This window comes from Panthera onca, chromosome A3 (genome assembly GCF_046562875.1).
Source record: "Panthera onca isolate mPanOnc1 chromosome A3, mPanOnc1 haplotype 2, whole genome shotgun sequence".
NCBI lineage: Eukaryota > Metazoa > Chordata > Mammalia > Carnivora > Felidae > Panthera > Panthera onca.
In genome coordinates, this window is record NC_138341.1 from 113,254,017 (window position 1) to 113,536,982 (window position 282,966).

Below are 282,966 nucleotides of genomic sequence, written 5' to 3' on the forward strand. Positions count from 1 at the left end.
CACATCCCAGAACCAGAAAGAGAAGCCTTTCCTCCTGAAACGTCCCCTCCAGCACCCTCTCCTGGCAAAAAGCTTAGCGTCTCACTGTAAAGGAGGAAATGCCGAGTCCAGGTCGTTATGGCAGAGCAGGTACTGGAGGGTGAATTTGGAGCCGAGAAGCGAGAGGTCGATAGCCGCGCAGCATCTTTGTGAAAGTCTCGGCCAGGCCAGTGGGGAGCCCCAGAGCAAAAAATCTCCATTAGGGGAGTCCTGTGTTGGCCGAAAGGGACTCCTCCCTAATAACACCCTTGTGCTCCGTCCTCAGCAGGGAGCAGCCCTGGGGGACAGTAGCCTCAGCGTGCGAGCACTGCAGCACTTCTGAAAGACAGTGGCAGGAAGTGATCATACCACCCACCTTACAGCAGGTTCTCTCAGAGAGAGACCCGAACAGCACATCTCCATGGACACCCTCGATGCCACTGGAGGCATTTAACAGGGCAGTCAGGACAACAATATTTATTCAATCACCAAATGGTTATTTGCATCCACTGTGTACCAGGGGGGTACAGAGCGGATGAGACCTCATTCAAGTGTCAGGAATTCCGGGTCCTTATGAATCTGACATGCTGCAATGGGGAGACAGACATTAGCCAGACGGCCATTTTAATAAGTTACAGTGCAAATGAATGCTAAGAAGAGGCGGTACCTGGTTGAACTGACCAACAGACGGAAACTGCACTCATCTAGAGAAGTCGGAGACGGCTTCCCTGAGGAAGTGTCCTCAGACTTGAGATATGGAAGGTGACTCATAACTAGGTAACAGGGGTGGTAGAACAGCATTCTGGGCAGAGAAAAGCATGTGCAAAGGCCCTGTGGTAGTGAGGACCACGGCATGATAGAGGAAATAAAGGAAGCCCGTTGGGCTATCACACAGAAGAGAAGGAAGATCTGGACTAGGACGGGTGGGGGAGTAGGAGACTCACACAGGGCTTTGTAGGCCCTGCTGCCCCTACCGAAGAGACACATGTGGGGGAAAGCAGGGAAAGATGGAGCTGGGAGAGTGTGTTGGGGCCAGAGTATGGGGAGTCTTGCACATCGATTTGGTTTTTATCTGCAAGGCAACTGCCTGGTCCTGAGCTCTGTGTGGTACGAGACCCATTGTATTAGCCACTGCCTTAGCATGAGAGATGCTAGGGACCCAGAGACGGAGCCGACAGGAGCCCTGCCCTCCAGATCCCCCAGCCAGCTGGGCAGGACTGATATGGACACAGCCAGCTGGAGGCTCCTGGGGTATTAGCTACAGAAATGGTCAGCAGTACGTTTTGACCCCATTGTTCTGACCCAGCCCCTCGGCCAAGGCAAACAAATCAGATGTTAAACTCGTCAGTTTTTTCGCCTGCAGTAATGCTATGTAACAACCCCCAAAACTTGGTGACTCACAACGTTGAGCATTTATTTCTACTTTCATGGGCTTGTGGGTTGGCTGAGGCTCTGCCGGGATCAGCCAGGTTTAGTTCCGGACTGCGGGTTAGTACTTTGGTTTTCTGGGGCGTCTTTTAGGTTCCTGGACCCACTAAACAATTCCCTGGACGCCAGGTGGGCGTATGAAAATTCAACTCAATTCGGACACTGTGTACTTGGAAATAGCGTCAGCTTCCACAGGTTAAGGGTTCGGTCCTGCGAGACTGCCCCGCCCCCTACTTTAAGACCACCCCCCCCCCCCCCCCAAGGCCAAGCCCAGGTTGTTATCTGCACTTTTGACGGACTGGCTATAAGTCAGAGGATCCCACGACCCCCCTCCTTGAGTTTGATTAATTTACCAGCACACCTCACGGAACTCAGGAAACCCATTTACTCACTGGATTACCAGTTTCTTATAAAAGGACATAACTCAGGAAGAGCCAGATGGAAGAGAGCATGGGGAAAGGCATGGAGCTGCCATGTCCTGTCCGGGCATTGCTGTCATCACATCTCCACGTGCTCACCAGCCCAGCAGCTCTCCGAACCCTGTCCTTTTGGGGGTTTATGGAGGCTTCATTACATAGCCATGATCGACGAAATCATTGGCCATTGGGGATCGATTCAACCTCCAGGGGGGCCCCCTCTCCCTCCCCAGGAGTGGGATGGGGTTGGGGGCGGGGTGTGTGGGAACTGAAAGTCCAACCCTCTAATCATGTGGTTTGTTCTCTGGGCAACCCGTCCCAAGATGGGGTCCAAAAAAAAAAAAAAAACCACATCATTGACATAACAAAGAGACACCTTTGTGGCTGTCACCACTTCAGGAAATTCCAAGGGTTTCAGAAGCTCTGTGCCAGGAGCCAAATAGGTAGATTTCTTAGTATAGATCACAGCATCACAGGCTGCCGTGACAAAATACTACAGACTGAGTGGCTTAAACAACAGAAAACTGTATTTTCTCACAGTTCCGGAGGCTCCAAGTCCAAGATGTTGGCAGGATTGGTCTCTCCTGTTGCGTCTCTCTTTGGCTTGCAAAGCCACCTTCCTGCTACGTCCTCACATGTTCTTTCCTTTCTGCATGCACGTCCCTGGTGTCTCTTTGTATGTCCAGATTTCCTCTGCTTACAGACACGCCCGTCAGATTGGGTTAAGGCCTTTCCTAATGACCTCATTTTAACTTCGTTACCTCTTTAAAATTCCTATCTCCAAATATCCTCACATTCTGAAGTTAGGGCTTCAACATAACGAATTCAGAGGAGACGTGACTCAACCCACAAGAGTTGGGTTCAAAGTGATTCCATGTGTCTCCTTGTTCTGGGAGCTGTGGGCACTGAGGGCATTTTTGTCTCTTGGCAGAAGTCAGAGACTGCCGAGGGGGCAGGGGGATGGTTAGGGACACGTGATGCTCTTAAAGCCCGGGCTCCACAGAATCAGCACCACCTTCCACTGGTCCAAGCAAGTCCTCTGGTGTTCCGGTACCGTTGCTACCTTCCAAACCACCCCAAAACGTAGTGGCACAAAGCAGCCATTTTATCCTGCTCGCCAATTCTGTGGGTCAGCAATTCAGGCAGGGCACAGCGGTTACTGTTTGCCTCTGTTCTAGAATGTTTGAGGTCTCGGCTGGGAGCACTCCAGAGGCAGTGGCCAGAATGTTCTGGAGGTGTTTTCACTCTGGTGGTTGACACTGGCTGTCAGCTGGCCCAGCCGGCCTGCTCTGTCAACCGGACATCCTTCTTCTGTGGCATGCCCGGGTGGTCTCTCTGTGTGGGCTAGTTTGGGCTCCCTCAGAGCCTGGTGGGCGGATCCCAAGAGAGCACTCCAAGAGAACAAGAACAAAGGGTATTGCACTCTCGACGATCTAGCCTCGGAAGACACATAGCATCACTTCTGCCGAACCCTGTTGGTCAAGGCACTCACAAAGCTCCACTCGCGTTCAAGAGGGAGCGGACAGGGGCGCCTGGGTGGCTCGGTCGGTTAAGCGTCCGACATCGGCTCAGGTCATGATCTCACGGTCCGTGGGTTCGAGCCCCGAGTCGGGCTCTGTGCTGACAGCTCAGAGCCTGGAGCCTGTTTCAGATTCTGTGTCTCCCTCTCTCTGTGACCCTCCCCCGTTCATGCTCTCTGTCTCAAAAATAAATAAACGTTAAAAAAAAATTAAAAAAAAAAAAAAAAAAAGAGGGAGCGGACATAGACTTCCCTACCCGATGGTCACAGTGTAAGATGTAAGATGCACATGAGATGGGAAATATGGTTGTGGCCACCTTTGGACAATATAGTCTGCCACCCACAGCCAAGCCCAACATCCACGGGCAGAGAAATAGCCTCCGTCGGAGTACACGTGGCGAGCGTGGGGTGGAGGAAAACTGTGAGCAAATACCACCCCCTCTCACAGATGGGGAGAAGTAACCAACACACAGTCATGTTGATAAAAGCTAAAACTGACCCACAGTAACTTGGATGTCGACAAAACTTCAAACGGTAACATTTTGACATTTAGATAGTCAAATTTAGACCTGAGAATTCAGGCGAGGGGCGCCTGGGTGGCTCAGTGGGCTGAGCGTCCAACTTCGGCTCAGGTCATGATCTCATGGTTCGTGGGTTCAAGCCCCACATGGGGCTCTGTGCTGACGGCTCAGAGCCTGGAGCCTGCTTCGGATTCTGTGTCTCCCTCTCTCTCTCTGCCCCTCCCCTGCTCATGCTCTGTCTTTCTCTGTCTCTCAAATAATAAAATAAAACATTAAAAAAAAATTTTTTTTTAAATCGGACCAAATAGAAATAATGGATACTAGCAGACAATGCATAATGGCAGAAAACCCTTGAAATCAGATGTGGATGGGGCGCCTGAGTGGCTCAGTTGGTTAAGCATCCGACTTCAGCTCAGGTCATGATCTCATGATGCATGAGTTCGAGCCCCACATCAGGCTCTGTTCTGACAGCTCAGAGCTTGGAGCCTGCTTTGGATTCTGTGTGTGTCTCTCTCTCTGCCCCAGCCCCACTTGTGCTCTGTCTCTCTTTGTCTCTCAAAAATGAACAAATGTTAAAAAAAATTAAAAAAGAAAAAAAAAGGAATGAAATGTGGGTAAAAATGACTGAGGGGAGAATCACATCTTGTTGGCAGCATTTACTCCACAAGGTCAAGTTGATTGCAATGAAAAAAATAATTTTGTAAAATTAAATTTAAAATGGCAAACATTGGAAAGAATTTGGCTTTGGTCATAAAATAACTGATTGAGGAATAAAATTGACTTCAGGCAGCTTGCTCAAGAAAGCTCTCTGTTAAAAAAAAAAAAAGCCCTTTCTTGATGTATTAGAATTAGTGTAATTCTGATAAAAATATTTGGAGTCAAAACTCATAGTCAAAATAGTCTTGGGATAAACACAACCATGAGGTCAAAATGTCCTGTAATAGTAAAATTATCAGTAAAAACAAAGAAAGAGAGAGAGAGACTGCAAAGACAGATAAGAAACTAACAAGTATTTATCTGTATGAGACACAGAGGGCTGATTTCCTTAATATGTTAAAAAAAAAACACCTGGGGGAGGCCTGGGGGGCTCAGTCAGTTAAATGTCATACTCTTGACTTCGGCTCAGGACATCATCTCACGGTTTGTGAGTTCAAGCCCCGAGTCGGGCTCCACACTGTCAGTGCAGATTCTCTGTCTGTCTCTCTCCAAATAAATAAGTAAATGTAAAAAAAACACAAAAAACAAACCTGGGGTGCTGGGGTGGCTAAGTTGGTTGATCTCAGCTCAGGTCTTGATCTCAGGATTGTGAGTTCAAGACCCATATTGGGTGTGGAGCCTACTTAAAAAAAAAAAAGGCACCTGGATGGCTCAGTCAGTTGAGCATCCGACTCTTGATTTTGGCCCAGGTCAAGATCCCAAGGGCATGGGATTGAGCCCTGCTCTGGGCTTTGCAGTGAGTGTGGATTCTGCTTAAGATTCACTCTCTCTCTCAAATTAAAAAAATATTGGGGCACCTCAGTTGAGCATCCGACTTCAGCTCAGATCATGATCTTGCCATTCCCGAGTTTGGGCCCCACATCAGGCTCTGTGCTGACAGGTCAGAGCCTGGAGCCTGTTTTGGATTCTGTGTCTCCCTCTGTCTCTCTCTCTCTGTCCCTCCCCCGCTCATGCTCTCTCTCTCTCAAAAACAAACATTGGGGCGCCTGGGTGGCTCAGTCGGTGGAGCGTCTGACTTCAGCTCAGGTCATGATCTCACGGTTTGTGAGTTCGAGCCCCGCGTCGGGCTCTGTGCTGACGGCTTGGAGCCTGGAGCCTGCTTCAGATTCTGTGTCTCCCTCTCTTCTGCCCCTCTCCCACTTGCACTCTGTCTCTCTGTCTCAAAAATAAAATAAACATTCAAATAAATAAATAAACATAAAAAAAATAAAGTAAGTTTATTGATACCTGTTTTGTGCTTGAACACACAGCCTACCCTGAAGCACATTTTCATGTGTATGGAAGAATGTGTATTCTGCTGTTGTTGGGTGGGGTGTTCTATAGATGTCTGGTAGGGCTGGTTGGTTTCTAGTGATGCTTACATTGTCGATTTCTTCTCATTTCCTTTTGTGTATATTTTTAAAATATTCTCTTCACCGTCACCATGGGGATTCCAATTAACATAGGAAATTCAGAACAATCTCGCACTGATACCCATTTAATTTGAGTAACATATAAAAACCACTCCATGCTCCCCCTTTCCGTTATTCTAATTATTCTATCATTCTAATATTTTTCTATTATTTTGTCACAAATTGTATCTTTATACATTGTGTGCCCATTAACATAGAGTTCTAAGTTTTTAGGCATTTGTATGTTATTTTTTAAATATTTATTTATTTAAGTAATCTCTATACCCAGCATGGGGTTTGAACTCACAGCCCTGAGATCAAGAGTTATCTGCTCCTCCTACTGAGCCAGCCAGATGCCCCCCCCCTTTTTTTTTTATCCATTTGTGTTTCTTGTTTTTAAAATACACACTTTTTAAAATAATTTTTTAAAAGTTTATTTATTTAGAGAGGGGGGGGAGGGGCAGAGAGAGACAATCCCAAGCAGGCTCCGAACTGCCAGCACAAAGCCTGATGTGGGGTTTGAACTTGCGAACCATGAGATCATGACCTGAGCTGAAATCAAGACTTGGACGCTTACCTGACTGAGGCACCCAGGCACCCCTATCCCTTTGCATTTTAAATCATGTAGGAGACAAAGAAAGTTATAACCGCAAAATATAATAATGCTTCTTTTATATCTATGTAGTTACCTTTATCAGAGTTCTTTATTTCTGTATATGTCTTCAAATTTCACTGATTTGTACTCTTTATCATTTCCTTCCTCCTTCTTGCTTTGAGTTTACTTTGCTCTTTTTCTAGTTTCTTGAGGTGGGAGCTTAGATTGTTGAATGGAGACTTTTTCTCTGTTCTTTAAAAAAAATTTTTTTTAATGTTTATTTATTTTTGACAGAGAGACAGAGCATGAGCGGGCGGGGGCGGGGGGGATTGTGGCACAGAGAGAGAGGGAGACACAGAATGTGAAGCAGGCTCCAGGCTCTGAGCTGTCAGCACAGAGCCTGACGCGGGCCTCGAACTCACGAACCGTGAGATCATGACCCGAGCCGAAGTCGGACGCTCAACCGACTGAGCCACCCAGGCGCCCCGACTTTTTCTCTGTTCTGATGTGTGCATTTCTGGTACACACTTCCCTCTCAGCACTGCCCTTGCCGTGTCCTCCAAGTTTTGACATGTCATGCGCTCATCTCATTCAATTCAATGTATTTTTTAAATTTCCCTAGAGTCTTCTTCTTTGACTCGTGCATGATTTAGAAATGCGTTGTTTAGCTTTCTGAGTGTTTGGAGATTTCGTCTCATCTTCCTGTTGTTAATTTCCAGTTTGAGTCTCCTGAGGTCAGAGAACACATCGTGTGATTCCCATTCTTTCAAATTTGTTGGGGTTTGTTTTTTGTTTTATGTCCAGAATATGGTCTATACTGAGATATATTCAGCGGGCACTTGGAAAGAGTGAATATTCTGCTGTTGAATGTCACGTTCTCTGAATGTCAACTGGATTCCATTGTTGATGGTGCTGTAGAGAGTTCTATATTGTTGGTGATTTTCTGTCTAGTCGTTCTGTCAGTTGTTGAAAGAAGTGTATTGTTAATTGTGGATTTGTCTGTTTCTTTTTTCCATCAGTTTTTGCTGCTTGCGTGATCTTTTTTATCCTTTTTTCCTCCATCTGCCTATACATTTGAAGTGAGGTTTTTTGTTTTGTTTTTGTTTTTAAGTTTATTTACTTACTTTGGAGACAGCGTGAGCAGGGGAAGAGCAGAGAGAGAGAGGGAGAGCGGAGCCTGCCAGACGCAGGGCTCGAACCCACAAACCGTGATGGTGGTTGCCGTAGGTATTACATCACGTGCACAGAACACAGTCTACCGGCGCCGTCATTTTGCAATTTGAGTGAAGTGTAGAAACTTTACCCCTTCACATCCCTTTACCCACTTTCGTTGTTGCCAGGTGGGGGTGGAATCGTGGGCTCCCAGTGTGTCTGCATCGACGTGTGGGAAGGAGGAGGCAGGCGGGGAGGGCTCGTTACTGGCCAGCAGACACGAAAGTCCCGGCTCCCTTGGCCTTACGACATCCCACACTGGTGGGAGTGTCTGGGCACCTTGACTCATGAGGTTGGACGGAGTCACCAGATCCCCACTTGGCCTCCGCTGATGTGGATAAGGCCACTGTTTTTCCCATGGTGTTTGGCTGGAGTGGAGCTCTTACTGTCTAGAAACGTTCTACCCTGCTGGCTTGTTCCTTTCCTAATCCCTTGACTAGACAAAGTAGGCTTTTGTTGGGGCTGTGTTGTCTTTTCTGTGCCCATTGGCTTTTTTTTGGGTAGCCAAAACAGCCAGCTCCAGCTTCTTTGGCTCCAAGTCTGGGATCTCTGAGGCAAAAAGAAAACCCAGAGGACTTGCCGCTGGGCCATTCCCGGGGTCCTGAGGTCCCTGGCCTGTCTGCCTTCTCTTCACTTTTCAGTTTTCTTATGCTTGTTTTATATGCAATGTCCAGGGTTTTTAGCTTCGTTAGGTGAAAAAGGAAAAAGCAGATCTGCTTCATTTTCCTAAAAGTGTGAGTATAGATAGAAGCAGGGTCACTTGTCCGGAGGAGTTTCTGCCAGGCTGCATTTTACCGATTGCGTTCCACGCAGCTTTTCTTGTGCCCCTGTATTTTCCATCCATGGTGGTTACATTTAGAAGCTTTGGTCACACGCAGAGCCGACTTTCGACAAGAACATTTCAGGGGCGTGCTGTGTTCTCTGACCAGGAGGCGCACGATGGCAGCGTCCTTGGGTGCCATTTGCAGCCCCTGCCGGTCATTGTGTGGATTCATTAACTTATCAGGGACACAGATGGCTTTCAAATTATTAAAAGACGCCAACCTCAATTAGAGTTTTGAAAATGAAATTTTAAAGTATAGGGTACTATTTTTTTTTTCCTCAGCCAGATTGACAAAAGATCAAAGAGTGTTCACGCGGATGTTGGCAAGGGTGCAGGGGACACGCAGTTCCACGGGATGACAGCTTTGGCTGTCTCCGTCAAAATAACACATGCATATATCCTTTGGCCCAGTGATTCTACTTCTATGAATATCCCGTGGGTGTACATGTGTATGTGCAAAATGACGGATACACCAGGCTGTTGATTGCAGTACTGTTTGGATTAGCAAGAGTTGAGAACTACCAAATTGTTCCTGCCTCCAGGAGAGTTTCCCAGCTGGTGTGCTACATAGTTTCGTGAGCTGTGGCAGACATGTTTTTGCCCCGGCCATGTGCCCTTAAGCCCGTCCTCAGAAGTCATGTGTAACTTTGGTGGACAGTTCTCATTCAAGGAACGGGCGCCTTGCCTTGTCCTTTTGACCATAGGTTGATGCCGGGCCCAAGCCTGGGGCAGGTGGGAAGTGCCAAATGCTGGGGAGAAATACACAGGAGCAGCCCTCAGCCAATGAGGGATGGGAGTCGTTCAATGAGTACACTGAGGTTCTTGTCCCTAGAGCGTTCTACAAGTTTTTCAAAGGATGCCCTGGAAAAGAGCCCCATTGTCTCAAGTGGCAATTTACGTGCCATTGTACCCTGTGTTGGCCTGCCCTGCCTCGCTGTCCCTGCTGTCCTAGGATCACCACTTAAACTGCTTTTACACCTGAATCCTTACTTTAGACTTCGCGTTTAGTGGATATCCATAAGAAGACACAGAGCTTGGGCAGTTGGAGTCCCAAGACTAGTCCCCTCAGGGGTCCTTAGAGCAGTGGTAGGGGATGATGGAAGGGGGTGGTCTGACAGCTTAGCCTAAAAGCACGTACATTTATGGTGCCAGATGCCATTCTTAAGCACTTCACAAGCATAAAACCTGCACTAAATCTGCATAACCACCCATTATTATCATCTCCATTTTACAGGTGAAGAAACTGAGGCACAGGGAGGTTAAGGGCACCGGGCTATCCTAGGAAGTATGGTTTCAGAGCCCTGCTCCTAACTGCTACACAGCCTGTGTCTCCTCTGGCCCTCACCGCTCCACCAGGATGGGTTGAGCACGGCGAAGGTTGGGCTCTTTCTTCCTGGATGTCTACTGCAGGGATCAGCCACAGGGCACGTGGCCACCCATCCTCCACAAGGACCTTCACACAAAGTCTGTGGAGCCACCGGAGAAATTTGTTTCCAGGTGCCCCAGGAGCTTGGCATGAAGTCCAGGTGAGACTGATGTGTCTAGAAGGGATGGTCAACCAGCTGCAGAGAGATGTCCTGCCACATAAATGGTTTGTAAATAAGGGCTTTATCATTATTTTTATTTATTGCTATTATTTTTACAAGGCAATTAGGACAGCGAACAGGTGTTTTGTTCTGTTTTGCAGGGGGCGGGGTGGGGGGCACTGAACAGTTGTTCTGCTTTTCAGGGGCGGGGTGGGGGGCACTGTTTTGTACATTAGTGCAATTTGAGCCGAGCCTTCCTGACTAGGCACTGGTCATTTCCCCACTTAGCAACAAATTTACAAACTATCTTGTTGGCTAGCCACTGCATTGTTTATATTCCTTTTTTATTTTCAGAACTTTTTCTTTCTTATGCTTATATTCTCGGTACCTCAGTGTTTTGTTTTTTAATATTTTATCTTTAAGTAATTTCTACACCCAATGTGGGGCTTGAACTCACAACCCCGAGATCAAGATCAAGAGCCAGCCAGACACCTTGATACTTTTAAGTATCGATGTTTTAAGAATGACTTCCTCAAATTTTAAGATTGGCAAATATTATCCCTATAAATTTGTCTTATTTGATTTTTTCAAATGTTTATTTTGAGAGACAGAAAGAGCAAGTGGGGGAGGCGCAGAGAAAGGAACAGAGAGAATCCCAAGCAGGCTCTGCACTGTCAACACTGAGCCCAACACAGGGCTCAATCCCACAAACTGGACCGTGAGATCGTGACCTGAGCTAAAATCAAGAGTCAGACGTTTAACCAACTAAGTCACCCAGGTGTCCCTGTCTTATTTGATTTTTAATAAATATCCATGCTCTAATGTTAGAATTCTGGTCATATGAAGTATTAATTCCCTCCTAAATTATTGAAACTGCCCCATTCCTGAGGGCTCATACATGAACACTTAGCTTGAACAATTCCGTGCAAACAGCCCATGAGTTCTTATGAAATTTAAATGGTTTTACCACAAAGTCTGTCCCTGCCTTCTTTCCTTCCTTTCTCCCTCTTTCCCTGCCTCCTTTCCTCTCTTCCTATGTGCTGTGCAGCCTTGCCTAGTGTTAATAAGTCACAATTTTCTCAAAAAAAAAAAAAAAAAAAAAAAAAAGACTGGAAAGCTTTATGTCATTTCCTGTGTTCTGGAACTCATCATTAATTTAAAATACCTGAATGAGGAGCACCTGGGTGGCTCAGTCGGTTAAGCGTCCGACTTCGGCTCAGGTCATGATCTCGCAGTCCGTTGAGTTCGAGCCCCGTGTCGGGCTCTGTGCTGACAGCTCAGAGCCTGGAGCCTGTTTCGGATTCTGTGTCTCCCTCTCTCTCTGACCCTCCCCCGTTCATGCTCTGTCTCTCCCTGTCTCAAAAATAAACAAAACGTTAAAAAAAAATTTTTTTTTAAATATCTGAAATGAAAATGTTCATTTGGATTTGAAATCCACTTGAATATATTATATTTGTCAATTAAATAAAGGGAAGAGCTGTTGGAATGCTTAAATATAATTTCAATTGTAAGCTTTGGGATGGTTAAATTTTTTTCTTTTAGCACCTACTTGCAGCTATGAAGTCTCTTGTTGATGTCAACTACCAAGAATTTTAAGAGATCATCATTAATAAGCCTTGATTGGAATTTGTGTGAACCATTTTGATTATAAAAGCTCATATAAAATATTTGTCTCTTAAGAAATAAATTTTAAAATAGGTATATTGCTGTTTCAAAGTTCATTATGAAATATATTTCATTTTTCTCATTATAAATATAGTATATAGAAATGAATTCCGTCCCCTTCCCCGGACCCACATGGACAGTCTGAAACTCCTTCCAACTTTTCCTCAGTGTGCAATTCCAGTATTTTATGCACATGCCATAGCATGTATAAAGTTGGAAATCACTGAGTTAGAGGTCTGGTTAAAATACTACACAGCTAGAATAAATCATGAAGCTGTCATGAGTATTGATAACTGTTGAACCTGTATGATGAGTACACGGGGATTCCTGTATGAGTATGTAAACGTGTATCAGACATTACTTAGGGAGAAAATGCAAGGCAGTGTAGGTCTGTTACCATTTGTGTAAAAAAAAGGCAGGGAGGATAAAAGTATATTTATATCTATGTATTTGTATGTGAAAAGATGTTTCCAGAAGGATCAAAAATCTGAAGAGGGGCTTGAGTGGCTAAGGTAAAAGAGCAGGGGCAAGGGACACATTGTGGGGATAGGGGTGGGGGAAATGCTGGAGACTTGGGTGTTGAACTAAAGAGAATGATGACCCTGAGCACAGGGACAGCAGTGGCAAGCTCTGAATCTAATACCCAACGATTGGAAGTGTAGAGGTCCTTCTGGTGAGCCGGGCGGAGGACGGAGGACACCGGGGAAAGCTGGCCAGGTGGGAGACAGAGGTCATGGGCGCTACGGAAGGGCAGAGGCAGTGGGCGTGGCTTCAGGTCTCACCAGCCTCGACCACCAGGGGGCAGCCAAGCCTGCTCCTGAAGGCGTGAGGGGCGGAGCGTCCGAGGCAGGTTCCCGCCTCCAGCTCCGTCCCCGGCTGGAGCGCCCGCCCATAGTCCTCGTTTTCCCAGACCCTTTCGGGACCTCGGCTGCTACAGGTGGAACTGTATAGCAAGCCCGCCCGATGGTGGGGTCATCGCTGCCGCACCCTCCCCACTCCCTCAACCAGCCTCCCCCAAGCTCTTTTGGGTTATTTCATTCAATGTGGACCACAGTCGTGTGAGATGGGTACTGCCATCAATCCCATTCATGGAGGTGAATGTTGGGAGCACAGAGAAGGTAGGTAGCTTGCCCAAAGTCACAAGCCCAGGAAGGGTGACCCAGGAAACACACCTGACTTGCCCACCCTGAGAACCAGAACCTTATCAAACCATGGCTCCTTCACTGGTCTCCAGGTTTCTACTCTGCTCCCCTCCAGAACCTTCTCCACACAGCTGCGAGAGGGTGTTTTGGGGCCCTATGGGGGCATATCATTCCCTGACAACTTCCCTCTGGCTCTCACTGCCCTCAGGATCAAGTTCAGCCCCCTCATCCCACCGCTCTGGCATCACCTTGACCCAGGAGGCCTTCTCAACTCGACACACCCATTTTCCTTCAGCCTGAAGAAAACTTATTCACCCTGTGCACTTGCTTCTTCTTCACCAGGACCACTCTTCTTGCTTCCCCCATTCTTTTAGTTAACTCCTACATTCTTCCAGCCCTAGATCTCATTACCACGTCTTCTAGGGAGTCTTCCCTGACTCCTGACTCCCAGACAAGCTCAGGCTCCACATTGAATACTGTTGGGGCACTCACTATGAGCCTCTTAAGTTGCACTGGCCTCAGAAATGTGCTTCACTTTTGTAATTATAATGGTGTCACCATTCCAAAAACTCCCAATCACCCTTGATTCCTCTTTCTTGACCGATTTCTCATCCATCAGTAAATCCTGTGGGATCTACCATTAAAATTTACCTCAAGTCTGACTCCTTCCTACCTCCTTCCCCACTAGGTCCTTCATTAGTCTTGCCATTCTTCCTCATGGTCACCCAGATTCCACCTTTGCCCTCCAGCAGCCAGACCCATCCTTGTATTTGTCTGTTTTCCCAAGAATGGGAGTTCCATAAAGGAAGGGCCTTGTTCACTGCAGAATCCCCAGTGCTCTAGGACTGTGCCTGTGCCAGGCAGGCCTCAGTAAATACTTGCCAAGTGGCTGTTTCTTCCCCTAGAATGTCAGTTCCTGGGGGCAGGGACTGTGTCCATCCTGTTCACACACAGCCCCAGTGGCTCGGCACACAGCAGGCGCTCAATAAAAACCCTATCAATGGCTGGTGGAGAGAATCAGGCCCAGAGGGAGCTCCCCTGCAGCACCCCTGCCCAGCAGCCAGCCGCACAGCCCCTCCTTCCCCAGCCCGGGGCACACAAGAGCCCAGGTCCTTTGCTCACTGAGTCAAACACAGTTTATTACTGAACTGCACTTTCACCTTCACACAGACTATTTCAAAGAGCTGGAACAAGTGTGGGGTGGGGGCTGAGTGGGGGGGGGGGGGGACAGTTGCCCCTAAGGAGCCAGGACCCCCAGCTGGCTTCCCCAGACCAGGGCAGGGGAGGGAGCATCAGGCCGTTCAGTCTCCGGGCACCAGCTCTCCACGTGCACACGCACAGCAAGCCAGCAGCTCCTCACACATAAATACAGACACGCTTAACAAAAATAGTATATCATCTTCACAAGGAATAAAAACTAGTCTCGAATATGTACAGCAGAGAGCCCGGGATGGCTAGGGGTAGGCCGGGACCCCCGGGGATGAGACAGGCCATGGTGGAGTAGAGGGAGGCCTGAAGGACTCCTGGCCAGGCCACTCTGACCTTGGCAGCCTGGTGACCCAGGCTGAATGGGGGTGGGGCACACACCTGTTTGACCAGGTAGGACTGGCCCTTCCAGCCACCCCCACCTACACCTCGTGCATCAGGGTCTCCTTCCTGCCCTTCCTGCCTGAGGTAGGGAAGACTCTAGGGCTCCCACAGCTGCTCCCTGTAGCTCCCCTTCATGTCTGGGCCGAGGCCCCCGAACCCCTGAACTCTGTGGGCAGCAGCCCAAGGCAAAGATGCCACAGGCTGATCTCGCAGGAAGTGAGGCAGCTGAGGCCATAAACAGCTCTGGGGCACCTGCCTCGGGCCCAGTTGGTCCCTTAGTAATGGTCATGGGAGCCAAGGGAAAGGAACTAGGGTGGTGCTAAACTGCAAGGGCCACCCTAGCTTTGGCATGGGGTGCTTCCTGCAGCTACAGCCCCCCACCCTGGGTGGGGCTGGCCTCTAGCCAGAGGCCTCTGGAGGACACTGGGATTGGGGTCAGGGACTTTGGCCAGGCCAGAGGTGGAGAGGGGGTCCTGGTCCTTGTTTCTTTATCCCAAGCAGCTTGAATCCCTAATTAGTCAAAAGTGGCCCCTAAGTGGCTCTTGGGAAGGTGGGGATGATAGGAAGGGGACCTAGATCCTGGAAGGGATAGGGAATGATCAATTCTGAGGCCACAAACATCAAAACGAAGGCAATCTAGTCTCTCCTGGGGAAAAGGGTCAGAAAACTTTCCAGCTCCCTGGCAAGAAAGCATTCTCAGGGAGGCTAAGGGGTTGGGGGGTTCCACCAAACAGGCAGGGCCCTCCAGCCCCCAACCACATACACCCCCACACCTGCCAGCTTCCATGGGGCAGATTTTGGGGAAACTCTGTGGGTTCTGAGGCCAGGAGAACAGAGGTGTGGGGAAGGCGGCTTTCACAGAAGCATGGTAGATTTCTAGAAAACTAATTGCAGGGGACCAGGTCTAGGCCCAACCCTGTGATGGGTAGGTGGCCACAGGCTGCATGTAGTGGTTCTCCTGGTGGCAATGGTTGCTGGATAAAGGGATGTGGTGGGGGCAGGGTAGGGCAGGGAGGGTAAGTGGGTGGTCAGTGTCTGGTCATTTCCGACTGAAGAGTGAGCCCAGCAGAACCACGCCAGCCACAGTCATGCCTGTCAGGAACCAGCGGTTGAAGCGCTCCTGGCCCTTCCGGCTCTCGGCCGCTGCATTGTTCCCGTAGAGTTCCACAAAAGTGTCCTGCAGGGAGAAGAAGAGAAGGTGCTATTTGAGTCCTTTGACAGTAACTTGGGGGGGGGGGGGGTAGGAGAAGGGGGCCATCTGCTGCAATGGTGATTTGAAAAACTATAGCCATCCGCGCCTCCTCTGGGCCAGATACAGGGTTAAAGGCGGCCCTTCTTCCTGATGCCCAGCTGGGGATGACCAACACACATTATTGTTGAGATAACAGGTGCAAAGCTGGGAAGGAGCTTTGTCCAAGGTGAGCTGGCTAAAAAGTGGCACTGGAGAACCTGCGGGAAAGAGATAGGCAGGGGCAGGGAGGTGACAGGAGGCTAGGTGGCTGGAGCAGAGGGCAGGAAATAAGGGGACAGGGGAGAAGAGGGTAAAGTGGTGAGCAAGAGCTGGCTGGCTGTGTGGTCTGGAAGCAGAGGAGGAGCATGGAGTTGAGTCTGTGAGTAGCCTTCCCACTGCTGTGACAGAGGGAGGGGGCAGGGAGGGAGAGGAGATGGGGCTAAATTCCCAGTGATTCAGGGGCAGGTCAAGTCTGGGGATTATGAGCCAAAGGCTCCTTCTCCCTCTGGAGGGAGCCTCTGGCCAGGATGAGTGATGGGTAGACAGAGCAGGGCAGAGTAGAGGGGCAGCAATGATGATGCAGGACTGGGACAGGATCTAGGAGGCCCTGTCCATGTCTTTCGGCCTGCCCCCAGGGGGCGTGACTCTGGGCCCAGGAGGAGGTGAGCAACAGCCTTCAGCCCTGAGGCCAGTCAGGAGGGAAGCACATGATATGGGGAAGGTAGGGCTGTGGGTTAAATTACCCAGCCCAGGGCGGAGCCAGCCTGTGGGGCAGGGAGAGGGGGTTTGCAGTACCCTTTAGTGAGTCAGCTTTGCTCCCTATTTGTCCTCTAATTCTCCCAACAATGCTGCAGTACAGACCCTCTCTTCCCATTTACAGACCAGGAGCCTCTGGGCCTAGGGAGGTGTGTGTCTAGAGTGTGAATGGATCACCTGCTGGTCCCAGGGCCCATGTTCCTCCTCTCCACCAAGAAGGTGGGCCCTCATGTCCACCTGGTCCCAACTGGCCGAGTGGTGGCTGCTCCCTCAGACCAGTTGGTTCCAAGTTCCACCAGGCCAGTTTGCTCACTGTGATGTGTGCCTGGCCTTCCTTCTGGTCTTGACAAGCCCCCTCAGTCCATGCTCCACACAGAGGATTTTTAAAAACATAGATCAGATCACGGCACGCCTGGGTTTAAAGTCCTCCAACAGCTTTCCCTTGCACTTAGAAAGCCAGTGTCATTTTTGCTCACATCCTGGTACCTAGCAGAGCGCCCTGTGCACCAAACTGCCAAGATGACTCAAAGACTCCTGAGTGTTTATTAAGCCATCAGGGAAACAGCAGAGACACCGAAGCTGCAGCCCTTACCAGATAGTTTACGATGTATGGGGGGAAAACCACTAGAAAAAGTCCCTCCATTCAGGCCATGTCACTCCTTCCCATCTCATCCCAAGCTCTCAGCCTTCACAAGGCTTCCTATCACACCTGGAATAAAGCCCTCACTCCTCACCACGGCCAGCGAGGTCTCGCGGAACCTGCTCCTCCCTCCCTGCTGCACACTCGCCACACGGGTCTCCTTGCTTTTCCTCCAACATCTGCTTGGGAGCTTGCTGTTCTCGCTGCCTGGAGCACTTGACCCCAGATCACCACCCACCTCACTCCCTCATTTCACTCCCGACTGCTCAAATGTCATCTCCTCAGAGAGGCCTGCCTTGGCCACCTCGTCTAAAATGGTACCCATCCTCCTCTCTACCTGTCCTCTTACCCTGTTTTATTTTTCTCCCCAGCACTTCTCATAACGGTGCATAATGAACAGATTCAACACTTTGTTTCGTCTCTTGCACTAGGTGTGGCTTGACGAGGGCAGAGCCCCTGTCTTGTCTCTATATACCCAGTGCCTGGAACAGTGTCTGGCACGTGTTGGTGCTCAATAAACACATGAGTAGAATGAAGGTACTACAAGTCTACTAAGTGCCACGTAGTTACCCATTTCACCTTCATCAGCTAGATTTGAGCCCCATTTCACACTGGAGAGGGAAGACCTTGCCTGGGGTCAGCCGGCTAACAGGTGGCAGAGCCAGGATCAGGACGCAGGGACACTCAGCTCCAAAGGAAGCATGGCTATAGCAGGACACTTCCCTATGTGGGGGGCTGGGATGACGTGTCCTGTCAGTAGCGCTAAAATGGGATTCTAGAAAGAGGGGGTTGAGTTGAGGAGGAGCCCTGGGTCTGGAGAGAGAAGGGCAGTGGTGTGGCAGCAGCCAGCCTCCTAATTCTCTGGCCTTGTCGCTGTCCAGGCATCGCCGCGTGGATATGCTTCCGTCTCTCCCCCCTCATCCCGGCTAGCCTCATGGGTGTTGGCGGACAAAGAAATTCTTACAGGAGTTGTAATTTTTCTGGTCCTAAGTGTCCTAAGTGAAGTAGGCCCAAGTGGAGTCACAAAAAAGATGGATCTGTGATGGGGGAAGACTACTGGGCTATCGGGGGCATGGGAGAAGTGAGGCCAAGGCCAGAAGGAACTGGCTCTCCCAAGGGGCCCAATGTCTCTTAAGAAACCAGGGACACTGGGGTTGCAGCCAAAGTGGGAGAGGCCTGGCTCTCTCGATGGGAACTTTCCTAAAGTAGAGGGCTGGCAGCCACGGGAAACTTTCCTCTCTGGGGCTGGGTTGGAGTAAACAGGCCCTGTCCCTGCAAAGGCACAAAGCACTCACTGTCCAGGAACAGTCATTCCAGGGTGGAGGGAACATTCTCGCTTCGGTGCCATAGAGAACAAGACTCTGACCTGCCCAACCCCCCGACTCATGCATTCCTGGCCAGGACAACCTTCATTAGGAGCTCCTTCTCCTGGGGAGGGGGAGTAGGATTTCCAGGGGCCACGGATTCTGGGGACTGCTTTTGCAGACAGAGCATGAGCAAAATGGGGTGTGCCATTGCAGGGCGGGTGCTGGGGAGACAGTGGTGTGGGTATATTTAGCTCAAGGTTCACACGACACACTTGGAAACAAACACAGCCATTTTCTCAGTGGGCGGTTGCCCTGGATAAACAAGCAGCATTGCAGAGCAGCCTGGTTCTGGAAAAGCAGAGATAAGTCCCGGTGCTCCTCAATGGCTCCCACTAGTTTCAGCCAGAGCTGGCATGGTGGGCAGGAGGGTGAGATGCAAGGGTGAGTGGCAGGGAAGTCTCTGATGTCACAGAGGCTTTCAAGAGACCCGGGCATGAGGCTGTCTGCATTCTCAGCTGAGGTGACAGCAACGTGGGGGAAGTTTTCTCTTTGTAGCTGTGACCGCTGCCATGGGATTCATGCAGGAGTTTTCAGGGCCACCGGGGACAGGCAATGGCTAATGACTTCCATGGGAGGATCATGGACTCCCCCGCCAGCCAGATCCCCCACAAGTTAGTAAGACCAATGCACCTGCCCATTCTATAGTTTCACACGGCTAGTTTGTGGTAGAGCCTGGACTAGGAACTGGTGTCTCCCTAATTGGCATCAGGACCCTTTAGAGCAGTGAGCCAAGAACCAGGGTCCCCAGGAGAAGCCAAAGCTGGGACCACTTTCAAGATCCTGCCTCCAACAGTCCTGGCCACATATATGGAAGGGCTCCACCCAACATACTCCAGGGTGCTTTTCACCCGTGTGTCCTCTTAACTGGTCACTCTCCCCGTATCATCTTCCTCAGTTAGCCAACCGCTACTCAGCTTACGAGACTCCATGACAAAGGTCTCCTTTGTGCTTCCAGGGTTTTTGGACTTTCATTTACACCATAAATATGTCTTTAAAAAAAATTTTTTTTTTAACGTTTATTTATTTTTGAGACAGAGAGAGACAGAGCATGAGTGGGGGAGAGTCAGAGAGAGAGGGAGACACAGAATCTGAAACAGGCCCCAGGCTCTGAGCAGTCAGCACAGAGCCCGACGCGGGGCTCGAACTCACGGACCGCGAGATGATGACCTGAGCCGAAGTCGGACGCTTAACCGACTGAGCCACCCAGGCGCCCCTTTCTTTTTTTTTTTTTAAAGTAAGCTCTACACTCAATGTGGGTCTTGAACTCCCGATCCTGAGATCAAGAGTGCATGCTCTCTCTACCCACTGAGCCAGCCAGGCGCCCCACACCGTAACTATTTCTTGTGTGCTAACCATGCTCCAAGCCCAGTACTGGAGACACAGCAGTGAACAAGACAAAGAAGATCTCTGCTTTTATGGAGCTTCTGTTCTAGTCTGTGTGTTCTCAACGGGAGGGCTATCACTCCCAGTGGGGCAAAGCAAAAAATTCTTGGATATTACAGTGGTTTGTGGCTTTCCACGGGGTCACAGCACATAAAGAGATACGGAGTACAGCTGTGGTATTCAAATGTCACGGGAAGGCAACAAGGACAAGAATGTCGAAAAAGATGCCTGAGGCGGATGGCAATAGGAAAAAAGGTTGAGAAACACTGTCCTGGTGGAAAGCAGACAAGGTAAGAAGCAAGACAATTTCAGAGATAATGGGGTTTTGAAGATAGTAAGTCACGGGGTGGTGACAGAGAATAGCTGGGGGACTGATATAGGTGGAGTGGTCAGAGAAGGTCTCCCTGGGGAATTTGAGCTGAGAGCTGAATGGCAAGGTGGAAGTAGCCAAGAGAGGATAGAAAACCTGGGGTAAAAAAAGAGCCTGTTTTGGCAGAAGCAACAAGTGCAAAGGCCCTGAGGCAAGAATGAGAGGCAAGGTGTCCCTAGGCTGAGCCCCATTTGTGTGTCAGTTCCCCCCTCAGTCAGCGGGCTCAAGTCTGACATACGTCTGAAGCCAGGCCCATCCAGACAGGCACAGACGGACTAAAGCTAGATCTCTGCCCAGAGGCCAACTGAACAATGCAGGTTACCCTGCAGCCATCTGCAACCCTGGTGAAGTGAGGAAAAAGGCTGGCACAATGCCCCTCAAGCAGCGGCCCATCCACCCTGCCAGGGGCTGAAGTGCAGCACCCACCTGAGACTGATCAATCCTCTGATGCCCACCCTTCTCTCTCACCTCCCACGTTTCCATCCTTCTTCACAGCGGTGTGACTTTGAGCAGCCCAGTCCTCACTTGTTAAATAACAATAAAATAATAACAACTGCTAATATGGCAGCTGACCTTTATTACACATTTGAATGTTAGCTGTGCCAGGCACTGAGCTAAAGCACTTCACCCAGACTGGGCCATACTCCCTGATTACATGCACAATCACATATAGTTGAGTGACTATGTTTTGTCCTGTCTCCTCCACTAGATTGTGTGTGGTTTTATCCCTTATACCTCTAGAACCTGATGCTGTACCTGGAACACAGCAGGTGCCATTCTAAATGAATCTATTATATATATACACGTAGATTATATATATACACACATATATATACACATGATGTACACATCATTAGATGAACAAATGATTACTTTCGTTTAATCCTCGTACTATTTATCAATAGCCTCATTCTACAGATGTGAAAATGGAGGCTTCAGAGTTCACCTGGGATTTGTCAGAGTTCTGGCCTCTTGCTCATTCTGATATCTGATTCTGCCTTCTTCAGTCCCTGCTGCCCCTGCCCACAGAGAACCTGACCTACACAGTGGCAGTGGTGGGAGATGATTCCTGAGCACTTACCCTGCAAGAAGGCACTCCTCCTGGTCCTTTGTGTGGATCAGTTCACTGAATTGTCCCCACACTGTCAGGCAGTGGGTACTGTTGTTAATTCATCATACAGCTGATGGCCCTGTGGCCCTCAGATGATCTGTGACTTGTCCAAGGTCACACAGCGGCTGGGTTGACTGCACTAGCAGTCTGGCTGCAGTATCTTTGCTCCCAACCTCCATACAGGACTATGCTTACTTTCAAAAGGACAATACTTTTCAAGCCCCATCATGGTCCAGGTGCATGCACTTGTATTACTGAAGGAGGACCTCAATCTACACCCAGGTAAACTGAGGCTCAGAGACACTGAGAGACCTGCCCAAAGTGGGTATGTGGGGAAGTTGGTTGCAAGTTCCAGCATGTGCAGCAGCAACCCCATTTCTGGGCCAGAGTTATAGTCCTGAGTCCCTCTCGGAGGGGGAAGGTTGCCCGAGGCCACCAGCTGAATGAATGAGCTCTGGCCCCCAGCCAGCTGAGGGGAACTGGGTGCCACAGGAAAAGGATGTGACGAAGACCAGGAGGGAAAGTGAAACCCTTCCGTCCTGGCTTCAGTGGGGAACAAGTGCTTGTGCCAGACGGGCCCTTCCTTCCTCTAGGGTGACTCTGGAAGGCCCAGGCCCACCACTTCCTTCCTGCTTGGTTATTTTGGGAAAGAGGTAGGTGGAGAAGAGGAAGGGGCTCCTAGCAGCCCAGAGAAAGTGCCAGAGACATCAGCACTGTACCTTCCCTTGGCCTCATCACGGCCCAGCATGGGCAGGCCAGGGATCCCTTGCAGAGTCACTTTCTGCTGCTAGCCTCAGTTTCCCTGAAGGAGAGGCTGATACATGTCTGCTGAATAGATAAATGAGGCCTTGTTAGGAGATCCCAGGGAGATGGCAGGAAGGGGGGATGGGGCAAAAGGAGAGGCCTTATCACTCTCTTGGCAGGGAGTTGCAGGCGGAGACTCGGAAGAAGTGAGGTTTGTGGTTGGAATCCACTTCCCTTGGCTTTCCCGGGGGAGCCGTTGGGGTCAGCAATGTGAAAGAAACACGGCCTTTCTCCTCTACTGGGAGTGGGCAATTCAGAGAGGCAGCTCAGGGCAGAGGCAGAGACGGGTGACCAGATTATGCTAGGGTGACCCCAGTCTAGCCAGCCCAGTTGTGGGCACCATAGCAAACCTCTGTACTTCAGAGCCTCAGTTTCTCCTGTTTTGACCTCCCAAGACAGTGGTGGTGAGATAAGGGGATGAAAGCACTTAGCACTTACTAAAAAGCAAGGTGACCTCGGTGTTACTGGCACAACAGTGTGTCATGGGGGGGGGGGCGGGGGGGAGAGGAGGCTCAAGCCATCTGGGCTTCAGGGAATATCTGGAGGCATCCTTGCAGCAAACTTCACGTTAATCTTTCTCCAGTTCTGCCCCTGTCAGCTGCCAGCCTCTCCTCCCCCGCCTCCTCCCTCACCATTAGTTCTCAGAAGCTAAGCCTGACAGATGTGCTCATTTCTCAGAAAAGGAAGTGGTTGTGCCGGGAGGAGATAACACCTCCGCTGGGGAATTGAGAAAGCTATCGGGCCTAGCAGTGCAAGCGTGGGCTCTCCACCTCCTCAGCTCAGAACCAGGATGCTAGTCTTAGAGGCAGAGACGTTTACTGGGGGCACAGATGCTCATTTAGAGGCTTACAACCTCCTTCCCTGGGATGACTGATATTTACTGAGAACTTACTGTGTACCAGGCATGGTGCTAAGAGCTTCATCATGTATATGAATTCACTTAATCCTAGCAATAACCCCATGAAGTGCTATTGTTACTTTCCATGTTACAGATGAGGAAATGGGCTCAGAGGTCAAGGGACCCTGCCAAGGACGTACGGCTCATATGGCAGAGTTAGGGCTTGTATGCGGCAGTCTGGCTCTAGAGCCCAAGCACTGAATGGCTCCTGGGAGGCTGCTGCATGTTCATATGCATTCGTTCCCTGGAAATCCAAGACCTCCCTCACTTTGCTGTCTCTCATCCCACCCCTGCTAACCCCCTACTGTCTCATGAGTGGATGGCCATAGCTTTTCATTCTTCTTCCAGTGTCCTGGGAGATAAGGTTCACCCTTGAAAAAGAGTCGGAGACTCAAAAGTGACCTCATAACATACCTACCCAACCTCTCATGTGATGCTGAAGCTCATCCCTAACATCCTGATTTCCCAGACAGGTTCAGAAAGGTGGAACATCAAGGTCATGTGGTAGGTGTGTTTCACTCCCGACGGTCCATCCTCGTGGGAGTTCGCAGTCATCTCTAGGGCATCTCTGCTTATATACTCATGGAGCACTTCACTTTTGGAAAGCTCTCTTTGCCTCTTTTCCTCTATCTCCCCCCACTGGCTGGCATCAGATATGGTCCTCTCTCCTCTAGCTCTGTCCCGAGGGCTGCCCAAGAAATCACCAGGGGCTGGCAGAGGAAGCTTTGCTGGCCTTGCTCTGGGCCCTGGACCAGGTTGTGCTCCTCTCTGAGTAGAATTTCCTCATTGGTAAAGTGGCAGTGCTATCTGGATGAGGCCAAGGCTCTATTTCTATTTCTTCTATTTCTCTACCAAGTTGGGCTGCCAGCACCTTACCCACTAAGTCTTGCCATTAGACTTGAGAGGTGTTAGCTTTGGACATTGTCTATAAAATGGAGATTAAAGATGTGCTTATTTCACAAGAACACTGTGAAGATTTAACAGTAATACACATAGAATTAGAATTCTGCATGGTGCAGAGCAAACTTTGAGTACATGTTGGCTATTACTACTAACAGTAGTACACATACTCTTAGAATTCTGCATGGTGCAGAGCAAACTTTGAGTACATGTTGGCTATTACTACTGGTCTTATTATTAGACCAGGGCTCAGCTTGAGTGTTAGAGCCTTCTCTGTGGTCTGCAAGACCCTGCAGGATTTCCTCAGCTTTGTCCAGGGCTAGGCTGCTTCATTCTTCACATACCATGTTCTCTTCAGCCTCAGGACCTGTGCCTATGCTGGTCTCTCTGCCAAGGTCTCTCCTATCTCTTAAGTCTTCACCTACAGGTTCCTTCTTCAAGGAGGCCTCCTGCTTTCTGACTCTAAGTCTCCTTCAGCTCTCTTACCAATTTGTTGTGCTGTTCATTTTTTAATTTAAATTCCAGTTAGTTTACAGTGCAATATTAGTTTCAGCTATACAATTTAGTGATTCAATGCCTATATACAATACCCAGCGCTCATTACAACAAGTGCACTCCTTAACCCCCATCACCCAGTTCCCCCATCCCCCCCCCCCCAACCATCAGTGTGTTCTCTATAGTTAAGAGTCTGATTCTTGGTTTGCCTCTCTTTTTTTCCCCTCTGATTGTTTGTTTCTTAAATTCCACATATGAGTGAAATCATACGGTATTTGTCTCTCTCTGACTGACTTATTTTGCTTTGAGCTGTTCATTTTTCACCATGAGCTCTTTCAGGCCTAGCCCAGCCTGGTCCCAGAGAAGGTGCTGATGAGTATGGCTGACTGGTGGACAGTGAAGAGGGTAAGGAAGAAAAGGCCAGCTCCCTCTCTTTTTATCCCCATCCTAACTGCCTGGTGAAACTGGAAGGAAGCCCCGAGACACCAGGTGATTGGGCAGGGTGACCAGAACTCCCTAGATAACCAAGTTCTTCCAGGTTCAGGAAGGATGATGAAAGTTTATGGGAAGGTTCTGGAAAAGACATCATCTGAATTGTGTTGAGGCAACAGGCAGGAGGGACCAGGGTTAGCAACCTACAAAGAATAGGGGCTTGGTCTCTGGGGCCAACCCTTTCCCTAAAACTCCTTCTTCTGGGATCTATGCCTCAAAGTACTCCACGGTCCAAAGCAGCCACCCCCCTCTTATTTCCACCCAAAGCTATCCCCACTACCTTGTCTGGTGCTGATCAACGCTGTGTGCTGTGAAGAGACACCAGGCCAAGAGTCAGCAGATGTGGGTTTTGTGTTCCAGCTCTATCAATGGCTCGCTTGGGTTGAGTCTCTTCCCCTGTCTGGGATACTGGGAAAGTCTGGGACTTTCCCCATCTGTAAAATGAAGGGGGGGGGGGGGTCATCCTCAAGGGCTCCTACTGGTGCTACAGCATGAAGAGGATGAAAGTAGCTCACACACGGATGGATTAGTAACTACCTGAGTTCTCTCTGACGGGTATTCAGACGACCCAATAATTAGTGTGGAAGGTGAGAGGCAACATTCTGGAGTAGAAGGACTTGTTGCCATAAAAGAGTCTGATCTTCCTCCACCTCAGAGCCTGCTGAGTCTTGCCCTCTAACCTGTAGGATTCTAGGGGAAAAGGGCAATGGGCACATCTGTGACCCAGGGCAAGCTCCTCAGAGAGGCCAGATCTTGCCGGGCTTTGTCCCTGTGGCCTCAACCTCTTTCTTCACCCTAGCACTACCTCTGACTAGTCCAAACAAGTCAGGGTATTTTCAGCCACCTTTATCTGATCGGAAATGTTTGGAATTCCACAGCAGAAGGCCAACAGCTCCGGAGGATTTGAGGATGGGAGAAATCCCAGCAACACCCTTCCCTCCCCCCTATACATATGAATGCTCACATATACACTGCTTGAAACCAAAAACTCAGAGCTGAAGGCTCCCGCTGAGTTGCATTTCCTACATTCTGGTTCCTTCTGGTCTTCTCCTCAGTTCATTCTCACCCCAGTCCATGGGTTGCCTCAAGGTACAGAATAGCAAGATGCCTGAAATAGTGCCAGGAGAGCCGGACTACTGCCTCTGCAGCGGGGTGACACGGGGTGGGGGCCACCAGGAGGTTTACTGTTCACAGTCAACACCCAGAGCACCCATAAACTGCAGAAGAGCACCACCACCAGGAGGCCCCAAAGCAACTCGCTGTCCCACCTGATGTGACATGTGGATCACTCAAGAATTCATGTGTCATGATCTGTGGCTTACAGAGCTGTATACTTCAACTTCCTCCCTAAACAGATGGAAGACTGAGACCCAGAGGAGGTAAAGGGACTCCCCTGCAAGGCCTCCTGACCCTTGGAGTTGGACAGTGTGGGTTTTGGCTTCAGCTCTATGACTGCCTACTTGCGGGACCTAAGGCAAGACCCATTACCTTCCCAAACCAGGGTTCCTCCCTGAGAGCACTGTACTTAACATCACAGGCTTGGCAGCAAGAAGAAAATGGTCCATAGAACTCAATGAGTTAGCTGTTTCAAAAGAGGGGCCTCATTTGTGTTTCTCATGGTCCATCTCATTATTTACAGCTACAAACAAATACACAAAAACAGCTAATATTTACCGAGTTCCTGCCTGAATTCTCAAAATCTTGCAAAGTAGGTGTTGTCCTTATTTTACTAAGGAAGCAGCTAAGACTCGGAGAGGTGACAAGGCTTTGTCTGAGATCACCAGCTGCTGAACGAGGGGGTCTGACTCCAGGGCATATTAAATTTGCGAGTGCAATGGGGCAGATGCATGGGGATGTTACTAAGCTCTTCTTCCTTCCCCCTTTAACCCACATAGCTGCCTGCTATTTAGTGAAGATCTGCTACTCTTAGGCCATATGAACCAGAAATTATTTTGAGGAGATGGAAGAGAAGTGGCATGCTTCCTGGTGCCTCGTGGATGGGAAAGGGAGAGGTGTGCTGTGGCTGCTTAGAGCCCCCACCCCCCCCAACCATCAACCCATCCCCCGCAAGGCCAGTCCCTCCCTTTATCTGGCCACTATCTTGGAAACAAAAGTGATGCCAAGTAGCTCTGGCAGCACTCTTATATGAGTTTTCTTTTCTTTTTTAACATTTATTTATTTTTTTTGAGAGAAAGACAGAGAGAGAGAGAGGGAGGGAGAGTGCGCGAGCACAACCATGAACAGGGGAGGGGCAGAGAGCAGGAGACAGAGGATCTGAAGCAGACTCCACACTCTGAGTGCAGAGCCCACAGAGCCCGATGCAGGGCTTGAGATCATAACCTGAGTCGAAATCAAGAATCGTTCTCTTAACCAACTAAGCCATCCAGGCGCCCCTTATCTGAGTTTTCTAAGACAGATCATGACCCCTTTGTGGGTTGAGCTGTGAGGTTGCAGGAAGGACCAGACAAGCTGTCCTGCTGGCTCTGGACATTCATTCACTCCATAAATCTTTATTAAGTGCCCACTAAATGCCAGGCACTATGCTAAGTACTGGGGATAAAGCAGTGACTAAATCAGATGAAAATTCCTACCTGCATGAGTTTACAATTTAATGGGAAGAGACAGGCAATAAATAAATGTGTCAGATGGTAGCAAGTGCTAAGAAGAAAAATAAATGAGAAAAAAGGGTTAGACAGAAACGTGGAAGACAGGAGAATTAGAACCCATAGTCAGGGAAAGCTTCTTGAGGAGGTAACAGTTGATCAGAGCCCTGAATGAAGTGAGGGTACAGGCATCACAAGGATGTGAGGAAAGCAATGGGGACAGCAAACGCAAAGGCCCTGAGGCAGGAACATACCTGGGCACTCTTGAAACAGGAGACACCAGTATGGCTAAAGGAAAATGAATGAGGGAGAATGGTAACAATGGTGTCTGGCAGTGGGCAAGGGTCAGACTGTGCAGGGCCTTGAATGCAATTCAAGAACGTGGTCTTGTCCTTTGAGTGACAAGGGAACACTGCAGGGACACAACCTAACTTTGGTTTTAATGGAGTCCCTCTGGCTGCTGGGTAAAGACCTCCAGGGGCAAGGGTGGAAGCAAGAGGTCTGGTGAGAAGGTGATGTAGTCATCCAAGAGAAATATGATAGTGGTTTGGCCAGGATGGTGCCAGGGAAGCCGGTGAGAAGCAGTCAGATTCAGAGTTTATTTTTAAAAGTAGAACTGATGGGCACTTGGCTGGCTTAGTTGGTAGAGCATGCGACTCTTGATCTCAAGGTCATGAGTTCAAGCCCCAACTGGATGTAGAGCTTACTTAAAAAACAACAACAACAAACTAACTAAAAAAACAACAACAACAAAGTAGAGCTGAAAGGATTTGCTGATGGATTTTGTGGGCTAGGGGAGTTGCTAGTCTCTCTGGCCTTGTTTCTCACCTACAACAGGCAGGGAAAGAGGCCTTTGAGGATGTTTTTCCAGTTTGATAACTCTGGGAACCCTACGGGATGAAGAAAGAGACAAAATCATTTCTGCCCTCATGGAGGCAAAGCAGTTTGCTCTCCAGGCCCTGAGGGCTGGATGGCAATGACAGGAGGAAGGCAGGGGCTGGACAGAGACAAAGGAAGGACAGGGTCTGCCTACACTGTGGCCTCCCACTTTCAGCAGACACATCAATCACCCAGCTACTAGGGACCTGCAGGGCCACGGAGTAGCCAGGCCCAGGCTGGGGTGGAGGTAAAGGGAGCTCGCTTTACATTAGGAGAGCAGGGGCAGCAGACCTGTGCTGGGTCCAGGGCGTACTAGACAGAAGGTGCTCAGTAGGTGAGTGAGTGAATGAGCAGTGCCTCGGGCCAGGATGTGTGTGAGAACTTCCCAAGTCGTTCCAAGGGGTGAGCCTGACCCAAGGGATTCATCTCCTGTCATTCCTTCTGCATTGATGACATTCTAGACGGAGTCTCAAGTTCCCATTCTTCATGAATGGCAGACCGTGAGGTCTGAAATCACCAAAGCAGCATTTTAGAGCTGAAAGGGCAGACACATCTGGTCCAGTCTACCCACAATTTCACCATCACTGTTTTGGCCTTCTCCGTGTATCATTGTTATTATTAACATTCCTATCAATTGACTCACTTTTAAAAACTTTAAATAAATGTATTGAAAACTCTCAATCCCTACTCTTCCCCCCAAAAAAGCCGTTCTTTCTGTAATCTTTTCCCTTTTTATTTATTTACTTATTACTTATTTTTTAAAAACATTTTTTTTAAGTCATCTCTACACCTAACATGGGGCCCAAACTCACAGTCCTGAGATCAAGAGCTGCATGTTCCACCGACTGAGCCAGCCAGGCGCCCCTGCAATCTTTCTCCTTTTTAGTAACCTGTAGCTGTTTCACTCTTCCAGGTGCTGAAGCGTGGGACACCTTGGAGTCATTCCTAAATATCCTCCCTAGTACTGATCTGTCAGCAAATTCCTTTGAAACTATATTCAGAATTTATCCAGAATCCTACCACTTCTCATTAACTCCACCACTGTCATTTGGTCCAGACCAACACCATTTTCTGCCTGTACTGTTGTAACAACCTCCTTACTGGTCTCCCAGCTTCTTACCCCCTGGCTATGGTCCTTTACCAGAGCGTCCACAGTCTGTCTGGTCAAAACACTCCACTGCCTTCCCATCTCACCTAGAGGAGGAGCCAGAGTGTCCCCTGGTGGCTCGCACAAACCGTTACCTTCTACCTCTGCTCACTCCGTTCTAGCCACACTTACCTCCTCTGCTCTTCCTCAAACACGCCAAGCACACCCTTCTCAACTTGGGGCGTCTGTACTTGTTCCCTCTGTCTGGAATGTCCTCACCACAGATTGAAAGCAATTCAATGTATCACAGATCGATACATGGTTTATTCCCTCAAATCATGTAGATCTCTGTCCATGTGTCTCCTCCTCAGAAAAGTCCTTCCCAATCGCTCTTTATTTAAAAGAAACAGAAACCAAAAGAAAAAAAAAAAAAACAAACCAAACAACCCCCCAAACCCCAAATGCTGCCTTGCCACTCTCCATTCCCTACCACCACTCTATCTTTTTAGAATATAAACTCCATGAAGGCAGATATTCCCAGTAGCTAGAATGGTGCTTGGCACAGAATAGACACTCAGTAAATATTTGCTAAGTGAATAAACGAAATGAAAAGGCAACTTAAGTTATTGCTACTATAACTCGAACACTAATATCATTTGCCGCACTGGAAATCAACATAAAATAAAAACACTATTAAAAGAATGTCCATTTGCTTATCACCTATAAGTTACCTTGAAGGTCAGTGATACATGTATCTATTGATCTTGGGCTCACACCTTTACAAAAGAGACACAGGAGGTCCAGAGCAGGAGAAAGCTCAGGACAGAAGCAGCCAGCCAGTTGGAGATCAGTCCAGAAGAACCACACAGGTAAACCCCTTAGTGCCTTAAAACCACAGCCCCACCCCCCTAGAATGTACACAAAGCAACTAAGTCTTGGGAAAGGTACAGCTAGGTTGAAGCAACAGAGCCTGTGTGAGGGGCCGGAAAAGTTCTCCTCTGGACCAGGCACAGAACTGGAGGCTCTGCTGGAGAGAACAAAGACCAAAGAGAAGTGTGCCAGGCTACAGCAATCTCATGGGGCTGCACTGTGGGGGACGGGCACGCACAAACCTGTAGGTGAGGTCCATGGAGACCAGACAGCTGAGAGCAAGAAATGAAAACAGGCTGGGTCCCAAAGGGTGGCAGCTTCAATCCTGTAAACACCAGACAGGCGTGGGGGTTCAGGTGCAGGCCTGGGGCCCAGCTGAGCTCAGGGAGTTGGATGGGACCTTCCCAGCCTCCTCTATCCCTGATGATAAGCTGAGTGGAGAAGAGGCACTGCCAATCCTACCACTAGGCACACACAGCAGATGTTCAGGGGGAAAGAGACAGAGAGCTACCCTCCTAGTCCTCACATTCCAGATGGTCTTCTCCAGCACCCTCCTAAGTCCCAGCCGGCTCCACCCACACAGGCCCTTGAGGATTCACTATCTGTGTGGAGGGGAACATCCTTTTCCCATCCTCATGGGGCTTAGCAAACATGGCTGCAGCTGCAGGGAGTAAAGCTAACTGCCAGGCCAGCAATGCTTGACCTACATCTCCATGGTTGGTTGCATGCAAAGAAAAATACCAGGGATTTCCGTTGGTGTTCACCAGATGCAGCTGCCAAGGGAAGGCTGGGCCTTCTGAAGGCCTGTTGTGAGGAGGGCAGGGCAAGTGGTAAGCTGGCTGGGAAAGATGATGGGGCTGGCCTCTAAATTATTTCCTGGCTTTGAGGACCTCCCTAGATTTCGGAGACTCTATCAAATGTTCATCTTTTTTCTACCAAATCTTCCACTGAAGCTTTTTTTCCCTCCTATTCTAGCATATTACCCTAAGAATTGAGAGAAAGAGAGACACAGATAGAGGGAATGAGATTCTATTTGGAAAAGAACTCCCCAAACTAAACAGTTGTTCCAACTGTCAATTATTGGCATTGGAGGGAGGCTTTTCGATCTACACAGAAAAGAAGCAATTTGGAAATTTTGCATGGTAATGTAAAAAGGGCTTGGGACTTTAGAGTCAGGACACATGGGTTTACTCCTGCTCTGCGGTGGTTCCATCTGGCTGCAGACATGTCAACAGAGCATCCTGGGCCTCACTTCTGTCATCTATCAAGTGTAGACAATGGACCAGATGATCTCTCTGGCTCTAGTAGTTTCAAGGCCGTGATTCTATTCCTAGGCCTTCCCCTTGGGCCCCCTCAGAGGTGCAGTGTCGCATAAGGGAAAAGCTCTCTTAGGAGACAAGAGACCTGAGTTCTAATCCCCAGGTTGCCTTTCATTAACTCACCGTGATCTTGGGCAAGTCACTTCACTTTCTTCATATGTAAACCAAATACTTGAAAGTGCACTGAGAAAAAGCACTACAAGAACTTTAGCGTTATTGTGTCTCCCTTGTGTCATTCATCCCTTAGCCATCTGTCTGCCTCCCTGGGGGCTTGTTCTTTACTTGGAATTGCCCCAATTTGCAAACCTTAGGATCCTAGAGACAGAATGGAGGAGGTAGGGATTCAAACCCAGGTGTGTCTGATTGCTGAGGCTAAGTTCTCTGACTATAGAAATGTGGAGGTGGCATGGATGGTGGAAAGGACTTGGGACTTAAAGTCAGAAGACCCCAGTTCTCTCCATGGTAAGACCTTCTCTGCTTCCTAGCATAGTCAGAGAGAGGCTCAATGAGATAATGTATGGACACAAAGAAACACTAGACAAACCTTAGTTAATGATCCTGCGCCGTTACTTTATGACCCAAGCCTGGGTTTCCCCACATTCAAAAGGAGAGCTTAAAGTGCAAGCCATAATATCTTAGGAATATAACAGCCCTATTTCTCGGCCTTTCATCCTCCATCTTGACCTCCCTTCTCATCCATATCAGGCCCATCCTTCCAGACTCCCATTACCTGGCCACCCAGCACAGAGCCCACAATGCCCTCCCCTCAGAGGCCGTGGAGGGTTCAGAGTCCTAGCTCTGACACTTATTTGCTGTGCGACTCTGGGCTTATCACTCAAACTCTGAGTGTTTATAAAATGGGCAGAAGCCCTACCCCCGATAGTCTTCCATGAATGTTTGCTATTAATTATGTTATGCTTCCTCTTTCCTGTGAACCCTTCTGATTCTTTTAGTCTGTTCCATTTACTTTGGTACTTGCAGTCTTATGATTTAAGTTATTGAGAACTAGGCCTGTACTTTATACTTCTCTCCCACTGGAGCAATACATGACAGGTGTTCAAAGAACACCTGCTACACAATTGGTCCTTTCTAAGCCAGTATGGGGGGGGGGGGGGGCATCATCAATCCTCAGGCATCACGTGGCAGCCTGCTCTTTGGCTACCCTATGCTAAGTACCCTATACTGGGGTAGGAGTTGGGTGTGGGGGAGAGGGTGAATGGAAGCTAAAGGGCACTCTTCTCTAAAGCATTCAGTGTGAGCCAGACTCACCCTCCCGAGAGAGCACCAAATGATATGGACAAGTGGAAGAGGAAGAGAGAGCCAAGGGAAGACCATGGACACCAGAATGAGTGATTGTGAGTCTAGCGGATTGGATCTGCATTCTGTTCTTATTAGCATTTGACCTTGGGATTATTACTTAACTTGTCTTATTCTCAGTTTTCCAATTTGGACAATGGGAACAATAATGTTTCCCAAGCAAGATTATTGTGAGAGTTAAAAATACAACACAGGGTACCTTTTATATAGCATATTACACACAATAGGTACTCAATAAACAGCAGCAACTATATTGTCATTAGTATATTAATCATAGATGGGTTTTGTCTATAGGCACCTCTAATGGTCAACACATGCACATAGAGAACCAGTGATTTATGGCTCTCTATAGCAACTGGAGCTCTGGATGGAGAAAGTTCTCTTCATGGAATCCTAATGAGATTGGACATTCTTTCCATGGAAAGAAGGGAGGCAGCTCAGTACAGACAGACCATAGGCCTCAAATGGACATATGGGGGTTCCCCCTTGGGGACTCCATAGTTTCCTGGCTGTGTGTTCTTTGGCCAGTTATTCTCTCTGAGCCCAATTCCTCACCTGTGTTAGACTCTAAGACCGTATGTTATTCCTCCTGAGAGGCAGTCAAGGGTGTTCTTTAAGAGCACAGGTGTTAGAGGATTTAAACCTGGGGTTAAACTCTGCTCTGCTACTTACTAGCTTGGGCCAGTGACTATGGCACGTTATTTAACCTTTCTGAGCTTTATTTAGTTTTCTCATTTAAAAACCTTCCTTGTTGGCTTCCTTGTGGCTGTATTTGCCTGTGCTTGACACATAGTAACCATTTTACTTGATACATGAAAGTGTTATCTTTGTATCCAGGACCCAGCACTGTAAGGCACTCAATAAACCTGCTGAATCAAACCCAGCCTCAGTGGAAGGGGTGCATAGAGAAAAGATGCTCCTATAAACTGGCACCACTGCCATATTCCCACGTTGGCAATATCTATCAAATCATAGGTGCACCTATCCTTTGACCTTGCAATTCCACTTCTTAGGAATTTATCCCCCACAGATAACCCCATATTCATACATGGATGGGCCAAATGACAAATATGACAGGGCTATTCACTGAGTATCACTATTATAACTGCAAGAGACTGCAAAAAAGTGCCCACTAATGGGAACTAGTTAAATAGAGTAGAGGGGCACCTGTGCGGCTCAGTCAGTTGAGCCACTGACTTTGGCTCAGGTCATCATCTCTAAGGTTCGTTGAGTTCGACCCCCTCATTGTGCTTGCTGCTGTCAGTGAGGATCTGCTGCCCACCCCCCTCCGAACCTCCCATGCTCAAGTGCATGGATTTGCTCTCTCAAAAATAAATAAACATTAAATAAATAAAGTCGAAGATAGTACCATGTACAGAATACTATGCAGCTATTAAAAAGAATGAGAAAGCTCTCGATAGACTGATATGGAATGACCTCTGAGACACTGCTAAGTGAGAAATCAAGGTACTGTGTGCATAGCACACGACTATCTGTGTAAAAACTGGGTGAAACATATGGGCATTTGCTTGTGTCTACTGAGTCTATTCTCCTAGCAAGGGAACTGGGCAGCTAAGAGATGGGTGGGAGGGAGGCATTTGTTCCTTTTGAATTTTGAAACACTTGAATATATTACCTATTCCAAGAAAATACATCAAAATTAAAGAGTGGGAGAGAAAAAATTTGATTCTCCCATGATATGCATTTGGGGCTCCCCAGAGACTGACGCTTTGGCCAGTTATTACACTATGAGAAGAAAAATGACAACTCAGGTATTTGCATCCTAGGATGCCAAAACAGCATTGCTACTATGGGATTAACTGCACTAGGGTTGCCACCATCTCTGACCCTTTGTCTCAGGGTCCTGTTAAGATGGGGGAGGACCAGCATCTGTGAGGACGCTCCTTTATCCCCCGGGTTAAGGCTATCCAGGTAGAATAACAGGGAAAGAAGGCTCTGGTTAAAATAAAAATTATCCCTAATAGCTCTGGAAGAAAAAAAGGAAGGGAGGGAAGCTAGTCCTGGAGGGAGTGGGGGTGGTCAGGCTCTTGGTGCATCCCACCTTCATTCCCAGTCCCTCCTGTTTTTCTTAACAACTAATCTCCTGCTTTCCTGCTGAGAACACTACTGGGGACTCCTGGTAGTATATGGGAGACCCAACTGGCTCTGGAAGAAATACAAATGGCTGATAAAGTATAAGAAAAGATGCTTTACTCCATAAGTAACTCTGGAAATAGTCCTTGGATATTTCATTATGAGAATATTTATACACGTACAAAAGTAGACAGAATGATAAAACGAACCACCATGTACCCATCACTCACTCAGCTTCAACAATGATCAACTCAATACCAATGTGATTTCATCTGCTCCCAAACACTCTCTTTCACCCTGGTATTATTTTGTAGCAAAGTCCAGACGTAGGTCAGTATGTATTTCTAAAAAAGAAGGAATATTAAAAAGAAAAAAAAAAAAAAAAAAAAAAACGCAATACCATTATATCTAAGATCTGAAAAATCAAAAAAATCTTGGAAGGGCTTTAAATGTGATCAAAACTCTTTTCCAAAGAGGGCACCTTTGTTCAATATGAAATTTTAATGCAGTGTACATAATAAGCTCCAGGTACAACTCAAGTTATAAATAATTCAGATCTGTAGATGTTTAAAACCCACAGAAATAAAGGTATCCCGCCAGCAAAAACTTTAAGGTGACAAAAGAGTCAATTCTAGATCTATTAAGGACTTAAATGTGAAAAGCAAAACTTTAAAACTTTTGGAAGAAAATATAAGCACATGTCTTTAGGACCACAGGTTAAGGGAAGATTTCTTCAACAAAACATGAAAGTATAAATCACAGAAGAAAAGACTAAGCTGCATTAAATTAAGAAAGTCTAACAATCAAAAGACACATATAGAAAGTGAAAAGACAAACTATAAACTGAGAATCTAGATTTGTAACACATGTAGGCAAAAGATTAGTATTTAGAATATATAGAGAGTTCCTACAAATCCCTAAAAAAGCCAATCAAAAGAAACAGAGCAAAGACTTAAGCAGGTATTATACAAAAAAAGGAAACATGAATGATCAATAGAAGTAAGGAAAGCTTCTCCACCCCACTTGTAATCTGAGAAATGCAAATTAAAACCACAAGATACCATCTCATACCCACCAGGTCTACAAAAATTTTAAAGTCTGACCATATCAAGTATTAACAAAGATGTAAAGCAATGGAAACTCACATGCTGCTGGTGGCAGCGTCAACTCTCACCAACACAGAGCTAGGAAAGCAATCCAGGCATGACCTTCCATCAGGCAATTCCACCGCTGGGTGCATTCCCTACAGCAATGATGCTCAAAGTGTGGTCCAGGATCCCAACCCAGACACACGGAACCAAACACTGTGGGGGGTGGGGCCCAGCAACTTGTGGTTTAACAAGGCCTCCAGGTGATTCTGATGGGCAGTCTAGTCTCCGAACCACTGCACTGGAGAACATGTGCATGTGGAGGAGACATACACAGGGCATTCAAAACCGCATTTGAAATAGCGAAAACAAGGGAACAGCCCAAATAACCACTGCCAGTAGAATGGATACACAGACACATAATCATACAAGGGGATATGAAAGCGAACCAACTACAGATGTACACTTAACACTGATGGATCTCACCACGTTGAATAAAAAAAAGCGAAGTACAGATGAATACACACATAGTATGTTTAAATGAAACTTAATAGCATGCAAAATACTCTCTATATAGTAAAACTGTTTGTTTTTTTTTTTTTTTTAAACGCAAGGGAATGGTAAATACAACTCTCAAGAGAATGGGAGGAGATGGCTGTGACTAGAGACAGCAACACAAGGGAGCTCCAAGGTGTTCATGAATGTTTGAGTTCTTTTTTTCCATTATTTAAAAATATTTAGGGGCACCTGGGTGGCTCAGTCGGTTAAGCGTCCGACTTCGGCTCAGGTCATGATCTCGCGGTCCGTGAGTTCGAACCCCGCGTCGGGCTCTGGGCTGATGGCTCAGAGCCTGGAGCCTGCTTCCGATCCTGTGTCTCCCTCTCTCTCTGGCCCTCCCCCGTTCATGCTCTGTCTCTCTCTGTCTCAAAAATAAATAAAAAACGTCAAAAAAAAATTTTTTTTTTAAATAAAAATATTTAAAAATTTTTTAAGTTTATTTTTTGAGAGAGAGACAGCACGTGCATGTGGGGGGGGAGGGGCAGAGAGAGAGAGAATCCCAAGCAGACTCTGCACTGTGAGTGCAGAGTCCGACACAGGGCTCGAACTCAAGAACCATGACCTGAGCCACAATCAGGAGATTCTTAACCGACAGAGCCACACAGGTGCCCCAATGTTTGAGTTCTCAAACTGGGTGATGAGTTTACAGGTGATCATTTTTCCTATTCTTGAAACCTTATATACACATTACATACACTGTTGTATTTACAATAACTTTCTTAAACAAACAAAAATGGTGTGCTGGAAAATAATGCAATTCTCAGTCAGAACTGCAACCACTAATTCTCACTACATGTGTGGTGTCCAAAGGGTTAAGCCTATTTCTTGGCCTGTGGGTAGGAGGGCAGGCAGCAGCTGGGGCACAATGGGAGTCCCCGGCTCCAGCTGGCTCCAGGCTGAATCCGCCTGGATCAAGCACCACGCCCAGGAACTGGCACCTGGGGAGGGAGGCGGATGGGGCTCTGGACAGGTGGCACCTGAAGCCCTTGGTGACCTGATACATGTCAGGGACTCGGTTCAGTCAGATAGATGGCAGTTTCCTCCTACTGGAGCCTCTCCATCTGGTAAGGAAGTGTGTTGGTGGCAGTTGGGGCTGGTGAGAAGGGGAAGAGGGTCTGGGACTCACGGTGGGGGTGGAAAAGGAACTGGGTGGGCTGGGCTCAGATACCAAGGGAGGCTGCTGGGATTAGCACCTGCTGAGAATGAGATTAAGTTTCTTGGGAAGGGCTCATCTATCTAATGCCCCCTGAAAGCTGTCTCCCTGTGGCTTTTCTCTGCTGGACAGATGGTGTCTGAGCTGCCTCTTGGAGGGTGGGCTCCTTGAGGGGGTGGCGGAGGTGGGGTGGGACCTGCTGCCTGCTCGGTCACGGGATTCCCTGCCCTGCACAATAATAATAATCAGAGCTAAAATCTTACTGAGGACTTAGTGTATGCCAGCACTGTCCTAAACCCTTCAGAAACATGAAGTTTTCGCAGCATCCAACTGCCTAAAGCCGAAACAGGTTTACATTTGAGGAAACTGAGGCTTGGTGAAGTCAAACACTTGCCAAAAGTCAAACAGCAAGCAACCTAGGACTTGAATGCAGGCAGTCTAACTCCACTGGCCATGACATCTTCCCCTTCTCATTAAATGGCAGCAAGCTCCTTCCAGTTGCTCAGGCCAAAAACTTGGGACTCCTCTCTCACACCTCTTATCCAATCATCAACAAACCCAGTTGGCCCGACCTTCAAATTATACTGAAGCTCTGACTTCCCTACTCACTACTTTTGCCACACCTCCATCCTGATACAAACTCCTACTGTCACCCAGCCAGCTTCTTACTGGTCTCTTGCTGCTGTCCATGCTCACCTGCCCAATTTCTGATTAGTCTCTTGCTTCTGCCGTTGCTTGTACAGTGAAAACAGAGGCTTTGGTTTGTTCACTCTGTGTACTGAACCTATAGCTCAGTGCCTAATGCATGGCAGGCATTCAGTAAATACTTGTTAATGAACAAATGAATGAATGACCAACATCTCTCAGGAAATGACTCAGATTCAGAGCGGAGGAGTGCCCTTAGCTTTCCCAGCCCTGATGACCTTCAAGAGCCCCAAGGCAGTGGTCAATGTCCTGCCCTATTATGAAATGTCCTGGGTGCATAGCATCATCACTGTGTCATTCACTTGTGCCTGCACACACGCACACACACAGGGACACAGGAGCAGGGCTGCTTCTGAGAAGGAATAAGCCTAGGCCACTTATTTCTGGGGGACTGTCCTCCATCTGTCCCTGCACTGTATACACTTCAGTTTTTACTCTCACGAATGATGAGTCATTGGAGGGTCTTGAAGTGAAGAACGACAGGACCTGATTTCTATTTTAGAAAGATCACTAGTTGTGGGGAGCCTGGGTGGCTCAGTCGGTTGAGCGTCTGACTTCGGCTCAGGTCATGATCTTATGGTTCGTGAGTTCAAGTCCCACATCTGGCTCTGTGCTGATATCTCAGAGCCTAAATAAAGCTTGCTTTGGATTCTGCGTCTCCCTCTCTCTCTGCCCCTTCCCCACTTGCGTGTGCGCATTCTCTCTCTCTCTGAAATAAACATTAAAAAAAAAAAAAGATCACTGGTTGCTATATAGATATCAGATGGGGGGGGGGGGCGGCAGGCAAGGGCAGAAGCAGAGAGACAGCTGATCCAGTTACCCAGGTGAGAGAGGGAATGAGCAATAGCTGGGCCTTCCCACGTCCCATTTCTAGTCTTTACCCAGGCTAGTTCCCCTGCCAAATTAAGAAACAGCAATAGCACATACTGGAGAGGGACTCTAGTCAGTGGTTTCCACTATTAATTTAGCACTTAAAAAAATTTTTTTTACATTTGTTTATTTATTTTTGAGAGACAGAGCACAAGCGGGGGATGGGCAGAGAGAGAAGGAGACACAGAATCTGAAGCAGGCTCCAGGCTCTGAGCTGTCAGCACAAAGCCTAACGCGGGGATGGAACTCACAAACTGCAAGATCATGATCTGAGCCGAAGTCAGATGCTCAACCGACTGAGCCACCCAGGTGCCCCATTAATATAGCACCTTAATAACCCCTTCAATAGCCCTGTGAAGTGAGTTCTAACAGGACCCATGTTTTACAGAGAAAACAGAGGCTCCGAGAAGTAAAAAGTCAACTGTCAAAGACTACACAGCAGATGATCAGCATCCATCCACAAGTGTATCCAAGCTCCAAAGTCCAGTTCTAAGCCCACCTTTTCCCTGACCTTAACCCAATGGGCTGGCTCTCTTTTGAGAACCTATCTAAAGGGCTACCATTTAATGAATACTCCCTGGGTGCTGGGTGCACTGCTGAATGCTTTCCATGTGTTACGTAATATTCTAATGACCCAAGGAGCCAAAACCCTGGTGAAATCCATTTTACATGTGAAAACAGTAAGGCTGAGAGAGGCAAAGTCACAGCACAAAGAAGCCATCTGTTGTCCTACTTACCTGGCACTGAGCCATCTTTTTATTACTTTCTTTTGATTGTTTTCCTTTCTTAAATGTATTTCACTTATCTTTCTCCTTTATGACCACTGGGTCAAGAGGCGAAGGCAGGTATTTCAACAGATCTTAGTGTGGCGGCTGCTCTGTTCTGAAATCTAAGGTTTTTGTCCCCTTGACCAGACTCTAAATGCCAGAAGGCTGAAGTCCACAAATAACATTTTATTTGCCCATCCTACAGTGCTGGGCCTGGACCTTGGACTTAGGTGAAAGAGATCAGAAGGGTCCGGAGTTCTTGCCGAGGTCACAGGGCTCAGGGAAGGTGGAAGAGGGGCACCTGAGTGGCTCAGTGGTTAAGCATCTTTTTTTTTTTTTTTTCCCAACGTTTATTTATTATTGAGAGACAGACAATGAGCATGGGAGAGGCAGAGAGAGAGGGAGACATAGAATCTGTAGCAGGCTCCAGGCTCTGAGCTGTCAGCCCAGAGCCTGACGCAGGGCTCGAACTCACGAACTGTGAGATCTCATGACCTGTGAGAACTCATGAACTGTGAGATCATGACCTGAGCTGAAGTCAGACGCTTAACCAACTGAGCCACCCAGGCACCCCAGCATCCGACTCTTGATTCTGGCTCAGGTCATGATCTCAGAGCTGCGAGACTGAGCCCTGTTTGGGCTCCACACTGGGTGTGGAGTCTGCTTAAGATTATCTCTCTCTCCCTCTGCCCCTCCCGTTCCCACACATGCTTTCTCTTGCTCTCAAAAAAAAAAAAAAAGAATTAAAATTAGAAAAAAATTCCACACTGACACAGAAATAAATAAATAAATAAATAAATAGATAGATAAATAGATAGATAGATAAATAAATAAATAAATAAATAAATAAATAGAGGTACTACAAACATTCACCCTCCTGTGAATCCTTCTATTCCCCAAGAACACTGATCCTTTAGCTTGGGAAGCTTTGAGGACAGCTTTCTCCAAGAAAATGAACCTTCCAGCTCTCTAAAAGTGGAAGCACTGTTCCACCCAACCCCCTGCAGACAGGTGGAATACCTGTACCCCAGCCTCATTCTGAAGAGACTTGCAGAGCAGAAAGGAAGGAGCAATGACTTTCAGTTCCTGTTAAAGTGTCTAGAAGCAGCAGCTGATTCAGCTAGATGATGTCACCTTCCCAAACCTCCTGACCAGCAGCTGAGATGGTAAAAGCAGGAAACTGGGGGATACTCAGCTGGTTAAGTCCGAACATGCCTCTGGCAAAGGCCAACAGTAACCCCAGGCTCCAAAGGCATCCTCAAGATGAGCAAAAAGAGTCCTCTCAGTTGGCAAGGATAGTAGGTATCATTCAAGACCCTTATCCCAAGCTTCTTCCACTACCCTGTTTTTGCTAAGTGGCTTTCTGCACATCCTGAACTAACAATGCTTCATTCATTCCAAAGGTGGGGCAACGGAAAGAATTCTGGTTTTAGAGCCACACCAATCTGGATCTGAATCCAGGTTCTACTGTGCACAAGCTGCAGGATCCTAGGCGTGGAACGTTACCATTCCAGACCTCAGTCTCCTCACTGGAAGAGAAACTGGGGCCAACAGACCATGTACCACACAGGCTGGGTGGCAGAATTAAATGAGAAAATGCACAGAGTACCTGACACGGCTATCGACAGGTGCTCGATAAATGGCAGTCACCCTTATTCCCCTTGGATGTCTGTGAGGGAGGTGTGAAGAACATCTTCATCTACAACATTTCAAAAGGAAACAAAGGCCCAGACTGGGCACGCCGCTGTCAGAGCTGAGTATCTGCACTGGCCCAAAGCTTGGATGAGCCAAGTGCACCCCTGCCTTGCTTTTCTGTTTGCAAAATCTTTGCTTCAAATCTTCCCAGGCTGCTGGCTCTTTCCCCTTAACCTAGGTTAACTCGGGTCAACTGTCACCTCCTTAAAGAGGCTTTCCTTGATCTCCCTGCATAAAGTTGCTTCCCTAGATACTCCATTACTCAGTTTCATTTTCTTTACATTGTTTAACCTTCTATTTGAAATGATTTTATTTGTTTTACAGGCTAGCTGTCTTCCCCACTAATATAAGAGTTCTGTGACAGCAGCGTCCTTGACTGTCTTGCTCATCACAGCACCCCCAGCACTTAGCACAAAGCCTGGCATGTAAATGGTGCCCAATGAACATTTGCTGAATCACCAAAATGAAGGAACGCACCCAGGATGGTCAGAGTCTCACCTGACAAATGCCCCACACTTACTCTTCTGTTCACTGTCCGTTCAAGGTCCTGGCTCCCATTTCAGATGCTGGCACTGCTACCTGGGAATCAGTGGACCGACAGGCAGCCAGGATGGGCATCTATGCCTGGCAATGACTCATCTATTGGGATACCAGGGCTGCCGAGGAGGGCCTCAGAATCTTTTCTTGGCACTTGAAGCTTCCACAAATTTGGCTCCAACTGACCATTCTGGCTTTATCAACTAGTAAGAGAGGGGCCAGTCCACACATACTTCCAACTGGACTACTGCTGCTCATGGGTCTCTTCTCAAGAGTCCATCCCAGTTGGCACATCTTAGCTCACATGACCCCCTGCTGGGAGCACCAGTTCTTCTCCCTCTCTATGGTAAGCTCCAGCTTTAATGGCCCCTCTGCTGTGATGTGCTTCTTTTACTTGGCATTTAGCATTTACTGGTGGCTTTCACAACATCTCTTTTCATGTGATGTCTTCTCTCTCTAATTTGGTTCAAAGTGTCTTAAGAACTGGGTCTTCAGGGGCGCCTGGGTGGCGCAGTCGGTTAAGCGTCCGACTTCAGCCAGGTCACGATCTCACGGTCCGTGAGTTCGAGCCCCGCGTCAGGCTCTAGGCTGATGGCTCGGAGCCTGGAGCCTGTTTCCGATTCTGTGTCTCCCTCTCTCTCTGCCCCTCCCCCGTTCATGCTCTGTCTCTCTCTGTCCCAAAAATAAATTAAAAAAAAAAAAAAAAAAAAAAAAAAAAAGAACTGGGTCTTCAGTTGGGTGATATCTCAACTAATCTCTTAGGGAAAAGGCTCTCTTTGAGACAAAGTTGGGGTTGAGGCAAGGGCCAGGCTCCTCCCTGCTGGACTGGCTCTTTTGGTAAATGAGAAGGAAGAGATCATGCTGCCTTAGTCCAGGAGTCCAGCTGATGAGGTGGTGAGGAAGCCAACAAATCCTGGACTATTATATGCAGTCGGGACAATCTCAAGGTCAAGTGTGTGAGAGGATTTTATTTTATTTATTTTTAATTTTTTTTTTTTAATGTTTATTTATTTCTGAGACAGATCATGAGTGTGGGAGGGGCAAAGAGACAGGGACACAGAATCTGAAGCAGGCTCCAGGCTCTGAGCTGCCAGCACAGAGCCTGACGTGGGGCTTGAACTCACAGACTGCGAGATCATGACCTCAGCCGAAGCCGGACTCTCAACCGACTGAGCCACCCAGGCGCCCCTGGGATTTTATTTTTAAAGTAGGCTCCATGCCCAATGTGGGGATCAGCCTCGTAACCCCAAGATCAAGAGTTGCATGCTCCACCGACTGAGCCAGCTAAGTGCCTGGTGATTGGATTAAAAAATAAAAAACCATTTTCAAGAATCTGGGCATAATTTAGTAATCAATCATAACAACAGTAGAAAAACTGCTCAGTTCAAAGAGACTCAAGTATCCATTTCTGTGGACCCTATTTTAGTTCTGGCTCTTGTTTTCTTACCCATACTTTTCTTTCACCTGACATCTCTAGCTAAATCCTTCTAGTTACATGAATTTTCCTAAGTTGCATCCAGCTCTTTGTAAAACAGAATGGGGTTCCAATAAAAAAAATAAGAGTCTAGGTTTTTTTTCCCCTTTTTTTTTTGAGAGAGAGAGAGAAAGAAAAAGAGCAGTAGTGGGAGAGAGGGGCAGGAGAGAGAGAGAGAGAGAGAGAGAGAGAGAGAGAATTTTTTTTTTATTAAAAAATTTTTTTTTAATGTTTATTTTTGAAAGAGAGGGAGAGACACAGAGCATTAACAGGGGAAGAGCAGAGAGAGAGAGGGAGACACAGAATCCAAAGCAGACTCCAGGCTCTGAGCTATCAGCACAGAGCTCAACACGGGGCTCAAACTCACAAACTGAGATGATGACCTGAGCCGAAGTTGGACGCTTAACCGACTGAACCACCCAGATGCCCTGAGAGACACTCTTAAGCAGGTTCCACACTCAGTGAGGAGCCCAACATGGAGCTTGATCCCACAACCCTGGGATCATGACCTGAGCTGAAATCAAGAGTCAAATGCTCAATCGACCAAGCCGCTCCTCTAGTTTTCTTGTAAATGCTATAATAGTGTACAAAAAATGATGTTCCAAACAACTCATTATGAGAAGCAACAAAGATAATGCAAGTAAATCACTAAACACAGTGCTTGGCACTTAGCATTCAAAAGATGAGCTGAAACAACACTCTCAATTCTTATTGGCTTCACTTCTCTGGGCCTCAGTTTTCTCATGTGTAAAATGAAAACAACATCTCAAGTTTGTTCATTTGCTCAGTCATTAGTCATTTGTTCCAAAATCATTCACTGAATGTTTACTACCTGCAAGGAACAGTTTTAGAGTTTTAGGAACTACAGATAAAATAATGAACAAACCAAAGTCCTTATAATCATGACACTTGTATTCCAGTGGAAGAAACAAAAACCAAGTAAACACACAAAAGGAAAATGTCAGAGATCAGTGCTATGACAAAAAATACAAGCAGGTGAAAGACTAGATAATGTAGCAGGTAAAAGACTAAACAAAGTAGCTCAGCTACTTTAGACAAAAGGTCAAAGAGAACCTCTTGGAGGAGGTGACCTGGGAGCTGAGTCAATGGAAAGAACCAGCAAGGCACACACCAGGGCAGAGCATTCTAGGTAGCGGAAACAGCAACTACAAAGGCCCGAAGGCAGGGACAAGTGTGACGGGAACAAGGAACAGCAGAAGCCTCTGTGGTCAGGGTACAGAGAGGGAGTGGAGGAATGGATGGAGGATGGGAGAGGCAGCCAGGACCAGATCATGCAAGTCTTAGCAGACTTGGTAAGGACTGTGAGTTTTATTCTAAGTGGGTAGAGGTTGACAAGCAAGAATGTGGTAAGATCTGGACCTGGTTTAAAAAATTTTTTTTTCAGTTTATTTATTTATTTTGAAAGGGAAAGAGTGTGGACACGCGTGTGCACACACACGCACACACACAAACACACACCAGTGGGGGAGGAGCAGAGAAAGAGAGAGAATCCCAAGCAGGCTCCTCGCGGTCAGTGCAGAGGCAGATTCCACTCGAACTCACAAACTGTGAGATCAGACCTGAGCTGAAACCAAGAGTCAGACACTTAATCAACTGAGCCACCCTGCCCCCCTCCCTCCCCACCCCCCCCCCCCAACCTGGTTTGGCAGTAGTGTTTTTTTTAAGGTCCCTTCCCAGCTCCAAACTTCTGATTCTTTCCCTGTCATTCTAGGCTCCCATGAACTAGCTGCATGAGCAAGAAAGATGCACCCTCCTCACTGGAGAGGGCGCAAAGAGAAGGAGTGCAAAGAGAAGGAGAGGTTTCTGCCTAGGGCAGTAGTAGGGAATCTGTGCCACCTTGTTCTGCAGAAGATGGAGGGAGTGGCCCAGTCAGGGAGGGGTGGGAATCCCAGCTTGCAAAACATCCCCAAGCCACCTGTATTGTTTTTGCCTCCTGTGTGGAAGTTTCTGCCAATGACACAGTGCTCTGGAATGCTTCCCCCTCTCCCCCCCAACCATACACACACCCAACCTTCCGTTTACAGAGACACAGTTGTACTTTGCATTCCTCCCAGGATTTAGTTCAAATCTAGCCTACAGGAAATGGTCGATAAAGAGCTACTGATTGATTAATGAAGATGGGGAATATTCTCAGCCATTAAGCACATATTAATGAGTACTATGAGTACTATGTTGGTCTTTGGGGATGGAAGGTGATTACGATGGGTTTCTTGCCTTCACTGAGCTCAGAATTCAGCAGATAGGCCAAAACCACAGACAGCTACAATGAAGGATACAAGAGTAACAGCAGCAACATTTACTGGGCCCTCCTTATCCAGAGGTAGAACACGTGGGCTTTGGAGCCAGCAGGCTTGGGTTCAACTCATGACTTCACCACTTAGTAGCTGTGTCTTTGGGCAAATTCCTTAAACTTCCCTATGCCTCACTTTTCTCCTCTGTAAAATGAGAATAATAAGAGTACCTACCTCAGTGCTACTGTTTTGAGAATTCAGAGAATTAATACATATGAACACTTAAGTGGAACTGCACAAAAAATACTATTGTTAAAATTACTCTAACATCTGTGTTGAGCTTGACATGTATGATCTCATTTCATCCTTATGAAAAACTGAGGCAGGTATTATTATTTCCACTTTTCAGAGGCTCAGAGAAGGGGAGGAATGTGCCCAAGGACAAGCAGCTGGTACGTGATGGAGCCTGGATTCAAATTCAGCTGTGTCTGACTCTATAGCCCAGACTGGGTGCCAACGGCAGGCTTTGCCCTGGAGCTCCATGGGCTTCCCTCACTGAGGTTTGGAGTACTGATTTCGAAAGCCAACTTCCACCACGAACTCAAACCAGAAACTGCCCCCAGGTGCCCACACACCTGCATGGACAGGCAGGCAGTTTCCTCTAGGTTGGCTTCTTGTCTGGCCCTATACATCTCTCAGTTTCGTCACTTAGCCACCAGCCTGGGGCCTCATGCCTGCACCTGCTGCTTGACCCAGTCCCAGGAGACCCTGAACTTAGACTTGGGCTCCCTCACTAGACCCTGCCCCAAAGGGCTGTTTCTGAGGACTCCCTGAAGATTTCCTTGATACGGTAACCCCTAGGGTTTCATATAAATGTGGGTGCTGTGAACAAAGGGAAATTTTTCTGGCTGAGTAGCAGACGGAGAAGTGGGTAGAACGAGGGGTGGATGTTCTTGTTCTGAATCAGAGGTGAGCGTGGGGTGAGGCCCACTGTGCCTCATGGTTTTATGTTTAAGCAGTACTGATCCTGGCTGGGTCAGATCTCCCACTCAGCAGTCCAGCCGAGGCAGGCGAGGACATCCTGGGGTTAGGAGGGAACACTCATTTCTACTTCCCATTTGAGTCACACTCAAGAGTTCTGGCCTTGTCTGGTAATTTGACTACAGAAGGCAGTAATGGCTTAATGTCACTAAACCCTCAGCCACCAAGTGCTAGGCCTCATCATAGTTGATGACAGCGAGAGAGACAGTTTTCAGCCTCGGTAAGTTCAGGGGGCCTTGCTTTCGGCTTCCTCCCAACAATCCTGTGAAAAGAGTATTATTTCCATTTTATGGATGTTCAGACTTAAAGAAGTAAAGTAACTTGTCCAAATTCGTGAAGCCAGATAAGCAAGCCAGCTATTGCTTCCACTCAAAACATGCTTGTTGGCTGAATGAATGAACGAATGAATGAGTGACACAGCTATGGCTGTGACTCGTCAAGGAACAGCAACAAGACCAAATATTTATAGTTCTCAAAGTGCTTTTTCATCTATCGTCTCCCTGGGCCTCACAGCTAGCCCACGAGGGAGGCAAGGCGGGTGTTATCTTTCTGCAACAGATGAGGCAACGGGCAGAGCTTGGGCAAGAGGCTTATGGCCACACAGCAAACAAGGAGTGGAGCCATCCTGGAAAAACTCAGAGGCCTCACAACACTTTGTTTAATCGTTCAAACATGTCACACACCTACTATGCGCTAGGTGTGCTTCTCTGCACTTCTATTTTTATTTTATTTAAAATATTTTATTTTTAAGTACTATCGACACCCAACGTGGGGCTCAAACTTATAACCTCAAGATCAAGAGTCACATGCTCCAGATGGAGCCAGCCAGGCGCCCCAACTTCTATATACTTTAAATATTCAACTCACTAAGCCTTCCACTCAGTCAACAAATAATGATTGAGTGCTTTCTATGTTCCAGGTTCTGTGGCAGGTTCTAGGGACACAGCGGTAAATAAAGCAGAGGAGGAGGGCCCTGCCTTCCTGGAGGTACTCAGCAAAGATCAAATACGCCCTATTGCCAAATGCCAGGTTAGCCACGATTACTGTGAACAGAGCATGACTTGGGGCACTTGTGGAGGAGGTGGAGGACAAGGTTATAGACCACTGTCCTCAGCTTCAGGATCTTAAAATCTCCAAGCTCTTGGTTCAAAGGATATCCACATACTCTCTCAACCTAGAAATTTTCTCTTGGAGAGTAGCGCCAATAGTGACCACAGCAACTTGACCACCTGTGAAGACACTCTGATAATAATAGCAGTAATAGTAGCTGTCATACTTAGTATATTTACTATATGCCAGCCCCCATGCTAAGTGTTCCATGTATCTTACCAGTTATTTTCATGCTCCCAAGAGTCTTTCAAGAAAAGCACTATATATTATTACCTCTTTCTTATAAATGAGGAAACTAAGGCTAGGGGAGATAAGTAATTTGTCCAAGGATAACTATAGGGCAAGTAGGCTCCAGTACTGGTTTGCCAAATTTTGTGCCTCTTAACAGTGATGAAATTTGTCTGAAGGAGGCCATGGAGAGGCAGACACCAGGAACACCAGGAGCAGCTACTGCCTGGCAGGGCTGGAGCCTCCAGAGCCCCCAAAAGATTCTTCTTCACCCCCTTCCATCCAGCCTTAACAACACACAGATGAGAAGGTAAGGAGGAAATGGTTAGGTGTGCTCAAGCTATCTCCAGGGGCATAGGAGTCTCCCTCTCTACAGAACCTCCAGGTAAGAAGTTTGTGACCTTTGTTTGCCACCCATCAACCCCCCAGAGAGAGAAAGAAGTGGGCATGGGTGGGGGCAGGGGAGTCTTTTCTCCCTTGGGTGGGTGGAGGGCACATCAAGGAAGAAGGGAGAAACCTGACTGGTTCCTTCCTTTCTTGGACAAGAAGCCCGTACATGTGATACAGTGCATATCCTTCACATGGAACCCCCTTGGGGGAATGCCAGGGCACCTTTTGGACCTAAGAAGCCTCAGAAAGGAGAGACTGGTACAGCCCTAAATTGCAAGCTAAGCTAACAATTTCTAAGCATTGTAACTAGGTCATCAGGTTCCTAGAGAAGCCAGCTGTGGCTGGGGGATGGGGAGGGCAATTTTGTAGTCTACCAAGATCCCTACTTCCCTTCAGGCCCCGCCCTCCCTGAAATCTGCACCTGCTCCCAAACTGATCCCTTCCCCCAGCTGGGCCCAGCTGTCAACGGCTCCCAAAGCCCTGCCCCTGCCTTCCATGGGCCAGAACCATGGAGGCCTCTTGGGCAGGAGGTATCTTATTGCCACCTGAGCCCTTCAGAAAGGGGGTTGTACGACAGGGAAGAAGTGGCCTGTCATGGTGGGTATTTCTTGCTCCATGAGGGCAGCAAAAAAGTTGGGCCCCTTTGGGCCTTCCTAGGGTACCTTCATGGCATTGTTGCCACAGGTGGCAGGAGACAGGTGATGTTTACCCTACTGACACAAGAGTTGCCAAAAGGCTTCAATCAAGCCTTTGAATCTGCACCTGCCCCAGAGCCCCAAAATAACAACCCGGGCAGCCTACCTGATCCACAGGTCACAGGTGCCTCTGGCTTTTATCTCCCTGCAGTTTTCCCTGCTGTGTCCCAGCTGGCAAGAGATTCTCTTTCCCAGGCGTCACCAGAGACCTGGCTGCATCCCTCTGGTATTGGGCCTCTCCCCACTGGGCCCACCTGTACTGTCAACCATCCCTATCCCTCTGCCCAGAGACTTCTGCCATCAGTCACTGCTCCCTTTTCCCTGACCAGCTTTACTCACAACCCAGACCCTCTTCAGCCAGTCTGCCCTCTCGCTACCTCCCAAACGCATCATACACTTTCTACCCTCCAGATCTGCCCGAGTGGTTCTTATCTACCAAGGCTGCCCTTGCACATTCCTTCCAACTACTGAAAGCCTTCATGGTCCACATCTTCCTAATAGGTAATAATGATGCCTAACATTGACTGAGTATACCGCGTCAGGCACTGTGCTAGGTGGGCTACAGGGTCACTCACTCATTTAACAAATATTTGCTGAGTGTCTCCTACATGCCAAGCACTCTGCTAGACGCTGGGGATGAAGGAAAAAAATGAGACAAAACTCCTACACTCTAGGGGACTTAGATTTTACTGGAGGAGACAGACGGTAAACATGTAAACATGGGTGGCTTCTCCAGAGGTGATAATTTCAGTCGAGACTTAAATGGTAAGATGACAGCCCTGATCAGATCTAGGAGAAGAGTGACCCAGGCTGAAGAAAAAGCAATTCCATGAGAAAGACATTACTACTATTATCTTCATCAAGGGATGACTCTTATCTTCACTTTACAGCTGGGGAAACTGAGGATTCAGTGTGCATTGCATTGCACAAAGCCACACTGCTGAGAAGGCTATTGTTCAAGCCTATGGTGATCTTTCCCCTCCTGACACTTTCCACTATTGGCGCAGGAGAGGGTCTGGGTTGGCAGTGCAGTTGGCAAGGGAGAAGGCGCATATTGATGATGCAGCCTGGGAGTGGAGGCCTCTGGACCGAGTCATCAATTGAATAGCTGATGGTGGAAGTGGCCTGGTTTGGCAGAGTTCCAGGGCATCTGTGGGATGCAGCCAGTGGGTCTGTCCTCTTCTGCTTCTGGAAACGACAGCACAGATTTGGCACAGTTTGCCTGGAGCCATTCACCAAGTGTTTCGGGTCTATTCCTCCTGCTGTAAATGAGTTTGCTTCCTTAGGGACAGAGACATTTTTGTCACCTAACCTGCATCTAATAATAACCTCATGTTCATTGAGCAGATGCTGGCCAAGCCCTTACCCAACCTCAGGCCCTGTGCCAGGAACTCAGGGTAAAATAAGCCAGTCCAGACCTGCAAAGAAGCAATGACGCAGTGGCTTGAGGGTAGGCTTTGGCACCAGATACATCTGAGTGCGAGACCCAGATCTGCCTCCTGTAAGGTATGTTAGTGTGGACATATTATAGAGCCTCTTTTTTTTTTTTAATTATTATTATTTTTCAACATTTTTATTTTCTTTTTTGAGAGACAGAGACAGAGTGCTAGCTGGGGAGGGGCAGAGAGAGGGGGAGACACAGAATCTGAAGCGGGCTCTAGGCTCTGAGCTGTCAGCAGAGCCCGACGCGGGGCTTGAACCCCAGAACTGTGAGATCGTGACCTAAGCTGAAGTCAGACACTTAACTGACTGAGCCACCCAGGCGCCCCTATAGAGCCTCTTGAAGCTCTGGATTCTCTGTCTTGACACAGTTGTGAGGACCAAACAAGATGATTAACGTCAAGGGCATAAATGTAGCACTTGGCACAGAGCAAACACTCAACACACAGTATCTGTTATTATTATTAAAAAGCACTTTTAAATTTCACTTTCTTGCTTAAGCCTCCCTTACTCTGATGAGTTGGTATTACTTCTCTCAGATTTAAGGGTGAGAACTTGAAACTGATATGCCTAGTACTTATGTAGTAGAGCAAGAAATCAAGCTAAGCTTCAAGTCTGAGTCCGGAGTTTTATCTATGGGTGTGTGGAAGGTGATCAGTACACACCAACTATAATGAACCTTGCCTGGTGTGTCTGGCGATAGAGGGGGTAGACGGGTGATACATATAGCCTGACTCAGATGGCAGAAGGATACTAGCAAGGCCCCAGGTGTGGGGCACGGAAACAGACCACTGAGGGATGGGACCCAGGTCTACTCACCCCAGTACCCACAGTATCCCCAGCACTTAGCACATGTAAAGCATTCATCAGTACTTGCTGCTTTAACAAACGAAATCAAACTCTAAGGACAGCTCCAAGCAATGAACAGCCTTAGGGAAGGCAGACATTATATATAACATTCAGGCCTTAAAAGCCAGAAAAAGACTTGTAAGACTGACGCTGCCATTAACTGTGGGACAAGACTCCTGGCCTTAGTTTCCTTCCTGAAATGGGTCTAAACATACCCACCTCACCTACCTCGCTGTGAAATGATGTATACAAAGGAGGCTGGTAAATGACACAGCGTTCACACGCACATAAAAGCTACTATCATCACGCCACAGACTACTAAGGCAGTAAAGTGTTAAAAGTGTCACCTCGAGTTTGAAGCCCACGTCGCCCTGGTATTAGCTTATGAGGCCCAGAGCGTGTCACTTTTCTCCGAGCCTCAGTTTTTCTCAACCATAGAATGAAGATAACCTTGTAGGGCTTTTAAGAAGGGTAGAGAAAAAGAACACAGGGTTTGGAGTAAGATCGTCTTGGTTTCAAATCCTGACTCTGCCTCCTGCTAAGTAAACCCTCCAAATCTCAGTGTCCTATAATGGTAAAGTTGTCAGGACAGTAACAAAGAGATGATGTTGGTAAAAGGCCTGTCACGTAAGTGGCACTGGATAAATACCCACCATCGTCTAAACACTGGTACAATGGGGGGCAGGGGCCGAGTACTTAAAAGTGGGAGCTTGGAAAGTACTCTCCCAGGCTTTGCCACTTACTATCTCTACCTGTGCTACCTTGCGTAAGTTGCTTAACTTCTCTGTACCTCAGTTTCCTCACTTGTAAAATGGGGTTAATAACAGTACCAACTTCAAAGTGCAGCTAGACGAATGGAATAAATAAATACATATAAAGCCCTCTGAACAATGCCTGGCATAGAGTAAGCACTTGATAAATGTTAGGTGCTATTAATAGTAATGTTAACAATAATATTAATCACCAAGTGGAATAAGAGGGAGGGACTGTTTAATCCTGGGATGTGGGCATCCCATGGAATAATTCCAGGGAAGTCCCTGGACAGCTCTGTAGTCAAGTTTTCAGCTGCTGAGAGAAAGACTCTTCCATGGAAAGGACAGGAGGCTGGGGGGCGGAGGGGGGGGGGGGTTCCTGAGCAAAAGTCTCAATCCTGCTGACCAGGAAGCCAGCCTCTGGGGAGACAAGTCAGGCTCCTTGGAAGGGACACTGTGTTCCTGGCTCCGCCTGGCCTGACCGGGGAACAAAGGCACGTGTGTGTGGCCAGGGAGGAGGGAGGGGAATGTTTCCCTTTCAAGAGCGGAACAAAGGATCTGAGGCATAGTTGAGTGCGTTCCAATCCCCTCCCAAGCTAGCTCCCATTCCTCAGATGATTGTCCAACAAGGTTTTCAACCTTCTAGCTTCCTCTTGAAAGGTGAAGGGGGGAGGGGCTGACTCCACTTCACTCCATCCTCTGTCATCAGTCTCCAAGAGGCAGGATTTATATGTGCCAAACCTCTAAGATCTCTCTTAGGAGTCTCCATCCTGTGCAGGGGGGGGGGGGGGGGGGGGGGGTAGGGACCTCAGGGGAAACTCGGGGTTAATGGATGACACAAGGCACTGCAAGTGACAGGCTTAATGTCCCTCTAGGGGGAGTCCCAGACTGAAACTGCTACTGAGTGATGGAGCCTGGGAGAGAGATGGAGTTCTGGCCAGCCCCCAGAACAGAACTGTTCTGACAGAACTAACTGGAAATGCATTTTCAAATCTTAAAGGGTTGACCAAGGGCTGGGGAGAGAAGCTAGGTGAAGGGTGAAGGGGGGGGAGCAAAGAAAGTAACTGACAAGAGGAAAGGGAGGGACACGTCCAAAAAAAGTAGTTTGTGGGGAGGGGGGAGTCTTTAGGGACATTACTTTCCAGTTTCTACACTCTCACCAGCAGGAATCGGCTGCAGGGCTGGGACAGGAAGCAGTCCATGGAAGTCATTGCAATGGCATTTCCTGAAGAGCGAGAGAAAAACCTCTAGTTCCGAGGGGAGCTCTGGAGTCTGCCCAAAAAGCCTTGTAGCTTGGAGCTAGCTGTAAGGCTCCAGCTTGGCCTGAGAGTCTCATCAGGGATGAAACCAAGTACCAGAAGGTCCCAGAGGCAGTTTCTTTCTGCAAAAACACTATTTGCAAAAATCAATATGTAATAAATGGGAAGCCAGAAGGAGCCCTAGGATGTGGCTGCTGTTTGCTGCTGATACTGACAGTCACTACTCTGAGAACATTAAGAAGTGGATTAACTCACTGAGTCTTCAGAACAAGGCACTATTATTGCGGCTATTTACAAGTTAAAAGACTTGTCCACGGTCACACAGCAAGTAAGTGGTCAAGTGATCCACAGATCCAAACCCTGCCTCTTCCTCCCGATGTGTAACCTTGGGCAAGCCATTTCACCTCTCTCAGCCTGATTTCCCTCCGGCTCACCCCACTGCGTGGCTATATGCATCAAAAAGGCAAGGTGGATATGAAAGCGCTTTGGAAGTTGCAAAGTGCTACATAAATGTAGAATATTATTACTGTGGGGTCAGTGAGAAAGTACCCTGTATTGACACTGGAATTACTTAATTTTTATAGCTCAAGTGCTGTAGCTGTTGATAGGAAAGAGCCATCCTCAAATGTAATTAATATGCCTTAATGGTGGAATTGGCCACAAGGCTTAAGGCCAGTGACAACCAGATTCCTACCTAGACTGTCCACTTCAACCCTCTGTCCTACAGATTTGGGGGAAACTGGAGCCTGGGGGTGAAGTGAGTTGGCCAAGGAAAGACAGTGAGTCAGAGCAGAATGACAGAACAAGGATCCTGACTCTATGACCAGTGCTTGTACCACCACAGCACAGAAACACCATGGACTCCTACCATGACAAAAACACTGCTAGGACCCTGCCCTGAGGATGTGCTGGAGGGGCATGGAGCCCAAAAAAGGAGAATGCATGCTGAATGGGTTTCTGACTTGAGTTCTGGGGTAAAAATGATAGGAATTATGCTAACAACATGTACCAGGCTCTACACATCTTGGGCATGCCTCATAAGGTCTTTGTCATGACCTGATGAAGCAGATATCATTTGCCCCAAGGTTCAGAGAATTCAAGAAGCTTGCCCAAGGTCACACAGCTAGATGTGGGTGAGCTACGACCTAGGCTCAGACAACATTTCAAACAGAAATATTGCTAGAATGGAGGAGAACCATTCAGGATACCGCATTTGGACAGAACTATCGCTGAAGAACATCTAGCTTATTTAGCCTTGATTTCATGACCTCCTAGCGGTTAAAAAATGTGGCCTCCATCAACATGCCATGTGCAAGCTTGGCCATTTGCTCTTAGTCCCTTCTTACAATTCCCACTTCCGTCTCCTGATCCAAACCACTATTCTTTCTAACCTGGCAGTTGCACCAACCTCATCACAGGGTTCCTGGCTGCAGCCCTTGCAGAATTCAGATCACTTTACCCGTGCTCCAAACTTTTTTCTGGTCTCTCACTCATTCAACCACAGCCAAGTCCTCATCGTGGCCTGTAATGCCCTGTGCAATCTGGCTTTTGGCCACCTCTCCCCCTTCAATCCCAACCACTCTCCCTCTTGCTAGTTCTTCTCCTGCCACTTTCTTCAGGTTCGGGCTCAAATATTACTTTTTGGTGAGGCCTTCCCTAACCACTCTTAAAACTGCAGCCCCACCTCCCTTGCTAGGCATGCCCTATACTTCAACCTGCTTTATTTTCTTCACAGCGCTTACTCTCACTTGATATGTTATATACGCATAACGACATGTTTGTTGTCCGTCTCTCCCCGCTAGAATGTGAGCATCACAAGGGCAAAACTTCATTTTACTTAAGGCAGTACCCCTAGTACCTAAGACAGCCTGTGCATAGAAGCTCAATAAACACTGTTTGAATCAATGACTGAACCATCAGGTAAAGGAGTTTCCATTACTATTATTCTGGTTTCTGGTTTGATAGCTGTGTTTCTTCAGAAATTTAGTGGGCATCTCTTTCATTAGGTGCCTGCTATGCCCAAGACCTCTGGTCAGTGCTGAGGAAACAAGTATGGGCAAGACGCAGACTTGACCTTCAGGAAAACTCCTAAATCTGGCAGAGATGTGATTGTGTTAGAAATGTCTTCTTTACACTCATTTAACACTACCACTGTTATTTTTCTCTCATTTATTCGAGTTCTGCTGGGTATTTTACCAATAAAAAAAGGCTTGGGCCCTCTTCCCAGATATTTGAAACTGGTGATCATATTCTCCTGAGTCTTCTCTTCCCCAGGCTAAACAAAAAGACCCAGTGGGATTGTCTGACTCAGGTCTGCCAACTGGGAACGGGGAAGACAGACTGTCGGCTATAGGGACAGAAGAGAAGTGGCTCCAGGAGCAGAGTGACTCCTTCAAAGAAAAAAGAGGGAGTCCCGAGGGAGGACTCTGTGGAATTAGGTTGGAGGTTGGGGGTGGGGACAGGGCCCTGCTAATTAAGGTAGTAGGAGATTATGCTTCTGTCGAAGAGCAGCTCACTGGGAATTACCCCTAAATCTATCCAGGCTAAACCCGGACAAGACCATAGTTGCTGAAAGAAAGCCCCATGATGGAAGGCTGTGGCTACTCAAAATTGCTGAAGTCCATCGGACTCAGGACAGATACCTGCTGGGGAAAGGACAGCTGACAACCGCTGCTTCCTGCAGCCCAAACAAATGTGGTGACTGTCCACAAAAAGAAAAGAAAATCTTCTGGGTTCTGTCGAGACCCCCTGAAAAAACACCTGGGTAATTTTCTAGCAGAGGCTGAAGGGCTCCATGGGGCCACTGGGGAAATTAGTCCCAGGAAGTCTGGAAAATTCTGTGATGGTGACAGAATTTTAAAAGCAACGTCAAATGCACATCCAGAAGAACTGGGTGTTTTGAGGTGGAGTCCCTGAGATATTTCTACCTCACTTTGGGACCTGAATGAGATTACTAAAAATTTCCACGTTTGGGGTTTCTAATGGGGTTTCCCCAAGAAAACCGCAGAACTGCCAACAGCTGCTGAGATCTGCAAAGGTCACTGAGGTGCTTCAGCTAATCATATACCCAATGCCAAAGAAGCCAGAATAGGCAAGAAGAAACCTATAGAAACTAGAAGACCACAGAGCCATGCAACCTGGGAAAGGCCAAATTACGCTTCCTCTCCCCACACACTGTTCATTGCTCTCAGCAATGGTATTTCCATCAGGCTTAGGGGTTTCCCAGGCACAGAGATCCCAAAATGGCCTAGTCTACCTGGGTCCTCACCCTAAAGCTGTCCACATTCCCACTGAAAGCCCCAGAAACACTCTGTCCTACAGAGAAGGTCACACACATCATATTCCAATCTAGATGATTATCTCAGGAGCTGGCTTTGTTTCTTGAGAAACTCTGAGGCCAAAGTTCAGTTTTCTGAGGAAGAGAGCCCACTCATTAAAGAGGTGCTTCTTCCATCCTACAATTAAAGGCCAGGAAGGGCTTTTGTTCTAGATCCTTTACTAGAGTCCAGCTATGGCAGGTGGCTATCATTATTCTATTTTACAGGTGAGACAGACGGATGGACAACAGAGACAAACAGGTTCAGCATCTTGCCATGTGACTCCAGTAAGGCCGTGGTGTGGCTATGACTGAAATTCCAGTCCTTGGAACCCACCCACAATTAAGTAGACAGATCTGAAGCAGGCCACCTTCTCCCCACATGCACACGATTCTTATCTAAGCCTGAGAGGGCTTAACAATGAAAAAACTAACAAGAAGGTCACTCTGGCTAGGCAAAACCTTTAATGCCCACTTGAGTTTTACCAGTGCCAGAATCAGACTACCTGGGACCTGCTATGGCCAACAAAGGCACTGTTCTACCTGCACAACGCCAGCATCACAGACCAGAGTGAGTACCTCCACAGGCATGTTTTGTTTGGCCTTACTGCATCTCTGGCTTTCTGTGCCAGCATGTCTGGGTCACTTTATTACTCCCAGGACAACCTGATATGGGATGGAAAAGACTTCAAGCTTTGGAGTCAAGCTGACCTAGGTATAAACCCTCAGTCACTTAACTGGTTGAGGGATACCAGGAGCCAGTCATTTAGCTATCAGGAGTTTCACATGTCAACTGGGAATAAACCCCCCTACCTTGGAAAGTTACTGTGTGGGTTCTATGAAATAGCATGTCATTTCCACGAGGGAAGATACCACGTGCAGCTTATGGCCAGCACAGTGCCTGCCTCATGGTAGATGCTCAATAAATTTTGGTTGCGTAAATAAAAGACCCAACACAATGCCTCATACATAAGATGTACTCCATAAAGGTTCATTTCCTTCCCCTTTCCGGTAGGGATGCTAAATTTAGAGCATACCCCAAGGTGGTAATGGCCCATAAGTCCTACACTCGTGGATCCACCACAGCCTCCAGGAAGGTTTTGAGATGGCACTGCAGCAGCCAGTCTGTGCAGCTCAAACAGGATGGGTGGGTAGCTTCTATCCAAAGGATCCCCAGCCAAATGTTCTTTATGTCCTGGCCTCAGGGAGCATGTGTGCTGAGAAATGGTGCTGACATAACTTGCTCTTCTGCACACAACCCCTCTGTTCACCAAGAGGAAGTAACATACGGTATGTTGTCTAACGGGCTCTGAAAATCCTTGAGCAAAGAGACAGAAGATGGAATTTCAATCCAGGGGCGATCTGATGAACTCACCCTATGCTGCTGTGTCTAAAACCTCTTTCTACGTACAATACCGGGCGACTGGCAATTCTCTGATCCACGTAGCCCTCTGCAGAGGCTGGCCGACGGAACAGGCTCCTCTCCCAGACTGTCTTTTGTTAATAGCTGGCAACAACCCACCTGGTATTAGCACCACTGGCCAAAGACAATAGTTGGGCAAGGTGGGCATAAGGCCCAAGTCTACTAGGAGATGCCTCAGAGGGTGTGTCTAAAGCGCTGGAATCCCATCCCTCCTGGAATCAGCTGAACAAATATTTGCCCCCAAAGAGAATCAAAGCAGGAGGGAACGGCGAGGTCATCACACAAACCAACAGGAACTATTTAATCATTTATCCCCCCAGGGAGTTCATTTACAGAATGGCTTTCAAGTCTGGTCGGCCTTAGCTGGAGAGCTCTCCACCTTTACCTCCCCAACCCCACCCCAGTCATCTGACCTCTACTGACTTGACCCCTTTGTATTTTACAAGAACTAGCAGCAGGAAGAGTTAATGAAGTTGCAAAGAAATGGGAAATAAGACGGGGGAAGGGTTCCAGGGCAAACTAGGAGGTCTCTTGCTCAGAGGTAAACTGAAGTGCCACGCCCTAGGCCCAGCCTATGGATAATTTGCATTCTTGACATTCCAGAGTCCCCGGTGCAAGGCCCCTTCCACCTCAGCTCCTTCAATAGATGACTTATTTCCCAAAGCCTGCTCAATTTTCTGGGTATTCTGAGGGGACCAATACCTCTCATAAGCCCTGCACCTCCCCTACGCAGGGAGAGAAGCAAGGAAATTAGGACCCATCTCACTGTGGAAGAGCAAAAACTGCCTACAATGACCATTGGTAAAGAACCTCTCACCACTGTCTCCTCCTAATTTGGTGATGGGCAAGAGAGTTCTTCCTCCTTAAAGAAAGGAATGAGGCATGACTCCTGGGCCTAGAAAGTGCGTCTGGAACCAGTAACAACTACTACTATGGAAACTTGCTGGTGCCAGTCACTGTGCACATTAGCTCCGAGATTTACAATATCCTACAAGGCAAAGAGGGCTTGCCACGTTTTTTTAGTGGAAGAAACCGAGGCTCAAGGTAAACTGGCCTGTCCAAGGTCACACAGCTGGTTAAGTGACCGGGCTGGCACTCAAGCCTAGGTCAGTCTGTTCCCGAAGCCTGTCACAGAATCTCAATGTCCTGAAGACCGGGTTCTTGCTTTGCCAGCACACAGTGCTCCATGAAGAGGCCCCGGGGCCCTGGCCGGAAAGCAACAGGCAGAACAGCTGGAGCTCCCCAACCGACCCCAGGCAGCGAGGTGCAAAGTCCCCGGGCTTAATGCGTGACACAGCAAGAGCTCGGCAAACAGGCCAGCCATGCAGAAAGTTACACACTTGGGAGCAAAGGAACATAGGGGAGCAGCGCAAACACGGCCAGCCCCCTGGCACAGCTTACATTGCCCTAGAATCTGACCATCCTCAGCCATCCATGCCAGTGGGAACTTCTGCCTGGCCGTGCCCTGTTCTGAGAGGAGAGGAACATGTATGCAAACTCTGAAATAAAGGGGAACTTGAGTTGTGGGAGGGAAGCCCAGGACAGGACTGACATCCCGGGGGGAGTAAGAATGGAGGAGCTCACAGGCGTTACGCTCAGCAGCCCTTTCTGTGGTGAGGGGAGCACTGACTGGACTCACTTCCCACTCGCAAAGATTTGGGGCCAAATAAACACACAGGCTGTTTTCTTCCGCTGGGAAACTGGAACACGAGTATGAAAGAGCGGGGCCGTGAGGGTGACCGGAATGAAAGCTGCCTGGTCCTTCAAGATCTAGGTCATCTGTATTTGAGAACAGCTAACCTCTTGTGGTGCAAGGAGGCCGGTCACATCTCCTTAACAAACAATACCTCCAATAATCACCCGGCACGACAGTATGGAGAAGCAGGGGAGAGGCTGTTAGGGATCTCTCTGACCAGAAGCCAAGAGAAAGGGACACACAAGGGGCGTGGTCCTTACCCAGCCGCCGTTCTCCTGGATCCAAGGCTCTAGGTGGTCGTTCAGGTAAGTGGCCATCCAAGTTGCGATCCGACTCACCAATACCTGCATCTCTTTGTCTACGCTTTCCACGCACAGTGCCCCACCGAAGGAGAAAAAGGCCACAATGCGACCCCAGTTCACCCCATCCCGGAAGAGTTCGTTCACTACCTGCTCAAAGCTCTGATATGCTGTCCCTGGGGTGATGTGAAGCTGGGATGTCAGGTCGCTGAATGCCCGCCGGTACCTCAGTTCAAACTCATCCCCGGCCTCCCTCAGCGCCTGCTTCACCGCTGCCATGGGGATCACCTCCCGGGCATCCAAGCTGCTGCTGTGGCCAGTGGCTCCATTCACCGCAGGGCTGTCCGCCAAGTGCCAGGATGGGTTGCCATTGATGGCACTGGGGGTCTCCATCTCCGATTCAGTCCCTTCTGGGGCCTCAGTTCTGTTCTCTTCCACATCACTAAACTGACTCCAGCTGTATCCTTTCTGGGAAAGCTTGTAGGAGAGAAAGTCAACCACCAGCTCCCGGTTGCTCTGAGACATTTTTATAATAGGGATGGGCTCGACCAGTCCATTGTCCAAAACACCTGCTCACTCACTGAGTCTGTTCTCTGCTTGGTGGTTCTCTTCTGAGATCCAAAGCCAAGATAAGGTTCTGATGGAAGAGAAAGAGCTTCAGGAAAAAAAAAAAATTAATATGCATGCCATTTACCCTACAATATCCCATTCCCCCTGGAGGTACCAGAACTGGTTTCTTTGTGGCTCTTAGGAAGGTCTGGGTCTAGCTTCCAGGAGACTTCAATGAAGTCAAATTGAAAGCACCAGTGGGCTCTTTCTGAATCATCACACAGGCTTTTTTTTTTTTTTTTTTTTTTACTCCAGCCACCCCTTTTTCTCCGAAATGCCTTCCTCAGAAAGTCACCCGCACGGGCAGTCTGCCCCCCATCCCCACCCCCGCACCACCTACATTCAAATCCGTCTCAGGCGACCGCAGGCAGGTGCAACCCCCGGAAGATCTTTTGTAACATAGGTCGGGAGAAGAGGTGGCAGCCGGGATGCCGGCAACTCAGCCGGCCTCACGGCGGCTGGCAAAAAAAGGAGCTCTGGCCGGAGGGATCATGCGACCCGGCAGGCTGGGAGCCCAGAAGGCGATACAGGAATTACGAAGCTCAGGAACCGGCCCCCTCGCTTGCTTCCTCCTCCATCGCCCGGATCGAGGGCGGCCACTCGGCAGCGGCCTCCTGCCACCCGAGAGCCCAGCCCCCTCGCTCTTGCACGCCCCTTGGCTCTCCGCCTACTGGGAGCCAGGAGAACTCTCCCGGAGGTGGCTGGTGTGGGGTTTAGGTTTTTTGTTGTTGTTGTCGTTTCTATTTAAGTACCAGCCCGGGGTAAAGCTTCCGAAACCCTGAAGGTACTTCTCAATGGGGTTCAAGGTTTCGAGAAGGGACAGAAGGAGGGGGAAACTGCCTCGGATCTGCGGTCTGACTTCGGAAAGGCCATCCCCGGGCCTTTCCGGGAGGCTGACGGCCGGGGACCCCCCAGAAACACCGCCGATTTTCTTTGAATTCCCCAAAGGCCCTGGAAGTAGCGGCGGTGGTGGGGGATTGCCGGGTCCTCCATTCCCCGCACGGACACAATGGCCGCCGGCGCCCTGCACAAAGAGGGGGTGAGGGTGAGGCTCCGGGCCTCTCCTCAGGTCAGGGAGAGGGCCTGAGGCCTGCTCGAACGTCTCCCCCCCACCCCCCGCCCAGCTGAGACCACGTTTTCCTGAGGACAGGCCCAAGGTGGCTTCCTGGCGCCCCCGGGAGGCCTTGGGGGCCGGGGGCTGCACCTCTCCGGAGCCCGGGGCGGGTGGGCTGCGGCCTGGTGGCTTCTCCCGCGCGCTAGGCCGGGTACCCGCCGGGCCACCGCCCCGTTGCCAGGCAACCGCTCTCCCTCAGGGGCGCCCCCTAGCCCTTTCAAGAAGGAGGGGTCTCGCCCCCGGCGGTCCGCCCCGGCGTAGCCAATCTGTAAGTCCAGTCGGCACGGAAGCGGGACGGCGAGGGCTCCCATTGGGCGCAGCGCCTGCCACGCACAGGGGAGGCGGTGCTCTCACCTGCGAGCCCCGCGAGCCGTGGGGGGCCACGTCCCCCCTTCATCGGCCAGGTAGTTTCCAGACGCGAGGGCTCTTCGTAGCCAAGTTCCGCGCTGCGGACCCGGGCCGGCCTACCTGGCTGACGGCTCGTGCTGTCTCTTCCGAACGAGCCGGCCTCAGTTTCCCCTGAAGAGACCGGGGGAACTTGCAAGCTCAGTCACTTCCGGTGCCGCGGCAGCGCGCGCGAGCCCGAGACGCAAAGGGAGTGCGCGCCTTGAGGACTGGCGTCAAGACCTGGGAGGGAGCGCCCCCTTGCGGCAGATCTGGGGAATATGGAGACGCAAAAAAAAAAAAAAAAAAACCAAAAAAGTCAACGTTTATATTCACATTTCGGTGCGTTCACTTAGTCAGTGTCCTCTATCTGTGTTTATATATCTAAAAAGCGTCGCGTTATAACTAAGAACGTTGTGTCTGGGATTCCAACTCTGTCAGCTGGGGAAGTTATTGAACTGCTCTGTGCCTCAATTTCCTTAACTGTAAAATAGGTGAAAACACAACCTCCCTCATTGAGTTATTGTGAGGATTGAAAGAGTTGTTGTTTGTAAAATCTGTAGCACAGTGTGTGGTCCATAGTATATGCTGCATAAATGTATTCAACAAATGTTTATTATTTGGGTTGCTGAAGATAGAAACAAGACAAGACATGATCCCTGCTTTCATGAAGACTTAAACCCTTGAGCTGGAGACAGTAAACAACTAAGAAAATACACAAACAAGGAAATTTCAAATAGTGACTAGTGCTATGAAAGAAGTAAATCAGGTTATTGTCATAGAGTGAAGGGAGTGTGCTGCTTTAGACTGGGTACCCAGGGATGTAAACCCTGCCCTGCCAGCCCAGTGAGAGAGGCATTTGTTCCACAATTGCTTATGTGGGATGGCCAGGGGTGGCCTCTTGGAAAAGAGACCTAGAACCCAAGACTTAAAATATAAGAAAATGATGACCCATGGTGAGAAACTAGAGAACAGCAACCTCGGTAGAGGGAACAGCTTAATGCAGAATGTTCTTCAGAACAGGACGATGTTGGCATGTTCCAGAAACTGGAGAAGCAAGTTGAGGGAGGAGAAATGTGGCATGGCAGGAGGTTGGAAAGTTGACCATAGAAGTGAGTTAGACTTGAGTCTAAACATTGAGGGGCTCCTGTGTGGCTCAGTCGGTTGGGCGTCCGACTTCCGCTCAGGTCACGATCTCGCGGTCCGTGAGTTCGAGCCCCGCATCGGGCTCTGAGCTGATAGCTCGGAGCCTAGAGCCTGCTTCTGATTCTGTGTCTCCCTCTCTCTCTGACCCTCCCCCGTTCATGCTGTGTTTCTCTCTGTCTCAAAAATAAATAAACGTTAAAAAAAAAAATTAAACATTGAGAGGTGTTTTGTGTTAAATTAATTAATTAAAAATAGGTATACGGGAACACTGAATATTAGAAATATACAAAGGGCTCCTGGGTGGCTGAGTTGGTTAAGCAACCAACTCTTCATTTCAGCTCAGGTCATGACCTCATGGTTTGTGGGATCAAGCCCCACATCAGGCTCAGCACTGACAGCGCAGAGCCTGCTTGGGATTCTCTCTCTCTCTCCCTCTGTCTCTCTCTCTCTCTCTCACTGCCCCTCCCTCTCTCTCTCTCAAAATAAATAAATAAACTAAAAAAACTACTTTTAAAAAATAAAAATATACAGAGAGCATAGAATGAGAAAAGTAAGTCCTCTTCCCACGTCTGCTTTCCAATCCACAGCTCCCCCCACATCAATCACTTTCTTCTGTAGTCTTTCAGAGATGGTCACTGTATTCAAATGCAAATTATGTGTACAGATTTTTTACACAAATGCTAGCTCGCTATAGACACTTCTACATCTTGCTCTTCTGGCTGAGCTCTACATTTTTGGTCTGCCTCGATTTTTAAAAAAAAAAAATTTTTTTTAACATTTTATTTATTTTTGAGGCAGGGAGAGACAGAGCATGAACAGGGGAGGGTCAGAGAGAGGGAGACACAGAATCTGAAACAGGCTCCAGGCTCTGAGCTGTCAGCACAGAGCCCGACGTGGGGCTCGAACTCACGGACCGCGAGATCATGACATGAGCCGAAGTCAGCCGCTTAACCGACTGAGCCACCCAGGCGCCCCTGCCTCAATTTTTAAAATTAACACACAACTTTATATAAATACCTGCCTTAATTTACTTGCCTAATAGTCTCTTTGGGTACATTTGGGTAGTTTCCATTCCTTTCTTATTACAAACAATACTATAACTCATCCATTCGTTATTTTGCGTACGTGGGAGTTTATGTTAGGTACATTCCTGGAAGTAGAATGCCAGTAAGTGAGTACACGAACTTGTTTTTGTTTTGTTATAATGGATATTGGCGAAGTCCTCTCCCATCGGTTGTACCAGTTTGTCCTCTCCTGTCAGTGAAATATGAGAGTGCCTTGTCCTCACATCCTGAACTGCAGCGTGTTGCCACTGAGATAGATAAAAACGAAGAGGCACTTTTATTTTTCTTTCTTTTTATTTTTTCACCAAGAGTGAAGTCGAGCAATTTTTCGTATTGATGAGTCTTCTTCTGGGGGGAGTTTGTTGTGGTGAATTCTCTATTCATTTCATTTGCCCTTTTTTTCAGTTGGTCTTTCCATTGAGCTTTGTCTCATTGATTTATAGGAATTTTTATCCTTTTTTTCTACATCTAAGCTGTAAATATTTTTCCAGTTTATTTATTACCATGGACAAACTTTTACTTCGTGTGTATTTTTTTTTTAAATTTTTTTTTTTTTCAACGTTTTTTATTTATTTTTGGGACAGAGAGAGACAGAGCATGAACGGGGGAGGGGCAGAGAGAGAGGGAGACACAGAATCTGAAACAGGCTCCAGGCTCCGAGCCATCAGCCCAGAGCCTGACGCGGGGCTCGAACTCACAGACCGCGAGATCGTGACCTGGCTGAAGTCGGACGCTTAACCGACTGCGCCACCCAGGCGCCCCCGTGTGTATTTTAATGTATCAGTCTTTTCCTTTGTGGCTTCCAGGTTCTATGTCATTCTTAGGAAGACTTTCTTCAATTCAATATTAGAAAAAAAATTCTCTGTACTCATCTAGCTTTTACTTGGCTTCATATTTTATATTTCAATCCTGTGCCATCATAAAGTCACTTTGGTATATAGGCTGTGAGGCAGGAATCCACAATTTTTTTTTTCCAAATAATACCCAGTTACCCCATGACTATCATCTTTTCCCAACTCATTTGATATGTCTGTATTATCATAATCTACATTCCCAAGTGTATGGGGCCAATTTCTGAACTTTCTATTGTGTTCATTGGGAGAGTTTTAAACTGGGGCAGGATGTGATCTGCTTTCCTTTTTGAAACCTCCAGTGTCAATATGAAAATTATCATCATGGAAGTCTATGATGTGCTTTGGGGGTCCAGCAGAGGGCAGATCAACCCAGCCCAGAGACATGGGCTTTATTGAACTGGTCCTTAAAAGGAGAATAGGATTTTGCCTGGAATAGAAGGGAGGTAAGGGGCATTTTAGGCAGCAGGCACTGCCTGAGCAAAGGCACAGAGGTCTAACCTGAGAGTCAATGGTGTGTTCTAGAAATAAATTGGGATGGCTGAGAAGGGAGTGGTGGTAGCAGAGACTGAATGTAAATGTGTAAATGCGTGTTCAGGACACTGCATAGACACTGGAGGAGCCAGCCAGGAAAGGACGTGAAGAGATTTATATTTTGGAAAGATGGATAGAGCCTTTTGGGAAGGGAATTTTGCAATATTTACCAAAAGCCTTAAACACCAGTCTGGGAAGATCATTGAGAAATGATCTTTGATTGGAATTGAATTTAAGAAGTGAAATGCATCCAAAGATTTATCCACAGAGATGTTTGTGCAAGGTTATTTATTTATTTATTTATTTTTAAATTTTTTTAAATGTTTATTTATTATTGAGAGAGACAGAGACAGAATGTGAGTGGGTTAGGGGCAGAGAGAGGGGGAGACACAGAAGCAGAAGCAGGCTCCAGGCTCCGAGCGGTCAGCACAGAGCCCGACGCGGGGCTCGAACTCACGAGCTGTGAGATCATGACCTGAGCCGAAGTCAGACGCTCAACCAACTGAGCCACCCAGGCGCCCCTGTGCAAGGTTATTTATAACACCAGAAAGAAACATTAAAACTAAGAAGGGCAATAAATAGGGTGACGGTTTGCATGGGTTAAATTCCACATTAAGATTGTTAACTGAGGTATATTTAATATAGTGGGAAAAGGCTCCAAACATAACACTTAAAAATTACAAAAATTGTGATTTATAAAAATATATATTACATGCAAGATGTAGTAGAAGGAATTATACCAGAGTTCAAAAGGTAGTTATTGTTGAGTAGTCAAATTATGGGTGATTCTCTTTTTTTTTTTAATACTTTTCTGTGTTACCTGACATGACTACATTGTTTTCATTGGAAAACACTGTTTTTTTAATGATTAATTTTTTAATTTTTTTTAATGTTTATTTATTTTTGAGAGAGAGAGAAAAACAGAGTGCGAGCAGGGGAGGGGCAGAGAGAGAGGGAGACACAGAACCCTTAGCAGGCTTCAGGCTCTGAGCTGTCGGCACACAGCTGCACACAGGGCTTGAACCCACAAACTATGAGATCATAACCTGAGCCAAAGTCAGACACTTAAGCCACTAAGCCATCAAGGCTCCCTGGAAAACATGTTTTTAAAAACATGTTTGCTGAGATTTAGATGATGAGGTAATGCTTGCGGTGTAATGTTAAGTGAAAATAAAAGTATACAAAATTAGGGGCCCTTGGATGGCTCAGTCAGTTGAACATCCAACTTCAGCTCAGGTCATGATCTTGCAGTTTGTGAGTTTGAGCCCCGCCTGGGGCTTGCTGCTCTCAGCGCAGAGTCTGCTTCAGATCTTCTGTCCCCTTCTCTCTCTGTCCCTCCCCTGGTTGTGCCCTATCTCAAAAATAAATAAAACATTAAAAAAAATTTTTTTAAAGTACACAAAATTAGATATGTGATACAATCTCATCTCTAAATACCATGCATAGGAGAAAGGCTAGAAAATCAATGTGATAAAGACAAAATCCTTACACAGATGCGAAAGAGAAATGGTACAGAGTGGTCAGTAAATCTGAAAAGATGCTCAACCTCACTAGTTATCAAGGAAAATGAAAACTAAGACCTCAGTGAGATACCATTTCACACCCACCAGACTGGCAAAAAGGAGAAAATCCAATAAAATCAAGTGTGGTTCCAAGAATATGGAACAACTTTGGGGAAAAAAATGGATTACTACCTAGTAGAATTGATGATGCCCAGCAATTCTATTCTTTGATACGTGCTCTAAAATAACCCTTGCACATGTACTGATTCAAGTATAAGAATATTTATAGCATCTGAATGCCTGGCTGGCTCAGTTAGAGGAGCATGTGACTTGATCACAGGGTCGTGAGTTTGAGCCCCACGTTGGGTGTAGAGATAATTTTTAAAAAAAAATTTAAAAGAACATTTATAGCAGTACTACTTATAATGGCAAAAATTTGGAACTACTCAAGTGTCCATTATAGCAAAATGGTTTAACAAATAGTAGTATATTTATACATAGTAATATGATACAATCAGAAAATAAGTGGATTTAGTTACATACAGCATGAAAGAATCTTAGAAACATGTTGTATGAAAAAACTGTAAGAGAATAATGAAGTATGATTCCATTTATACATAGTTTGAAAACAGGAAAAACTAATCTACATACTATGGAGGATTTGTGGTAGCCAGCCTCATCCAAGATGGCCCCCAAAGATCCCTCCCTCCTGGTATTCACGTCCTTGTGTAGTCCCCTCCCACAATATATCAGAGCTGTTCTATGTTACTGATGGCAAATGGCTGAGGTGATGGTATGTCACTTCCCAGACTAGGTTATCTCCTTCTCTCTCTCATCACGCACTCTGGGGGTAACCAGCTGCCATGTTGTGAGCAGCCGTACAGGGAGGCCCATGTGTGGTGAGGAACTGAAACCTTCTGCCAACAGTCATGTGAAACTCCTCCTGCCCCAGCCTCCAGGTGATTATAGCCAACAGCTTGACTACAACCTCATCTGAGACCCTGAGCCAGAACCACTCTGTTAAGCTGAATTTCTGACCCTAAGAAACTCTATAAAGATAGTATTTGTAATTTTAAGCTGCACTGTAGCTATAGATAACTAATACAGGGATATATACCTATGTGGTAAAATTATTAAAAAATGTAAAGGAATAAGAAACACAAAATTCAAGATAGCCATTGCACATTAACAGGGGTGGGCTCAGGATGAACTGGGGAATCAGATACGATTCAAAGTTTGAAAGATAATGGAAATGTTCTTATTCAATTGAATTGTACATATATATTCAGAATTTGTTGCCTCATTTTTTATACATACATATATTTGTATTTGTACCTACTCAATATCTCATACAATCAATTTTAAAAATACTGGAAGGATGGGGCATCTGGGTGGCTCAGTCAGTTAAGTGTTTGACTCTTGATTTCTGCTCAGGTCATGATCTCATGGTTTGTGAGATAGAACCCTGCTTCAAGCTGTGTGCTGGGATTCTCTCTCCCTCTCTCTCTGCCCCTCCCCTGCTTGCATGCTCTGTTTCTCTCTCAGAATAACTAAATTTTTAAACAAAATCTTAAAAAACTAAACTAAAAAAAAGACTGGAAGGAATTACAAGTAAGAAAGCATTAGTTTTAAAATGAGAAATTAAAATAAACATAAAAACATAAAAATACATAAATATGAGCATGTAAGGATATAGATATGAGGATTTGCTATATTTATGAAAAGATCTCTGAAAGATACGTACTCATCTTTTAACACTAATTTTTTAACTGAGGGAGAGGGATTGGTGATGGGGTGTGGTAAGAGGCATAGGGCTTTTTCACTTTTACTTCATGTATGTTTATGAACCCAGATGGATCTCGCTGCAAATCTTAACTCTGGTATGTGGCCTTGGGCCGTTCATGTCACCTCTCTTGAGCCTCCGTTTTTTCCATCTGGAAATTGGATATAATTGCACCTACCTGGCAAGGTTGTTGCAAAGATTAAGTGAAGTCATGGATGTACAGCACCTTATATATACCTTCCACTCTGTCATAAGCATTTTTTCTTTTGTTGTTGTTGTAATTTAAAAACCTATTTAAACAGAAAAGATCTCACATATTGAAGTATCTGGCCTACGGACCAAGCCAGTGGCCACTACAAATGAAGAGGATGGAATTTCAAGGGGTTCTCTCTCTTTCCTCTTCCCAAAAGACAAAGGCCCCACTTGAGCCTGGCTACCACTGATTTTACATGAGCTTATTGAAAAGAAACCCTTGCATCAGCGGTCACTCCCTCCCCCCCACCCTCAGCACTAGCAACCATCAATCTACCTTCTGTCTTTATGGATTTGCTTCTTCAGGAAATTTCTTATAAATGGAGTCATACCAATTTGTCCTTTTGAGTCTGGCTCCTTTTACTTGTATGTTTCAAGTTCATCTGTGTTGTAGTATGTATCAGTACAATTGATTTTGTTAAAAAATACTACTCCTTTGCATGGATTTACCACCCCTTATGGATCCATTCATCAGTTGGTGGACATTTGGGTTGTTTCCTATAGTCTGTTGTTTTTAATCACAGATTCCTAAGATCTCTATAATCCTTCCCCAAGAGGAATTCCACATCAGCCATGAAGAAAAAGACCAGGAAACACCTGTAGAGCTCCCTTTGCTTGGGTGGATGGGAACTATGGAAGACAGAGTGGTGCCCCCTTCTCAGGGATCCTTTGGATGGCTGTCACCAATGGCTCACACTTGCAACTTTCTCCAGGCAAGTGTTCTTGGGTGACTGTAGCCACTCTGCCTGGAGGTATTTGAGAGTTAGTCACCACCCATAGCCAATGACTGGCTGGTGTCTATTCTCCACGAAGTAGGAGGACTCCATCAAGCTGGAAGGCAAGTACAGATTTTTGGTTTGGTGACCACTGGTTAGATGTCGGAGGGACTGACATCTAATGGCACAGAATGAAGGAGCAGATTTGGGGAGGCAAAGGTAGAAGTTGGTTGTTTTCTTCTCACTTTCAAAAAATAAGAGTTTGAAGAGTCTGAGTAACTTTCCACCCCACTGGCTCCTCCTCCTCCTCTCTCCTTCGCATATTTCTCTCCCCTACCATACTTCCATTATAAAAAACAATAAATTCAAATCACACAAATAATACATGGCCACATTCTTTTCTAAAGCAAAGATAAAACCCACATTATCTATCCTTTCTGTCCACAATCCAGTTTAATTCCTTCCCTCTGAAGTTCCCACATTTGTCAGTTTGTTGTGAATTCTTTCATACCTTTCTGTCATATATACATCTGTGTTTAATTTTTTAAATTTTTATTTATTTTTGAGGGGGGGCAAGCAGGGGAGGGGCGGGGGGGGGGACAGAGGACCCGAAGCAGGCTCTGTGCTAACAGCAGAGAGTCCTATGTGGGGCTCAAACTCACAAACTGCAAGATTATGACCTGAGCTATAGTTAGATGCCCAACCAACTGAGCCACCCAGGCGGCCCATACATCTGTGTTTAGAAGAGGCAATGTAGGGCAATGGTTAAGGGTTTGGCCTCTGGAGTTGGACTTCTTGTGTTCAAATTCTGGCCTGTCACATTCAAATCGTGTGACCTTAGGGAAGCTGTCTACCCTCTCTGAGCCTCAATTTCCTCAATCTATAAGGCGAAAATGAGGACATTACCTACCTCATAGAGTTATTATTAGGATGAAATAAGTTAATAAGTATAAAGTACTTCAAACAGTGCCTGGTATATGGTAAGTGCCAGGTAAGTGCTAGATGTCATTATTTATACACACCCACAGAAAAAGTACAGCATTGTTTTGCATATTTTTTTTTAATTCAAATTCAGGTTAGTTAACATACAGTGTAGTATTGGTTTCAGGAGTAAAACCCAGTGATTCATCACTTACATAGAATACCCAGTGCTCCTCCCAACAAGTGCCCTCCTTAGTGCCCATCACCCACTTAGCTCATCCCCCCCCACCTACCTCCCCTCTAACAACCCCTAGTTTGTTCTCTGTATTTGCATATTTTTAAAAAACATAATGGTTTCAGGGGGGCCTGGCCGGCTCAGTCTGTGGAGCATGCGACTCTTGATCTTGGGTAATGAATTGAAGCTCCACGTTGGGGATAGAGTTTACTTAAAAAAATAAATGTAACAAAACCATAATGGCTTCAGAATGAATTCATATCAATCAGCAATTTGTTTTTTAACCAAAAATGTGTCTCAAAAATACTTCCCTGTCAGTCCGGATCAATCGAACTCTTTTTGAACTGATGCTTAGTATCCCATGTTATACCCAGGTCATTAAAATGCCTTCCTACTTACGGACATTTAGGTGGTTTCCAATTTCTCACAACTACAATGCAGTAGCCTACTAATTGATTTCCCTTTTTCCATTCCTGTTCTCCTTCCCTCTGTTTTCAGCACAGTAGCCAAAATTATCCCATTAAAAGCAGAGAACTGACCAATGCTCAAAACCCTCCCAGGCCTCCCACCTCATTCAGAGTAAAGATCAAAGTCTTCACAATAGCCCAGTTGGTCTGCCAGAATATCTCCTGACATTCTCCTCCTTGTCCAGTTGATTCAGCCACCCTGACTTCCTAGGTATTTCTAAAACACGCCTGCTATGCTCTTCCTTCAGCTATCTGGATGGCTCACTCTTCACCTTCTGCAAGTCTTTGTCCAAATGTCCCTGAACTACCCTACTTAAAATTACAACACTCCTTCACATGGAGGCCAAAACAGTGATGGTGAAATTGTGGGTACACTGGACCAGATGTGTCTGCCCTTTCAGCTCTAAAATGCTGCTTTGGTGATTTCAGACCTCACAGTCTGCCATACAGGAAGAATGGGAACTTGAGACTCCGTCTAGAATGTCATCAATGCAGAAGGAATGACAGGAGATGAATCCCTTGGGTCAGGCTCACCCCTTGGAACGACTTGGGAAGTTCTCACACACATCCTGGCCCGAGGCACTGCTCATTCACTCACTCACCTACTGAGCACCTTCTGTCTAGTACGCCCTGGACCCAGCACAGGTCTGCTGCCCCTGCTCTCCTAATGTAAAGCGAGCTCCCTTTACCTCCACCCCAGCCTGGGCCTGGCTACTCCGTGGCCCTGCAGGTCCCTAGTAGCTGGGTGATTGATGTGTCTGCTGAAAGTGGGAGGCCACAGCGTAGGCAGACCCTGTCCTTCCTTTGTCTCTGTCCAGCCCCTGCCTTCCTCCTGTCATTGTTATCTGCCCCTTGGGGCCTGGAGAGCAAATGATTTTGCATTTACCACCTCCTACTATACTACATCATTTATTTACCTTGTTTAGAGTCTATCTTCTCTAGTGGAATGTCAGGTTCCCAAGGACAGAGATTTTGTCTGTCTTTTCACTACTCTATCCTCACATTCAGTACAGTGACTGACACATGGTAGGTGCTCAATTCATGCTGTAGTAACCGTGCCTCTGTACCTCTATGTGAAAGTAGATGAATATCTCTTGGAACTAAACCTAGAAATACAAGTCCTAGGTCACAGGGCATACATGTTTGATATGGGTGAAAAATGGTACCTTCTTGCTTAAATTAAATTTAAATTTATTTTAAATTTCAGTATTACTAGTTGAGGCCAACCACCTTTGCATGTCTTTTCTTTTTTAATTTGAAGGTCCAACTGGCTTTATTTTTAAAAATTTTTTTTTCAATGTTTATTTATTTTTGAGACAGAGAGAGACAGAGCATGAATGGGGGAGGGTCAGAGAGAGGGAGACACAGAATCCGAAACAGGCTCCAGGCTCTGAGCTGTAAGCACAGAGCCCGACGCGGGGCTCGAACTCACGGACCGTGAGATCATGACCTGAGCCGAAGTCGGCCGCTTAACCGACTGAGCCACCCAGGCGCCCCCCAACTGGCTTTATTAAGGGGTTCATGAATCTGGCAGCATCCCATCTACCAAAGAGAGGTAGTGTCCCTTTGCATTATCTTTAATGGCCAATTTTGTTTCTTCTTCTAAGAACTGCCCATCTTCCTCATTTTTTTTTTTTTTTTCCTGTTGAGTTTTGGTCCTTTTCTCACTGATTCATAGGAGATTTTTTTATTTATATATTGGGTTCTAATTCTTTGTACTATGTGTTGGAAATATTTCACTCAGTCTTTCTTGTTTGTTTTCCTTTTGTCAAACAGAATTAAAAAATTTTTTAATGTTTATTTATTATTGAGAGACAGAGGGAGATAAAGCACGAGCAGGGGAGGAACAGAGAGAGAGGGAGACACAGAATCCAAAGCAGGCTCCAGGCTCTGAGCTGTCAGCACAGAGCCAGACGCGGGGCTCAAACTCACAAACTGTGAGATCATGACCTGAGCCGAAGTCAGATGCTTAACCGACTGGGCCACCCTGGTGCCCCTATTCAATATGAGTTTTAGACTCAACTTGGCAAGTTCCATGACAAAACGTTTTATATTGGAAATTTCATCGGAATTGCCTTGAACCCTTCATATGGAAAATTAAAAGCTTCACAATATTGGACCTCCCCACCCACTAACAAAGTATAAAATTTTTTACTTATTTTTATAGTTATTCAACCAAGCTTTACAGGTTTTAATTTTCAGATAAAGGTCTTAGGTATCTTTTCTTAAATGTTGTAGTTTTTATTACAGCGATCTTCCCCCCTTTTCGCTTCTATTATTTTCTAACTGATTATCGATGATCTTTAGGACCAGATGTCCTTAATTCAAATTCCACCTCCTCCATTTATTGATTTTTAGACACATTCACTCAACTTCCCTGAGCCTTTGTTTTCTCTTTTATAATACCAGGATGACAAAGCAAGGGACGTAAATGGAATTAAAAGGGAAGGACCAAGCAATCATAAACGGCGAGTTTAAGCCAGTAACGTCAGGGCCTGGACTTAAGGAAGACTTTGAGAGACTCCTCTCCTTGGCAGAGAAGCTGAGGGCGAGTCTATGTTGTACACAGGGGACTCTATGTTAGAACGAAGAGAATTTCGATGAACATTCAAGGCACCATACACCACTATAGGGAGAATAATAAATATTTTTCTTCGGTTAAAGTTTTGGGGAGGTCCAGGTGCGCGCCGTTCTGTTACCTGAAGCGACTCCTCATCTCCTCAGTTGGTACCACCTCTCCCGAATAATTTGTAGTCGAGCATTCTGGGCTTTGTAGTAATTTCCTTATTAGAGTTGTTCCACGGGGCTCGCGCAGTTGCTTGAGACTACATTTCCCAGGAGGCTCCCGGGCCGGTTGTTTGCTTGTCCCTCAACATGACTTCCGGCGTCCCGGCGCACTGCTGGGCCAATCGGGAGGCTAAGACTGCCCATTCCTGGCCCTCTGATTGGTGCATTCGACCAGAGAGCCTGGGTTCAAATTTTCAACGGTACTGAATGAGGCCCGCGGCGGGTGTTCCGGACGCTCGGTTGTCAGAGCTGAGGTGAGGTGAGCCTTGGGGAGAAACGGGGAGCAGCTGGGGGTGCGGGGCTGCTTTCTCTGCTGCTGTCTGCTGCTCTGCCTGGTTCTCGAACGGCTGGAGGTGGCTCGCCTCTAAGCCCGTAGTGCGGCCCGAGCGTCTTGGCCCGGGCTTCACAGGCGGCGGCGGTGGTGTGTGTGGGCTCCGTCTTGGCCGGGCCGAGAGGGAGCTAGACTTCGGACCACCGATTTCTTGGTGACAGGATTTTCCCGTGAAGTGTGGCCGGACCGAGGCTGGCGGGCTGCGTCTCGAGGTAGAGACGGAGGCCGGCCGTGGGAAATAGGGGGAAGGAAGGTTGGTGGGAGGTTGTAGGCTAATAACGGTAACAACCATTGTTACCACGAAGGGATGAAATAAGCATTCACTGGAGTGAGCACTCTGCGTGCGTTTTCTCGTTCAATTTTCGCACCAAGCCGATGAAGCAGGCGCTGTTCGTAACCCCCACTTTATAGAGGAGGAAACAGGTCCAGATTTCAAGAAATGGGTGCAACAGTAGCCCCGCCCTCAAGGAGTGTGGCTTGGGTGGAGGAAAACTGATGTCGGCACAGGCAACTGCATTCAAAAACTATTGTGTAAGAAAGAAAGGTAATAGATACGGTGTGAGAATTGCGGGACAGGTTAATTGCAATTGGAGTTGTCTTTCTGTTTGGGGTTTAAAATTCATCCTGTTTTATCTGTATCTGCTTAGCCCTCCCCCTTTGTAACGAATAACTAGGTATTCTTTCCTTTCTAATTTTCTATCCTAGAACGTTTATAGGTTGGAGAGGAAAGGAAAAGTGTGAGCCAGACTATAAAAAGCAGCCCCCCCCCTTTTTTTTTTGATGTATGGTTTCTTTGTCTCACATACAGTTTTCTAGTAGTTAAGTACCCAGGACTTTCCCCAATCAGTCTTGCTTAGGACCAGATAGCGTCCATCGCTCTCCTGATCTTGCTCTGAGGTCATTGCTTTATGTACTCCCAGGTTCATTCCGTTTTACCTTGTCTTGACATCCTATGACCTTTCTTTGTATTTGTCTCACTCATCGGATGCCAGAATTTGAATTATTTACTACTATGATAAGGATATTCTTCTGTTGTGTCGTCAGTGTATCCTATCATAACCCCTGTCCAGCCACCCCTAGATCAGCCTTGGTTGTTTTGGAGTAACACTGTTGGTGTGGTGTGTTAGCTCAGCGTTAAGTTGCCACTCTCGGGATAAAAGTTACTGTTGCTCCCAGCTCACTTAGCTAATTAATTGACTTTTTGAGGGTGTACCGTGTGCTCAGACTGGTATTAGATGCTATGGGTATTCAGATGTATGATGTTCTCGTGGGTTTTCTGGTATGTTTGAGGACAGAAGACTGATCCAGATTGACACGTGACAATCTGAACAAGACGCGACCGAATTGGAGTCCTCTAGTGTTATGTATCGTAGGCGCCCTGGCAATGTAGAGGTGAGGGAGATCAGTGAGGCTTCAGACAAGCAAGGCGTGTCTTTGTGAAGCAGAGAGGACACATACTGGCTCTTGGTAAGCAGAGTGTGGTTAGACAAGAACTAGAACAGTCTTGGTGCACAGAAGTTGCCCACTTAATATCTGCTGTATTGGATAGGCAAGAGGGCATTATCTAAATTGACTACACAACTGCAGATATGAAAAACTGGATGACTTCAGCTAGGTCGGTCAATTTGTTTAAATTTTAAAATTATTTATTTATTATTATTTTTTTTTAATTTTTTTTTTTTTAACGTTTACTTATTTTTGAGACAGAGAGACAGAGCGTGAACCAGGGGAGGGGCAGAGAGAGAGGGAGACACAGAATCTGAAACAGGCTCCAGGCTCCGAGCTGTCAGCACAGAGCCCGACGCGGGGCTCGAACTCACAGACCGTGAGATCATGACCTGAGCCGAAGTCAGACGCTTAACCGACTGAGCCACCCAGGCGCCCCTAAATTTTAAAATTATTTAAATGATGCTTAAGTCTGTGTATTCCAAAGTTAATAAAGTTGACTTATCCTGCATTTGCAATTAAGCTTCTCCGGGAGACAGGATTAGGTGAGAAAGTCCTTCATTTTTTTTTTTTTTTTTTTTTTAATTACTGATTTCACGGTGAATCACACCTTTACTCTTTTTTTTAATTTTTTAAATTTTTTTTTTTTTAACGTTTATTTATTTTTTTTTTTTAATTTTTTTTTTAATTTTTTTTTTTTCAACGTTTTTTATTTATTTTTGGGACAGAGAGAGACAGAGCATGAACGGGGGAGGGGCAGAGAGAGAGGGAGACACAGAATCGGAAACAGGCTCCAGGCTCCGAGCCATCATCCCAGAGCCTGACGCGGGGCTCGAACTCACAGACCGCGAGATCGTGACCTGGCTGAAGTCGGACGCTTAACCGACTGCGCCACCCAGGCGCCCCTAACGTTTATTTATTTTTGAGACAGAGAGAGACAGAGCATGAATGGGGGAGGGGCAGAGAGAGAGGGAGACACAGAATCAGAAGCAGGCTCCAGGCTCTGAGCCATCAGCCCAGAGCCGGACTCGGGGCTCCAACTCACAGACCGTGAGATCGTGACCTGAGCTGAAGTCGGACACTTAACCGACTGAGCCACCCAGGCGCCCCGAAAGTCCTTCATTTTTTGTTTAGGTGCCAGGAGATGATGAGTTCTTCTATGTCCCCTATATATTTTTTCCTTTCAGCCTCTCCTGGGTCTTTTCCCTAATCCTTTTTGAATTGCTGGTGAAGGAAGGAAGAGGAGAGGCCTAAATGCCCTTTGGCAAACTGAATTGTCTTTGCAATGAGTAAAGTTAGGAAACAGAATTAATTGACTACAGGGAGACTGAACAGCCCATTCAGTTCTGTAAATAGATCTGTATATGAGACAGACATAGAGCTCAGAGGTTTTAAGGTACTTGGTGCAAAAAGTATAGATAACTGGGAGGGGTTCTGGGTTTGTTTGCACAGAGAAACTTGATTGGGGAGCAATTAAAGATTAGTGAGAAAGGAGCTTACTTTGGAAACATATAAAAAATACTATATCTACTCATTTAAATAGAAAAAGGTAGTAAAAGTTTTTTTATAAGTGTGCCTACTTATAAGTGCCTACTTTATAAGTGTGCTTACTTACTATAAGTGTGCCTACTATTTGTCCTGAGGTTTGAATAGAAATGCACTCTATTACTCCTTGGTGTCAGTGTTCCTAAATTGCAAGATTTGGAAAGGTAGTTTTAAAGTGGGAATATATAATGTCAAAGACCCCAGAAGACAGCAAATGTATACTAAAATTTAAGCTGAAATGACAAGTTAAGAAGTTTGGCATTTGGGGTAGATTTATGCTATTTAGAACTTAGCTCTCAGAAGCACTCTTTGGTTTGGAGAGTGGCTGGCTATCTCTGGTGTTATGCAGCCCCTTCCTATTCTCTGTTAACCATCTTTACTACAGAGATCATGAACCTGTTATATCACCTTTCTGTTTCTTCCAGGTTCTTGATAACAAGTACTTGCTAGACTTCAGGACTTCAGAAGAGAGGTGAAAGAGTACGTTGCAACTCTGAGTCAAGTCTATAGGCAGGTGGACTGACTGATGGATTAAACCACAAGTAAAGCTGAGTCTACAGTGAGTTACATTAAAAAGGAATAAGAGGTAGGGCGCCTGGGTGGCTCAGTCGGTTAGGCATCTGACTTCGGCTGAGGTCATGATCTCGTGGTCTGTGAGTTCGAGCCCCGCGTCAGGCTCTGTGCTGACAGCTCAGAGCCTGGAGCCTGTTTCAGATTCTGTGTCTCCCTCTCTCTCTGACCCTCCCCCGTTCATGCTGTCTCTCCCTGTCTCAAAAATGAATAAACGTTAAAAAAAAAAAATTAAAAAAAAAAAAAAAGGAATAAGAGGAACATTAATATATTAGCATCAAAGGTGTTTAACTTTAGGGGCGCCTGGGTGGCTCAGTCAGCTAAGCATTCAACTTCGGCTCAGGTCATGATCTCACAGCTCGTGGGTTCGAGCCCCACATTGGGCTCTGAGCTGACAGCTCAGAGCCTGGAGCCTGCTTCGGATTCTATGTCTCCATCTCTCTCTGCCCCTCCCCCCTTACGTTCTCTCTCTCTCTCTCTCTCTCTCTCTCTCTCTTTCTCTCTCTCTCAGAAAATAAATAAGTATTAAAAAAAATTGTTTTAAAGTGTTTAACTTTAGGGGTGCCTGGTTGGCTCAGTCGGTTAAGTGTCCAATTTTGGCTTAAGTCATGATCTCATGGTTTGTGGGTTCCAGCCCTGTTTGGGCTCTGTGTTGACAGCTCAGAGCCTGGAACCTGCTTTGGTTCTGTCTCCCTCTTTGCTCCTCCCCTGCTTGGTCTCTCTCTCTCTCTCAAAAATGGGTAAACGTTAAAAAAATATTTTAAAGGTGTTTAATGTATCTTAAAAAGTAACATATTTGGGGAAAAATTATTTTTTCTAAGTTTATTTACTTAGAGCGAGTGCAAGTTGGGGAGGGGTAGAGAGAGAGAGGGAGAGAGAGACTCCCAAGCAAGCTCCACACTGTTGGCATAGAGCCTGACCCAGGGCTTGAGCCCACAAACCATGAGATCACGACCTGAGCTGAAATCAAGAGTCGAATGCTTAACTGACTGAGCTACCCAGGCACCCCAGAAAATTTATTTAATATGGAAAAGCAAAAGAAATAAATATGATTCACTATTCTACCTCTTAGATAAACTATTGCTAACATTTGATAGATTTCTTTCCAATTTTTTTTCTGTGCCTGTATTTGGTTTTAAAAAGTCATACACTAAAAACTTTCATTATTTTTTTTTTCAACCTGATTAGGTTATGAACATTTTTTCATGTCAATAAAATTTGCTACAACATAATTTTAATGGCTACATGGTAGTCCATTAGATGGTTCTACCATAGTATTTTATGCAGTGAAATCCTTGGTGAAAAGAATGCATATTTTCAAGACTTTGGTACATAATACCAATTGCCTCATGGGAGAATTGTGCTGATAAACATACCCACTTAGTAGTGTATATTCACACAGGCACAAATTTATATTTTTAAACTATGTAATACATTCACGTGGCACAAAAATAAAAATAATATAAAAATATTTATAGTTAAAAATCTTCTGTCACTGTCTGTCTCACTTCCTGGCATTTAATAGGTAATCAGTTTTTGAGGTTCTTAGGTACATGTGTATCTACATCCCAAGAAACATACCCTTTGAAGGATGTAAATCTTTACAAGACTGAGTGACTGAGGTTTGACTAGGATTGTAACCTCCTGTAGCCCCACTGTCAACCCTTACAAAACTCAGCTTCTTGTGTTGGAACAGCAGAATACTTGGATATTCTACAAAGATTTCCTTTTAGTATTCTACAGAGATCTGTGTTATTATTTGGTAATAATATTGCCATTATTTGGTAAATGGCATCATTGATTTTTATCAAGGTCCTATTAGTTGTATAAGAGTAGATTAGGGTTTATAAAGTTCTGTGGATAAATTAAATAAAGCAGAACTGAGTTTGTAATCCATAACTCACAAGTTTGGGAGAGAGTCGATAAAAAAAACTACATTTGCTTGAGGTTTCTGGACAGTGATGAATTACAACAAGTGTCCATGTGTCCTGTGCTGACTTCTGAGTGCTTAGACAGTGAGGGATTGTCATTGGATTTTAAATTGACCCAATTTTGGAAGCTTCATGGATCTGTTTCGGTAAACAGATCCAATTTCAACGTAGAAGTTAGCAAACATAAATGTGGAAACACAAAGTCCATTTACTTCCTTCAGACTTAGTTTGTGACTTTGATTAACAGTTAAAATGACATGCTGGATTATGTTGCCATTTACTGACTCCTGCTAATCCCTTATGTACAAAAAAAAAATGTAGGTAAGATGAAAATAACTCAACTCTATTTAACTTGTGGTTTGGTAACAGGATCTCTTTTCCCTTGTGAAAGTAGGAGAGGGTGTCCCTGGGGGAATGGCACCATTTGGGATGGGACCATTTACTAGCTACGCTTCTAATGAAGTCTTGACTTACTTTGTTTACTATGTTACCAGTTGTTTAAGTCATGATTTTTCTTCCAATAGGAATAGGTTAAGATGCAGCTCCCAAACTGGATAGTGAAGTGCTTGAGAGCATCTGTCACACCAAAGTCTTTGTTTTATTTAGGAGCTGCCAGTCCACTGTTCCAGCTTTCCTTAGAACTTACCCTTTTGCAGTTTTCCCCCACCTCCCCTGAACCTGTGCTTTTTGATTTATAGAGCTTGTCAAGGCTAGTTATTTTTGGTTTGAGAGTGAAGAGGGACAGGACATGATCGAGGTTAATTTCAGGCGAATGTGGAAACACATTGCTTCTTTTGCAATCTTCCTCGGTTGTGTGCTTTTTCCCTCATTTGTCTCCCTTTTCCATTTATCTCTTCCCTTAGAAAAAGTCAGTATTCATCCTTGTAGAACTCTGTAGGTCTGTCTGTATCTCCTTATCTTGTTGTTGCTGTTGTTCTTTGTGCATTTCTTTTTCTTTCTTTCTTTCTTTCTTTCTTTCTTTTTTCTTTCTTTCTTTTTTAAAATTTTGATTTGAGTATAGTTGACACACAATGCTACATGAGTTTCAGGTGTACAACATAGTGATTCAACATCCCTGTAGGTTATGCTATGCTCACCACTGTTTGTATCTTTTATGCATCACTTCCACCAGGTACCCTTCTCTGACCCTCCTGTTCCCCTTCTCTGCACTTCCATAGTGCCTTTGGTTTTCTTCTGTTATATCACAGATCACCCTGTATCACAATTGTCTGTATTTTCCACTCAAATGTGAGTTTCTTAAGGGAAGAGACTCTTTATATGCTTTTAGTCTTTGTTTTTTGGAAACAAAAATGAGCTATGTGATATGATGATGGCACTTAATAGGCAGTTCTAAAAGGAAGCTAAGTGGTTCATAATATGGGAGAGGCTTTTTCCTCAGTTCTGTTGCAGGATTATTGGTCTGAAAGAGCTATTCACTCAGATGGTTTCTAGTTTTGCAGGAATCTAGAGCTGTGGTAGATTCAGATAATTTTGAAATGTGAAGCTGATTCTCTTCCTTGGCAGTCTGATTTGTTTGGGAGAATGTGGTTGACGCATGTGCCTTTTTTCTTTCTTTCTTTTTTTTTTTCTTCAGTGAGACCTGTTGACAGAAATTCAATCTTGATAAAGGGGTGCAGGAAGGCATCCAGTTCCCATCATGCCTAGGTCTCTTTCATTTAAACAGTTGGCCCAGACTCTGGCCTGTTCCATTTCCCACTAGGCCTTGTGCTTTTTAATTTTTGAAGGTTTTACATCTTAATTTTATTATTTATGGGAGAAGCAGTGTGGTAAAACTGGCATAGCCGAGTAGTTACTTTTGGTTTTGTTCATGTGCTTGTGCTATCACCTTTTATTGAAGAGTCAGACTTCTCAATGGATTTGTATTTTGCTTACTTTTTCCCCTTTTTGGGGGAGTTGGGGAGGTGGGAATGGTCTCCTGAGTTGGCCATACTGGACCAAAAATAGCTTTTAAAAGAAGCCTCTTTTTTTTTTTTTTTTTTAATTTATTTATTTTGACAGAGAGAGAGAGAGAGTGTGCACAAGCAGGGGAGGGGCAGAGAGGAAGAGAGGAAATCCCAAGCAGGCTTCACCTATTGTGGGGCTCATGCTCATGATCTGCAAGATCATGACCTGAACTGAGATCAAGAGTTGGATGCTTAACTGATTGAGCCACCCAAGCATCCCAAAAAGCTTTTTTAAAAAATGGTCATGTTAGAAAAATAGTATTTCAGTTTTAAAATTTCACCGAAATAAAGATTAAGCATGTTTAGGTTTGAGCCCCTTGCCTTTTGACCCCCATCAATCAAATGCACTCCTAGACCTCAGAAGACATTTCTCCTTCTGATGCTTAAATACTGTATTCATGGTTTCTTTTACTCTATAATATCCACTGAGAGGTTCAGACTAACTTCCGTCTTATAAATAGCAAAAACTTTATATGCAAGAGTACAAACTAATAAAAGAGAAATTAAGAGGCGGTGATTTACTTTATGGGATGATTTTAGCTCAGAGCTTTCCCGGTGTATGTATGTATTTATTTATAATTTTTTTAATGTTTATTTTTGAGAGCGTGAGCAAGCACACAAGCAGGGGAGGGGCAGAGAGTGAGGGAGATACAGGATCCGAAGCAGGCTCCAGGCTCTGAGCTCTGAGCTGTCAGCCCAGAGCCCGACGCCGGCCTTGAACCCATGAACCATGAGATCATGACCTGAGCCAAAGTCGGATAGCTAACCAACTGAGCCACCCAGACCCCCTATCCAGTGTATTTAGAATAGGGTTTTTAATTTAGCAGTGTTCTTTTATGAACAGCTTCTCAGGATGCTTAGTTTTGTGTAAAGCAGAGTTAATTTTTGCATTTGACTGACAGTATGATTTGGTTATCTACCTCATCTTTGAAGGAATATTGTAGGAAACACCTGTACATTATAGCGACCTGAGATTTTGGAATCCCACAGACCTGGTCTTATAACTTAACACTGCTACATACTAGTTGGTGATCGTGGAGTGGCTTAATTACTCTGGGCCTGTTTCCTTATTTGTAAAAAGGTGATGATGATATCTACCTTGTATATTTTTAATGCACTTTAAATGTGATGGTTTCTTAATTTTAAAAATGTATTTATTTTTAAATTTTTATTTATTTAAGTAATCTGCACACCCCCTGTAGGGCTCGAACTCATGACCCTGAGATCAAAAGTCCTGTGTTCCTCCCACTGAGCCAGCCAGGTGCCCCAAATGAGATGATTTATGTAAAGTGCCTAATAAAGTGGTTGGCCTGTAGTAAATAGTATTTGGAAGTTATTATCTATAAATGGTTTTATCCTTTGTGCCTTGACATTTCACTTTGATCTACATAAATCTCTATTTTTTAAAATAAATATGAGAGGAAATAAATAAATAAATAAATAAATAAATAAAAATATATACTCACACGCACACAAAGAGGCACCTGTCTGGCTCAGTCGGTAGAGCACACAACTCTTGAGGTCATGCCCTACATGGGGCATAGAGATTACTGAAAAAAAAAATTAAGTAAATAAGAGAGGTTAGTGGATAAGGACACATCCTTTAGGGCCTACTTGAATGCAGATGCTGGCTCTGCTCTTTCTTAACTGTGTGATCATGAGTAAGTAGTAAATCTCTCCTTGCCTCAGTTTCCTTGTCTATAAAATGAAGACAATAATAGTACCTACTTCATAGGATTTTTGTGAGGATTTAGTGAGTTAATTAATACATGTAAAACATCGCCAGGAGTGTCTGGCATGTCATAAGTACTCAGTAATTAATAGCTATTATTATTATTTTTTTTTTATAATTTTTTTTTTAACGTTTTATTTATTTTTGAGACAGGGAGAGACAGAGCATGAACAGGGGAGGGTCAGGGAGAGGGAGACACAGAATCTGAAACAGGCTCCAGGCTCTGCGCTGTCAGCACAGAGCCCAACGCGGGGCTCGAACTCACGGACCATGAGATCATGACCTGAGCCGAAGTCAGCCGCTTAACTGACTGAGCCACCCAGGCGCCCCAATAGCTATTATTATTTTTAAGTTTATTTTGACAGAGAGAGAGAGAGAGCATGAGCAGTAGAGGGAGAGAGAAGAGAGAGAGAGACAGAATCAATCTTACTTAAGTAGGCTCCATGCTCGGTCCGGGACCCAGACACAGGACTTGATCCCACAACTGTGATCATGACCTGATCTGAAATCAAGAGTCGGATAGATGCTCAACTGACTGAGCTACTCAGGTGCCCCATTAGCTATTATTTTTAACTTTTTTTTTTCAAGTTTGTATACTTAAAAAAAATTTTTTTTTAATGTTTATTTTTGAGAGAGAGAGAGAGAGAGAGAGAGAGAGCGTGAGCGGGGAGGGGCAGAGAGAGAGGGAGACAGAATCTGAAGCAAGCTCCAGGCTCTGAGCTGTAAGCACAGTGCCACCTGATGCTGGGCTTGAACTCGTGAACCTCAAGATCATGAGTCAAAGTTGGAAGCTTAACCGACTGAGCCACCCAAGTGCCCCACAAGTTTGTGTACTTTTTATTAAGTCAATACTCAGGAGCATTTTGTTTTTATAAAGAAACATTAAAAAAAGAAATAATGTGTAACATTTGGATAAGTGAAGTTAGTAGCCAATTTCAGACCCTGTAAATGGGAAACTTTATTTCCAAAAATCAATAGACTTAACAATTATTGCTGGATTACCAAGTGTACTTAATAAAAATCCCAGAAAGTGCAGTGACTTATGGACTGTAAATGCCACTTTAGGGGGAAATAAGTACTGCTTAACCAGTTCTATAAACTGAAAAGATATTCATTTATATAATAAGATGTATTCAAAGAGTTCATATAGTGAAAAGTCTTCCCCTGACTCAGAACTCCTAGCTTTCTTCCCAGACCCAAATACTGTTAACACTTCTGTGTCTCCTTCCACAATAATCTATGTATGTACAAAAGTATACATGAGTATATATTACCCCTTTCCTTCTTTTTAACATGAATGAGAGTATGCACTTATACATTTTACTTTTCTCACCTAATAGCCCTTGGAGCTCATTGTGTACATATGACCACATACGCAAAGTTATCTAATATTAAATTCTCTAATATTTTATTATAGGATTGTACCCTAATTTATTCAAGCAGTCTTCTATTGGTGGAATTTTTGTTTTTAGTTTTTTGGCTTTTATGAACAATACTATTGTGCACTTTCTTATACTTACGTATGCATAAGTACATATCTGTAAGATAAAGTTTTACACTTGGCAAGACCTCTCAAAAACATGCACTTGCTCTCCAAAGAGGGTAGCCATGTAGCTCCATAATTTAAAAAAGAAAAAAGAATGTGAGGGGTTATATTTGAATACTTTCCAGGTGGTTTTTTCAGTGGCATGCTTTGGTGGAATCATGGTTTTTAGGAAGCTAAGTGGGGTTGTTGCATATTACATTCCTGCCTCTTCCCTCCCCCAGCTTTAGTTGTCTTCATTGCATTACTGCCTGGGAAGTGTTCCCAGTGACCTGGGTTAGGCATTAAGATCATGGGAATCCAAGATTTTCCCATGTCTTCCAGCATGTTTGTTCACAAGAACAGGAAAACTTCCTTGCAACAGGGGAATTTTAACCACTGTCCGTCACTGGGGAATCTTTCAGTGAGGGTCCTTTGAATAAAGATATGGTCAAGGGGAGGAGAGGCAGTGATATCTTATAATAGTGCATTGTATAGTACTTGAAGTGCCTTCTCATGTTTATGGGAAGTAAGTAGGCAGAAAGATACAGTGCCTCTCCTGTTGTTCTATACATGTAGTAAATGTCAGAGACAGGTCTAGAGTTCTGGACTTCTTTGTTGGGATTGTTTTGGGCTATAAGTGACAGAAAATGTGACTGTAATGGCTTATTCAAAAAGAGTATTGTCTGGAGGTAGATGGTTGCTGATATTTGATCAATGGTCAGTAGCTCAGCAATATCAGGGCCAGTGTTACTTTTTTGGCCATCCACTTGTATACGCGATAGCTGCTCTATCTCTAGCTATTACATTTGCCTTTAAGGCAAGAAGAAGGGTTGAAGGGAAAGGGCAAGAACAAGGGCTGTGGCTATATCAGGAAAGTAAGTTTTCCTGTAAATCCCTCAGCAGATTCCTACTTCATTCTCATTGGCCAGAACTGTTCTGGCTACACTAAGCTTAAAAGGTGACTTTTGTTATGGTGTGCTTCCTACTATTTTGATGATGTTCAATGAAACATATTTAATCAGTTTGACTTAAGTGATATTAATTTCTAATTCTCTTTTTTTTTAACGTTTATTTATTTTTGAGACAGAGAGAGACAGAGCATGAACGGTGGAGGGTCAGAGAGAGGGAGACACGGAATCTGAAACAGGCTCCAGGCTCTGAGCTGTCAGCACAGAGCACGACACGGGGCTTGAACTCACGGACCACGAGATCATGACCTGAGCCGAAGCCGGCCGTTTAACCGACTGAGCCACCCAGGCGCCCCAATTTCTAATTCTCTTTATATTTAGAGTTTATAATTTAAATATTGTATACTATCTTATTTTTTGAGTGCGCCAGAACCTTAGCTCCTATCTAGATTTTAAATTCCTTTGTGTCTGAGACTAGATCTTCTACTTTTTGTGTAAGACATAGTCTCAACTTGAGTATTAATGAGAAAGGAACTCCGGTATCATTAAGCCCATATTTAAGGCCCCTAGTGAGTGTATAAGAGTGGACTGCTAACAAATAACTTAGTGAGTTAAATTGATTAATGAAGGTAGACATAGAGAGTGAAAACTTTAAAATGAGAATAATAAAGACTCCTCTATTCGGGGCAAAAGACTATGGAGAATGGATTTACTTGGATATGCAGTCCTCTTTTCTATGCAAATAGAGGCCATAACTATGTTAATATGCCTCTTTAATTCATAGGGTGAGAGGGCAGAACAATGTGGAAAGAACATTGTGTTGATGTTAGGAGCCTCAGTTTTGGATCTAGTTCTGCCTTTACATAATTGTATGATACTAGGCACATCATTCTCTCTTCAGCTTCCTCTTCTAGAATGGGAATAATAATTGCTGCTTTACGGGATTGTTGGAGAGTATTTGAAATACTGTGTATTTACTACTTCATGGCACCTGGCATGTATAAGTACTTTTGGTAACTGTTTTTACCATGATCATTAGTATTATTGTTGTGTTGATCTTGGAAGAGCCTTTTTTGCTATAATTAATCCTTATCTATAAACTGCAAAAGTTAGTTATTAAGATTCCTTCTGATTCCAAAATAATCATGTTTCTACACTAAGTACCTCAACTGGGGCATTGTTATAAAGGTATCTGTGGAGTTCTGGCTGCATTGAGTTCATAGGAGAGACCATGGAAAGATGAAGTTCTCTGGTGTACGGATTGATGTCACTATGTAAACCAAATAATTATTAGAATAAATGTTTCTCAGGCACTCAAGTACCTTCTGAATTACCCCAATCCACTGAGAGAAGCTAACGAAATACTGGCCAAACCACTGAGCAATGAAGTTGGGTGTAACTACTCTTATGATTTATCTCAGAGCATAGGTATAGTTGTATACTATAAAGACAATGAGTGCTGAGGGTTATTAGTGCCCAGAATTGGTGACATTGTGGGGAACTGGCATACCTCTGGTGATATAAGTTCCTTTTTAGGAACGGTTTTACAGTTTGTATCAAGAGTCAGCAATTCCATTTTTAAGAATTTCTCTTAAGGGTAGGGGCGCCTGGGTGGCTCAGTTGGTTGAACGTCCGACTTCAGCTCAGGTCATGATCTCGTGGTTCATGGGCTCGAGCTCCGCATTGGGCTCTGTGCTGACAGCTTGAAGCCTGGAGCCTGCTTGGGATTCTGTGTCTCCCTCTCTTTCTGCCCCTCCCCCAGTCATGTTCTGTCTCTCTCAAAAATGAATAAACATTAAAAAAAAAAAGGAATTTATCTTAAGGGCATACTTAAGGATGTGTACAGAAATTGAACTACAAGGATATTCTTCTAGTAGTATCTTTAAAGTGAAAATATTGAAAAATGCCTAAAAATAGGGGATACGTAAATTATAGTATCTGTCAGTTGACAGCTGTCATCAAGCTGTCAGTTGATGAAATATCTATATATATATATTGACATGGAAAATGCTCACAGTATGTGAAGCAGATTTCAAATATATGTGTGTATATAGAGAAAAAATGAGAGAGAGAGAGGGAGACAGACTGGAATAGTGTGGTATTATAGATTATTATTTTTTATAGAAGCTTTTTTTATGATTTCTTTAACGAGCATGAATTTTTATAATAAAATAAAGGCTTAAAGGTACTTAATTTAATAAATGTGTATGCAAGTAATTAGTGGTATCTACTTCTCTTCCAAGATACAGAATACTTTAAAGTACATGTTGTTCCCTGGATGAAGACAAATGGCTCATTGGATTTCATAGGGAAATTATTTGCCAGTGAGTGTGTCCTTCAGACTGTTTTTGAAACTACTTCCAGATATTTGCTTAACCGTAAATGGCTAGAGTGGGGGCTGACTTTAAACCTACACAGGTTTCTACGGGAGAGTGTAAAACTTTGTACACCGGAGCAGGGATGGGCCCATACCTTTGACTTGTTTCTTTGACCTAATTTACATGTCGTGCCTTTTATGTGTGTGTGTGTTTTGTTTTTGTTTTTTTTTTTTTAAGATTTTATTTTTAGCAATCTCTCTACCCAGCGTAGGGCTCAAACCTACAATCCCGAGGTCAAGAGTGGCATGCTCTACTGACTGAGCCAGCTAGGTGCCTCCTTTTATGTATTTCTTTCTTTTTTTTTTTTCAATTTTTTAAATGTTTGTTTATTTTTGAGACAGAGACAGAGTGTGAGCAGGGGAGAGGCAGAGAGAGAGGGAGACACAATCTGAAGCGGGCTCCAGGCTCTGAGCTCTCAGCACAGAGCCCGACGTGGGGCTTGAACTCACAAACCGAGGGACCGTGACCTGAGCTGAAGTCAGACACTTAACTGACTGAGCCACCCAGGTGCCTATGAAAATATTTCCAGGGAAAGAAAACCTGTAGTTGGCAAAACGTACTAAGTTTTTACTAGGTATAAGATACCGTTCTGAGAACCTTGATGGATGAGGTATACACAAGTGAATAAAATCCGTCCTTGTCTTCAGGAATTTACGGTCTACTAGGAGAGGCATTTGCATAGTTAACTAATATAAAATTGAATGGTAAACAAAGCATTATGGCTTTGGAGAGGTAGCAATTAGTATGATAGGTAGAAATTGGGGAAGTTTGTAGAGAATTGAATTGGACTTTGAATAATGAGTAAGATTTTAGTTAGTAGGTGTAAAATTTAATGGTGTGTTTCAGAAATTGGGTTATTCAGGGCAGAGAAAGAGTAGTGGGATGTGGGAGAGGCTAGAAATGAAAAAATGGTAGGTTGAGGGAAAATAAAATAATGAATGTCAAACACCTAGTATGGTACTTTGCCTGGCATGTTGTAGGCACTTATCAAACTTTGCTTCCTCCTAATTCCAACACATTTATCTTCAGGAATATTTTCAAGTTACCAAAAAAGAAAAGTTAACTTTGGGGCACCTGGCTGGCTTAGCCAGTAGAGCATGAAACTCTTGATCTTGGGGTTGTGAGTTTGAGCCTCATGTTGGGTATAGAGATTGCTTAAAAAAAAAAAATCTTTGAAAAAGAAAAGTTAACTTTTAGTTTGGTTTGAAAAATAAGGTGTCTTGTCCAGGTTATTTTCAGAATTGCAAATGTGGTAGTAAAATCAAAGTAATTGCTGGGGAATCAGTACCTTAGATTAATGCACAACCAAGTTTCTGAACCATTTCTTTTCATTAGAAGGTGATCTGTTGAGAAGAGTGAGTACTGGGAAAAACCTGCTCTTCTGTGCCAAGGCAGGGGACAATGTCACAAGTTAAAACTTCTTATTCCTATGATGCTCCCACGGACTTCATCAATTTTACCTCTTTGGATGATGAGGAAGATACCCAAAACATAGATTCTTGGTTTGGTAAGTGTCTGCTTTTTCAGGCCATTTTAAGGGTTAGTAGCTTGCTTTGTTCTGAGTACCTTTCTTTTTTTTTTTTTTTTTAAATTTTTTTTTTTTTTTTTTTTGTTCTGAGTACCTTTCAAAAAAATAGTAGGAATTTCAAGAAAATAACTAAAATATAAATTATTTTCTACACCAAGATATATTTTATCATTTATGATATGATAGAAATAATTGAAATGCCCAGTGTCTTAGGAGTGGGCTATCAGTGTTATTTTGCAGTTAGGAATAGTAAATATTTAAGCATTAGGGATATATGGAAAAATCCAGATGAAACAAAGTTGAGTGAAACTCTAAGATTCAAAACATGTCTGTAGTGATAGCAGCCACATAAAAACTTGCTCTACTGTCATTGGGCATAGAATCTAGTATTACAGTTAGGATACTGACATTGATACAGTCTACCCATCTTACTCAGATTTCCCCAGTTTCACTTGTACTCATACTCATTTCTGTAGTAAGTTCTATGCAATTTTATCACTTGTGTAGGTTTGTGTATCTACTCCCACTGTCAAGATACTGAACAGTTCTAACATCACAGGCATTCTTGTGTTGCTTTTTTATAACTACAGTTACTGCCCTATTGCTTCCCCTCACTGATTCATTTTTAGCTGGAGGGATTATGCTACTCAGAACCCAATCCCCAAACAGAAATGGGATTGCCTGGTGTTGAGTCATATGATTTGATGCAAACCCTGACACCAGGCCAATAATAAATAAGGATGTGATTATGTTTTTATAGTATTTTGGGATAATATGGTGAGACCAGTGATATGTCAGGCTAGTAGTTGCTAGGGTCTCTTCATTTTATTCTTTCTCGTATACTTATCTTCTGTATTAAAAAAAAAAAAAAAATGTGATGGGAGAAAAAAAATGAGTCCATTACAGCTGCACTTATCACTTACAATGCAGTGTCCACGTGTGGTGGCACATGCCCTTCTCTTGCAAAAGGCCTTTAATGGTATCCGTTGGAGAAGGGGTCTGTTGGAAGTGGTGTGGAGGAAAGGTGAAGAGGACCAGCTGCCCTCTAAGGATCTTCTCACGTCCTTGCATTACTGAAACCTTGAGGAAGACAACCCTGGGTTGTCTATCTTTTTTTCTAAGTTTCTTTAAAAACAAGATAGAAAATATTTGTACAGCGAAACTGGTAAATACAATGTCGAAGAAAAAAATTAATCCTACCATTCTTTCAAAACCACCTTAGTTCTAATACATTATTTTCTAATTCTCTTCCAAATAATCATATCTTTTTATACAGTTGCACTCTGATTGTACATGCACAGTGTTATTGCTGGAGCTCACCACATTCCTGAAGCTTCTGTTTGTTGGTAGGCAGTTGGTAGAACGGATGTTTCACTGCTTTGCCCTCACTTTTGGGCACAGGAGAACCTAAGGTCAAATCCCTTGGGAGAGCCTAGCTCTGTTCCATCCTCACACACCCACTTCTTACCAACCAGTTGAAAGAGAACCTCAACTCAAATAGACCATAAGATGTCTCTTGTAAGCCCTGCAGATCTTAATAGCTACAGTTTCCTTTAAGAGGAACATGATGTATTTAGGTGGTAGATTAGGCCAGTTCATGCTTATATGGTCCTAAATGTGTATCAAACAAAGATAAGTAGCTATTCACAATGCAGAGTCTGCACTTCTCCTTTTCTGTAATACATTGTTCAGTGTTGCCAGTGTTACAGTGATAGTTTTTATAGTCTCTATCTCTGACGTATAATGTGTACTCATTTCATTTTGATCACAAGAACTTTGTACTTGCCAAATGTGCTGGAAGCGTACTAGTAGGGGCTTTAGGCCCCATTTACAAGTGCATAGGACTGATTTATTTTGCTTCCTTGCTGATTGTTTAAATGATGCTCTTTTTTTCACAGAAGAGAAAGCCAATTTGGAGAACAAGTTTCCTGGGAAGAATGGCATAGGAGGGCTTTTTCAGGGCAAAACCCCTCTGAGGAAGCCTAATCCTCAGCAAGCTATTGTCACACCTTTAAGACCAGGTAAGAAAGAACATCTTAGGAAAAAGCTCTTTGGTAGAATGGTGGAACAGTGTGTTATGGGCCTGAGGGATCTGGGGGAATTATGTAAATGTTGTATCCTTTGGTTTATTATTGGTGAAATGGGCCAGTTTCACTTTATGGTGAATGTGACACTAATGATGTACTACACTTTTTTTTTTTTTTTTTTTTAATTTCTTGGAACTTAAGCTAATATAGACTTTTACTGCCAGATATAAAACTCTTTTCTTTTTATGACAAGATTTAACATAACATAACCTGAGTCTGGCTGGGAAACAAAGCAGTAGGAGAGAAGAATGTACTGCTTGTCATTGCACAAGAATTCTTTGAGTCATATATCTGATTCTAAAAGATAATTGGCATTTAAACTGGTGGTTACTAAGTCTGCAGAATATTTTCTATTTGATCAGAACAAAAGAAGCATTTTTAAGAGATCATAAATCCTTAAAAATTACTTTTTTGAAGTAACAGCCATATTTAGATATGATTCACATGAACAAATCACCCAAAGTGTACATTTCAGTCTTAAAAAAAAAATTTTTTTTTAATGTTTTATTTTTTGAGAGACAGAGACAGAGCGCAAGCAGGGGAGGAGCAGAGAGGGAGGGAGACACAGAATCCAAAGCGGGCTCCGGGCTCTGAGCACAGAGCCTGATGCAGGGCTCAAACCCACGAAAAAGAGATCATGACCTGAGCCAAAGTCAGACACCTAACCAACTGAGCCACTCAGGCTCTCCATCAGTGTTTTTCACAGTACAGTCATAGAGTAGTTGTACAACCAATACCACAATCAATTTAGAACATTTGAAAATTACTCTTGATGGATGAATCTGAAACTGGCTCCAATTAGACCGTTAAGTAGAGGAGTCATACCAGGAAATAGCTGTATTTCTAGCAAACTTTTGTAATTTACAAAGTCTAAGCTGCTAGGATGACTTTCAAATAATTAACTCATGAGTACAGATGATATCTATTGAATTTGGGATTAGGGCAGGGACCCTGAACTTTTGCATCCATTGTCTTAATTGCAGAAGGGGTTAGAACTGTATGGCATGTTTCACTTGCCATGCTTGGAATGCCTGTGGCCTCAGTGTTGCATCCTCAGGTAAATTACATTAGTTCATTAGGCATGGCAGATTTTCTGTTGCCTTGGTGGTCTTTGTGCTCTTCTTGAATTGAAAGAGTATGTACTGTTACCTAATTTGTCTGGACCACTTTCAGTTGAAGACTGTTTTGTCAACAGTGTGCCCCAAAGCAAGAAACTTCTGTTGGGTCTGTCATGTGGCAAAAACCATGCACATTGCTTACGTGCATGCCCCTTAGGCCCCTCAGAGTCTGTGTTCTTTCATATTACATATTTTCACCTGTCTTATGAGTGTTGTTGCCTCTGCATTCAATTCCTAACGTAATTGAAAAGTTCCTATTCATCATTCAAGGTCCAGCTCAAATACCCTTTTTTCTCTGATTCCTCTTACTGTGTTCTCAAAGCACTTTTCATACCTCTATTTTAATTTCAATTTTCTTTTGTGTTGCTAATACAAAAAAAATAATTGATTCTTACATATTAATCTTTTATCCTGCGACCTTCTAAACTCACTAGTTTTAGTAGTTTTTTTTTAATAGATTCCATCAGATTTTTACATAGATCATATCATCTGCAAATATGCCTTTTATTTCTTTTTCTTGCATACTGTACTGGCTAGAACCTTTAGTGGGATGTTGGATAGGAGTGGAAAAGGTAGACATGCTTGTCTTATTCCTGTGCGTTCAGGCTTTTACCATTAAATATGATGTTAACTGTAGTTTTTTCATAAATATCCTTGATCAGGCTGAGGAAATTCCCATCTATTCCTATTTGCTGATAATTTTTTATTTGGAATGGATGTGAGATTTTGTCAAATGCCTTTTCTGCTTATATTGAGATGATTATATGATCATTTTTCTTTTTTTGGTCTGTTACTGTGTTGAATTACACTGATTTTCCAACGTTAAGCCAACCTTGCATTTCTGGGATGAACCCCAATTGGTCATGATGGTATTTTTTCTTTGTATGCATTTTTAGGTTGTTTGCTACATTTTTGTTGGGAATTTCTGTATATATTTTTCATGAGGTATATTGGTCTGTAGTTTTCTTTGTGATACCTTTGCTTGTTTTGATAAATACCTTACTCTAAATATTCCCTTCTCTTCTTTTTTTTTTTTTTTTTTTTTTGGAGGAATTTGTGTAGAATTAATATTAGGTCTTACTTAAATGTTTGGTAGAAGTCACCATTAAAGCCATCTGGGTCTGGACTTTTCTTTGTACAAAGGTGTTTTTTTTTAAATTTTTTTTAACATTTATTTATTTTATTTATTTATTTATTTATTTTTTAACGTTTATTTATTTTTGAGACAGCGAGACACAGAGCATGAACAGGGGAGGGGCAGAGAGAGAGGGAGACACAGAATCTGAAACAGGCTCCAGGCTCCAGGCTCCGAGCTGTCAGCACAGAGCCCGACGCAGGGCTCGAACTCACGGACCGTGAGATCATGACCTGAGCCGAAGTCGGATGCTTAACCGACCAAGCCACCCAGGCGCCCCAACATTTATTTATTTTTGAGACAGAGAGAGAGAGAGAGCATGAACAGGGGAGGGTCAGAGAAAGAGGGAGACACAGAATCTGAATGAAACAAGCTCCAGGCTCTGAGCTGTCAGCACAGAGCCCGACGCAGGGCTCGAACCCACAGACCACAAGATCATGACCTGAGCCGAAGTCGGACGCTTAACCGACTGAGCCACCCAGGCGCCCCTGTAGAAAGGTTTTTAACTACAAATTCAAATTCTTTAACACTCTCATCTTGAGTGAGTGTTGGTAGTTTGTATCTAAAATAATTTGTCCATTTCATCTAAGTTGTTGAATGTTCATAATGTTCCCTTATTATCCTTTTAATATTTACAGATTCTGTGTGGTATCACCTCTTTCATTCCTGATCTTGGTAATTTGTCTCTGTTTTCCTAATCAGCCTGGCTAGAGATTTATTAGTGTTACTGATTTTCTGAAAGAACCAACTTTTGGTTTCGTTGTTGTTGTTTTTCTATTGCTTTTTCTATTTCATTGATTTTCATTCTGATCTATTAGTTCCCTTCTTCTACTTACTTTGAGTTCAATATGCTCTTTTTTTTTTTTTTTTTAAGTTTCTTAGATGGCAGCTGAAGTCATTGATTGGAAATCTTTCTTCTATAAATTTCCCCCTAAGTACTGCTTTAGTGGCATCCCACAATTTTGGTGTGCTCTGTATTCATTTTCATTCCATTCAAAATACTTTTAATTTCTTTATTGCTATCTTCTTGATCCATGTGTTTTTTTTTTAATTGAGATATAATGGACATACAAAATTGTGTAAGTTTAAGGTGTTGATTTGATATGTTTATATATTGCAACGTGACTGACACCTCTATCATATCACATAATTATTTCTTTTCTCTCATTGTGAGAACAATGAGGATCTTGTCTCTTAGCAACTTTGAAGTTTATAATACAGTATTGACTATAATCTCTATGACTATTATTGTTGACTGTAATCTCCAGGATTTATCTACTAGTTCCAAGTTACCTAAGTGTTATTTAGAAGTGTGTATTTAATTTCCAAATACATGTGGCAGGGGGTGGCAGTTCCAGAAATCTGTTACTGATTTCTCGAGGGATTTAATTCCATTTGGTTAAAGAATATATTTGTGTGACTTGATCTTTTTGTATTGAGACTTGTTTCATGGCCCAGAATATGGTGTGTCTTGGTAAATGTTCCGTGTGCACTTCAAAAGAATGTATATTCTGCTGTCATTGGGTGGAGAGTTACATAAATGTCAATTGGGTCAAGTTGGTTGATGTTGCTCAAGTCTTCTATTTCCTATTGATCTTCTAAGTGTACTATCCATTATTGAAAATGGATATTGAAATCTTCAACTATTATTGTTGAACTGTTTTTCCCTTTAATCTTGTCAGTTTTTCCTTCATGTATTTGGGGCTTTGTCATCATGTATGTATGTGTGTGTGTATATCTATATATACGCATACCACATATGTATGTATGTTTGTAACTGTTACATTTTCTTGATGAGTGGACTGCAACATATTTTTGTTAATGAAGTTTTATTGGAATACAGCCATGCACATTTGCTCATATATTAAGACTACTATATTCTTACCGATTTTTCTGTCAACTTGTTCCATAAATTAGAAGAGAGATTGAAATTTCAGACGACATTTATGGATTTGCCTATTTTTCCTTGTACTTTCTGCTTTTTGTATTTTAAAACTCTGTTATTAGGTACGTAAATATTTCAGTTGTTACCGCATCTTGAAGAATTGACCATTTTATCATTTTGAAATGATTGTCTTTATCTCTGATATTCTTTGCTCTGAAATCTGCTTTGTCTGGTACTAATATAGCCATCCCAGCTTTATTTTGATTAGTGTTAACATGGTGTGTTGATATTTTAAGAACATTTTTTGTAGGGAGAATATAAATTTTTTTATTCTATTTTAAGATTTTATTTTTGAGTAATGTCTACACTCAACATGGGACTCAAACCTACAACTTTGAGATGAAGAATCACATGCTGTACCTACTGAACCAGCCAGGCACCCCTATAAAATTTTTTATGTTAAATATTTTATATTAAATTTTTAAAATTTAATCCTCTCTGATTTTAAATGGGGTAAGTGCCTCTGTTATAGCCTTGACACAATATATTATCATTTTTTTGTTTCTTTTTCTCCCCTCTAGGAAAAAATTTCTTTAGGCGATGAGCCAAATGATTGTTCTCTGGAATAAATAATGCATGAAATGTGTTTTCATAGCCTGACTTTTCTTCCCTGTTATCTGGTTGAATTTTTTGTCTTTTGTCAAGGCTCTCAGTTCATAAGCTATACTAGAAAATGCTGTTTCTTCCATGAAGACTTTTTTTTGATTATTCTTGTCTCCTTATTCTTATAGTACTTTTTTGTTTCTGTTTCATGATGGCCATAGTAACATCAGAATACGTTATGATAAAATATCTCCTTCCCCTTTCCACCCTTAGATTCCCTTTTCCCAAATGCTGTATTTTTAAACTCTTAACTGTTTTTAATTTGTGGAGGAGAGAAAAACCAATGGTTATACCCATAATGCCTAATAATATGATTATATCAGCATTAAAAGGCAGAGATACTTTTTTCTGAGGTGATGACTTAGGCTGGCAGATAGGCCCTGGATACTTTGTTTCTGCTTCAAGCAAAGTAGATTTTATAAATTCATCTTCTGTATAAGATTTCACTGGAACTAAAGGTTCCACTGCTTAGAGGGGCTTTATACACACACACACACACACACACACACACACACACATAATTTTAAGTCTAGAATTCTATGTTGTCATACACACACACACACACATGCACATACATATAGATGTGTCTCTCATATCTAGCTTACTTCCTTGGAATTTGAGTGCTGACTAGTTTTTGCTCTTCCATAGTTGACAACACTTACTACAAAGAGGCAGAAAAAGAAAATTTGGTGGAACAGTCCATTCCATCAAATGCTGCTTCTTCCCTGGAAGTCAAGGGAAACACCTCAAGAAATACTCCAGCACAGCCACAGAGGTAAGACTGTTTTAGGGCTCCAAAGTGGTTTTTATGTTAATAATGTTCACAGAATAGTTACTGTCAGGGTACCTACTATGTGTCTCATACTATATTAGGCTCTTTATTTTACCTCATTTAATCTTCATAACATTTATGAATTGTAGGTAATATGCTTAACTTATTGATAAGGACTTAGAGGTACTAAGTTGCTTAAAGTTTACTGGTTCCAGAACCCTTGCTATTTGCACTATCAATGGATTGCACTTTATTTGTGTGGATATATGACAGACTTTTTTTTTCCTATTTATATATTATAAGTAAACTTCATAAGGGCAAGCATTATGTATCCTTACTGTGCCTAACAGTGTCTGGCAGGAGCAGAAACTGAATATTTAAATGCTTGATGAATGAATAGATGGGTGGGTTAAGCTGCAATCTTGGCACTGGTGAACTTAAAACATTTAATGTCTTTGAATGTTGTATTTGTGTCAGTATCTTTTTTTTTGATAACAAAAATACCATGTTTGGGAGCTGTCAGTATTAGTTGCCTTCAGATGGCAACTGAACTTTCAACATCTAATAATTACCATCCACTCATAAAGTTTAAATTGTAAGACCGTTTATTGCTTTATACTTTGATGTTACCTAGAATATCCTCAAGGAAGAAGGATGACAGATAATATTATTTTATATTCAGAAGTGATAAAACTACCATTTGCAAAGCCTCATGCTGGTATAAAGGTATTACCTTTTGAGATTGGTATCATACAAGCTTATCCTAAACTTTTTTGGTAAAGAAGCCCATTTTAATAAAAAGAATTCTATGAAATTTCAATGAGCTAGGCATATATCACAAGAGTCTTAAGAGATTGCTACTGGTTGATTCTATGGTTTCTGTTCCATGTTTAGATTGTAAATTGAGGCCTACAGATTCTTATAGATTGCTTCAGAATCCTGGAAACTGTTAGTGTCTTCACTTCTCTCTTCTGTATATGTATATGATTGCTAAAATTGTCTTTCATCCTGATTGAATGCTGAATGCGTTTTGGAAATGACAGTGTGAGAGGAAGCCAGCTACTATTAGAGACCTGAATGGTTTTTTGTTTTATTTTTAAGGCAGGTACTTCTACCACTCAAAACTTCAGTTTACTGAGAATAATCATATCCTCCAGGCTCCTTGTAAGAAAGGGCCAAATAAGATGGCATGTGACAGTACTTTGTAAATGATATTGCATTATGAAAATGCATAATAAGTAAAACATTAGTGCCATTAATCTCAGATCTCAGATTTATCTGAGTCCAGAGTTACCTAATCGAGAAAGGAATGGCAGATGGAATAGGAAAGTGTAGATAGTCATACAAATTCCATTTTATTTTATTTTCACATGGTCTCAATGGATAGGCTAAAACATGTCCAAAACTTCTTTGACACAGAATAGTTAAGAGTCAGTAAGGCCTTAGTGTGTAATAATAATTTTTCCATGAAGGTGTTGCTTTACCATAAATACATGTTTTAATTTTTGGCATCTCATCCCTCAGTCATTTCTCCCTAAAGACACCCAGCAGTTCTTCTCTTGACTTCATTAACATCATTGCTGAATTTAAATAATGTCCAAAATGGTCGTGTGTTCATGTGTTTTGCCTTCTTCCTTTCTAATTTGTATGATTCCCAGTCCCGTTTTTAAAAATTAACTAGTTTTGGGGTGCCTGGGTGGCTCAGTCTGTTGAACTTCTGACTTCAGCTCAGGTCATGATCTCACAGTTAATGAGTTTGAGCCCCGTGTCAGGCTGTGTGCTGACAGCTCAGAGCCTGGAGCCTGTTTCGGATTCTGTGTCTCCCTCTCTCACTGTCCCTCCCCCACTCGTGCTCTCTCTCTCTCTCTCTCAAATAGATAAACAATAAAAAAATTTTTTTTTTAATATTTATTTTTGAGACAGGGAGAGACAGCATGAACGGGGGAGGGTCAGAGAGAGAGGGAGACACAGAATCTGAAGCAGGCTCCAGGCTCTGAGCTGTCAGCACAGAGCCCGACGCGGGGCTCAAACTCACAGACTGCGAGATCATGACCTGAGCCGAAGTCGGATGCATAACCGACTGAGCCACCCAGGCGCCCCTAAAAATTTTTTTATAAAAGGTAAAAGTTAACTAACTTTACTGGGTAATAATTTGCATATAGTAAAATGTACAGATCTTGGGCGTACGATCTGATTAGTTTTGATAAATACATACCGCCATGCAACCATAACACCACAATCAACATATATAGTACGTCTTCATCACCTCAAAAGTTCTCTCATCCTAACCCTTTATAGTTAATTCTTACTGCTTTTTCTACCTTCTCACTCTCTCACCTCCTACCCAGAGGCAAAACTGTTCTAATTCCTGTCACTGTAGATTAATTTTTTCCATTCTAGATGTTTTTATAAATGAAATTTATGGTACTCTTTTATATATGACTTCTTTTCACTTAGCGTGTGCTTTTGAGATTCATCCATGTCCTTTCATGTTAGTAGTTTGTTCCTTTTTTTTTTTTTTTTTTTTTTTTTAATTTTTAAATTTACTTTTGAGAGAGACAGAGAGACAGACAGTGAGCAGGGGAAGGGCAGAGAGAAAGGGAGACACAGAACCCGAAGCAGGCTCCAGGCTCCGAGCTGTTAGCACAGAGCCTGATGTGTGGCTCGAATCCATGAAGCGTGAGATCATGACCTGAGCCGAAGTCAGATGCTTAACTGACTGAGCCACCCAGGCACCCCAGTAATATGTTCCTTCTTATTGCTGATAGTAAGTTCTGTTGAATGGATATGCCACAATTTATTTATCCATCCACCAGATGATGGACATTTGGGTTGTTTCCATTTGGGGGCTATATAGAGCTGCTCTGAGTAGTTTTGAGGACGTATGTTTCTCCTGAGTAAATACTTAGGACTGCAATAGCTGGGTCATAGTGTTAAATGTATGTTTATAAGAAACGCCAGAAAGTTTTCCAAAGTGACTGTACCATTTACATTCCCACTGGCAGTATATGAGAGTTTCAGTTGCTCCGTATCCTAGCCAACATTTGGTATTGTCCGTCTTTTTAATGATATTTCATTGGTTTTAATTTGCATTTTTCTGATGACTAATAACGTTGATCCATATTTTCATGTGATTATTGGCCATTCATATATTTGCATACATAGCTGGCTGCTTTTTTAGTCTGGTTCCCTGCGGTCTCCCCCAGACCTGTGAAAGTTAGAAGTCAGCCAAGACTTTGAGTGGAGTTTAAGTGTTCATCCTCAGGTTTAAGTGTTCATCCTCTCTGTGGTTCTCTTGTTTCTAAGATTTTGTCTCTAAATTCCTGCCAGCTCCAATGTTTGTCTATTGACACCTCAAGCAAGTAAGATGTTAGTTTTGTGCCATCTTACTATATGCACAGTGGGGGTTACATTTATTAAAAAAAAGCAGCAAACTCACCAGTCTTACGTGGTGTGGTTTTATTTTTTAAGGATGGACACCTCACCAGTTTCTGCTTGCCTTTTTGCTGGGCTCCATGGGTGTCTTCTAAACATACATGGTTTAGCAGTCAGGCAGGAATTTGTGCAGAGATTTTGCTCAGATTTTGAGTGACATTTTTTCTGTGGCTCTTTCACTTTCAGGATTTTCTTCTAAATTTCTAGGTGTTATACTGGCCTTGAATTTTTATCTTCTATTATCTCTAGCCAGTGAGACTGGAATTTTCTGCTGTTAGAACTGCTACATTTGGGGAGTACCTCGGGCAAAAAAGCTACCAACTCATAATTTTTACCCTTTGCAGTTGTTTTTCATGGATAAATGTGCCTCTGTTTTCTGCCTGCTTTTGGTCACTTTCCAGTGCCTTCAAATGGTTGTATTATTGTATCTTGTCTACATTTTGTAATATGCACTCTTCATTACTCATTCAATACATTCATTTCTTCATTCCTTAATTCAGTAAATTTGCTCTTCATTACTCCATGTAATTTTTTTATGAGTACTTTCTTTTAGAGATTATGAAATATTTGTAGATGAAAGGTAGACATTTAGTTAGGATTCGTTTCAAAATCCAATAGAATGGATGGAAGGAAAATTGATACATGATTGGGATTGGCTGTGAGTTGATAATTTCTGAAACTGAATGATGAGTACTCACTAGTCCATTTTATTCTCACTTTTAGTTTTTTAGTATTTAGAGAGAGAGAGAGAAAGAAAGCACATGTGCATGGGAGAGAGGCAGAGAAAGAGGGAGAGAGAGGATCCCAAGCAGGCTCCACACTTTCAGTGCACATCCCGACATGGGGCTCAGTCCCACAAACTGTGAGATCATGACCTGAGCTTGAAATCAGGAGTTGGACATTTAACCAACTAAGCCACCCAGGCACCCCTCTCCTTATTTTAAAAATATGCTTGAAATTCTCTGTAATAAAGACTTAAAAATTGGTACTCTGTGCAGTAGCATGAAAGCCTGAAAATGCAATAAGTCTTTACAGTGTTTAGGACTTTTATAAAAAAAAGTGTTGAGAGAAATTAAACAAGATCTAAATAAATTGTAGGACATACCATATTTATGGATTGGGGGATCAGTATTAAAAAGATATTAGTTCTCCCTAACTGATCTATAGATTCAATGTAATATTCATTAAAATCCTAGTGGTTTTCACTGTGGACATTGATAAACTGATGCTAAAATTTATTCAGAAATGCAAAGGTCTGAGAATAGCCAGATACTTTCAAAGTGCTAGTTGATAAGCAAGACATATTATTATGAAGCTGCAGTAATTCAAGCTTTATGGTATTATCCAAGGATTAATGAGATCAGTGAAATCAAATAGAAATTCATGCACCCATCTATGGGCATGATATATGACAATGGTGTTACTGTAGACCTGTGGGGAAACAGTGCTCCCCCCCACCCCACCCTTTAAAAACAATGCTTTGCTAGTGGATATCCAGATAGAACAGAATGAAACTTGGTCCCCCTTTGCATATAAAACAGTCAGTTCTTTTTTTCTTTACATCCAGTGTTGGGGCTCAAACCCACAACCCCAAGATCAAGAGTCGTGTGCTCCTCTGACTGAACCAGCAGGGGCCCCTAAAATAGTCAATTCTGGGTGGAATTGTAGATCTAAATGTGAATGCTAAAGCTCATATAATGAAATATTGGAGAATATCTTCATGACCTTGGAACAGGGAAGGATTTTTTTTAAAATAGTATACACACAGAAAAGCACTGACCATAATGGGGAGGGGTATTGATGTATTTGAGACATTTATCTAGTCAAATGGTACCATAAAGAGAGTAAAAAGCCAACCCCCAAAGTGGGAAAAGATATTTGTGACACATAAAACCTACAGAGGGCTTATGTTCATAGTATATAAGGAATTCTTACTAATCACTCAGGAAAGGATTGACAACCCAATGGAAAACAAACAAGAGACTTGAACTAGTACTTTATCAAATAGGATAACCAAATGGCCAGTGAACATGTGAAAAGTTGCTCTGTCTCACTGGGAATCAGAAAAGCAAATTAAAACTACAGGAAGGTTTTACTGCCTACCGGCTAAATTAAAACATCTGACAGTACCAAGTGTTCAGGAGGGTGTAGAGCAATGCAGACTATAATATCAACTCGCCAGTGTAAGTAAGCATAGATTGGTACAAGCACTTTGGAAACAACTTTTAATTGATATAACCAGCGTCCTGTGACCTAACAAACGGTCTTAAAGCCTACACCCGCCAGCAACATGTGCACCTGTGCAGTGGACTGGATAAATAGTGGTACATTCCTACAGTGACTGTTATTCAGCATTAAAAATCAGTGAATTAGGGGCGCCTGGGTGGCGCAGTCGGTTAAGCGTCCGACTTCAGCCAGGTCACGATCTCGCGGTCCGTGAGTTCGAGCCCCGCGTCAGGCTCTGGGCTGATGGCTCGGAGCCTGGAGCCTGTTTCCGATTCTGTGTCTCCCTCTCTCTCTGCCCCTCCCCCGTTCATGCTCTGTCTCTCTCTATCCCAAAAATAAAAAAAAAAAAAAAAAAAAAAAAAAAACGAAAAAAAAAAAAAAAAAAATCAGTGAATTAAAGCTACATGACTCAATGTGGCTGAATCTCACAAATATAATGTTGAGTGAAATAAACAAGACAGAAAAACAATACTTGCAGTAGTCTGATTATATTACCTGAAGGTTTTTTTTTTTTAGTTTTTTTTGATGTTTATTGCTTTTGAGAGACAGCACAAGTTGGGGAGGGGTAGAGAGAGAGAGACACAGAATCTGAAGCGGACTCCAGGCTCTGAGCTGTCAGCACAGAGCCCGACATGGGGCTCAAAATCACGAACTATGAGATCATGACCTGACCCAAAGCTGGACGCTTGACCAACTGAGCCACCCAGGCACCCCTGCCAGTGTTCTACTTCTTAGCCTGGGTGGTGATTTCATGAGTCTTTACTTTGTAATCATTTAACTTAATTTTTGTTTTGTGCACATTTTGGTATGTGTTAAATATTTTACCAAAAACGGGGGCGTGACTAAAAGGAGAAAATAAACACCTTAGCTACCAGGAGATCTGATCTCAAATTTCAAGTCTGATAGCAATTTGCTATGTAACAGGGTCAAGTCACCTCATCTTTATCGACTTTCACATTTAAAAGGAGGGAGTTGTATTAGGTGATTGCCTGTGTCTTAAAAGAAAAAAAATCCGTTGCATTTAAGTACCAACATTTTATGATGAGGTTCAAAAGCTATCAGTAAGGTAAAAAGTTTTTAGAGTGGAAATAATACCACAAAACTCTTTGTAGCCATTGGCAGTTTGACATACTTTCACATTTCTGGGGCACAATTGCATATCTGTAGTAGATACATTCATTTTGGATAAATTTTGTCAATTCCTGTACCATAGGCGATCTACTAGACTCTCTGCTCAGAAGGATTTGGAACAGAAAGAAAAACATCATGTAAAAATGAAAGCTAAGAGATGTGCTACTCCTCTAATCATCAATGAAATTCCACCCTCCAAAAAAATGAAAGTGTAAGTAGCCACAGCTTCTGTCGGTTGGCATAGGTTTTACTCCTGTTTGCTCCTGTGGTTAACAGCAAACAGAATATATGGTGCTTGTTCTTATTTTTTATCAGTTAGGAATGTATTTTGCTATAAGAAATAGCCTATTCACCTCGAGTGGTTTAAAGAATAGTGATTTATTTGCTTCACAGAAGTTTGCTGTTGGCTTTGGTTCAGTGACTGAACAGTGCCAGGGCATTGTTAGCTTTTCTTTCATACTTGTTACTCAAGGTGGCAGCTCTGTGTTTCTTAGCTTCTTCCTTGTGCTTGTTGCCTCATTGTCACAAGATAGCTGCTATATATCTAAGTATCACATCCATGTTTAAGAGAAGGAGAGTATGATAAGAGGGGCAGCACCCATATCACAAAAGTGAAAATTTTTCAGAAACCTTGGTTATACCTCAGTTGCCCTACTGTGTCGCTTGAATTCTCCCTAGTGCAAGAGAAGCTCTCAAAACAAGTACAGCCTTTGTACATTGCCACCCCAAACAAAATTAGAATTCTGTTGATAAGAAAGAAAGTGGAATAGATATTGGGAAGGCAGCTAGCTATCTGCCGTTTGTGCATTTTATGATAAGCAGTTGGAATCTCTCCCCACCCTCCTGAACCATCATCAGACAACTCTTACCTTGACTTCTGTTGGCGTTCTCAGAGTTTACTCATTTTATCCATTGGTACATACTATTGAAAGAATCTTGCAATTGAGACGTGCTTGTTGTCCGAATGAGAGAGAAAATTTAAGCCTTATGTGATAGATTTGGGGAGGAGAGTACAGCAGTGTATGCTTTAGGGAATTGAGAATATTGTTTGTTTGTTCTTTTGAACTCAAGTTCTAACAAAAAAAAGAAGCCAGAGGAAGAGGAAGAAAGCAGTGCCCATCAAGATACCTCTGAAAAACATGAGTCTTCCCCAGAGAAAGCCAAGGGCCGACATACTGTGTCTTGTATACCACCTGTTAGGTATGTTTCTTTCCTGAATTTAAACTTTAGAGTCAATAGAGTAAAATTATAAGCAGGTACATCTGTAGTGTGGAGCACATGGAGCTTGGGAAACTAATAAAGCTGTAACTATGGTGAGGTGTATTGTTTTATGTCTTGGGGGATGCTCAAGTCTTAAACATTGAGGAAAATATACTATTAAAGCAAATTAAAAGGAATATAAAAGGAAAAAGTTAGTAAAAAGGTCCTTACTACCTGAATTGAACAGTTTCTATTTTACCAAGCTCCCTTCAGGTCTCTACGCAAGTAAAAAATGTATTTTTACAATCTGTGTATAAGTAACCTTTGGGATTTGTTTTCTTTGCTTGCCACAAGACTATTTCTTTTTTCTTTTTCTATACTATACTATAAAATCTTCCCATTTATCCTTTTTCAATAGCAAATACTCTATCAAATTATATTTACCATTTCCTGTTGAAAATGTAGTTACCAATTTTTCACTATTAGAAATAATCAGCGAACATCTTTATTGGTAGGGACTTTTTTTTGAGTAGTTTCTTCAGGCTGAGGAAAGAGAAATTCCTTGATCAAGCCTAGTTTTATGGCTGTTGATATTGCCAATTTTATTTCTGAAATAAATGTATGAATTTACAATACCATCAGCTTTGAATGAATATTTTTATTTCCGTGTACCCTGTCCACATTGAATTTGTTTTTTGCATTTAAAATTGTTTAAATTTACTTGATAAAATGTTGATGGCATCAACTTATTTTAATTTTTATTTGATTGCTGATAGGATTATATTACTGTTATTGTGAACATCTTTTCCATATTTCCTCTTGGGTGGATTGTCTATTTCCTTTTCTGTTTATCTGTATGTGGTATTAGCGATAGTCTCATTGTTAAGAATGATTACTCTAAATTGAACTTTTGCTATGTGTCAGGTACTTGGGAAACACCCGATTTAATAGTCACCAAATATTCTGTGGGGATGAATATATTCCTCATTTTACAGTGGAGAAAACTGAGTCTCAGAGGGATTAAATATTTTTCTCAAGAGCACATAGGTAGAAAATGAAATGACATGGTTGGGATTTGGACTCTAGCTGGTTTCACTCCTAAGTCTCTCTTCTCCATCACAGAGTATATTTTACATATGTTAGTCTTTTGTCATATTTCTTGCAAATATTTTCCCGATTCTACTGGTATTTTAATCCTACTTTTTCTTGTGGCCTAAAAGCTGATCATTGTATAGTCAAATTTATGTCTTTTGTAATATCTTCTATAGTCAATTTTAGCTTTCTTTTTGAAAAATTTTCAATATCGTTATAACTTGTGCATCTTGGTTTTTTGTGGGGTTTTTTTTTTTGTTTGTTTGTTTTCATACTGTTACATAATTAAGTCAGTATCGATTTATCAGATAATCCTTTTTGGCTTTGATGATTATTTTATCACAGGTTAAAAATCTTGTCTGTAATACCTTTAGACTGTTTTGAATCAGGAGCCTCTTTCTTCTCTCTTACCTCCTTTACTGATTTTCCCTTTAGGCAAAAGATTCTAAAAAGTACTGAGGAGCAAGAGTTGGAGAAGAGAATGAAAATGCAACAGGAGGTGATGGAGATGCGGAAAAAGAATGAAGAATTCAAGAAACTTGCCCTTGCAGGAATAGGTCAGCTTGGCTCTGGTTGATTCTGATTTATGAGGGGTCCTTCCCATAATCTTGGTAGGGTTTTTGAAGTCTCTAAAGGATAAAAGTCTTTATTGGTTAGTAGCCAGTAGAAAAAGGTATGTTTGTTAGAAAGCTGGACATGGATATTCTTTATATCCCAATGATTGTTTCCTAGAACGTTTTATATACACCAGACTAGGGCGCCTGGCTGGCTCAGTTGACAGAGCATGTGACTCTTGGTCTCAGGATCGTGAGTTCAAGCCCCCATATTGGGCATAGAGGTTACTTAAAAAAAAATGGGGGGGGTATTATATACATACACCAGACCTTTTTTAGAGCGCACTGTTACTCTCTGTCTCTAACTGTAGAACTCACACCCATCTTTTGAGGCCCTTTTCCATGAAAATTTCCCTCATTTCTTCAAGGATAACTGATTCCTCTCTCCTTTTCCTTTCTAATTCTTTTTCTTTGTATTAGAAAAAGAAGGAATTACGATTGAGACAGAAGATAAAGCCATTGGGCATGCCAGTTTTTTATTGTTGTTTTCCCATTTTAATTTTAGACAGGAAAAGACAGCTGAACGAATCCACTTGTAGCTACAGAGGACAAGTAGGACTGAGGGAGCGAAAGGGTCAGAGTTCTGCTTTGCTCTGGCATACATAGAGTTATTATTGGTGGAGTCAAAGCTATAAAGCCCTGAATACTGAGTTGAAAAAGCACCCCTGGAGTTTATAGGATTTCCTTCATAGACATGTTAAGTGTGCTTTTTAAGACAATTCATAGCCTTTCTTGTCAAAAGTATTCCAGTTACTGTGTGTCCAGAGCTATAACTACACCTAGGAGATGGGATTCTTCTCCCCTGTTCTACCTCTTTGCAGTTTGCCTCTGACCAGAGGTCCTCACACCAGTAGTGCTCAATGAATAAGGTGCATATAGTAAGTAGTGTCCTTGAGCACTGATTCAAATTTGGGGCTATGTGTAGAGAGTGAACAATATTAAGATCCATGATGATAGAAATATCAAAAGGACTGGATAAAGGGGATTTACTGATATTCTCTATTCTTAGTGTTACCTGTGTGTTTTACTCTGCTTCTTACTCAGGGCAACCTGTGAAGAAATCAGTGAGCCAGGTAACCAAATCAGTTGACTTTCACTTCCGCACAGACGAGCGAATCAAACAACATCCTAAGAACCAGGAGGAATATAAGGAAGTGAATTTTACATCTGAACTGCGAAAGCATCCTCCGTCTCCTGTAAGTTGATGGGCTAAATGGATATTCTTGTTACTAATTCAGGGAGGATTTCGGGTGCAGTACTTGTGGTCACTATAATTGAGAGAAGCGTGTTTTTGAGTTAAGGTAGCTCTAAACCCTCACTTTGCCCCATTAGCTATGTGATCTTGGAGAAGTCATGTGGCCTCTCTGGGAAGCATCTTAAGTTGCTGTGAAAACTGATTTAAGGATGTACATATGGAGCTCCTGGTAACTCAGTCATTTAAGCATCTGACTCTTGATCTTGGAACAGGTCATGATCTCACATTTGTGAGATTGAACCCCTCACCAAGCTCTGCCTGACAGTGCGGAACCTGCTTGAGATATTCTTTCTCCCACTCTCTCTCTCTGCCCCTTCCCCACTTGTGCACACATGCACTTTCTCTCTCTGTCTCTCAAAATAGTTAAATAAACTTAAAAAAAAAAAAAAGAAAGAAAGCGGAGTGCATGGGTGGTTAAGCATCTGACTTCAGCTCAGGTCATGATCTCACGGTTTGTGAGTTTGAGACTGCGTCAGGCTCTGTGCTGACAGCTCAGAGCTGTAGCCTGTTTCAAATTCTGTGTCTCCCTCTCTCTGCCCCTCCCCTGCTCATACTCTGTGCCTCTTTCAAAAATAAACATAAAAAAAAAAATAGAAAAAGAATGTACATAAAGCACTTAGAATTCTGTGTGGCAAATTGTAGGTGCCAGCTTGCTACAGCTTGTGCTCTTACAAAATTCTTGAAAAAATCTTGTGTTAACAAAGTTTTGTGCAATATATGACAGGGCTTATGGAAGAAATGGGGTTGGAGCAGACCATTTAAATCTAACAAAATGATAAGAATCCTACTTAAAAATTCTAAAAAATATTTTTTGTAAGTTTTATTTATTTGAGAGAGAGAGAGGGCACACGAGCAGGGGAGAGGCAAAGAGAAGGAGAGACAGAATCCCAAGCAGGCTCTGTACCATCAGTACAGGAACTGATGTGGGGATGCAGGGCTTGAACTCATGAACCGAGAGATCATGACCTAAGCCAAGATCAAGAGATGGACACTTAACTGACTGCTCCACCCAGGCATCCCTAAAAATTCTAATACTAAGAATTTCTTCTTGCATTTGCAGTAAGCATCATTACTTGTTGAAGTCAGTCCTTTGCAGTCTTAAACCCTGGTGTTGTGCTTCTTCCTTTGAGATGTAGGTCCTTAAAGAGTTTTGTTTCTAATCAGAGACTAATGTTATGAAAGTTAATCATCCAAGGACTAGACTCCTTCATCACTCAGTTTTGGGGAGGATGTCTGCAGAGATTCTGATTCAGGCAGTTGCCTGACCTGATCCAGACCCAAAACCCAAATCAATTTTTTCTTAATGGGATTAAGGGTGAGGGGAATACCTTTGCAGCTTTTTTTCCCTTCTAATTTTCAGAAAACTTGTTCTTGCTGGCTTCAAAACACTGACATGCTTGGAGAAAAAAAATCACCTTATTAACTATTACAGAACAGATAATTTGTTAAGCCCTAGATCCTTTCTCCCTTCTTTTTAATGTTTATTTTTGAGAGAAGAGAGTGAGCATGCACAGGTGCTTAAGCAGGAGAGGGGAAGAAAGAGAGGGAGACAGAGAATCCTAAGCAGGCTCATGCTGTCAGCGCAGAACCCATGAACGTGGCTTTGAGCCACATGGCTCAAACCCACAAACTGTGAGATATGACCTGAGCTGAAATCAAGAGTTGGACACTTAACCAGCTAAGCTCCCCAGGCGCCCCCCCAGCCCCTTTCTCCCTTTTTTAAAAGGTGGGAACAGACTAGTTTTAACCTTTGCTCAAGGACTGACAAATTTAGGAATAATAATCTTGACTTTTTATTTTAAAAAAAACCATTTTTTTTTTAACATTTCTTTATTTCTGAGAGAGAGAGCGAGAGAGCATGAGCAGGGGCGGAGCAGAGAGAGGGAGACACAGAATCCAAAGCAGGCTTCAGGCTCTGAGCTGTCAGCACAGAGCCTGATGCGGGGATTGAACTCATGAACTGGGAGATCACGACCTGAGCTGAAGTCGGACACTTAACCGACTGAGCCACCCAGGCGCCCCATAATAATCTTGACTTTACCACAGTCCTTTTTTCTTTTGATCCTCTGTGTTGAATATGCGGCTTATGGTAGATCTGAGCTCTTCCAAAACACTTCATTTGAGGACCAACTTTCTTTACAGGCTCGAGTGACTAAGGGGTGCACCATTATTAAGCCATTCAACCTGTCCCAAGGAAAGAAAAGAACATTTGATGAAACAACTTCTACGTACGTGCCCCTCGCACAGCAGGTTGAAGCCTTTCATAAACGAACCCCTAACAGATATCACTTGAGGAGCAAGAAGGATGATAGTAAGTTTCATATCAACATTATAGCTGGTTGGAGCCTCCCCTAGGATTTCATTTGCTTACATAAATTTGCCTTTAGTTGAAATCCTAGCTTTTGAACTAAAGTATGGCATATGCCTACATGCAGACAAGAAGTGCACAGTTGAGCATCTTTGTACTCCCCGCTCTGGCTATCTGTCTACTTATATACATCAACCACCTTGATCCTCCTGGTCAATAATTGGCCAGGTATTGTACCTTTGCCACTTGTCAGGGTGTATTGGTGCAGCTACTTAACTATAGAAAATGGAAGCAGTCCATTCATTCAGGGTTGTGTGCTTTTTGTTCAACCATTCAACAAATTTCACCACTATAAACCAGGTATAGCAGTGAACAAAATGGACTTGGTGCTGCTCAACATTAAGTTTCTAATTCAGTGAGAGAAACAGAGCACTATAGATTATGGTAAGTGTAACGAATGTAGAGGGACACACAAGAGTGAAGAGATGTGGGAGATAGGTAGAGCATGTCTGTAAGCTGAGAAGTCCCTGGCAGTGAAAAAAGTTGAAGAACCAGGGCAGAAAGGAGATAACCAGTGATTGACCCTGTGCCAGCAGGTGGAGGAGGGATACTTAGCTCAGGTGGAGTGCTTGTTCTTTGAAGGGAGGGTAGAAGAGAGAAGAATGGGTGCAAATGCCAAAGGGTTTGTAGGTTTGGGATGAACACATGAGAGGATTCTAATCTCTTAGCTTTTGTCTTTATGAAAATAATTACTGCAAGAAGGAAAGTAGAGAAGTTTGAGAAATGGAAGTCATGTAAAATAGTTGTCTAGAATGTAGGACTAGCATTCTGGATAAAGCAGGATTTTGTTGTTTTGCCTTTGAAGGTCTCAGTGTTTTCTGCCCTTGCATTGGCATTGTTTAGTGCAGCCAGGCAAGCTTCTTTAAATACAGCATTAATATTGTTATTATATTCCAGGGGTCATTTGTCAAACTTTAGATTACAAAAATAGTGAAATGTCTTTTTTTTATCCTAATGGAAATTTAAATATTAAACATGACTTTCCAAATAATATATGACTTCTAGAGTCTGATATGCCCTGCTTTTAGAATCTTGGTCCTGGCAAATAGAAAAAAAATTATTTCCTGCAATTAAAAAAATTTTTTTTTTAATTCCAGTATGGTTAACATATGGTGTTGTATTAGTTTCAGTTATAGTGATTCAGCAATTCTATACATTCCTCAGTGCTCATCATGATAAGTATACTCTTAACTCCCTTCACCTATTTCACCCATTTCCCACCCACCTCCCCCCAGGTAACCATCATTTTTTTTTGTCTATAGTTAAGAATCTGTTTTTTGGTTTGTCTCTTTTTGCCTTTGTTTTATTTTTTTTAATTCCATATATGAGTGAAATCAAATGGTATTTGTCTTTGATTTATTTCATTTAGCATTATATTCTCTAGATCCAACCATGTTGTTGCAAATGGCAAGATTTCATTCTTTTTTATGGCTGAGTAATACTCTGTTATATATATATCCATTCATCTGTCAGTGGACACCTTGGGCTGCCTCCATAATTTGGTATTGTAAATAATGCTACATTAAACATAGGGGTGCATATATCTTTTCAAATTAGTGTTTTTGCATTCTTTGGGTAAATACCCAGTAGTGGAATTACTGGATCACATGGTAGTTCTATTTTTAATTTTTTGATGACCCTCTGTACTGTTTTCCACAGTGGCTCTATTAGTTTGCATTCCTACCAACAGTGCACAAGGGTTCCTTTTTCTCCACATCCTTGCTAACACTTGTGTTTCTTATGTTTTTGATTTAGCCATTCTGACAGGTGTAAGGTGATCTCTCATTGTAGTTTTTTGATTTGCGTTTTCCTGATGATGAGTGATGAACATCTTTTCATGTGTCCCTTGGCCATCTGTATGTCTTTTGTGGAGAAATGTCTGCTCATGTCTTTTGCCCATTTTTAGATTATTGGGTTTTTGTGGGTTTGTTTGTTTGTTTTGTGTGTGTTTTTTTGGTGTTGGTGTTGAGTTGTATAAGTTCTTTATGTATTTTGGATACTAACCCTTAATTGGATATGTTGTTTGCACGTATCTTTTCCCCTTCATAGGTTGTCTTTTAGTTTTGTTGTTTCCTTTGCTATGCAAAAGCTTTTTACTTTGACATAGTCCCAGTAGTTTATTTTTGCTTGTATTTCCCTTGCCTTGGCAGGCATATTTAGAAAAATGTTGCTGCGGCCAACGTCAGAGAAATTACTGTTTGTGCTCTTTTCTAGGACTTTTATGATTTCAGATCTCACATTTAGGTCCTTAATCTATTTTGAGTTTATTTTTGTGGATGGTGTATTTTCTGCAATGATTATTTAAAACTTTGTGTAGTTATAAATAATTGTTATACGTATACTTGAAGGCTGACTTATTTCTAAAATTAATAGATTTGGTTTGTATCTCCTGCTGTTATGTGGCCAGATCTAAATTAGAGGACTCATTCTACGTAATTATGAAAATTGACAAGGTTGCCTCTGGTCAGGTAATCAATATTGTCTATGAATGGTAGTGATGGTCTTAAGATTGATGCTTTGACGCAGTCTTTTTACTCTCTCTATTTGACTTTCTTTGAACAGGTCGTGATGTTTTGATGTAGACGCATTTAGGAAATTCACAAAATTGGGAGTCATTACTTGATCTTTAGAAAGGCCTTATTTTAAAGCTGGAATAAACAAAAGTCTTACGTGTCAGTAATAAGCAAAATAGTTGGCATTGTGAATAGAAAGGCAGTACATGCCTGTGCAGTGATAAGGAATCCATCAGACACAAATGGATTTTAAGTTCAGAAGATGATAGTAGAGTTTAACCAAAGACTACCTTCATCATACCCCTCAGTAAAGAGTGACAGGGAAGAAGGGGCTGCATGTTTGTCAGATTGACTGACATGAGCTGAGCTGAGCGTGGAGGGCAGCCTCTCTGATTTGTCATCTCTGGGCTGCCTAGTTGAGTCAGCACCTAGAGTGTGCTGGGAGTCTTGGGAGCTAGGTGAATGTCTGTGATCTTGGTTTACAGCTCTGTTACCCTCCAAGTCTGCTATGGTCAAGATATCCAGAGACCCACAGACTCCTGTGCTGCAAACCAAACAGCGTACAAGGCCAGTGACCTGCAAAAGTGCAGCGGATCAGGAGGCTGAGGAGCTTGAGAAACTGCAACAGTAAGTCCAACTGGCAGTATTTGAGGAAGAGTTCCAAGAATCTGCCTGCTTTCTTTTCAATCATATATATGTGCGTATATATGTACATATATATGTACGTTTTGGGTTTTTTTTAGTTTTATTTATTTATTTTGAGAGAGAGAGAGTGCAAGTAGGGGAGGGCCAGAGAGAGAAAGGGAGGGAGAGAATCCCAAGCAGGCTCCATGCTGTCAGCGCAGACCCTGATGTGGGGCTTGAACTCATCAACCATGAAATCATGACCTGAGACAAAACTAAGAGTCAGACGCTTAACTGATTGAGCCACCCAGGCGCCCTTGGCTGCTTTCTTTTCAGTTCTATAATGGGGATAGTTGCTGTTTTTCTTGTCATGGGAATTTATGGCATTTGAGTTATAGGCTCTGTAGTCTGTGCCCCTGCCTCTGTGATTAAAAAATTAGAAGGGTATGGGGCGCCTGGGTGGCTCAGTCGGTTAAGTGGCCGACTTCGGCTCAGGTCATGATCTCGCGGTCCGTGAGTTCGAGTCCCGCGTCAGGCTCTGTGCTGACAGCTCAGAGCCTGGAGCCTGTTTCAGATCCTGTGTCTCCCTCTCTCTGACCCTCCCCCGTTCATGCTCTGTCTCTCTCTCTCTCAAAAATAAATAAATGTAAAAAAAAAAATTAAAAAAAAAAAAATTAGAAGGGTGGGGGGGGGTGGGGGGCACCTGGCTGGCTTAGTTGGTAGAGCATGGGACTTTTGATCACAGGGTTGTATGAGTCCCATGCTGGATGTAGAGTTTACTTAAAAATAAAATATTAAAAAAAAAAAAAAAAAAGAGAAGTGGGAATATGCAGATATCCTGGAATATAAAGTGGTAAAAACGAAGGGGGTAGGCAAACTTACTCAGGATTCCAACTAAGGAGTGTCCTCTGAACTTAGTTGAGGTAGATCCCACCCTTTATGGCTACCCAAGGGCTCATTACAGCTATTATTGGTGGGGGAAACTGGAACAAAGTGTGGTTAGCACTGGAATTTGTCTCCTGTATCCTTCTTTCATTCCTTTTTGTACTTCTTTTGAGGAGGGGCAGCTTCCTCTGGGAAGAGAAATCCCAGTCTTTAAAGTGGTAGGAGTGTTAGGATTGGCTCCTTTATTCTTTGTTCTGGAGGTAGAGACAATGGCTGTGGAATGAGTCAAAATTTTGCTGTGCTTGGGTAATCATAATAATTATTTTTCTGTTTTAGACCTGCTTTGTTGTTTGTGTAATTTTTATTTTATTAAAAAAATTTTTTTGTGGTGTCACTTAAACTCTTATCTTACAGATACAAATTCAAAGCACGGGAACTTGATCCCAGAATTCTTGAAGGTGGGCCCATCTTGCCCAAGAAACCACCTGTGAAGCCACCCACTCAGCCTATTGGCTTTGATTTGGAAATTGAGAAAAGAATCCAGGAGCGGGAGTCCAAGAAGAAATCTGAGGATGAACACTTTGAATTTCATTCTAGACCTTGCCCTACTAAAATCTTGGAAGATGTTGTGGTAAGAATGGTTAAGGCCCTGTATGCTGGCAGAAATATCCTGCTCATGACCAAATATCTCCCTGTTCACAAATGTTTGAGTAGATACTATGATCAGGGCATTGTATTAGGAACTGTAGGTGATAAGAGACAAGTCAGAGGTGGATTTTGCTCTCAGGAAACTTAAAGTCAAGTAAGGGAGACAACATGTATAAATAATATAAAATTAGAAGTATTCTAAGAGCAGTGACAGTTAATAGTACTGTAGGAACTCAAAGGAGATAATGATTTCTTCCAGACAGGAGGTTCAGGGAATGCTCTGTGGAGGACAGAGCATATGACCCGAGTCTTCACATCGTCCTCATCATGTGTTGTCACTGTCATAGTAGCTGACGCTTTCACTATGTGCTAAACGCTCCTCTAAGCCCCTTCTGTGTATTAACCCATTCATTTTAACCACAATGCCTTCAGGTGATTTACTGTAATTATCACTGGTTTCAGATGAGGCAGTTGAGGCACAGAGACGTTAAGTGGCATTCCTAGGCCATTCAGCTAGTGAATAGTGGAGCAAAGATAAGAACTCAGGCACTCTGCTCCAGAGTTCATGATCTTAATACTTCGTTATATTGCCTCTCCGTTGTATGGTAGATTTTGGACTCGTAGAAATACAAGTGAAATGGACTGGCAGAGCATTCCAGGCAGTGGAAGTAACGTAAAAGCCTAAAGGTAGAAAACACAGGGTAGCTACTGGGAAGCAGGTGGGTGGCTCATTTAAGCTACAGAAAAGAAGTACAGTATATCAAGAGGAGCAACTGGAAATGAGATTAGAGAAGTGGGTTATAATGTGATGGTGGGCATATAGTCAGGAATTTAGGGAAAACATACAATTAGGAAGAGATGCCACAAAGAATTAAAGAATCAATAATAGGGTTCATCTACATAAGTGCAAAGATGGTTTTTAGATCTATTTCTGTGCAGGTAGGGAAACACCTTCTTCCTGTATTGGACTGACTTATATCCAGGTACTAAGAACTCTCTTTTTCTGTTTTCTTTCTTTTTGCTTGCCCTTTTGAGTCACCATGGTTTTAAGTGAAACTGCATCAAAATATATTATTACCTTGGTCCGTGTACTTAGTTTTGTTGTTGTTGTTTTTTTTTTTTTTAAGATTTTATTTCTTAGTAATCTCTACACCCATCATAGTGCTTAAACTCACAACCCCAAGATCAAGAGTCGCATGCTGCTCTGACTGAGCTAGCCAGGCACTTCTGTTTATTCCATTTTCTTAGCACTAAGTCAGAAGCAATCCAAAGTTATATTTTCCAGGCTTTAAGAAAGCACAGTAATGCTTAGAAATAGTTCTTCCCCTCTTCCCACCTTTATGGCTTACTGCATATGAGACCTCTTTTCTATTCACAATGCTTTTTCCTTTTCCTTTTCTTTCGTTGACACACAAGTACTATAGGCCAAACTCTGTTGCACAAACTTCTAAGAAACCTCTTTCCACACAAGTGATCATTCTCCAAGTCCTATGCTGTCATTTGCCCTTTGTCATTACCCACTGAGGAAAATGCTCTGAATGTAACAAGGGAAATGTAGGTTATATGCAAACTTCAGAATCCTAGAGCCTAGCAGAAGGGTTCAATGTTTTCATTTTACACACTAGAAAATCAAGGCCCAGAGAAGAGAAGTTACTTCTTCAAGGCTTTTGTAACATGCATTTAGTACCTTGCTTTTAGTAACATCTTTTTCTCTAAGCTCCTGGCTTTCCCCCCTGCTACAAAGCTTTGGTTTTTATTTAATTCACTTTTACCCTTTTGATTTTTACTATATCCTTGTATCTCATATTACCAGTATTGACTTTATATATTCTTAAAATTGACTAATTTTTAAAGTAATTTTATTTTTTTTTTCAATGTTTATTTATTTGTTTTTGAGAGAGAGAAAATCCCAAGCAGGCTCTGTGCTGTCAGCAGATCGACCCAGGCTCAATCTCACAGACCATGAGATCATGACCTGAGCTGAAATCAAGAGTCAGATACTTAACCGACTGAGCTACTCAGACGCCCCTAAAGTAATTTTAAAGGGAGCATATAAATCATTGTGTAAATGGAAAACCAGTACTTTTTGCCATGAATAATAATACTAACAGCTAATATATGAAGCTTATTATGTGCCAAGTTTTATTCTACGCTCTTCAATTTATATAATAACTTACTTAATTCTCATAATTTATATAGTAACTTAATTCTCATAATAACTCTTGAGGTAAACACTACAGGTCCTATTATCAGTCTGTTTTATAGTTAGGAAATATAATAGTTAAATAACTTTCCCAAGATCACTAACTAGCCAGTGGCAGAGCTGGATAGATTCTAGGTATATGGTTTCAGGGTCTGTACTCTTGTATTAAAATAGAAGGTACCTTTTTAAATAGAAAGGTCTTGGGAAATATGTGACTATTAAAAAAAAAATAGTCTGCATCCCACTTAACATCCTCTTCCATGACATCTCTCTTACCTGAACTTTGATTTTAGAAACCCTGATTTAGGAAATTGGGCTGGCAGTTTGTTGTACTTTGGACATGCTAGGGTGAACTTGTATGTGGGGAAGGGTGCCTAGAGTTCGGTAAGATTTAGTTAAGTGAGATCTTAGAGTAGCCTTGTACTAGTTTATGCCTTGTTGAGAATTCTGGATAAACATATCAGCAAAGCACTAGGTAAGTAAGATGCAACTGAATTGATGTGGTACGCTCCAGGGAAGTGTTTGCCAAATCCAGCTGGTTCTCAGAATCCTCTGGGGATCTTATTACATAAACAGATTCCTGGGCCCCACCCCTGGAGTTTTGATTTGTTATGTGCAGCATAGATTAGAGAGAGCCCCAGTGAGAAATTAGTGTCTGACACACAGTAAGCAGTTATGTTGTTAATAGTAATAACTGTCATTTTCTCACATGCTCTCCTCATGCCGAGCGTTTTATGTAGATTGTTGTCTTCTTGCAACAATTCTTAAGAGGCAGGTTTTATCTTTATTCCTGTTTTTCAGATGAGGAAGAGACAATAGGAGGTATCTAGTATGCAGAGCCAGGATCTGAACCCACCATCTCCTTGAATACTTTCTTATTCTACTGCACAGTGCTAACTTACCATCATTTATTTTGGCAAACTCAGTTTTTGAGTTTGATACTGGCCATTTGCAACTCTCCCTTCTAAAAGTTCCAGTGATTGCACTTCAACTCTTGGTTTCTAGAGAAGCAAAGCATAGGAAGCATTAGGTGTATTCTTTCACCCTCTTCATTTTTTAGAAAGAGAGGCTTTGAAAGGGGAATGTAGCTTGCCCATAGGATCATTTTTAAAAGTTGCTGGTAGAATTGAGATTAGGTCCCTTAACTTCTACTTCTGGACTCTCAGAACAGAAGAGCCTGCTTCCCAGAGCCCAAATTCATCTGGTCTGTTCACCACTGTTCTTCATCCTTGCCCCTCTAGTGCTGAAGCTCTTTTTGTGTGTCCTTACGGTGTTTCTTGTGCTCCTAAACTTGTGGTTGATAGGTGGCAAGGAGACAATGGGGCTGATGAGAGATGGGCTTGGGCAGCAGTGGGCTGTGAGGCAGAGATGAAAAAAGGGCTCTTGGGGCAGAGGTGGAGTGATGAAAACCTTGAGCTCAAGGGTGTGAAATGTGAACTTGGTGCCGACATCTAGTGGGGAACCGGGGCACCACAGAGGTGGATGTGTCGGTGAGGCCAGGGAATAATTTTAGCAGTGATATTTTAGGGATGACTTGGGGAGACCAACAGGCTTTTTTTTTTTTTACACCCCCCCCCCCCCCCCATACTCCCTGAGATAATATTGCTTCATAGTAATTTCCTAACTGCTCTTGTGGCAGGGCATTTGGGGCCATATCCCGCCATAGGGAGAAGTGCTCACCCCTAATACCTGCTCCCCTATCCTGGGCTGCTTTTCCTAAATGCGCCTTCTGCCTACTCACATTGCGTACTTCTAACACATATCACTTTACAGTACCTTCCCAGAGCTTCCTGTTAGGAACTTCCCCTGTTATCCTTTAGCTCCGCATTCTGCCAGATTTCCTCAGAGCACTTGTGAAAATCAGGGAATACCTGATTTGTTACTTTTTCATTGTCTCTTTCCTCCATGAGAACGTGAGCTCCCTGAGAACAGGGACTATGCATGTCTGTCTTGTTCATTTTTTATTCCCTTGCACGTAGCATCCAATGTTGGATAACTGAGTAAGAGTAAGAGCTGAAATGCACCAGTCTATATTCTGGGAATTCAAAGATGGGAAAAACATAGCACACATCCTCAGAGCTTTCACAGTTCAATCAACATATGTTCATCGAACAATTACTACTTCTCGTAGGTACTGTGGAGAATGCAAAGGGATGTAAATGAGGACATCCCTGCCTTCAAGGAGCTTACAACTAGGAAAACTTAAAATAGTAAAACAAGGGGTGCCTGGGTGGCTCAGTCAGTTAAGCCTCTGACTCTTGATTTTGGCTCAGGTCATGATCTCATGCTTTGTGAGTTTGAGCCCTGCATCGGGCTCTGTGCTAACAGCACAGAACCTGCTTGGGATTCTCTCTCCCTGTCTCTCTGCCCCTCCCATGCTTGCATGCATTCTCTCTCTCCCTCTCTCTCAAAATAAACATTAAAAAAATTTTTTTAAATAGCAAAATAAGATGACTGTTGTTTTTAGAAACCCAGTATATGTTTATTTCTGATTGAGCCCCCAGTTGGTTGGCATTGATTGCAGTGGAGATGGGGTGTGGGTGGGTATTTGCTGCACAGTTGATATCCACAAATCACCCTTTCCTCTCCCCCAATTAATGAGGATTGAGCCCACTCATAAATACCTCTTTCGAGGCTTATTTGTTAGAGATTTCCATTGCTCTTCTTTTAAAATGCACATCTTTGGGGGCGCCTGGGTGGCTCAGTTGGTTAAGCGACCGACTTCGGCTCAGGTCATGATCTCGCAGTTTGTGAGTTCGAGCCCCTGTGCTGACAGCTCAGAGCCTGGAGCCTGCTTTGGATTCTGTGTCTCCCCCTCTCTCTACCCCTCCCCTGCTCATGCTCTGTGCCTCTCTGTCTTTCAATAATAAATAAATGTTAAAAAAAAATTAAAAAGAAAATAAAATGCACATCTCTGCTGGGTGGATGGAAAGGGTGGGGGGAAGGAAAAGAGGGATTACTTTAGAACTAAATGAATTCTCAGGTATTTATTTCTATTACTTTATGTTATGAAAATTAAAAAAAAGCATCCCAAGGCCTAGAAGGCTATCTCGTGTGCCCCGGGTTATGCAGTTGGAATCAGAACTGGGCTAGAACCAACCTCTGGCTCCTTCCTTCACATTCTTCCTGCTCCCACATACCCTGGGTGTGCTCAAGTAAGAGAGGCTGGTGGCCACCTGTCCAGGGCAGTAAAGAACAATAGGCTTTTGCTGTTGTTTTACAGTAAGCATTATTTGAAAACCCATTTCGCAGACTTTTGTCACTATGATTACAAGTTCTGCTAAATGAGATTTCACTGTGCTAGTGATCCCGGCTTTCTTTAGAAAACAGAACTTCCACAGCAGAATGAGCATTCTCTTTACAATAGTCACCTTGGCAGGGTATACATTCTTTCCAGTGATTGATACCGTACAAAGCTTTTTTGGGAAAGCTTGAAGCTTGTGGCTCATAGTCTTTTGGATCTCTTTAGCAATGGCAGGTGTTTTTATTTTAAAGATTAATTTGCTTTTAGGAGCATATTAAATAATTTGGAACTAAAACTAAATAGTCCAAGATAATAGAGTGGAAAGTTTTGCTTAAAAGATTGGGTGTATACCTCGCATTGCCTAAAAACTGACTGTGAAGGCCATTCCAAGAAAGACATTCCAAACATGGTTTGAGCAGTGACAGCATTGTTGAGATTAAGAAGAAGTCTCTTTCCCAAGTTATAAATTAGAGTCCAAGAGTTTCATTTTATTTTATTTTTTTGAGTCCAAGAGTTGTAGAGTCCAAGGTATAAATTCCGTTTTCATTTTTACTGTATTTATTCAACATTTACTGACTGCTTTATACTTGCTATGATCTTTGTTAGGTACTAGAGATTGATGGCATAATAGTCCCCACTCTCAAAGGCTAGCAGATGAACATCTAAACACACAAGTGCTATGAAGTTTCGTATGTATTGTCATAGAACCATACACAGGGAAAGAGAGAGGTCAGTTCATAGGTTCTGGGAGTGGAGAGATCAATTGAAAGCCTTTATAAAAGAGGAGGTGCTTCCATGGAGGCTTGAAAAGAAAGCTTAGGTGTTTCCAAGCAGCTGGGGCATTTCAGAGATGACACAAAGGTGTTGAGAGAACCAGCATTAACATTTTGGCAATTGCCTGTAGTGGTTGGAGGGCAATCTGTAGGGAAGGGTGAGAGATAAGGCTGGGGAATCAGAGCACCATATTGTGAAGCGCCTTGTACTTCATGGCAAGGAACTTGTTATACTGCTATAGGTAGCATAGGAGCCATTAAAGAAATTTAAGTCAGGAAGTTATTTGATCCAATGTGTCTTAGACAAATAATTCTGACTGTATATAGAAGATGGATTAGAGGAGTGAGATGAGAAGGTGAAAGACTTACAAGGCTAGTAGGGTGGCACAGGCAGTAGGTGGTGTGGCTGGTGGAGAGGAAGCAGAGCAGAGGGCGGGGGGTGGGGGTGGGCAACATACACATGTGAATGTAACAAGGAGTGATTGAGGATGGCTTAGGGTTTTGATTTTTTTTAATCATTTCATTTTTTCATCATTGTAAGTGTACTCTTTAACCCCCATTCCCCCACTTTCTTTCCCTCTGGTAACCATCAGTGTATTCTCTATAGTTAAGTCTTTTTCTTGGTTTGTCCCTCTCTCTTTTTTCCTTTGCTTGTTTGTTTTGTTTTTTAAATTCTACACGTGAGTGAAATCATATGGTATCTGTCTTTCTCTGACTGACTTATTTCACTTAGCATTATACTCTCTAGCTCCATACATGTTGTTGGAAATGGCAAGATATCATTCTTTTTTTGGCTGAGTAATATTTGTGTGTGTGTGCCACATCTTTCTTATCCATTTAACTATCAGTGGACACTTGGGCTGCTTCCATGGTTTGGCTATTGTATATAATGCTGCAGTTTTTATCTTTTTTTTTTGTTTTAAAGAGCATGGTTTTGCTTTTTGTTAAAGTTTATTTTGAGAGAGAGAGAGAGTACGCACACATGGGCACATGTGAGCAGCGGGTAGGGGGTGAGGGTGTGCGCAGAGAGAGAGAGAATCCCAAATAGGCATCATGCTCAGTGCAGAGCCTGACATGGAGCTCAGTCCCACAACCGTGAGATCATAACCTGAGCCAAAATCAAGAGTCGGACGCTTAACCAGTTGAGCTACCCAGGCACCCCTTGATTATTTTTTCAATTGATCTGGTCTTCATTAAAAGACCACTTCATTAAAAAAAAGACCAAGAGAGAAGCGTGGGTCATGATATTATGATTCATGAGTTTGAGACCCACATTGGCTCTCTGCAGCGTGGAGAAATCCTCTGTCCCGATTTCTCTCTGCCCCTTCCCCACTCATGCGCTCGCTTTCTCTCTCTCTCTTTCTCTCAAAAAATAATAAATAAACATTAAAAAAAGAGACCAAGAGATACCATTTTGTAGTTAGGATTAATTGCCAGATTTGCGATAGAGTATAAATTCTGTGAGAATTAGAAAATGGTTATGAAACGACTTTCTAAAACATGTTAGTTTTGAATGCTGTGCAAAGTATGGTACATATAATTCAGTGTGCAAAGACTTGAAATGTTGGCAGTGTTTTGGAATCTTGAAGGGAAAAATCCTCAAAGTAGTTGAATATATTAGAATTACGGAATATTGGGGTTTATAGTCAGTTTAGCGTCCGACTTCAGCTCAGGTCATGATCTTGCAGTCCGTGAGTTCCAGTCCTATGTCGGGCTCTGTGCTGACAGCTCAGAGCCTGGAGTCTGCTTCAGATTCTGTGTCTCCCTCTCTCTCTGTTGCTCCCCTGCTCATGCTCTGTCTCTCTCTCTTGAAAATAAATAAGGATTTAAAAAAAAGAATTATGCAATATAGAAAATTCATTGCCTCTCTTAATCCACTCTCAAAGAGATGTGTGAGTTAACAGTTGTTCTTCCCAGATTTTGTTTTTTATGCTTAACTTATATATATTTTTAAAAGAAAAAATAATATATTAAAAAAATAATATTCTCTATTTCAGCAACCTGTCCCTCCTCTCTTCTCAACATTATGAACACTGTAATATGTCAGGAACAGATTTATTTCTTTTTCATGGCTGTATGATATACTTTTGTGTGGCTTTACTGCAATTTAAAAAAGAATTTAAAAAAAAATTTTTATCGTTATTATATTTTTTATATAACATAATATGTTTTTTATATTATTTTAGGCCACCTTTGGAGTGCCACTGTGTTCCAGTATGCTTTTGTCTTACTTGGGTAGACAGCAACGTAATACTAGCCTTTGTTTGATTCCTGGTCTATGAATTCCCCTTTAAGAAAGGGATTTAGTCTTCTCACACAGCCTAGTAGATCTTATTCTGGGATGTCTAATTGAATTGCTTACTCCTTGCAGGGTGTTCCTGAAAAGAAAGTACTTCCAATCACTGTCCCCAAGTCACCAGCCTTTGCATTGAAGAACAGGATCCGAATGCCCACCAAAGAAGATGAGGTGACTCCTGGGATGGAGGGTTTTTCTTCCTTCTGCACCATCCATCTAAGCATTCCTCTTTCTTAAACTTAATAGAATTCAAAGGCAGTCACTCTTATCTGGAGTTGTCTTTAACAGTGGCAGATCATCTTTTTTGCTCCCCCTCTAGAGCAAAGTAGTTGGTAAGGGTATGAATGTTCTGGCTTTCAGTAGTAACTGGTTGCAACTTATTGGAGGCTTGTCCTTTTCTATAGCATTGAAAATCAGCCTGTCATAACTTGAATCAAAATTTGCCAAGCCTTGTATTTTATTTTGCCTGAGCTATTGTCACCATTCAGCGAGGGACTCTTAAAATCCACACTAAGCAGTTACATCCGCCCTATCCAATCTCCACCAACCCAAGGGTTGTTAAGGTTACTTACTGTGTGGTGATGATGGTTCATGAAATTGGAATACATGAACTGTCATTGATCAGGCTAGTTTCTTGTTACATCTCCCATTTTATCTATAAATATCCAGAGTTAGGGTAATTTTATAGCAGATCTCAAGCATAAGCCTTTTTATAGGTTCATTTGAAACTAAAATACACAGTAATCTTATGTTACCAGCTTGAACCCAAACAACTTACTTGGTCCTATTCTGGGTTTGGCAACCATTAACTCCCAGTCACATGTTTTAGTGGAGTCTGGAGGCTGGGTCAAAGAAGAGGCCAAGGTATATGCTTGGTTAGTACCTCTCTTCTGTTCTCCATTTTGTTCACGTTGTTTGATCTCATTTCATTTTTACAACCTTCCTTTGTAAAAACGTGAGATCCTTTAAGAGTAGTAATTGTGTTAGTCCTTCATCAAATGTTTCCACACCGGTCTCACCCCTGAGAAGTGGTAGGTAACTTAGGTATTATCCCTCTTTGATAGAAAAGGAAGCGAGGTGGGGCAACTGGGTGGCTCAGTCGGTTGAGTGTCCGACTTCGGCTCAGGTCATGGTCTTGCGGTTCGTGAGTTTGGGCCCTGTGTCGGGCTCTGTGCTAACAAACAGCTCAGAGCCTGGAGCCTCCTTCGGATTCTGTGTCTCTCTCTCTCTCCCCCTCCCTGCTCATGCTCTGCCTCTCTCTGTCTCTCAAAAATAAATAAATGTTAAAAAAAAAAAAAAAAAATGAAGAAAAAAAAGAAGCAAGGTAACCTAGGGGGTTGAGTGACTTGCCTTAATTAATGCCTCTTCTCTCATGTAGTGTTTTCTGACTCTGTATTCTGAGGAGGTGAGAGAGAGCTTGTGTCTAAACTAGTTTTTCCCTTAGGAAGAGGAGGAGCCGGTGGTGATAAGAGCTCAACCTGTGCCACATTATGGGGTACCTTTTAAGCCCCAAATCCCAGAAGCAAGAACTGTGGAAATATGCCCTTTCTCTTTTGATTCTCGAGACAAAGAACGTCAGTTACAGAAGGAGAAGAAAATAAAAGAACTGCAGAAAGGGGAGGTAGGTGTTTCCATTTTCTGCAAGTAACATAATACTATCCTTTCATCTGTCAAAGATAATCTTTTATGTTGCACTTTTAACTAGAAAATCACTGACTTCCTTTGATCCCCCAAAGAACCTTATGAAGTATAAATAGGGCAAGTTTTTAATAACCCTTCTGCCACAAGGAGATTAAGTGACTTGCCCATGATTGTGCTACCAGTTATTGGGAGAATATTAGGAGAATAACCTAGATTCTCCTAGGTTATTCGAGAATAACCTAGAGCCCTAATGGGCTCTTTTGAGCCCATTACTCTTTCTGCTGTTCATACCATACTGCTTTGAAAACCGTCCTTTCCTATTTTTCAGATTCATTCAAATATTCTGGAGGAGTTCTTGCTTTCTAGCTAGAGAGACCTTAGGATTTTAAATCTTATGTTTTCCTTTCTATTAGGTGCCCAAGTTCAAAGCACTTCCTTTGCCTCATTTTGACACTATTAACCTGCCAGAGAAGAAGGTGAAGAACACAACTCAGATTGAGCCTTTCTGCTTGGAGACTGACAGAAGAGGTGCTCTGAAGGCACAGACTTGGAAGCACCAGGTGGGGGATGGGAAGAGCAGCCAAAATGTTCACTGCTTCATTGTTGGTTGGTTAGAATACATAGACCCACTACATTGAAATTCATTTGGGAGCTAACATCCTGAATTATTTCAGGGGCTCTCACTCTAAATCAGAGGTCAGTAGCCTTCTACTGTAAAAGACCAGATAGTAAATACTTTTTTATTTTTAGTATTATTATTATTTTTTTTAATGTGTCTTTATATTTGAGAGTGAGAGAGAGATAGAGTGCGAGAGACAGAGGGGCAGAAAGAGAGGGAGACACAGAATCCAAAGCGGGCTCTAGGCTCTGAGCTGTCAGCACAGAACCTGGTGCAGGGCTTGAACCCATGAACCGTGAGATCATTCCCTGAGCCAAAGTTGGACTTTTAACCAGCTGAGCCACCCAAGTGCCCCAAATTCGGATAGTGAATATTTTAGATGTTGTAGGTTGCATATGGTGTGTGTGTGTCTGTCTAAACCCTCTGAAAATGTAAAAACCAGTCTTAGCTCAAGGGCTGTACAAAAAGCAGTTACAAACTAGATTTAGCCTGTAGGCTGAAGTTTGCTGATCTCTGCTCCAAGTGATCGTCTGGAGAATGTGAGAACCGTCAGGCTTTTTTTGCATCAGGAGTTTCTTTAAGATCTCCTCTATTCCATCTATTAGACTTGTTCACTACTTGTTCACTCCTTTCTGTTGGTGCTTTGATAAGAATCGGTATGGTGAAAATAGATCCTTAATATGATATGCTGTTTCCTCAACATAGTGTACTATTTGCTCTTTGTAGATGGCAGGTGATTAAAAACAATTAATTGATTGTTGGCTGTTATAATTGGGATCTAATGCTGCCCTATTGGAAAACAATTCCCCTGAATCCCTAAGTTTGTCACTGTTTTTATATCATGATTTATCCTGGACTCTGTCCAAAAGGATCTCTGGGCTAATCTTTTTAGGAAGTCACCCCTCTTGAAGCTCAAGAGATGTGATTGCTTATATGACTGCACATACGTCCCTTGTCGGTGTTGTTCCCTAGGAAAACTTAGGACTGTTGTTTTGGAAGTAGTAGTGAATCTCTCTTTCAAGGACCACGACACAAAATGTCTGTGTGTGGCATTTACTATAATAAAAAAAAATTTTTTTTTAAGTTTTTCAGACATACACAGAAGTAGAGAGAATAGCTTAATGATCTTCCATGAACTTGTCGTGTGGTTCTATAATGATCAAAACATGGAAAATCTTATTTCATCTATATTTCTACCTACTTACCTCTACACTGGGTATTTCTACCAACAAAAGATTAATTTGAAGCCAATTCTAGGTATCACCGCATTTCATTCACAACAGCAAGTAAATATACTTCAGTGTGTATCTTTACAAACATAAGTATATTTTTAAAAAGATTAACAGTAATCCCTTAATAGTGACAAATAGTGTTCTTATAACCCCACATCTCTCATAATTGTTTTAGACAGTTGAATTGTTCAAATCAGGGTCCAAATAAGGTCTACATAATGGATTTGTTTGATGAATCTCTAAATCCCTTTTTCTCTATAGGCTTCTCTACTTATATATTACTTGTGGAATAAACTGGATTTGTCTTATAAGTTTTCCACAATCCAGATTTTGGTCATTGCATTCCCATGGTGGTCTTTAATACGTTCCTGTATCTTCTATGTTTCTTTTGTTGTTGTTTAGTTTATTTATGTTGTGGGGGGGGGAGTAGGGGCAGAGAGGGAGAGAGAATCCCAAGTAGGCTCCATGCTGTCAGTGCAGAGCCTGGCTCAGGGCTCGATCCCACGAACTGTGAGATCATGACCTCAGCTGATATCAAGAGCCAGATACTCAACTGACTGAGCCACGTAAGTGCCCCTCTTCTGAGAATAAAAGTCTCATGCTCTACCGACTGAGCTAGCTGGGCAGTCACCTCTTCTGTATTTCCTATAAATGAGTAGTTAGATCTAGAGGCTTGATTAAATTCTAGTTAGATTCTTTGGGGGGTTGAAAGGAAGAATACTTTATAGATGATCACATCCAAGGGTATATAATATCTACATGTTTATTTTTGTGATGTTCAGATAGGCCTTAAAAGTACCTTAAAGATACTTTCTAGTTCTCATTGGATTCAGAGGTTGTTAGTCTGATCAACTCATTGTAAAGGGTTGTTTTTTGTTTTTAAAGTTTATTTATTTATTTTGAGAGGGAGAGCGAGAATCCCAAGCGGGCTCCGCATTGCCAGTGCAGAACGCAACACAGGGCTTGATCTCACGAAGTGTGAGATCATAACCTGAGCCGAAATCAAGAGACGCTCAACTGACTGAGCCACCCAGGCACCCCTATAAAGAGGGTTTTAACAGGTTTGGATGAAGCCATCTGCTATCTTTACTTAGATGAAGCAGTTTAGAAACATTAATGCTTGAATCACTGAGGAGGTAGTCATGGAGAGTTGTGTTGTTGCTTATCTAATAGACTCTCTTTCTTGTAGCTGGAGGAAGAACTGAAACAGCAGAAAGAAGCAGCATGCTTCAAGGCTCGTCCAAACACCGTCATCTCCCAGGAGCCCTTTGTTCCCAAGAAAGAGAAGAAATCCGTTGCTGGTAGTAGTATATGTACTCTTGGGGGATCGGGGTAGAATTGTCAGACTTCCCAGGGAGGATGTTGGGATTCAGTTATGTCAGTATCAGCTGTGTCAACCAGAAGCCTTTGCCTAGTAGAGGATCTAGTTGTTCTCCTTTTAGAGTAGTTTTTTTGTCTTTGTTGAACACATCAGCTGTGTTGAGTTTGCAGAATGTGTTGGGGTCAAATTCATAGAACAAGAGCCTGGGAAGAGGCAGCTGGCATTTTCAACAGCAGCTCTACTGTTTTACAATAGGCTTTACTCATCCAAAGAGTCCTAAGTGAGGGAAGAAGGTCCAGGATTTCTTTCTGGAGTTCACCATGAAGCAAGCCTTAGATATAAAACATTTAATTCCTTTGCACTGGGTAGAGTGTCAGAAAATTGGATTCTCCTCCTACATCTGTCTCAGAATCACTATATAGTTTTGAGCAAGCTGTTTCATCTGTATAAGTCTTGCTTTTCTCCTAATAGGTGGTTTCCAAGAGGTTTTCCAACTGTTAGAACTTTTTTCCAGATTCTAGGACTTTTTATATGTGGTTTACTCCACCTTCCTGCTAACAGGGCTTCCCTTGAGCTTAGCCTTTCTGTTGCCTTGCATGTCAGTACCACTTGCTGCGTCCTTGCAGGCTAAGTTTATGCAGGTTCTGCTTGTGCACCAATATTCTCTCTGTTTCTGTACTCAGAGGGCCTTTCTGGTTCTCTAGTTCAGGAACCTTTTCAGCTGGCCACCGAGAAGAGAGCCAAGGAGCGGCAGGAGCTGGAGAAGAGAATGGCTGAGGTAGAAGCTCAGAAAGTCCAGCAGTTGGAGGAGGCCAGGCACCAGGAGGAAGAGCAGCAGAGGGAGGAGCTGTCCAGGCTACGGAAAGAACTGGTAATTGAGCAGCACGAGCACTCACTAACCCACAGTTGTCTCTGTTTTGTGTTATCTGTACCTTGCCTTGTTCCAGGAAGAATCTAGGGTGGCCTACAAGGACACATAAAAGAAGAGTGAAAGCAGGAAATCACACAAACCAAGAAGGGTGACTAAGTTGTGATGTGAACAGTGCTAAAGGTGTGCACATTGTGATCCATGTATCGAAGTTTGAGCCATAATTTTGGCCCTTTTTAGGAACCAACTTGTTGGTTACAAAACTCACTGTTCATGAGATATAATGTGCTAGTTGTTAAAAAAATACATTTATTCTTGATACTGAATTCAGACAATTTCCTCCAGGGGTCTTCATAAGGAGGATATCATGTAGTGTAACATGCACAATGATGCATTTCTAGGACTGTTTATTTATTTATTTTTATTATTCCCTTTAGACTTAAGAAAATCAATGTGGTTTTATAATTAGACAAGAATACATAGGTAGGGAAGGACGGGAATAATGTGGCAACTGTATTTTCATTTTCCTCTTAATACTGGACTCAAATTCCTTGGGCTCATAGCACATGTTGGTCCATGTGACCCTCCATGCTAACACTAACATAATGATTTAAATATTAAGTTATTCAGAAAGAAAGCTTAATTCACAGGACTTTTTCACTAGGAGGGGCAGCAAGCGGCATTCACTGCATTAATGAGGAAGAAGAGTTTCAGATGGAAATTCATATGATTAATAAAAGGAAGAATATAGAAATATATAAGTTGTTGAGGTTTTGCCTAAAAATGCTAGGCCAGCTGCTGATACAGCTGTTGGCAGAGAGGACTTTGGCTTCAGGAAGTCTCTAGGGACAAGTTATTAAAGGGACTAGCTCTTTGGCAAAATTTAAGCTGCCATTTGCTGATTGGATGAAAAACCATACAGTCCCTGCTCTAGAAATACACACAAAACCAGCCTTTTTTTCCAGTTCTTTGGTTTTTTTCTCAACACTTGGTACTGCCTCTTGTGTTTGTGCCTATCATAGAGGTGTTACAGCGATTCTCAGTATAGGCTGATGTCAGCATCCTGAAGCACAGTTCAGTCAATGTTCTCTCGACTAACCTGACTTAATTCAGGATTGATTTTAGACTATCCAGGAGGGAAGATGGCCTTCTCCCAGCAACCCTTCCTGGTTATTGGTTTGTTTGTTTTTTGTCCATGGTTTTGGTGAATATTAAGACTGAGTAAGCTTAAGATTGTACCCTGGCAGGTTCTTAACAGGTATCTCTTCTCTGCTGCAATTGTGTGCAGCCCTGTTAACACCTGAGTAATAGACAACCAAGCTGGAGATAGACTTGATGTTCTTTAGTGCAAGCTGAGAGACCCAGCAGGACCTGAACAAAACTTGCTTGGGCTCCAAAGCACATGTGCTTTTCCATTATGCTGTGTTGCCTTCTTTTTTCCCCTCTTTGACTTGCATCTGTAAGATTATACAAGCATTTTCTCAAGAAGGAAAAATAAAAACAACTATAAGCATAGTTCTGTAACATCCTTATCACTGGTAACTTTATCTTTCCTCACTCTGCAGGTGCACAAGGCAAATCCAATACGCAAGTACCAGGGTGTGGAAGTAAAGTCAAGTGACCAGCCTCTGACTGTGCCCGTTTCTCCCAAGTTCTCCACTCGATTCCACTGCTAACTTCAGCTGTGAGCTGCAGACACCACCTGGGAACAGAAGCTGCTCTTCTCATCAAACCAGGAGCCTTCTTTCCTTGCCACAGGGCATGAAGAGAATCTATTTCTCCAGACTTTTACCTGCCCATACCAAACAGAGCATACCTGACAAGTGTGGACTCCAGTTTTGTTGAGAATTGTTTTCCTACATTATTGAAGCTAATAATGAGACTCAACTCATGTATGTCATGCTCTGACCCCATGTAGTTATTTCCTGTGAACCATCAGTAGACCTTTGATAGGAGTCTTAACTCTGACTAGACTTTAAAGTCTCTGTATCAGCACAGTATAATTTCTATTGCTTCTTTGCCCCCCTCCCCCTTTTTTCTATTTTAATCAGAAAATAAAGATAGTTAAATATTAAGGTAGGATTTAAGTCATGGCTTACCTGAGGAACAATGAGTATATCAGGTTCTTTCCTCTTCTCTGCACAAAATGAATCTAGTGTTACAGAACCCGTCACTACGAGGGTAGAAGCCTCAATAACACAACCATGAAGAAGACTGCATGGACTGACAGGGAACCTCGTGGCAGCCATCGGCAAGCTTTGGGACAGGACTGCTGTTAAGGCACGTTCTTCCCTCATCAGTGCTGATAATAACAGGGAATGCTGTGCAGGACACGTTTGAAGTCCTCCAATAAACTGGAGTAGAATAAATATGTTTGTCTTCCCTTCCCTGATTTTGTCACTGGATGTTTTTAATTCTGTCAAGCCCCTTTGGAGGTCACACCTTACTGGGGAAATGAGTACTTTGAGAGGAAGGAGGTCCAGGAACTTTGGAACATTGAAAAGCACAGGCTCTGTTCTTAGAGGAAAAGGCTTTGTAACTTTTTTCTGTCCTTCCATATTTTGTTAACTGCCTCCCAGGAACCACTCTGGAAGGCACTCATGTTTGTTATTATGCCTTCAGACAGTCCTGTGCCTTCTTCCCTAAGTGTGCCTTTTCTTGTCTGGTAAACTTCCTTATAAGACTCAAGTAAAATCTTCATAAATCCTTCCTTGACCACCTGACCTCCTCAGGTAAGGATGATCACTTCCTTCCACCCAAATGCTTCTTGTGTATTTCTCTAGTAGAACAGTTTCTTGTACTTGTTCACAAACTAGTAGAGACCCAGATACCTAAAATTTTCTTAGTCCTCAAAGACAAAAATTACCTTCGTCATCTCTGTATTTTTTGTAGCTGGCACAGAATTCACTAGGTCCTTGTTAGGTAGTGTATTTTCTTTTAGACTTGATACTGTTTATGAATTCTACTAGTTATCTACTCCTGTGCTAAGGAATATAAAAGCATCCATATTCTGCCCCAGGCCAGTCCTAGGCACCAGGAAGACCGTAAACCTATTTTATATTCCTTTTGTTTCTTCATTCAGTGAGCATCATGAACAGGTCATTGTAGATTCAGTGATGGATGAATTGATGACAAAGCCAAGACGTGATCTGCAGATCCCTAAGCCTCCTGAAGACCCACAAACTGATGCAAAATACAGTTCCTCTACTCATTTCCCAGAAGTCTAGTATGCAGGTCCATAATGACTTCTGTAATTCATTTAATAAATATTTATTTGGTGCTAACTATACATACCTTGGGACTACTTAGTCTCTGGGAATACAGCATGGAACAGAAATAGAAGAACTTGCCTTCATGGAGCTTACCTCTTAGGAAGGCAGACAGACCATAAGCAAGTTGCTGTCTTCTCTTCTGTCACATGGTAAATGTTTCTCTGCTGTGTGGAAAGTAGACTGGGGTCGGATGGGGGGCATGTGAGGGTGGAAACAAGACGGTGAGAGCTAATAGGAGGTTGGGCTAGGTGGTAGCAGTGGAGGTGGTGAGAAATGGTTGGGTTCTGAGTGTATCTTGGAAGTTGTAACTGGCAATCTGCTGACAGATTGGACGTGGAATGAGAGAAAGAGGGTCATTAAGGAGGGCCCCAGAGACCAAGTTCTCCATCCTTTGTCCTGTGAGAAATCCAGTTCTACCGCGGTCCTCATATCTCTTGTGGATCCCTGGAGGGCTTTCATTTTTTCTGGTCCCCTCTTGTTACGATATTTCTCCTTCTGTTCATCTCTTGGTCCCCTCTGTGTCTGTCTGTCCTCTGTAGCTTTCCCCCCCTCTCACGTATCAGTAGTTTTTTGACCGTTCACAATCATTCATATATTTCCGTCTGGTATCAGTTTTTTAATATATTTTGCCCATTTTTTTTGTTTTTTTTCAGGTACGAGAATAAATCCAGCCCTCAAGCTGAGGGTCTGGAAAGAGGGTTAGTGACAGTTATGGACCTTTAGGGGAGCCTTCTACCCCATACGCTCCAGTCTGGATGATCCCACCCAGACACGCCCTTTTCGGGGTAGTAATGTGTGACAGTCTGTAGAGGTAACAGAGTGGGATTATAGTACTTTAGAGCAAATAGCTTAAAATTGAGACACAGACATCCATTGCCTCCTGCTTCCCAGAATTCCCCAGCTTCCCAGTGGCTGTCTACTTCTCAGGACGGTCCGCCTAGTGTTGAATTCTCTCTGGACCACCTCACGTGACCTTCATTTTTAATACAGCTTCCCATTTCCTCCAAAGCTCAAAATCTCCACTTCTGTCTTACAGAGAAAGTCTAGTTCTTTATCCCTTCAGGCCATATTCTAGAGGGAGCTTCTCTTTCAACATTCAGAGGTCATTCTGAGATTTTCCTAAACAAAGAACCTGTCCTCTGATAGGAATTTACTGAGTTTTACTGAGAAATCTGGCTGTCACACTTTGCTTGGCAGCTTTGCAAATCTCCTAGCTCATGCACACAGGCAGATTGTTAGAATTCCCACAATTTCTGGGAAGGACTCTGTTTTCAATGTTATTTTGACTTGGTCATAGTTTCCCATTGCTAATAGTCCTGGGATCATTAACATACTTGTAAGATTACGGTTCACTCTTACTTTGGTTGGTCGCTTTGTCCTTGTGTGATTGTTGTGTTGCCATCTTGACTGCTGTTTTATTCCTTACCGGTTCTTTATCCCTGGAAAGTGGAGCTTGAGTGGTAGACTGGCTGAGGTTGCAGCTGCCCCAGAGTTTAAAGGAGATGAGACCCATGCACAAGGCATCGTAACACAAGATAAGATGTGACTCGGTAACGCCAGACACAAAAAGGGGGAGTTTAGACACTGCTTTTTGAGGTGAGATTGCAGTTCTTAAACATGTTTCTTTTTTTCTTTCTCTTTTTTAAGTAAAAATTGCCAAAGTCGAATGTCTTTTGGAAACAATTAAAATACAAACCATATAAAATAAACCATGCAAGTCTCCTTATTTCCCTACTCTCATGTTCCAGGAGTACCTCATTGACAACAGTTGCATATTCTTCTAGAATGTTTTTATGTGCACACACAGATTTCTAGAGCATTTTTCTTTTTTTGTAACAAGAAGATTATAGCATTCTGCATTTGTTTTTACTTTTAATTTGTCCTTTGAAACATTATACGTTCACATGGTGCAAAATTCAAAAGCTACAAAGGTAAAGTTCTCCGCTTTTCTCCCAGCTGCTCGGTTCCCTCAGAGATCGTGCTGCCAGGTGTGCTCCTTTGCAGAGATCGCATCACCATATGCATGTTTCTATCCCCTCTCTCCTTTTATTTTTATGCAAATAGCGTCCTGCTTTTCTACACTCTGTACCTTGCTCTCTTCATTTGTGTTCTGGATTGAATGATGTGTTTCAGGTGCTAACGTGGGCATGTCTGCCTGGCTTCCTCTCAGACTGGAGTATGAAGCCTCTTAGGAGAATCTAATGACATGGAGTTTGACCTGTAGTGGGGTCTAGGTCCTCTGCATGATATCCTAGGCTAGTGACCTGAGGTCCCAAGGACCCAAAGAGAGGTCAGCAACACCTGGTCTTTTACTTCCTTCTGGCTTAGCTGAGCCTGGGGGTGCTTCTTGGCTTGAGTATCTGGTTAAGCCTGTGTATCCCCTTTGATAAATCTTGACACTGCTTCCTTTTCAGTTTCCTTCTGAGGTTTGTCTGCTGAGGAGGTTCCTCATTGCTGAGAGTAGCAGTTAAAAAAGCTGTTAGCCACGTGGCTGGGCTCCTATTTCTGCACAGGCAGAGGCTGAGTTACAGCGCGGTGGTGTGGATCCAGGTAGGAATCAGTCAACATTCTGAGTCCTGAGCTGCCATCTGCCTTGCAGCCTGCTGGGATGCTCAGTTTAGACAACATATAAAGTTTCCTGGATACGGGACAAACCCAGGCCTATGGAAAGAGCAGGAAGGTTAAAGCGTGTGGTACTTTGAGTGGTGACGAAGGCGTAACCAGGGAGCTGACATGTTTGCACCAACGCCAAGAATTCCAGGACAATTTGTTATCCAGCTGAAGCCAGTGTGGTTGCTACCAGAAAGAAGCCTGGGGACAAAACATACTTTTCCCCTGTTTCCTTAGTCTTCTTGCATACCCACTCTATTTTCTAGTGCTGTAGAGAAGGTTACTGACATTGAAAATGTTTCATGGTATTTGTCATTTTCTTTCTTGCAAGAGAGTAAGACACGGGGCTCAGGTCAAAGCAGGGCTCTTATGTGCTGAGGGTATCAGCTTCCTGAAAGGGTTTTGGCAGATGCTGACTTTTCACCCAGAGAAACCATAGTTGGAGGGGTAGGGAAAAAGCCTTAGAAAACACTGGGTTTTATCAGGAATATTTCACCAGCCTAACCTTGACCTGAAGGCATCCATTACCCTCTCCCTTTCCCTTAAAACTTTATTAGCCAGAAAGGAATAAAAACCTGGCCTGTCTGCTGTGCTGAGACCCATGCAGTTACGGGACTGGTATCCCAGAACATCCCAGGCGAGTATGTGAGTGTGCTAAGATTTGTGGCCAAGTGCCGTTGCTTGGTCTGTTTTGGCACCAAAGCTATTACCAGGTTTTCTTTCAGGAGCAGGGGTGGGAGATCTAGTTTTCAAGTGGGTCAAGGTGCAAAATAGAGTCAGTGGTCATAACTTGTAACATGAAAGCAGTTTGGGGCAGCATTGTTCAAGCTTGCTTCGTGGTAAGAGTTGAAAAGTCTCTAGCCTGACACCGACATGCTCCCCCTCGGAGCACACATACACACACCAGTCAGTGTCCTAGAGATAACCTGCTAAGTGACTCCAAAGTGACTGAATTTGCTCTATGCAGAAAATCTTGAGTGGGTTTTATAATTATTTTTTCAGTTTTTTTTTTAAATATTTATTTATTTTTGAGACAGAGAGAGACAGAGCATGAACAGGGGAGGGGCAGAGAGAGAGGGAGACACAGAATCCGAAACGGGCTCCAGGCTCTGAGCTGTCAGCACAGATCCCGACGCGGGGCTCGAACTCGCGGACCGTGAGATCATGACCTGAGCCAAAGTCGGCCGCTTAACCGACTGAGCCACCCAGGCGCCCCTATTTTTTCAGTTTTTAAGGTGGGGTTTATTATTAATTATATACCATTCAGAAAATACCTGGTAATAGGAGAAAAGAAAAAAAATCTATGACCCACCTTGAGCACTGGTGCTTCTTTGTATAATGTTTTTTTTTTTTCTTATATAAAACTTTAGTCTGTTTCTCTACATTGAAGGATATATACATATATATATTCATTCTGTTTTTCACTTAGCATAGTAGTAACTCAAATATATTTCCGTATTACTGCATACTTTGTAAATGCCAATTTTAACAGTCACTTATTGTTACATTGTTTTGAGTTTGCTTCTCCCCCGTTGAAAATGCTTGTTTTGCAAAGGATTTTCCTAGAGTCTATTTATAGGACAGATTTGTTTGTGCTTCCAATGTATCATGTCTGGCTCTAAACTTGAAATGGCTGTTTCAAACCATTTTCAAGCTGTGTAATTAAAATATTAAAAGGAGGGGCGCCTGGGTGGCTCAGTCGGTTGAGCGTCCGACTTCGGCTCAGGTCATGATCTCGCAATCCGTGAGTTCGAGCCCCGCGTCGGGCTCTGTGCTGACAGCTCAGAGCCTGGAGCCTGTTTCAGATTCTGTGCCTCCCTCTTCCTCTAACCCTCCCCTGTTCATGCTCTCTTTCTCTCTCTGTCTCAAAAATAAATAAATGTTAAAAAAAAATTAAAAAAAAAAAATAAAAATAAAATATTAAAAGGAAATAACAAACCCCTCTCCAAAGCATACTTAATGGCATTATTCTGGCATACACATTTGCAAAATGGAAAGCTTTTTTTGGCTGAGGTGATGTCAATGTTATTGGCACTCATGCCCAGAGAAAAAGTTTACTGGCCTTTGGCAAAGCCTTTCTGGAGACAACTCTCATTATGCTATTTTAAAGTCTTAAAACTCTACATTTGCAGACAGACTTACAAAGTTAATTGGTATCTCCAAGCCTGTGAGATCAGATTCAAAAGAAGAATACCCTTTGTCTTTCGTGACTCTGAAAGACAAAGCTGTGATGTGTCTTTTGGGAAGAGTAAGAGCAGGGAATATAATCTCACTTCTGTTGTTGACATGCTGGGTGATTTGTAATAAGTCACTCTCCTTTTCTGGACTTCAGTTTCCACATCTGTCAAAGGCGGAGATTGAACTGGAAAGATCAGTAAGGCTCTTTCAGCTCGAGTATTTTCAGAATTTTTAACAGGCTGTCTGTTTTAACCACACCAGACCTACTTTCATATTCATATTTTTCTATAGCCACCTGCTCAACCACTGCAAAAGGGCACCTCTAGTGAGCTCTCCTGCCCCTGGATTGCCATTTGAACTTCAATGAAGTATGTTGGAGACCTGTGTGCTATCTTGTTGAGGACTTTCCAAGGGTTGTTCTGGAAGCGGAAATCTAGCCCAGATCACTCCAGGGGACTAATCCCTGAATAATGTCCTCTGACACACACACATATTTTCTGATGTTTCTCTTGACCTTGGAACTGGTTAAAGACTGCACAGAATGTTCACTGAATTCTTACAGACTACTGCGAGGAAGTCCCTCCCATCCTTGGCTTTTCCAAGATGTGAGGATATCCAGTAGTGGTTTTTCTATTGAGGCAGTTTAAGGACATCACAGTGAAACCAATGATCTTGCCTTGCTGCTCTTCTGTTTCTCTCCACCATAATTCAGTTTTTACAGTGTTCGTGGTCAAGGGGATTTGGATTGTTTTGGGATAATTGTCACAGGCTTCAGGAAGAACACAAAATTATTTAGTGGAAAAAGTCCTAGATTAGGAATTGGGAGAGTGGCTTCTGGCTTTCTGACCTTGAGCATGTCATTTGAATTCTCCAGGCTCAATCTCCTCATCATAGAAGTTAGAATGATGTTTCTAGAAAGGACTTTCCTCCAGCTTTTCAGATGACAGTTTGCTCCCAGTTTTAACGTGACCCAAAGGCACTCTGAGCAGCAATGGTGACTGTCACATTGGGCACTTATTCATCCCTGTTGGCCAATGTGACTCAGTGTGACCATGCAGGAGTCATATGCTCAGTATTAATTATCAGTGGGTATGTGTCACCAGGGGTTGCCAGAAGCCCCTGCTGTTTACCCAAAGCTAACAACCTAACAGGACAGGGCTAGCAGCTGCTGGTTAACAACCAGCAAAGGGAGCAGGGAGACCTCTCAGAGAGAGACTCCATGGGAGTTTGTGCAGGCAAGAAAGGAGAGGGGTTTGAGTTGAGCCTGCAGAAATCACCCTTACTGGCTGGAGGTTGATGTCTGCACTGTAGGCTCACTGATTCTCATTTGCTCATTAGCCTTTTTTCTCGTGGTGATTTGTTACTGCAGCGATAGAAAACCTGGCACGAGCGTCAGAAGGGGCTGCCGGTACCCACTGCCCTTCACTAAACAGCTTTGCCTTTTGTGCAGCTCCCTCCCTTGCGACATTCGCTGTACTGACAACTGGGTCTGAGTGTTTCTGCGTTTTCCTCACACACACACACACAGAACACTTCTATTACTCGGAGGCCTCATGAAAATGGGTAGGAATTAGGCCGGAAGCTCAGCAACTTGGGCTGGGGGACTTTTCCCCGGGATAGTGGTCCTCAGGGTGTGGTCTGCGGACCGGCAGACCAGCCTCATCAGGACTAGACGTGTGAATTCTCTAGCCGTTCTGCAGGCGTCCTGAGTCAGACTCTGGATGTGGGGCCCCTCCGGGGGACTGAGGCACTCCCAGGCGGGAGGACAAGTGCCGGGAGAGAGACCTGTAGGTCCTGATAGACAACAGGTTTCCCAACTCAAAGGTCCCTATGGGCCAAGGAGCCAGCAGCCATTCTCCCCCGTGACCCTCAGTGCTGAGGCCAAACAAGAGGGAATCTGGAAGGCAAGAACACTCTTCCCCTCTGGAGCTCCTTGGGGAGACACGTTTGTGAAATCCATTCGTGCGACATAGGAGAGCTGCTGAGTTTGTTGAGTAGGTATTTATCTCCTTAGCCAAGGCTCCATTACCAGAATAAAGGAGAGCAGAAGGCTTGTCCATAGGGCCTTCCAACAAGTCATTTGACAGATGAGGAAACTGAGGCTCCAAGTTTAAGTTGGAGTGTCCCCAAAGTCACACTGCTAGTAGGTGGCAGTGTGGATCCGGGTCTGTCTGCCCCCGGGTGCTCTCTGCACCACCCCGGTTGCATCCCTTGAGTAGAGCCAGCTGCAGAGGATGGACATTCTCAGGAGCTCCTGGCTCTTTTTGGAATCGGGTGACACTTGACCAGACTCCCCTGGGTGAAGAAGAGGTTGTGTCTGTCAACCTCCAGGGCCAGCAACTTCACTTAGGACCTGGGAGCAAGTGTCTTATGAAGGCTGCAGCTCGGGCTGGAGCCCTCACTCAGCTCTCGCACTTGCCGCAGGAACCTCCAGCTAAGCATCCCAGAGGCCGGAGGCAGGCGCCCCCTCCTCCCTTTCACCCAGCAGGCATCTTCTCAGACCGTGCTTGGGTTCCCGTCAGGGAGGTGGCAGCTGCCAGTCAATTAAGTCACAAGCCTTAGCAGGACAGAATGGTGGCCAGGGTGGTCAAACTGCCAAGTGACCGCTGCCGGGAGGTGCTTTGCCCCGGCCCACTCCCCATCCTTCGTCTGGATGCCCCCTCACCATCCCAGGCAGGGCCCTCTTCTCACAGCGGTCGCTCAGAGCTTGCCAAGCACCCCCTGGATCTTATGGGAACCCAGTTTAGCAAATGGACCTCGAGTTTTATAAATAGCACAATGGTAGGCCGGGAAGCCATCCTGTGCAACGGGACAGAACATGCATTCCCCGCTTTTTGAGCCATTTCCTGGGATCGTGTGGTGGGAGCGACTTCCTGTGCAAAGTTGAATTACTTTCAACTCCCAGGTCTGTACTCCGTACTTGGGTCTCGCTTCTACTCTTTTATGTGTCTGCAATTGTCCCCCACCCCCACTGGCCCTGCCTTCCTGAAGTGGTGCTTCCAACTCTGCTCCTGGGACGTTTCCTGTTCTTGGAACAGCTGCACCAGCCTGGGGTACCCTCCTGCTACTTGATCCTATAGGGAGGTGTCCAGTGGCCCTGGGTAATTTTCAGATGACCTTGTTCCTCTGACGTCATTACATGGCTATTTTTGGCTTTGCTGTTTATTGCTGCAGAGTTGGGCTGAGATGGGGGAGAGCGAGAAAGTGAAGGTTTCCCATTGTCCCGGGGCCCCGCCAAAGTGGGAACATTTACTCTTCAACACTTACTGAGCACCTACCGAATGTCAGGCCCTGGGCTACCAACCTGATGACATAGTCCAAGCATTCTTCACTTGCTCACAAATTCTTTGTTCTGCGGGCATTTAGTGATACGAGTAGGAATTAAGCATGGGGGCCCTGGAGCCGTATGGCTTGGGTTTAAATTTCAGCACCACTGGAACACTGTCTCCGATACCTTGGGCAAATGACTCTTCTGTGCCTCAAGTTTCCTCTTGGAAATGGGAGTCATAGCAGTATCTACTTCATAAAGTTGCTATGAAGATCAAAGGAATTAATACGGCACATGGTAAATACACAATAAATATTCGTGGCTATTACTGTTAACAATGGCACCACTTTTTGTACCAGATCCTTGGGATACAAAGTTGACTGACCTGATCCCTGTCCTGAGCTGGATCTGGATCCAGACCCCCAGAGCCCCAGTTACTGGGGACAGGGGGCACCGTGCATACAACAAGTCAGAAGGGAACGCCTGCCTTGTGCGCCATCGTATCCGAAGCTGTGTGTCTTTTAAGTTTATTTATTTTGAGAGAAAGTAAGTGCACAAGAGTAGGGGAGGGGCAGAGACAAAGGGAGAGCGAGAGGGATTCCCAAGCAGGCTCCACGCCTGGCACGGAGGACCCCAACACGGGGCTCGATCTCATGACCGTGAGATCATGACCTGAGCTGAAATCAAGAGTCGGATGCTCAACCAACTGAGCCACCCAGGTGCCCCTGTACCCTAACTTGTAAGGGCATTTCAAGGAAACGAGGTGAAGTTCTTGTCCTGGGAGAGCCTCAAAGCAGTGGTTCTTAACCCTGACTGCACATCAGAATATTCTGGGGAGATTTAAAAAAACACCAACATTCTGGGCTGCACCTCCCCGATATTATGATTTAATTGACCTGAACTCAGGAGGGGCTCAGGCTTCGGGAGTTGTAAAAGCTCTCCAGACACCCCACTTGCATCAGCGCTGAGAAGCATGGCCCAGGCTCTAGAGGCCTCTGAGAGCTCATCAGCTACACCAGTGGTGTTCTCTCAGGAGCGCCTCAAAGCGGGTCCTCTGACTTGGGGGTTCTCGGACTCGGATGCGCATGCTGGCTATAGAGACAGAGTCCCGCGCTCCCTGCTAAGGTGGCTTCATCTGAAACCAACTCTGGAGCCTGGGTACTGAAAGCCCGTTGGAGCCAGGCCTTCAACTGAGAAGTCTTCCCTGACCATCAGTCCCAATCTGTGTTGTCTTTTTATCTCATATACAGCTCATACCACTTTCTGTCTTAAATTGTAGAAACCTGTGTCCATATTGCTATGTTTCAAATTATTTATTAAGCTGTTTAGAGTCACCAATGGTCACTTCGAAAAAAACTTGGAAAATCCCAAGAATGAAAACCATCTCTACTCCCATACCTATTAAATATGTATACTTACATCCCTCTAGATATTTTGCCATTTTTTTTTAATTTTTTTAATGTTTTATTTATTTTTTCAGAGAGAGAGAGAGACAGAGCACGAGCAGGGGAGGGGCAGAGAGAAAGGGAGACACAGAATCCGAAGCAGGCTCCAGGCTCCGAGCCGTCAGCACAGAGCCCGACGCGGGGCTCGAACCCACAGACCATGAGATCATGACCTGAGCCGAAGTCGGACACTCAACCGACTGAGCCACCCAGGCGCTCCTGCCATTTTCTTAATAAATGTTTTTAACAACAAAAAAGGATCCTACTTCATGAATGACTTTGCAATCAGTTTTCACTAAAAATGTGCTATGTGGTGATTCTATAGCTATTCTTCAAACATCTGTGTTCCCAAAGTGGCCACTTTAGTCTTGAGCATTCAGTATGTAATCTTAGCAATGAAACTACGTTTTTGAGATGGATCAGTGTGCCATTGGAGCTTCCAGAGGGATCTCTGTTCAGTCTGCCACACGGAGTGTCCATAGATGCTGCTTATCAGCCTCAGAAGGAAGAACAGAGTCTGCTGTAAGGACAGCCTCACCCAGGCCTCTCCCAGAGTGCCAGGCTTCGGGGCCCGAGGTGGGAGAGGGCAGGAGAAAACCGCCCTGAGAGGCTCCCATGTCAGGACCACAGGAAAGTTGGAGGGGAATTGGCCGTTCTCTTTGGAGTCAGAAAGGTTACTCAACTCCCTGGATTTTCCATCACAGCCAGGCAGGGAGAGGGTCAGGCTGGGAAACGTCTTCTCTGAGCAGGGCCTTTTAAAGCCTCTTGGCTGGGTCAATTTCCTTCCAGGAGCCAGGGGAGCAGTGCCCGGGTGAAGTTAACCCCTCGACTCCCAAGCAATTCTCCCAGGGATGGGTGAGCCTGGGAGCCCAGGCTTCTGGAATGCAGAGCCATCCAGGGCAAGAGGCCTAAGGAGCCGTGAACTCTGGCTGGAGAAACCTTCCTTCTGGCCTTGTTAAATCCAACAGGCATAATTGCATCCTGCTGACCTTAATTCCCCTGGCGGGTTTAATTGGTCCTGGCATTGCCCCACTTCCTGCCCTGCCCCTGTAGAGGCAGAGAGGGCGGCGGCCCAGCTGGTGCAGGCCGGGAAAGCCCCTTCTTAAGGGTGGGCAGGGTCTCTGGCAGCCCCCCGCTGGGCTGGGAGGTTTCCCCGCACCCCTCCCCTGTGCCTGCAAGAGAGCAAATGAGAAGAAGCCCGGGGACTCCCAGGGCACAGCTGGCGGAGCTGAGCTTAACCCTGGGCGAGCTGCAGGCAATCCCGCGGACCCGGAACCAGGCCAGCCTCTCATCCCAGCGGGGGAAGGACTGTGGAGGAGCCTGTGGAGGAGCCGCAGGGACAGCTGAGCCCTCTACCTGGGCGTCCACAACATTATCACGCTGCCAGCACTGTGCCAAGCGCTCTACATACCGTGTGCTCCCTAAAGCTCCCGGCCACCCTGGGAGAGGCAATGGGGCAGAGGGGTGATGCGCTGAGCCTTGGCTTAGATGGATCAAACCCAACTCTGTGAATCTGCCCCGTGACTCAGTTTTCCTGTCACATCTGAGAAATGGGGATAGAAGAACTGACATTTATACAGCACTTAGAATGTCTCCTCCCCATGTTCTACAGGCTGTATATACCTCTCCCTATGAGGGAGGTGCTCAAACGCGACTGCATTTGTCCACGCCTAAGTGGCTGATCTCAGAGCTCCTAACCATTGTCCTGGAGATGTGTTGTCACAAAGTTGCTTACCCCGGGGGCCTCACCCGCTTACCAAGAGTTTAAGAGAGGCCAGTTATTTGGGAAGCATAACAGTAACAAATGTAGCAAATAAAGCCGCTTATGTTGTCCCAGCTCGGATTTTGGTCTCGACAGGAGGTGGTGCTGGATTCAAATCTGAACAGTTTGCAGCTACTCAATGGCTGTGTGACTTTTGGGAAGAGTCTCTTGCCTTCTCTCGGCATCAGCTTCCGCACCTTTTTTTTTTTTTTTTTTTTTTTTTTTTACGTTTATTTATTTCGAGAGAGCCAGCGTGGGTGGGGGAGGGGCAGAGAGAGAGAGAGGGAGACAGAGAATCCCAAGCAGGTTCTCCGCGCTGTCAGCACAGGGCTCAAAACCACGAACCGTGAGATCGTGACCTGAGCGGAAACCAAGAGTCAGACGCTTAACCTACGGAGTCACCCAGGCGCCCCCAGCTTTCGCACCTTTAAAATGGCCTGATCCTTGGCCCTGGAGTCCTTTGTGAGGATCCAGTGAGCTGGGTAAAGCCCTTGGCAGAGTCAGGCCTGGCACTTAGTGTGCACCGACTCAGTAACTGATCAGTACCGACAACCAGTTAGTAACACGGGAATGTCAGCAAGGGCCATCATACTAGAGAGATCCCACAGACCCCGTCCAGAGCCCTGCTAGTCAGTCACTTACTCACCAAACACTGACTTGGCAAGTACACTTTGTGCTGGGGACACACATGAGCACCATAAAGCCCCTGCCCTCGGGGGGCTCCCAGAGACTGTCAATGGTGGGATCAGCCTGGAGCTGAAGGAGGCCAAAGCAGGAGCGTCCAGCGTTTCAAGCTAAACCAGAACATGCTGTGGGAACCACCAAGTAGGGTGCCAGGGGCTCCCAATAACAGACATGGAGAGGAAGCATTTCAGGGGCGCCTGGGTGGCTCAGTCGGTGAAGCGTCTGACTTCAGCCCGGGTCATGATCTCACGGTTCGTGAGTTCGGGCCCCGCGTCGGGCTCTGTGCTGACAGCCGGAGCCTGGAGCCTGCTTCGGATTCTGTGTCTCCCTCTCTCTCTGCCCCTTTTCCTCTCTCTCTCTCAAAAATAAATAAACATTAAAAAAAAATTAAAAGGAAGCATTTCAACCTTCAGGACGCCATCAGACCACAAAGGGGATACCTGGCAGGGAGAGGCGGGCAAGACACAGACCGGGGAAATTTTAGGGAAGAAAGAGGACTTTGGGCTTCGAGGAAGGACACTTCTGGCTCTACTCCTTGCAGAGTGACTTTGGGCAAGTTACTCTCTTGATCCCCGTCTTCTATTCTAGGGAATAGGATGGCAGTGCCCCACAGAGTGATCACGAAGATGAAGTTTTCAGACAACATGGAGACAGCTAACCACAGGCCCTCAAAAAAAAAACAAAAAAACAAAAAAGAGAACGCCTTTCCTGGGTTCAGATCCTAATGCAGCCCCTGACAAGCCATATGGCTTTGGATAAGCGACTTAACTGCTCCGTGCCTCAGTTTCCCCATCTGAATAGTACCTAGCTCATTGGGTTGTTCTGAATATCACGTGAGTGAATCTTTATAAGAGCACTGGGAACAAGGCCGTGGGACACTGCTGAGTACTAGACAGGCATTCGTGAGGATTTTTGCTTCCCAGAAGAGGCAGACTTTCACCTGGACCTCGAAGGAGGGAAACGGAGGACAGGTGGGCCAGGAAGGGCAAAAGTCACCAAGACTGGAGAAGGAACTCCAACTTCAGTCTTTATTAGTTTCTGCCAACAACCCCAACATTTGCTCCCTTAAAAAAAAAAAAAAAAATCACTCATTTTGACTGGTATTCCGTTCACATACTTCACGGTCCAAATAGAAAAAGTGAAAGGGTGTGCAGTGATGTCTCCCTCCTACCTCCGATCCCCCGTTTCTTCCTTACTGCCCCAAAGACATTCTTACCTGAATACAGTGAAAGTTTGTGTGTTATTATAGAGATCACCCTCTTTTGCCCCGATGATAGCATATTCTGCACATGGCTTTAATCGCGCCCCCCCCCCCCCCCCCATTTTGGAGATGGCTTCGTATCATTTCGTTCACAGCGTCCTCGATCTTTTTTACCGCTCCGTGATCTCCCCCTTGCTTAGACGTGCTGCTTGCTTCGGTCATTTCCGCCCCCCTCCCTCCGAGGGCAGGGGTGGTTTCCTCCACGTGGGAGAGCACGGGTGGAGGGACAGGATGGTCGCCACAGCGAGGACCTGAACCCAGACGCCCACTCCAGGGCTATTTCCGGGACACTCAGCTCAGCCAGTTCTCAAGGTCCCCCTCAGAGACAGGCTCTGGGCAGGCAGCCCCTGGATGATGGAAGGCTCTTTGGATACCTCTCCTCATCCCATCTCAGCTTGATTACCTCGGGCCTGAGTGGCCCCCAGGTCACCACCGCACTGGAGGACCCTTGCAAAAGGCTCTCCAGCAGCCCCCTCCTTCCAAACAGGCTTCGGGGGAGAACGAATCTGCTTGGTGGGGTGGCCCTGAGCACTGACCGTCTCCCAGCCTCTGTCTCCTGGGGAGCCCAAGAAAAACATATCTTCAAAAGAAAAGGCTTTCAGGCCCATGGGCATGTTGAGCAAATGTCCCTGAGACAATTTCTTACCCAAAGATGCCCCAAGTAGGTCTGGATGCCAGGGGCAGGGATCATGGGCGCAGAGCTGGGCAGGGGGGTCAGGGTGAATAGCCCCAGCCTGCATGGCTCTAACCAGCTTCTGGGAAACCCCAGGAGACGTGGCACACAGGTGGGCAGAGCCAGGGCCCTTCCTGAGCATAGCCTTGTCCTCCAGCCCCGCCCAAGACCCCCTGGTGTGCCAGGCCCCCTTCCTGATCCTGTCCAAGCCGGTGACACCAGACAAGGCCTGGGAAAAGGCTGCTCCCTCAGGGCCCCAGATGCCCCCCTCCCTTTTCTCTTCCTGCTTCTCCCAACACTACTCTCCCCCCAGTCGGTCTGTGGGAAGAATGCTGTGTCCTCTGAACGGGGGCCAAGAGTGACAGGTGGTGGCAGTCCGAGCTGCATGGCCCCTGGTGTAAGAGATCCTCTCCTCCGTCCCCGCCTCCCCTGCCCGCGCCCCTGCCTCCGCCTCTGCCCACCCAGCCCAATCCCTTACAACTGCCCCAGGACTGCTTCTGGGCAGCCGCTGCAAGTCAGACGGCCCTCAAGTTGCCCCTCTCTGCTCCAGGTACCTTTCTCCCCTCAGTCAGCTGGCCCTGGCTCCTCTCGGCCAGACAAGAGGAGGAATCTGACAGCCTGACACACCTCACTCTTCTTTCTGCAGCTAGAAAGACTTGAGTTAGACAAGCAGAAGCACACGCCTCCCTACCTCATGGCGACAGCAAACGGAGCAGTCGAGCTGGGAATCCAGAGCCCATCGACAGGTGCCAAGCTGGGGCAGGAGACAGAGGGAGGAGCCTGGGAAGGGGCGTTTGAATCCAGGGCTGGGCCCGTTCCTCAGTGGGAGTTCTGTGCCCCAGGCCTTTTTGTATGGCGTATGAAAGTCCCAGAAATTACAACTATCTCTGGGTGACGTTGGGCTGCGTTGAGGGCCTGCATGAAGCCCTCCCTGGAAAGAACGGGAAAATGGGAAGCCCCCATGCATGGCATCTAAACATCCTGGGCAAGGGACGGTGGGGGCATCAAGGCGCATTAGAGGACCAGAAGTCTCCCAAAAGGGCCTCCCAGATCCCGGCAGCCCATCTCTAGAGCCCATCAGATGGCCCCAGAGGCTCAGTGGGACCAGCATTTGCAAATTGCTGCCTAGGTAGGGACCTGGGCCCAGAGCTGGTCTCTGGCCAGCCTGGCTGGGGGTGGTGGGTGGATCCTGACTGGTGTCTCACTTCCTTTGCAGACAAAGCACCTAAAGGTACAGCAGGTGAGGGACCCCCGGCTACGGAGAAAGAGCCTGGTCCACCAGATCCAAAGAAAGGTCCTGGGCCGCCAGATGGGAAGAAAGAACCTGGCCCCTCAAACCCAAAGGAAGAAACCAGTCCCCCGGATGCAAAGAAAAAACCTGGGCCCCCAGACCCAAAGAAGGAACCTGTTCCACCCACCCTGAAGAAAGACGCCAAAGCCGATGTCCTAGAGAAAGGGGACGGGTCCCCGGCCCAACCCTCAATGAGCAGCCAGGGCCCCGAGGGAGAAGGCGACCTGGGTGGGGGCCCCGCGGAGGGCAGCGCTGGGCAAGCAGCAGCCCTGCCCCAGCAGACCGCAACAGCGGAGGCCAGTGTCAAGAAGCCCAAGGCCAAGCAGGAGACCTCAGGCAGCCAGGGCCCCGGAGAGCCCAAGGTACACAAGAAGGCAGCCGAGGGCCAAGCAGGGGCCAGGAGGGGCTCCCCTGCCTTTCTGCACAGCCCGAGCTGTCCTGCCATCATCTCCAGGTGAATGCCCCCTGTCCAGCAGTGGGGACGGGTCTGAGGCTCTGGCCCCAGAGGTCATGCGTAGCTCCTCTGTTTTGGGCATTGTTGTCACCATGTTCAGTGCTAGATTGGGCGGTTCTGAGACAGTCTAGCATCTGTCCTGGGCATTGGCTCTACTACCTTGTGCCCCTGCAGAAACCAGGATGTGGTGAGCGTTCATAGACACCAGGAATGTCAACACAGAGAGGTCCTCAAAGACCTCTTCTCTAAGCATCTGGAGTCCAGAGTTCCCCTTCCTCCATGAACTTGGTTCTAGCCAAGGGCAGGACTGAGATATCGGGGTGGGGGTGGGTGGGTGGGGAAGATAACTTACCTTCTTACTATAATGCGAAAAGATGACTAATAATCGGATTGATAGATCATTACTAATACTTTCATAAGCATGATATAGCACCAGTCTTCGGCAATCTGTTAGACTTACCTGAATGCTAACCACATGAATGATATTAGAGATGTATTATAAACCACAGTAGTGACACCATATCAGTCAGAATTATATATTAATATCAGTTAATACCGTGATATCATTGATACATGATCTATTGAATTACCACGGTCTTCGTGAATCAAGAGCCACACGCTGTCCCTAATTGTAGCCACATAACAATTAACCAAAACAACAATCCTGTTAGTAGATATTAATGATCTATTAGTGCATTGATAGTCAAGATAGTGACCACAGACATTTATGGTATTATTAATGTCCCTTGACTTCATTCAAAGTGAATTTGGATGCATCACCCCATGCATTTGAGGGAGCGGTGGGGGGTTGTGTTAGCTCCAGATTGCAGGAGAGGCTCTGGAAGCATCGAGACCTCCCGGAGGCCAAAGCACAGCTCTGACTGCTAAAGGCATCATCTCTGCATCGTCATGTTCTAGGCCCGAGAAGCTGCCAGCTGAGAAACCCCCAAATGAGGCATCAGAGCTCATCTTTGAAGGGGTGCCTGTGACCCCCGGTCCCGCGGATCCCGGGCCAGCCACGGTGGCAGAAGGAGGGAAGGACATCCCGGCAGGCAGCCAGAAGGAAGCAGGAGAGAAGGCTCCGGGCCAGGATGGCCAGGCTAAGGTGCAAGGGGACACCTCCAGGGGGATCGAGTTCCAGGCTGTTCCCTCGGAGAAATCGGAGGTGGGGCAGGCCCTTGGTCCCACAGCCAAGGAAGAGGACTGCTTCCAGATTTTGGGTAGGCCAGGGGCAGGTTGGGGGCTGCGGAGGGAGAGGGGCTCCCCAGATGTCCCCATGTCTCCCAGTTTGGAATGCTGAGTGTCGTATAACTCTAAGAAGTACAAGTTCCTGGTCCCTTTGGATGGAGAAACCGAGGCTTGGGGAAGGGGAAGCGTAGCGAGTGCCCCAAATCCACAGCCAGGACAGGATCTGTACCTGTCCAAACAGCCCCACTCCAGAGCTCACTTTTTGCGCTCTCTTCTACTTTGTCTACAATGGGGTTGCGGGGCGGGGGGGGGGGGGGGGGGGCGGGGATTAGGCAGGTTTTGGAGCAGCACCAACTCTCTGGACAGTGGAATTTAAAGTCAGTCTGTAGAAGAGCTCAAAGGCCAAGCTTTGGTAGTTCAACTGCATCCTGGAGGGGGTAGGGAGGGTCATGAGAGCCATAGAGGGTTCATGAACTGAGGAGCACAGGTGTATGTGTATGGGAGCAGTGACCAAGGAAGCTGGGCACGTGAGATGGGGCAGGACTGTAGAGTGGCCTTAACTGATGGTCAGACAAGGAGCTGGGGGGTTAGTGGTTTATTAAGGAGGAGACATAGAGCATGAGTGGGCTTGGGGATTAGCTGAGTAGGGAAAAGGCCTGGGCAGGGGTGCAGCAGGGGTGGGGGTGGGGTGAGATGGGGTCAGGAGAGCCCAGAGTGTCCTGACACCCCCCTCCTCCAGGCTGAGGTGCCATGGAAGCCCAGTCAGCCCGCCTGGTCAGCGGCACGGTGCCACCCAGACAGGGTGGGAGGGCCTGGCGGCTGGGCAGCGGCCAGGAGCACTGCCTCCTCCCCCAAGCAGCGGCAGAGCCTCTGCCCCGCCCCCTTCAGAAATCATATCCTCGGGGTGACGGGACCTGAACAACCTCCAAGGGCCGTCAAATGTATCACCAGCCCGGCTTCCCTGCTGCCTCTTGCTATTTATAAAGAGGTTTCCATTCCCGATGACTCAGCCTGTGGGCCGCCAGGGCCCGCTGTTCCCCGTCGTCACCGCTAGGTGGCAGCCTCTCCCTACCAAACACCGCCTTCCCTGTCTCCTCCCGCCCTCGCCCTGCCCTTGGGCGGTGCCCAGCTCGGGGCAGCTTGTGGTGTTATTAGAGGGGATGGTAGGCAGGTCCAATCACCTACCCCATCATTCAGACATAGTAACGCTGATCTGGTCCTCCGCCATTATCGTCCCCACCCCACCCCGCCTTTTTTTTTTTTTTTTTTTTCTTTAATGGAAATGCAGATAGCTTGGGATGGAGACTTCCTACCTTATAATGTGGGAGGGCCCAAGAAATCCAATCAGCTGTCCCCATTGTTGTGCCAGGAGAAGCTGAGCCCCCTCTGACAGAGTCCCAAGGCCATTTTGTGTGTTGGTGGCAGAGCTGAAACTGGAAACTGGGCCCCCTAGCCCCTATCCTGGAGCCAGCTGTCCCCCAGGTATCATCACTTGGTGAACTTTGCTGGATGGGGCCCAGGCCAGGCAGGAGGGGGTGGTGCCGGGGTACATCCTCAGCAGCTCCTGCCACCGACTGATGGCTCTGTTCTGCCTCCCCAGATGACTGTCCGCCACCCCCAGCCCCCTTTCCCCACCGCATCGTGGAGCTGAGGCCTGGGAACATCCACAGTCAATTCAGCCTGAACTCCAAGGAGGCGCTGGGCGGGTGAGAGCTGGGACCCGGAGCCCCTGGCCCACAGGCAGGAGCACATCGAGCACCCAGGGCCTCACGTCTTTCATGTACAAGGCCCCCACACACCCCGATTGGACATGATCTCTGTGGACACAATTACTTCTACGTGGTTAATAACCCCCATCGTATGCAAGCTGTCACATGGGTTGATATGCACTCACGCCCCCGTCTCTCACACAGATACACCATCGGCCATTCAGTGTTGCCCATAGGAGATGAATGGTATTTTCCTGGCTGTTTCAGTTTTAGGCACCACCCTGATCCCCGCAAGGTGCTTCATAAAAAACCCCGCAGGTGACTTGCCCAGGGCCCCAGGGCCCATGCTTACCACAAGCCTGTGAGCTGTCATGCCAGGGGCCATCCTCTGGATGAGCCGACCTGTCCTGTGCCCGTGGTTTTTGTGGCTCAGCTACTGTCCGTGCAGTGGAGCTCATAGCTTCCGAACGGAGCCAGGCTGGCTGGGACAAGCGTACCGTCACAGAGGGGGATCCAGACGGGAACGGAACACAAGCCCCCTACCTCAGGCCTGTGTCCCCGGGAACCCCTTCACTCCCAACCTCTTCTCTCTTCAGCGGCAAGTTTGGAGCAGTCTGTACCTGCACAGAGAAAGCCACGGGCCTCAAGCTGGCAGCCAAGGTCATCAAGAAACAGACGCCCAAAGACAAGGTAGTAGGGGCTGGCTGCATGGGAGTGTGAAGGGGTCCTTGGAGTGGGGAGTGGGTACCTCTCACCTCCCTCTACCCGTATGTCTGCACCAGGGGTTTGTTGTGTGGACCTTGATGTTGCTGAAGGGGTCACTCAGATAGACAGATGGACAGGCAGACAACCCTGCCACAGGGCCTGAAGCCCCTACCCATAAACAAGACACCTCAGTTAGTGAACTTATCCTTGCGACTTCCCCTTCTAGGCACAGGACATTCAGGCCTTCTGTTTGTTTCAATTCAGCAAACACTCATGAGTGTGGGCTCTGGGCCAGGCCCTGTGCTGGGCCCTTGGGGTCCCCAAGGGAAGTGAATGTGGTTTCTGCCTTCAGGGAATGCCGAGGTAATCAGGCCCCGTCTAGAGCTGTGCCTCCACACCCAGCCCGGGCCCGGTTCAGAGGAGGCCAAGGGCAGTGTTTATTTAAGGAATGAGTGAATGAGTGGATGAATGAATGAATGTGGGCAGAGGCTCACGTGAAGTGAGGGAGGGAGTCAGGTGTGTGAGGAGGTGATGACCGTCTAGCAACCTGTTGTGGTGAGGACTGGAACTCAGGAAAGCTAGGGCGGGGGGTCAGGAAGGGGCTGTGGAGAAGGCTCCTGATTCAGCTGGCGGGTCTCTCTAGAACAAAGGCTTGAAGCAGAAGCTGATTCTGGTGGCGGGGCAGGGGAGAGAGTTTCAACCAGAGGGGAACCGTGAGGGGAAAGGCCTGAAGGCCAGAAACGGCAGAGACCTGCTGGGGACCCTTGGGTTGAGGCAGGGGAGCCGAGAAGTGAGCTGATGGGCATTCGAGGCAGAGACCCAGCACCTGCAGAGGCCTGGAGCCTGGGAAGAGCATGAGAAGGAGCTCCAGAGGCCTGCAGCCCTGCCCCTCTGTCACGGCTCTATGCACGCTGGGAAGGCGTGTAGTTTCTACGTGACTCTGCCTTTCTCCAACTCCCCTACTCGACTGCCGGGTCTCCAGGCCTCTGTTATGGACCTGGCTCGGCCTAGACGCTCAAGACACATGTGCTGTGGACATTAATTGGAGTCAGCTCTTGACTGCTTTCTTCCTGAGTACTTTTTCTGCGCCATTCGCTGTGCCAGGTGCCGGGGACACGGTGGCGAAGTCCGTGGGTCCCTGTCCTCATGGGGTGACAAGCTAGAGAGGAGGAGCAGACAACTAAAAACAAGCACAAAGCATGGTGTCAGGCACTGAGACGCGCTAGCAGGAAAAGTAAAGCGAGGCAGGGTACAGGGAGTGGGGGGCCAAGGGGGCCATAAAGATAAGGTGGTGAGGTCAAGGCCTCTCTGGGGAAGTGACGAGCGCAGTGAGAGACGAATGAAGGAGTAGAATCACAAGGAAAAACGGAAAAATTTGGGCAGTGACGTGATGCTGGGGGGCAAGGGGGCGGGCAGGGGGAGAGGCTTGATTTGTGGCATCTGGCAATTTCCCTGGTGTAAATATTCCTACCATGGCTGATATCAGCTACCGGTGTGACAGGTGGCTTTCAGCCTCTCTGAAAGTGACAGTTTAGCAGCCTCGACTAGGAAGGCAGTGATGGAGCAGGTGAGAAGGCACTGACTGGGTTTGTAATCCAAGAGGGTTTCCTGATGGCGGGTGTGAGGGAGTAAGAACGCGGGGAAATCTGAGATAGCCTCTAACTTTCTGTCCTGCGCACCTGGGCCAGGGGTCATGCCCTGTTGCTAACAGGCAAGCTGAGGGCAGCTCAGTTGTGGGGAGGGGGCCACATCGAGGGTTTCATTTGGACCTGAGAGACTCCGCATGTCACTTGGACATCCAAGGGGAATGGCAGTTAGGCATTTGGAGCTGTTGGTGCCTGGAGTTCAAGGGTGCAGTCTAGAGGTGGAAGTACGTATTTGGGGATCAATTACATTTGGATAGAACGGCAGGTACTGGGGCTTGAGGAGGATGCTCGGGGAGAGTGGTGAGCGGAGGACTGGCCCTCGGGCACCCCCGTGTTCAGGCGGGAGGAGAAGGGGAAGATCTGGCAAAGGAATGGTGTCCCAGCAGGAATGACCAGGGGTAAGGACACAGTCTCGGGAGTGGGGAGAGACAGGAGGCAGGGAGGCCAGCAGGGAGGAGGCCGGGCAGTGGTCCGGACCAGGCCCAACAGGTCCGGCCAAGGGCAGAGGGGTGGAGGGTGGAGGACAGGGAGTGGTGACACTCAGGTGGGGCCCCTGGCTTCCCTGGTCCCCAGGAAATGGTGATGCTTGAGATCGAGGTTATGAACCAGCTGAATCACCGCAACCTGATCCAGCTCTACGCGGCCATTGAGACCTCGCACGAGATCGTCCTGTTCATGGAGTAGTGAGTGCTGGCAGTGGGGCAGGGGACTGGGTGGGGGTGCCAGCCGGCCCGGAAGCAAGCTTGTAGAGGGGTCTGTGCACACAGCATCGAGGGCGGCGAGCTCTTCGAGAGGATTGTGGATGAGGACTATCAGCTGACTGAGGTGGACACCATGGTGTTTGTCAGGCAGATCTGTGATGGGATCCTCTTCATGCACAAGATGCGGGTTCTGCACCTGGACCTCAAGGTACTGGAGCTGGGGCCTCCTGGGAGGGGTCAGGAGCAGCATCCGACTACCTGAAACCTGGTGGCAACCAGCTATCCCTCCGCCCCTCCCGTCGGTCCTTCTCTTCCTCCCTCCATCCTTGTATCTATAGATCCCGAAGGGTTTATTGAGTCTTCACTAAGTACCAGGAGCCAGGGTTACAAGACAGAGTGAAAGAGACTTGGTCCTAGCTCTCAGGGCGTCTAGTCTAGTGCTAAGTACACATCTCTTACAGTCCTGGGAGCCCCAAGCGCACCGTCTCACGCAATGAACTTGCTAAGTGTTGCTAACGCGTCCACCTCAGTGCTGGCCCCTTGTAGGCGCTGCGAGTGTTTATTGATTCATCCCACAAGTATTTGTGGAGGGCCTACTCTCTGCCAGGCAGTGTTCTAGGTGGTGGAGATCAGGAATGAACAAAGCAGATAAAAACGCCTGCCCTCTGGGAACTTATGTTCCAGAAGGGGAGTCAGAAAAACAAATCAATTACGTAGAGCATCAGTGCGGCAACACACACGTGACAGGCACTAACAAAAACGTTCAGTGAGAGGATATTCACATCCCTCCTCTGACCCTGCTCAGTAACTTGCAGGTAGGGGGTCAGGGACAGAGCGAATCGGGTTTATGGATCACGCCAGCTGTGGTCAGCTGGAGCTCGGCGATGCGGGCGGTGGTGCTGAGTAAGCAGGGGCAGCGTGAGTGCTGGGTGTCACGTTTGCAGGATAATCGGCAGGGCTGGTGGAGAATATGGAGCATGACCACTGCGGTGGGTTAGCACCCGCTGGCCTCGTGGATAGTCCTTTCGCTCATTCACTCGACAAATATGTATCGGGTACCTGTGCCGTGCTAGGCTGCTTCTGTGCTGCTGTGCATGGTGCTGGGCACGGGCGTTACCATAGGGATGGCGAAGGACACGCCCCTTTCCCCCGGGAGCCTACAGGTTAGTGGGGGAAACGGACCTTCCTCAAATAGATCATCTGAAACCGGAAAAGCGTTGTGAAAAGTACATGAGGGTAACGGGGAGACGTACGAGGTGAACTTGGGAGGAGCATGCAAAGGCCAGAGCAGGCCCAGGGCTGGCCAGCACCTGTACCGCGGGCTCATTTGGGGTCAGAGCTGTTTGGGGCGTATGCGCCTTCCGACAGCCCGCGGGGCGGGTGTGCTGTGAGCATCCGCCCTGACAAGTGAAGCCAGGAGAGTAAGGAGATGGGTTCCAACGGGCCAACGTGGCGGCAGGGAATCTGAGGGGTGGTTGTAATGACCAAGGGCCCAGAGGGTGGCGGCCGGGACCAGTGGCAGGGATGGAAGGTGGCCAGACGGTGGCTACATTCTGAAGCTAGAGCCAGTCTGATTTGCTGAGGGTTTGGATGGGGGAGGGGGCAGAGGGCAGGGAGAGGAAAGAGCAGGGTGACTCCTGAGTTTCTGGCCAGAGCTGGTGCCTGCACGTGGCATTGGAGGCCTCCCGTTCCTCCCGTGAAAGCCACTGCCTCTGGGGTAGAGCAGGGTCCCCAGTTAAAATGAAGTGCCCTGGGAAGAAGCTCATTCTGAAGCCTCTCTATCCTGAAATGTGTTTTTTCAGGAGAGCAGTAAGTTTCTCCTCGAAGAGGGGTTTCGTGGTCAAGTAAGCTGGGTGACCCATGGCCCGACGGCCCTTCCCAGGGCTCCTCGGGAACTCTCAGACCAGGAGGAGGTCTGAGTCTGTGTCACTTCCCCCAAAAGATCGCACCCTGGGACCTTTCTTTTCTTTCTCTGTTTTGTTCGAACACCAGGTGAGCGGGTGTCATTAGTGCTGCTCTGAGCGGATGCCTCGGTTCAGAAAGCGCCTTCAGAAAGCATGCTGTCAGGGTGCTCTAGTCAAACGCCCACAGAGCCCAGATGTGTAACAGGGGCCAGGCCAGGGCCGTGAAGGCCCCCGGGGAACCAGGGGACTAGCACCCGTCGGGGATCACTGACAACTCACCCCGAGCAGTGTGTGGCCATGAGGCGAGGGCTTCTGTTGTTTCGGGAGGTGCAGAAGATCTGGAAAGCAGGGTTTTTGTGTGAAGTCTCCTGCCTTTGAACCATTGTTAACTACCAGAAAGGTTTCTGCCTTGCAATCTCAGATTAGCCCTGCGTCCTCGGGTTACAGGAGGAGAAAATGGAGGCCCAGAGCCGGGAGGGACCGGCCTCACAGGAACTTCACTCACACACTCACCTGTGCTGGAGTCACAGGATTCCCAGGAGCCTTGGCTGAGCACCTACCCAGTACCTTAGTTAGACATTGGTGGGGGGAACAGGGAGGCAGGGAGGGGACAGTCCCTGCCCTGGGAAAGTCCCTCTCTGGGCTGCGGGGTCCTCATCTGTGCCTGGAACAGGCAGGCCCGGGGGGTCACTGATCGGCCGCCCACACCGGCAGCCTGGGCCTCTGCTCCAGAGAGCCCGAGACATGGGTGGACCTGGGTGGGGATGAAGGGTGAGCCAGGTCAGAGGTCAATCCGGGCCACCCCCTTCTCCTCAGCCAGAGAACATCCTGTGTGTCAACACCACGGGCCATTTGGTGAAGATCATTGACTTTGGCCTGGCACGGAGGTACCACCTCAGTGGGGGCGCGGGGGGGGCGGGGGAGGGTAAGGGCAGGGCAAGCCTCTGAGGTGGGCAGGGGGCAGGGGAGGAGCGGAGGGTGCCGGCACGAAGGCTGGGGTCTGCACTCTGAGCTCTTGCTCTCACCCCCAAGGTATAATCCCAACGAGAAGCTGAAGGTGAATTTTGGGACCCCAGAGTTTCTGTCACCTGAGGTGGTGAATTATGACCAAATCTCCGATAAGACAGACATGTGGAGTATGGGGGTCATCACCTATATGCTGTGAGTCCTGAGAGAATGTGGTGTCTGTGGGACTGGGCATGTGGGTGGGCAGCTGGGGCCAAAATTGGCCTTGGGGTCCTGGTGGGGTGGGTCCCATCTCTCCACTCTCTCGGGAAGGGGGTTGCTGGGGTTGGGAGTGCTAGGGAGAACCAAGAGAAGGGAACTTTGTACCCATTTTGTAGATGGAGAAATGAAGGCCCCTAAAGGCACAGTGTCCTAGCCTAAGTCTCTGGACAGCAGACCTTTATGACTCAGGGTGGGGGCAGAGGGGCAGCAGACATCTTTTATGCACTCATCATTCCTCTTCTCCATTGTAACCTGGGAAGCTGGGATGATTATGCCCATTTTACAGATGAGAAGAGTGAGGCTCAGAGAGGGGAAGTGACTTGCCCAAGGTCACCCAGCCAGTCAAACCCAGGTCTGTCCCACTCAAGAAGCTGGGGGTCGGGGCACCTGGGTGGCTCAGTTGGTTGAGTGTCCGACTTTGGCTCGGGTCATGATCTCACAGTTCGTGAGTTCGAGCCCCGCGTCGGGCTCTGTGCTGACAGCTCAGAGCCTGGAGCCTGCTTTGGATTCTGTGTCTCCCTCTCTCTCTGCTCCTCCCCCGCTCACATGCTGTTTCTCTCTCAAAAATAAATAAAGATTAAAAAAGAATAAAAAAAAAAAGAAGCTGGGAGTCTTTTCAGCTCATGGTGCTGCCTTCTAAGATCTGCCTCCATCCCCTGAGCCCCCAAAGGTGACTCAGGGTCCCCAATTTCATCTCCCTGCCCCCTGACATCCCCTCTCTCCAGGCTGAGTGGCCTCTCCCCCTTCCTGGGAGACGATGACACAGAGACCCTAAACAACGTTCTCTCTGCCAACTGGTACTTTGACGAGGAGACCTTTGAGGCCGTGTCCGATGAGGCCAAAGACTTTGTCTCCAACCTCATTGTCAAGGACCAGAGGTGAGGCTCACCCCAGGACACAAACCCCGTGTGTGCAAGCCCACTGCGTGCGTCCCTGCATGTGTGTGTGTGTGTGTGTGTGTGTGTGTGTGTGTGCGTGCACTGCAGGGCAGGAAGAGGGCCGGGCAGTGGCTGGGCTCTGGTGTTTCGCAGGCATTCTGCCCATCCTCACCGCACTGCCCCCTCCCACAGGGCCCGGATGAGCGCTGCCCAGTGCCTCGCCCACCCCTGGCTCAACAACCTGGCAGAGAAAGCCAAGCGCTGTAACCGCCGCCTCAAGTCCCAGATCTTGCTTAAGAAATACCTCATGAAGAGGCGCTGGAAGGTACCACTGGACACGGTGGGGAGGAGGGAGGGGCTGCAGGCGGGAAGAGCTCCTGGCACCAGATCCCAGGCCCCACCAGCCCTGCCTTGGCAGTTTCTATCGACCAGGCCTAGCCCTGTCTGGAAAACAGGGTTGGCTTTTCTCTCTCTCTGTCCCGGGCTGGTTCCTCTCCTGGAGTAGTGACCCTCCACCCACCCCCTAGAAGCGTCTATCACTTCTAGGCATGGGGAACACGCCAGTGGACAAAAGAGACAAGGATTTTAATTTTTATGGACTTACTTTGGGTAGGTGGGGGGGGGGGGGGGTGGATATTAAAAGAGGTTAAGGAAGGGCTCTAGAAAAGAATGAGGATGCTCAGGAGTGCCAGGGGAGAGGTTGCATTTCTTAATAGGGTGGTCAGGAAAGGCCCACTGTGAGAGAGCATGTGAACAAAACACCTGAAAGCAGCGAGGAGTAAGCCATGCTGGTACTGGGGAGAAGAATGTTCCAGGAAGAGGGAATAGCCAGTGCAAAGGCCCTGAGGCAGAAGCGTGGTTGGCAAGTGTGAGGAACAGGTGGGGTGGGCAGTAAGGCTGGAGGGGAGTAGGCAAGGGGTTAGGGAGATGAAATCAGAGAGGGATGGGAGGCAGGGGGTGGAGGGACTTGGCCATAGCAAGGGGCTTATGTTTTACTTGGAGCGAAATAGGAGCCACCGAAGCATCTAGAGCAGAGAGGTACCCAGGTTTGGCTGCCATACCTGTTGAATGAAGGACGGTGTCCTGGAAGATAGGTATCATGGCACCTCCTGTGGCCACTCTGGGTACTGCACCCTCCCTCCACCTGGCCTTTGGGGAATGAAGGAGACCTACTTAGGGGACGCTCTGCTGGACCACAGCTTCTCCTTTGCCCCGAGGCTGACTGGGACATTTCTCCCTCATCCCTCAGAAAAACTTCATTGCCGTCAGTGCTGCAAACCGCTTCAAGAAGATCAGCAGCTCGGGGGCACTCATGGCTCTGGGGGTCTGAGCCCCGGGAGCGCCTGAGGCCTGGACGCAGCTGCACAGTGGCCGGGGCTGAGGCCACACAGCCCAGAAGGCCAGAGAAGACGGGCCAGATCCCCAGGGTGGGCTGGCTAGGACAAGACTGCGCCAGGCTGGGAGGCTCGGGGCTCCCCACGACCCCGCGCAGCGACTGCTTCCCCGACGTGAGCCGCCTCAGATGTGGCCTGAATCGATCCTGCTAACGCCTCCCCAGACAGGGCCCTCCCCGGCCCGTCTGTCACAGCCCAGATGCCACAGGCCCTGTCGTCCCCTCCCTGGCTCCCCCTCTTGGAATTGCTACCCCGGTGACCCCTGCTTGGCCTCACCTGGGGCATCCCTGGCCGGGGCTTGCTCCTAGCTGGAACGGGAAGGCTGGGGGTCCCAGCACGTGGGGCTTCTGCGGTTGTGGATGGGAGGCCCTTGGTGGGGCAGGAAGGCAGCGAGGCCAATTCCTGAGGCCCAGCTGCCAGGGGAACAGAGCAGGCTTTGTGAAAGAGGACCTCCATGCCCCCGCCCGCCTCCCGGCTCCCAACAGATAAGGCCTAGTACACACCATCTGGCCCGGCCCGGCCCGGCCCGGCCCCCGCCCACCTTCCTTACGACCACCAACACACAGGAACTCCGTGTGAGAGAAGGACGCCCAGCCCAGGCCTGGCGGAGAGTGAGGGGAGAGGCCTGGGGGACAGGGAGACCACCCCCAAGCGTGCCTGAGGGCCAGGCTGGCCCAACCCAGCCACTCTGGACCCTCATCCCAAGGGTCATCCACGGCTTCAGATGATGGGGTCAGCAGGCCCAGGAGGAGGGGGAAAGCCATTGGGCAGTCCCCAACCTGCTCTCAGCTTGTGCCTTGTAAATAAATGTACAGGTTGGATGTGGCTCCCTTCCCTGTGTGTGTGTGTGCCCGCACTCAGGTGAGGTCAGAGAGGACTGCTGTCCACTGAACGCTGCCACGTGCCGGGCACTCTAGTGGCACTTGAGTGCATGGCGGCGTGGTTACTGGCGCAGCCCCGGGAGCCACACTGCCCAGCCCGCGATCGGGGCCAGGGGTTTCCCTACTTTGTGCCTCGGTTTGCTCATTTGTCACAGCACCATTATTGGATGCTTACTGTGTGCCAGGCTCTAGTCAAGTGCTTGTATGGACGTTAACTCGTTTCTCTCTCACTGTAAGCTTATGAGGTAGATATTCTTATTATTTCTTTTAAAAAATTTTTTTAATGTTTATTTTTGACAGAGAGAGAGAGAGAGACAGAGCATGAGTGGGGGAGGGGCAGAGAGCGAGGGAGACACAGAATGCGAAGCAGGCTCCAGGCTCTGAGCTGTTAGCACAGAGCCCGACGCGGGGCTTGAACTCACAGACCGCGAGATCATGACCCGAGCCGAAGTGGGGCTCTCAACTGAGCCACCCAGGTGCCCCAATATTCTTATTATTTCTATTTTACAGAGGAGAAAACTGAGGCTTAGAGAGGGGAAGGAACTTGAAGGCTATTCAACAGGTCAGAAGCTGGAGCATGAAATGAACTCTTCTGTCCCCCAGAGCAAGGCTCTGCTCGTGCGCACACCCTGCTTCTCGCCAGAACAAGGTGTGAGCAGAAAACAGAGGCTCCGGGTGGCATCAGAAGTTCGGGCAGGACTGTGGTGCCTTCGCTGGAGCTGCAGGGATGGGGGTCTCCCCAGAGGCCTGGGGGGGGGGGGGGCGAGGGGGAGGAGAGAGCTGTTCTCTGCTCTTCCCTGTGGGCCACAGCCTGCTCTGCCCCAGGCCTGCATACAATGCAGGGGAGGGGGCTCCATCTGCTGGAGAGGGCAGCCCAGGGGGCAAGAGAGCTTAACACTAATAGGGCACAGTCTTTCTGGCTGTGAGGACAGCTGAGTCAGAGGTGGGACTGGCCTACGAGGGACAGCGGGTCTGCCTGCTCGGGGTGAACTGGTTCCAGCAGGAATGGCAGGGACAGCAGTTCGCACGCATTGAGCCCGGCTGGGTACCAGCTCTGGTCCAGCTCTATGTGTTCATGATCGCACTGATTACTCATGGTGAGCCCGCGTGGCAGGCACTGTGTTATGTCCATTTCTCAGATGGGGAAACCAAGTCTCAGGGAGGTTAAGCCACTTTCTCAGGGTCACACAGCTCGTCGATGGCAGAGCCAGGATTTGTACCCGGACTATGGGGCCCAGAGCCCCTGCTCTTAACAGTTACACTGCCTACCTTTTGAGAAATCTTGGACTTGCCCACCCACCGAGACCTTGACAGTTCACCCCTACCTCCCCTGCCTCCGTGAATATTGGCCTGGAGGGCAAGGCCAGGGTTCTCACCCCCTACCCTGGCCCCGTACCAGCAGGTGAGTGCAGCGTCCCACGGCAGCAGGTGCCACACGGGCGGGGTGTGGCAGACTTTAGGGACTAAGCCTGGGGGTCTTGCACTCAGGGTTTGAGAAGCCTGGGGAGCCTGGCTTGGGCTCTTGATGGGACTCGTGCTTATGGGCAAGGCCCCCAGGGCTGTAGATCCCTGCCGGCCTGCCTGCCCGCCTGCCTGCTCACCACCTGCCAGCTGGGCCAGGCCTGTGGTTTCCTCTGAGTTCTCTCAGTCGCTGGCCCCCACCCAGGCTGAGCCTCGGCCACACAGCGTGATGATGAGGGATGAGTCACAGCCGTGGGGCGGGGGGTGAGGAAATGAGGTCCGGCCACAGCAGAGATCCAGGGCCTGGATCCAGCTGGGGAAACCGAGGCCAAAACAAGGAAGGCCCCTCAGCAGAGAACCCAGGCCCCTGGACTCTGGGTGCAAGTCTCAGTCTCCTCCTCTACGGTATGCAAACGACAGCCTCAGCTCTGCTCCCCACTGCTACCCCTAGGGCCATTGTGACAGTCGCAAGATGGGATAGGGTGCCCATTTACCATATTTCACAGCTGAGGAAACAGGTTCAGAGAGGGTAGGTGACTTGCCCAAGACCACACAGTAAATGAACATGTCCTAGAAGGAAGCCCACCCAGAACCGTGGAACAGGGCTGATCACTGCTTCTGTCCCTATCACCTCCTAGGAGTGCATCTTGGAAGGCTCTTTTTGATTTATCAGGGGCCCTCCTTTGTGCCTCCCCTGGTCTCTGGAGGTAAAGGATATAGACTCAACAATATGGATGGGGAAATGAGGGTTCAGAGAGATTTTGTCCCCTCCAAGGGCCACAGAGCACACTCAGAAAAAAAGCTACGGTGGCAGCCTTCAGTGTGGGGCTGAGTTTCTGCCTCTGGGCAGGCCTGGGCCCCAGCCCCATTACCACCACTAGAACCCCCATCCCCAGCAGCCTCGCAGGAAAAAGCTTCTCACCCTAGGGGCCATCCTGGTGGAGAGAGTGAATCCATGGCTCTTTGGGGCCTGCCAGCTGGAGCCAGGGCCAGGGCCAAGGCTCTGGTCTGTGATTCTTCAAGTCCCGGGTGCCAGCTGTGAGTATCCCCTAGCTGGTTGTGCCCGACCGTATTGCCTGGTTGTGGGTCGGTTCCTCAGGCACGGGGCCCGTTACAATGCTGACGCTGTGATCTTCCCTGCAACGTGCTTCCTGGGGCCACAGGGCCATGAGCTTCCCCTCCCTGCTCAGGGTCCTGGGCACCCCCTTGTGGGCTAAGAAGGGTTAACACCCTCAATGGAACAGCTCCTCCTGGTTGATTCCAGCCCAGAAAGCGTTCCTCCAAGACTATTTCCTGCCTCTGGGCCTTGGCCAGGCCCACAGTGACCACCCCCATGGGTCTGAGGCCGCATCTGGTTTGGATTACACCAGGCCTGGTGACGCTGCCTCTTCCTGTCTGCGTCCAGTGGCCTTGAATTCCACTGGCCACCTTGGACCCAACGGGGCAGTGGTGGGAAAAGATTCAGCCAGTGACAGTGTTGCCCGAGGGTGTGAAGCGGCCAGCGTTGGCCCTGAAGGAGGTGCATACCTGCGCCGAGCTCCCATTCGTGCAGCTGCCCACACACCTGTTCCTTTCGGCACGTTAACGCTGCGATTTACTGAGCGCCAGGCACAGTACCGAGTGATTTCCATTTATGAACTCATTTCATCCTCACCCTGTGAGTGGGTATTTTCCTTAGGTATTTCATCCAGATGAGGCAGCTGAGGTTCAGGGAGTTTGTGGACAGGTCTCTGGGTTCCCAGCCAGTAAACAGTGGGGTCACGATGCAAAGCAGACAGTCCTACTTCTGACACATCCAATCATGTCACAGCTGTTTGTTGAGTCCCTTCTCTGGGCCTGGCCCCAAGCTAGAACCCAGAGGTGAACTGTGGGCACGGTCCCCACCCCCAGGGAGCTCACAACGTCTGGAACCCTACCAGGTGGGAGGTTGGGGGTCAGGGCGAAGCTGGAGGGCCTCAGAAGAAGACACTAACCCCCATTCTCTTCTTTTCAATGGCGGCGAGTGACATCCAAGCTGAGGGCAAATAAGGGGCAGGCTTTTTCCAGATGGCATGAGGTGGGTGTTCCAGGCAGAGGAGATCACATGTCCAAAGACTTGTAGCTAAGGGCAAGCTTGTCTTGGAGCATTCCAGTATGGCAATAGGGAGACATGGAGGGGTTTTGAGCAAAGGAGGCACAGGGCCAGATCTGTGGTTTACAAGGATCTCTGAAGCCAGGGAGGTCGGTGAGTGAGAGAGGGAGACTGGAGGCAGGGAGGCCAGAAGGAAGCTGGGCCAGGTTGGCTTGAGAGGTTAAAGAGAACAGTTGGGGACTGGAGGCAGACGCAGGTCTCATGAGCCTCTAGGGAGACAGGCTGATGACAGGGAGACTGCACTCGGGTCACACAGAATGGGGCTCAAATCTACTTATTTGCCCTCTCTGAGCCTCAGTTTCCTGTCTGTAAAATGGGGTAATAATAGCACCTGCCCCCCAGAGACAGTGCATTACATGGGGTGTGTGGATAGAGCAGGTGGCATAGGCTGCTGAGCTTACTTGTTCCACAACTATTTCTTCAGTCCCTACAGTGTTCCAGACAGTGTTCTAGGTCTGGAACAGCCAGGAGACACAAATCTCTGGCCTTGGGGAACGTTATTCTAGGTGGGAGAATTCTTTTTTTTTTTTTTAATTTTTTTTAATGTTTATTTATTTTTGAGACAGAGAGAGACAGAGCATGAATGGGGGAGCGTCAGAGAGAGAGAGGGAGACAGAATCCGAAACAGGCTCCAGGCTCTGAGCTGTCAGCACAGAACCCGACGCGGGGCTCGAACTCACGGACCGTGAGATCATGACCTGAGCCGAAGTCGGACGCTTAACCAACTGAGCCACCCAGGCGCCCCTCTAGGTGGGAGAATTCTGACCGGCAGTAGTGAATTTGGAATGCGTTGATGGGGTGGGTGGGGGCAGTGTCTGGGAAGGCTTCTCTGAGGACGTTTGGACAGAGATCGAAGGGTATTCAGGGCATATTAGTGGAGACTGCTCCCGGCAGAAGGAAGAGCAGGTACAAAGGCTGTTTGGAGTGAGAACGGGGCTGGCAGGGGCAGAGCCAGACGGCACGGGCCCATGGGACATGGGCTTTTGCTCTGAATGGGTCAGGGAGCCCCTGGGGGCTCCTCTGAGATTTAATCCAGGGCGAATGGATGAATGGGCGGGTGGCCATGACTCCATTTCTCCACTCAGCAAACCTTTATTGAGGGCCTGCTGTGTGCTAGTCACTGGGCTAGGGAAGTAGGTAAAATGAATAAGGCAGACCCAATCCCTCCTCCCTGAAGCTTACATTCTAAGGCAGAGACACAATAAAAAGTGAATACGCATAGAAATGCATAAATCCACTTTGCAACAGGTGCCTGGTGGAGGACACAAATAGGATGCAGAGATGGAGAATAATCTAGGGGCGTCTAATCAGGGGGATGAGGGAGGCTTCTCTGAGAAGGTGGTATTTAACTTGGCCTCTGGATGTTGAGAGGTCAGCCCGTGCCAGGTGGAGGGGACGGCCGGCGTAAGGGCCTAGAAGTGGAAACGACACTCACCAGTGAGTTGGCTGTCTTCAGGAGCAGGAGGGTCAGCCTCTCATTTGTATCCAAAACAGATCAGGGCTCCCTGAGGGCTGTGGTCAGGAGGAGGCAGCCCTTGGCTTTCCAGGGGCCACCACGCAGGATTCTGGCTGTGTGACTAAATGGCCTGTTTTTAGCCTGGAACCACTTCCTTTGGCCCCACCAGCTGCCTCCCTGTCACCACCCAGTTAACCAGTGGGGAGGGAGTAGGGATTAGGCACCTCCGGATGTCAGGGGACAGAAGTTTGCCCTCCCCCCCCCCACCCCCCCCCCGCCCCCCCCCCCGGCAAAGGAAAGGGGAGACAGACCGGGCTGAGGTCACCAGGCCCTTCAGTGGGGCTGTCTTAAGTTCTGATGTCATTCTTGTTAGCTGAATTGTAATCATGGTATGTAGGATGAGGCTTTGCACATACCAGTCCTGGGGGCTGAAATCATTACCCCCAGGTTACGAATGAACAGAGTGGTCTTCAGAGAAGCAAGTCCACTTGCTCAAAGTTGCACAGCAAGGAAGTGACAGAGCTGGGATGTGAACCCAGCCAGTTGGGCTCCAGAGCTCCTGCTTTTAGCCCCTGGCAGCCTGGCCTTCGGGAGTGATGGGAGCCTGTGTTGGGACAGCCTGTTTTGGCTGAAGACTGGATCGCAAGGTTCTGTATACTCGCTGCAGGCAGACATGACAGGCTGGCCGGCCCAACCTCCCCCTTTGTCCTCACCAGTGTGGCAGCCTCAGAGTGGCCCGCCCTCATCAGGACAGGGTCTCCGGGCCCCTGGCTCAGGCGCTGTCTGGGGTGTGGGGAGCGTTGAGCTCTGAACAGTGGAATGCCATAAACCGGGGAAGGAAGCGGGTGGGCGAAAGAGCGGCGGGGAGATAAAATGTGGAGGGTGGAGGAGCCTGAGGAAGGCCCGGCCCTGCGGGTGGGGGTGGCGGCCTTCCCTGGGGGCAGGGAGAACAGAGACCGGAGGACCAGCAGGTGAAGAACTTCCTGAAAGCCCCTCAGAGCTGCCAGACTTGGGCGGGAAGGGGTGGCCTCTGAAGGCAGTGGGCTCCCCTTTCCTGGAACCCCACGTGACATGCACTTCTTGGTATAGAAGGGATTCAGAAATTGGGCAGGACACGCCCTTTCAGCACTGATATTCCAAGAATCTAAGCTGCTGTGATTAAAAGCTCTGGAATATTCTTAAATACCACTGATTCTACCATTTCAGAATTTGATTTAGCCTGCCTCTGCAAGACAGCTGGGCACCCTTCCCCACTCTGACCTGCTGGGGAAGGGGGGAAAGGGTTGGGATCCCCTTCTGGAGACAGACAAGCCTCCAGGAAGGAGGGTCCCTTAAGCAGAGTCACATGGGACAGCCCCTGTCCTCCAAGAGCTATACAGTTAAGGCAGCAGAGGGGTTCCCTGCTCCTGCTTTGCTGCGTGGCCTTGGGCACATCACTTGCCTTCTCTGGCCTGGGTCTGGGCCATCTGTACTGAGGTGCTCTCTCTGGGTTGGCCCCCGCATAGGCATTCTGGATCTCTGCTAAGCACTGTCCGCTCCTCCAGGTGGGGGTGGCCAGGCAGGAGCACAGGGCGTCTGTTGGTCATGGAAAGAATGTGAGGGCAGGAGGCCCAGTGGGTGGGGTCCTCCGGCTGGGCAGCAAGCAGAGGGCAACATGAGATCATGGTGTCTGGGCCTCCTGGTCCAACACCTCTGGAGATGGGATCCCTTCCAGGCAGTCTCCCATGTCGGACCCTCCCCTGGGACGCAGACTCAGAGTCAGGCTGCCCTTCCTCCAGCCCCCGCTGGGCAAAGGAAGTAAAATCAGGACCCAGAGCGATGGGCACACTTCCAGAATCATAAAGGGAGTCCAAGGCAGGCACTGAGCCCTGGGTCCTGCTTGGGGATTGGAGCAGAGGGGCCTGTCTTCACTTCTTGACTATGTTGGGGGTCAGAGAGGGACGTGGAGAGAGGGCTCGTGCCCCTAGTGGATTTGTGCACCAGGGTGTGGTTGAGACTTTTTTGCATGTTCTCCTCAGGCACCCCCACCCCCCACCCCAGTTCAGATGCTAACCTCCTCAGAGGATGGCTGGAGCAGGATGCAGAGGCCGGGGCTCCCTGACGTCGGGCCAGCCTCCCCATCTTCCTACTAGTTCAGGACACAAGCTGGGAAGGGACTGGGGTCACCAGGTCTCCACAGGAATGCACCACAGGGAACAGTGCCCGCCAGAGGCCTCTTTCCCTGACCCAACTGAGAAAGAACTCTTACCCCCCTGAATCTGTTTGTCCCTGTCTCTGTAACTGTTTGCGCATTACACACACACACACACACACACACACACACCTCAGAACAAACCCACACAAGCGCCTCCTTCCCCTCTCCTCACCCATGCCTTGCACACCCAGGACTTCCCCCTACTCCTCACCCATGAGGCTGCCTAGACGTGACGAGACAGAACAAACCCTCTCTCCTTCTCCCCATTGCTAGATGGACTCCAGGCTGGGGTCCCGCGCACGTGGTGGGGAGGGCCTCCACAGCTGGCCAGGCATTTTCCCAACCCCTTCCGGTCACAGTGAGCCCCCACCCTGCAGGTCCCCCCTCCACCCTGGCGGCTCTGGAGTCTGTGGGAACCAGACAGTAGGGACTGTCCAGCCAGGCTCGCTTCCTCCCTGGCCCCAGGGGACCTGCTGAGGGAGGACAGAGCAGCAGAGACTGAAATCAGCATGGCCGCCTGCCCGAGTGAGGGCCTCTGGAGGCACTGTGCTGCCTGCCCGACCAAGGGGTCTCCAGACCCCTGGGTGTCACCTCGTGGGACAGAAGACCCTCAAAGCCCCTACAGCAAATGCCAGAAAGGGGGTTTCCCCAGTATCCCTGGCCTCTCTCTTTTCTCCCTATACCCAGGATCCAGATGGGGCATTGAGGCTCCACAAGGAAGCCCTGTGCCTCAGCAACGCTGGTATTGAAGGGGGTGGGGACACTGAGGTTTCAGGTCCCTGAGTCTGTTCCTCTGATAGGGGCCACGAATATACCCCCGTCTTTTGCTTCTGCCGAGGGGAACGGCCAGAGGAGGCCAAAAGTCAGGGCTCAGTCACTTCTGATCTGTATCCAGGACAGTCACACTTCCCCCATAAGAGAAATGCTTTCTTAAAGAGTCATCAGGGGGCCTTGGAGAGCTGGGGGCTCAGGGAGGTCCCCCATTCATGTGGAAAATGCAAAGGGACTGGGGTCTGCCTTTTTGAGCCTTGGGCTCCCTGTCTGTGCAAAGGGGCAAGGGTGCCTTGTTGGCATTGGCATTCCAGGATTCCAGAAAAGCCTCTCCCACCCTGGGGGTCACCACCAGCTCTCCTCCCATGTGCCACCCCTGCTTCCTCACTGCGGGTCAGGGGCTGGGGGCATAGCCACTTATTTGCCATCTGGGGTCGGAGCTAATGAGCCCCGAACTCTCTGAGCCTCAGTTTCCACCACTGGAAAATGGGGATAACATCCTGAATTGCATAGGGTCTGGGGAAAGGATATACACAAACCCACGGCAGAATAAATGCCACAAATGGTCACAGTTATTATGACCACTGTTAATGGGGGGGGTGCTGAGTCACAGAGTTTGGGGCTGGAGAATCAGCCCCTCAGGCCAGCCCATCTTCACCCCCTGCCTGGTATCTCTTGGCTACACTCCTTTTCTCTCTTCCCTATTCCCTGCTCCCGCTTCCTCCACTTTCCTGGGAAACTCCCTGAGAAAGTCCCCAGCAAGAGAAAGCCTCATATGGGACATTTCCACCCAGGATCCCCTGACTCTGCCCCGCAACCCCACAACCACAGCCACTGCACACAGAGCCAGGCGTCCCAGCCCTCAGTCCCCAACCATCCAGCAGGCTGACCATCATCATACTGCTTTTATTGGCCCTGAGAGCCACAGAGTAAATCCCACGGGGGCCCTGCCTCCCCTCTCCCTCAAGTCTGTCCAGAGGCCCTGGGGCCTGGCTGCGTGTTCGCTACTCCAATCTTGGCTTCCTGTCCCAGCTGTCGTTGGCTTGCCAGGCCCGGGTCCCTTGAGAGTGCCCCAGATCCTAGAGTCAGGCTCACCCTGCAGGGACTGCCCGAGGCCGGGCTGGCTTCACTCAAAGAAGAACATTCCTGGTGTCCGGTATAGGCAGGGGGTCAGCCCCAATGGGTAGCTGGAACCTCCCTGGACAGAGAAGCTGCCTGCAACCCAAGGTTCCTTGGGGTCAGCTGGCAGGGGCAGCGGGGCCCGGAGTGAGGCTGGAGGAGTGGGTGGTGCAGGAGAGGGGGCTGCTGAGGCCAAGAGGTGTTCAAGGCCTGGGTCAGTCCCCATGCAGAAATTCAGTGCCTGCAGCCGGCACTGGTAGCTGCTCCCAGCGCCCGCCTCTGGGGTCAAGATGGGCGTGGGGGCCTTACTGAAACCCTCAGCCTCAGAGAAGCCAGCAGGAAAGCCATATGCTGGGCACGGGGAAGACGAGGGGGCCACAGGGAGCTCCCCCGGGCCTGCAGGCTTAGGTGCGGGCATCTCTTTGGGCTCCATGGGTGGCCGAGGCCTGGCGTCCGTGGTTGCAGGGCACACGGTAGCTGGCAAGGCCCCCACCAGACCCCCGAAGCTTAGGCCCTTGGGCTCTGGCAGCTCCGGCGGGAACGGGCACTGCCTGCCAGTTGTGGCGTCGGGGACTCCCAGATCCTGGCTGGTCACTCTGAGGGGTCCACGGCGTGCTTTGGCAGGGCCCTTGGCTCCCTCGGCACCTGCTCGCCGGGTGAAGCGTCGGCGTCGGCGCAGGAAGCTGCCGTGCTCAAACATGTCGTGGCAGTCGGGGTCCAGCGTCCAATAGCTGCCCTTGCCTGGCTTGCGGTCATCACGGGGCACCTTGACAAAGCACTCATTGAGTGACAGGTTGTGGCGGATGCTGTTCTGCCAGCCGGGCCGGTTGTGGCGATAGAAGGCGAAGCGGCCCATGATGTAGCGGTAAATGCCGCTGAGCGTGGCCCGCTGTCCTGGGGAGCTCTGGATGGCCATGGCAATCAGAGCTATGTAGCTGTAGGGAGGCTTGGTCGGCTCAGCCGCAGGGGCCAAGGGCCCAGGCAGGGGCTGTTGCTGCATGCTGGCCGGTCTGGCGGCGGCCGGGACCACAGAGGGGCCAGGCACTGCGTCCAAGGCTGGTGTCCCGCACAGCCTGCCCCGGCTGGTTAAAAGGCTCACTGGCCCAGCCTCCCAGCCTGGAAAGGCAAAAAGGGGTGGGCCCACCAGGCTGCCCTCCCTTCCTCCCTCACCCCGCTCCCCTAAGGCCCAAGAGGGGCGGGCAGGGAGGCCAGGACTGGGAAACTGCACAGCTGCCAGGGGTGAGGAGATAGGAGGGAAGGGACTGAGACCCTCAGCCCACATGTGCTGGGGGGTGGTGGCTGCAAGGGACAGGACATGCAAACCGAGCGAGAGACAGAAACAGAAAGAGACAGAGGCAGTTAAAAACAGAGAGAAAGACACAGAGAGGTAAAGACATAACAAGAGAAACAGTGACGCACACAGCGAGACAGAGGCAGAGACATACCTAGAGAGACGAAGGTAAGACAGAGACAGAAAGAACAGACAGAGCCAGACACGCACGCGCGCACACACGCTATATGGAGACAGTTAGAGTCACCGAAACAAATAAAGCTACAGAGACAGAGTGAAAGAGCAAGAGACAGAGACACAGGCACAGACGCAAGATGTGTAGGGCAGAGAGACAGAGAGAGATGCACACTGATGAGAGAGACAAGAGGCAGAATCAAAGGGGCTGATCTAGAGAACTGGGAGTCCTGTGGGAAAAGCCCCAGGGGCCCTCAAGTCCCCGCCTCCAGCTCCCCTTTTCTCCTCTCCTTCTCCTTCCGGGCCTGGGGTCTCCTTTCTCCCTGCCCCAGACCCGCCCCCCTCTCCCGGCAGTGCACAGCCCTTGAGGTCACAATACTGCTACCCTCCTAGCTCCGCGGTGTGTGAGGGGCGCGGCCCCATGGAGGCGAGGAGAACCGCCAAACCCAGTATTCTGAGCTCTGGCGCCCTCTAGTGACCGCTGTGGAGAGGACGGCCATCTAGGCAGAGACCTCCCCCCTCCACCCCTGCCCACCTCCAAGAGGCATTTCGAGCAAGTCCCTGACCCTGGCTGAGCCTCAGTTTCTCATCTCTAAACTGGAGCTGGCGACTCTTCAGCTGTCCATACTGTGGTGAGGATGTAACACGCCCCCTTACACGGAATCCAGCAGCCTCCAGGAGTTTAGCACAGAGTAGGGGTTTAGACTTGGCTCAGGAATGTCACTCTGGACTGAGGCTCCCCACCAGCTGCAGCCTTGCACCAGCAAAGCCTAGAACAGTCCGGATCCAATCTTAAGGATGCTCTCCATGCTCTCCCACCCATAAGTAACCAAGTCAGAGGATACCTACTGTGTGCCACTCTCCAAGTCAGCCTCCTGACAGCTCAACTTCCCTCTCTGCATTTACTCCTTGCATTTACCAACCCTGCTCCAAAGGCCTTTGTGGCTTCTTTTGAATAGATGGGGAATCTAAGCCTCAGAAAAGTTAAGTGACTTGCCTGAGGTCACACAACTAGTGAATGACAAACCTGAAATCTGAATCCAGGTTTGAATCTAGGATTCTATAACTCCTTAACATGACCCCTTCTATAGAAAAGGAGCAGGGATAGAGGACAGTCACTGGACCCCCCCCCCCCCCACGGAAAACAGGCTATGGACCCCAAGAGAGTAGAGACAGGCTGTTTTGTCTAGTACTGGCCTGGAACAGAGTAGGTGTTCAACCAACATTTGTCCAATGAATAAAAACCAGTGATCCGGCTGATTTCTGTCCTTTGTCGAAGCATACAGCTCACTCCCTCCATAAAAGTGGCTTATTAATGTATCACTAAAAGAGATTTATTATGTTGCCATCTGTAGGAGAATGCCTATAAAGTCAGAAATCAAAAAAGGTAAAAGGTCTGATATCTGGGGCAGAAAGTGACTTTACTGACAAGGCAGGATCAATTGCCTTTATGGTTGATGGGGTTCCCTCCCAATTCTCAAGGACTGCCTACAAACTGCCATTTGCAAAAATCAGCAGGGCTTGGGGGAGGGACTGGACCCCTCCCTCCAACTTTGCCTTCTGCCTTACTGCTGTGTTTAGGGGTCTGGATCAGTTTCCCCAAAGATGGTTATCTACTGGTGCCAGTGGTTCAGTCATCAGCCCCCCATCCCCACCCCCGCCCCATTCAGGCCAAGTTTTCTGCTGTGGGACCCCTCCCTGGCCACATAAGAATACAGACCAATGGTAGGTGGGAGGAAGGTTCTGGAAACTCAGAACCTCTCAGAGGCCAGGCAATTCTGTTACTGTCTGGCTTCATGCTAATCCCTAAGGATCTAACTGGTAAACCCAACTTGAAGCAAACCTTCTAATGAATCAGTTGCAGGTAAAATGGGCACTCAAGCAGACCACTGCAGACCTCTTGTGCTCTCAACAAGAAATGAAGTCTTGTTTCTGCCGTAACTGCTGTTTCCAGAACCTCAAGGTCTAGTTTGGTTTCCTCCTGATTTCCCAGGCCCAGCTGCTTGCTGTCTGCCCACGCGCCGCGTTCCAGGGCTGCATCTCTGCGGCGGGGAGGTTGAAGGGCAGGGATCTGCTTCCGCTGTCCCCACCGACCTGGGCGATGAGCGGGGGGCAGTCCCAAGTCCACTGGCTCTTTGGGCAGGTCTGGGATGGGGTCCGCTGGTGGGGAGGTGCTGACTTCTGAGGGGAGGGGGGGAGGAAGTGACCCCTTAGTGCTGACTCAGCTGTGGCAGCAGGTGAGTGATACCATCGGAGATGCGGGGCTGGGGACCCGCCTTGGCCGTGGCACCGTGGTAGTGGCGCTTCCAGTGCAGGAAGAGCTCGCGGGCGAAGACGGGCTCCACCTGCAGGGGGCGTGGGGGGTGGGGTGGGCAATGAGCCAACTGTCTCCGTTAGCGCCCCCCTACATTCCGGTGGGAAGTCACAAACCTAGTGTCAGTCCTCACCCCACCGGCATTTCATTATTTTTTTTAGCGTTTATTTATTTTCGAGAGAGACAGAACGAGCGCGCAAGAGCGAGAGAGGGGCAGAGAGAGAGAGAGAGAGAGAGAAAGAGAGACAGAGGATCTGAAGCAGGCTCCACGCAGACAGCGGAGAGCCTGATGTGGGGCTCCAACTCATGAACTGTGAGATCTTGATCTGAGCTGAATTCTATCGCTTTAACCGACAGAGCCGACCTCCGGGCGCCCCACCCCACCGGCATTTTACATGCAGGGTCTTACAGATCAGAGGGTCATCAGGTCAGGAGCTGAGGACTGGAGGAAATCAGTAAGGGGCTGTTTGGAGGCGACTGGAGGGTGTGATTCTTCTCTGGAGGTGACTCACGTGGGCCATGATGAGTCGCTCCTCGGGCTGGTCTGGGGGCCCTGGGTACTCCTCGCCAAAGCACAGACGGATCTGGTACTCAGGTTCCTGGTGGCCATCCTGCAGGTGGGCGCGCAGTTCTACAGGGACCAAGACTGGAGGCTTGGGAATCCCACCTAGTGCCCACCTTGTGCTCATATCCCATGGCCATGTCCTATAAGGCTTCATTCCCATTGTGTGCCCATGCCCTGTGCCCACTTCCTCGTCCCTATACCCGCCTCATGTCCCACGTCTGTGCCCACTTCCAGTGCTCATGCCCTGTGCCTTGTGCTCCTGTGCTCACTGTCACACCTTTATGCCCACCCCATGCCCACTGCCATTCACCTGTGCCTATCTTGTGCCCAGTGCCCAGCCTATGTTTTGTGCCCTATGCCAATACATGTGCCCAAGTCTTATGCTTATGCCCCACACCCAATGCCCCAAACCGCCCCGTGCCTACATTCCCCATAAGCCTATGTCCACATCTGTGCCCAAGCCCCCCCCCCTCCGCCTATAATTCGTTCCCACTCCCAGTGATTATGTGTCACATCCCTTGTTTCAGTGCCCATCCCAAGCCCAGAATCCCATTCCCCTGCGCTCACATCCTGTGTGCCCACTCGCCGCTGTCCACGCCCCTTCTGCCCAGCCACTCTGTCCCAAGCTGCCCGCGGCCCCACCGTCGCGCTCTTACCCTCGAGGAAGCGGCGCGTGTCGAGCAGCTGGCAGGTGCGCTCGCGCTCCAGCTTGTTGGGCTGCGCGCGGTGCGGGGCGAGCGGGCCGCGCCAGTACACGCGGCCCCGGCACAGGCGCTTGGCGAACACGCCCTCGGGGGCCACCCACAGCAGCACGCCGCGTTCCAGGTGTCGCAGCAGGCGCTGCAGCACGCGGGCGCCGGGCGGCGGCTCCGGGAAGCCGACCTGCGCGACGCGCGGTGGCGGCCCCAGCAGGCGCTCGGCCGCGTTGACTGCCTCGGGGCTCAGGCGGCAGCCCTCGGCCGTGCGCGAGGTGGCCTCCCGCACCAGCTCCGCGCCGTAGAACAGCCGCACGTGCAGCCAGCAATCTGCGGGGCGGGCAGAGGGGGCGCGCCGGGCGTTGGAGGCGCCCGGCACTGCACGCCCTACTCCCCTCGCCCTCCCCCCCACCCCCCAGGCCCCTCCAGCCCACACCTGGGGAAGTTTTGGTGCTCCCTCCGGATAAATGATGATGAGGATTCTAGTAGTAGCAGTAGTAGGACTGGCACCAGTTAAATAGCAGCAGCTTCCAGTATAAATGAACTGGTAGCTCGAGCTCCATGGTCAAAAGCATAGGGGCCATCTACTGGGGTACAACTACATGGCCATCTACCTGGTACACCTGGGGCAATGTACCACGACACTGGGGCCTTTCCAGTCCTAACCGCTGGTAGTCTAGGAGCTTCTTCCCAGCAAACAGTTTAATGCTGATAGAAACAACACTCCATATGAGGGGCCAGGGGGATGCTCAATGGTTAAGGCTGGGGGGTCTGCAGCCAGGCCTTTGCATTCTGATCCCCTCACTGCTACTTAGCAGCTGTGACCCCACAGTAACCTTCCCAGGACTCCTCACTGTCTGATTTGGGGCAAGGTTCTTAACCTTGGAGTGCGTTTCTGCATCTGTAAAGTGGGGACAATGGCAGTATCTATCTCACAGGCTGTGGGGAGAGCTTAGAAAGATGCCTGGCATAAACTGAGCCCTCAGCGAACATGAGCTGTTGTTGTTACCAGGGCTGGGTGCTTTGGGTGAAGGGGCCTAGTTGGCCTCACCCCTTGGCCCTCCCCACTTCTGGGCACCTGCCTGAGGGGAAGGCCTCAGATTCCTTACCGGGGTTGCTGAAGTCCTCAGAGGGTGATGGGCTCCAGCGGTGTGTGGGGTCCTGCGCCTGGTACCCTAGGAAAGGGGGGGAAGCAGCCAGGAACAACTTGCCCTGGGTCCCTCGACCCCTGAATCAAGATCCTGGAGGAGGCCAGGGAGGAAGTAAGGGCAGGCGAGGAGATCCGGTCCTTACTGTGGTCAGCCAGAGGGCCTGGGACAGCTGGTGGCAGGGAGCCCTGCTGGGCCAGCCTGGGGGGGCCCTCCTTGTCCTTATCCTCTGTGGTTGATCTGGAGCCATCCTGGCCATTGGGAGAGAGGGTCATGAGGGTGGGAGAGGAGACTGTGAGCCACCGGAGTTCCCAGACTGTGCTCGCTGGGGCAGAGGGAAGTCTGGGCAGACTGAGGCCAGTGGGGTTGATGGAGACTTTGAGGTTTCAGAGCTCAAGACCCTTTCCCTCATAGAAGTAAAGAGAGTCGATGGAGGTTGTCGGGTCAGAGGTGAAGCTCACTGTGCTAGGGAGAGACATGTGAGGACAGAGTGAGCAGGCAGGGGACAGAGGCGATAGAGATGGGGACAGAGGTGGCAGAGATTAGAGGACAGACATGATAGAGATGGGGACAGAGGTGGCAGAGATTAGAGGACAGACATGATAGAGATGGGGACAGAGGTGGCAGAGGTGGGGACAGAGGTGATAGACATGGGGACAGAGGTGGCAGAGATGAGGGGACAGAGGTGACAGAGGTGGGGACAGAGGTGATAGACATGGGGACAGAGGTGGCAGAGATGAGGGGACAGAGGTGACAGAGGTGGGGATAGAGGTGATAGACATGGGGACAGAGGTGGCAGAGATTAGAGGACAGAGGAGATAGAGGTGGGGACAGAGGTGATAGACATGGGGACAGAAGTGGCAGAGATGAGGGGACAGAGGTGACAGAGGTGGGGACAGAGGTGATAGACATGGGGACAGAGGTGGCAGAGATGAGGGGACAGAGGTGACAGAGGTGGGGATAGAGGTGATAGACATGGGGACAGAGGTGGCAGAGATTAGAGGACAGAGGAGATAGAGGTGGGGACAGAGGTGATAGACATGGGGACAGAAGTGGCAGAGATGAGGGGACAGAGGTGACAGAGGTGGGGACAGAGGTGACGGAGATGGGGACAGAAGCGAGAGTGATGACAGGGGCGAGGGGTGAATTGGGAGGAAACAGGGCGGATGCAGCCGGCGGCGGAGCCGCAGACGTTGGAGGCGAAGGGAAGGGGCCGGTGGGGCTGAGGGTGGTACTAGAGGTGGAGTAGAGGTAAGAAGAGGTCGAGCTGGCAGGAGAGACAAGGGATGGTGACGAGGCAGCAGCTGGAGAAGAGGACAGGACAGACGACAGTGCCAGAGAGCACCGAGGGCGGAGGTGACTGAGCTGGCAAGGCTGCAGGGGCTGGCAGGACAACTGGCCTGGTCTGTCCTGTGGGCCACCAGCTCCGTCACATCTCCAGGGGGCTCCTGCCGGCTCCGGAGGATGTTCTTCTTCCCAGGCGGGGCGCAAGTCCTGGCCACTGGATAGAGCAAGAACGGCCGGTTGTTTCCCGGGCCTCAAGGGGAGCCCCCAACAGAGGTGCTCCCACAAAGAGTACCCCAGCTCATGGCATGATCCCAGGCAGGGCCCACTTCTCTCCAGGCCTCAGTTTCCTCCTAATCCCTTCTAATGGGAAGATAAACCAAGGAGGTCTATGGGTCCTTCTGCGTTTACCAGCGCATGAGTTTAAGCTCCATAAGCCCACCGTTTCCCAGTTTACAGATGGGCAGGGTAGGCTCCTTATTGCCCAGAGAGCCATCCTCGGTTACTACCTCCAGGGGCAGGATCATACCTGGGCCATGGGCACTGCCGGACACAATCCGGTAGACCTTGTAGGGGTCGGAGATGTCCAGCTGGCTGCGCTCACGCACCTCACAGAAGTCAGCACTCTTGTTGAGGGCACAGCGGAGCCGGGTCTTCCATGTGGGGGGGTCCTCCTTGTCAATGCCCTCTAGGTGCCTGCCCTTGTGTATGGCCCAGGCCTGGGAACGAGCAGGGGCACGTGGGGAGGAATAGCCTGGAAGAGGGGGCTGCTGCCGTGTGGATGAATGAGGGTGTACCGTGCCTCTCACCCTTCTCTCTCTCCCTCCAGGCCTCTGTCTCTCTGCCCCTTCATCCTTTTCACTGTTCTTCCCTCCCTCCCTCCAACACATATTCCTCGAGCTCCTACTGTGCGCCAGGCCTGAGCCAGGAGCTGGAGACCAAATGGGGAACCAGACTGACATGGTCCCTGCTCTCCAGGAACTCAAGTCTAATGAGAGAAAACAGCTTCAGACAGCCAAGCAGGAATCATTATATTTCAAGTGATGGATTATGATCAATTTTTTTTTTGATCAATTTTTAAAAATAGGATGATGGGATAGAAAATAATGGCAGTGATGTGCTACCTGGAAAACCAGAAAACTAAATCCTTACCTCTTGCGACATACAGAGTGGACGCCAGATGGTTAGAAAACCAAAGGTTAGAGGAGAAACTGTGAGCTCGTGGAAGATAATGTGGGAGAAACTCTTGTAGGGGCAGAGAATACCATCCTCAACAATTTCAAAGGCGGGGACCAGAAGCCAAACATTTACAATGTGTGAAACCGGCAAGGGGCTAATTTTAGAATATACAAGGAACTTTGCAAACCAACAGGAAACAGAGAGCATCCCCTAAAGAAAAAGTTCTTATCAAAGGGCAAGCCCGGGTGGTTTAGGGAGGAGGAAACCAGAAGCCCGTGAGCATATGAGAATGTACTTAAACTCATTAGTGTCACAGAGATGCAAACAGAAATGTGAGCTATCACCCACAAGCCGACAAAACTTAGTGAGTTGGATAATGCCAGAAGGTGGTGGGGATACAGAAGGTGGTGGGCCTGGGACAGTGCAGAACTTCTGGATGGTAATCAAGCATGCCTAGTCAAATGAAGTCTAAATATACCCTGTGAGCAGAATTTCTAATTCCAAAGGAATGCTCACAGAGGCTCATGAGGAGACCCGGGCAAGGATATTCACGACAGCGTTGATTCTGGTCCTGGAAAGCAAACTCATATCCACCCTTGGGAAAGTGGGCTGGGGGTGTGTGTCATGGTACCCAACAGGGAGTCTGTGCAGCATCTAGAAGCATCTAGGAGCAATAAATTAGATGCACAGGGAACAAGAATAAGTCTTCAGCGCATGATCCGGAGCAAAAAAAAAAAAAAAAGAGTAAGGCACAGAATGAGATCTATAGACCACATGAAGTGTATACGGTAAGAACACACACAAAACAGCAATGCCCACTCTGCAAGAAACCGTGCAGACCAAAGATATTCTTTATACACATTAGAGTGAGTGACTCTTGTGGTAGAGGCATTAAATAAATAAATAAATAAATAAATAAATAAATGAGGGGCTACTTTAGAAGGGTTGTCAGAAATGCCTCCAGAAGGAAGTAGCATTTGAGCTGAAGCCTGAGTGCAAAGGAGGGAGTCCGACAAAGAACTGGGGGGAGGGTGGTCTGGGTAGAAGAGCAGCAAGTGCAAAGGTCCTGAGGTGGGAAGAGGCTGACAGATTCAAGCAAGGCCGGTGTGGCTGGAGCAGAGGAGCCACAGGGGAGGAGTGTGGGAGATGTATTACTTGCCCTGGTCACATTCAGGGCTGCGGGGGTTTTAACTGATGAATCCCATTCACTCGTTACCCCCAGAGGTTCCAGGCCTGGTGGGGAAACGGACACCAAACAGAAAAGCCAGCTCCTGTGTTGGTGCCACTTGCCTGTGGGGAGAGCTTTCAGGCTTGATTTTGTTGTCGGCAAACAGTGCCCAGAATACCTAACCTCGTGTGGTTGTGAGGGGTATAGAATGAGTGGTCTACGTAAGGTGCTTTGCACGGTGCCTGGCACACAGTCAGTGCTTATTTATTGCAGTTTTGCTTTTCATTCTATTCAGGACATAACTGAAAGTTGGCCTGGGCACAGGGCACAGAGTGCTGTCACCACGATGAAAGAGGGGCCTTTGTTGTGTTCGCTGTTGTGACCTCCACACCTGGAGCGACCTTGTTCGGCCTCGGCTGGGAACGTGTGTGTCTGGGGGCTCAAATGTTTCACCATTCTGCACATGCCTGTGGGCCACAGAAGTGTCTTGAGTATTGATTTTGGCCTTGCCAATACATGTTAACGAATAAGCCAACTGGCAAATGCGGAATCCATGACTAATGAGGATCAACGGGCCCATGGTGAGGCAAGGGGAAGAGGAACTAAGAAAGAAGAGACAGATTGAAGCTGGAGCACGGAGATTCTCAAAGGCCAAACTTTATCCCCTGCGCTTAGGGGCACAGGAAGGTGTGAAGCCAGGGGATCCCTTGTGTGGGTCAGCGGTGGATTGAGGGAAGGGGAGGGCAGCCCTCAGAATCTCTCTCCTCTCCGGGGCCCCTGGGTGGCTCAGTTGGTTGAGCGACCAACTCTTGGTTTCGGCTCAGGTCACGATCTCGCGTTTCATGGGTTCGAGCCACACATGCATCAGCGGAAACTGCTTGGGATTTCTCTGTCTCTCTCTGCCCCTCCCCCTGCTCTCTCTCTCTCTTTCTGTCTCTCTGAAAATGAATAAATAAACTTAAAAATTAAAAAAAAAAAAGAATCTCCCTTCTCTGAACAGCCCATGTAACCACCTGTTCAACAGCTCTGTGGGCCAGTCACTGCACTCAGTGTCACTCCCCTCGAGTAGCTGGAGGCAGTCTGCTAGAGAAGACAGACTCATACAAGGCACTTATGATGCACAGGGAAAGTTCCTCCAGTGGAGGAAGCAGAAGGAATCAGAGATGGCTGGGGGAAACCATTGAGCTGGACAAATGCATTCAACAGACGAATGCATCAGGGAAGGTTCTGGAGGGGATGTTTAAGCTGAGCACATGGGAGTTGGCCGGGAGTAGGGGGAGAGGCGAGGGTGTTCCAGGTAGGAGCAACAGCAAGTGCAGAGGTCTAATAGTGAGAGAGACATGAAGCATTTAGAAACTGAAAGAACTGTCAGGCCAGGCCTAAAGCTGGGGAGGGCAGGGTGGGGAGAGGTGAGGTCAGGGAGGAGCAGTTCATGCGGTGCTTTGAAGCCTCGGTAAGGAGTTGGGACTTTATCACAAGAGCAATGGGGAGCTATGGCAGGATTCTGAGTAGGGGAGTGTCAAGGCAAGATTTACATTTAGGAAGATCTCTCTGGATGACTGAGGGGAGAGCTGAGAGGCAGGGGGAAGCAGGGAGCTCTGTGAGGTCACCCCGCAATGGTCCTGCTGAGAGACGGTGGGAATGGGTCCAAGCAGACAATTGCAGAGAAGCTTTTGTGGGAAGATCCAGCAGACCTGGTGATGGAGTGCAATGAGATTGGAAGAGAGGGGAAAGGCCAGGGTCAGGTGCCTGGTTCTGGGGTCTGGGTGACAATCGGGGCCATCTTCCACTTGGGGAAACACCGAAGTTTGTCGAGGCGAGCTGACGAGTGTGGTACTGAGGGTACGCTGAGTTTGAGAGTTCTGGGGGCCATTAGACCAGCACACCTGGGGCTTGGAGGGGAGGCTGGAAACTGTAGGGCTCATGTTAAGGCTGTGTGGAGGGGGAGAGGGGGATGAGCAGGGAGGTCCTGGAGCCAGCGCTGAGAGCACCAAAAGATGAGGGGGTGGGTGGATGCTGAGGAAGGGGAGTGGCAAGGTCGGAGGAGGAAAACGGAGCAGGGGGTTGATGGGGGCAGATTCTGGAAACCAAGTGCCACCGTTTCAAGGAAGAAGGGTCCACCAGGCCCAAACTCACCCAGGCATCAAAGATGACGGTGATGGCATCCTTGGGTTTGGCAACTAGTGACGTTAGCAAGGGTGGTGGGGAGCCAGATGGGGGGGGGGGGATGGGGAGCTATGAGTGAGGGAGTTGATGACCAGGAACTTCTTTCCAGGCCCTTCATCCTATGAAAGGAGAGGGGAGGCCTGAGAATTGGGAGCTGCAGGTGGCTGTGGGGGTTGGGGTGGTGGCGGCTCTTGCTTATTGCTCAGGAGAGAGATTCCAGAGTTGAAATGTTGATAGGAAGGAGGCAGTTTGGAGGAAGTTAATGATGACTGAAGCAAGCGAGGGAGGGCATCCCTGGAGGAGGTCACTGGGGTGGGGAAGCACAGAAAATGTCCTCAGGCTGCTGGGATTGGTTTGGGGGGGGGGGAGTTGGAATCCCCTTGGGTGGCATCTAACTTCCCCCTGGAGAGGGAGGAGAGCTCTCCCTGGGGGAGGTGGGACGGGGCAGGTCTTGGCAGCTCTGGCTGATTGTAAGAGGGCGTCAGAGGGTCTCTCGTATATGCGGAACACTACGGCAACCTAGAGACCGCTGCGCATAAGGGGAGCGAGTGGCTCCAGGTCGGCGTCCCGCGGTTCCCGCCCCCTTACCCTGAAGAGCGCCGCGTCCTGCTGCGCCTGGTAGCCCTGCTGGGCCGCGTGTTTCCAGGGGATGCGGAAGAGGGTCTTGCCTGCGTCCTCCCAGCGCAACCCCGCATAGCGCCCGCTCTCGATCTGCGCCACCAGCCAGTCGCGGAGGCGCTGGGGACCCCCGGCCCCCGCCATCGGTCGCCTGCCGTCGGGAACCTGCCTCTCCTCCCTCCGCCAGGGGTCGCCGGCCATCCGAGCCGCCGTGCGCCGGAGGGGCCAGGTCCCGGGGAGAGCGGGACCCCAGCGCGAGAGTGGATCGCGAAGCCACCTGGGTGGCGCGCGGACGCGGCGAAAGTGAAAGTTCTGGAAAGACGAGTTTCGCTTTCCTTTCTGCCCCCCTCACCCGGGAAGCCTTATCCTTTCGCCCCTCCCTGTGGTAGCCTGGCGGCGCGAGGGGGCAGAGGCACGGTGAGACGCCAAGATCCATTGGAAGGTAGGGGGTGGGTAGCCCGGGATATGTCCGTCCCCAGAGTGGACGGGCACCCAGAGGCGTCCATTGCCCCGCCCGTGCACCTGTTTTCTGTTCTTCCCAGCCTACGGGACCTAGACTGTAGAGGTTGTAAAGCCATAGTGCTTCTTAGACTAACTCCAATCAGAATTGAGAGGCAGAGACTGGTTTAAAATGTACACTCGTTGCCTCCATCCCAGACCCGCAGAATCAGGCTTTCTGGGCAAGAAGCTCAGTAATCTGCATTTAACAAGTTCTCCCAGGGGATTCTGATCCAGGTGGTCCAAGGGTCACCCTTGGAGAAATAGCTCCTTGAATATTGGAAGTCCTCATCTGCTGATGCCTCACTACAGTGTTGGCCAGGCTAAAGCCTTTCCTGCAGGGTCTCAGTTGGTTCTCACAACGGCATGGTGAGGTGATAATTACGCATTTTATGATTAAGAAGAATAAGGCTCAGAGAGGTGAAAGCCCTCTGGGTTCTATAACAAGGTCATAGAACTAGTATGTGGGGGCAGTCAGGATCTGAACCTGTGTCTCTGTGTCCCCAGAGCCCAGGAACCTAAACAGTTCCCCACACTGCCTTCCAACAGCTTACGCCTGGAGTTTACGGACACCCCCACCCAACCCCGCAGAAAGTGTATGCAAATTTTTTCATGCCTATGCATTTTCCAGGGCTTGTGTCTTTCATTCAATTGCCAAAGGGGGGTTGCGATTTGAAAGAGGTCAGGCAGTGCAGCCTTTGCTGTGCACATGGGGAAACTCAAACTCCGAGGGAGCACAGAGCTGGATGCCCAGTCAGCATTGACCAGAGGCTGGTAGCACTGTCCTTCATGGGCGCCTTGAGGGTCAGGGGGGCCTTCTTTATGCTCCTCACCCCTCTGTTCTCACATGCCAACAGCCACTCAGTTCTGACACCTCTACGGGTGTGGCCAGGATTCAGACTCACTGTAGGGCTTCAGTGGGGGGCCCGAAGCATTTCATAGGATTGAATCCAAGGGTAATGACGACATCTAAGTGCGAAGCTGAAGTCAGTCTCTTCATATTTCTGGGTGGCAGAATCATAGTAACTAGGAGAATGGCGTGCCTTCAACTTCCCAGCCTGACTGCTTGGATTCAAATCCCAGCCCCACCACTTGCTAGCTGGTGACCTTGGACACCAACCTGTTTCCTGAGGAGCAGGTTGGGCAGCAGGTGAGGATTATTTCCTCCATCCTAGAACTCCCAGTACTGGCATCTGGGCCTCCCCCACAGCTCTGAACACAGTCTTGGTGCATAGTCTCTGAACAGTGCTTGGTGCATAACAGGAACCCCATACAAGTGGCTATTAGGTCAGGGTTTTTTCAGACCCCTCTCAACCCCAGTTGAAAGTAACCTTTAGGTTAGGAAAACTCAGCTCGGATGACCTCTGTGTACCCTTGGGGTCAGTTTGCTGCTTTCTTGGGCTGCCCTAAAGCCTTCTCTCCTCAGTGGCTGCCCTGGGGCTTTCAGCTCTAGGTGAGCAGGCTCTTAGTGGGAGAAGGTATTTGCAAATGATCTATCCAAAAAGGAGTTAATATCCAAAATATATAAAGAACATATTCAAGTTACCACCAAAAAGCCCCAAATAATCCAAATAAAATGGGCACTAAGGAACTGCTTCTTAACAACCACCACAGGGCACAGACTGCCCAGGTTCAAATCCAGCCTCCCCTACTCTAGCTGTCCTCAGGCAAGCTGCCTACCCTTTCTGAGCCTCAGTTTCCTCCCGAGGATTAAGTGCACTCATGCATGTAAACAGGCAGGCATGAAAAAGGCACTCCCCTATGGCTTACTAGCTAGGATCTGTAAATAGGGAAGAGGAGGGAGCTGGTGAGGAAGGGAAGGGCTCAGAGGAAGAAAGAGGTTCAGGGAGAAGGAGGGGTTCAGGGGCCTCTTCAGGAGGCCAGGGCTCCGGGGACGGGTGGGGGTGGGGGGTCAGGGCAGCACATGGAGTCTCGGAGTTCAGCCCTGCTCACTGCAATTTATGGGAGGTGGCAGGCTTCAGCCCCCGGCAGAGTTCTGCACCCCCGCCCTTGCGGAATGATTAGGAGGAGCTCAGACAGACAGCTTCTGTGTCTCTTTAATATCCTCCAGGCCCACCTAACCCCCACCCACCCACCCACTCCCACTCCCGCTGCCTTTAAGGGTGGAGGCCTGGGTGCCCCCTCCCCCCCGGCCCAAGGACTAAGGCACCAGGCGGCTGCAGCAGGCCGGCCCAGACACAGAGACAGACGCGCAGAGTTGGAGGACACACAGACTGCGGACGCGGACGAGCAGGGCGGGCATCGGGGCGGGGCTCAGGTCGCCGCGGGGGCTCCCACAGGCTCTGGGCCCGTCCTGGAGGCGGTGGGCGGCCCAGACAGCCCCGAAGGGGACCAGTGGAGTCGGGAGGAAGAGGGGCGCGACGGCGGGCCGGGATCCTCACTTGCCGCCCTTGCGGGACAGACACCGCGGGAGGCAAGAGAAAGTCTCCTTGACGCGCGCCAGCAGCGGCAGCGGCCGGTGGGCCTCCCGGGGCGGCCGCGGCACCAGGCGCTGCAGGGTTCCCTCGGAGGCCGTCGCGTGCGGTGCGGGGGACGCGGCCGCGGGCGCAGAGCCCTGCCGGCAGCGCTTGCACAGCGGCAGCAGCGCGCGCACCTCCTCCTCGTCGCGGAAAGGGCTTTCTCCGAAGCGCTCCTCCAGCTGCCGGCGGAGCTGGGGGAAGGGAGGGGGGTGGGGACGAGACGGGGATCGGTGCCAGGCCGCCGGCGGGTCCCCGCACCCTGGCCCTCGTCGCTTCCGCCGGCCCGAGAGCTCCCCACCCCTCTCTGGGCCCCTCCCCTTCCTGAGCATCCTCTCACCCTCGCCCTAGACGAGCCTCCTCCTCCCTATCTTCTCCGGACCCCCCCCCCCACCTTCCCCTTTGCCACCCGGTCTTCCGACCCGCTAAAGCGACGCCCACCCGCCCCCGGCGCAGGGGAGACCCTCTTCTCTGCGCATCAACTCCACCCACGCCGGCCTCTTCTTTGCCCGCCTCTTTCCTAACGCGGCCTTGCACATCAGCCTCTGAGAACCAGCCTGCCACCCCGGAGAGAGCTTTCCTGCGGCTGCTTCTCTTGTGTCTCTCATCCCTTGTTCCGAGGGAGGCCTCGGTTCCTGCCATCCCCGTGTGCCCTCTGCCCAGTGGGCCTAAGAGAAGGAACTGATTTGGCCTCACCAGGGACCCAGGGGTGGAGTAGGGAAATGGCATTTCTCCCCAAAGGGGTCAAACATTCAAATGCCTTCAGGTTCCAGGCAGGTAGAGCAGGCAGTGCTGGGACCTGGTCAAATGGAAGGGTCCATAGTCTGGCCCAAAGGCTACCCAATTGTAAACTAAAAAAGAAAAGGGAACATCTGGCTGACCGAACAAAATACACCTAGGGGCTAGATTAGCTCAAGGGTCATGAGTTCAAGACCCGAGCAAAATCTCCTGCCAGGTCTGAAGCACAGGCTAAATTCTTTGCAGCCGGTGCTCAACTCAAGCAGGAAGAGTCTCCTAGCCCTGCCCAGCTCCTGCCTCTGCCTGAGCCCCTACCTTCCGGGAACTGCCCCAGCCAAACTCTTCAAGCTGCTGCCTAAAGCCTGGGTTGGGGTTGGCGATGGGCCGGGTGGCCTTGATGGCTTCAAGCACGTCCCGCCAGCCAAGCCCCGTCACAGTCATCACATATGCCGTCACGATGGTGGTGCTGCGGGAGATGCCTGCAAAGCTGGGAGACCCCCCCACCCCCCCACCCACCAGGCTTCAGGGAAGGTCCGATCTCCTCCATGCCCTACCCCCAGGCACCCGGTCTCCACCTCAGCTCTCCCACCCTCTCCTCCTGAGCTCCCATCACAAAGAACCCACTAGGACCTGTTTTCCTATTTCCTTTGCCCGTGCTGTTCCTTCTGCCTGGAGTATCCCCCTGGCACTCTCCCACATCAAAGGTCCGAGTGAAACATCACTTCATCCATTCAATACACATTTCCTGACCATCTGTTATTTTTCAGGAACTGGGGACATGACGGGGAATTAATAGACATTGTCTCTGCCATCCCTGGGCTTACAGTATGGTTGGGGGAGACAGACGCTAACCACGGAAACAATTCAAGGGTGATAACTGCTCTGAAGATGAGTGCAGGAGCTAGGAGATCCTATAGGAAAAGGTATTAATCTAGTTAATGGGGAGGGATGGAGAGGGATTAGGGAAGGTAGTGCCAGCAAGCTGAGTCCTGAAAGATGGGTAAGGGTCAGTCAAGAACATTCTGGGCAGTGTATGAAGCCCATGAGGTGGGAGCTGGTGGATTTGAAGTGTGGGGAGTTGGCCAAGGCGGCTGGAGTGCGGGAAGGGGGGACAGAGGGTGACAGGTTGGAGGAGCTGCTCCTATGATTTGGGCTCTGGCAGGGCTGCCTTGAGTCCAGTGTAGGGTAGGTGCTCAGTGGGAAGTTAAGGGATGAATGACATCAACTGATCCAGGGGCCATGGGAGGACTCAGGGGTCCTGTCTCCCAGCCCAGGGTTCCTGCTCTGCCCTATTTCCTCAAAAGCCTAGAGGGGAGGAGAGGGAGCCAGAACTGTTGGAGAGTGTCGAGCTACCTTCCTATCCCTCCTGGTAGCCCAGCAGGTCAACATTCTTTTCCCTATTTCACAGATGAGGAAATGGAGCCTCGGGGAGAAACCGCTCTTTGGCCTTGGCCACACAGCTGGTAAGGCACAGAGCCCTGGTTGGAGCCCCTGATCAGCCTCCATGAGACGACTGATGGACTGTCATATATGGCAACAGGCTGGAGAAGGTGCCTCCCAGGTTCCCCATTCCCCATAGGGTGAGTGTGTGTTTGGGAGGGCAGTTCCCCTACTTCCTGCCCTCATTCCTCTCTTAACTCACCAATGCACAAGGCAGTTCCCCCCATTGAGGCGGCAACAGTGGATGAAGTTGATACATTCTTTGAAGTGCTTTTTGCTAGAGAAGAAAGCAACAGGGTAGGGAGCACTGGGGGGAAGGTCTCCTGGGAGTTGTCTCCCTCCCCACTGATGGATGGGATGTCAAGAGCCCTGGGTCCTCAGGTCAGCCAGCCCATGCAGCGAATAAGGGCCAGGACTATAGTACAAGTGGAGGTGTGTGTGAAGCAACAATGGTGGCATTTCAGCCAGTGAAAGAGGCCAATAATGAGAAATCCTGCCACGGAGGCAGGAGCACCTCTCCAGTGGGTCCGACGGATCCTATTGTCATAGAGGGTTTATCTTGATCTTTCAAGGCAACGAGTGGGAGGAGACAGAGGAGTCCCACTCCTCTGGGGTCTGCAATCTGATCTTTGATTCCTCTCAGAGAGGGAAAGCAATTCGTGCAAGGTTATACAGCTAGTAAATGGCAAAGCCTGGCTGGAGCCCAGACATCTTAACTCCAGGGCCAGGAACTGGCTGAGCCTTCAGATCTGCTGGGGCATCTGGTCCTGAGACAGGACAGTCTCTCCATTTCTTCAGCTGAAGACACCGAGCTCTGGGAGATTAAGAGTCTTGGCCAGGGGCATTGGCTCAGGGCATGGCTGAGACAGACATAGGTCTGAGTGACCACTGGTGCGAGGGTCCCCAGGACAGCTTTCTGGTGTGAGTCCTCTCTGTCCTCCCCCAGACCCCCTCCCCACCCCTCCCCGCATCACCACAGACGGCAGCTGTCTGTCCATCTGTTGGTGTATCCAGAGAACTTACATGGGTACCTCAGGGGTGTCTGCCACAGGGATGCGAAGGTAGGTTATGTCCTGCAAGTACAAAACACACATGGGCAGTGGGGGGCCCTTGGCTGCACCCCTGACCCTGGCCTGGGCTGCCCAAGCACCTCATGATCCAGGCCAGTTCCCACCCCTCTCCGAGCCACTGTTGCCCTCTCTATCTGAAGAGGGTAGATAGCATGTGTGAGTGCCTCCCAGCTCTATCCAGAACCTTCTGAGAAGATGGTATCCTAAACTCATAAGGTGACTTGGGCATGAGGACTTGATAAAAAGGATCCAGGGACCTTTAAGAGGTGGGAAAGGGCCACAGCAGTAACTGTCCTCCAAATGAGGATTACAAAACTATAGCATAAAAAGGGCAAAACAGGGGGCGCCTGGCTGGCTCAGTCAGTAGAGCATGCAACTCTTGATCTCAGGGTTGTGAGTTTGAGCCCCGTGTTGAGCACAGAGATTACTTTTTTAAAAAGAGCATGCGCGCCTGGGTGGCTCAGTCAGTTGAGCATCTTGATTTCAGCTCAGGTCATGATCCCAGGGTTGTGAAATCGAGCCCCGTGTTGGGCTCTGCGCTGAGTGTGGAGCCTGCTTGGGATTCTCTCTCTCTCTCTCTCTCTCTCTCTCTCTCTCTCTCTCTTCCTCTGCCCTTCTCCCCCCGTGTGTGCTCTCTCTCTAAAAAAATTTGAAGAATATAATAAAAAATAAAATTAAAAAAAGGGCAAAACATTTTATTACCTTGAAAAGAAACAAAGCCATGAAAATAAGTTTATATGGCTCATTAATTACGGTTATCAAACTATGTGCTAATTATTAAAATAATCAAGGAATGCATTGCCAGTAATTTCTCCAACAAACTTGCTATAATATCCTCTACTTCGTGCTTAACCTTCACACAAGATCATAAAGATGATTTGTGCTCAAGAATCACTTTTCTCAAGGACCTCTTTTAATCCTTTGATATTCAAATGACTCTTTTCAAGTGCCTGGCCCACCCTCAGCCACAAGCTAAGGGACCCCAGGCCAGATCCTCATTTGTTAATGGCCTTGGGTGAGATTCCAGCCCTTCTCTGACTCACTTTTCCCAAGGTCACACCATCCTGCATCTTTTGCAAGGTTTGCAATTTCACTTTGCAACACATTTGGCCTTGGGATTGCTTGCCATTATCAAACCCTGGCTGGTAAATAGACGGGGAGGCAGGGCTGCCTGTGGGAAGAGGGGAAGGCGGTTGGAGTGGGGACTCGTTTGGCAAGCAGTCGCTTCATTAGTCAATCTATTCACGACTTGACAACCTTCCCTGTGCAATCCAGTGACTGCATACTCCAAATACTCCAAAACAAGCCTGCCCTATAAAGCAAAGTCAGACTCCATTGACCTGGAAATTTCTTGTTTGAATGACACTGAGCACCACAGATTATTGGAAGTTGCTCTTAGAGACCGTCAAATCTGACACAGGGGGAAACTCAGGCCCAGAGACTGAGAGGAACCTGTCCAAGGTCACACAGCAAATCGGTGAACCTGGTTTGGAGCTCAGATCTCCAGAGCCCTTTTCTACCCACTGTTCTTCCCCTTTAGTGGGTGACACAGACTCTAACAGATTAGGAGGAGCGGCTATCTTTATGGGATAAGAATATGACTAGCTTTGTTATATCACCTGTAAGTTGTTGGCTGTTTTGCGGCTGTTAACAACTCAGTGAGGTAGGGGGCTTAGAGAGATGAAGTCCTGTGCCCAAGATTACAGAATAAGTGGTCTGGATTTCCTACTTTTCTCTTTTGGTTTATAACACCCATACCCCCTCTTTTCCAGGACTCCAGAAAACTGGTACCAACCCTTCCGGTGGGGGCCGTGCTTTACAATGTGCAAAGCATCTTCACCGTCCTGCAGCCCCTCTGCCTCCTCACAACAGCCTCTCTGGGGGCAGACAGGACTGAGGGATCAGAGGCCCAGAGAGGTGAAGTCACAGCTCAAGATTACATGGCAAGACACAGAACCCAGAATCATCCATTTGTAGCCATCCATTCAGCTGGGCAACGGGAAGCCCATGTAGGGTCCTCTTTAAGATTCAGGGTGAGGCCTCTGGGGTCAGATGGTCAAATCTTAGCTCCTCAGCTTCCTGAATGTGTGACCTCAGGCAAGTTACTTGACCTCTCTGGGCCCTAGTGGCCAAACAGGGATCAAATAGGGATGCTAATGTAAAACAAATCAGTTTTTAATGGAATGACCTAGTATAGGTCAGGAAGACAGTATAGGACCTGGCACATGGTAAGTCCTTGATAAATGGGTGCCACTGGGGGTCGGAAGCCCCCTTCCCCACCTACACACAGCCCAAAGATGGGGGTAAAGAGTACCTGCAGCAGAGGCTGGGGTGACTCGTGGATGGAGATGATGTGTGTGATCTTATTCCGGCCCAGCTGGTCCGGGTCTTTGGCATCTGAAAGAGACAGGATGCCTGAGCCAATCTGGTGGGTGCGGTTTACGTGTCCCTGTTGGCCATGAAGGGTGGGAGCTCACTGCCCAGCTCCCCTCCCCACCTCTCCCTCTCCACTTTGGCCCACCCTCTGCCAGCTCCCTGCTCCTTGGCCACTTCCTGTCATGCTCCTGCCGTGACAGGTCCTACCACACCCCAACGCTTCAGTCTTGTCGTGGGGGCACCCATAAGTAACAGCCCAGCCTCTTCCTGGTCTTGCCCAGGCTGTTCCCTTCCATGGCAAACACCCTTCCCTGGCATATCCTTGATCCAGCAATTCTTATTTCCAGGAATCCTGTCTACAGAGGGGTTTGCTCACACAGAAAGCTGGGTGTAGAGGATGAAGTTCTCTGCGGTTCTGCTTATAACAGCAGACACACCAGAAATAGTTAAAAAGTGGGGGCAACCTACACGTCCACTGTAAGAGAAATGGATAAATAAGTATAGTCATCCTTGAATACTGTGCTGCCCATTGAAAAGACCTCTATGTGCTGATGAGCCAGCGTGTCCACAATATATTATTAAATAAGAAACAGGTTACAGAACAGCATGCAGAACAGGTTCCCATTTGTATTTTACATATTATATCTGTATCTACAAAGATCTATGTAAACTGACCCAGGGATGAACCTCATGCTTCCATCAGTGGCTATTTCTAGGAGCTGGAATCCCAGTGTGTGCAGATCTTTTATCATTAGAATAAATAACACTCCTCCCCTCCTTCTCCAAATGTCTACTTCATTCAACACATTTACTGAGTGCTTACTAGGTGCAGCCTTGGCTGGGTATGAGGGTGTGGGGGCAGTTTCATGGCCCCTACCCTCATGGGACTACGGACTTAAAAAGGATTCAGAGCTTACTTAGCCTAATACTCCGAAATCAAGTGGCATGAACTGCCGAGGGGCCTTCCAGGGAGGAGATCAGATTTATGAGAGTGGAGCATCTAAGCAGGGTCGGGTGGGAGAGGCGCAGGCGTGGTGGGGAAAACCCTGCCCCTCGCACAGATGCCCCTCCCTCTCTGAAGTTTTCTCTGACTGCACATGGAAATGTGTGGAGTCTCAGGATCAGCCTGTCTCTTAGCACAGGCCTGGGACAGATAGAGTGCCATGGCCTTGGGAAAGAGGGGACAGTGCTCACTACCAAGTTTCTGAGGTAGCGTCTAGTCTCCAGAGACCGCCCCTCTGTGTAGAAGGTTGTGGTGGGGTGGGGAAGGCTCCCAGTTTCCCAGCTAGAAGCAGCACCCCCAAACAGACCTCAACTCAGAACCTCAGGGCTATAAGAGCCCTTAGAGGTGAGTGGACCTTGTGCTGAGGGAGAGGCTGGGGCTCAGAGCAGGTGCAGACTTGCCTGGCATCTGGCAGAAAGGGCGGTTCTGAGCCCTCTGCACTGAGGACATTCCCCGCCCACATATCCCTTAGTCCTCATGAGCTCCTTCTCCCTCCCAGCCTGGCATTGCTTCCCTGCCCCCGGCCCCATTCCTGAGCGCTTCCAAGGTGCGTGGGCTGGAGCATGAATGGTGGACACAGGCCTGGGACAGGCAGAGTGCCACAGCCTTGGGACAGTGTGGGCAGTGCTCACCAATGAAGTTTCCGAGGTAGAGTCCAGGAAGTACCTACAGGAGAGACAGGCTGTGGTCAGTGGGGTAGGGGTGCACACCCTGCCCACCTGGCAGCTGGGGGGCCCACAGCCCATCTCTGTCCCATGTGAGGTGTCTGGACCTCAGGACTCAGGGAGCTTTCTCCTCTCCCTCTCGGGCCTGGACTGTGAGAGGGGCCGGGGATGGCAGGAGAGGGGCACCAGGGGAAGCTAGCTTGGGCAGGGGTGAGAAGAGAGGGGAGGAGGATCACAGAGGAGTGGGGCAAGGGGAGAGGTGGACTTACCAGGTGCGGGGGGGGGGGGTCTGAAGAGGGAGGTGGGAAGGCAGGGACAGGTGGAGGGTCAAACAGAGGCAGAGGGGGAAGGATGAAGAAACAGAGTCCAAGGAGTCAGAGACAAGGGACACAGAGACACCTGGAGACAGGGAAAGGGACCCAGAGAGATAGAGTGTGGGAGTGACAGCCACAGAAAGACCCAGCAAGAAACAGAGTCACAGAAACAGGCAGAGAGACAGAGGCACAGGGAGAACAGACCAGAGAGACACAGAAAGACCGAGACGTAAGCAGAAGACACAGGGACGCAGGGTCGGAGAGTCACCGGGAGATAGAGATCTGGACACACAGAGCGTCAGAGAGAGGGCCAGAAGGTCAGAGGCGGGCACAGCGACCGGGGCAGAGCCTGCGCCGCGGCGACACTGGGGGCGGCCAGGTGCGGGCTGCGCGATCCCCGACCCCCTACCTTGGTCATGCCATTCCCCATGATCACGGGGACGGGGGTCCGGGCGCACCCCCAGCTCGCCGCCCGGAGAGCGCTCGGGTCACAGCTGCCCTGTTGGCCCACGCCCGGCGCCTGCAGCCTGGCGGGGAACAGGGGCCCCTGCCCGGCCGCCGCCGCCGCCGCCGCCGCCACCACCGCCCGCCGACCCCCGGCCAGGGAGGGAAATGGTGGTGGAGCCGCCGCCGCCGCCGCCGCCACCGCCGCCGCAGGCTCCTCCTACCCCCTCGGTCATGTGGGGCCCCCCCCACCGTGGGTCGCGGCGGGGGGCTGGACAAAGCCCCAGTGTGCCGGGCCCAGGGCCCGCGGGACAACGGCAGCTTGTTGGGCCGCGTGGGGCCGCCACCTCCGGAGGTGGGGGCGGGGGCTCCCCCCCCCACCTGGCACCGTCTGGCGCGGGCGGGGTGGGCGCGGGGGCGGGAAGAGCCCCCGGCCGGTGGCGCAGCCGCTCAGATCACAGCTCGGGCGCTGCCCGGACCTCCCTGCGGGCCCTGGGGCAGCACGCCCGGCTCCCTGGGCCTGGCCGCGGTTTCCTAGCACAAACGTGACGGGGGCCTGAACTTGGATCGCTGTGGGTCCCCCCATATTCAGACACTGTGTGGGTAATTCCTTCTTTCGGTCCATCCCCACTCCTGCCCCGCCCCCATGCGGGCCTCCTACCAGCCAGCCATCCTCGTCTCCAATTCATGCAGCCATCTGCCCTCCCATCCTCCAGTCCACCCATTCATCCCTCCCTCGGTCCGTCCATTCATCCATCCATCCATCCATCCATCCATCCAGTCTCCCTCCCTCTCATCCTTTCCTCCCTTCTGCTTTGGGTCAGCATCTGCTGAGACCAGGCATAACCACCCTTAGAGGCTTCAAGAAATCAGAGCTAAAATGTGAGGAGAGGGAGGTGAGGGGCGGGGGTTACAGACACCTGAGTCCCTTGAAGTAAAGGAGACTCCAGGAGGATATAGTTAGAGGCAAGAGTCCTGGATCTGATAAGGTTCCAGGCCCTCTTCAGCTCTGCCCTGCTGGCTGACCCTGGACAACTCCCTCTGGGGTTCCAGCTACCCTATCTGTGTCTCAGTGTGTTGAGGTGAGCCTTTCTGGCTGCTAGGACCAAAGATGAAGAATGTAAAAAATAGTTGAGACCAGGCACCTCCTGGGGGTCTGAAATAGAAGTAGCTGAGCCAGCTTGGCTCCTCTGGCCACCCCCCCCCCCCATCTACATAGTAGGTGACTGGGGTGGGGGGGAATGTTGGTACAGAGCAGGACCGAGAGTTAACTCGGTTTGAAATGCAGTGACTGGAGAGAACTAAAACTCCCTGGCATTTCTTTCTCCCTTGAATTCACACTATACATGGGTCTGCCTGTCTCATCTCTCCCTGTGCACGGGGTTCTCATAAAAACGAAATTATTCAACAAATGCTTACTGAATACCTACTATATGCTAGATATTAGGGACACAGAGGTGGCTAAAGCAGAGACGGTTCCTACCTTCATTGGCTACAAGTGTAGGCCAGCACCACCCAACAGAAATGTAACGTGGGCCACACGCGTAATCTTAAATTTTCTAGCAGCCACATTAAAAAGGTAGAAAGAAACAGGTTGTAAATAAGTTTTTATTTAACCCGATATATCAAAAATATTATCATTTCAACCCGTAGTCAATATTTTCAAATTATTGAGACACTTTACGTCCTTTTTAGTGTATTAAGTCTTCATAATCCAGTGTGTATCTTACACGTACAGCACATCTCAGTTCTCGCTCCAAATAAATAAACTTTAAAAAATTAAATTAAAAAAAAAAATACTTCAGTGTGGTTCATTGTGGTAGGCAAAATAACGATCTCCCCAAAGACGTCCACGCTCTGATTCCTGGGAATTGTGAATATGTTATGTTATACGGGAAGGGGGAATTAAGGCTGTGGATGGAATTAAAGTCGCTCATGAGCTGGCCATCAGATGGAAAGATTGTCCTGGATTATTTGGGTGGGCCCAATGTAATTACCCAGGTTCTTATAAGTGAGAGAGGGAGGCAGGAGAATAGTCTGGGGGGATATGACGATAGAAACAGAGGTCTTGGCAATGAGAAAGAATGAAATATGGCCTTTTGTAGCAACGTGGATGCAACTGGAGAGGGTTATGCTAAGTGGAATAAGTCATAGAGAGAAAAACAGATACCATATGTTTTCACTCTTATGTGGATCCTGAGAAACTTAACAGAAGACCATGGGGGAGGGGAAGGGGGGAAAAAAGTTACAGAGAGGGAAGGAGGCAAACCATGAGAGACTCTTAAAAAATGAGACTAAACTGAGGGTTGATGGGGGGGATGGGAGGGAGGGGACAGTGAGTGGGTGATGGGCACTGAGGAGGGCACCTGTTGGGATGAGCACGGGGTTTGGTACGGACACCAGTTTGACAATAAATTTCATATTATAAAAAAAAAAAAGAAAAGAAAAGAAAAGAAACAGAGGTCAGAGTGGTAGGATTGGTGGCTTTCAGGATGGAAGGGGGCCATGAACCAAGGAATGCAGGTGGAAAAAGCAAGGAAACAGATTTTCTCCTAGAGCCTCCTAGGAACCCGGCCCTGCCGACACCTTAATCTCAGCCTAATGAAATCCACCTCAGACTTCTGACCTCAAAAACTGTAAGCTCAGGGCCCCTGGGTGGCTCCACTTCAGCACAGGTCACGACCTCACGGGTTCATGAGTTGGATCCCCGTGTCAGGCTCAGCGCTGAGAGCTCGGAGCCTGGAGTCGGCTTCAGATTCTGTGTCTCCCTCTGTCTCTCTGTGTGTCCTTCCCCTGCTTGTGCAGTCTCTCTCTCTCTCTCAAAAGTAATAAACATTTTAAAAAAAACCCTGTAAACTCACGTGTTTGTGTTGCTTTAGGTCACTGAGTTTGTGCTAATTACAGCTACAATAGGAACATCATACACTGGCCAATGCCCTTAGGAAAAAGCTCTATCTCTTTAGCATAGCACACAAGGCCTTGTGGGATCTGGCTTCTGCCTCTGTGACTTGGAGCAAATTTCTTAACTTCTGTGAGTCTCGGTATCATCAGCTGTAACACAGGAAGGAAAAACCTCGATAGGTATCTAGTGAGATGAGGAGGACATATTTCTTTTTTTTTTTTTTAATTTTTTTTTAACGTTTATTTATTTTTGAGACAGAGAGAGACAGAGCATGAACAGGGGAGGGTCACAGAGAGAGGGAGACACAGAATCTGAAACAGGCTCCAGGCTCTGAGCTGTCAGCACAGAGCCCGACACGGGGCTCGAACCCACGGACCGTGAGATCATGACCTGAGCCGAAGTCGGACACTTAACCAACCCAGCCACCCAGGCGCCCCGAGGAGGACATATTTCAAGTACCTCGTAGAGAGACAGGCATATAAAACATCTTCATTGTTACCATTGTCATTATGATTTGCCTGGAGCAACTGACAGGGAGTTAGGAAGCCCTGGTTCTGTTCTCCTCACTAGGGCTCTGTTTCCACATTTGTAAACAACAACAACAACAACAACAACAACAACAACAAAAAAGGAAACAGCAAAACATACAGGGTTGGCAGCCTCATCTCTCCCCTCTTCCCTAACTTTCCTGGTCACTGATCGGCATTCACTTCCACAAACATGCTTCACTCTCTCTGATTTCCAATTTTGCACATGCCATTCCCTCTGTCTGGAATGCTCTTCCCATCCCTTTTACCAGACTAGCTCCCATTTCGTCCCGCCAGTCTGCTGACTCCAATTAAAGATGGTTAGACCCCACAGTTACGCATTCCCAAAGCATCCTAAAATTCTTCCTCTATGGTAGTATTGACATTCTTTTATTATTATGGCAAAAACCAAAAAATAAATCCGGATAAGACTACTTTGGCTAATTGGCTTCAACTGTGTTGCTTAAATAAAACAAAATGTTCCAAATAAACTTAAAGCAGTTGGAGTTTCCTCTCCTCTCCCTTCTTCCTTCACTCTCCCTAGAGGAAACCACTATTGTGAGTTTGGTGTGCATCTTTCTAGTATTTTTAAACTTTGAATGCCAATATATCCGTAAGTATGTAGAATACACTTTTGTATGTTTATAATTAATACAAATTTCAACCTTTAAAAATATTTGTCATCCTGCAAGTCTCTTTTATTCACTCAACAGTAAGTTTGGGGTTATTTTTATGTTGATACAGATCTGGAACATTAATTTTTAGCATTATAGTATTTTTATTAGAATATATTCCATTTTATTAATCCATCTCGCTAGGAGTGGACATTTAGATTGTTTCTAATATTTCTTATGATTATAAAGAATGTTTTGGGGTGCCTGAGTTGGTTGAACATCCAACTCTTTTTTTAATTTTTTAATGTTTATTTATTTTTGAGAGGGGGGAGGGGAAGAGAGAGAGAGAGGGAGACACAGAATCTGAAGGAGGCTCCAGGCTCTGAGCTGTCAGCACAGTGCCCAGTGCGGCGCTTGAACTCACGAGCGTGATATCATGACCTTAGCCAAAGTCAGATGCTTAACCAACTGAGCCACCCAGGCTCCCTGAGCACCCAACCTTGATTTTGGCTCAGGTCATGACCCCAGGGTTGTGGGATCAAGCCCCACATTGGCCTCTGCACTGAGTGTGGAGCCTGCTTGGGATTCTCTCTCTCTCTCCCTCTCTCTCTCTCTTTCTCTCTCCCTCTGGCCCTCTCCCGCTTGGGCTCTCTCTCTCTCTTAAAAAAAAAAAAAAAAAAAGAATGTTGCAATGAACATCCTTGTACATATAACCTATGAACAAGGATGAGAATTTGTTTAGGGAAGGATGACGTCTTGCCTCAAAGTGATAGTCCCCAGGTTGTGCAGCTGTATTCAGAGAGCTTCTAGAATATATGTCCAGTAGTGGAATCAGGTTGTGAGTTGTGTGCATTTTCAACTTTATGAGATATTGCAAATGGCCTTCCAAAGTGTGTCTGTACCAACAGCATATAAAGATTTGATTTCCACACATCCTTAAAAATACTTGACATTAGGAGTGCCTGGGTGACTCAGTCAGTTAGGTGTCCAACTTCAGCTCAGGTCATGATCTCGCAGTTCATGAGTTTGAGCCCCACATCGGGCTCTGTGCTGACAGTTCGGAGCCTGAAGCCTGCCTACTTCCAATTCTGAGTCTCCCTCTCTCTCTGCCTCTCCTCTCGCTCATGCTCTGTCTCTCTCTCTCTCAAAAATAAATAAACATTAAAAAAGTTTTTTTAAATGTTATTTTTATCTAGATGATGTGTTTAAAATAATATTTTATAATTGTTTTGATTTACATATCTCAATTTGCTTATTGGCTACTTGAGTTTCTTCTGCTGAAAGTTTTCTTTTTTTATTTTTTTTTATTTTTTTATTTATTTTTTTTTTTTTTCTGCTGAAAGTTTTCTATTCATGTACTTTGTCCAGTTTTCTTTTGTGAGGTAAGAGTAGTCTTTTTCTTAAGAGTTTGTAGTTCTTTGAGTACTGGTCCTTTGTTATATGTGTTGCAGATATTTCCTCCTCATCTGTAGCTTGTCTTTTTTTTTTTTTACCTTTATTTATTTTTGAGAGAGAGAGAGAGAGAGCGCGCTAGTTGGGGAGGGGCAGAAAGAGAGGGAGAGAGAGCAAATCCCAAGCAGGCTCTGCACTGTCAGCGCAGAGCCCGACACGGGGCTTGAACTCATGAAACCATGAGATCATGACCTGAGCCAAAGTCGGACGCTTAACCGACTGAGCCACCCAGGCACCGCTGTAGCTTGTCTTTTAGTTGAACTTACAATGTTTTTCTGTTGTATGGCAGTTTAGATTGTGAGAGGGTCACAGATTTTTTCTGCTGAGTTGTGCTTTATTAAGAAATATTTCTCCACCATGACATCATAAAATATTATATATATGTATATTTTCTAATAACCTGAAGTATTTGTTTGCCATATTTATTCTTTAACCTGTTTGAATTAGGCATCTATTTTTCACTCCTACAGAAAGCCAGTTTCTCAACGCTATGTACTGAGCTCCCCATCCTTTCCCCACTGACTTATGATGCCACCTCTATTGTACATCAAGTTAAAACGCACACATGCACACACACACACATGCACACAGACACCTGTGTCTGTTTCTAGGATCCCCTTATTATTCCATTGATATTTGCCTCTCTTGGGTTGAGACGGTTTCGCAAAAATCCTGACTGAATTTGGGAAAATACACACCTTTTTGATATTGAGTTTTCCACTCCATGAACAGGGTATATTCCTCCATTTATTCAGGCTTTCTTTAATGTCCTTCAATGTTTTGTAATTTTCCCTGTGAGAACATACACTCCACAAGGGCAGTTGCTTGTTGGTTTTGTTCATTGTTGTATCCTCAGTGTCAAGAATGAGGCATGCCATAAGACTAGAGGCTTAAAATTAAAAGAAAGACTAGAGGCGTAATAATTTGTTGTTTAATGAAGCACCTTGCATATATTTTATTAGATATATTCCTACATAACTTATATTTTGTTGCTATAAAACAAACAACACATTTTTTTAACAGTTTCTAATCAGTTATGGTTGGTATATAGATCCCAAGACAGTGGCGAAGTGAGGCAGGAAAAGACAGGGAGTCAATACAGGGTTCAACGGCAAACAAATTGCTACTTCAGGCTATATGTAGTGTAGAGACACGATGGGATTCGTGTTCTAGAATGCTCTATAGGGGCGCCTGAGTGGCTCAGTGGGTAAAGCGGCAGACTTTGGCTGGGGTCATGAACTCACAGTTCCTGAGTTCGGGCCCCCTGTTGGGCTCTGTGCTGATGGCTCAGAGCCTGGAGCCCACTTCAGATTCTGTGTCACCCTCTGCCTGCCCCTCCCCGACGTGCACTCTGTCTCTGGCTCAGTCTCAAAAATAAACATTAAAAACAATTTTTTTTTTTTTAAATGCTCTTTAGCTGCAGTGCCAAGAATGAATTGTTATGGATAGGCACTAGCAGACTGGTCAGCAGGCGTTGAGGTGACTCCTGGCATCGAGTTGGTGCCTAAGAATTAGAGAGAGTGGCTGAGCAAAAGCAGGAGTGCCTGGCCACGTTGCCAACTGACCAACTGACAAGGTGACTGACTTAGGCACCGAGTAAAGAAACAGTACCGTTGCATTTACCAAAGACTGGCCACTTTTCAGGCTAGGTGCTCTTAGGTCAAGCGAAACGTAGCTGGAGGAGGCGCATAAGTGCCTGAGAAAGGCAGCCAGTCTCCGGCCGGGTGCGCCCCCGGGTCGCGGAGGCTACGGGCTGGGAGGGAAAGGTCTGGGGAATAGGGGGATCTGGGCCTCTGGGGCGCGCGAGCTTCCCGCGCCCCGGGTCAGGCGCACCAATCGCGCGGAGAGGAGGCGCCTCGGCTCATCCAATCAGCACGGCGGATCCGGGCACCCTCTGTCGCCTTGGCAACAGGACGCAGGGGCTCGCGCGCGGCGAGGTGGCAGTTTGGGTCTGGTACTGTGGAATCGTATTATGTCGCGCCCGAAGGTAGGAGTGCCACGGGGTCCAGATGTTTTCAACGTCCCGAGAGAGAGGGAGGGAGGCCGCGGAGGGATTCAGACTCGGGGGGGGGGGGGGGGGGGGTGTCCGGCGTCCCCGCGGAGTGATTCCGGACCAGGAGGAGGAAAATGAATTCAGAGAAAAGACTTCAAGCCCTGGCTGGCCTCGCGCCGCCGCCCGAGATGCTGCGCGAGTCCGCAGCCGGGGCTTGCTGGCGGGAAAGCTACGAAAATCTGGGATTCTCAACTGTACTCAGCGATTTCGGGGGCCCTGGGGGCAACCTCAGAACCTAGAGAAGCTCTTAGAGATCTATTCATCCCGCCTCCTGTTTGCCTACCTATCCATCCATTGGTAATGCATTCATCCCCAAACGCTAATCAGTGGCTTCTCCAAACCGAGCCCACTGATGACCAGTGAGGAGGACACAGAGGTGAATCACATAAGTCCCTGTCCTCTAGGAGTGCACAGGCCAGCGCCCCCCCCCCCACTTTAAAATGGGGAAAATGTGGCCCAAAGAAGGGAAATGAATTACTCTAGAATCCACCCTCCTCCCCACCAGCCTGCTTCTTATCCCGTGTTCTCTCATGCATGGCACCCCAGTTCTTTAAATTCCATCTCACAACAAAAAACAAGTGATTACATTGGGCTCACTCAGATAATCCAGGATAATCTATTTTAAAGTCAGTTGATTATGTCTGCAACTTTAGTTTTCCTTTGCAATGTAACATATTTACAGGTTCTGGGATATTAGGACATGGGCATCTTTTGGGGGATCATTATTCTGCCTACCACAATATTCTATCATCAAATAATTGGAAAATGAAATTGTAAAAAATACTATTTAAAAAAGCATCACATGGGCACCTGGGTGGCTCAGACGGTTAAGCATTCTACTCTTGATTTCAACTCAGGTCTTGATCTCAGGGTCATGAGTTCAAGCCCGCAGCTGGGCTCCATGCTGTGCGTGAAGCCTACCTAAAAAAATAAAAATAAAAATTAAATTAGCATCACAAAATTAAAGACCTATGAAATAATTTAATTTAAAATGTCCAATGGAGGTGCCTAGGTGACTCAATTAGTTAAGTGTCTAACTCTTGGTTTCAGCTCTGGTCATGATTTCACAGTTTGTGAGCCCTGAGTCAGGCTCTGCACTGACAGCTCAGAGCCTGCTTAGGAGTCTCTCTTTCCCTCTCTCTCTCTGGCCCTCCCTCGCTTGTGCTTTCTCTCTCTCTCAAAATAAATAAACATTTAAAAAAGTCCAAGACTTCTGTACTGAAAAGTAGAAAATATTGTGGACAGAAATTAAAGAAGAGCTAAATTAATGGAGAGATAGATCATATTCAGGGATTGGGAGACTCAATACATAATGATGTCACTTCTCAATATGATCTATAGATTCAATACAATCCCAGTAAAATCCCAACGTGCTTTTTTTTTGTAGAAATTAGCAAGCTGATTCTAAAATTTATATTGAAGTGCAAATGACCCCAAATTGCAAAGGCAATCTTGAAAAAAAGCAAAGTTAGAGGACCTATGCTACTTGATTTCAAGATTTACTAGAAAGCTATGGTAATTAAGACAGTGTGGTGGTGACATAAGGGTAGATAAATAAGCAAATAAGATGGAGTCTAGAGACAGACCCACATATACACAGTCAACTGAATTTTGACAGAAGAGTCAATGTAATTCAATGAGGAAAGGAAAAATTTTTCAACCAAATACTCTGAGCAACTGGATAAACTGATGGAAAATAGAACTGAAAACATGAAAGAGTATAAAAGATACAATAAATAAAAAAAGAGTAGGACACCTGACTAGTCCTGGGGTACTTGGAGGGGCTTGTGTATATGACTGAGATAAGAGTTCATTTGCTTTTGTGGGGGGCTAGTTTCTGTCTGTTTCATAAAGCAGTACTCTCTATCCCTCTCCACTGTCCCTATCCTTCTGAGGGATAGGATGGTATGGTAGGCAGAATTCTAGATGGCCCCCAAGATTCCCACCCCTTATGGACACACCTTGTGTAATTCCCTCCCCTTGAGTGTGGGTGCAGTCTATGAATTTGATGGGATAGTTACTACCGTGATTGTTACTGTGCATGGCATAGGACTCTATCGTGGCTGACTTGGAGAGGAAAGGGTTGGAAGTCAGAGAAATGAGCTCCTGCTGGCCTGGAAGAAAGCAAACATCCATGTTGTGAACTGCCTAGGGGGTTATGTTGAAAGGAACTGCGTGGCCTCTTGCTGAGAGCAGACCCCAGTCAACAGCTAGCAAGTAAACAGAGACCTCAGTCCTGCAGCCCCAAGCAACTGAATTCTGACAACAATCTGGATGGTCTTGGAAAAGGACCCCGAGCCCTGGATGAGAAACGTAACGCAGGCCATCACCTTGGCTGTAGCCCTGTGAGACCTGGGCAGAGGATCCAGCTAAGCTACTCCTGGCCAGCGGAAACTGCAAGATATAAATTTATGCTGTTTTAAGCCACTAAGTTAGTGGTAATTTGTTATACAGTAATAGAAAACAAATGCAGATGACAAGTCTGTCTAAGCTACAGAAGTCATCCTGCACAAGACCAATTTTGATTTCTTTCTCATACCTGCCGTTAGGGATCAGTCTTGCCAGGACTGAAGGCCAAACTGTTTTAGACGTGGTAGAAGCAAAATAATAGCCACTCTGCTTTGAGGATTTGAAAGGCCCATTTTGGATGCAAGAGATTAACTTTGCTCCGAGCCTTTGACTCAGTCCACTCCTGGATCATGGATCTAATCAAACATGTTTCAGCTCCTTCTCACAGAGCCTGCTGAGCTCAGCCCTTAAAACTCAGCCCTGAAAACTGGGGTTGGACCTTTGGAGTGCTGAAAACTAGGTGTTCACTCTACTGGTCATGCTTGTGGAACAATCCTATGAGGTGGGCCCTTGAATACCTGAGGATTTATCCCAAGGACCAAGTTGCTGGGCACATATTGACCAATGTGAACTTGGCCAGGCAGGTCCTTCTTGTCTCAGCATCGGGCGATACTGCATCGGATGGTTTCAGCATTTTAAGATCTGCGGTAAGTTGAGCTGGGAAGGCAGTGTGGATGTGCAGAACCAGTTACATCACTTTCCTTTTCTCATTACAGAATCAAAATTACAAGGGCCATGGATTATCAAAGGGAAAAGAGCGGTGAGTGGTCCCACGCAATCTAATAAACGCAGAACTAAATTCCTCCTCTCTCCTCCCTCCCACCCCCCTCCCTCCCTTCTTTCCTTCCTTCCTTCCCTTTTCCCATCTCTCCACCCCCGCTTCTTTGCTTCAGTAATGACAATGATAATAACAAACAATCACTGAGCACTTACCATGTGCCAGGCTAGTTGTTTTATCTCTTTGAATCTTTGCCACAGTCCTTTGAAGTAGATACTGCTATTGTGTCCATTTTATAGATGGGGAAACTGAAGCCTAGAGAGGCTAAGTAGGTAACTTGCTGAAGCCTGTAGGATCAGTTAGTGGCAGAGCTTGTTGGGCTCCAGGGCCCACGATGCCCAAAGCAGGAGGGAGCGGTGTGGACTTCGCTGGAGGTTTTTCGTGAGAAGTTAGAAGTTACACCACACACGCCGTGGCGCATATTTTCGATACTTCTGTTTCATTAGGTATTTCTATTCTTTCTAAAGTCACATCTGGCCATGTCACCACTGAGGAGGGTGTGTGTGGTCTCTGACCCCACCTCTCGTGCAGCGCCCATCGACTTTGCCTTCTTTCTCTACCTACTGAGAGAACTTTGCCACCAATTTCAAATCTCTTACTCTCTTCCACAGAGCAGCTCAGCTCTAGTCTGGATCCTGACCCTAAACTTACACACCCACTCCCACCCCAGCCAAAAAAGGGCACTTCAGTTAACAGGGTCTATTTTATTGGGTCAGGCACCAATTAGAAATGTGTTTAGCTACAAGTAACAGGAAACCCAACTAATAGTAGCTTTAAACAATTATATTTGCTTTCCTCATATAACGAAGAGTCAAGAGGGCAGGTGCAGAGTGGTTCAATGCTCTCAGAGCTAGCGTCTCTGTGATTGCCTTGACCTTTTCCTTCTGGACACTAAGTGGCTGCTACAGCTCCAGCCTTCATGTCACGATCAAAGTGGGAAGGAGTGGCGAGGGAAGTCTCAAGCCACCTTTCTTTCTTTCTTTCTTTCTTTCTTTCTTTCTTCTTTCTTTCCTTCCTTCCTTCCTTCTTTCTTTCCTTTCTTTCTTTCTTTCCTTCCTTCTTTTCTTTCTTTCTTTCTTTCTTTCTTTCTTTCTTTCTTTCTTTCTTTCCTTCTTTCTTTCTATTTTTAAGGTTTATTTGTTTTTGAGAGAGACCAAAACAGCGTGAGCAGGGGAGGGGCAGAGAGAGAGAGAGAGAGAGAATCCAAAGCAGGCTCTGTGCTACCAGCACAGAGCCCGATGTGGGGCTTGGACTCATGAAACTGAGATCATGACCTGAGCTAAAACCAAGGTTTGGTTGCTTAACCGACTGAGCCACCCAAGCTCCCCATCTTTCTTTATTTTCATCAAAAGAACCAGTGCTTTCCAGGAACCCACCCTCTTTAGCCATCTTATGTTTTTATCTTACCAGAATCGTGTCGCCTGGACACCCCTAGCTGCATGAATGGTTAGGAATATAAGTTACATAAGTGACGTTATCGTGTTATTATTCTGCACCCTGCTTTTGTCACACAAAATTCTATTTTCAGTATTTATCCACGTTGGTGCACGTAGCTCTGGATGCATTTTGACTACTATCTGTGTTCCATTGTAAGCCACAAGTTATTTATCTGCTTCCTGTTGAGAGGCCTTCTGGCCGGGCCTTAGAATTGAATTAGAATTAGAAAGCACACCCTGAGACAAGGGTGTGTGAGCAAGTAGTTTATTTGGAAAGTTGGAAGGTGATTTCAGTAAGCATTGGCAGGGCAGGGGGGATGCAAGGCATCCAAGGGAAGGAAACCAATAAACGGGGCATTACAGACAGGTTATTGTGGTGGGCCAGTGGGGCTCAGTCCCACTGGGGATTCCTAGGAGATAGTACAGAATACTGCAGACTCGTCCCCACTGAGTTTTGAGGAACTGGAGGACTTACCCATCAACTCCAGTCGTCATTAGTTGTATGCTGGTGTGGGAAGGGCACTTGGGACCTGCTTTAAGCACTGGTTGAGCTGACTGCGTGCACAGGAATGGAGAATGTCCAAGGGACAAGGGTGGGCCACCAGCCGTGTGCTGCAGGTTATTTCCGTACAAAATAGTAATAATTAACAAACGAACATCCGTGTACATATAATGCCTAGGGTATCTATCTAGGGTATAGAGCTAGGATGGAATTGCTGGCCATAGACTATGTGCAAGTTCAGTTTCACTAAATACTGCCATGTGGTTCCCCAGAGTTCCTTCTACCAGTACAGGAAGAGTTTCCATTTTAGCACATTGTTGCCGAACTTGGACGTCTAGGTTTTTGCCAGTCTAATGTGCCTGAATAGTAACTGACAGTTTCAATCTGCCAGATTGCTCTCTAAAGATTTATCCGATTTACAGTTCCATCAGCATTATAGGATAATTGTCATTTCTCTACATTCTTGTGAACATTTGGTATTTGTCTGATTTTAAACATTTCCCCCGATCTGATGGATATTAAAATTGGGTCTCTTCATTGTTTTGGATTCATGTTTAAATACTCCTTACTTTACTACTTTATAGCAGGGGTTCTTAAAATTTGAGCTCAAGTTTTCTACTTCAAAATTATTATTGTCAACTTTTATCATAAACACTTCGAAAATTAGAAATTTAAAATGATACATTTAAAAAATTTTATTAATTCATTTAGAAAGCAATAACGGACTCATTACCTGGTAGTGTAAATGATGCATTTTTATGAACTATAACCGTATTCTCCCTCCTCCAAATTTATTATGATGAGTAGTAAATGTTTGCATATCTTTGTGTATTTCTTAAATGTCTGGCTTAATAGACAACATTTGGCTTCCTGAACCTTCTGGATTCAATCTGTTGTGATATGTTGTTTTGGTTGAAGAAGAGGAAGGAAATCCAGCCTCACAAATGTATGTAGTTGGAAAAGGGAGGACTTTGTGTACCTCTGGAAGAGACTCGAAGACCCTGAGGACTACTTGGACCACCCACCAAGAACTGCTGTTTTAGGGAATTACAATACGCATCCTTAACTCATCACTGTCTACTGTGAATCAGTATTATACCACTTTGTGCACAATGGAAGAACCTTAGAACAGCTTGCTCTGTTTACTCCCCTCTGGTCCTTTGTGCTGTTATTTTTGTCGTGTATTTAAAAAAAATTGTTAATGTTTCTTTTTGAGAGAGAGACACACACAGAGCACGAGTGGGGGAGGGGCAGACAGAGAGAGAGACACACAGGATCCGAAGCAGGTTCCAGGCTCCGAGCTGTCAGCACAGAGCTTAATGCCGGGCTCGAACCCACGAACCATGAGATCATGACCTGAGCCGAAGTCAGATGCTCAACCGACTGGCCACCCAGGTGCTCTGACTCTTTGCCATGTATTTAAACACTAAAGAAGGTGCTTCAGGGTCAAGGAAAATTATCCCTGATGGAGATTCAGATGTACCAAAATGGATATGTGAGTAGAAAGAGAGATCAATTGATTGATTTTCCAGATGATGTGAAAATGTTAGGGTTTAGGAGCTAACAGTCAAGAAGGAATTCTTGAGACATCTTTGGTGCAAAAAGGTGGTTTATTAAGGCATACAGACAGGATCTATGGGCAGGAAGAGCTGCACAGGGAGCGCCTGGGGTGGCTCAGTCAATTAAGCATCTGACTTTGGCTCAGGCCATGATCTCAGGGTTTGTAGGTTCGAGCCCCACATCAGGCTCTATGCTGACAGCTCAGAGCCTGGAGCTTGCTTTGGAGTCTGTGTCTCCCTTTCTTTCTGCCCCTCCCCCACTTATACTCTCTCCCTCTCTCTCTCTCTCTCTCTCTCTCTCTCAATATAAATAAACATTAAAAATTAAAAAAAACAACAACAACAGATGCACTGGGGTTGTGAGGAGTGGCTGATTATATTGGGTTTGGGATAATGTAAGTCTCTAAGGAATTTGGAAGCAAGGTTTCCAGGACCTCGAGGGGCTAGCTGTTGTTAGGATACAGTCATTTACAACGGTCTAGTAAAACCTGAGTCATGAGACCCTTCAGATGGATGTCAGTGGGCCATGTGTTTGGAGGACGATTGCTAACATATATCTTGGTTACGGAGGGCAGGGGGACAGGTAGAGATAAGGGATTTTCTTTACAGGATCCTAGAGGTCAGGCTAATGTCAAGCTAAGGTTGCCTTTTATCTCTAGCAAAGTATTAACATGGAGGCAGTCGAGTTTCTGGAGGAAGGTCACTCTGTCTCAAGGACTTGTCAATGTGCTATAAGTTGTAAAGAAATTTAACTTTTTTTTTTCTTTTGCCTTTGTTCTCCACTCCACAGAGACCGTAAGCCCTTTCTTCTGACCACTACTTAGGGTTAGGGGCTGATCATTTGATTCCTCCTAAAGCTGAGTGGAACATGGGTTGGGCCAAAGCTTTAATTACAGTGAGTTGGCCCCAAGCCCAACCTCCTGTACTGCCATTTTGAGCCTTTGCCCCGGAAGGGGGTTGAACTACAGTTCAGTGTTTGTGTGTTTGTTTGTTTGTGGGTCGTTTTTTGGTTCATTTTTGGATTCAATCTGGCAGGGCTGCCAGAATGCCCACACCACATCATTGTGCAGGAGTATGGGTTTTCTCTCTGCTTTACTACGTTCTCTACTGCTTCTTTCTTACGCAAATTTGCCGCAATGTTGTTTTGGTTCGGTTCGGTCTGCTTTGGTTTCGGAATGGGACTCTTCCAGATTTTGATTTGTTTGGCCGCCCTCCCTCTTGTCCAAGCACAGCTGCTTTCTCCTGGTGACTGCTTCTCCGTGGCTGGCTCGTTCCTCCCCTTGCCCAAACTCAGACGCCCCCCCCAGACCTGGACACCTGCTATAGCTCTCTGCTCCCCGCTAAGGGCTTTTTTCTCTCTGGAATCAGTTCAGGTTTTCTTTTGTCCGTTGCTCCCCACTAGCCCCATAGTCAAGTGTGCTGTTTAGTTTGCACATTTTCCCCCTCCCTGCTTCAGTAGGACTGAGAGTCTTTCGCATCCTCTTCCACTATAACCTGCGATGTTTTAATTTGCGTTTACTTGATTGTCGGGAAGGTTGAGAATCTTTTCTCGTGCTTACTGGTACGTTTCCCCTGCTATGAATTGCCTGTTCAATCCTTTAGGCATTTTTGTCTTTTTAAAAATGATTTGTCGAAGCTCATTATGTACTTGGTCCAAATGTCTTACAGATTGTAAGCATTACAAATATTTTGTCTTAATCTGTAACCAGTCCTTTAAGCTTTATTCGTGGTGTATTTTGTTACAGAGTTCTGTTGTATATACAGAAAGGTGCATGTGTCGTAACTTTATAGCTCAGTGAATTTTCGTCAACTTAATACACCCACATATCAGGAATCAGAACATCACCAACACTCCAGAAACCCCACTCATGCTCTCTTTCTATCATTCCCCCACAAAGGTAGCCATTATCCAGACTTCTAATGATGTGTTAATTTTTTTAATTAAATAGTTACTTTGAGATAATTGTAGATTTATATGCAGTTATAAGAAATAATATAGTGAGGGGTGCCTGGCTGGCTCAGTTGGTAAAGCATGTGACTCTTGATCTTAGGGCTGTGAGTTCAAGCCTCATGTTGGGTGAGGAGCCTACTTAAAAAAAAAAAAAAGTATAAGAAATAATATAGTGAGTTACCATGTGCCCTGTATTTGGTTTTCTCCAATGGTAACAGAGAATACAACTATAATGCGGTATCACAACCAGGATACTGACATCCATACAGTCAAGATAAGGAAAGTTCCCATCACCACTGATCCCTAATATGACCATTTTATGACCACATCCACTTCCTCCTCCTCCCTCTGCCTTCTTCCACAATCCCACCTCCCCCCTGTCCTTAACCCCAAGCAACTGCTAATCTGTTCTTCATTTTAATAACTTTGTCATTTCAAAAGTCATATAGGGACACCTGGGTGGCTCAGTCAGTTAAGCGGAGAACTCTTGATTTTGGCTCAGGTCATGATCTCACAGTTTGTGGGCTGGAGCCTCGCGTCAGGCTCTGCACTGACAATGAGGAGCCTGCTTGGGATTCTCTCTCTCCCTCTCTCCTTCTCTCTCTCTGCCACCCCCCTCCCCCACTTGCATGTGCGTGCATGCTCTTTCTCTCAAAAGAAAAGCTGTATAAATGGAATTGTACAGTATATAAGAACGTTTTAGGATCGGCCTTTTTCACTCGGCATAATTCCCCAGAGATGCATGCAGGTTGAATGTACACATATTTCACTCCTTTTTATTGCTAAGTCAGTATTCCATGGCATGGATGGACCGCTATGTAACCATTCACCCATTGAAGGACATCTGGGTTGTTGCCAGCTTCGGGCTATTCTGGATAAAGCTGCTGTGAACATCCACGCACAGGTTTCTGCGTGACCCTGAGCGAGCGATCTGTCACCCTGTCTTGCAGAGAGCAGAGAGCTTCAATCCGATTCAAGACCACTCTCATGAATACTCTCATGGATGTCCTTCGCCACAGGCCGGGCTGGGTAGAAGTAAAGGAGTAAGACGCATCCCCACCCCCTGCCAATCTCGGCCCTCTTTCCCTTTGACTCACCAGGCCTTGTCTCCCTCTGTTTTCTCCCAGTTCCTGTGGGTGGCTACTGGGACTTGTCCCAATTTGGCTGTGACAGGGACCAAAATTTATTTAGCACTCCGAGTGTATCAGGCACATTACAGACGACATCTCTGCCTTGTCTAAGTCTTAGAACCATCCAGCAAGATATGATTATGTTCAGAGGGATCAAGCCAATTGTTGAAGGTCACACAGCACATGTGTGTCAGAGTGGGAGTTGCTCCCAGTTCAGTTGGACTCTTCCGTAGCCAGGGTCCTAGAGCTCTCTGGAGAATCAAGGAGTGCAGCCGTCACAGACTAGCTGGCTTGAATCCTCTAGGGATGGCAGGTCGAGGTCAAAGGCTGCTCGTCCCTGGCCACTTATTAGTCCTGTGACTTTGGACGAGTTACTTGACCCCTAAGCCTACATCTCTTCTATGGTGGGCCCTGGGGATGCTGAGATGAACAATGTCTGGCACATAGCAGGTGCTAATGTTAGTGAGGGCTAAGGTTGGGCTGCATATAACAGAGACCCAAAGCAAAAGAGGCTCTGACGGACCAGAAGTTTATTTATCTCTCCCACCAAAGTCCAGGTGTAGGAATTTCAGAGATGGCATAGAAATTTGGAGCCACCTGTTTCCGTCTTTCCATCCTGCCATCCCTTGAGTGAAGCCCTTCTCACGGTCTAAGGTGAAGCTCCAGTCTTGCATCCACAGGGCGAGCAGCAGTAGGTAGGAGGGAGACAAGAAAGTACACGCCCTGCCCTTGAAGGACACAGCCCAGAAGTCCCTCACGTTGGCCAGACTTAGCCTAGCTGCAAGAGAATCTGGAAAATGTAGCTTTTATTTTGGAAAATGTGGATTACATTTCCCCAGGTAAATGTTGGGAATTCTATTACTGTAGACAAAAGGGGGAGAATGGATAGGAGGGGGGAGGGCCACCAGCTGCCCTGACTTGGTGCTCAGTCAGTGTTGTTGCATAACAATAGCTGAGCCCGTTAGACACTCTTTACTATAGCAGTTTACACGCCTGACCTCTGAATCATCCAGCAAACCTTCTTCTGGGAGGTGCTATTATCATACCCATTTGCTGGAAAACGGGACACCTGGGCATGGAAGAGTAAAAAGTGCCATGTTGGAGGTCACTTGGCTTGTCAGGGCTTGGACTGCACCCAGTCGCTCTGTGTGCAGAGTCCCAGGTGCATCTCTACCCTCTCGGTGAATGAGGAAACAAATGAGCCAATGGATGAATCCGTGATTCCCACTGCCTGGTACTGGAGTCTAGTCTTCGGTTATTGCTGTAATTTTGTAACTTAAAAAAACAAAAACAAACAAACAAAAAAACCACGTTGGAAGCAACGGTGGTGGCATTATTTTCTCTCCTGTCACATCCTTTTCAAGCACCTCCTCTCTGCACCCCAGCTCTGGCATCGGATTCGGTAGATTAGCCTGGGTAGGAATGCTGATGCTGCTGTGCCCTGGGCGAGCGAGGTTCTCCTCGACTGAGGGCTCCAGGGATGATTGTAGTCACCTCTTGAGGCTGTTCTGAGGACTCAGTGAGGGGAGGGCTTTGTGGACAGGGAAGGGCTTACAGATGTTATCGGGAGGCACTGCTTGGTGATGTGGGCCGGGGGTGGCAACCCAGATGCTTCTAGAGCCCAGGCAGGTAACCTGATCAGGTGAGGCTGGCTGGTTGCCATGGGCCGTAGGCAGTGGTAGGTAGGGGCTGTGATCTGGAGAGGGTGCGTCCCAACTTGGTGGCTGTTCCTCACTCCCGCCGACAGGTGCCAGGAGGCATCAGGACCCCGTGTGGCCGATACCCCGGTTGTTCAAAGGGAACCCAAAGGAAGCCGGCAGCCTGGATTTGTGTAGGAACATTTCTCCCGTTCTCACTCTGGCCTAGCGAAGCACACTGTGGGCAGGGCTGGCCCACGACACCCCCTTGAGGCTCCTTATGAACCTTGCTTGTCCCTCAGCTGCACCTCCATGGGCCCCAGGCCCTCAGCAGTGCTGAGGTCCTTACCTCATGACCTTTCTCCCACCCACCCCCAGTGAAGGGGACTGGGATTTCTACTGGTGTGACGTCAGCTGGCTCCGGGAGAACTTTGACCACACCTACATGGACGAACACGTGCGGATCAGTCACTTCCGAAACCACTACGAGGTGAGCTGGGTGGACTGGTGGTGGCGGGGGAAGGGGGGGCACTGAGTCAGCCACTTCATGTCACTGGATGTCGCAACGAGCAGGGGCTGGCACGGGAGTGCAAGGAGCAGAATGGAAAAGCGTAAGGGAGTTTGGGGTACATGCCAGGTGGGGAGCATGTGCACAAGATACACGATGGGCTAAAGGATGTGAGAGGGTAAGGATCTAATACCCGAGCAGCAGGCTATCTTGGGGTGGGGACTCAGGTCACAGGCTGGTGGGCATGTCAACACTACAGATGTGAGGGGCAGCCTGGCTTGGGAGGCAAGGGCCGCAGGAGCAGGATGCTTGAGCCATATGGTGATTTCAGGGAAGAGACAGATTGAGCAGTTGGGAGTCTAGAGCTGGGAGGGAGGTCCGGGAGGAATCAGATCACAAATCACACTGGAGGAGCCAAAGCTGCTGAGATTTGAAAAGGTTAGTGCAGCTTAGAAGTTAGCAACATGAACTTCGGAGTCAGACAGGCCTGGGTCAAGTCCTGGCTGTGCCTTCTGTTAGCTGGGTAGCTCTGGGCAATTGACTTAGCCTTTCTGAGCCTCAGTTTTCTTGCCTGTAAAGTGGGGATGGTTATAGAATAGCAGGCTCTCAAAGTTACTCTTACTGTTATTGCTACTTGGTGGGCCGAGAATGGAGGCTGTGGGAGGCAGTGTCGATGGCTGGGGCTGGGAGGTGGAGCAGGGCAGGGGGCACGAGCCCTAACAGCCTGTCCACCCATCCCGCCGCCCAGCTGACGCGCAAGAACTACATGGTGAAGAACCTGAAGCGGTTCCGGAAGCAGCTGGAGCGCGAGGCAGGGAAGCTGGAGGCAGCCAAGTGCGACTTCTTCCCCAAAACCTTTGAGATGCCATGCGAGTACCACCTGTTCGTGGAAGAGTTCCGCAAAAACCCGGGGATCACCTGGATCATGAAGCCTGTGAGTGCCCGGTGCCCAGTCAGGGGACCAGAGGAAAGGGGCAGTGGGAGGGAGGGCTGCCCAGGCACCAGCAGGGATCCTTCATGGCAGAACCCCTGCCTGGGATTTCAGCCTTAGGTGCACCATCTGCCTCCCCAGAAGAGCTTTTTTTTTTTTTAACTCTATTTATTTTTGACAGAGAGAGAGCGTGAGTGGGGGAGGGGCAGAGAGAGGGAGACACAGAATCCGAAGCAGGCTCCGGGCTCTGAGCTGTCAGCACAGAGCCTGATGCGGGGCTCGAACTCACAAACTGCGAGATCATGACCTGAGCTGAAGTCAGACGTTTAACCGACTGAGCCACCCAGGTGCCCCTCCGCCGAAGAGCTTTGTCTCCTCTTTGCAGTGTTTGAACCCAGCAGCTATGACTGCTAGTACACAGTAGGTGCTCAATACATGTTTACTAGATGGAAAAGTATCCTCAGGGCACCAGGGCAGAGAATCCAGAGCCTTGCTGGAGCTCAGGTCCCCACCTCTCTTCCTGACATGAGAGAAAATGGTGGCAGTCAGGCCATGCCAACCGCTTTGCCTGCATTACCTGATTCTCCAGATGGTCTTTGGGATGAGATATTACCTTACTTTATTTTATTTCATTTCATTTTTAAATATGTATTTATTTATTTTGAGAGAGAGAGTGTGTGTGCGCTTGCGTGAGAGCACGGCGTGGAGGGAGAGGTAGAGAGAGAGAGAGGGAGAGACTCCCAAGCAGGATTGTCATGGGGCTTGATCTCACAAACCATGAGATCATGACCTGAGCTGAAGTCAAGAGTCAGACGCTTAACCCGACTGAGCCACCCAGGCGCCCCAATATCACCTTGGTTTATAGATGAGGAGACTGCGACCCATTTATTCAAGCATTCCACAATGTTTACTGAGCGCTGGCTACATGCCAGGCATAGAAGTAGGTGCTAGGGACACAGCCCTCAGCAAATTGGAAGTGGGTCTCTACCTTCCTTGAGTGCAGACGATACAGAAGATACCTGTGTGAGTACGGTTGTTCTAAGTGACACTAGAGAGGAAACAGTAGGAGGTTCCCTGCTGCCCAGCAGGCTTTTCTGAAGGGAGATTGGGCTCCAAGGTCAAATCCCTTAGTTTAAATACTGCCTGTACCACTTCCTTGCTGTGTGACCTCAGACAGGTTACTTAACTTGTCTGTGCCCCAGTTTTCCCATCTGCAAAGTGAGACTGTGTTACCTGTCACATAATGTTGTGGTGTGATTAACACAGGTAGAGCATACCTTAAGCACTCCATAAATGATAGCTGCCATTGTTATTAGTGTTATTAAAAGAATTGTTGACTTTGACTGAAAGTCAAGAAATATTGACTGTGGCCTGAAGGATGCCGAGGAGTCAGCCTGGCGAGGGACAGAGGTAGGGAAGAGCATTCTGGGAAGAGGGACTGCATGCATGAAAGCCTTGCATCCGGAGGTAGCCAGCCCTTCGGGGATCAAGAAACTGAGTGGAGGGCAGGCGCGGCAGAGCACCTATGAGCCCCTCGATTGTTCCTCGTGCCAGGGCTGGTTTCTCACCACAAAGCCACCATAGCCTTGAATGGTATCATCAAAGCCCCCTAATATTTTCTGGGCTTGGGACCGTGCCAGGCCCCAGGAAGGGAGCTGGGGGGAGGACGTGGGGGGCAGCCCTTCCTCGTGCAGCTGGGGACTAGACCTGGTGTTGGCCGATATGCACATTCAACCAAGAGCACAGCTGCTTGGAGGGGGAATCGACGTGCCAGACAGAAATGACGGATCCTCCCGACTGGGTCCCAGCCAGCGTTGACCCCGGGACCTCCTGCACCTGTCCCCTCCTCTGCAGCCGGAGAAGAAGGGGTTCGTTAGGCACAGGAAGACTACAAGCCACAGGGCGGTCCCAGCTCCCAACATTAGCCTCTCAGACAAATGGTAATTTGTGCTAATTGGGATGAGCAATTGCATATTAAGTTGATTCCTTTCCCAGCCCACGGCCTTTGTTAGAGGCAGACACAAGACAGCTGTAATTAAGAGGAGGCATCTTGGCTGTGTGCGTGTGTCCTTGCTCCTGAATAGCTGTGGCGCCCTGTCTGGGGTGTGGGGAGCCGGGAGTGGGTGCTCTGAGCTCTAACTCTGTACCCGCCACGCATAAGCCCTGGGCAGGTTCCTCAACCCCTCTAAGTCTGCGTCCTCATCGTCCTCATCCATAAAATGGAATTAATGAGTGCACCTACCTGCCGGGCTTGCGAGAGAATCCAATGCGGTTATACACATTTATATAAAGGGTTTGGCACTTAGGTGTCCAGTCACTGACCGCTTTTACGGTTATTTCCAAGACTCCAGGCGACACCTGGAAAGCACGAGGTCGGTGCTTCCCAAGCCCAAATGTGCCCACAATCATCAGGCAACCTGGTTAAAGGCAGAGACTGATTCGGCAGGTCTGGGTCGGTCTGAGAGTCTGCCTTGCTAACCAGCTCCCAGGTCAGGCCCTTGCTGCTGGTCCCCGGACCACACTTTGAGGAGTGAGACCCTAGCAGAATCATTTTCAAAACTGAGAGTGCATCAGAATTTTCTGGAGAGCTTATTAAAGCCCCCCTCCCATCCCCCAGGGTCTGATTCAGTAGGCCTGATGTGGGGCCAAAGAACTTGCATTTCTAACAATTTCCCAGGTAGAGCAACCAGGGTTCTCTGGAGCCACAGAACCATGAACCGCTGGGACGGAGTATTAGTTCTGGGATCCTGTTGTTTGGATCCTTCGGGGTGGGGAAAATGTTAAAAAAAAAAAAAAATTACTCCAAATTCAGAAAATAGAAAAAATCCCGAATCCCTCCACTCCTCCCACAAGGCCTGTCTCTGTGAGCCAGCTTGTCCTCGTGCACCCACACACAAGAGTTTTCACATAGCTGCCATGGCCGGCGGGTCAGGATAGCCACTGGCCTGCCTTTTCCCTCTGGCATCTCCTCTGCACGGTGCCCTAGGGCCTGCTGACTCTTCAGCTTCCAACTCCACTCCGGGCAGCAGAGCAGGGGCGATGCGGGGGTGGGCGGGGCGAGTTGGACTCAGAAGGGAGTAAGCAGCATCATCCCTTCCCTGCCATCCGCAGGGACCCCTCTTCCCACCGAGCCTGAGCCCCAGCCCATCTCAGAGTATAAGAACAAGCCCTTGGCTTTGCCATTTAAAAGTCTAACTGATGTAAAAATTGCATCGATCCCAACTTATTTGCCATCGAAACATTCTCCCTTCCTACCAGCTCAGGCCCTCTGGTTGGGCAGGAGGTCGACAGGATGCCTTGGGCAGCAAATAACAGAAATCACGACTACAGGGAGCCCAAACGAGAGGGCTGGTAAAAATAGGGGCGCCTGGGTGGCTCAGTCGGTTGAATGGCCGACTTCGGCTCAGGTCATGATCTCGCGGTCCGTGAGTTCGAGCCCCGCGTCAGGCTCTGTGCTGACAGCTCGGAGCCTGGAGCCTGTTTCGGATTCTGTGTCTCCCTCTCTCTGACCCTCCCCCGTTCATGCTCTGTCTCTCTCTGTCTCAAAAAATAAATAAACGTTAAAAAAAGAAATTAAAAAAAAAATAGTGTTTCACACGGTCACAAAATAGTGTTTTTAAAAGGATAAAATAATTTGGTTATAAAAAGAAGCAACTCTATTGAAAAACAGTTATCAACCGGTTAGTCTGGGTCCTCTGAGAAACAAACGAACATGCCGGGAGTTTTGCCCGTGAGGAATTGGGGGAGGGGGTGGGGGGAGCCTGGACGGCAGTCAGACCCCAGCGAGGGAGAGAGGGAAGGAAGAGAAGCACCTAGAGGCCGGGCAGCAAGGCCTGGGGGAGGCCTCATGCCAGAGGAGGCCCCACTCTCCAGGGAGTGGGCCAGCCTTCAAGGCCCCTTCTGTCCTCCGTCCGTGGCAGGAGCGTCCCCTGCAGGCGGGGCCCCACAAGTGGAGCGTGGATTGCGGTAGTAGAAGCTGGCGGTCAGTCCAGCACCTTCCGCAGTTGGAGACCTGCTAGCATGTTCTCACAACGGGCACACAAACTATTAAATGATCTGTATGCAGTAACAGTAACAATATATGCGCTTTTCATTAACAGTGAGAGTCTAACAGCAGGCCCCATTGTTACCATACTTTCAAAATCATCACAAGCAAAAACAATATTTTGAGACACCTGCAGCAACTCTAATGTGATCTAAAAATAACCGAGATTTCTTCTGAGAGTAAAGTCACAGGCTTGGCTAGTACTACTAGGATTTGTTGTCTGCATTCATAATGGGAAGCAGTGGGAAAATCTTGTTAGGATGAAAAACTTTCTTCTCTTTCGAGTTTACAGACCCCAGGACATTTCCTTTAATGACGAGAGGTCGCTTCCAGGGATGATTCAACATCATAGGGCAGCTTGACATCATCATCGGTTCCCACCCCAGTGGGCTGGCTGCTACTCTTGGTCACAATGTAGCTGCCAAGCTCTAGCTTCACCTCCTCACGCCTCCACTATTGCCACAGGATTGAAGGAACACCCTGGTCTTGTGTGTCCCTTTTGAAGAAGACACAAACTCCCCAGAGGTCACTGCAGTAGACTTCCCCTGGCATCCTGCTGGCCCTGCTTGAACCGGTCACATGGTGGGGGCATGGGACCACCGTGGGCATCAGACCCCGCAGAGGGCAGGGCCACCAGGAAGAGGTGATCCAAATGAGGTTCTGTTGGGAGCGCCTGGCTGGCTCAGTTGGTGGAACAGGTAATTCTTGATCTCAGGGTCGTGAATACAATGCCCACGATGGGTGTAGAGCTTACATTAAAAAACAAATACGCAAATGGGGTTCTGTTGGCAGAGAAAAAAGGGAATTTTTTTCCCATACTTGGCGTTGCTGAGTGGACCACCAACTACATCTGTAACACTCAGTGAATGCCACACAACGAATGCCTCACGAGAAATGATCCCCAGGGGCAGGGCATCGAGGGCCATGAGTGGCCACAGGTGGTACAAAATCTAAATATGGTTCATTCTAACAATCCGTTCATATATATATGTTTTTTTACATTTATTTATTTTTGAGAGACAGAGCACAAGTGGGGGAGGGGCAGAGAGAGAAAGAGACACAGAATCCGAAGCTCCAGGCTCTGAGCAAGCGGTCAGCACAGAGCCCGACGCAGGGCTCAGACTCACAAACCGTGAGATCATGACCTGAGCTGAAGTTGAAGGCTTAACCGACTGAGCCACCCAGGCGCCCCAACAATCCATTCATATTACTTTCCAATTGAAAACATATCTTTTTATAAAAATAATATTTTACTCCCAGATTATCAAGTAAGATTGATAGTCCCAACAGTAGGACCATGTTGACCTTGGGGGTTGGGGGGTGCCTGGGTGGCTCAGTCAGTTAAGCATCTGACCTTGGCTCAGGTCATGATCTCACGGCTTGTGAGTTCGAGCTCTTCGTCAGGCTCTGTGCTGACAGCTCAGAGCCTGGATCCTGCTTCGGATTCTGTGTCTCCTTTTCTCTCTGCCCCTCCCCTACTTGTACTCCATCTCTCTCTGTCTCTCAAAAATAAATAAATGTAAAAAAAAAAAAAAAATTAACTACCTGGGTTTGTCACCTACAGGCTGGGTAACCTTGAACAGAGTGCTTGGCGTTGTTCCTTGGTTTCCTTGGCTGCAAAAGGGGGATAACGTTAATGCCTACATAGAAGATTCTTTGTAAAGCTTTAAGGAGCTCATGGGCATAAGTCTTTGTGCTTGGCACCCAGAAAACATCTGAGAAGTATTGGCTGCCACTGTTAGAAACCATTCCCCTAAAGTCAGTGTGCTGGTCCTATTCCCGCACCCCAAAACTCAGTGGCTTGAAACGAAAACCCTGTCTTATTTATTAGCTCACGCTAGTTTGGGCAGCATTTGACAGGGAAGGCTTGTTGCTGTTTGAGCATCTACTGGGATGGCTCCCATGAGGGCTGCAGGACTCTCTTCCGAGCTGGCTCCCTCACTGGGCTGGCAAGTCAGTGCTGGCTGTTGGCTGGGAGCTCAGCCAGGGTGGAGGGCTGGAAGACTCAGTTGCCCTCCGTATGGACCTCTCCATGTGACCTGAGCTTCCTCACGGCATGTGGCTAGGTTCCAAGGGCAACCATCCCCAAAGAGAAAGCTGTGTGGAAGCTGTGTTGCCTTGGAGGACCCAGCACTGGAATCCACACAATGTCACTTCTGCCATATGCAATTAGTAGAGACAGTCCCAAATGCTGGCCCAGATTCGGGGCGGGACATTGAATTTACCTCTTGATGGAGGGTGGAGGTAGCAAGGTTCTGGGAAAACATATGGGAGTGGAAATATTTTTGTGATTGTTTTTGGAAACTACAGTCTGCTGGAGCTAGGGAGCAGGTGGTGGTTTCCAGCCTCAACAACCCTGATAGATCACCAAGCAGGAAGTTTACTTTTCACCCTGAGGATTATTCCCTTAGGAGGGCATCTCCCGGAACAGGCGTGTTTGCCAACATACTAGCAATGCTTCAAACAATAAAGGCATTTTATCACCTCATATAACAAGAAAGCCAGAGGTAGGAAGTTCCAGGTTTGGGGGATGTGCTCAGTGGTGCTGTGAAAAGACCACATTCCTTATCTTTCTTCTCTGTCATCACTCTGCATCCTCAGTGTATTGGCTTTCCTCCATCAGACTCGTCACCTCATTGGTGACGGTTATAGTCCTCACCTCCCCAGAGTGTAGCATTCAAAGGAAGGAAAGGAGGCAAACATCTCTTTCTCTCTCTCTCTCCCTCCCTTCCTCTCTTGCTCCCTCCCTCTCTTTCTCCTCTTCCTCAACCCCAATGTGTTTTTTTAAATGCTTGTTTATTTACTTTGAGAGGGAAGGAGGGGCAGAGAGGGCGAGAGAGAATCCCAAGCAGGCTCCGCTCTATCAGCAGAGCCTGATGCAGGGCTCGATCTCGCGAACCATGAGATCATGACCTGAGCTGAAATCAAGAGTCAGACACTTAACCAACTGAGCCACCCAGGTGCCCACCCCAATATTGTTAACAAGGAAAAAAAAAATCGTTCTCAGAAGCCCCAAGGCCCCAAGCCGATGTCTCTTTGGGCCTCATTGACCAAAACTAGTTGCATGGTTCCCATGAGCTGCATGGGAGGCCGACCACACAGGTATCTGCTCTTTCCAGCCTCCGTGTGAGAGCTGGACTCTGCCGGCTGGAAAGAAGGAAGGGGAATGGCTACAGGGAAGGTGGGGGTGGGGGGGTCCTAGACCCAAAGGCAGGAGTCTTTAAAAAAACTTAATTGAAGTTTAGTAAACAGAATACGCCCCAGTCACAGAGGCACAGCTTAGTCAATTTCACGAGGTGAGCACACTTGAGTAACGAGCACCCAGACTGCAAACAGGGCATTGCCAGCCCCTCAGCAGCTCCCCTCCGACCCTCTCCCACTCACTACCCCTCGGGTCCCTAACAGCATGGATTCATTTGTCTGCTTTCGTACTTTGTGTAATTGGAATCACGCAGTATGGCTCCACTGCGTCCGCTTTCTCTCCCTCAACATCGTGTTCAGGTTACTCATCCACACTGACGCGGGTCGGTGCATTGTTCATCATCATTGTCGACACGATTCCGTTGAGTGCGTACTTGTCCATTTGGGAGTTTCAAGGTTGGAGCTATTGTGAATCGTGTGCTACACGTCCTGTACATGTCCACGGGTGCCCGGGTTTCTGCCGAGCAGGTGCCCGGGAGAGGAGTTTCTGGGTCAGAGCAGATGCCTATGTCCAGCTTTGGTGCACGCCCACCAGCAGTTGTGAGTTCCGGTTTCTCCACAGCCTCGCCAACACTTGCTGTTGTCGGTCTTTAGTTTTACCCACTCTCAGGCAGTATAGGGTGGCATCCTCTTGGGGTGTTCATTTGCATTTCCTTGAGGCTAATGAAGTTGAGTGACTTTTTCACTGTTTACGTTGGGTCATCTTTTGTGAGGTGAATGTAAGTCTTGTGGGTAGCTGGGAACTGTGGGAAGCCCTTTATGCACACTGTTGCTCTCCCAAATAGCTGTGCGCATGTGGCTTCCCCTGAAATGCTACCAGTACTCCCAGGTCTTGCGGGCACCCCATCTTCTGGGCGTACACAACCCCGAAACAGGCACACAGCACAGCAGGCAGAGCGGGGGCTGAGTTTCAGCTCCCACTGGCCCCATGACGGGGAGCCCTTGTGCAGTGGACAGCCTGCCCATCCATGCCCGACAGCCCTGCCTGCCCCTGCATTGTACAGAGAACATCACATTAACCAACTTGGCCCTGCTCCGAGAAGAACAGAGGGAAATGACAGTTTGCATTACCTGGGTGCCTTAATGCCAGAGAAAAGATGCCTCGAGGGGATCTGCTCACTGGCTGCAGATTACCCAAAGGGCTGCTCTGGGGCCCAGGGATCAGATTTGTTTTAGGAAGCCCTACAGGCCAGAGCCAGGCTGGCAAATTTTTAGCTCGACACAGGTTAGGCTGTGAAAGCTCCATGAGGTCTGGGTCACGGCTATAGCATAATGCCCAGCACACAGTAGTCACCTAATGTATACCTTTGGGATGACTGCTTCATAGAGCGATCCCGCAACAAATGAGCTGCATCGGGAGGTAGGGGGAGGGTGGCGAGCTCCCTGGCAGGTGACCATCACAGAGGGATTTCTCAGGGGGGAATAATGCCTTTGGTGCTGACTGCTCTGCATGATATTAAAGATCTTTCCAGCCCCTAGACTCTGTGAAGCCATGAATTATCCATGCTGGGATTCAGTAAAGGCAGACTGATCAGTATTAGCTGAAGCAAAACCTAATTAGGGAGGCAAATTGATTTCCAAAAAAAGAATTGGATGATGTGTTCCCAAGACTGTTAGAAATGGTTTTTTAATTGTCTGTTGTTTTGTATTATTCATGCCATTGTATGCCTTTGTGAGCAAAGTCGGCTTCTCTCTTTCCTCCCCCCTTGCCTCCCTCCCACCCGCCAGCCAAGCTTAGTGCCTTCTCAGTGGCTGGCCCCATGGGGCTGGGCTGGGCCATTCCTCTGGGGAGAGCTGGAAGCCCATGGGAGAGATAGAGACAGAGAAATGGTGGGGAGGTGCCCCAGGCACAGGGGCCAACAAGGAACCATATAGAGCTGAGAGCAGACCTTTCTGCACTCACCCCCACCCCAGGTAGCCCGGTCGCAGGGAAAGGGCATTTTCCTCTTCCGGAGGCTGAAGGACATCACGGACTGGAGGAAGGTAAGCTTACCCCTCCCCCTTGCTCCGGAAATCTCCCTCTGCCCTTGCTGCCGCGAGGGGCCCCTCCTTCCTTCCTCCAAAGCTTGAAGGGCTGGCAGCGAAGCTCTGCCCCTGGGAACGGAGTCTCTGAAGCCAGATTGCCTGGGCTCAAATCTTGATTTTGCCCTTGAAAAGCTGTGTGACCCTGGGCAAGATGCTTCTTCTCCTCTCTGTGCCCAAGTAAATGGGGGAGAGTAGTAACAGTGCCTGCTGAGGACGAGTTACTATGCCTAAAACCTGAGAACGTGGCCTCTGTACCTGGGCCTCCTGCTCACCTGATTGGGGACAGCTTGGCTGACTCTTCCTCCAAGTCCCAGGCCGAGCCTGAGGTAGCTCCCTCCCTCCCCATGACCCATCCGTATCCCAGGATCCGGCGTAGTAGGAATCCCGCTTCCAATCCTGCCCCTGCCACTCAGCAGCTGTGTGATCTTGGGAAAATTGCTAACCCCCTCTGAACTTTAGAGATGATAATGCTGCTACACAACCAGCACCTGCTGCATGAGCAGGTGCTCAGGAAGTGAATTGCCTCCCTCCTCTGTGTGTCTGATTCCTTCCCATCAGGGCACCGCTGGGAAGAAGCTCACCAGCTCAGAGGCCCAGCCAGCCCGGAGCGCTGTCAATCCACCCGGAGGCCATGTGAGTACAGGTGCCAGGTGGCCCGGGGCCCAGGAAGGGAAGGCCTGGTTGCCTCTGTCTTGAAGCAGCTTGGCGGTGGAGGGGGAGGGGGCCGGGGGATGACAGCCGGTGTAGAAAATTCTGCCCTGGGGGCCAGAGACCCTGAGTTCCAGTGGCTCCCTGCCACCAGGCCCTTGTGTGACCTCACCAAGTATGCGCCACTCGCCTTTGGGCCTCAGTTTTGTCACATGGTTACCGTGAAGGGGACAGCGGCTGAGAAGGGGCTTTGCAGGCCATGAGGTGCTGTGCAGGTGGGAGACAGAGCCTCTCTGGGCTGGCCAGGAAAGGATTCGCAGGCAGAGAAGGGAGAGGAACATCCCCGGGCACCTGCGTGGCCCTCCAGGCAGCACAGACCAATGGAATTTTCTACAGAGGCGGAACGGTGTATGCCTGTGCTCTCCAGTACCGTGACCACTAGCTACGTGCTGACGCTGAGCACCTGAAATGAAGCCGGTGTCCCTCAAGGACTGGATTTTAAATTTCTTTTCATTCTTGTATCTACATGACATTTACCATCTTAACGACGTTTAAGCGTATAATTTAGAGGCACTAAGTATATTCACATCATTGTGCAACCACCACCACCGTCCACCTCCAGAACTCTCGTCCGCTTCCAGAACTCTGTCCCCATGAAACACTAACTCCCTGTTTCCCAGCAGCCCCCCCAACCCAGCCCCTGGCAACCACTCTTCTACTTCCTGTCTCCGTGGATCTGACTCCTCCAGGGACCTCGTCGAAATGGACTCCTACAGTGTTTGTCCTTTTGTATCTGGCTTATTTCACTTAGCGTAATGGCTTCAAGGTTCATCCACGTGCTAGCGTTTAAATTCACTTATTTTTAAGCAGTTTAAATGTAAATAGACAGCACAGGTCTAGAGGTTAAACGCCGAAGCTCTGGGCCCAGCCTGCGTGTGGGTCCACGTCCCAGCTGTGCCACGGAGCAGCTGTGTGACCTTGGGCAAGTCGCTTCCCCTCTCTGTGCTTCAGTTTGCTCATCTGTAAAACGGGGGATAACGTTCGTCCTTCCCCGATAGGGTTGATTTAAAGACCAAACGAGGAGAGTGTCTAGCACGATGCCTCCTGCACAGGAAATGCTCCGTAGATGTTAATAATAGTTATTGTTACAACCAGGACGCGAGAAGTTCTGATGACCAGAAGGATGAAATCCCCGTGGAGAACTACGTAGCTCAGCGCTATATCGAAAACCCCTACCTGATAGGAGGTGAGATGGCGGTCTCTGCCCAGAACAGAGGGCCACTTGGCTCCTCTCACCGCTTCGCGCAACATCCTCCCTCCCCTCCCCCAGTGACCCCATCCTCTCTCGTGGCTTTCAACACCCCCAGATGCCAGTGACCTCCCAGCTTTCTGTCTCCAGCCAGGACCTCACCCCGGCAGCCCGGATCCTGATGTCCCACCGACCCTTGGGCACCTCCCGGCAGCTCACACCCAACATGCCTAAGATTCAACCCTCGCCCTCCCCCTGCCATATGGCTCCTTCCCCAGCCTCCCCATCGGGATACAGCCCCTCCAGCCCCCAGTTGCTAAGCCAGAGGTCGGAGACCATTGTGGGGGTGTTTCTCTCTCTTCCCCTCCCATGTCTGACCTCCCATCAAGCTCCCACGCAGCTCTTGAATCCATCTGACCCCCTCCATCCTGGTTCTGGCCACTGTCCCCTCCCATCCTCACTGATGCCCACTGCTACTCTGGTCCCCTATGCTCCGCTCCAGCACAGTACCCAGGGGGACAAGATCCCCTCAGTGGCTTCCCATGGTTGCTAAAACAGAATCCAAACATTGCACGTGAGCTGGCCCCTGCTGACCTCACTGACCTCGTCTCCTTCCACTCTGCCCTTGGACCGAGCCCTTTGCTCAGGCAGTCCCTCCTGCCCCAAGGCCCGGCCCCTCCAGGCTGGGGGGCACCTCTCTTCCTCTAGGCCACCACTTCTCCACGAAGCCTTCCTTGATACCCTGTCTCCAGCCTTTCCCCCACATTAACCACCTCCGCTCCTCGTTACCTTCTCCTTGTACCTCTTGTGCTCTTGTTGGCATTCACCTCTGCCTGTCCACTGCTCTAACCCCCAAACCTACCATGCTTCCTGGCACACGGTCAGTATTTGTTGCATGAATTCTTTCCTTGCCTGACAGGCCGCAAGTTTGACCTGCGCGTCTACGTGCTGGTGATGTCGGTGAGTAGCTAAGATGGGGCCCTCCTCCAGCAGCAGGTAAGGAAGAGCTGGGCCAGGAGACAGGGGGCAGAAGCCATTCTGGGGGGTGCCTATGTGAGCCTGCCTGGGAGAGCCCAGGGGGCGTCTGAGGGTAAGGCGGGGGCACGGAAACAGATCCCATTTCTGCCATCTCAGAGACCCGAGTCTGGATTTGCCGTCCGCCTGTCCTTTATTCACTCCGCCATTCGTGGTAACCGCAGCTGACCTTTACCGAGCACCTCCTAAGTACCAAACCCCGGTATTCAGCAGGTTTTACTACGTTTGGTCCTCCTAATGACCGGGGAGGCGGGTTCTATTATTATCCTCATGTTACAGATGAGGAAACAGAATCAGAGGGGGTTGAGTGGCTTACCCGAGGTCACGCACAGGTGACGGACAGACCTGGGCTCCCAATCCAGGCGGCCTAGTGCCAGAGTCTACTCTCAGACAAGGAGCTGCCATACCGCCTCTCCCCACCCATTCGTTCAGCAACCGTTCAAACCTTCGTGAGGTGCTCCTCAATGTGGGGCATGAGGACATAGGGGCGTGGGAGGCGGGCTCAGCCCCTGGGCTCCTGGAGCTGAGCGTCTGGTGGGGAACGTGGACACACACCCGGAAGGGTGTCGCGCGTGGTAGCGGAGCAGAGAAGAGTCTCGTTCATTCGGTTCCCTTCTGCGTCTTCTCCCTGCCCCTGACACCAGGGAGGGAGGGGGTGGAATCAGAGGAGGCTGTTTGGACGGATTCTTGAGGGGTGATGTGAGAAGGTAGGAAGGAAGGGCACTCCAGGTGGAAGAAACGACGGGTGCAAAAGCTAGGAGGGGCAGATTGCTCGTATTCACCCCCCTCCCCTTCCTCTCCCTCCTTTCCTTCCTCGACACAGTACATCCCGCTGCGGGCCTGGCTGTACCGGGACGGCTTCGCCCGATTCTCCAACACCCGCTTCACACTGAGCAGCATCGATGACCAGTGTATCCTCGGATCCCGTCTGCCCAGCCCCCTTGCGCCCTGCCCCTCCCCATCCCCCCAGCTGGTCAGGGAGAGCTTCTTCATTCCACCGAGTCCCAAGCTGTGGTCTCGGCACAGGAGATACAGCAGTGGACAAGACGGGCCTGGTCCCTCCCTCCGGGAGCTGACAGTCTTGTGGGGGTGGGGGAGCCCCCGGTGATCCCAGGGGAGCAGCCCCACTCTGCTCAGAGCAGGTCACCCCAAACTTCTCTGCTCGCTCCACACTGACTCACATTCACAGGATGGGAGAGCTCGAGCTCCTTTGGAGAATGTTTGCATCCTTCCGTGTGCCTAGACATTGGCTCACACATTCACTCAAACACAATGCCCTCTTCACCCATCAAACTGGCAGAGACCAAAAATATGATCACACACTATGCTGGCGAGGCTGGGGGAATACGTGTGTCGCTGGTGGCGTGTAAGTGGGTACAACCACTCCAGAGGCAATCTGGCAAATGTCTATCAAAAGACAAAAGCACATACCCTCTGACCCAGCAAATTCCCTTCTGAGAATTTACCCGACATGTACACTCACAATATAGGAAAAGAGAGGTTTAAAGGCAATGCACTGCTCAGCCTTGTTTGTGAGAGAGAGAAAAAAAGGAAATAAAACAAACCGCTCATTTACATGATGGAATACTATGCAGCTGTTAAAAAGGAATGGGGCCGTGCTTTATGTACAGATATGAAATAATCCCTGTGACGTATTGTTAATTGGAAAAGAACAAAGTATAGAACTCTGAAAAGTATGCTTCCATTCACATTACAAATTATATCTCTGTATATGTTTGTATCCGTGCGCAGACATCTCTAGAAGGAAGTGTAAGAAATTAGGAACGGAAGTTGCCTTTGGGATGAGAACTGGGCGGGTGGGGACAGGGGTGGGGAGGAGATAGTTCCTCAGGCACATTTTGATGCCTTTTGACTTTTGAACCACGTGAGTGTATTATCTGGTTAGAATACTGACATCAAAAATAATGTTTCTAAGATTTTTAGATGTGGGGCGCCTGGGTGGCTCAGTCGGTTAAGTGTCCAGCTTCGGCTCAGGTTATGGTCTCACGGTTCATGGGTTCGAGCCCCGCGTCGAGCTCTGCGCTGACAGCTCAGAGCCTGGAGCCTGCTTCGGATTCTGTGTCTTCCTCTCTCTCTGCCCCTCCCGACTCATGCTCTGTCTCTCCAAAATAAATAAACATAAGATTTTTAGACATGAGCATCAGAAGCAAAGAGGCCGGTAATCCAGAAATGGAGAGGTGATGAATCAGCAGGACTGAATTACCTGCCTGTGGGGGAGAAGGCTACGGAAGGTGCTGCTGCTGCTGCTGCTGCTGCTGCTTGGACAACACAGCTAATGCTTCCAGCCAGTTCCCACCCCCTGCCTTAATTTTGTCTCTCGATTATGTGTCTGTCCCGAGCTCATGCACATGCGTCGCCTGCGTGTTAGAATGGCAGTTGGCCCTGCTGAGTATTTCCAACAATTCCCCCCCCTATTTTTCCAAGTCCAGCATTTTTTAAATTTTTTATTAAAAAAAATTTTTTTTAACGTTTATTTATTATTGAGAGACAGAGAGAGACAGAGCATGAGCAGGGGAGGGGCAGAGAGAGGGGGAGACGCAGAATCTGAAGCAGGCTCCAGGCTCTGAGCTGTCAGCACAGAGCCTGACATGGGGCTCGAACTCATGAACCGTGAGATCATGACCTGAGCCGAAGTTGGACGCTTAACCGACTGAGCCACCCAGGTGCCCCAACTCTAGCATTTTTAGTATGTTTGTTTAATTATGTAATTCTAGCAAGCATTTAACATATGCAAGTCATCATTCATTGCAGTTTTATCTTTTGGCCACCATGTGTTTTGTTAAAATTAAATGACACGCGTAAAACCCTTAGGACAGTGCCCGGCACAAAGTGAGCGTTCAGCACACGTTAGTGGTCCCCTGTTCCCTACTTAAAAGTGCTTGTAGGGGCGCCTGGGTGGCGCAGTCGGTTAAGTGTCCGACTTCAGCCAGGTCACGATCTCGCGGTCCGTGAGTTCGAGCCCCGCGTCAGGCTCTGGGCTGATGGCTCGGAGCCTGGAGCCTGTTTCTGATTCTGTGTCTCCCTCTCTCTCTGCCCCTCCCCCATTCATGCTCTGTCTCTCTCTGTCCCAAAAATAAATAAAAAAAAAAAAAAGTTGAAAAAAAAATTAAAAAAAAAAAAAAAAAAGTGCTTGTATATCTCGGGTCATGGCGCCTTGTTAAACAGACCCCGGCCTTTCCCAGGACTAGTTTCTAGTGAACAAGCCTTTGCTGTTTTCACAGTGAGTCAATACACATGATGTTCCACAACTTCCTTTAATTGTTTTTAATTTTCAAACGTTGAAATATTTAAAATATGTACAAAAATGCAGAAAAAAGACTATAAGAGAAATCCAGGCATCCACCACCCAGATTTAGCAGATATTAATATTTTGCTGTATGTGTTTTGTATATGACACACCAACTTTTAAAATAATAAAGCAGGGGAGCCTGGGTGGCTCAGTTAAGCGTCCGACTTCAGCTCAGGTCACGATCTCGTGGTCCGTGAGTTCGAGCCCCGCATCGGGCTCTGGGCTGATGGCTCAGAGCCTGGAGCCTGCTTCCGATTCTGTGTCTCCCTCTCTCTCTGCCCCTCCCCCGTTCATGCTCTGTCTCTCTCTGTCTCAAAAATAAATAAACGTTAAAAAAAATTAAAAAAATAATAATAATAAAACAACTTTGGATCATAAAGTAATAAGACATATTTTAACCTGACCTTAAATATACAGATTTACATTTTTTAAATGTTTTTTTCTTTTATTTTTTTAATTTACATCCAAGTTAGTTAGCATATGGTGCAACAATGACTTCAGGAGTAGATTCCTTAATGCCCCTTACCCATTTAGCCCATCCGCCCTCCACAACCCCTCCAGTAACCCTCTGTTCTCCATATTTAAGAGTTAGAGATTTATATTTTTATATATAGTTCACATACAGTTATTCAAATATATATGCATGTATGTGCACACACAAAATATAAAAATAATGACCTCAGCACTGTAACAATAAATAGAAACAAGTTAAAACACCCTTGAAGGGTGGCAAAATGAACAATAAAACATCTATATGCTATTGTACAGCTGTTATAATGAGGCCAATTAAAATATCATGGAAAGGTATCTAAGACAGACTATTAAAATGAAAAACAACATACAGGTATAGACCTGGTGTGTTTATAATCCTAGTTTTGCTTTTAAGGAAATATGTTTCTATTCAGAAGAAAGTCAGAAAGGATGTTCACTAATTTATAAACTCTGAACACCAAGGGGGATTAGAATCAGGCCAGGAACGTTTATTTTCACCTTTACACGTTTTCCTATATTATGAATTGTTTTTACAACCTTTATGTATTACTTTAATAATAAAAATAATAAAACACTTAAAGAGTATAGCTTTCACAATATAAGTAGTAGAGCCGTTTAAAGGCAAATCAGAAAATTCAGAAAATGTACAAAAAGGAAAAACAGAGAAGAAAAGAAACCTTCTGTGTTCTTATTTTCTAGAGACAATTACTTACCCTGACGTATTTTCTCCCAGGTTCGTTTGTACAGTTTGTTGTTGCATTTTATAAAGGAGTGATCTCAACTGTATAAACATAACTTTTTTTCACTACACATATCAGTATTTTCCTTGTAGACATTTTTTATTAGTTATAAAGTATCCCACCGAGTAGACTTATTGGTTTATTTTTTTTTTAATTTTTTTTTTCAACGTTTTTTATTTATTTTTGGGACAGAGAGAGACAGAGCATGAACGGGGGAGGGGCAGAGAGAGAGGGAGACACAGAATCAGAAACAGGCTCCAGGCTCCGAGCCGTCAGCCCAGAGCCTGACGCGGGGCTCGAACTCACGGACCGCGAGATCGTGACCTGGCTGAAGTCGGACGCTTAACCGACTGCGCCACCCAGGCGCCCCGACTTATTGGTTTATTAATCTTCCACCCTGCAGGCATTTAGAAAGTATTCTGCTTCCTCCAATTGTGACACACAATGCTGGGAAGAAACATATTTTTCATAAATCTTTTACCATATTTAATTTTTCCTTCAGCCGACATTGCAGAGGTGTAAATACTGGATCAAGGGTATATGGGCCAGATTGTTTTACAGAAGGTTCTTTTGTATTTTTATTACCCTTCCATTGACAGGGCCATTTTATCCCAGCTCTCCCTGCTGAAGACAATCATTTGATTTTATTTTTTCAAACAGTTTGGAACTTAAAAAAAAAAGTTTATTTATTTAGAGCGTGCATCAGCGGGGGAAGGGCAGAGAGAGAGAGGGAGAGAGAAAAACCCAAGCAGGCTCCGAGCTGTCCGGGCAGAGCACGACACTGGGCATGATCCCACGAACCGTGAAATCATGACCTGAGCTGAAATCAAGTCGGATGCTCAGCCGACTGAGCCACCCAGGCGCCCCTGAAGACAATCATTTAAAAAAGACTTTTCTGGGGCGCCTGGGTGGCTCAGTCGGTTGAGCACCCAACTTCGGCTCGGGTCATGATCTCACAGTTTGTGGGTTCAAGCCCGGTGTCAGTCTCCGGGCTGATGGCTCAGAGCCTGGAGCCTGCTTCAGATTCTGTCTCCCTCTCTCTCTCCCCCTCCCCCGCTCGTGCTCTGTCTCTCTCAAAAATAAATGAACATTAAAAAAAATTTTTTAAAGACATTTCTAAAACGATTAGCACCCGTAGATGAAGCCTATATGGGCATTCATTACACTTGCAATGATTCTGTGAGTTTTGAGTTTTTCCAAATAAAAAGGTTAAAAAATATGTAACTGACTTAATGGGGAAGCAGGGTTTTGCCTTAGAATTTGCGTTTCTTCCAATTGGTACTTCTTCCTCATTTACATCCCTTTATTTATAGCTTTTTAATTGTTTTTTAATGTTTATTTGTTTTGAGAGAGAAACAGAGCGCGAGCAGGGGAGGGGCAGAGAGAGAGGGAGACACAGAATCTGAAGCAGCTCCAGGCTCCAAGCTGTCAGCACAGAGCCTGATGCGGGGCTTGAACTCATAAACCATGAGATCCTGACCTGATCTCGTGAAGTCAGATGCTTAACCAACTGAGCCACTCGGGAGCCACCCCTCCCCTCCATTTACATCCCTTTAAAATTATGTATCTTCTATTACTAGAAACGTCAGGCATTTTCCCAGATGGTCTTTTAGCAGTTATGTTTTCCCTATATCTATGTATCTATTAGGGTCATAAATTTTTATTGTTAACAATTTATGTGGGATTTTCATGTGATAAAAACATTAGTCTGTCACATTTGCTACAAATCTTTTATCTAGTCATGCTTGCTTTTCATTCTTGCCCTGATATCTGATTATTTTTATTTTTACATGGTTGGCTCTGTTCATCCGCTGACTTCCTCTGTGATTTCTATTGTCGTTTTTAAGCTAAAAAAAATCCCGCTGAAAGATTTCATAACTAATCAGCCCCACTTCCGTCCAGATTGGTTTTGATTGTTTGCTTACTCTTTGCCCGTTTCCCCCACCTAAGTCCCCCCACTTAATAGGGCTCAGGGGTTAAGTGACTTGCTCAGGGGCGAACAGCCAGTAAAAGGCGCAGGTGGGATTTGAACCCAGGCCCATCTGAACTCAAGGCCCACATATGTGACGTCTGGGCCATCGTGGCGCCTTCCTCATCAATGTCCAAGCACAAGTCTTAGTCTGATCTCTGGGGGTTCCATGGAACAGGGCTCACCCTTCTTGTTCACACTTGTCCTTGACCACCTACCTCTCCCAGATGTTCACCTCACCAATGTCGCTGTGCAAAAGACCTCTCCTGACTACCATCCAAAGAAGGTGAGGAAGCTGTGCTTCTGGCCTCCAGAGCCAGCCTTTTGGGACTGGGTTGGGGTGAGGCGATGGTGTACCACGGAGCCCAGGACAGGCCAGTCTTGGGCTCATAGTTCCAGTTCATCAGTGAGGTCAGGACCACCCTTCCCACTTGCAGGACCCAGGACAAGAGTACAGAAGGAGACCCACACATTGTGCGTCTGAATATTTAAAAGTTACGAATCAAAGACACACACCCTGTAACAAAATGTGTTCTATCCTCCTACCTTGAAAGCATTTTCTTTCTTTCTTTCCTTCTTTCTTTCTCTCTCTCTTTCTTTCTTTTCTTTCTTTTTTCTTTCTTTCTTTCTTTCCCTTCCTTCCTTTCTTTTCTTTCTTTCTTTTCTTTCTTTCTTTTCCTTTCTTTCTTTCTTTTTTTTCTCTCTTTTTCTTTCTTTCACCTATCTATCTATCATCCATCCATCCATTTATCTGTCTAATAACCTACAAGGCCAAGTTCGAATTTAGAATTCTCAGACTTCTCAGAGTTAAGAGCCAGAACAGAGGGGCACAGGGAGAGCTGGCTCCCGGCTCACACCCGCTCCCGTCTTTTCCCTCCCCCAGCTCCATCCTACACAGTGGGGGCCTCCTGCATATACGTACCCCTAGCCCCCCGAAAACAGTAACCAGTTGGTCATCTTTGGGCCTCAGGGTACACCCATGGTCAGTGCAGTCTGTCCCCAGGAAGGCAGGCCCAGGGAAGAAACCTGTGCAGGGTGTTGGGGCAGCGACTTCCGGGAGGCTGGGGACCCAGGCTGTGCTCTAGAAAGAAGCACAGGCTCTGGGAGGGCACATCCACCCCTTCCCCTGAGCATGCAGTAGCTTTGCCCTGCAAGAGGGACAAACTCAGAGTCCTCCTAATCACAGGACCCTGGTGGGAGCCTCTTGTCGAAACCCAAGGCCCGTGCTGATGGTGACTGTTTGAGGGTCCCGGCCGGCCAGGTCCCAGTTAACAGAGGCTCCCTCTCCCCCCGCTCCCTGGGTGCTTGGGGCCCCAGGGCTGCAAGTGGATGATCCAGCGCTTCCGCCAGTACCTGGCGTCCAAGCATGGGCCGGAGGCGGTGGAGACGCTCTTCAGCGACATGGACAACATCTTCATCAGGAGCCTGCAGAGCGTGCAGAAGGTGATCATCAGCGACAAGCACTGCTTTGAGCTGTACGGCTATGACATCCTCATAGACCAGGACCTCAAACCGTAAGTGGGTGGGCCGGCAGCCCGGGGAACGGGGGCGGGGTACGTTTCACACACTCTGCACCCAGACGGCCCGGGTGTGGTCTCTGCCGCTTCCTGGTTGGATGCACTTCCTAGTTTTGTGACTCAGTTTGCCCATCTGTAAAATGGACATTGTGCTTATAGAATTATTATGAGGGATAAATGAGGTATTGTCTGTAAAGCACCGAACCCCGTGCCTGGCACTAAAAGACCTTTCCTGAACATCTGCTGAGTCAGCAATCCTTCCCGAGTACCAGGCAAGAAACTTCTCTGTAAGCCCTGCTGCTCTCAGGGTGCAAAGTGCCGTGTAAGGGAATATTGTTACCATGTCACTTCCTGTTAAGAATGTGGTGCATTCATGGGGCGCCTGGGTGGCTCAGTCGGTTGAGCGTCCAACTTTGGCTCAGGTCATGATTTCACGGTTTGTGAGTTCCAGCCCCGTGTCGGGCTCTTGCTGACAGCCTGGAGCCTGCTTCAGATTCTGTGTCTCCCTCTCTCTCTCTGCCCCTCCCTGCTCACGCTCTGTCTCTCTCTCAAAAATAAATAAACATTAGGGGCGCCTGGGTGGCTCAGTTGGTTGAGCGACCGACTTCGGCTCAGGTCATGATCTCGCAGTTTGTGAGTTCAAGCCCCGCATCAGGCTCTGTGCTGACTGCTCAGAGCCTGGAGCCTACTTCAGATTCTATGTCTCCCCCTCTCTCTACCCCTCCCCTGCTCACGCTCTGTGTGTCTCAATAATAAATAAACGTTAAAAAAAAAATTTAAAAATAAATAAATAAATAAATAAACATTAAAAAAAAAAAAAAAAGGAATTTGGTGCGCTCCCACAATCCCCACAGAGGAGGTTGAGCTGTTGAGGAAGACAAGCCTGAGGTGGCAGGGACCATCGTGATGGCCCTCATGTGACACAACAGGACACAGAAGCCCAGTGGGTTTGTTCTGGGCGCTTGGGGTTACACATTAAGTCAAGGGCAGAGCCAGGTCATAATTCCTGGGCTGAGCTACTCCCTGCCTGCACTGCGGCTCCTGAGCTCCTTCCCCAGGGTCACTGGATAGGTGCTGAGGGCTTTCCGAGCCAGCAGTAGGAGCTCTAGACTGATACCTATGTCAGACCCAGGTTCAAGGAAACAGGGTCCGGGTGCCAGCGGGTCTCTCCTTTGCCCCCTGCTACAAAGATGTGGCTGCGGGTATTAAAGTGGACACTGATGGGGAAACAAGCTTGGGGGTGGGAGGGGCGCCCGAGTCTGCCACTCACCTGCCAGATGGGTCCTGCCCTCTCTGTGCCCCAGGTTCTTGCCTGTAAATGACCGGATTTGCACAAAACAAGAGTTTGCAAGCTCTAGGCCCTTGGGCTACTTTTGGCCACAGACGCTTCAATTTTGGAGTTCAAATTATTTTCCTTGTAAATTCATTTGAGCATCTCGAAAAACTGGGAGACGTTTACACAACAATCTGGATGTTCGCCTTTTCTGGAAAACTCAGAACCCTGGGCTCACACTCCCACAGGGTGACAGTCTCCTGGAGGGGCCACCGCTTTAGAGTGGAATGTTCTTCCCGGTTCACCGCTCTCCACCCCTCCCAGCTCCTGCCGCCCGCAGCGGCCATTGCCCACACACGCAAAAGTTCACTAGGAAACGGGACTTTGTCTTGTATTCACAGCTCTAGTGGGAGAAGGAAGAGCAATACGAGGGCACCAAGACCATTCCACCCCCTCCAGCTTGCCTCGTTTGGGTACCACCTGGCCCCAGTGGGGATTTCAAGTTTGTGACAATTGTTTTCAAAAAGTTTTAGCCACTGAAACCTTTCTTCTAGTGGAAAAATGGAGACAGCAACCTTGGTTGAATTGAGGGTTGGGCCCAGGCACCCCATCTAGCCTCTCCATGAAATTCCAGGGTCCCCAGGGACCAGGCAACCCTAAGGCTCTCCATTCCCCTCCTTCCCCAGGTGGCTCCTGGAGGTCAACGCATCCCCATCGCTGACAGCCAGCAGCCAGGAGGACTATGAGCTCAAGACCTGCCTTCTGGAAGATACCCTGCATGTCGTGGACATGGAGGCCAGGTGAGGGAAGGCAGCCTCGCTCAGGCACCCCTGTATGTGACAGTTGGGGCTCCCATCAAGGAAGACAGAGAACTCAGAACCCTGGGACTTGAGTGGCCCTTAGAGATGGTTCGGGCCTGCTCACCATTTTACAGATGGACAAACTGAGATGTCCACACAGGGTTGGATCCTGGTCCAAGGACTCAGCCCTTTTGAGGCACAGCAGGGCCACCTATAGCCTTCTGAGATTCAGTCCAGCAGGATTTCCATGAGACCCTGGACTTCACCTGTCTAAGCCTGTTTTCTGGTCTGTAAAATGGGAAACCTCATGCTAACCCCCAGGATTGTTAAATTAATCTACTAAGATAATTTATTATAAAGTGCCTTGCTCATAGTAAGTGCTCAATAAGAGACTATCTACTGTTATTTTTTTTAATGTTTTTATTTATTTTTGAGACAGAGAGAGACAGAGCATGAGCAGGGGGAGGGGCAGAGAGAGAGGGAGACACAGAATCCGAAGCAGGCTCCAGGCTCTGAGCTGTCAGCACAGAGCCTGACACGGGGCTTGAACCCACAAACCATGAGATCATGACTGGTGCCAAAGTCAGACGCTTAACCGACTGAGCCACTCAGGCGCCCTGAGACTATCTACTGTTATAACGATGTGCATATGATGGGAAAACCCAGGGTCTGACTTCAGGAATGGCTGATTCCAGGTTCTCAGTCAGTATTGGTTGATTCCCTTTCTTTCCCTTTCTCCTTCTCCGTGACCCACCTCTTTCCTGTGTATTAGCTTTTTCCCAATTATTCCAGCAAAAGTTTGAGGGCTAACTCTCATTCTTATTGGTGGGGATTATGTCAATGCCTATCTCTGAACCAATCATTGTGACTCTGATTGCCTGGGCCTACATGTTGTGCCCATCTCCCAGGGGAGTAGGATCAGCCCTGAGCTGAGCCATGTGAGTGAGAGAGGGAGGAGTGGTTCTCAAAAAAACCCAAGGTACCCTGAGGCTGAAAGAAGCTGAAATGGGTGCTGAGCAGGTAGAACCTCAACTGTCCTCTGTATCTACCATCATTCATTCATTCAACAAACATTTGAGCTCCTACTATGTGCCAAGACCTGTGCCCCACACCGGGGACACAGTAAAGGACACAACAGACCTAGTCCCTGCCTTCCTGCAGTTTATAGTCTGGGAAGGACAGCAGACTTTAAGTATAAGTAGGTTCATGTTACCGAGGGCAAGGGTGGGGGCCTGGGGACAATATGGGAGACGACCCCTCTGAAACCTGGGAAATGGGTGAACAAAAGAAGAAATGCTGACAGCGTGGGCACGAGCAGGGTGCCGGGAGGGATCAGGAGCCTCGCCTGGGTCTTAGGGCTTCACCAGGTGCACCTTCATTAGCCCCTTGTATCTCCTGCCCATCTAGGCTCACAGGAAGGGAGAAGCGAGTGGGAGGCTTTGACCTCATGTGGAATGATGGCCCTGTCAGCCGAGAAGAGGGGGCTCCTGACCTGTTGGGGATGGGGAATTTTGTGACCAACACACACCTTGGTAAGTGGGGCCAGGTGGGGAGTGGGCACGGGGGATGTGTCATGAGAGGAGCCAGGTAGTCTAGGAGGCAGCTTGGCATAGTGGTTAGACCGTTTTAATTTGATCTACAATTTACCAGCTGTGTGACCTCGGGCAAGGGACTTAACCTCTCTGTTCCTCATCTGTAAAATGGAGACAAAAGAGTTTTTATCTCAACATATGCCTAGAACGCCACCTGGCACATGGCAAGAGATATTATTCATCTATCAGGAGGTGGATTGCAAAAGGCTTAGGTGGAAAAGAACTCCAAAAATGTACAATGTGGTAAAAGAAATTAAGGACTTCAGGGCTTGACTTTAAACTTGGTTTTTAAAAAGTGAAAAATTTTCTTGATTATAAAAATTATTCACTCATTGTAGAGTATTTGAAAACTAAAAGGGAATAAAAAACCATCCAGACATAACCAGCTTCAACAATCTGTTGTATTTCCTTCCAGTTTTTCAAAAATGCCTATATTTATACTTTTTTCTTTACAACATTGGCATTGGGCTGGAGTTTTGAGTCCCACTTTTCCACATACTATATTCCATGTCATTCAACAATACTAATAAGAGCCTCTCTTTTGGAAACACTTTTTGGCCAGGTCCAAGCTTTACGTACATCATTTCATTTTTAGGCAGCTTGTATCATTTTATAGATGGAGAAGTGGTCTCCAGGTGTTACATAACTTGCTGAAGGTCCCAGTTATAAGTGATGAGGAGTTGAACTCCAATCCCTCTTACTCTAAAACCTGAATGCTTGGGTGCTAGAAAATTCTATCCCTTAGCACAATTAAAAACAAAATTACTCTACAGCTGTAAAATATTCCAGCTTGTATATAGGTCAACCTTACTAAATCAATTTCTCCTAATTGAACATTTGGTATGATTCCAATTTTTTTCTTTTATAAGTAATGCCATGCTGTGATGAACATCTTCTCACATCAAGCTCAGCTGAAATTCTGGCTATTTCTTTAGGACAGATTCCTAGAAGTAGAAGTACTGGGTCAAAGGGATGGACTTATTACAGCCAAATTGCTTTTTAGAAAGAGTACACAGATTTGCCTGCTCTGAATAAAACACACACACGCACACGCACACGCACACGCACACACACACAACACCACAAAAAACCTTTGTCAACTAGATGGGTAAAAAAGTAGATTTGTTTTTATGTGCATTCTGTTGATTACTGGTTATGTTGCAGAGTTTTTCAATTCGTATTTCTTCTTTTGTAAGCTGTCCATAGTCTTTATGCAGTTTTCAGTGGCTTGTTCTCTAAATTTATAAAGGCCTTGGATATCAATACATTGATGACATTACCCCTCTGTCAAATGTATTTATAAATATTTTCCTGAATTTGTTATTTGCTTTTTAAATTTTATTTAAGTGGCTTTTTTTTTTTTTAATGAAAAGAAGTTTTAAATCTTTTTTTAGGGTTTGATAGGATTTAGGATTGAGTTTGGCTACAAGCAACTGAAAAGCCAAATAATAGTTACACAGAAAGGGAATGATCTGTTTTGAGCCACAGGATGTCTTGGGGTAGGTGACAGGGCTGACACAATGGATGCAAAATGCCCCCAGAGACCCAGCGCTTTCTTCTCTCCACTTGGCTACACTTAGTGGGTTGCCTTGGTGCTCATGCTTGTTGCCTCATGGTTACAACATGGCTGCTCCTACTCCAGACACTGTGTCTTCGTCCCAGGCAGGAAGAAGCAGGAAGGCCCAAGGGCCAAGGCTTTTCCTTCAAGATTTGACTCTTTATTCCAAAAGGGAAACCCTCCCAGGGCTGACATCTTATGGGCAAGAACTGGGTCACATGGCCACCCCAGCTGCAAGGAAGCCTGGAGTGTCGATTAATTTGCTTGAGAAAGGAGAAGAGAGGGGATTTATGAAAGGCTTTTCTACAGCAGTGCCACCTTGTGTTGTTGCAAGATGACTCTACAGAGCTTTCAAGCTTTGATGTGCATATATATAATCATCTGGAAATCTTGTTAAAATGCAGATTACGATTCAGTAGGTTTGGGATGCGGGCCTAACATTCTGCCTTTCTAACAAGCTCCCAGGTGATGCTCTCCTAGTTGACTGTTGCTATGTAACAAACAAACTCTCCCCAAACCTAGAGGCTTAAAACAACTTCTGTCCCATTTGCTGATTCTTCAGGTCTAGCCTGGGGTCATTCATAAGGCTGCAGGCACCCGGCCGATTCACTGAGACACAAGGCCTAGAATAGCCTCATTCGCACAGGTGGTGGTTGTGATGCTGGCTGTCAGCGGGGCCTCTCTTTCCAGGTGGCCACTCATCCTCCAGCAGCCCAGCCCTGGCTTCTTCCCATGGTAGTCTCACGTTCCAAGAAGGTGGGAGACCTAGCAAAGCCCCCTGAGGCCTAGGCTCAGAAGTCCCACGGTGTAGTGTCATTCCGTCACAATCCATTAGTCAAAGCTGCTGTAGCCCAGATTCACAGGGCAAGGAAATGGAGCCCTCCACTGGGTCAAGGAGCGGCAGTCACCTTGCAGGAAGGCGTGCATATAGGAATGGAAGGAGTTGTTGCAGCCATCTTTGGCAACCATCTGCCTCAGATATTAATGCTGCTTATCCCTGGACCCTGTCTGAGTCGCAAAGATGCAGAACAGTGGCTCTCCATCTTGGCCGCTATAGGAATTATGCTGGAGCTTTCAAAAGTACTAATGTCTGCTGAAGGTAAAGATACAGTTGATCTGGCCCTTAGGAGTTTAAAAAAAAAATTTTTTTTTAACGTTTATTTATTTTTGAGACAGAGAGAGACAGAGCATGAACGGGGGAGGGTCAGAGAGAGGGAGACACAGAATCTGAAACAGGCTCCAGGCTCCGAGCTGTCAGCACAGAGCCCGACACGGGGCTCGAACTCACCGACTGTGAGATCATGACCTGAGCCGAAGTCAGACGCTTAACCGACTGAGCCACCCAGGCGCCCCTGGCCCTTAGGAGTTTTAAAAGGTCCCAGCTGACTAAAGCACAGCCTAGTTGAGAGCCCCTGCTTTAGAAGTCTCTAGAATAATCCCCAAGTCTCCAGTCGAGCGTCTGGGTGCGAGCACAAGAGAAGCTGGTCGAGTTGGGAAGAGCCTGGATGAAATGAAGGGTTGAAGGGTCTCCGGGTGAAAAGATCAGCAGGTAACTCAGAGATGAGTCTAGAACTCCAACAAGAGGCTTGCATTGGACACAAAGATTTGGGAGTTATGAAGGAACCAGGTAGTTCCATGGAACTCACTTTGGAAAACCCTGGGGACGCATATAGTGGGCCTCAGCTCAATGAAGCCTTGATAATCAGTTGAGTACCCAGGAGGCTCTGGGGTGCTGAGAGGGCAGATGCCTCCAGGTCAGTAGTTGTGGCCACAGCGATGCAGTCATTCAGCCAGCATCTGTGAGCGCCATCAGTGTGCCTGGCACAACTAAAGGACCGTGGCGCTGCCTCACAGACCAGCCGTGAGAACAAACGAGAAGCGGGTAACGCCGTGAAGGTGCTGAGAGGAGGTGTCTCAGAAGCTCCTGTCGGCCTCTCAGCATGGATTGCCTGGGACACCCTGCCAGGAGTAGGGGCCACTTGCGGGGAAAATTCCTCTCTTAACCACTTGTGCCTGCCATATGGGGTTGGGTAAGGAAGGGAAGGAAGCTAACGTTTAACCTGTTAGGTACCAGGCACTATGCTAGCTTGCAATGTTTTCACCAAGCGAAGCCAACAGGAAAGGTAGTGTGGGGTAGTGGTTAAGAGCGTGGCCTGTCTGCTGACAGTGCAGGGCCTGCTTGGGATTCTCTCTCTCTCTCTCTCTCTCTCTCTCTCTCTCTCTCTATCTCTCCGCCTCTCTCTCTCTGCCCCTCCCCTGCTCACACTCTCTCTCAAAATTAAAAAAAAAAAAAAAGAGCTTGGCCTCTGGAGCTAGATCTGGGTTCGAGTCTCAGTCTGCTACTTGCGGTATGATTCGAAGCAAATTTCTTACCCTGTCTGAAACTCAGTTTTCTTCTAACACGTCATTCCTGTGAAGGCTCAGCAAGTTCATCCGCATTCAGCACCGGGGTTGAATGTTACCTTTTTCTGGTGATCCTTACATTCAGTCCACAAAGCAGGTATCCTGGTTGATTGATGAGAAAGCTATGCTCAACAGGGGAGAATGATCTGCTTGAGGGCGTGCAGTTCAGGAGTGGAGTCGGGACGAAAAACACAGGGAAAAACACAGGCCATCCGGAGTTGCACGACTCCTGCGGGCCCTCCCTCTTCCAGGAAGTGGGAGCACAGGCCCCTCCACGCCCCCCATGTCTCCTCTACCAAGGACAGGCCATCCCAGCTAACACTCCATTTCCCTTCCAGGCTGTGTCAACGATCGGAAAAAACAGCTGAGGCAACTGTTCCGCTCCCTTCAAAGCCAGAAGAAAGCCTCCAGTTAGTCCCCGCGGTGGGGAGGAAAGCGACCCTGGGAGGTGCCAGCACAGTCCTCTCCCCCCTCTTTCCAGCACAGCGGTGCCTCCAAGCACTCACCTCCCTCCCTCTGGCCTGGCAGCAGCGTTGCTGCTTACTGCTTGTTCCACGTCCCCTGGATGCCCCCACCTGGGCACCTCTGCACCAGGAGACGGCCAATCCCTGGGACTAGATGCGTATTAACCTTGAGGGATTGGCCTGGCCATCGGGCCTGACAAGGACAACCGCAGCAAGTTCTGCTACCCCAGAGAGATCCTGTCTAATAAATGAGAACAGACCTCACTCGGAGTCACTGGGCACTGGGCCTGGCTCAGGGCATGATGCTGACCGGAGCCAGGCCCTCCTGGCTTTGAGCCTTTGATGTCTTGAAGGTCAGTGCTTAAAACAAGCCTTCAGGAGCAAGGGGTCAGGGGCTAGGGAACTGGTCTTAAGGTGTGCTTGCAAAGCAAGCACTTACTGGATTACTGGGGGTCTGGGGAAAGGCTGAGCCCTAAATACACCTTTCCCTCCATGCAACACCCTGACTTGGCGTGTCAGGAATTCATGGAGCTCCCCTGACCATCTTGACATCAACAGGCCAGAGCATCCTTGTTTTTCAAGTGGACAAGGTAAGGATCGGGAAGGCCAAGCTGCTTAGCGAGGGTCTCTGCAAAGGTGCACTTAGGAGGCAGCTAGGTGATGTGGGGCCTCTACGCACCTTCCCGAGGTTGGGAGCTGAGCTTTTTAAGCCAGAAGGCCTTGGCCTGGCCAGCAACGGGATACGGCTTGGGGAGTTGGGCGCAAATCAAAGTTCTGCATTCTCTACACATTCCACCATTCCTAAGCCTCCTGTTGGTTTAAGAGAGACTGCAGCAGAGTGGGCTGTGGGCAAATTGCTCCACGGGGGACCGCCTAGGAGAGCCCAGGCAGCTCCCGCTGCAACTCTCCCCACTGCAGGACAGTTCTTTTGGCTGCAAATAGCAGAAGGGGAAGGGGAAGGGATTTTGGGAAGGAAAAATACCGGCAGACCCAAGAAGTGAACCAGCCGGCCTTGGGAAGGCCAGAAGCTAGGCCACTCTGGGCCTCCTGCCTCAGAGCGTGGGAACCTCCTTCCACCCATGTGACTGAGGCAAGGCCAGACAGCCCTGGACACAGGTTCCTCATTTCCAGGACAGCCAACCTGACCGGCTCCTTTGGCCAAGCGTCCACCCTGCCACACAGGCAGGGACAATGTTCAGACAGAAGTCACGCGCCAGGCACACCTATCAGACAGCAGCTACCGGGGCGAATGCTCCGGTCCCTTTTTTACATTTTTATGTAACATGTACTACAAAGGTGAGGTGTCCTTCTCTTTCACCCTTGTGCTCCAACCCGGCAGTTTCTGTCTTGGGGAGGGAACCATACAGTGTTTGCACAGATTATTGGCTTATGAGACCCTGCTCTGGCGTCTTGCTTTTCTCACTTACTCTACCCTGGAACTTGCTCCCAATCAGTGCACAGCAAGCTTCCTTATCCCTGATTGTGGGTGTAGACTATTACCCTGTCTGGAGCTGTTGACTCCTTTAACTAGTCTACTATGGATGGACAAATAGCTTCCAATTCTACCTCCCCACTTTAGGACCATGATGGGGAAAACAATGTAATTCTACTTTTAAAACTCAGGAAGATGCAAAATTGTAGGTATGGGGCCAAATTTGGCTTATGTAGGGTATTTTGTTGGCCAAAACCTAAGTCTTTAAAACTCTTCTGTATTAGTGATGTTTAAAAGGCAGGAGATTCAATTTAAAAATCCAGATTTCTAGCTCCTCTTGAAAAAAAGTAACATCTGGACATACCAGCCTGTGTTCCCACGTAATCATCGGCTGGAGCCAAGTGCAGTGAGGGGACCGGGTGAGGCGTGCCCGCTCCGTGTTACCAGTGTTGGTACTGGCGGTCTAGTCCTGCTAGCATTTCAAGGCTGGTGGCGTCCTAAAGGCAGCGTGGCCTCGATTAAGGACCAAATGAGGTAAAGAACAGAAGCTACTATTCATTCGTCCAGGAAACATTTATTAAGCTCAGTGACATGAAAGTCAGCGTGCTGCCTCACAGCACATTAGGATCTGAGACCAGCGAAGGCAGGCCGGAACCCTGAGTGGCGCTGACCCAGGCCCCGCCTTCAGAGGTGGCAGAGGGCCTCGTGAAGAGGCAGCTCCCCCACCCGTCCCTGGTGCGGGACTCTGCAAGGCCTTCCTGACTAAAAGACAGGTGCAAGAGTTTGATAAGCAGCACCCACTCTGGGCTCCATTCTGGGGGCAAGCAGGAAAAAAGGGTCAAAGTGGAGGCGGTGCTGGGGGAGTGGTGCGTCTGGCCCACAGATGGTTGTGGTGAACTACGAAACACTGATTCGGCCTTTCATTCAGAAACCACCTGTGAGCCTCCTGCTTTATTCCAATTCCACTACATGCTGCTTGAGAATGCCTCTCTTCTGGAGAGGAATGCAGGAATGATGCTCCCCGACGTCCGGGGCCCATCTGAACAGGGGCCCTTGTTAAAAGTGCCTGTTGTGGCCATTCTCACACCCCCACAGGCGCTGCCCCCACTCAGCACTGGTGGCTGCCAGGGCCTATCAATGGGCCTTGTGTCCATCCAGCCCCAGCAGTCAGCCCCAGCAGACACTGGCAGAATGAGGGCTCCCTCCTGCCATCACGGAGAGCCAATCCCCCCAGACAAAGGCTTTTCATGGGGCAGATCTTCTTTACATCTTAAAGTGTAAAGACGCCCATCTTCTAGCAGGGTGGATCGTGTCCTTGTAGGTTTCAAAGCTGGAGTCCTGGGTCCTCCATGACCTCAGGGGGGATGATGTCCTAGGTCCCCCATCTCATTCTTGAATTTCATCCTTTTAAAATGATCTTGAGAGCTTTAAGCTCATCCTGGTTGAGGGGATTCAGGTTAAAACCCTTCAGCTCTGGTTTGCCTAAAGGGAGAAAACAATCCATCAGCTAGTTGGGCCTCCTGTTGTCCAACTCCTGCTGGCCCTGGAGTCAGGCCCAGGAAAGGGGCTTATGCTGCATTCGTGTTGCCAAACACTTGGCCTTGAGGTCTGACAGGGAAGGGCCTCAAATTCTGCAATGCATTGGACGAGGCACAGGAGTCACCAAGAACCTGACTCTGCTGCCCAGAAACCTCCAGATTTCTGCCAGACCTGTGACCAATCTGGAGGGGTTAGGTTTACCCAGAAATTTAGCTCTGGCCTTAACCACCTGACTGAGGCCCTCTGAGTGCCCTGAGTCAGAGCTATCCTGCTTCTTATACCATGCCTAGGATTTCCTGGGAGATAGCCCAGGCTGTTCCTTGTGCCTGGAAAAGGACTCATGACAGGAATAAGACCCCACGACCTTCCTTGTTCATTCCATCTCTGGGTGGCTACAACTACCGTCCCTGCCCACAGCTTCAGCACCGCTCGCTTGCTGCCCAGGCCTCTGCCCGCCTGGGAGAGGCTTCCACCCTGCTCTGCAAAGTCCATGCTGACAGTCCTCTCTCTTCCTAGTTTCCATTTCCCACCAGGCCAATACCTTGGGCCTCAAAGAGGCGGTTGACCTTCACTTTAAGTTGTTTGCGGAGTTTCTCTATTTCTTTATCCAGATGGTCCTGATCTGAAAAAAAACAGGTGGGCAGAGGATGAGGTTATACCACAGACAGACCCACCCAAAGGGAGAAGCCATCCGCTTCTCCCCCCACTCCTTGAGATCAAGGGCTCCTGGCATTCGGGAAGAAGGGGACTTGAGAGACCAACTGAGGAAGGAAGTAAAGCCTACAGAAGGGATGCGATCTGCCCAAGATGGTCGAGTAAGCCCAGGACAGGACTGAGCACTCGCCTCTCCGTTCACTGACCTATTTTCATATGCAAAGTACCTTGGGCTGCTCAGTGGGTGGGGAAGGCAATATGGGACTTTAGGTCACCCTCCCACAATGAAATCACAGAAAATTCAAACATCAAACCAGAGTGAAGAAGATGGTTAGGAAAAGCATGGCTAAGGAGTTTTACAAACCTAACTCCATCAATGCGAGGGGTTTTTAGGTAACAGGACTCTGGTAACACGTGACCTAAACAATCAATGGATAGGCCCGATGCTCGGGCTTAACCTAATTAACCCTGGTGAACAGAAACAGTTATCTTTGCCAAGACTGTTCATACCTTAGGGCACACTGCATTATGAGAAGTAGACGCCACAATGTTTGGTGACACCACTGCCTAATGTCACCAAACGACCACCTGCTGGTTTGTCTTCCCCACAGATTTTCATTCTTTCCGGTGGGGAGAAGGCCTGGGCAGCGGTTCTAGTGCTCCTGGTAAACGAGCGACGCTAGGCCCTCAGGGGCTTGGTTAGCTTGGGAGGACCCGGAGAACCAGCGACAATCATGTCCCAGAACCCCTCGAGGTATGGTGACAAGACCGTATCTGTGGACCAAGACCGCTGAGGACCAGATCCTGAACCCAGGCAAGCAACCCCCTCTGAAAGCTTACCCTGAATGAACTGTGGCCACCACCCAAGTGCAATGACGACTCTTAATTTTATAACCATAGTATCACTGTACATTTTTCAAAAGCGCAGTCAGAAACTTCTTTAAGCTGTTCTAGTCTCCTTTGCTAAAATTTTACTTCAACAGCGCTAGGGAGACTCTGCCTTCAGAGTCTTGATCTATACATTTTCCAAGGGTCGGGAGAGAAAAAACTATGCATAATCTTTCCTTTTCCCAGGCAAGGACCCATTTGCAGCTTGACTTTTTGCCGTTATGCTCCTACAAAGAGCCTCCAGGGTCGTGGCTATGAAGATCTGAGTACATGCTAAGTGCCCAGGCTGCAGCAGACCCCGGAGGCTCACTCTCCCCAGACCTCCATTTTCAATGCAGTCTCTACTACAGGGGACCTGAAAAATAAAGAGCTCACTCTGCCAGGCTCCCTTGAAGCTACGGGTGGCCACATGACTTAGTTCTGGCCAATGAGATGTCCGAAGTCTCTAAGGAGGACAGCCTTACTTTGAAACAGAAAGCAAGGCCATACATGGAGCAGGCCCTCTGCCTTTCCTACAGCCTGGCAAGAGGACACGAGGCCTGCAATGACCACACCGCCACCATGAGAATACGTGAGGGTGACCTTGCTGTGAGCAGCAGTGCCAGTCCTGGACTGCCTGCCTCTGGACAACTACTGAGGAGAAAAACAGAACCAGGTTTCCTGAAGCCTTGGTTTGTTGGGTCTTCTGTATTTGTGGCACAAACTGTTTCTCACTGGTAAACAAGCACTAGGCTAAGTACATATACTGTTTTATCCCACCTTCACAAGTGTGCTACAGAGATGCGTCCCCCCCTTTAGAGATGAGAAGTAGCTCAGAGTGGCAGAGCAGGGACTCAAACCCACACCTACCTGAACCCTGTAACACAGCTGCCTCTCCTCAAATGGCCCAAAGCCTGACTCTCACTCAGTTCTGGGTTACGATTGGCGCTGGTGGGGGAGATGTGTCCCTGACTCATCCCCAGAAGGCCTTACCTTTCTCAATCATCTCCTTCGTCTGAGGGTGAGGCATCCTGATGAACATGTTCCCGAAGCAAACCATCACATCTTCTGAAAGGGCAAATGGTCACTCTTTCAACAAATATTTTGGAGCACCTACTCCCTTGACAGGCATTGTCTGAGATGCTGACAACACAGTAGAACGAGACAAAGTTTCTGCCCTCACAGAGCTTATGTTACGGTGGAGGAGAAAGAATAAATAAGCAAAGATAGGACCTGTCAGACCCTGATAAGTCTAAGTACTCCACAGAAAAATAAAGCAGGGTAAGACGATGGGGAATGTCAGAGTAGGGGACGAACTTGTCATTGGTATTAGGTGGTCTGAGAAGACCTCAATGATCATGTGACATCTGGGCAGAGACTTGAAGAAAGTGGGTGTGAGCCCTGCAGACATCTGGGGAAAGAGTGAGCAAGGCAGAGGAAACAGGAACAGCAAGACCAGGGTGAATGGAGTCGATGAGCGAGGGGGAACAGGAGAGGAGAGGATGTTGGAGAGTTCTAGGCGGTCTTACAGGACTCCGCCTTTTACTCTGGTGAGATGAGAAGCAATGAGCAGGTTTTAGGCTTTCTGGTGCACTTTAAACCCTGGGCCTGGCCTCTGCCCATCTTTCCAGCCACATCACACGCCGCCGCCCCCCCCCCCCCCACTTACTTTGTCTTACCCACCTGTCTTCATCTGAAAAGCCCTCAACCCCTCCTCCAACACCCACCTCATGTCCAATTCCTTCCTCAGCTTTCTCACAACTTCCAATTATGTATTTATGCTGTTTTATCTGTAAGGGCACAAGGGCAGGAACTTCACTGTGTCCATAACCCCCACCCAGCACCTTCCTAGTGCCATCAGTGAGCCAGCAACTAACCCCCATCATGGAGATGAGCCGCTGAAACCCTGAGCCACAGTCCGTGTCAGACCTGCAACACTTTCTCCCTCATCTCCACAGGCTGTGTCACACACGTGGGGCTTCCTGACTTGTCTTTGTTACAGATAAGTTGAAAGCCTTAGAAGGAAGATAGAACAGGCCTCCAGAGCCCAGTGATGAAATCCTGACTTACCAGAGAGGCTGAGATCCTTCTGCAGAGCCCGCAGGCCCTCCCGGTTCTGATTCCTTTTGGTGTCCAGATCCACAATCTGCAAAGCACAGGGGTAGGAGGGAACTCAGCTCCCTCTTGCCCCAAACCATTACCTTCCAACAGACCAGAGGCTTTTAAAACTCAACAGACACAAGGCATTATCCCTGGGTTTCTTCCAATGTCATGCCCAAAACACACTGATGTGCAAATGTACTTCTCCTATTCAGTTTCCAGGTCCTTAAAGACAATACTCCGTGTAGGTGCTGTCCCCACAGAGAAGGTGCTGGGGAAAAGTTTGCTGACTAAATGGGTAACTTATTATTCACTGGAGTGCTAGTTCTCAAGCTGCAGAGCATTTCAGAATCACCATGGCAGTAGAAACCGCTCCCTGGACAAGTCCCTTCAGCTGATGCTGACCTAGTATCAGGAGAAGGCCAACAATCCTGGACTGCAATAGCAGGGGTGGGGGCACTGAAACAGTGCTAACAACACAAAAGCGACTAAGGAAGTGAGGAGACGCTACGGTATCCTTCTGGAGAGCCCTGGCTCTGGAGCCACGATACCCAGGTTTGAATCCTGTTGCCCGCCACGAGCTGTGTAATTTCACCTTCGGAGAAATGGAGATATGAATAGCACTTAGCTCATACTTTATTGAGCCAGGAACTAAATGAGTTCGCATAGTCCTTGACACACAGTAAGTACTCGGCAAATTTTAATCGCTTCTTTATTATTATCATCCAGCACACCCTGATGCAGTGTTTCATTTAATGGGCACTTATTCATCCAAGTCTTCCCCTTCTCAGTAAACACCCGACCAGTCATCCAATTATTCTAACTGGAGACGAGTCATGAATCACTCTTCACTCCTCCCACTCCCTCACCCCCATATGTAACCACATCAAGGCCTACTAGAGCCCCAAAATATACCTCTGACCCATTCGCTTGTCTCCATCACCACCAGCTAGAGCCAAACCCATCTCTTGCCTGAACCTTGGCAGTGGCTCCTCACAGACCACCCCCCATGCCCCCCTATATTTTGTGCTCCACACACCAGCCAGAGAAACTCTTTTAAAGCCTAAATCCAATTACATCATCCTTCCTCCCCCCATCATGTCCCTTCAAACCCTCAACGCTTAAATTAGCACAAGACCCAAGATCCAGACTTCCAGGTCAGGTCTACAAGGCCCTCCACGACCAAGGCCCCACTTCTCCTCCAGCGTCCCCACCTGCCCAATCACAAGACCACTCTTTTCTCTTTCTCTTGTCCCGAGAGCCTTGGCCAAGGCAGAGCACCCACAGTCAGTGGGGCGAGGCAGCAGGAACTGCCCTTTGAAAAAGATGTTCAGGTAAACCTACGAAAGAGGTAACGGCTCGGGATCCCGAGGGCACGGCGAGGGACGGAGAAAGGATGGGCACAGGGAATCTCTGGCACAGAGCAGGCGCCCACTTAACACGTGCTAATAAATGCGTGAAGCGAGGCGCCGTCACAGGCGTCTGGTCCACCTTACCTTACCGCCGCCCCACGTCTGTAGTCACAGCCGTGAGCCCACCAGCCCAGGTCAGCCCACTGCGAGCCCCCGCTGGAGCCGGATTCCGCGCCCAGCGCGCGGCCTTAGGGCGCTCGCCGCCAGGCCCCAACCGCCGAACCCCAGCCCCAGCGCCTCGGACCGGCCTCCTACCTGTCGCTTGTCCGCCAGCACCTCCTCGGCGAGCTCTTCCACCTCCACCAGGTACCGAAGCACCCGTTCCGCCTCGGGTGACAGCATGCCCACCACCTCCGACACCACTCCACTCGGCTCGGCTGCGACACAGCTCAAATTCCGTTCGGGCTCCGCTTCGGCTGCGCATGCGCACGCGCAAGCGCCGCCCGGGCAGGCCTTCCGGCGGGCATGCGCAATTAAAAGAACTGTGTCGCGCAGGCTCCAACACTCGAGAGAGAGGCGGGCCTAGCTTTGGGGGCGGGACTGGAACGCCCCCTGCAGGCCCAGAGCGCCTAGCGTGCAGCGCTGCCTTTGAACCCACCTGCCTGTCTTTCTCTATTTGTTGAGCGCCTACTAGGCGCCAGGCGGTTTTAGGTGCTGAGGGCGCAGCAGTGAACAAAACACAGTCTCTGTCCTCATGCAACGTCATCCTAGTGGGAAACACCGACAATTCATGACAAAAGATATAATTACATACTATGGTGTTTGGGAGTAATAAAATCATTCTTCCCCTGTTTCAGGAACACTAAGAAGGAAGAAGGTCCATGTGTCAGAGTGGCTTATATTTAATCTCTGACACCTTCAGTTTCCAATTTATAAAAATGGGAGTGAATAAAATTCTCCCTCATTGTGTCTCTGCCGGATCAGAAGGAGGTAGGCATCATTTTAAAAATTCAGCTTTCACCAGTATTCATCGAGCCCCTGTCTTAGGCCCAATGTTCAGAGTAGTTGACCTAGACCCAGGGAAGGGGCTGGAAAACCATGTGCAGTGAACAATGAAGTGCCAGCTCAGAAAAGAAGTTCTGTAAGTGTTAGAAAGCAAATCGGTGTGGGCCATAGGTTTGGAAGGATGTCCAAGAAAAGGCAGGCAGGTGGAACATGGCTGCCACTCAGAACTAGAAGGTTCCCTAGAGATCTTCATGCCTGAACCCCTCATTGTACAGCTGAGAAAAACTGAGGCCCAGAGAGGAGTGAGGACCTTACACAGCCAACAGCCGACCTAGGATTCTGACCTCCTGCCTCCCTGATTCCAGCTTTTTATTCTCTCCTTTGGCCCCTGGTAACCAAACCCCTTAATGTCCGTTGCCTCACTGGAATTTCACAATTTTTTGTACAGATAGGTTATTACTGCCCATTTCATAGCTGCAAAGTGAGGCCAGGAGAAGCACAATGCCCTGTCACACAGAAAATCAGGAACAAATGTGTGTCTAGAAGCATTCTGGTCTCCATACCACAACTGTCTTTGGATCCTGGGGGAAAAAACTCCCCCCACCCCAGATTGTGGCCCCAGAAGCCCCACCTCCTCTTTGCCTGGCCTTTGGCTTCCTTCAAGTGCCAGAGGCACGGCTAATTTTCCCTGCAGCTGCCCTGCGTGGGGAAAGAAGATTCATTAAGGATTCCTCACTGAGGGTGAATTTGTCGCCAAACCCAAGATGTTTTGTGTAAACACCTTCTGGTTCAGAAACGTAGGCACAGGCCCTATAAAGGAAAGAGGAACATTTGCCAAAGGAGAAACAGGACTTACCAGGCATCCCTGGGGCCTAGACCCCAGGACTGGGTCTCCTCCACCTTGGGGCCCAAAGAGGGCTGGACCAGGCTAACCCTTGACCCCTGCCAGATGAGCCTGGATGGGGAAGGGTTAAAGTGGGCTCCCAAACTGACTGTGACTGGCCCTTAGAGAGCACCCCTGGGGAGAGAAGTCATATGTTTCATTTATATCCAAAACCGTCATTCCACAAATATTTATTGACTGCCCTGATCCCGTTATAAGGATTCCACCACGGGCAAAAAACGGACATGGTCTTTGCCCTCAGGAAGCTTCCAGTCTGACAGGAGAGACAAGCAATAGACACACGAACAAGTAAATATATCATATATCAGGTAGTGATAAACGCCATGGAGAACAACAGAGCAGGATGGTGGGGAAAAAAATTATAGAGGGGCTATATGAAATAATGTGGTCAGGGGGCTTCTCTGAGGCAGTTGCATTGGAGCAGAAATGTGGAATAGGTGAGGGGTGAGCCATGTGAATATCTGGGGGGAAAATGTTCCAGGCAGAGGGAATAGCAAATGCAAAGGCCCTGAGGTGAGGCTTTATTTAGTAAACTGGAAGAATAACGAGGCCAGTGTAGGTAGAACAGGATGAGCAAGGGGAAGAAAGTAGGAGGTGGGGTCAGAAAGGTGAAGGAGGCATGGAACAAAGAGTTCTACAGAAGGGGCTGTGGGTGCCCGGCCCAGATGGGCAAAGCCCTTCCTGGAGGTCACCCGCAGACACTGCGGCACATGTCCGCACCCCCACTGCGGAGTGGGGGGAATGCCGGTGAGTTACGGCCCAGAGACGTGACCCTTACCCAAGAAGAGAGGAGTTAGTGACTGAGTACCCCAGCTTCTCTGCCCCTCTGTGGGACACCCAAGAGGAGGCTGCCACAATCATCCAAGTAGGAGAGGATGGTCACTGCACTGGGAAATAGCGGGGGGCGGGCAGGCAATGGTGAGGGATATCATGGCCTTTGCGCTCCCTCCTCCATTAGCCTGGATTAATTTTCTCCTGCACCTTTGTCACTGCCACATACCCCCTACTTATCAGCCTGGTGTCACGTCCTCCCAAGGGTCAGGAGTCTCCTCTAGGAGCACACAGCTTCCTGGGCTTCTCCCATCTCTGCACTCAAATACTACCTTTTTCTCCGGTCATCTCCCTCCCCAGCCGTAAGCTCCAAGGTGGAGACTGTATCTGTCTTGCTCACCGCTGTGAATCCCGAACTGAGAACGGTGCCTGGCACACAGTGGGTGCTCAGCCAATGTTTACGGAATGAATGAGTAGACTCAACACAAAGCAGAACTTTGTCAAATCCAAAGTGTTCAAGGATGAGCAGAGCTAACCCGAGGGTAACTAGTTCCGATCCCAGAAGCCTGGACTGCCCCAAGCTGAGGATATTGCAGAGGATAGATCCCTCTGCAGCCTGGGGTGGAGGTTCAGGAGTGGGCAGGTGATCCCCAACCAGAGAAACCCTGCCTGGTCACACCGGGCATGCCCCCAATCTTTAGCCCAGGCAAAAGGGACGTGGCTGCTGGGACTTCGGTGTTTGGAGGCTGGAGCCAACAAGAGCAAAGCTACACCCGTTCCCCTGGGGTCCCCTTTTATTGTGCACCCCCTTTGGGTATGTGCCCAGTGAGCAGCACCCACTTCTCCCCTTAGGGGGGACTGCCCTCAGGCTGCTGGAGCCTCCTGGGGTGACTTACCTTCCCCTTAAGCTATGACCCATCATTGTGGAGATATGAAAGCCCACCTTCCTCACCTGGGATGATCGTGGGGGTACGGATGGGTAACTCCGAGGTATAATTTGCACTCCACAGTCCCCCCGTGGGATCAGGCTGAAGTTGCCATCCACGTGACATCTGCCGGGCCTGCTCGGCTTCCCCTCCTTCCCTGCCTTGCCCTCCCCACTCCCTATGGTCAAAACTCTCCAATACTCCCATCTCACTCAGTAAAAGCCTCCTCACCAAGACCCACAAGACCCTGCCTGCGCTGCCCTGCCTCTCTGAGGCATTTCCTACCTCTCTCCACTGTTTCCCTCTGCCCTACTATCTGCGTGCCCTACTATCTTCTCAGCAAGACCTACCCCAACCACTCCACTGTATTTAAAAATGCAGACCCTGCCCCTCCCTGTCCACTGATGAACTTCCTCTGCTCTACTTTTTTCTCCTTTTTTTCCCTAGCATTTGTCCCTTTCCAGGGTGTTATATAATTAACTTCCTTATATTTGTTGTTCATCTCCCTCTGCTAGAAAGGAAGTTTCACAAGAGGAGGAATCTTTGTCTCATTTGTTAATGACGTATCCCAAATGCCCAGAACAGTACCTGGCCCCCAGTCGGTGGTGAATAGACATTTTTGAATGAATGAATGAATGAATGAACAAATGAGGAAAAGAGCCAGGACTCTAACCGAGGCAGATTCTCTCTGAGGCCAGGCTCTTAACCCCTCTACTGCAGGTGGGGGATGGGAGTGGCAGATCCCGCCAGGGCTTGTTGGCTAAGGTAAGGGGATCGGGTTTTGCTCACGGATCAGTGAGAAGCTGCTGGAAGGTTCTGAGTAAGTATGGGACATGATTGGGTGTATTTTGTGAAAGCCTTCTCTGGCGGTGGGGATAGGATGGGCTAAAAGGGAGGAGGGTTACAGTCCAGGGAGTGGGCGTTAGGAATGGGAGCGTGGTGATGAGGGCTTGGAGAGGCAACAGGGCTGTGGCTACCCTGGGACTGGGAGCAGCAAGAAGTCTGCTCCATATCCCAATTCTCCAGGCAGCCTGGGTGGTTGCCCCATGGGCTCTGGCCCCTGAGTAGTCCGGGCCGGGCCTCCCAGCTGCTGACAACATGCCCGTCCCCCAGATGGACTGTTTGCTCTCCCGGGTGGTCCCCAGCTCCTCCCTCCGCTTCCTTTGCGCCCTTGTGGGCTTGGCAGGAGGTGGGGAGGCCTCCACTCCTTCTCCTCTCCTGACCCAGAGAATAATCCTTATATTCATATGATCCTCCTCCTCCGTGCCCTCACTTCATCCTCCCACATCCCCCAGTAACACAGAAACCTGATTCCCATAGGGCAGATGAAGATATTGAGGCCCAGAAAGGGGATGAGACCTTCCTGAGGTCATGAAGCCAGATGGGGACACCAGGTGGGGACCCGTCTTCCTACTCCCCTCGCCTCGATTTCATCAGGCAACAGATGGTCCCATGGCTTGACTTGAAAAATCTTAAGTGACCTCAAAGAGAATGCAAGCCCAGAACATTCCAGGCCTCCCTGAGCTGGCCGTGACGACTATCTTTAATACTAAATCTATTCATTTTAAATCCCAGAAATAGATTCTTCTTATAGACAATGAAAACATTACTGAGAGGACTGAAGTTCCTTTTTGGCACCCCTTCCCCCATCTCAGCTCCCTTTAGAGTCCCAGTTTGAGTGTCTTTTCAGAATTGTGATATCCGTTTAAAGACATAGTCAGGAACCCAGAGAAAATATCGAAGACCACTGTGTGTGTGGCAGGGAAGGAAGGTGGATGGAAAGCACTGCTCGCGAGTATTTCACTCTGTAGCCCGTTTACTCTCGGACATTTTTGATTCGTATATTTAGATCACTGTCGTATTTTCTGACAGCTGCACTATTTCCTAGAGTGTATGAGCACCATTTGTTTCTCTAGCTTTCTAAATGAAATTTGACATTTATTTTTTTAGGCACTAAAGTACAGAGGTGCTCTCTACTGTGTTTGATATGTGTCCTTAAATATTTGAGACTTATTTTGTTTGTTTAAGTTTATTTATTTATTTGTATTCTCTGCACCCAATGTGGGGCTCGAACTCATGACCTTAAGATCAAGGGTTGCACACTCTTCTGGGCACCTGGCTCTGCTGGTTAAGCATCCGGCTCTTGATTCTGGCTCAGGTGGTGATCTCATGGTTCGAGCCCTGCATTGGGCTCTGCGCTGACAGTGCAGAGCCTGCTTGGGATTCTCGCTCTCTCCTTCTCTCTCTGCCTGTCTCCTGCTCTCTCTCTCTCAAAAATAAATAAATAAACTTTTTAAAAAAGAAAAAAAAAAAAAGAGCTGCACGCTTCTGATTGAGCCAGCCAGGCACCTCAAATATTTGAGGTTCTTACAAAGTGCGAGTAGTTGTTTTGTGTGTTTATGTATTTTTAAAAAATCTTAATGAGGTCATCACACACACAGAGATGGGCACAAATCATAAGTGGACAACAGTTCAAGAATTTTCCGAAACTGAACACACCTATATAACCAGATCAAGCAACAGAACTGGGAGATCCCCTCCAAGGCCTCCCCACCGCCCCCACTTGAACACCCTCCTTCTCACCTCTCTGCCTTTGCTCAGGCCCTGCCCTTTGCCTGGAATATCCTTTGCTTTCCTTCACCACTTGTTAAGGGCTTACTCTTCCCCGAAGGTCTCTCCTCCTAGAAGACACCCTCCTCCCACACACCTGATTCACCAGAAAGGTTGCTCTCCCCCAGGTCTGCCAGAGGGAATTTGGTCCTTCTTTTCTTCTGACATCAACCACTTTCCTGTTTTGGGCTGCTTATTTTTTGCCACTGTTTTGGCTTTCTCACTAGCCATGGAGCCCATTGGGGCTAGGGGCTCCATGGACTTCCCATCAGGTGCCTGGGACCCCCAGGAGAGGTCTACTGAATGACTGAGTGTGTCCATGACCTAATCATATGTTGGAGGAAATTAAGGGTCCTGTCCATCTGTCTGTCTCTGTTTCTCTCCCCTCTCCTCTCCTTTACCAACCAGAATCTTTCAGGAGATGCTCATTCCATTGGAAATAGGGTGGAACATGGAGTCAAGACTTCCCCTGTCTTGGGTGGAGATGAGAGGCTCAACTCATCTGTAAAATAGGTCTTGTCACTCACTCAGTCACTCAAGGCAATGGTTATTGAGTGCCTACCCTGTGCCAGGCCCTGGGGACCCACTGGTAAAATAGGACAGGTCTAGTCCTGAGTCTGGCGAGCTTTCAGTCACAAGGATAAGATCGGCATTCATGCATATACCGTTTCTAACTGCAATAAGGCTCATATGAAAAGCTCAGAGTCAAATAAGATAATACAGAGGGGTGCCTTAACCTAAATCAGGGAGTAGAAGTTAAAGAAGCTTTCTATAAAGAGTGACATTTGACCCAAGATCTAAGGCTGGGTAAAAATAAACCAAGCAAAAGGAAAGACTACGGGTGAAGGTGAGGTAGAGAAATTGTTCCAATGGTGTTGTGGCAGGAAGGAACCTGGAAGAGGCCAGTGTGGCTGGAGCCCAAGGAGAAGGGGAGAGAGAGATAAGGAAGGAAATTGAACTGGGTAAGCAGGAGCTAGGTCATAATGGAGGGCCTGGTGGGCAAGGTGACATTGAAAAGTGGATTAATTCACTCCGTAAGTAATTATTGGACACCTTCCATTCGCCTGGAGGTGCCTCTGCCAGGGAACAAGGCAGACAAGGTCCTCGTTCCCATAGAGCTCACAGTCCGGGGGCAGATAATAACATTAAACAGAGGAGGAATGGCTTATCTTTATAGAGGCCCTACTGTGTGCCAGGAAAAATCTCGTTTGATCCTTACTACCACACATCACGAAGTAGGATACTCATTTTACTGAAGAGGAAACAGGCTTAGCAAGGCGGAGTGATTTCCTCATATGCAAGGAGTCTTGAGGATGTATTGCAGTCCATTTTCAAAGCCCCCTGACAGCACTTTTACTCAATGCCAGTATGTGAAGGATAAACTGCCGTATTCTCTGTAGAAGCCTCTATCTAAATTATAAACACACAGACCATTCTGTCAGCAAGTGGATTTATTCTACAGATATCCAAAATAATGCGTCCACAAAATTATTCATTAATGGATTATTACAACAGGCTGGGGACAACCTAACTGCCCGTTATTTAGGGGCTTGGAGAAGTAGATTGTGGTACATCCATGCAATGGGGTGTTGTGATGCCATGAAAAGGAACAAGGGCCCTGAAATATGCACCGATAACACACACACACACACACACACACACACACACACACACACACACACTTATGTTTGTTTAAAGGACTTTCAGATTCTATAGGGAAGAAAGTGACAGCAAAACAGGGAAAACATTCCAGGATTGTTAAATCGAAAGTGACTTCCTTGTTTTACAAATGAGGAAACTGAGCCCAGAGAAGAGAACTCCAGGATTGTTGAATCCAAAGTGACTTCCTCGGTTTACAGGTGAGGAAACTGAGGCCCAGAGAAGAGAAGTGAGGTAACTTGCTCAAGGTCACCTAAGCAGGTAACTAGCAGACTCAGGACTGGCTGTCGCCTGAATTAGAGACCTGTGCCCTTTCATGTCACAGCTGGCTCAGGATCACTACACATCTGTGTGCCAAGTTCCACTAAGTGCAAAAGACACAGTGGTGAACAATGTAGGCATGACTGCTGCCTCCACAGATCTTATATCCTAGACCAGAAACAAGCACATATTATAACATCATGTAGTGATACATACTTCGGATGAAAAATAAGGCAGGTAAGGGGATGGAGTGTCAGGGGAAAATTACTAGGAAAACCCCTCTGAAGAGGCAACATTTTAAAGAAGAGAAAGATGGAGGCCTGTGAATTCCTGGGGGAGTTGCAGGAGTAAAGCCAGGCAGGACGGATTAGGTTGGCATGGTAAGAGAATAGCAGAATCAGTGGCTGGAACAGAACAAGGGAGGGAAAGACAGAAGGAGGTGAGGTCAGAGAGGAGAACAGGAGAGAGATTATAGTCAGGGTTGAGGACTTTGGCTCAAAGTGAGGAAGGAAATATTCAGAAGGTTTTGAGCAGACATGAAACCTGATCAGATTTCTTTTTCAAAAAGGCCCCTCTGGCTAAGGGTGGAGATTGAACATTAGGAGCAAAAGAGGGGCTGCGGGGAGCCCAGGGAGGAGGCTGGTGTGATCCAGTTGTCCAGGAGAGAGGTGACAAAGCCATGGCCTGGGGCAGTGGATAGGGAGCAGAGATTGGTCTCCCCATCTGTGCACTGAAGGAGTTGGATGACATGGTCCCTTAGGGCCCTTCTAGTTCTGGCGTTTCGTAATTTGGTGAATTAGCTCAGCATACACCAAGTAGGTGCAGCCAAGCCCATGTTTTCCTTTTCTCACAATCTCTAGATTTTTCCTTTTGGATTCTGAGTCTGGACAGAGCCCAGTGATCTGAGGCTCAGCACGGGGACTCCTGCCCACCCCCATCACTGCCAGCCTCACTCCGGTCCCCACCTCCCATTGACAGATGGGTGGGCAGCAGGAAGCAGCTGGGCCTCGAAGCCTGCAGGGCCCCGGGGGAGGGAATTATCTGAGAGTTCATAACCCCTCTCTGCCTTCCAGATCTTGAGTTAAAAGCCCCAAATGTCACATCCCCAAGGGGCAAGGGCATGAGGGTGCCAGGAGAGGGGCAGGACAAGGGGCATGACAGCGCTTCTCTGTCCTCTGCTGCCCACATGGGGGTGGGGCCCTGGGGTGCTGAGAACTCCAGCTTTGGGAGCAGGAAGCCATTAGAGGCTGGAACTGGTGGCCCTCAGGCCGTGTCTGACCCACTGACCTATTTACTTGGCCTGAAAAGTGTTTGAGCAAAAATGGAGCCAACATTTAAAAATCAAGAGATTTTTACAATAAAATCCAGATTTCTGGTTTCTCTTGAGTAATTAGAAGATCTGACCATGCTCACCGCCTATTCCCATATGACAACATTCAGCAATCGCTGAGTAGCAGCTGTCCTCATTATAATTTTATTTTATTAATAGGTAAATACACTCACATGATTCCAAAAAAATTATAAATGGGCATATAATGAAGTCTCCCTCTCCCATCCTGTTCCCCTTCTGCCTTCTTTAGTAATCTCATGTTCTTATATAGACTTCCAAAGTTTCTTTATGCATATACAACAAATAGATTATTCTCCTCATTTTCACTCAGCTTCACCCCCGTTCTGTCCCTTGCATGTCCCCATGGAGACCTCTCTGTATTAGGAGATGGAAAGCTTCATTGCCTCCCTTACGGCCACATGTCATTCTGTTGTCAGAAAGTCCATGATTTATTTAACCAGTCCCCGACTGATGGGCATTTGGGTCATTCCCAATATTTGCTGCTATAAACAATGCGGTGCCAATTATCTTGTGCATAGTTTACACAAGAAAAACAGGAATATTACTAGAAGCTGCTCCAATCAGAGGGTGCGGTAGGCACGGACTGAGTTTTGAGCTAATCAGAAAAATGTGATAAGGACTGTTCCCCAAGAGTGATTCTTCAGATTCCCACCAAAGCCCAGAGACCATGACCTAGGGACCTAAGGAAAGGCTCCCAGATTTGCTTCTGCCCCTTGCTAGATGTGGGACTTCTCTCTGGGTCTCAGTGTCCCCATCTGTAAAATGAAGGAGGGGCTTGGGGAGCTGGATCAGATCTCAGGGCCTGTCCGGTTCTAAACAGCTGTGGTCCACATTCTCCTTCTGCACTAGCCACATCCAGCCTCTCCTCAGCCCTCGTATGAGCCTGACTCAGTCCCACTGCAGAGCCTTTGCTCAAGCTGTTCTGTGCCACACCTGCCCCCCACCACACACACTGACACATCCCTTCCACTAAAACACCATTCCCTTACTCCCTTATTAGTCCTGGGATGAATCCCTGATCTTTGATTTCAGACCACTCAGAACACGCCAGTCCAAACCATTCAGGTCAGGGTTCCCCTAAGTACCATTGGTAGGTGGGTCACCCCCACCTGGCCCACACTTCAGACATCCCATCAGATCCTTCTTCTGTCACCTCTCCAGTGGCCTGAACTAGCGTTCTTGAATGCCAACTCTGCTACTCCCTAACTAATGGCTTTGGGCAAGTGACAGCACCTCCAAGGGTCCCAGTTTCCTCACGCAAAAAAAAGGGGGCGCAGTTTGAGGGCAACATATAGTCATAACCATAACTTCTTAGCACAACTCCTGATACTCAGAATGGATTGATAATTCTGTAGGCCACCGCCCTTGTGTGAATCAGTTATCTGGTTTATAAATTACAGAGAACAACAGAACTTACTTCATAGAGTTGATCACTCACTCATTCCTTCAATGATGTTTATCAAATACCTATTGGGTGCCAGGGACAGCACTGGGCACTCAGCAGTTTGTCGGTGAAAAAAATAGATGAATTGTCTCAACTCTCACGGAGCTGTCAGGAAATTCCAAACAGGCAAACATAAAAGGATAAATCGGACTAACACGTCATGGAAGTTCATAACAGGGGAGCATCAGGGAGATTTCTCTGAGGGATAAGGAGCATGGCACAACTGGGTGGGAGATCCGGGAGGGCTTCCTGTGGAAGGCATCACCCTAAGTTAATAATTAGCATTAATTCTCCTCACCACAGTTCCAGGAGGAAAACACTGGTTGCCCTTCCCCATTTTGCGTTTTTTCCCCCCTCAAGCTAAGAGAAATTGAGTGACTTGTCCAAGGTCGTAGAGTCAGGAAGAGGTGAGTAGGTTTCAAACCCAGGTTCCCTGGCTCTAGGGCCTCAGACATAAAAGTATATCTTCTACTGCCTGTTTGAACAGGTTGATATGAGGATGTAGAAAGGCATGGGAGGTACAGAGCTGCCTCCGTTGTGGTGGGGCCCAGAGGTCAGAACCTAACTGTCAAGCCCCATCCAGGTACCCATGAGAAGGTAGAGATCCAGACACACACAGAACCGGCCCAGGGCCGTTACGGGGTCCAAGGTCAGAGCTTCGCTCTGCCCAGGGCTCCGTGCACTCCATGAGTCTCCCTGCCTAGGGCTGTAAACAGAGAAAAAAGGAAAAGATATAGTTCCTGCCTAAATCACATTGGGATTCAGACTCCCCTCCAGCCCAACCCACAAAAACTCCCACTAGTCTACACATGCCTGTGGATAGAGACTACTAGCTTTGAATCCAGCCTGGAAAACTCCTTTAATCCCTAACTCTTCCTTTTCTGTTTTCAGCTTTGGGCCACAGCTGGCTCTCCAACCTCCTGAGCATTGCTGGGACCAAAACAGTCCCTGGACACAAAAGGGCTGCTGGGTTGCAGGACTGCAGATGGCTGCTCCTTGCTGACCCAGGGCAGCTGTTTGCCCTTCATCTTCCCTTCCCAGCTACTCCAAGGCAGGGTGGTCCTCAACCCTCCCTCCCACCTTGGGAGATAGCAAAGCCTACTCTGGAGCCAGATGATGGCTTGAATTTGTCTCTAGCACTTAGTAACTGTGTGACTCTGAAGAAATGAATTAACTTCTCTGTGACTCAATTTCTTCATCTGTAAAATGGGAAGACAAAACGTAAACGACCTCACAAATTGTGAAGATAAAATGAGTTAGTAATTGTACAGTGATTCCGGTGTCTCAGGCAAAGAGAAACTGCTACATGAGTGTTTGTACAATAAATGCCCTGATATATCCAATTTGAGCAAAGGGGTTGGGGGTGTGTGGGGGGGTATCCGGGATGTATGAGCAACCCTACCTCCTCTCCTAGATTACTGTTATATTCTCTCTTTGGCTTCTCCACCCCCAAGTTACTTCGCTTCTCTGGCTGCAAGGGCTTCTTTCCAAATCTTGACTTGATTGCATTTGTCTCCTGTTCAAATTTTGCGGTGGTTTCCCATTGCATCTTGGATAAAGTATATCTTCTGGACTTTTAGGATCTCATTCCTCAGAATTCTCCAGCCCCATCTTTCCAAGCTTTGCACCTCCCTGGATCTGTGGTCCAGACTTTCTTGACAATATGCCCTCCAATCTCAGGCCTGCAAGCCTTTGCACTGTCTCTTCCCTCCACCTGGTGTTTCCTCCCATTCCCCTCCCTCTGATGTTGCCCCCTTCCCTGCCCCTACTCTGCTAGGGCTGTAGCCAGGTGAAGGCATTCCCTGAGGGAGGGAAAGGGGAGAGTGGGGAAAAGAAAACAACTCTCAGAGCTGCAATTTTCTCAGATTCAAAGACAATAAGAAAAGGGACCCTTCAAGATCAAAGATGGGAATGGAACAATATGTGAACACTCTGGAAACTAAGAAGTGGCTTGTTAGCATCCAGTGATTGCTAAAGAGTTACTGACGTTCCTGCCTAGGCACTCCCTTGCTTCCAAATCACTGGTCCCCTACTCTCCTCAGACCTAAAGCACCAAGGTAAACAGAGGATAAATGGAAGAGGAGAGGATGGAGAAAGAGGCGGTGAAGAAAAGAGGAAATAAGGAAGTGCAGTGGGGTGGGGGAGAGAGGCAGAAGCCTGTGGCTGGGGCCTCACGCCTCTGAGGAAGGAAGGAGAGGATGACCTGGGATGCTCTCCACTCCCTTCCCCCTCTCCATTCCCAGGGGAGCTGCCCCCATCCGGCCACAGCCCAGGCGGGGTGGGGGAGGGACGGGGGCGGCGCCGAGGGAAATGAATAATTGAAGTAGAGGGGAGGAGGAAGAAGAGGAGAGGAGGAAGACGAGAAGGCGGGAGCCTCCCGCACAGGGTCCTCCCCACTCCGCACCCCACCCCCTCCGCCGCCCGGAAGTCGCTCCCCGCCTCCTGCTCTACCAACATGGCCGCGAAGTCGGATGGAGCGGCGGCCGCGGCCGGCCCGGGGCCGGAGGGGGCGGCTGGAGGAGCCCGGGGTGGTGCAGGCGGGCGCGGGGAGGCGGCGGCGGCGGTGGCCGGGGGCCCTGGAGTGACCGGGGCGGGGGGCTCGGGGCCGCGCTACGAGCTGCGAGACTGCTGCTGGGTGCTGTGCGCGTTGCTCGTGTTCTTCTCCGACGGCGCCACGGACCTGTGGCTGGCGGCCTCCTACTACCTGCAGGGTCAGCGCACCTACTTTGGCCTCACGTTGCTATTCGTGCTCCTGCCCTCGCTGGTGGTGCAGCTGCTCAGCTTCCGCTGGTTCGTATACGACTACTCGGAGCCCGCGGGAGCCCCGGGACCCGCCGTCAGCACCAAGGACAGCGGCACCGGCGGGCCCTCCATCAGCACCAAGGACAGCGCCGCCGCCTTCCGGACCAAAGAAGGCAGCCCCCAGCTGGGTCCCGGGCCCGCGCCCTCCTCGGCCAGCGCCTACCGCCGCCGCTGCTGCCGCCTCTGCGTCTGGCTGCTGCAGACCCTCGTCCACCTCCTGCAGCTCGGCCAGGTCTGGAGGTAGGAGAAGCGCAGGTGGAGGGAGCTGAGCCCAAGGAGTGGGGGTGGCAAGGGGGCTCCCTGCCGCCCCAGCCCTGTTCTGACCTCTTCAGGTCCCCCTTGCGTCCTGACCTCCGCCCCGCCCCACCCTATTGCAGTTCTGATTTCTTCTCTGCCAGCTTCTCTTGCCCTCTACCCTCAAACACTGACCAACCTCAGTACCATCCTCTCTGATCTGGCCATTGAGGGAGGAGGGGATGGGGCAAGAAGAGAGAAAAAGTGATCCTCAGGGGTGTGAATAAGGAGGGCCAGGGGCTGAAGGGTTATGAGAGGGAAGCTTGGAACAGGGCCCCAGCGCTCCCTCCAGCCTTGACCCACTCCTCTCTGCCTGAGTGCCAAGCCTCAGGTTAGGAAAGATCTCAGAAGTCCTTCCTTGCTCTCAAAGATTCTCAGTTTGGAATTGCAGTCCATTCCCAACCTCCCAGGAGAAACAATCTGAGGCAGCTAAATGAATATCCCGCCCAAACTTTTTGGACTTCTGGTTAAGGGTGTGCTGGACCCTGCTGAGAAGCTGTCTTCTGTTTTCTAGGACTTCCCCAGTTGTCTCCCCTATCCCGACAGGGCCAAGGGGATTTAAGATCTTGAATCTGAGATTAAATGGCCACTAGCTGACCTTTAATCCCAGGACAGTAAAACAAAACTGAGGCTTTGTACAAGCAGCCCACTTCCAGGCTGTCTGCTGAGCTGAGCTAATTGGAGACAGGGGGAATTCTGAACCTGGGGCTCCCCTTGAATCAGAATCGCTCTGGTAGCATAGGCTCTACTGTGCACTGACAGAATAAACTTGCCCACTTTATGGTCTTAGATGAACCTCCCTCCAAGCCTCTGTTTCCTCACCTGTGAAATGAGGGAGAATTCTTACTTATCTCATCTCATTGGTCTACCATCCCATTTTATTACCTGTTGGGATGGTAGGGTGAGAGAAAGTCTGTGTGAAGGCCTTGCAGACTGTAACATATTTTAGGGATGTAATAGATTGTCATGATCACAGATGTAGGGAAATCAAGGAAAAAGTCAAAGTCACTGTAGAGACGTAAGGGGTGATTACTGCTGTTGTTATATTTATTCTGCTACTTGTTAACACGTTCTGCCTAACTCAGAAGATTCAGTGCTGGGCTGAGGGTTGGAAACAGGACTCCCAGGGTTTGTCCCAGCTGCTCACTTGCTGTGTCACCCTTGTTGTGTTGCTGAGTCTCTCTCTGCCTTGGTTTCCCCATCCACGCCTTGCTGAGATGATGTGTATTTTTCATTTAGCTTGCCCTGGGGGAAAAGGGAGGTGGAGCTCTAGCCACACAAGGTGGTGTTATTATTATTAGCTTGACACATAAAAATATTCATGTCTACATCCAGGAACTAATCTGCATTTATCATTCTGTGCCCGAGTGGACAGATGGTGATAGATATTTTTAGATTCTGAAATGGCAACTTCCTATTCTTGGTAGCCAAAGCTTCATCCCCCTTTCCCTTTAGCCTAAAATGGGCCAGCTGCCCCTCAACTCACTGGCTACCTCAAACCCCCTCCTCCCCTTGTTTAGAATCTACTTACAAGAAACAAATACTTCTTTCTTGAACATAAACTGAGATTCCCTCAAACAGGGCAAAAAATGACCATGGGGTAGGGGTGGGGGTCTCAGGGAGAGTACCTAGAGATGGCTGAGGGTCCATTGAGCTCCATGGCTTCTCAGACAAAAGGGCTAACTATTTCCACTCTCCCTCATATGTAAAGCAAGGGGCTTGGGATGAGATGATTCTCCAGGGATGACAAACTAACGTCCCCAGGTTTGAATATGGCATACAAACGTGTTTTGTTTGGCTTGTACAGTATTTCAAAAACCAAGAGTTCTAGCTTTTCTTGGGGGAAAAAAAAAGGAATCCAGCAGTATCAGGCCTATAGCCATGTATACAGGGTATATGTCTCCTGGTTGTCCAGCTCCATTCCCTTTGGTCACATCTGGACCATTTCACTTAGGCATTAGAGGCATGAGAGCCCTAATTTACAGTTCTGTAACAATTATTTTATTAAGCACTCACTTTGTGCCAAGCCCATTGGTTGCCTTTTTATCCGTTTCATCTCTTATATCCCTCCTAATAATCCTGTGATGTGGTGGTATTATTCCTACTTACCAGCTGAGGGAGTGGAGGCTCAGAAAGGGGGCATCCTTGCCCAAGGTCACACAGCTAAGCTGTAGTAGAGCTGGGACTCAGGACTCTCTGCCTTCAAAGCCTAAGTTCAATTTATCCATCCTGCAGTTCTGCCACGAAAGTGTCCCCCAAGCTCAAAGAATTATGAGTCTGAGATTCCAAGATTCCAGGAGATAGAAAGTCAGGGCTTCTGCTGCACTGAGATAAGAATGTGAAAGGAGGGGGAGGGAGTTGAACTATGTGGGTGAGGATGGGGAGACAGCGTGTATCGTGGGAAGAGTGCTGGACTTGGGGTGAGGAGATTAGGAAACCCACGTCTTCATCAGGGTTTGTAACTAGCTTCCTAGGTGACCTTGGGTGAGACTCTTCCCACCTCTGGGCCTCAATTTCCCTGTATGTGGAATGAGAACATTAGATCTGATGACCTTAAGAACCTTCCCTTTCTGGAATTTTGACTCTGGGACTAGTTACCAGAGCTAAAGCCTCTGGGCCCCTGTCCCAAAAGCTCTGGATTCTAAAATGGCTAAGTGTCTGGCTAAATGGAGGAAAACCCAGACAAGATAGAGAGAAGCCACTGGGGCTGGCATTCCTAGAAATTAAGCAACGTTGGCATATGTTTGCTTACCACGTGAAATGTTCCCACAATGAACATGCTCACTGTTCAGCAGGCCTTGGTGCAGATGTTCTGAGTGGTAGAACTTGGTGTAATGAGGAAGAGCCCTACAGGATCAAAGCTGGGAGGCTGGCCAGTCCACCTTCTGATCTCACACCCTCAATTCTGAATAAAATAATTTGAATTATAAAAATATCTTTCAACTCCTCAAGCTTATACAATGCTGAATCAAAAGTCTGACTACTTTAAGGAGCCAGGTAACACAGACTTGTATCGGTGCATGGCTTCAATTGATAAGGCTGGATTCTGTTTCCAAACAACCCTGTGAAAATGGGTGTTACTATTATTTTAAACCCAAGATGGGGCTCTGAGGAGGAAGACGAGGGGAAGGAATTCATGGACACTGCACACGCACCATGACCCAATAGACTCCATATGAGGTGCTCCAGGCACAGGATCTCGTTCTACCCTGAAAGCTCCCCACTGGTGGCAATTGATATACCCAATCAGACAAGAAAGTAGGGCTCAGATGAAGTCAAATAACACATCCAAGGTCACCCAATGAGGAAGTAGGGGGAGCTGAGGTGTCAACCCAGCTGTGTCCAACAACTCCCAAGCCTAAGTCTTATCTCTGGCACCACACAGTGGCTGCATTGGAGGATCCCAGAGCAATGGCCCACATAAAGACAGATTGATCCCTTAGAAAATCAAATCCAGATCCTTTGGCGGGACATGAAGCTGGCTGTGAGCTGGACAGCAACCTGTGTTTTCATCCCTCCCGGCCTCCTCAACGCCAACCCTCTGAGCTGTTAAGCCACTCAGGGTTGTTAAGCCAATTAAAGTCCTAACCCTGTCTTCCCTGACCCTGTGGGCAGCAGAGCGGTAGACCATGAATCCTGCTTTCCCTAATCTTGAACTCACTGGGCCCAAGCTTTGCCCAGATAAGCATAGTTTGCTAAGCCAATTAGTGAGAGATGATCTGGCATAGATTCCTCTGAGGCTGTCAGGATCTGGGGACCCCAAAATGGGGAGGGAGAGGAGGGGGGCAGGCAGGCCTTTAGAGGGAAGGCCTTCCCTCTAATACTCTTTCTATGTCTAGGCCCCAGCACTGCTCCCTCTGCCTCCTCACAAACCCCGCACTCAAGAGAAGTTCTGAAATGAATGAGTAACCTACTGGGTGCGAAAGTCAGTCTCTGGGTCTTCTCTCTGGGAAGTTATATTCTTGGCTTAATGGTTAAGAGTACTGACTTTGGATTCAAATGTCCTCACTTCAAATCCTGATCCGTCTACTTGCTATATGTGATTGTGACAAGCTATATAATCTCTCTGTGCCTGAGTTTCATCCTTCATAATCTAAGGACCACCTCTTGGGTTCTTTCTAGGTTTAATATGACAACACATACCAAGGATTTAGCAGAGGGCTGGCCCCATTGTTAAGTATTCAGAACCATTGGAGGTGATTAGTGCCATCAGCCTGGGCTTTGTTTCCTGTGGACGGAGATTTGTTCACTTCACACTTAACCAGGGAGGGGCAGGATGGCAAGAGGGCCTCAAAGGTACCTGTGCACTCAATCTATAGTCATTCATTCCACAATATTGCAGAGCACCTGCTGTATACATGCTAGGAATAGAGTGGTGAATAAGACAAAGTCCCTGTTCTCATAGAGCTCAACAGTCTAACGGGAGAAACCGATAAGCAAGCAAAATAAAATATGGTATACATTTTAAACAGAATATAAAATGTAATGAGTCAAATAGTAAGTGCTATGGAAAAAGTGAAACAGTGCAGGGGGCTACAAAGTCCCAGGGAGGAGCGTTTGGCTCTTTGAGATAAGACGATCAGGGAAGGCCCCTGCAAGGAGGTGGCTTGTGGGCAGAGGGCAGAATGAGGTGAGGGTGAGCTGTGTGGAGGCCTTGGGAAGGATGTCCAGGGCAAAGGGAAAAAGAAGAGCCAGGAGAAGTCCTGTGTGGCTGAAGCAGAGAGTCGTGGGACCGTAGGAGATGATGGTGGACAGGTCGGCAGGGGCGAGATCACACAGGGCTTCGAAGGCCACAGGAGGACTTGGTCTTTCATTCTGCATGAAGCGGGAGCCCCAGAGGATTTGAGCAGAAGAGGAATAGGGTCTTGACTTAAGTTTCACAATGTGTACTCTGGCTACTGGGAAATAGACTGGAGGGTGGCCAGGGTAAGCCTGGAGACTGGTGAGGATCCTGCTCCATGATCCAGGTGAGGGGAGATGAAGGATGGGCCAGGCTAGTGGTGGTGGGGGGGTCTGTTTCAGGCCAAGTGGACAGGGTATCTTTCCCTCTTTTGTCAGTTTCCCCACTGGGGCCAGAATGTTAATGGTTAAGAATTCGACTCTGGAATCAGCCATATCCTATGTTGGCCACTTTCTGTGATTTGGGGCAAACAGCATAACTGGTCTATGCCTTGATTTTCTCATCTGCAAAATGGATATTCTAATAACAGTACCTATCATAGGTGGCTTGAGGGAGTAGTTAAATAATGTATACGTGGTGTTTAGCACAGTGCCAGAAACACAGGAAGTGTGCAATTCTTCTTAGCCATTCCTATTTATATTATTATTTATAAAGCCAGCCAGAGAGCGGATTCCATAATGGTTTCCAAACCGTTTCACTCCCTTCTCACTATCATTTCAACTGAAATCTCTGAGGTTCTCTTTTCTGATTATTTTGGTTACCTACCTAGGATTTGTTTTGACAGGACCCCTGCTGAAACGGGTTTACAACCCCCCTGAACTCAATGACTGTCCACAAGGTTCCTCCCTGCTCTGACTCTGCAGGGTTGTTCCAGCCCAGCCTCGCCACCTACCTCCCGGGAGACCCCTCTCCAGGAGGCGCTCCACCCCCCACCCCCTTCTCCCAGCCCATCCGCCTGCAACAGGCCATTAGAGCTGCTCCTAACAGACACAGCGGCGGCAGTTGGGCCCAGCGTCCCCTGTTTGATCTATAAAGACCACACAGGAGAAGCCCTGTGGGGAGGATGGAGGGCTGCCAGGAAATGGCTTTGAACCCCTGCAGCTGGGGCGAAGGTCCCTAGGGAGGAGAAGGAAGATGGGTTGGGATCTACTCTGGCCTTTCCATTCACCACCCAGCCTTTGTTAGGGTCTTGAAATTCCTCCCCTGGGAAATCCTATCAGCCTCCAGTTCCCTCCACCCCACCCATCCCCCTCCCGCTGCCTCCACCTGCAGCCGGAAGGATAGTTGAATGCTCAAATCTGACCTTGCCACCACTCCAGTCTAGATGCTTTAGTGGGGCATTAGGGCCCTTGACCTCTTGCCCTTTCCCCTCCTCACTGTTCTGTACACCGCGCCCCCCCCCCGCCCCCAAAGCAAGCCACACACTTTTTATCTTCATGTCCCTGAGCAGCTGCCTGTAGTCCTTCTGGCAACACTCTGTCCTGTTCTCCCAGTGAAATTCTGCACATCCTTAAAGGTGGGCTCCAATGGTGCCCTTTCTGAGAAGCTTTCCCTGAACAAACCCGTTCTGCCCTCAACCCTTCAGACCCCACCTCCCACTCTCTCACTCAGGCAAGTTGTTGTTTTTAATCTAAAGTGGAATTTGTTTCGTTGTTTTGTCTGTCTATAAAGGAACTATATACTCGTTTAAACCTCAGGCAGCATAGAAAAGGTATAAGGAAGACTCCCCTCCCCTCATTATCTTGGGGGGCAGAGAGGTGGGGTTACGAAAGATTTCCGCTTACTAAGTGGCTATTTCTTATATTGCTTAAAGATTTTCTTTGGTTTTAATTAACCAAGAAATACATGTACACATTCACCTGTTTTTATACTTTTATTTAAAATTTTTAAATGATTACTTATTTTTGAGAGAGAGAGCGGGGGAGAGGCAGAGAGAGACACACACAGAGAGAGAATCAGAAGCAGGCTCCAGGCTCCGAGCTGTCAGCACAGAGACCGATGCAGGGCTCGAACTCATGAGCCTCGAGATCATGACCTGAGTCGAAGTCAGACCCTTAACTGACTCAGCCACCCAGGCGCCCCTGAAAATTATAGTTACCTTATAGAAACTTCAATCAGATCATTCCACTTCACTACAATTCTGTCAAGTAGGGAGAGTGGTGATAAAGCGTAAGGACTGAGGAGCTCAAACTCTGGTTCTGCCATGTGTGAGCTAATGGGCCTTGGGCAAGACATTTAACCTCTCAGTTTCCTCATCTGTGAAATAGGATAATAATGTCCCATGGCTAGACAAGTAGCCATTGTGAAGGCTTATTGCTAATATATGGAACATGCTTTGCCCAGGACTCAGCATACCATTAAGTGCTCAATTAGTGTTGGCATTATTGGCCCATATTACAGATGTGGAAATTGAGGCACAAAGAGGTAACAGCGTCCCAGTTAGTAAAGAGCAAAGCCACGGTTTAAAGTGATGCAGTCAGGCTCCCAAGTCTGCTAGTGAAGTGTATTCCTACAACACAACCAATCAAGGTTTGCTTTGGGAAGAGGGGGAAAAAATCAGAAAGATATTTTTTAAGTTTTTATTTGAATATAAAGTACCTACTGTTAACATTCTGGGTTCTTCCTCTCAGACTTTCCCTCCAGGCACAATTACTCATTCCTCTGCAGCCTCACAGTCCTGATTATATTCTGTTGTGATCACCTGCCCACCTAGCTGGTTTTCCTACCAGATTACAAGCCTCTGAGGAGGTGAGGCCTTGCTCTTTCTTTCCTCCGTCCCCCATGGTGACTGGCCCAGAGCAGACCCTCAATTGCTGTGGGTGACCTTGCACCTGGCCAGCTTTGGCAAGGTCCCTAGCAGTTACTAGAACATGAGTCTGTCGAAGTAGGCTTTGTATCTGTGGCCGATGTGGGGGGCGCTAAGGCAGTGTGGGACCCCAGTGTGGTTGTGGGCACAGTTGGGGTCTGCTAGGCCTATATCTGCAGGCTTCCACACTGTCAGTGGACAAATGCGGGCTAAGGGCAATGCATTTCTATTTGTATAAGATGTGGTAGGAACAGCCCTGGGGCTAGGTTCCCAGAAGGATACAGGAATGCTGGCATGGCTGACTTCGGAGATGGATCCAGTAGGTCCTGAGTAAATGTTTGTGCGAGCTAAATGGATTCTTTGAAACAAGAACCTTGAGCAAGGCACTTCACTCCCTAGAGTTCAGTGACCCCCATCTGTAAGTCCAGTTAGGGGCTCAAGAACACTGGCTGAATTCCCCAGGACTCGGACGAGAGGGCAGAGTAGCTGAGAGCTTGGAGTGCTGGTGGGCTCAGGGCTCCATGACTTCCTACTAGTGTGACCCCGGGCGAGTTGCTTCACCAGCCAGAACTCTAGTCTCATCTGTGAGGTGGGGATGGTGATAACACCCACTTCTTTAATTTTTTTTGTAATGTTTATTTATTTTTGAGAGAGAGACACACACAGAGTGTGAGCAGGAGAGAGGGGCAGAGAGAGGGAGACGCGGAATCTGAAGCAGGCTCCAGGCTCTGAGCTGCCAGCACAGAGCCCAACACGGGGCTCGAACTCATGAACTGCGACATCATGACCTGAGCCGAAATGGGACGCTTAACCGACTGAGCCACCCAGGCGCCCCTAACAGCATCCACCTCTTAAGGTTCTTGTAAAGATGTCCTGAGATAATATAAATGCACAGAACTTTCACATTCTATATGCTCAGGAAATATTTACTGAGACCACTATTATTATTGGCCCAGGTAGCAGCCATCCCACTTACTTAGTCACAAGATAGGGGGTAAAGGAGGGGCATCGGGAGTCCTAATGCGTGCTAACCCTCATCCACAGACAATCTTTCAAGGAAAGAGACTTTTCCTGTGGCACCAGAGATAGTGTGAGGACAGATAACAACCCAAGGTCCAAGGGAGGTAGAATCTGTCTGAACAGGAGCAAGAACACCCTGACAATCAAGCTGTCCAGGAACTGAGTGGGCTGTTCCTGAGGGTGTGAATTCCCCATCACCACACAAGTGCAGACAAGAGTGACTGACTTTGGCAGGGAAGCTGCAGCTGGGCCTCCTGCTCTGTTTGGAGGGTAAATTAGATGCTCTGTAAAGCCCCTTATGGTTTTAAGACTGTGCAGATCGAACTTGGGGGCTTCGTGAGGCTTAACTGCCAGATCACAGGTTGCAAATCGGTGGCCCATGGGCAAATCCAGCCTGAGGATGTGTTTGTTTGGCCCACACAGTATTTTCTCCCTACTGCTCAATGAAACTGTTGATTATGGAAAAAAAAAATTAAAAAAAAATTTTTTTTTAACATTTATTTATTTTTGAGACAGAGAGAGACAGAGCATGAACGGGGGAAGGGCAGAGAGAGAGGGAGACACAGAATCGGAAGCAGGCTCCAGGCTCTTGAGCCATCAGCCCAGAGCCTGACGCGGGGCTCGAACTCACGGACCGCGAGATCGTGACCTGAGCCGAAGTCGGACGCTCAACCGACTGAGCCACCCAGGCGCCCCCAAAAAATTTTTAAATATACAAAAGTAGAGGGAACAGGATAATGACCCCCCCCCCACGTGCCACCACCCTGCTTCAACACTTAACTCATGGCCAACCTTGCTTTATCTAGGCCAGCAGCATCCAATAGAACTTTCTGCTGTGATGGAAATACTCTATATCGGCACTGTTCAATACAGTAGCCCCTAGCCATGCCTGACTATTGAGCATTTGAAGTGTGCTGGGTGTGACTGAGAAGCGGAATTTTAAATTTTATTTAACTTTAATTAATTTAAATTTCAATAACCATATGCAGCTAGGGTTGGACACTCAGATGTTAGAGAACATAGGTCTAGACCCCACCCTGTCTCCTTCGCCTCCATGTTATTTTGAGGCAAATCTCAGACATCATATCACCACATCCACAAGTATTTCAGGACATCTCTAAAAAGACAGACTTTTTAAAAGTATGACTAAAATACCTAATACTGTTATCACACCTTTAAAAAGGAATAATAATTTCTTAAAAATTCATATGGTATTTTAAAAAATTAGTTGCCAACATCTCCAAGTTGGAATATTTTTTTTTTTTTGCATGAATATCCTAATTTCCATCTATTCTTGAAAAATTGCAATTCCATCCATACTGGGCTCACAGTCTCCCAGGGTAGCAGTCAGCTAGAGCTGTTCTGCTCTCTAGGCAAGGTACCCATCTATCCTTCCCCAGAGTCCCCCATAGTATCAGCTTGGTCTCTCTATAAGTTAGTGTCCCCCAGGCCAGGGACAGAAAGAAATGGTGCTTCCTCCGTGCCTGGGCCTCCAAGTACCTTCAGATGCCACCAGGCGACTGGACCCTAACCCCTGTGCCCCAGTGGCTCATGCCTTCCCAAATAGGGATGACTCTGCCCAAAGATATCAGGAAAAGAGAGAAATGGAGGGGAGGGGGCGGGCAAAGTGCCCTGGGCTAGAGTACAGGGTCCTGAGTTTTAGTCTCTGTTCTGCACGCATTTCACAGATGGGGAAAGTAAGGCTCAGACAGCGGAGGAGATCTGGCTGCACGCACACAGTAAAGGACAAACCAGGTGGGAAACCTCGTCCCAAATGCTTTGCTGGAGAGGGGCTGCCTACTTCCTGCTGAGTGAAAAGATGAGCCGATAGCAGTGGGTGGGAGGGGAGAGGGTCTCAGCTTTTCAGCCAGAGCCTAAAATTAGTGGCAGGGAAGTGTTTGGCCTTAGCCCAGCAAAAAAAAAAAAAAAAAAAAAAAAAAAAGAGAGAGAGAGAGAGAGAGAGAGAGAGGTGCTGTGACTCTGTAGAGGGCTGCTAAGGAGGAGGGAAACAGCCCAGCTCTCAGCACCACACGAACGGGAGCCAAACGTGTAAAATCACATTCTTTTCTGACATTTATGACTCATTTGGCTGCCAACCCCAGGAAGGTCCCATTTTGCATCCTTACAGGAGCGCTCAGCATTGAGGGGTAGGCAGATGGGGAGGGAGCCTCAAGGCCGTTCCAGAGCTTCCTGAGCCCCACCGCAGGTAAGGTGGCTGTTTAAGGGGGCCCCACTGTTTCCCAGAGAACCCAGAGACTGTAGCTGGGTCTGCAGGGCCTGACTCAGCCTGATCTGTGCCCTGATTTTGAGATGAGATGCAACTCTGATGCTTCTGGCTATTGACCTTGGGCCAGTCACTTTCGCAAGTGCCTGCTACTTGCGTCTGGAGTCTGTGCCCTTCTGTGGGGGCCACACTCAACTCTCACCTGTAACTGGTCTCCCACCTTCCACCCTTGCCTCTCTCCCTTCTGCTCCCCACAGAGTGTTCCCTCTAAAATGCAGAAGTGCTGGCTAGCCGTACCCTTGCTCCCTTGTTTTAAACCTCTCCATGGCTCCATCACTCTTAAGATAAAGACCAAATGCTTCGCCACGGCTCACCTCATCTCACACTTTGTCGCCTCCTTCTCTGAGCTCCAGCCCCTCGGATCACTCACTGCTTCCTTGTAACTCGGGATCTTTGCCCATGTTGTTCCTCTGCCAGAAATTCCCTTTGTTCCCTCCTTCACCTGGTTAATTCCTGTGCCTGCTTCAGACGATGGCTCAGCAGCCACCCCCTTCTGAAGCCATCTCTGACTGCCACACCTTTACAAGCAGGGCCAGGCCCGATCTTTCTGTCCTAGAGCACAGAATCTTGTTTGGAGCATGTCTGGTACCCATGGAATGTTTGTCGTTACAAGTTTACATGATGATTTAAATAACGTCCAGGTCTCCTACGAGGCAATACCTGACATGGGCTGGGTCTGTCTTGCTCACTGTCGTGTCCACCAACACTTTAGCACAGTTTCTGGCGCTGCGTAGGTATTCACAAATGCAGGGTGAGTAAATGTCAAACAAACCTCCTCTTTTCTGGGACTCCATTTCCGCATCTGGAAAATGGGAATCATGCCCATGAAATCTCACGGGTCTGCAATGAGGATTTTAGCAAAGTACATTCAGAAGGCTTCTCAATGAGCGGGGGTTGTTTCTAAGACCCCCCAAAGAAGACCCTGCCCTATGCATTTTCCCCAAAGGGACTTCTCTGACCCTCTGCCTCCTGGGAATAGGTCCTGCCAGCCTAGGAATAGGTCTCAGGAATAGGTCCCAGACACGAAACTGGAAACCACAAGGCTTCCTCTTCCTGCTGAGGCGTCTGAGTCAGGCAACTCCTAAAACCCCCCATAGGTCAAGGGCCCAGAACTGGGCTGGGAATTTTATGCTTATCACCACTTTCTGATTTCATAGCTACTCTATAAAATGGGCATTGAGCTGAGGGGTTCAGAGAGGGAAGCAACTTGTCCAAGGCTACACAGACCGTAAATGATAGATCCAGAATCTGAACCTGGGTCTCCCTGACTCCCAAGCTTGGGTTCTTTCTCTCTGCACTTGACCGCCTTTACTTGGGGAGCTTATTAAGTAGATTTTATAAAGTACATTCACAGGGGGCCTGGCTGGCTCAATTGGTAAAGTGTGTGATTCTTGGTATCAGGGTCATGAGTTCGAGCCCCACATTGGGCATGGAGCCTACTTTAAAAAATTATATAGCAATTTCATAATTAATATAAATATAATAATATAATACAATAATTATATTTAATTATATATAATGTATAATGTAATAATTATATAATATATTCATATAACATATACAAATATATAATTATAATTATATATATTATATATTATATTATATATATAACATATATGAATATATATTCATATATTCATATATATTCATATATATATTCAATATATATATTCAAATATATAATATAATTATAATTATATATTATATATTATATATATATGAACATATATGTATATATATTAATATATTCATATATATGTATATTCAATATGTATAACATATATTATATATATAACATATACAAATATATAATTATAATTAATTATATATATTATATATTCGTATATGTTATATGAATATATTATATAATTATTACATTATATATTATATATAACTATATATATAAAGTACATAAAATATAAGGTACATTTACACATTCACTCTTTCAAGAAACAAACGTATATTGAACATTAACTCTCTGCCAGGCAATAGGGACATAGCCAAAAACAGGACAACCATGGTCCCCACCATCAGAGAGAGACAGGCAGCAAATATGTAAGCAAGAAATTTGACCATGTCAAATTGTGATATGTGTCATTAAGAAAAGAAATCAGGGGCGCCTGGATGGCTCAGTGGATAAGCGTCTGACTCCTGGTCATGATCTCAGGGTTCACGAGACCGAGCCCGTGCTGTCAGAGCAGAGCCCACTTGGGATTTTCTCTCTCCCTCTTTCTCTGCCCCTCCCCGACTAGTGTTCTCTCTCTCTCTCTCTCTCTCTCTCTCTCTCTCTCTCTCAAAATAAATAAATAAACTTTAAAAAAAGAAAACAGTGACAGGACAGAAAGTGGCCAAGGGGTGGGTAGAAATGCTCTGGAAGTGGGGTGAGGGGGATCTGCGGAGTTGACACTGAGGGAGGTGACACTGAGCTATGGAAAGACTGAGAATGAAGCCCCTGTCCAGGCAGAGGTCCTGAGGCTGGAATGGGCTTGGGGTATTCAGGAAGCAGCTGGAGAGGCATGAGAGGGGAAGGTGGAGGCAGATGAGCTCTCCAAGGTGGACAAACTTGGATCACACGAGGCCTTGAAGGTCATGGTGAGGAGTTTATTCTAAGATAGTAGGGTGTGGCACGACCTGATCAGGATTTCACAGGACCCTTCAGGCAGCTGTGTTAAAAATAAGCTCAGAGGGCAGGGAAGGAAAGAAAGAAAGAAAGAAAGAAAGAAAGAAAGAAAGAAAGAAAGAAAGAAAAGAAAAGAAAGAAAGAAAGGAGACCTCAGCTACCGCTTGGCGTTCAGGGGCCTGCACTAGAATGGTGCCCCCTGGTGGAAGGAAGTGCTTGGGTTCAAGACACTGCTGTTGGGCCCTAACGTTACCAGAACTGGATGGGTGGGCTGTGAGCCTGATGACTACCCCCTGTGGTAGGCAAGAATCTGGTTACTAGGGCCCATTTTTCAGTGGAGACTGAGGTCCCCAGAGGGGTTAGACTTTCCCAGAAAGTCCAGTGAAGGACTGAGCCTGAGTCCTCTGACTCCAATTACCAGTGTCCTACCTCCTCCTGTTTGCTCTGAACACTTGTCATTCAGTCAAAGCTTTTAGGTCCATCCCTGTCCAACACGGGTCTTCCCTGGCAGCCATACTGCACAGGCTCCAGGGAACCGAATCACCTCCGAGGCAGGGGCCCATGGAGAGCCAAGTCGGAGTCCTAGGTCTGGCACTAACTTGCTGTGTGACTTATACAAGCCCCACTCCCTTTCTGGGTCTCCGTTTCTTCATCTGTAAAACGTGCATAATAATAGCACCCACCTCAAAGATCTGCCGTGAGGAACGGACAGTCTGTATAACAAGGCTTTGCGTGCAGTTGGCGCTCAATAAATGTGAGCTATTATCGTTATTATTAACACCTGCACTCTGTCCCCCTACACACCTACAGAACAGTCACGGGCTCCGCTCGGGTGGGGTTCCTGCTCCTTCCCATCAGCTCCACCGGCTCACCTTCCAGAATCTGCAGGCCTGGCCCGTGTGGGAGACCAGAGAGCCAGCCATGTGGGGGGGTGGTTCCTGGATGGAGCCCGAGTGGGGGAGCCGCTGGAAGCTGCTGTGTTTTTGGCCCGGAGCCGTGAGGGGGAGTGGAAAGGGGCGAGAACACACACTCAGAAACGCCGAGACCGACAGATGGAGGAGCTGAGGACGTGAGAGACGCAGACAGACAGAAAGAGACCCAGAGTCGGGAGAGGAGGAGCAGGCAGGGGAGGACGGCAGGAACACTGGCAGTCATGCCGAGCCACGAGCTGAGCAACAGACCACCAGATGGACCAGGCAGCCGAGAGACTGAAAGACAGACAGACAGAACAACAGGCAGACCCAGGATCCTAGAAACAGACAGACAGACAGAAAGGCAGGTGCAGTATCCAAAGGGACAGACAAGCCATCCTGACTTCTAATGGACACACAGACAGATGTTCCCAGCCTCTAAGAGCAGACAGATAGGCTGACCCAGGACCCTAAGGTCAGTCTGACTAACAGAGGAGCATAGTATGTGAGAGGCAGCGTGACCCGTAGTCTAAGGGACAGACAGGTGGGTTGACCCAGGGTCCCAGGGTGAGACTCACTAACAGATTGACTGACTGGCAGTAACTGAAGAAAAGATAAATAAATAGGCTAACCCCGCAGTCAAGGGATGGACACGACAACAGGCTGATCTGAGTCACAGACAGAGACAAGGCCCCGGACCTGATCTGAGGGCAGACAAAAGGATGGGTCCAAGCTGGCCATCTGCATGGAGACTGAGGCCCAGGCCAGAAATCCTGGCCACCACGAGAGACTCCCGGTGATACAAGAACGAAAAACAGGAGAGAGACAAAGTGACCCAGACACGGGGCCCGGGAGCCTCCTGGCTTCTCAGGGACATGAGATCCCTTCATCCTTCCTCCTCCCTTCTGCCCATTGAGGAGAAGCTCCCAGGTCTGGGGGACACTGGGAGGTTCCTGGGTCACAATGGCAACCAAACCCAGGAAGCAGGGAATGAGCTCCATCCACTTCTTGATCCTGCTGCCTGCTCTCAGAGGCAATGGGGTCTAGAAGAGAGAGCTTTTTGCATATCTGAGCAAGCGATTTCATTGCCTACCTGCTGGCTTCTCTCTTCTCTAGGGTGGGGTGTGTTCCCCCACCCAGCCCCACTCTCAGCGATACACACTTACCTGCTCTGCCAATTCCTCCCAGACAGGCTTCTTCTTCTCTGAGCACAAAATGGGCAGTCAGCAAATTAATCCAAAAGAGACCTCTGAGCACCCGTTTCCACACTGTAAAATGGGTGACGGTAAACCTGTTAGGTTCCGGTTCATACCGGTCTCGGCAGTTTAAGTCAGTGTTGTGTGGGGCCCAACCGCGCTAAGAAATATCAGGGAAGCCTTCCTGGAGGAGGAAGGACAGGAATGAGTCGGTGAGGACAGGAGTTGCCCACAAGGTGTTCTGGCAATAAGAAAACTCAGGCGAAGGAGCCCCAGGGCCTCTGAGGTCAGCAGAAAGATGCACGCGAACACTCTCTCACCTTTATTCATTCGACAAATATTTATTGACCACCTACTACCGGTACTAATGCTGAGGAGACAGTGGTGCCCAAGACAGAGTCCCTACCATCATAGAGCCCAGTGGTAAAACAGAACGTAAATGTGTCAAGTAATAAACAAGATTGTTTGATAGGCTATATTAAGATCAGACAGGGCAATGCGAGTGATGAGACTGGGGTGGGGAGGGCAGAGGGCCCACAGGGGATGGCCGACCTGGGAGGCCTCTCGACAAAGTGACACGGGAGCCGGTGAGGACCCAGGACCCAGCCACGGAAGGGTCTGGAGACGGATGTTCCAGTCAGAGCAAATAGTAAGTGCAAAGGTCCTGAGTCAGGAACAAGTTCGGCCGGGTTTGAGGAACCTCCAGGGCATCTGGAATGCTGGCTTGAGACGAGGAGAGAAAGAGGCCGGGCCAGATGGTTTAGGGCCCACGAGCCAAGGGAAAACCATTGGACTTTATTCTAAGTGTGATGGGAGGCCCTTGGGAGGTTTTGAGACGGGGAATGATGTGATCTGACTGGTTTTTAAAGTATTCCAACAGTTGCCACGTGGAGAGTGGACTACAGGGGGCAGGAGAAGTCAGGGAACCCACCGAGAAGGCAAAAGATGATGGTGGCCTGGACCAGGGTGGTGGCAGTGGAAAGGATGGATGGACCGGGGATGCCTTTTGTTGAGACCAGATGCACCCCCAGACCCCACCCCCAGGTTGGATTCCTTTCCCTGAGATGGGATGTCCTTTTCTGTGGGTGGTGTTGGTCCCGTTTGTGGTGAAAATCAACTTCTTCCAACTTTCCTTCAAATAGGGTGGAGCAGGGTGGGCTTCCCAGAAGAGGTTTCAGGAGAGGCTGCTTGGTGATCGGGAGGAGCCAGAGGCCCCCACCTAACATGTGCTCCCTCTCTCTGTGCACACCCACCCCTCTTAGTGTAGAAATTATTTTCAAACCCATCACCTCATTCAATGTTCACAACCAAGACGGAAATGAGGCTCAGAGAGGCAAAGAGACTGCCCAAGGCCACACTGCCTCCAGATCAGGGCTGGGAGGCAAACGCACAAGCCCAGCATTTTGCCACCTTGCCTTTCTGATCCCCACCCCAGGGGCTGTGACACAGGCAGGATGGTGAGTGCTGGCCCCTTCTTAAAGAAGGTAAAACTGAGGCGCAGGGAAATTAGGTGGCATGTCCTGGGCAGGGCTGTTTTAAAACCTTGGTGGGCCCTACATCTATCAAGCATATTAAAATGCAGCTACATCAAACACCAAATGTAAATTATATATAACCAGATAAGAGCCAAATTGCAGGCAACTGGCTGATATCATGTTCTGTTTTGCAGACATTTAATTAAACATTTATTAATTTTGATTCTGCAGTTTTTCCCTGTGTTTTAGAGCCAATTTTTTTTTTTTCCAGGCCTCCAACGTTTTCCTAGGCTCATGAAAACCTCACAGGCCCTTGGCGGCGAGTGTTTAGTGATGGCTGAAAGGAACAGCCACGCTTTGGGATCCTGTTGCCAAAAGGGGCAGAGTGAGGTTGTACCCATGTCCGCTCATCCCCAGAATCCAGCAGGGTCTTTCCACACTCCCTGCCCAACATCACGTTTTTGGGAATCAGAGGCCTCCTTCCTTCCCCTCTCCCTTCCTTGCTCGGCCCACAGTAGCCCTGGGCTGGGTGAGCCCTTTGTCTGCGGTTATCTGGGATGAGGGGCCTTGGGAGCTGGCAGGGGAGGGGGCAGGAGGGGGTGGGGAGGTGGGAGG

General features: G+C 47.8%; 9 protein-coding genes and 1 long non-coding RNA gene across 30 annotated transcripts in view; 5 read left to right on the plus strand and 5 right to left on the minus strand.

Annotated features, from left to right (window-relative positions):
- Positions 1 to 11,875: 11,875 nt before the first annotated feature.
- Positions 11,876 to 63,073, minus strand: BCL2L1 (BCL2 like 1). Of its 7 annotated transcripts, XR_013554547.2 has the most exons (4): positions 61,726 to 62,683; positions 60,738 to 61,431; positions 25,291 to 25,444; positions 15,600 to 15,740 (listed from the first exon to the last, which is right to left on the minus strand). XR_013554547.2 is itself a non-coding variant. In XM_078444173.2 (3 exons), exons 2-3 carry the CDS (start codon positions 61,299 to 61,301, stop codon positions 15,603 to 15,605), a joined length of 702 nt encoding a protein of 233 aa, XP_078300299.1. In that variant the 5' UTR covers positions 61,302 to 61,431; positions 62,968 to 63,073; the 3' UTR covers positions 11,876 to 15,602. The 7 variants fall into 7 exon arrangements, 6 of the variants coding, with proteins under 6 accessions (XP_078300299.1, XP_078300301.1, XP_078300297.1 ...); XM_078444173.2 differs by lacking the exons at positions 25,291 to 25,444; positions 61,726 to 62,683 and adding an exon at positions 62,968 to 63,073 and having other exon boundaries at positions 11,876 to 15,740; XM_078444175.2 differs by lacking the exons at positions 25,291 to 25,444; positions 61,726 to 62,683 and adding an exon at positions 62,968 to 63,062 and having other exon boundaries at positions 11,876 to 15,740; positions 60,738 to 61,413.
- A 12,200-nt stretch (positions 63,074 to 75,273) lies between these two features.
- On the plus strand, positions 75,274 to 133,239 carry TPX2 (TPX2 microtubule nucleation factor). 10 transcript variants are annotated; one of them, XM_060614790.3, is made up of 18 exons: positions 75,326 to 75,395; positions 78,889 to 79,049; positions 90,807 to 90,978; positions 92,898 to 93,020; positions 98,536 to 98,662; positions 105,534 to 105,662; positions 106,523 to 106,651; positions 108,179 to 108,300; positions 109,402 to 109,553; positions 111,755 to 111,923; positions 114,979 to 115,120; positions 116,417 to 116,633; positions 125,242 to 125,337; positions 126,611 to 126,787; positions 127,221 to 127,367; positions 129,848 to 129,959; positions 130,663 to 130,850; positions 132,413 to 133,239. In XM_060614790.3, exons 3-18 carry the CDS (start codon positions 90,873 to 90,875, stop codon positions 132,521 to 132,523), a joined length of 2,247 nt encoding a protein of 748 aa, XP_060470773.1. In that variant the 5' UTR covers positions 75,326 to 75,395; positions 78,889 to 79,049; positions 90,807 to 90,872; the 3' UTR covers positions 132,524 to 133,239. The 10 variants fall into 10 exon arrangements, with proteins under 10 accessions (XP_060470760.1, XP_060470773.1, XP_060470751.1 ...); XM_060614768.3 differs by having other exon boundaries at positions 78,889 to 79,022; XM_060614831.3 differs by having other exon boundaries at positions 78,889 to 79,022; positions 130,684 to 130,850.
- Positions 133,240 to 148,447: 15,208 nt separating this feature from the next.
- On the plus strand, positions 148,448 to 161,923 carry MYLK2 (myosin light chain kinase 2). Its single transcript, XM_060614843.3, has 13 exons — positions 148,448 to 148,550; positions 148,647 to 148,746; positions 149,217 to 149,745; positions 150,664 to 150,965; positions 152,534 to 152,639; positions 153,239 to 153,332; positions 155,567 to 155,676; positions 155,761 to 155,902; positions 158,415 to 158,485; positions 158,631 to 158,759; positions 159,551 to 159,703; positions 159,896 to 160,028; positions 160,953 to 161,923. The coding sequence occupies exons 2-13, from the start codon at positions 148,695 to 148,697 to the stop codon at positions 161,031 to 161,033; spliced, it is 1,902 nt and encodes a 633-aa protein (XP_060470826.1). The 5' UTR covers positions 148,448 to 148,550; positions 148,647 to 148,694; the 3' UTR covers positions 161,034 to 161,923.
- An 8,954-nt stretch (positions 161,924 to 170,877) lies between these two features.
- Positions 170,878 to 173,099, minus strand: FOXS1 (forkhead box S1). Its single transcript, XM_060614891.3, has one exon. The coding sequence runs from the start codon at positions 172,390 to 172,392 to the stop codon at positions 171,118 to 171,120; it is 1,275 nt and encodes a 424-aa protein (XP_060470874.2). The 5' UTR covers positions 172,393 to 173,099; the 3' UTR covers positions 170,878 to 171,117.
- Positions 173,100 to 173,891: 792 nt separating this feature from the next.
- Positions 173,892 to 186,255, minus strand: LOC132666770 (interferon regulatory factor 4-like). Of its 4 annotated transcripts, XM_060614877.2 has the most exons (8): positions 183,683 to 183,856; positions 179,111 to 179,300; positions 178,698 to 178,798; positions 177,443 to 177,548; positions 177,259 to 177,324; positions 176,111 to 176,479; positions 175,402 to 175,520; positions 173,892 to 174,920 (listed from the first exon to the last, which is right to left on the minus strand). In XM_060614877.2, exons 1-8 carry the CDS (start codon positions 183,854 to 183,856, stop codon positions 174,786 to 174,788), a joined length of 1,260 nt encoding a protein of 419 aa, XP_060470860.2. In that variant the 3' UTR covers positions 173,892 to 174,785. The 4 variants fall into 4 exon arrangements, 3 of the variants coding, with proteins under 3 accessions (XP_060470860.2, XP_060470840.2, XP_078300294.1); XM_060614857.3 differs by lacking the exon at positions 179,111 to 179,300 and having other exon boundaries at positions 183,683 to 184,358; XR_009604834.3 differs by lacking the exon at positions 179,111 to 179,300 and having other exon boundaries at positions 174,806 to 174,920; positions 175,402 to 175,500; positions 183,683 to 186,255.
- On the plus strand, positions 177,722 to 178,396 carry LOC132666795 (uncharacterized). Its single transcript, XR_013554545.2, has 4 exons — positions 177,722 to 177,829; positions 177,918 to 178,024; positions 178,113 to 178,219; positions 178,308 to 178,396. It is a non-coding gene; the product is annotated as an uncharacterized LOC132666795 (long non-coding RNA).
- Positions 186,256 to 186,293: 38 nt separating the features above from the next.
- DUSP15 (dual specificity phosphatase 15) lies at positions 186,294 to 195,094 on the minus strand. 2 transcript variants are annotated; one of them, XM_060614909.3, is made up of 7 exons: positions 194,962 to 195,094; positions 193,947 to 193,980; positions 192,250 to 192,332; positions 189,889 to 189,938; positions 189,068 to 189,142; positions 187,741 to 187,912; positions 186,294 to 186,881 (listed from the first exon to the last, which is right to left on the minus strand). In XM_060614909.3, exons 1-7 carry the CDS (start codon positions 194,971 to 194,973, stop codon positions 186,609 to 186,611), a joined length of 699 nt encoding a protein of 232 aa, XP_060470892.2. In that variant the 5' UTR covers positions 194,974 to 195,094; the 3' UTR covers positions 186,294 to 186,608. The 2 variants fall into 2 exon arrangements, with proteins under 2 accessions (XP_060470892.2, XP_060470885.2); XM_060614902.3 differs by lacking the exon at positions 194,962 to 195,094 and adding an exon at positions 194,703 to 194,952 and having other exon boundaries at positions 186,295 to 186,881.
- A 7,052-nt stretch (positions 195,095 to 202,146) lies between these two features.
- On the plus strand, positions 202,147 to 243,651 carry TTLL9 (tubulin tyrosine ligase like 9). 2 transcript variants are annotated; one of them, XM_078444166.2, is made up of 15 exons: positions 202,147 to 202,219; positions 205,351 to 205,394; positions 211,811 to 211,903; positions 214,006 to 214,117; positions 214,884 to 215,069; positions 224,227 to 224,295; positions 224,896 to 224,970; positions 226,141 to 226,231; positions 227,154 to 227,194; positions 228,093 to 228,180; positions 234,008 to 234,066; positions 235,098 to 235,294; positions 237,257 to 237,370; positions 238,778 to 238,902; positions 243,262 to 243,651. In XM_078444166.2, exons 1-15 carry the CDS (start codon positions 202,205 to 202,207, stop codon positions 243,336 to 243,338), a joined length of 1,386 nt encoding a protein of 461 aa, XP_078300292.2. In that variant the 5' UTR covers positions 202,147 to 202,204; the 3' UTR covers positions 243,339 to 243,651. The 2 variants fall into 2 exon arrangements, with proteins under 2 accessions (XP_078300292.2, XP_078300293.2); XM_078444167.2 differs by having other exon boundaries at positions 235,131 to 235,294.
- A 1,726-nt stretch (positions 243,652 to 245,377) lies between these two features.
- PDRG1 (p53 and DNA damage regulated 1) lies at positions 245,378 to 251,826 on the minus strand. The gene is made up of 5 exons (XM_060614929.3): positions 251,647 to 251,826; positions 249,950 to 250,025; positions 248,873 to 248,947; positions 246,900 to 246,980; positions 245,378 to 246,301 (listed from the first exon to the last, which is right to left on the minus strand). Exons 1-5 carry the CDS (start codon positions 251,731 to 251,733, stop codon positions 246,219 to 246,221), a joined length of 402 nt encoding a protein of 133 aa, XP_060470912.1. The 5' UTR covers positions 251,734 to 251,826; the 3' UTR covers positions 245,378 to 246,218.
- Positions 251,827 to 264,608: 12,782 nt separating this feature from the next.
- The window catches only part of XKR7 (XK related 7), a 24,065-nt gene continuing 5,707 nt past the window's right edge, over positions 264,609 to 282,966 (plus strand). Inside the window, exon 1 of the mRNA XM_060614939.3 lies at positions 264,609 to 265,304. Within this exon, the coding sequence (XP_060470922.3) occupies positions 264,718 to 265,304 (587 nt within the window). The 5' untranslated portion in view covers positions 264,609 to 264,717. The remainder of the gene's footprint in view (positions 265,305 to 282,966) is intronic.

Coding starts and splice junctions, on each gene's coding strand:
- BCL2L1 (XM_078444173.2), bottom strand. CDS start 61,301: ATGTCTCAGAGCAACCGGGAGCTGGTGGTTGACTTTCTCTCCTACAAG. Junction 15,741..60,737: donor TCCAGGAGAACGGCGGCTGG/GTAAGGACCACG, acceptor TTCTCCCTGCAG/GACACTTTTGTGGAACTCTA.
- TPX2 (XM_060614777.2), top strand. CDS start 90,873: ATGTCACAAGTTAAAACTTCTTATTCCTATGATGCTCCCACGGACTTC. Junction 111,924..114,978: donor GAGGAGCAAGAAGGATGATA/GTAAGTTTCATA, acceptor CTTGGTTTACAG/CTCTGTTACCCTCCAAGTCT. Junction 116,634..125,241: donor AAATCTTGGAAGATGTTGTG/GTAAGAATGGTT, acceptor TACTCCTTGCAG/GGTGTTCCTGAAAAGAAAGT.
- MYLK2 (XM_060614843.3), top strand. CDS start 148,695: ATGGCGACAGCAAACGGAGCAGTCGAGCTGGGAATCCAGAGCCCATCG. Junction 158,760..159,550: donor GGGGTCATCACCTATATGCT/GTGAGTCCTGAG, acceptor CCCTCTCTCCAG/GCTGAGTGGCCTCTCCCCCT. Junction 159,704..159,895: donor CTCATTGTCAAGGACCAGAG/GTGAGGCTCACC, acceptor CCCCTCCCACAG/GGCCCGGATGAGCGCTGCCC.
- FOXS1 (XM_060614891.3), bottom strand. CDS start 172,392: ATGTGGGCTGAGGGTCTCAGTCCCTTCCCTCCTATCTCCTCACCCCTG.
- LOC132666770 (XM_060614857.3), bottom strand. CDS start 184,148: ATGGATCTTGGCGTCTCACCGTGCCTCTGCCCCCTCGCGCCGCCAGGC. Junction 176,480..177,258: donor TGAGGACTTCAGCAACCCCG/GTAAGGAATCTG, acceptor CCCGCCCCGCAG/ATTGCTGGCTGCACGTGCGG. Junction 175,521..176,110: donor CACGCGCCGCTTCCTCGAGG/GTAAGAGCGCGA, acceptor TGGTCCCTGTAG/AACTGCGCGCCCACCTGCAG.
- DUSP15 (XM_060614902.3), bottom strand. CDS start 194,723: ATGGGGAATGGCATGACCAAG. Junction 189,939..192,249: donor CACCCCAGCCTCTGCTGCAG/GTACTCTTTACC, acceptor TTGTACTTGCAG/GACATAACCTACCTTCGCAT. Junction 189,143..189,888: donor GACACCCCTGAGGTACCCAT/GTAAGTTCTCTG, acceptor TTTCTTCTCTAG/CAAAAAGCACTTCAAAGAAT.
- TTLL9 (XM_078444166.2), top strand. Junction 205,395..211,810: donor TTATCAAAGGGAAAAGAGCG/GTGAGTGGTCCC, acceptor CCTGTCTTGCAG/AGAGCAGAGAGCTTCAATCC. Junction 227,195..228,092: donor TCTACGTGCTGGTGATGTCG/GTGAGTAGCTAA, acceptor TCCTCGACACAG/TACATCCCGCTGCGGGCCTG.
- PDRG1 (XM_060614929.3), bottom strand. CDS start 251,733: ATGCTGTCACCCGAGGCGGAACGGGTGCTTCGGTACCTGGTGGAGGTG. Junction 250,026..251,646: donor TGCTGGCGGACAAGCGACAG/GTAGGAGGCCGG, acceptor TGTGCTTTGCAG/ATTGTGGATCTGGACACCAA. Junction 246,981..248,872: donor GAAGGAGATGATTGAGAAAG/GTAAGGCCTTCT, acceptor GTTTTTTTTCAG/ATCAGGACCATCTGGATAAA.